The following is a 264,036-nucleotide window of genomic DNA, read 5'->3' as shown; positions in this document are numbered from 1 at the left end:
GTGCAAGTAGGCAGTGATTTGTGTAAGTTAATCATCCACCTGCTGCTGCCTCAGGTTTCTCCCTCTCTCTCTCTCCCTCTCTCTCCCTCTCTCTCCCTCTCTCTTTTTCTCTCTCTCTCTCTCTCTCTCTCTCTCTCACACACACACACACACACACACACACACACATAAAGGTCAAATATTGCCTGAGATTCAGTGAGAAACGGAGGCTGGAAAATGATTGAAACCTTTCTCTTTCACTCACTCTCTCTCTCTCTCTCTCTCTCTCTCTCTCCCTCTGTCTCTCTCTCTCTTTTCACTTCCAGCTGTTCCTACCACCTCTTAACGGAACTGGGACTTTAACAGTTTCACTTCCAGAAAATACAGACATATACGTGTGTGCTCACACACCACACACACCACACACACACACACACACACACACACACATACACAAGCACACAAATCGTCCACATCCTTCCAGCACACAGCCTCTTCTTTGCTCCGACCTCTTCATTTCTGCTGAGTTGTAATTCACTCTTGATTTTCCCCTCACGGGAACACACGCGCACACACACACACACACACGCACACACACACACAAACACAAACACACACACACCTCACACACATACATAGGCTGCGAATTCTTTTTTAATTGCTACTAATCCCTCAATTGTGAGTTACTTTTCTGCACAGAAACTTTTAACCCCTGAATTCAGGGAGTGGTGCCATTTTGAGCAACGTCTTCAGACGAGCAGGAACGGGGACTATGACTTGTCTATCCATCAGTTGCCTCGTGATAGGCCAGTCCCTTACTCTTCCTGTTTCTGCTTGGCCTAGATCCAAGATACTGCTTTTGTATGTGTATGTCTGTGTATGTGGATGAGGAAGTGTGTGTGTGTGAGTTTTGGGTTAGTTCTGCTGACTTGTCTATTATTCAGTCATCACACTCAGTCACATGCTTATACAGTGCACCTCTCGGAGCAGACGATGAAACTTGCAGGTACTAATTGTGTGTGTGTGTGTGTGTGTGTGTGTCTGTGTGTGTTACATGTGAGTGCTTGAAATCTTGTAAACCTGGAAAGATTACTTATTGCTGACCTTTACACTATTGCTTTTTATACTTTATAGTGCTGACGTGACCACGGAGAAGTGTGCGTGTGGTGTGTGTGTGTGTGTGTGTGTGTGAGGGCTAGAGAACGAGCACAGTGTTTTAATGTGTGTCTACATTTATTCCATGTTAAGATATGTGTGGGCCGTTGGGTCAGCCCACTGCGTTTATATAACAATGGCACGATTACTAAGCAACCTAACCTCCTCACGCTCAGCAGATACGTCAGCGTCCAGCTCACTGATAAATCTCAGCAAACACTTAAATCAAATACTAAAACTACACTTAACACTAACCTGCTGAACGATGTGAATTTACAAAGTTAACCCTGACCTTTGTACAGTTTTTCTATTTTCTGCTGCTGTGTCAGGAGAAATCCAGACCAGGGGATTTGGGTATTTGGGAGATTTTTTCCGTTCTGAAGAATGTAGGTCCATGCGGCTTAGCTGGTGTTATTAGGCGGCTTTAATTTGAGAACAGGATTTAAGGTTTTTTTTGTTTTGTTTAGTGAATGTGTGTCTGTGTGTAGTGGTAAGGGGCCAAGAGAAGGAGTTTCATTATATTATAGCTGTGAATCACCAAGCTGTTGATTTATGAGTGTGGAATCAGCAGGTAGTGAAGAAATGAGTAAAACTACTACTACTGTAGTAATAATTCCCTTGGGTAATTAAAAAGATAATTTAATAATAAGTCTGGTAATAACTGGAATTACACTAAAATTGACACGAGTCAGAAAATGTTCTATTTTCTATTTTGTTCTCATGTTAACTAAGCAAATGAGCCATGCAGAAGTACGCCACCTCCATTATCAATAATATACAGCTACCATAGTCAACTACTCTTTTTTTTGATTTAGTAGTTTGCTAGCTAGCTAGCTCATGTTAATTCATACATGCTTTGTATGAATTTGTTTGATGTGTCATTCTTTAATGCGTAAAAATTGCAATCCTTGGCAAACTGCTGTAGTATAAGAGGAATCAAACACTTCAGGACATGGCGTTATAGGAAAATAATCAGTTAGGGCGCTAACAGAAACTGTAAGATACTAACCAAATGCTCCTCTTTCATCAGACTCCAGCTCTGATTGGAAGCTTGTGTCAGAATGACAGCAGAAGACTCCGCCTCTGCCGTCACCATGAGTAACTCTAGCCCCTCCTCCAAATCTAACGCTGCCAACAATCATCCGATCCCCCATGGATCCATTCCAGATGGTGTTGCTGGAGCCCCTAACGAAGCGGCCCTGTTGGCTCTGATGGAGCGCACAGGCTACAAGATGGTGCAAGAGAACGGACAACGCAAATATGGCCCACCCCCTGGCTGGCAAGGCACCTCCCCCCCACGTGGCTGTGAGATCTTCGTGGGCAAGATCCCGCGTGATGTTTACGAAGACGAGTTGGTGCCGGTGTTTGAGTCAGTGGGCAGGATCTATGAGATGCGCCTGATGATGGACTTCGATGGCAAAAACCGTGGCTATGCCTTTGTTATGTACACGCAGAAACACGAGGCTAAACGCGCCGTGAGAGAGCTAAACAACTACGAAGTGCGCCCTGGACGGTTGCTGGGGGTCTGCTCAAGTGTAGACAACTGCCGCCTATTTATTGGTGGAATTCCCAAGACCAAGAAGCGAGAGGAGATTCTGGAGGAAGTCTCCAAAGTGACAGAAGGGGTGCTGGATGTGATTGTTTATGCAAGTGCTGCAGACAAAATGAAGAATCGTGGCTTTGCCTTTGTAGAGTACGAGTCCCATCGTGCAGCTGCCATGGCCAGGAGGAAACTCATGCCTGGGCGTATTCAGGTAAGACATAATTTGTGCAAACCTGCTTTTGAAGACCTCTGATAATATATATCTCCAGTCAGTGACACTTTTTTACAACAGACCCTAGTGATTAAGGTTTAAAATTATGGCAGTTGAATGGGTCTGGCGTCTCTGGCATACGCCGAAAGACAGACCATTATCCAAAGGTTGTCTCTTTAAAAGTACCAGAGTGTTTTTTATGACTTTAACCTTTTTCTATGACTATTTTGTACACGCAGCTCTGGGGTCACCAAATTGCTGTCGACTGGGCAGAACCAGAAATTGACGTCGACGAGGACATCATGGAAACGGTGAAGATCCTGTACGTGCGCAACTTGATGATTGAGACCAGCGAGGAGACCCTCCGCAAGATCTTCAGCCAGTTCAACCCGGGCTGCGTTGAACGAGTGAAGAAGATCCGTGACTACGCCTTCGTGCACTTTACCAGCCGGGACGATGCGGTGGTGGCTATGGACAACCTGAACGGTACAGAAATCGAAGGGTCATGTATTGAGGTGACATTGGCCAAGCCTGTAGACAAGGAGCAGTACACTCGCTACCAGAAAGCATCCAAGGGAACCATGACCAGTAGTGACAGTACTCAGCAAAATTTTGTGTATCAGTGTGATCCCTACACCCTCGCCTACTACGGCTATCCTTACAACACTCTCATTGGACCCAACCGCGACTACTTCATCAAAGGTTAGAGACATTTCATTGTTCTCTCATTTCTTTCTTAGAGTGTGGAAAACTGATCCATCAGGATGATCATGAACATTTGGTTTTTTTTAATCATATCTATTGTGGCACTAATGCCGTACCGTTTTACGACAATCACTGAGTAACTTTAGTAACTCTGCCTATTGCTTAATGACTCAAGTATCATAAGGTTTCAAAGGTTTATGCTGTTACTGAGCTTCCTGTGTCTGGCAGTTTGACTCCACCAGTACTCAACCAGCCTACATTTGCAGGAAATCACATGAACAATTATATTAAGTTACCAAAATGACCTTTCCTCTTACATATGTCAGGTTTTGAACTGATTTGTGATGTGCATGACTGCTGCACATTAGTACTAATAGTAAATCTAGTTATGTGACTATTCATCATTATTCAAAGTGGCGTAACAGATTAGCATGTTTCAGGGGAAGTATTCCTTTAAGAAAATCCCAAGGCTGGTTGAGTAACGTTGGTTTTAGACATGCTTTGTTACACGGAGCTAAGGAACAGCTATGATCCTGAGACAGTATGATAATGAATCTGATTCTCTGGGGGAAATCTGTGCTATTAAAGCAATTCCGGATACTAATCACAAATTATTGACCCCCTCCCATGTTGTTGTTTTTGTTGTTGTTGTTGTTTTTTTGGTGAGGTCTTCTGTTTGTTGGGTTGAGCAGAGAGCTTGATTTCACACCGAAGTGAATTTCCTCAATCTTTGGTGTCATACTGGCCATTCTCCATGTGAATGAAAATCAAATCTCTCCCATATCATGTAACATTTTAACACATATTCAGCTACACCTCCTATTCACTTTTCATCATTCCTCTTCAGTAACTGCTTTATCCTGGTCTGGGATGCGGTATTGTCCCACTTACTGTGACACAGATTTGTACAAAGAATATTAATAATAAGCAAAGAATAAAAACGAGGTATAGCTTATAAAATAAAAGTAGAGTTTTGTAGAAATAAGGCAAAAATAGAAATTGATAAAAGTAGAATTTATCACATTAAAACAAAACATAATATAGTGCAGCACAACTTATAAGAATAGAATTTATCATATATATATTTATTATTATTATTATTATTATTAATGCACCTTATATCGCCCATGATGTCGCTCTCTTATGTTTTGTGTCAGAAACAAACAGCGCCCTCTATGTGTGAGTGTCTGAAGAACGTCCCCTGTCATTTGTATTTCAAGCAGGTACTGTACGAGGCCGTGGCCGTGCTGGAGCCGCTAACAGAGGCCCAGGGCCCCGTGGCTCGTACCTCGGTGGCTATTCCGCCGGTCGAGGCATTTACAGCCGCTACCATGAAGGAAAGACCAAGGTGCCGGAAAAACCATATGAGCTCATGCCCAGTCTGGAGCTGGCAGCTGTTAATCCAGTGGGCATTAAGCCTGGCACAAGTCAGTGTGACACTTTAAAGCACACACACATACTCAGTCAAAGCCACTACTCTTCTCAGCTCTCTCAATTCCAAATCGCAGGGGCAGACATTAGATTAGATAGTGGATTCATAACATCAGACAAATTTTATATGGTTTTGGAAATCGGTCATCTGAAAACCAAAAAATGAAACAAAAAAACCCTAAAAACTAAATACAAACTTCAGATAGATCAAGGCGAGAACCTGCCTGGCTCTGCTGCCCCCTAGTGGAATGGAGTGGAGTAGAGAAACACTAACTCTAACATTGCTGCACATTCTACACATTTCCGATTTTTCTGATCTCTCAAATAATTTCCCACTTTGCTCAATCTGTTCTCAACGGCAAAGTATTTGATGCTAATCACTTTTTTACTCTTGTGTAATCACCTCTCTTTTTTGAGAATTTTGATCCCTCAGAGCTTTTCTAACACCTTCTGTGACGTCGGTTAAACCTGCTGATCCTAAATCGAAATTAACCCCAGGAATGAAAAGACTTTTTGTTTGTCGAAACAATGGGGACCCACGTGTGTGTGTGTGTGTGTGTGTGTGTGTGTGTGGGCTAATCTTAAGCCAAGTCACTTGCCATAACTAAGAACAGGTTATGTAGGTCTGAACCATTTTCCTTTCATTTTCTTGCTCTTTTCTCTCTGTCCCCTGCTCTCTCTCTCTCTTTCACTCTGCTGCTTTTGTGCTTCTTTGTATTTTAGCGTCTTTTTTGTGTTATCGTCGGCCTGCAACAATAGCGCTCTGCATTCCATACCAATGTAAACCCCATAACATAAATTACATCATGTTTTACACAAGGAACATTTCTTATAGTGTATTATAATGTGACAATAAACAGGGGAGGACAAATCATACTTGGAAAAGGATCGTAAAAGGATCGTAAAATCTGATTGGCTGAACCTCGTTGTAAAATCCTTGATTTTCGCACACCTAAAACCACAGCACTATAATTGAAGTAATGTGGCAAGTTTTTAAACGAATACACTATTAAACTATTACACTTTAGCCGTTGTCCTGTCCATAGAATACCCTGAGGACATCTTTGTCCATTATGTTGCGAATTGCGAATGTTGTTAATAATAAATCAAATAATTATTTGAACATTGGATTTGATCATTTAGGTTGTCGTTGCCTTGCAGTATTGTTTGTACGTTGGTTTTAGTGGGTTTGCGTCATGCGTAAGAACGCCCATATACATGATAAAATTACTCGCACGTGGTTTATAGCTTTAATTTATTAGCTAGCCAACTGGACAATTAAAAGCTCCAATGTCCCGGAAACCGATTAGGTTAAAACATGGTAGCTAACATAATATAATAACATATCACAACTTAGTTAGATACTTGAGTGCATTAAGTAGCTACTAGCTAGCTAAGTTCATGATCATTATCACATATGTTATTATTCGAATTTGGCTTGCGACTGTATTTTCTCTCCATGTGTTCTCTTGATGTTGTGTTGTGCTGACTGTGTATAGTAAGCATATGGATCGTTGCACTGCAGTTTATTTTGCTTGGCTTCATCAGTGTTTCCACATACCTGCCTCTTCCTGATTCTGAAAAGATCATCTGTCATCTGGATGTGCTGATTAATCTGCCAGTAAAAACATTTCTCGTGTCAGCTAGATAATGCCTCGGATGATGTGTGAAACTTTTCTGGTTGTTCTTGTCATCTGGTTGTAGTAAATTGTGAATTTAAATTGTGAAAAGAAAAAAAAAAAAAAAAAATGGGCATCCAGGCTACTGATTTGTCTACCCCTGAATGATATTGTAGTGATCTTATTTAAGCGTCCTATATCGAATTCTGTTTATATAATTGTGTCTTGTGTGTGTGTGTGTGTGTGTGTGTGTGGGTGCAGTGACTCTGCCAGCTCTTGGTGCGCAGTACCCCACTGTGTTTTCTGCTGCACCCGCTGCTACTAAACTGGTGGAGGAAGGTAAAATTCACCCAGTGGAGCATTTGATCAATCCCCTCGCCCTCCAGCACGATCATTCTGCTGCTCCTTCGACTGCTGCCGTCATTCCTGCCGTCTCAACACCTCCACCCTTTCAGGTACAACACTAAAATGGCACACAGTGATAATGTATTTCAATTTTTACCAAAGCTGGACCACACAGAGTAAGATATTAAACAAGTGTTAAAATGGCTGAACAAATCTTAAACAAAATGGTGATTTTAGATTGTGTCTATGGAGCGACTGAGGTGACGTGGTGATTATTTTTTAATAAGGTGTGGCCACTAATAATAATTAACTTGAAGCCACGTATTGTAAATATGACATTCCGTAACATACTGAGTCATGGGCTCAAGTTATAAAGTCGTTGGCCAGAACTTTGGTGTCATGTGGCCACTCCGTAATAATTCCTAGTCACAAGATACCTAAAAAAAAGTTACAGCTTTTTATTTATATATATATATTTTTAAATTTAACACTTCAGCAGCTCCAGATCTGTCATAGAATGCCTTTAACTTGCAGCCACATCTGACATCAGGTGGATTTCTCCACATGTGAAAGTATTTCCTGTATTTCTATATATAGGCTTGATATTGCTAAAAATCAAGATAAAACCAACATTATATTATATGGTTATATTCGTCGGTCAAACCAGACAGCCTAGATCAGCAGGATATCAATTGCTAAGTAGTGCTCCGAACATGAGAGTTAAGTACATCAATTTTATTGGCCTGTTATTGCGTTCTCACCATAAAGGCTTATTTAAACGTTAGCAAGGACTCGCATAATGACGTGCATAATTAAGATCCTGTGGAAAATTTCCCATGCCAAGCTTCTCAAATATGTACCTAGGTTAATATGTGTTAAAAATAGCGCTTAGAACTGAAATATCCGTTGCGCAGAAGTGTTTACTGTGTTAAATAGTACTAAGATGTTCCTGGAGAACAGCAAATATGCCGACTGGAAGATATTTTTGGGCTCAAATCTAAATGAATTCATTCAGAATGCACTGTTGATGCACTGTGAACTAATACAAACCAATACAACCAACATCATACAATAGCAGTTTCATTTCAGAGTAATTGTGCTATGTTGTAGAGATGATCACTGGAATAACTGGTTTGGGTAAAGAAAATGAAACTGACTCATTTTTACTGCTGGACTCATACGTTCAGCCTTTTCACGATTTGAAGTAGGGCACCTCGAATGCTATACACTTTAATAACAACGTTGGGGGAGTGCTGATATGGTAAAATTATCAGTGATCTTCCCGGGTGATGCAATGCAGCTCTACACGTTACTACTGAAAAATTTTTTTTTACACATTTTCCCCTTTCTTTCCTGCTCTTTCTCTCAGGGTCGTCCCATCACTCCTGTGTACGCCGTGGCCCATAACGTCCCGCGGATCCCTGCTGCTGCGGCGGCTGGTCTATACGGTGCGAGCTACGTGCCCATCGCTGCTCACAACACAGCCGCCCTGGCAGCACTGCAGAAGAACGCAGCCGTGGCAGCTGCTGCATACGGAGGTTATGCTGGCTACGTGCCCCAAACCTTCCCCGCCGCCACCTTCCAAGTGCCTATCCATGACGTCTACCCGACCTACTGAGACGCGTTACACCTTTTACCAACAACACAGCACGACATCTGTCCACTGATCTGAGAATAAAGGACTTATATTAAATTTCTTGACCAAAACCCCCCAAAAACATTAAGCGCATATATATAAAACAAAAGGCCAAACTAGACCACTAACCTAAAGTTAGCGTAAAACAGCTGGACTACAGCTAACTAGCATGACTATATTGACTGCATATTAAAAGAACCAAAACACAGCAGTAACCCTTTCTACAGTATGAAGCCCACATTCCTAAATCATTGCTGTTCTTAAATTGGATGCAGTTTATAAACTCTAATAATGCCTCATAAAGCTCTAATTACGTTCTATGCATAATTCCTTGACAACTTATAACCATAACAATGCTGTGTGCTGTACTGCACAAACATAACCCGACCTAAAGCGGCCATAATATTTATTACCCATTAGAAAAACACTACTACCATGTCAAACGTCATCACTGAGTGTTTCGACTAAAGTGAATACGCTTCATTATTCCTTGTTATTCCTAAGAAAGACGTAAGACGTGATGTACGTGATGACTATTTTTGTAATCTGACTCAAAATTAATTCTGGATTAGGCCATACGCACTTCAGATTTCCATCCAAATACATTTCCAGATACATATGATAAATTGCCTGTAGGTATGAATGAGTGGTTAGTGTGTATGTGTGTGTGTGTGTGTGTTTGTGTGTGTGTGGATAGACTCCGGATCTGCCGCAGCCCTGCCGAGGATAAAGCGGTTACTGAAGATGAATGAATGAACATTATTAGAGCGTTATGATGCATTGTTAGAGCGTCACTTAATACAGCTACCCAGGACCGTTGTGTATTGTGTATTTTAAGACTAGATTGTGTATCTCGGACCCTTTAAGCTGCACGCTTGAGATCTACCAGACCTGCTGACCAGAGACGTAAATAATGGAACGCGCTGACCTTGACTCCCGTAACGTAACACTGACCTTGTCTAGAACTACTGATCTAATTCTATACACATTCAGTCAAGCACAAGATGTGACTTCATGGACCAATAACTAACTGACATGGACTGGAAACACCAGTTGTGGCCTGCTGATATCAGTGTGTGTGCGTGTGTGTGCTACTTCGTTTCATCTCCCCGAAGAGGAAACCTCATTCCTTATTTCATATCTCCTGATGCAGTCTCATCTCCTCTCATCTCCATGTCCAGCTTACTTGGACAAGCGTTACCTGTCAGTCAGGTGACTATTTCTACGCTTCGAAAAATGTGCTTTTTTAATTTTATTTTATTTTTTTTTTTAGACTGAGTGCCTTAAGTGCTAGTGCATCACAGCTCATAAGATACAACCATCACTCATTTATTACAAGTCCAATATTTGGTTGCTATGTCTAAGTTTTCCCAAAAAAAACAAAAACAAAAAAAAATAGTGTTTTTTTGTTGCACTAATTAATCTAGACTGATTCTGCGTGCCTTAAGCACAAAGTGCTAGGATGTATCTGTTCTACCTTTAAAAATGCATGATAAAAGTATAAAAGAGAAGCATTATATTGCTGTGAGAGTCCTTAATGCAAATAATTCAACATCTCATCAAATAAAATCAGCACTTAAGTCAGCAGATCTAAACCCTGAATTAAACCTACTGTCCTTGCTAAATGCTACTTTTAGTGCTTTACACTCCAGACATCCAGAACCTTCTGAAACCTTCCTCGTGTCTCTGTGGCTGCGAAGAATACTGAAGGAACATTCCTGTACATCCCTGAACCTGAAATACAGCATATTTGCTCTAAGGCCTTTAATAGTTTCCTGGGAAAAAGACAAAAAGAAAAAAAAAAACATTAAAATAGACAAACATAAGGAAAAAAAAAATGCAAAACTGCTGAGCAGAGACCTAAGTGACCACTGAAGGATCATTTTATGGACATGTTTTGATGTTTTAACACACAACTGGGATTCCAAGTGCTTTGTGTGTGTTTTTTTTTTTTTTTTGAAGATGTTTCATATCCTAACCACTAGGTTGCCTGAGTAATAATAATAATAATAATAATAATAATAATAATACCTGACTAATACTTTTAGAGCTTTTCATTTTATTATATTATATATTATATTATATTTTCCTTTCTTATCATTTTATTGTTTGTGGCATATTTGATGTCCGTTTCGTTCACTGTTGTTTGAAGGTTTTCCGAGGTGCTTTAGTGCCCGCACTTGACGTTTTAATGTGTGTATTTTTTTTGAGCATTTAACCGTTCCTTTTATAAAACTGGAAGTTGGAGACAAAGCCAAAAAAAATTAATAAAATTTAAAAAAAAAAAAAAAAAAACGCACCACGGGATGAGAGACAATAGCTAGCCACCGTGTTTACGCACACATACACTCCATAGCCTTAATATAACACGTTCAAACTGTAACAAACTGCAATACCTCCTTAAACTGAAGTATTTTTCAAACGCATGGTGGTTGATGTGAAGATCCGAAACTGCATTTATTTCTAGGACCAACATGCCTTTTTGGATTTAAAAAAATTTTTTTTTTTTTTTTTTGCATGTCTGAATGTAAAATTAGACTGAAGAACATTTTTATGGTGTGCCTTTTTTTTTGTCACTTTAACCAGCATTCCAGGGCCACACTTTAACTTGTTAGAGCTCTCTCGAAGACTAACTAGATTAACAAATATACAAAATTTATGACTTACTTATCACTTATAAAATAACGTTTATCCATTACTACAAGGCTGCTGGTGGTTATTTTATTTATTTACTTATTTATTTATTTTATAAGGTGTGGCCATGGCCAAGGAAGCATCTTGAAATCTATTTTCTGGACACTTAACTCATGGTAATGATTGTATTTTTAAAAAAAATAAAATAAAAAATTATGATTAAGCCAGAGAAATCGGAACAGAAATTAGACCATTAGGGCTACAGGAACCTGAGCATGGAGGTGACTGATGATATTACAGTCACCTTCAATCTTGCAATGACGCAGAAAGACACACTGGTGTCACTGGAGTTGTGATATGTGTACACTATTAGCTTTGTCACCTTAAGCGACGTTGGACGGATTTTTTTTTTTTTCTTCACCCATTCCTGTCAAATACTTAACCGGAGGCTAACTTGTGCGCTCAAGCTACACAATTCATGGCTACAAGATACTTAACTTGTGGCCGCAAAATATATGTACCCTCATGGCCTTGTCTTATAAAAAAAAAAATAATAAATAAATAATAATTATAACCACCATGTCATGTCAGAGGCTTCCCCAATTGCTGGCACATTCACTTGAATCATTGCCCCGTTTAATAGAATCATTTGTATTCTTTGTTGATGTATTGAAATGATCTTTATTTTAGGTCATTTTTTTAGTATTTCCTAAAGTGAACAAACATGTACAAGGGCTTTTTCTTCTTATTGTACATTTTGTATTAGTCCATTTTGGTTTCATCCGTATTCCAGAACAATGTCTTTTCTTATTGTTTCATTCAAACTCCTCTACATTGGAATGAATAGAACTAAATCAAATGTCCATATAGAATTTATATATATATATATATATATATATATATATATATATATATATATTTTTTTTTTCAATGAATTTCTATGCATATCACCATCATGCCCTCTATAAAGATCTGTCACAAACGCTAGAATTCTGTCTGTCTGTTCTTATAAGAATGTCAGGCAGAATTTGTATAGTGCTTTTACACTCCATGCTGAAGAAACCATGAGAGGAACCAGACTCAAAAGGGAATCAATCCTCTTCCAGATTACAGTATACAAGCGGAGAAGACTAAAGTATTGTTCAGTTTCAGCTTATTATGAGTTCTGGGATAAGCATAAGACGGTCTTTATGATTACAGCAGCAGTGTTTTCACAAGACATCTTGATAGTCTTTATATTCAAAGTGTTCTCACAGTGTAGCTTGGGTGTTTTTGCATCTATCCCATAATGCTTTTGGAGATGGAGCGTCATTCTCAAATGCTTCTCAGAACACAGGTGCTTTGGGATACGCCCTAAAATAACTTAAAAGTGCTTACGTTAAGAATTTATCCAGCAGTAATCTGAAAATGAAGGTGCGAGCGTGCATGTGTGGTTCTGTCGGAGATTTTTTTTACCCAGCAGTGCCTTTTGGACAAAAAAAAATAATAATCTGTTCTTGACGGCTCTATGGTGAGGTATCAGTGCCTTGATCTACTAGTAGATAATTCTTAAACTTTAAAGTGTGCATGAACATCGAGTGGCCACTTTGTCTATTTATAACAACCGTGTTATATCATTAACACATATAACGTCATGTAGTCAACAGTGATTTCATCTCCTCTCTCTCTCTCTCTCTCTTTCTCCTTTTCTCTTTTTTTCCGTACTGAAGGTGAAGGATTTCCATGTTTCTGTTGTTTTTTGATATCAAGCTGTTTTTTTTTTCCTTTAGCTTTAGCATATTTTTATTATTATTATTATGACAGACTGTATTTTATTGAGTATAACCTGTGTGTTAAGACTGAGTCACACTGGCGAAGCAACTTACGGTTCAGTCAACAACCAGGCAAACAACTCATAACTACACACACATACTCACACACACATAAACACACACACATTAACCCTAACCTCTGAACTTGATGAAGTTGCCCCTGTGTGTGTGAGTGTGTGTATGTGCATGTGTGTCTGTGTAATGTAAGAGCATGAGCACACTTTTGTACATTTGTGTGTTTAACTTCAAGAGTTCCCCTTTCCACATGCTTCTTTTTTTGCCTTTATGCCTTTATTCTTTTATTATGACCGAAACCATCAGGATATATTTAATATATACAATGCATTGTTTTGTGTATGAAGTAAGAAGAAATCCTATAATATATTTGAAGTGAATGTTTTTCTCTTCCTTTATATGCGCCTTTTTATTTTTTTTTTGAAACTGTTAACTGTTTTGCCAAAGTGTTCTCTAGTATGAAAGCTAGTCCAAAAGAAAAAAGAAAAAAAAAGAACTGTTTTTATGTTTTCTTCGTTTTTTTTTTTTGCTAATATATTAGATACAGCTGGCCAGTTTTAACTGAATGTGGACCCAAAGGTGTCACGCGTTCAAGTTGCTTTGTATCGCGATCATTTCATGAACACTAAGTAGTTTTTTAAGAAACGTTTTTTTTTTGTTGTTGTTGCTAAACGAAACGAACAAGACATCAAAGGTTGAAGAGTTATCTTCAGAGATCCCTTTATGGAGCTGTTTTCTATCACGCTATATTTGTAATAGGCTTGGCATTATTGTAGGCTATTTATAGTGGTTCAGTAGTTGAATAAAGCATTTTCAAAAAGAGAACCGAGTTCTGTAATATTATTGTCCGTGTATCGTCTCTTGCTTTTCCCTTTGGCTGCAATACAACTGGTCTTCTGGGATATGTCAACATCCAAATGTTTGCACATCTGGATCCGGGCATTTTTGTCCATTCAGCTGTGTCAGATTGGATGGAGAGCGTTGGTGAACTCTCAGTAAAGATTCTTTATAGGATTGATGTCTGGGCTTTGATTGGGCCATTCTAACCCATTCAGGTTCCTCCAGTATATCCGTAGGGTCGTTGATGCTTAGGTGAACCTCTGCTCAGTCTCAGGTTTAATTGTAGTATTGCCCTGTATTTAGTTCCATCCATCTCACCCTCAACGCTGACCACTTTGCCAAGACCTGCTAACGAAAAGCCTCCCCACAACCCAATGCTACCACCACCATGTTTCACTGATGCAATGCTCAGTGTGATGAGCAGTGTTTGGTTTCCGCTAGACATAGCCAAAGCCAAAAGACGACAATTTTGGAGAGCTGAGAACCTTGTTCCACATCATAGGTGAGTCTCGAACATACTTCTTAGCAAACTCTAAACAGGATTTGATATGGCTTGCCACTTGCAGCCTCAATAAAGCCCAGCTTTGAAATACATTTATGCTCTTACTCCCATCTGTGCTATGGATCTCTCCAGCCTCTTGATTGCTTCTGTTACTAATCCCCTCCTTATCCATGTACTGACTTCTGATGGACGGTCTGCTCTAGGCAGGGTCTTGGTTGTACCATACGGTGCTCTGGGGGATGTTTAACATTTGGGATATATTTTTTTATATCTCTGATTGATACTTTTCTGGAATCTTTGGTTTTCATTAAGCTATTTGTTTAGAACATGTTCTCTAACAAACTGAGATCACGCGATTGCAAATGTTTGGGAGCACAATAGTTTTTTTATATATGATTTTCATCCCCATTTGACACAAAGCAATGGAACAGCCATTACCATGCCTCTAAAATGGTGAGAGGAATTTGACGAGATTTTAAAAACAGTACTTGAACACAAGCGTATTCATCTCCCTGCTGAAAAATCCAGTTTGGACTGATGTGCTACCTACAGTGCCAGCTGTCAAAAACACAGGAAGAACTGGCTAAACTGGTAGGCCATCTTTGCCAGATGCTAAATCCAGGTAGAAAGAAAACAGTTATTGAACTACCACTACTAAAGCTACATTGTAAACAGGTCATTTTAAGAAAATAACACAAAAGCCAGGCAATTAGTAAATCTCAACCCCTTATCCAGAGTTACATTTATCTCATTTATAGAACTGAGCAGTAGAGGGTTAAGGGCCTTGCTCAAGGGCCCAGCAGTGGTAGTTTGGTGGTGCTGGGATTTGAACACATGACCTTCCAAGCAGAAGTCCAACATCTTTACCACTGCCCTGAAAACATCAAACATTTATTGATCAGTTAAGTAATAAGGAGTCGGGAAACAAACTTACCAGGGGGCAAAAATGAGCTACCAGTTTGACCAGCTCAGCGTGTGTTCTGGTAGCTGCTCAGACCAAGCGGGATTTTTCTGCTGGGTTGTAACCACCAAAAGTCAACACCATCTAGGTAATTACACAAATGTGTTACATTACATGTGGTAAAATAATACTTTTATTCTCCTCAATCCCTTTATTAAACTTTAGTTTGAAGCTGTTTGACTGTTTAACTGGCTGTCTTTTCTTCTCCCAAAAACTGTTCGAACTTCTGGAATATATATATTTTCAAGTACTTTTAACATTTTAATCATGTGTGGGATATATAATGACATTATAGACGTTGGGTGTAGGGTTTTTTGGACACTTGCCAATTCCCACCCACCAGCCAGCTACCAATCATGTGCTTCCTCTGTGACATGTCACACCAGCCAATCACATTTCGTTCAAACTGCTGCTCATGCTCAGGGCAGCCATAACACCCTTTGAGAAAATCTTCCCTCTTCCACATGCATGAGCTCACAGACGCACACAATTGGCTATCGCTGCTGTGATTGACAAGGGGAGAGAGAGTATGCCCCTCCCCCCCAGAGAGCACGGTCAGTTTTGCTCTCTTGGCTCCCAGCCTTGGCTCCAGATGGCTGTGGCATCCTTTTGATTCGAGCTCACAATCTTGATTCGAACTAATGATAAGGTGAACACTTAATTATGGGTAATTTACTAAACGTCACTGTATGGAATAATAAATTCAGTATAATCTGTGTTAATTGCTAAGCTTTTATTTGCACTTGCTAAGCTCCCTGATGTTATTTGTCCATGCAGCCACCAGATGTCACCAAATTCTTTTTCATTTCTTTAATACCACTTGAAAAATTTGTTAATGAATTTCATATTATAACATTTGTGAGGCATGTGGATTAAGTTTGATATGATAATATTTTATTAAATAAATAGTTTGTTTTTAGGAATAAGATTCATCAGAATAATAGAAATTCTTGTTTCGCAAAGAATGAAAAAAGAAAGATACATTTACTCATTACATTTTTAACCTTTTCTTAAAATGATTATAATAGATGACTAGAGCAGAATAGATAAATCTCTATGTTGTATGCTGTTTGTCATTATATAAGTGAACAAACAAACAAAGAAATAAACAAAGAAATAATTAAAATTTCATCTAGTAGATTTAATTAAATAATATATCTAAAGATATTTAAAAACTTTTCATTGGACTGTGCACAAAAATCTGCTAAAATACAAAATTTAATGCAGATAAATTTTTTAATTGGGGATTTCGGCTAATTTTCATAACAGGTATAATCTGTATTTACTGTCAAAAAAAATCCGTACATCTTATTTTGCAAGTAACATCATTTCAGTGCATTTCAGAATTTTAAAAGAAAACCAATAATAAAAACAATAATAATAACTTGATATAAACACATAAAGTGCAGTAAATTTGCCGTAATTCCACCTTCCTCAAAAAAAAAAAAAAAAAAAAAAAACGCATTGTAAGGTTATTTTTAACTTAGAATAAATTTTAAGTGGTGCTCGCCAGCAACAACATACTTTCATGTGTCATGTGAGACATTATTAAAATTGTCCTTCTTGAATAGAAATGTCAGAGACACTGTCTGTGTCAATCTGATGAATGATGTAACACGTCCAAAATAAAAACCTTAATTTAATAAAAGAAACATCCGTCTTCAGGCTACATATTAAAACTTGTGATCGTCTTCTGAGTAGTGACGGAAATGTTCCCCAAGCAGCGGCTCCAGCCCTTCATGTGAGCCATACGCTCTGACAAAACACGCAGTGACTCCAACTACCACCATCACCACCAGCACCATGACCACTATAACGATGGTAATGATCTCAGAGATGGTGTACGGCCGAGCTGGGGAAAAAAGCAAAAACCAACAATTTATGTGCTAGCTGTTGCACCACATGACATAATTCTATTAGCGCAAATGATAAAATTTCTTAATATACTGCCTATATTGCTGGTGTAGCAAATCTCCCCTAGCTGTATTTATATATCTTTAGTACTGTTATGTGGGCGTGGCCTAAACCAGAAGCGTTTTTTCCTTGCTTTAATTTTAATTTTAAGTATGTACACTACTGTTTTTTTTTTTCAAAGCGTCTTTCTACCTGCCAGTTTCTAACAAACTGTGAACAAACTTGTAGCCTAATATAAACCATGTAATCCTGATCAGGCAGTTACTAAGGATGAAGGAATGAACCTTGTAAATGCATCATGTAGCAATTCACGTTCACATTAATGAACGTGGTCTTTCTGTGTACCGCGAGCTTCATATCTGACCGCTCACCCTCATGGAAGGGAAAACTTGCGTGACGTTCTTAAAAAGTTTGTCGGTTATTCTGAGTCAAGCAAAACAGGAAGAACTCAATCTCAAGAAGAAAATAGTCTCAAACATATGAAATGAAAGCAGGTTCAGGTATAATGGAGTGTCACTCACTTGGCCATTGGACCTCATAGGTGTATCCGAGACTGTACGGTGCTGAGACAAACATTTCCGCATTTGTGACCGGTGGCCAAAAAGGAACCATGTTGAAACGCCAGTTGTGACCAATGGGAGCGTTTTCTTCAGGGTAAAATACTGTGCCTGAAACACACCCGGCATGCATAATGTGTGTATGGGGTACAGGACTTCTGTTTTCTCTGTTGCTCTGTTTTTGCTGGTGGGTCAATGTTTAGTTTAATTACATTCCGGATGCACTCAAACAGCCAACCACACAGAATGTGTGTGTGTGTGTGTGTGTGTGTGTATACCAGGGTGGTGTCTACGTAGCCATTCATCAAAAATGGCATCAGTAAAGGAGTGCAGCAGGACAAAGATGGGGTCGTTGGGGGACACATGGGTCTGACCGCCTGTACCATTCAGGAATAGATGAGCCAGATTGTGTAGACTGCGCACCACTGGGTCATAGTTCCCCTGGGGAGTGCTGTAACCTAACAACACACACACACACACACCCACACACACACACACACAATTCTATAGTATGTGGCCATGTTGGTTTACTGGGTTCCAAATTGCAGGCTAAAGACTATAACAATGTGCAAATGTGTGTGTGTGTGTGTGTGTTCCATATGGAATCTTTTGAAGCTGTGTGTTTTACCTTCAATAGTATTCCTAAAGCTCCAGGTGGAGGTGGAGTAGTACGGAGGCGTATCAAAAGTGTTGAGCTCCAGGCAGTCAATTATATCTTGAGTTTCCGGTAGTTTCTGTACCATCGGCCGAGCCACATTCCCTCCAGGATTCCGTCTGATTGGACCACCTTCTGTACCTACACACACACACACAAACAATCCAGAGAAACCTAATTTGTAGAGCAGAAGATACAGGTATGGTATATGCCAGATATTTTTCATATGTAACAGTTTGTTGTTTGGAGCCCTCTACTGGCTACAAGGTGAATTGCAATCGCAAAGGCAGCTTTGGAATGAGCATGAATGGAACTAAGAGATGCGAAGCACAAAGTCCACCATATGTAATGTCTAGTGACTTATAAAATCCATTGCTACTGTCTAGATTTGCTTCTACATTCATTGCACAGCAGTTGAGCAATTGAGTTTAGTTCTGTGCAGCACTTTCTTGCCTGTCAGCCATCTTTAAAATGACCAGCTACTGGGACAGCATTTATGCCTGGTACCTTGTCTTTTACAGAAATGGGGCAGATACACTATGTGGCAGAGCTCATTCTATGGCTAGAATAATGTCCTGAAACAAAGAAATGATCAACATTCAATGGATTTCAATGTTGTACTTCCTTTCTTTCCAGACTTTCTTTCCAGGCACGTTTCTTAGCTGAGTACAGATAGCAAAGTTATCATCTTGTGACCGTGACCTCATGTGAGTAGCTTAAAAAGGTCCATGCTATATCATCCTTTTCCCCTTTCCCACCTTGTAGAGGAGTTGAGAAAAGAGGATTCATGATGCTAAGCATCATTTGTTTCTTGCTAATTTTGAAAGTTCTAATCTTTGTCTGATCTTTGTGTGTGTATGCGCGCTTAGTATGATAAATGCTGTTTTTCTATATTTCTATGTAAAAATCTGAAGTAATATAGAGGAACATGTGTGTACATGTGTATTATGAGCCAGCACATAGCCAGGGCTTTGTGTATGCTACGTCTGCATTAAACGTCACAAACATTTGATATGTGTATGTGTGTGTGAGTTTCTCACTGTTACAGATGGTCCCTTGTGTCTCATACTCCTCCACATCCTCGCATATCACTCTCCACTGAGAGAACACGGAGTTAGAGCTAATGCTGTTCATGTCAAAGCTGCTCCTGGCTCCGAGCAGGTCGTCTGTGCAGATATCACACTCGTTTCCTCCGATCGCAAAGTTCCAGTATGGCAGGGCAAATTTTGGGTTCCTGAGCATATCCTACACACAAACATATAGAAGTGAAAGAGTTCATGGTTCAATAACTCTACAACCCAAGATCACATTTTCAGCATCACTTACAATTTCACATTTTTCACAGAATCTTAGAGTAGAATATATTTACAGTATAATGGATAATAGGAACACTTTTATGTTTCAGTAGTTTTATTATAAGTACCCCTGCAAAATTCATGCAATTATCCAATCAACCAATCGTGTGGAAGCAGCGCAGTGCATCAAATCATGAAGATATATAAAGGTCAAGAGTTACAGTTAATGTAATCAGAATAGGGAAAAAATGTGACTTTGGGGCCAGTCAGGCTGGTTTGAGTATTTCAGAAACTTTTCGTGCACAACAGACTCTAGAGTTTACACAGAGTAGTGCGAAAAATGGAAAACATCCAGTAAGTGGCAGTTCTACAAGTGGAAATGCCTTGTTGATGAGAGAGACTGGATCAGAGGAGACTGGTTTGAGCAATTGCAACTCAAATAACTACTCTTTACAACCGTGATGAGTAGAAAAGCATCTCAGAATGCACAACATGTCAGACCATGAAGCGAATGAAGCTACACCAGCAGAATACCATCAGGTTCCACTCTTGGAGGCTAATATAAACACTTATTTATATAATTTGTATAAAAAACAGCTCTTAAATTTCTCCTTTGCTTGTTTTTCATCATTTTAGATTCATTTTTGGGCTAAACTTTGACAATCTTCAATGACCTGGATGTGTATCAGCAATTTCTGGGTAGCTAGTAGTAGATTAAAGAGTTATGGATCACTACATGATTTGTACGTTTTTAAAAAATAGCAAGGGGGTGATCTTTTATGGAAACAGAACACGGTTCCAGGGTACACATCTTGCACTAGAAGAAAATAGTATGTGTGTGTTACCTCACCTGTATATCACTCTCTAGTTGCAGCAGGTGGAACCGGTGCCATGTAAGGAATCCCGGACCTTCGTGAGAGAAGTCCACGCCCCCGAAGCTCTGCTGTCCCGGCCCCATGTACGTCTTCGCTACAGAATAATAATGAGTCCAGACGAAAAAGTTGTAGATGGTGATGTTTTCACATTGGACAGTGTTTCCATCCGGGCCAAAGAGCTCCTGATAGCGTCGTGTGCAGATAACCAGATCAGGATGGACCGTTCTCTTAGCTTGATCCAGAGCATTCACAAAAGCCCGTTTCTCCTCTGGAGACATCTGCATGATGTTACGACGCACTGGATTTACAACGACATAGGTGTGAATGATAAACATGGGTGTAAATATACAGAACCAGAATCAGGTTTTATTCCAAATGTAAGGTACTGTAGTAGTATCCCATAGTATATCCCATCAATTCCAATTTCATCACTTTGACTTGCCAGGTGCATTAAAACAAGAATTAATATTATTTAGTATTACAGTTGGGGTCATAAGTTTACACAACTATTACAAAAGGTGCAAACATTCACTGATGCTCAAGAAGGCAACACGATACACTAAGAGCCAGGGGGGTGTAAACTTTTGAACAGGATGGTCCGTGTAAATTGTTATTATTATGTTTAAAGATCTTATTTTTTCATTTAGTACTGTCCTACAGAAGCTACATTTAAGCTATATTCACGTTTCCCAGAAGACAAAATAATAACAATTTACACCGATCATCCTGTTCAAAAGTTTACACCCCCCTGGCTCTTAATGTATCGTGTTGCCTTCTTGCACATCAGTGAATGTTTGCACCTTTTGTAATAGTTGTGTTTACAAAAGTTTACATCCCCCTAGCTCTTAATATATGGTATTTTTCAAAATTATTAACATTTTGCAGATTCTGCAAGGCGTATGTAAACCCAACTGTATGTATTCCACAGCGATGCGGAATGCTTGAGTCTTCTTTCTTAAAAAGGACAAATTGCTGTCTTTAGAGGAATAAAACAGTTCCAGACTTGCTGCTGATTATTTTCAGCACACACTGTATAAATGTGTGTGTGTGTGTGTGTGTGATCCTCACCCACACTGATTCTCTGATCACAGTTCACTCCAGTAAGCCCATATCTGCACCGTCCACAGTTGTAGCCACTAAATTTTGTGTTACACTGGCAGGTCCGGTTAAAGAAGCGCAGCGGCCATCGTTCCCGATCGTCCCGTCCGTCGTGAGGGTACTGATGGCCGTGTGGGCGCCTGTCAGCGACGACTGGCATACACCTTCCTCGCCCGGTCCTCAATCCACATTCATCATTGGCCAGGCCAGTGGGTGATGGACAGCAGGTGCCACTACGCAGGACCTCGGGTGTCACACACTCGCGTGGGAACTGCGCTCGTGTGAACATGATGTACATGCAGAGTGACAACACACTCTGCCACATCCTGTCTACATGCAGGATGTTAAACTGTTCAAACACAGAGCCCTTGATTTAGGTGACAAACACTACATTCTCAAAGCCAAATATGGTCAGTGTATTTTTCAGCGTCAGTGTATCGCTTCCTTATCCTTAAACTCACATCACAGGATAAACGCCAATAAAGATTTGCGTATACCACAATTCTGGTGATTAGTCAGAAGACGTTGATTGATTTTTCTATAAGAGTTCTGCAAGGTTTATATTAATGCACTCAATCTAATACATTATCTTATACATTTTATTAGAATTAAAATTGTGTGCAATTGTTGATAATTGTTGATTTTCTCTAAGGAGTTGTTTAGCTGTTTTTTTGGAAGGAGTCTCCAGTGTCAGTGCTTTGTAACCGGCAGGGGTAAAGCTGTAACTTTAAGTTTTTCGATACAGAAATGTCTTCAGGATGGAGGATTTCTTTGTATTTTAACAAACAGCATTTTTATTAATGTCACAGAACAGGTTGGTTAGGGATGAGCTGCTATAACGTAAGTGATAACAGGAACTAACTTGTCTCACAGACGTTCCACAAACGTAATTGTAACTATAATTGGATAAAAAGTATGACATGTCACTATTTAATAAATAAAACATTGTCAGAATTGGCAAATTGCTGTGGTGTAAGAGTTCAATGTTACGTGTTAAAAGTTCCTAAGCATTTGTTCATTGCAAAATCAGTATTTGTGGTAATTAAATAAGGATTTTTATAGCGGTAAAAAGTTACTCGCGCACACACACACACACACACACACACACACACATTCGGTTTGCTTACTTACGATTTGTCTTCATTCTGACAACACCATAAAATATATGAATTAAAAATAAATTCATGTACCTGGTATCAGTTTTCTCTTGTTCTCTGCTTGTCTCACTGCTTACACTTTCAACAAATCCAGGGAAATTCTTTATATCCCTTCCCTCATGACTGCACTCATCTTGCTGATCCCTTCATCTCGTGATCAGAAGCAGCTAGAGAGAGAGAGAGGGAGAGAGAGAGAAAGAGGGAGGAATGTGGAATATTTTGAAGCAGATATGAATTTGATCAGTGTAAGAGCACTTACAAGAATAAAAGAGAAAACAAGAACCGTTTTCATCTTAGCAAGTACTTAGCAAATGCTCATACAAATCATATAGCATTTCATAGCATTTCAGTAATATAGCTCAAAATAATTTGTGTCTGTTCACTGCCGCACACATCATTAGCCATAATTATATATAAAAACCGTTCCAATGCAGTCCAGGCAATAATATTTCATTTTTTACAACTGGTTCTTTGCTGAACATGGCTGCATTTTGCTTTTAAATGAGTAACAGTGTTGAGTTTTTAGCATAGAATTAGCAAATAGACACAATATGGTTAACTAGTGATCGTGCTAATGCCATGTGGACATTAAATGACATTCAAATGATTTATTTCAAATATTTGTTTTGATTAATGCTTTATGTTCAACCTATAATTTGTGTAACGCAGTTGTACTTTCAGAATGACCTCCCCAGTCAATAGTACTGAAAATAACGAAAAATACAAAGAGAGCTTAGTTTTCTTCTTCCCATGAGCTTCAGGAAATTCTGTTGATGCAACTTCCTGTTGAACACATGATTCGTGGAATATTTCAAATATTTCATTGGGGTGAATGTGTTCATTCAGGGTTAAGTGGATGTTGAGTGCAACATTAAAATGTACGTTTTCCGTAACATATAATGGATGACTCATGGAAGTTTCAGTGTGAGAAAAAAAAATCCCATTTTTAAAAAGTATTTGAGTGATTATATTTCAATGTGAGAGTAATTATAGTGGTCTAGGACAGACAAAGTGCTATTTAAGTGCTGGAGAGGTTTTATGAATGTTATCTATCTGAAATATGCACATAGGTTGTTATGAAGGACACTTTAGCTGTTTTTATGGCTTTCAGCTTTACATTTTTGAGGCTTTTATATGTATTTTTCTTTGTACATAGATAGCACAATTATAAAGGGCTTCATAAATTAGCAGATGTTTGAAAATTAGTGTTTGCTTAACCTGCTAAACTCCAAGGAATTGTGTGTGATATTCCTCATTCCTACTCCTCCTAACAATGACATGATGGAAAAATACAATCTTTTTGCGTTGGAGCTCCTGGATAATAAAATAAAACACGGCAACCTGGTAACCTTCCTTTATTTTGATCATATCAACGTTATCCATAAAATAGGTGTAACATTTAATCTGATACATAGAGGACAGACCTTATATACATACATACACACACGACCAATCAAAAGTCTCATATAAGGTTTTGTTTCATTTTTACAATTTTCTATTAATTGAGGATAATAATGAAGACATTGGCACTGTGAAATAATACATATGGAATTATGCAGTGACCAAGAAAGGTGCTCAACAAATCCAAACTTATTTACATTAAAAATTTTATTTATTTTTTTTTTCTATTTTTTTTTTTTTTTGACATCTTCTCAACCAGGTTCATGAGGACCTTCAGCCAGGAGGCTTTTATTTTTCCAATCGTTTCTACTGAAATGTAATTTCAAGGAAAACTGCTTGTAAAAGGATTTTGATTCATAAACAAAGTTTATGCACATTCATTAATTTGACTATTTACATGTGTGACAAATTCATGACAATGAAATATATGTGTGGTAGCCTGGGAAAACCCTTCACATGGTGAAATTTAGATTTTTTTCTACATATAGTTTTGAAAAACTACACGAACTAAAAAACTTCCTGAACTAAAGTTGCTGTCTTATTTGCACATACAGTATTTCAATCTCAAGTAACGTTCTAGCATTTAAAAACAAAAAAATGTGAAAAAGAAGACAATTGCATTTGATGATTTCACTCAAATTCCACTCAAAGACACTTCACCCACCTCTACATTTATAACCTAGTCTACTTAGGGAAAAAAATGACCAAATTTAAAAAATTATAAGTTGACATTAGGAAATGTGGATAATTGATGATTCATACAGTTAGTTCTGTTGACAAAATTTCTTGTTTTCTTAAAGTACAGATGTCAAAGTAAGCTAGTGGCAAAAAAAACTCTCTATTTTCATCATTTTTGGCTATTTTCCAGAATTCCAAAATATTGTACCAACATCCGACAGTTTCCCAGTCCATGATGCAACTTATCTAGAGTGTCCAAACTTTTGACTGGTAGTGTATTATAGACTACAAATCACAGTCACAGAGATACAAACACACATACAGTATATTTGAGGCAGTAGTGTTGAAGCAGTAGCTCTAAAGAGCAGAAGTTCACTGACTGAATGACTTCTCCACCATAGAGTGTGTGTGAATCGGAGTCATAATGAACGTCTCTTGCTGGATTTCAGAGCGCTCTGGGAGATCATCCACCGTGGTCCTATAAACAACAAACACTGTCAGTAACTATCAAATCGTCTGTGTGTGTCTGTGTGTGTCTGTGTGTAAGCCTTTTTTCATGCAACTATATTTGTGTACGTACAGTGGATAGAAAATATCTACACATCCCAGTTAAAACTGTGGGTTATTATGATGTAAAAAACTTAAACCAAGGTAAATTATGTCACATCCTTAATGTGATATAGCAACCAACACAATTCAAGTGGAAAGACAAATAGCAATGATCAGACAAAAGTTATCAGGGAGTTGGCCAAGAGACCTAAGGCAACATTAAAGAAGCTGAAGGAACATCTGGCCTCTCCCTGCATGTGTATTCTTCACATGTCTGGGCTATGCGGTAGGGTGTCTACATGGATGCCCTTTCTCATAAGGAATAAAAAGAACATCCAATCCCACCTAAATTTGCCAAAACATCCGGCAAAATGTGTTATGGTCTGAGGAGACCAAGGTAGAACTTTTTGGGCATAATTCTAAAAGTTATTGCTGGTGCAAAAACAAGACAGTCCATCACTCAAAGTACAACAAAACCCATAGTGAAGCATGGTGGTGGCAGCATCGTCCTATGGAGCTGCTTCTCTTCAGCTGGGACTGGGGCTCTAGTTGAGATAAAGGGAATCATGAAGTAGCTCTAATTACCAATCTATTTTGACACAAAACCTGAAGGCCTATGTTAGACAGCTGAAGATGAAGAAAAGTTTCAGTTTCCAGCACAATAATGACTCAAAGCACAAATCCAAGTCAACAAAGTAATGGCTTCAGAGGAAGAAGATCAAAGTTTTGGAATGGCCCAGTAAGAGCCTAGCTCTAAATACTATCAAAAACCCGTAGTATGACTTGAAGAGGGCTGTGCACGAGTGATCCTCTCACAGTTTGATAGATAAGGAGCATTTTTGCAAGGAAGAGTGAAATTAAAAGTAAGTTCAGAGGTGCGTTACTTATTATGTGCCTTTGGTTTTTTATGTGCATCACTCTCACGTAACTTCTCAACAGCACTTTAGTCTCTATGTCTGAGGTCTGAAAACCATTGTGGGCAATTTCATTATTAAATCCTCATTATGTGTGTGTGTGTGTGACAGACACAACTTTTTGTGTGTGTGTGCTCACTGTTCATCAGTGTCTGCATTTGCTGCATCATGTTCAACAGCTCCGATTCCATCTTCACATACTCTCTCTGGGACTGCGCAACTGCGAACACGCACAAACACACAAAAACATTTGCGATTGCGCAATAGGGGAGGAATAAAATGGTATAAACTTGTTCCTCTTTCTGCACACAAACCTGTTTCTTTTTCTCTTGCATTTCAGAATGTAGGTGACAGTGACGAGGGTCTGCAGAATGAGGAAGAATGCTATCGCTATCACTCCAATCTTCCAGGCTTCCTGCTTTGGAGTGGTGGACTCTTGCGAGAGATAAAATGAGAGTGAGAGAATGAGACTGACAGACAGGAATAAGAACAACAAATAAGAACAGCAGAAAATTTTGTACGCATGTTTTCCACTAGACACAACAAGAAGTAGAAGTACAAATAGAAGTAGGCTGTGCGTGTTTTGGTATTTTGTTTGTGTGTGTGTTTGTGTTGTCAGGTACGTGTTTTGTCTGCAGGTTCCTCCACCAGTTCATCCCTTTCTCCAAGTTCTATACCCAGAGTTGGGAAAGGAGGGAGTGCATGCCCACTGATGCCCAGCGTTGGGACATCCCAGTTGAGCTCTGGGTCTCTGGACGTCACAATGTCATTCAGGTCATTAGTCTCTTGCATGATATCTGTGGCTACAAATAATACAATAGTATGGTCTTATGTTCCATGTAATCCAAACATCTGAGTCCATTATCAAGAATGATTTTTATTTCAATATATAAAACTAAACTTGACTTCATTCAATCTCTGCACACCACTATGCATTATTCTTTCATTAAACCACAGCATTGTTGAATTTTCAATTCTGATTGGTCAGAAGGTGTTGATTCATTTTCTATAACTGCAGCTCTGACAGTACTCTAGTTCCGGCAAATCACAGGTTTACGGTATATTAATGCACTCATTCTAATACGTTATTGTTTCTATAGTAACAATTTACACAAAGACTTTTTTGTAAGTACCACCACTTGGTAAAAGTCAGAACCAACCAGTTTCACAGACATCCCGCATCATTAAATGTAACTCTAATTGGATAAAAGTATGACATCTCATTTTCTAACAAAGAAACAAAGTCATTAATTGTTAGAGAAATAAAAATGTTCTATGAAATGGTTATTGAAAATGAAATACCTTTATTAACAGTAAGGCCACATTACACCACCCCATCAGTGATTAATTTCCTGCACACACCTTCACGTTTTATTCCTTATCCCTTCTTATTTATTCCTTAAAAACAAACTAACTTTTTATACAGTTCTTGAAAGCCGATTAAGATATTAGACTACTGTAATGGCAGTAAATAGAGTATATAATTTACAAAGAGAATGGTAGGCGGTTTATACATTATTTTTCAGCAGAAACACTGAGAACACAGAAAAGATGTTTAAGAAATATAAAGGCATACAATCTAATAATCTGGCAACCTAATGTATATAATAGCCAATGTAGTAACTCAAGGAAAGTAGTAAAGGAACCAATTTTTCTCTTAGAGTCAATAAAATCTACTTTTGAAAATACCAATTAAATAAATTGAGTAATTTTTAAAACTAAAAAAAAATTATAGCACGCACACCATTGAATATATTGGACACCATCAAAGTCTCAACTGGCTTCACTGCAGTGTGAAATGACCTCTACTGTGACCCAGGGGAGACATTTAGCATAGAGATGAGAATTACAGCAGGGAGGTGAGACAAGCACTGAAGGCCATGCACAGAATCCTAAATGGCACCTGCATATCAGATACACACTTGTGCTTAATTAATTGTTAACAATCTAACAAGTTTCAATAAGCTTGTAGTTTTTTAGTCCAGCATGTAATCCAGCTTGCAGTCCAAAATCCACCTATATATATATATTTTTTAAACATTGTACTCAGGATCCTATTTTACTGGAGACTATGTGCATGAAGGTGTATTAATGTGTAAAGCCCATCACATGGAGAACATGAAGAAAAGTACTGGACCATATAGGTCACTATTTCATTACATAAAATATACTCCTGCAAGGTTCCAGAGGTTCCAGACCTCGGCTAAACTCACCAAACTCGGTTTAAAAGAGCAATAGATTAATATTCATGTTGAATGTATTTTGTGCTCTGTGGAGTTTAGGGATTTAAAGCAGCTGAATCTCATTTGCATGTTTTCTTATTTCATGTATTTGCATAATATTCTGTTGTTGGTGTTGGTTGGGATTTGTTCAGAAATTAGGAAGCCTTTATATGCTTCCATTTATGCTGTCCAGATTACTTTATATTATTATATTGTCCTGCGTTTAATCAGTCCATTCCACTGCATTCAATTCTCCAGAATGAACAAGTTCGCTTGAGGTGCCCTATTTCTCCACAGCATTTCTTTGTAAAAAAAAAAAAAAAAAAAAAAATGCTGGAATAAACAGAAGGATAGAGCTTTTGGGGTCAAACCTTACATTTTCACTGTATACTATCTCTCAGGAGATTCTAAACAGAAGAGGAATGAGGCCACCACTCCATCCCATAATGGATATTGTACATAAGGGCAAAGGGCATACAGTCTAATGGAAAACTAAAATGTCTACTCAGCTTCAAAATCTTGTCCATGAACATTAAATTGTTGCATGATGCTTGCCTGGTTTAAGTGCCAGTGCACTGGGATTTGGATAGTGCTGGACAAAACAACTTTTATGCGGGAGGTCAGATATGAAGCTAATTGTCCAACAAAAGCCTCATTCATTACCATGGGAAAGTAAGTGGTGCACAACATGTTTACAACATTCATTCATTTATCCAAAGTAACTGCCTTATTCTGGTTAGCATTGCTGTAGTTTAAACTAATAATATGTTTATATTTTGAAAAGCAGAACCAGCTCATTAGAAAATATTGCAAACAAGTACAAACAATTAAACGTTAGCTGCAGTAGTAGCTATATACACCGATCAGCCATAACATTAAAACCACTGACAGGTGAAGTGAATAACATTGATTATCTTGTTACAGTGGCACCTGTCAAGAGGTGAGATATATTAGGCAGCAAATGAACACTTAGTTCTCGAAGTTGATGTGTTGGAAGAAGGAAAAATGGGTAAAGATCTGAGCAATTGTGACAAGGGCCAAATTGTGATGGCTAGATGACTGGATCAGGGCATCTCCAAAACAGCAGGTCTTATGTTGTGTTCCCGGTATGCAGTGGTTAGTACCTACCAAAAGTGGTCCAAGGAAGGACAACTGGTGAACCGGCGACAGGGTCCTGGGCCCCCAGGACTCACTGATGCGTGTGGGTAGTGAAGGCTAGCCCGTTGGGTCCAAACCCACAGAAGAGCTACTATAGTGCAGATTGCTGAAAAAGTTAATCCTGGCTGTGATAGAAAGATGTCAGAACACACAGCGCATCGCAGCTCGCTGCGTATGGCTCTGCATAGCCATGGACCAGTCGGAGTGCCCATGCTGACCCCTGTCCACCACCGAAAGCACTTATGAAGGGCACATGATCTTCAGAAATGGACCATGAAGCAATGGAAGAAGGTGGCCCGATCGCGTCTTTTTTTACATCATGTGGACGACCGGGTGCGTGTGCATCACTTACCTGGGGAAAAGATGGCACCAGGATGCATTATGGGAAGAAGGCAAGCTAGCAGAGGCAGTATGATGCTCTGGGCAATGTTCTGCTGGGAAACCTTGGGTACTGGCATTCATGTGGGTGTTACTTTGACACGTACCACCTACCTAAACATTGCTGCAGACCAAGTACACCCCTTTATGGCAACAGTATTCCCTAATGGCAGTGGCATCATTCAGCAGGATAATGTGCCCTGACACACTGCAAAAATTGTTCAGAAATGGTTTGAAGAAAATGACAAAGTGTTCATGGTGTTGACTTGGTTTCCAAATTCCTCAGATCTCAATCCAATCAGCCATCTGTGGGATGTGCTGGACAAACAAGTCCGATCCATGGAGGCCCCACCTTGCAACTTACAGGACTTAAAGGATCTGTTGTTAACATCTTGGTACCAGATACCACAGCACACCTTCAGAGGTCTTGTGGAGTCCATGTCTCAATGAGTCAGAGCTGTTTTGGTGGCACAAGGGGGACCTACACAATATTAGGCAGGTGGTTTTAATGTAAACACAAATTAAGTAACAATCGATTCACTGTGAAAATTAGCAAATCAAGCTAAACGTACTAGCTGCATATGCTCACCAGAGACACCAACTATTTCTGCTACTTTCTTCCAAGGTTTATTTCCATTGTAACGTCTCTATACACATTAATGAGAGGTTATATACAATAGGATAAGTTGAAGTTGAAACATGGTTATTACATTTTTTGCATGTTAAGCAGTAAATTGCATGTAGGAGCTAATGCAGTGAGTGGGGAACTGAGGAAAAATCTGACCACACGCACCACAGGACTGGTCCAAGGAATCATTCGAGCCAGTTGTTTGGATTTGTCAATTTAAGGCGTCATACCTAATTTGCATAGAAATAATTTTTAATTTTTTAATCTAACATCGCTTGTTGCACTGTTGCTTTGTTGCTTGCCACTGTCACTTTAATTGTAACTCTGTATCATGCATGTGCATAGAAAATGAATGGTTGCTTGTCTCTTTGTTGCTTCCTAGTGTGAATGTAGGGTGATTGAGACTCAGTTACCTAGTTCTTGAGAAGTTTCATCTGTTGCTTCTGATCCTGGGATCAGACTCTCAACCTCTGCTTCTCCTCCTACTGCCTCATTGTCAGTGTGAGCCGCTGCTTCCTCCTCTACATCTTCCTTCTCAGTCTTGACTTCAACCACATGTCCTCCAACATCTACTAGTCTCTGATCATCTTTGTTCTGTTTCTCCTCAACTACTATTTTCACTTTTAAGTCATCATCTGTTACTAGGCCATGCTCCTGGTCTTGATCAGGTTGTGGTTCTGTTTGTTTAGCCAGCTCAAACAATCCCCCTTTCTGGATCTTTGACTCTATATGTGCCTCCACATCTTTTTTCCACCCATCTTCTTCTTCCATTTCTCCAATTACATCAGTGTTGTCGGTCTCCTCTTGAACTTTTACCAGCTCTGACTCAGCCAGCTCCTGTTTTCCTTCTTCTACTCCTGCTTGCTCTACTCGTTCTCCTTCTGATGCTGATTCAAAAGACCAAATTTGGGATTCATCCAGTTCAGCATCCTTTTGATCACTGGGGTTCTTGCCTTCTGATTCAAGCTCAAATGATTCTTTTGGTTCTTGGGTTGACTCCACTAGATCTCGAGCTATGTTTGGAATTGGATCCTCTACCTCCTGCACTGATTCTTCAGCTGATTTATTTAGTTGGTAAATTGACTCCACAGGTTTCTCACCTAGTTCCTGACCCAACCCTGCACCCTGTCTAACTTCCTCTTCATCTGGAAGCACCAGGGTTTGTTCAGACAAGTTTAATTTTGGGTCGGCCTGCTCCTGCTTTGCATTCTCTTCACTGAGGCTTGTTGTTTTTTCTTTATCTGCATGTTCATGCACCACTGCAGGTAATTCATCTTCTGTGTCATCAGCTGTCGCTGGAGGCTTCTCTGCTACGTTCTCTTGTGGCCCTAGTTCTTCCACAACCTGTTCAAAAACCGCTCGTGCTGCATCATCCTTCGAGATCTTCACAGCCTCCATAAATGCAGCTTTCACTGCATCAATGACATCAACCAGACTTGGTAGAGCAGATTCAGGGCTGGGTGATGGGAGAGCAGGGTCTGAAGGGGCCAAGAAAATGTGAGCCATTAATGTTATGTCAGCTACTGCGTAGGCGCATTGGTTTGTAAGAAGCTTATACCGTAGCACTGTTGAATTCCCAAATCAGTAAAAAAATATATAAAATTATTGATATGGTGAAGCGTTCTATGAGATGTTTATTTCACATTTATGGAAGGAGTCTCCAGTGTCAGCACTTTATAACAGAGGAAAGAGGACTTTCCAATTTCTAGTCTTGGTAATATGCATTTCTTTTTGTCTTGTTAACTTCAAGAGAGAAACAAAAAGATGTTATAATGCAAACGATCACAGGAACTAACTTGTTTCACAGACATTCCACAACATTACACTATAAATGGACAAAAAATGCGATATTTTATTCATTAATGCATTGTAATTCTTGGCAAATTGCTGTGGTGTAGGTGGAATAAAACACTTCACGACATGCTGTTATAGGAAAATAATCAACTTTGGGGTGATAACAAACTAACTGCTTTGGATTGGGCTGCATCACCCTATCCCTACATTGATTATTTTCTATAAAAGCATGCCCCAAAGTGCAACAAAAGCGAAATTACACTTCAAGACATCACTTTGCACAAATAACAAAGTTAAAAGCTTAATTGAAATTTTTTTTTTAGTTCTCTAAAAACTTATATCAGATGCCATTAGATTGATTCTGTTTCCACAGATTCTGCAGATTCCAAACATTGATTCCAATATCAAACCCAGAATACATGTTTGCACTCCAGCAATCATTTTGGCTAAATCAGTTGTACATTTATTATTGAAAATGTCTGGGGGAAAAAATTTGTGAACTCAGAGAGCCAATTACAGGCAGTGGAACTACTGAAATCAATACAGACCTTTGCTGCCAGCACAATAAATACCCATTTGGGATATAATAACTTGTTCTACTTCAATCATTATCTTGAACTGAAGAGCATCCTGGGCTGTTCAAGAGCAACATTATTGAAAATGTATATTTTCATTCATATTGAACGTACCTTGACCCTGGCATAGATGTAGCAGCAAGACCACTAACAAGCCTTTATAAAGACAGAGTTCCATGGTGATAGACGTCTGGAGTGCCTTCAAGTTGTTCTTTGTCTGATGAGTGTTTGTGCATGAGAAGCAAAAAAAGAGAGAAGTAAAGCTGTCTCCTGCAGTTGGTCACTGAAGTAAAGATCGTTTTTTTGTGTGGTTTGTAATGGAGATAAGGCAGCACGACTCGTTGGTCATTTGCGGTTAGAATGAAGCTTTGCTCCAATCTGAAAAAAGTCACACACTTCTGCAGAATGCCACATAGATCCTAAGAAAGGCCACATCGACATGTCACACTCCTGCTGCAAGACTTATTATAGCAATTATAAGCAAGCTGTGAGGTTGTCAGGGCAATATACTTGGCTTAAATGCTAGGAAAAAGAAAACGTGAATACTTCAATTCTGCAGCATGGTTTCCCAGGTCACCTAGAATCAATTTAATCATTGTATCACGGTAATTTTTTTAATATGAGGACATTCTCAGGGGAAGGTTTATTTGCCAGAGATCTTCAGTCAGCACTGATATGGAGAAACTGTATACAATAATCTACATATACAGTAAGTACAGATCAGTATATTCAGCATATCTACAATAGGAAATGGTTAATAATGAATACTGCTTCCAGGAATATACACATTAAAAGAATATGACAGAAATGCTTGTTGACTGTTTAATTAAAGAGCATCATTTCTGATCATATGGACTCTCGGGTGAGGAGAGAATTATTCTGCCTGTGATAATTCACACCATAATGTTTTGTCATTTTCTTTTGGACCTTTCTGACTTGGGCGAAGATGTTTCCGTATCATATGTGTAGCTAACCCTTAACCCTTTTTTAATACACATAGTTCTGAAAACTGTTTTTGCATGAACTATCTGAACCTGACGTAAAGTTCCAGCACGATTCGACATACCTACTTCTACATTTATAACCTAATCTACTTCGGGAAAAACAACATTATTGCCAAATTGTAAAGAATTCTAAGATTAGCATGGGAAATGAGTTCTCACTTTGATTGTCAGCATCATCTGTTCTAACAACATACACGGGAACTAACATTGGATGAACCTATGGTGGACGCTCAACATAAGGGTATCAAAAAATAAATGCCTGTACGACCTTTGTAACAGAACTTCGTATGAATCAAAGTTCAATTCTTTCTGTTCTTTCTCAATTCATTCTTTGAATCGAGAAAGAACTTTGTAACGGTCAGAGATAAAGCCATATGGTAACATATTCCACAACAAAAGAACGTCTTCGCGGTTTTGCGGTAATATCACAAGTTTTTCAAGAGAAAAAAAAGAGAAAGTAGCGAGGGAATATAAACTTTACAGCTGGAACTGCTGTCAGAGCTGCTATTACAGAAGATGAATCTGACCAATCAGAATCATCAGTATCTGAAATCGTTGTTGAATGACTCAGCAGTTAAGGTTCTGCTAGCAACCAAAATGGTGTAAGTTTCAATCCCAGGACTGTCAAACAGACTGTACAGCTCTCAAACAACTGCTTTAATAAATCCTCAGCTATATTATATGCTTCAGTTGTACTCTGCCTCACATGTAAATTGCCTTCAATAAAAGCATTTGCCAAATGTATAAATGTAAAATGCATTTTTAATGTCTAGAGCCCTTCAGTGTTCTTGTATAGTGCTGCAGATGGACTACTTCTATAGGGAATTGTATTTCATTCCTCGCTTTACTGTTCTCTCGTTCTGTGTAGAGGTTTTTTTGTAGGCTCCCTCTGAGCCATGCTAATGCCGTCACATGTCACTCACATTGCACTAAGTCGGAGCTGGAGAGAGGTGTTACCTTGTGACTGCTCAGGAGGTGCAGATCCAAATGAGTGCTACAAAGAGCTGAACAAGAAGAAAGTGTATTATAGGTCTTTAAAGAGCTCGCCAAATGGCACAAAGTTATAGTTCTGGAGATTTTACAGCCTCTTGGTTGTGCTAATTTTATCCTTATATCACTTTATTGACATTAATAATGGCATAGCCTCAAACAAAATTCCTGAAGAATTTTGCTTCCTGAAGAGGTCATATACTGTAATTACCCAGGGTTGCCAGGTTTTAGCAAAATTTCCAGCACAACTACATCTCAAAAATCTCAGAAATCCTCAAAAAAATCCAGGCTTTGGAACTAGGAGACACTTTTTTTTCTTTTTCAGCCTTTGTCTGAGAAACAGGGTCACCGTGGTGCGCACGCATTTCTGACATATGTAATTATACGCTCCATAATCCCCATTTCCCTCATAATCTTTACCATATATCTTACAGTAGAAATGGTTCTATACATCATAGACTACCTATCTGCACTTTATTAGATTTAATTCTGATGATTTGCTATAAAACAAGCTCTTACTGGCCACTGAGTACCTGTCAACCCTGTCTTTACTGTCTTTCTGCTGCTCCTATTTAGCAGTAGTTTTTTTTTTTTTCTTCTTTTTTAATCCTCTTTCACATATGAATGTAAGTGTTTTTCAAATTTATTAAAGGGTAACTTTGATAACGTGCCAATTTTACCTGATCTCGTATGAATTTGAAACAAATGAGGGAAATGTGGTTGGATTTCATGCAAGTCAGATAAATAAAGTCATTAGAAAAGTGTTTCATGTGAACGCTACATATCTTTTAATATAACTCTAGTCATGTGTGTTGCAGTGAATCTGTACATGTGATGCTTCATGGGCCAGGTATTTGATAATACGCCAGTGTTTTGGTGGACAGATTTAGAGCCCTGAATTAGTGTCAGAATACTCTATGTGTATCTTTTTCAATTTCCATGCAGAATCACAATCAAGAATTCCTATCTAAACCACAAAATAGTGCAGTAGAGATAAAGTCTGAAACATTACTCCGCCAATTTCCTTGGGTGTGTTTGTGTGTGTACATGCGTAGCCGTCTGTGCGGATGTTTGATGTACATGAGGAGGTATCTAGGACATCTTTTTGGGTCATAAACTTCAAAAGTCCATCATGTTTCCTTCGTCTCGTATGTAAATCCACGAGAAACAACAACAGCAGCAACATCAGAGACGATCTATTCGTCATAAATATTCAGGCTAAAGTTATTCACGTCAAAGAGAACTTATCAAAGAAAAGAGACGGCATAGATATAACCATTCTTCTGCTTCTGTGCTCTCTGATGAATGTGTGTATGTGTGGAGAACGGATTTGCTCAATGTTTCTTTAGTGCAGTGGCTTAGACAGCAATTTGATTGATATGAATTATAATTATATTATAATTATATTTTTTTTGTCCATGAAGTTGAAAGATTATATACATTAGGATGGAATATTATGTAAAATTGGTGGCTCTGTGGCGCAGCAGGTAGCATTGCACCCTCACAGCATTTAGCGATTTTTAGACATTCTACTGATTCATTTAGCTATATGATGCTCCATGTGTCATGACATGTCAACTCTTTCACATTCACACACTAGTTGTGTTTAGTTAGTTGTGTAAAATAGCCATTATGTTAAAGCAGGCTGATATAACTAGGGAAGATTCACAAAACTGGCTTATAAGGAACGAGACACGACTTTTAAGCCATCGTGTGAACTCAGGAAGATACCATTTGGACCATGCATGTATGCTAAAAGTGGGAGGTAGTAGCATTAATCCAAATTTGGACCAAAGTGCATTGAAATTAGCACTTTTGAATGTCATATCCCTTGCTGAGCCTCTCTAATAATGTCAGTGCAGGCGCAAATTGAAGTATGACTGCAAAAATAGCACAAATGTGAGAAGCAAAAAAAAACAGCTAAGCAAAGCAGATTAGCAAAGTGCCGGTGCTGTCCGGCTAATTGCTCTTGCACCTGAATGAAAATAGTGTATAAATGAAAACTGACTGGATCTAAAATGACTTTTTTGTTTCATATGTCGAAATTACAGTTATTTTCCTAAACAATTTTAATCTCACCATATGACCATCAAGTCACAATAATAGCATTTAAATATCATTTCTGTAATATAGAGATGGCATTTCTTCATGACAAGGAAATAGCACAAAGGGACATTATTTTATAGAGGGAAAATATGTTGAGAATTATTCCATGTTTTATTAAAAAAAAAAAAAAAAAGGTCAAACTTAGAATGATAAGAAGAAGACAATGCCGTTACGCTGCTTTCTAAATAGAGCACTTATATAAGCATTATGTAAGTTGGAGCCTTTATCAATATTTTATTACCTCTGTGTTTGATGTTGCTACAGTGCTGTCTGTTTCATGGCGGTCCATAAGCATGTTGTGTGTGTACGCGTGTGTGTGTGTGTGTGGGTGTGTAGGAAAAGACTCCGAGGTTGAAAGAGATCATGTCCTGTATGACCTTGTGGGATGTCACAGACACAGAGAAGAGCGCTTGAGGGGAAAGACAAAGTGACAAGACTGTGTTCCAATACCATCTTTAACACACCCTTATCGACTTCCTGTCATCACTTCCCCTTGGGGAATCTCCATCGGCATGTTAGGGAGCCATTCCGGTACATTATTAGCTGAAGTGAAGTTTGTTAAACGCGCACCGCAGCTGACATAAATTAGCATGACAAGTAGAAATGGAGGAGTGTGCATTTTATGTCAAGGCTTTCAGTGCATTTTGTCTTTTGAAAACCATTTTTAATTAGAAAAAAAATGACGATCAGGTAAAAATTTGAAAAGGTCCAGCAACTAACATGACTGAATGGCGACAAGAGTAACCTTTTAATGCTTAACAATGCATTATTAGTTCAGCTATGAATAAGACAATTAGAAGTGGGTTTGGTTCCTGGAGGCACTTCATGTTACCACTCTGAAAAGTTGAGACATGTCTGTGGGAAGAATAAACATATCCTTCTGACCATCCATCCATCCATCCATCCATCCATTTTCTGTACCACTTATCCTACATAGGGTTGAGAGGTAACCTGGAGCCTATATTGGGACTCAGGGCACAAGGCGGGGGACACCCTGGATGGGGTGCCAATCCATCACAGGACACAATCACACACACACACACACACACACCAATTCACACACTACGGACAATTTGGAATTCAGCCTACAATGCATGTCTTTGGACTTGGGGAGGAAACCCCCAAAGCACAAGGAGAACATGCAAGTTCCGTGCACACAGGGTGCACTCCCCTCCATCAGACTGATTGTCTTTAATCATATCAATAATCAGACCAGATAGGGGAAATGAAATTAAAATATCTATGAACGTCTGTGAAAACACCTCTTTTTTTAATGAGTGGTCTTCAGCTAACTAATGTACATGTGATGGCGCAACAGAAGTATGGTTCATGGTTAAAAATTGAACTAGGGTTGGTGGATGACCAAATTGGGGAGAAAAGGGGGGTGCTGTTATAGAAAATGAATAAACACCATCTGACCAATCGGAATCAAGAATTCAACAAAAGGTTCGTTTAAATCATGTGATAATCGATCAACCATTAAGAAAACCTGTCTAGCTGTAGAAATGTAAAAGACTCCGTTAGCTGTACATAAGCAAATTTGGCTGTCCGTCTTTTGTTCCGTTATAATAAACGCACGTTAACGTATCTAGCTAAGTTTGCTGATGTGGCAGTTGGCTGTACATGGTGGTAATTATTTTAATAAATGAAGGCCACAAATTATTATACTGACGCCAGAAGATCTATTTCATGGCCACAGAATACTTAAGTCTTGGCAGCTATTGTATTTTAAAATGTAAAGCATTATAAATTAATAAATTATTTTCCTCAGGAACGTAAGCACGTAGATGACCGATAATATTACACTTATTTCAATCCTGGAATGATGCGTAAAGACAAAATGGAGTCACTTACGCTGCAACATGGATACATTAGCCTGCATCATTGTACGCGAAGTCTCAAAGTGAAGAAACTTTACTTTTAATTTATTTCCAATTTCCACAAAATAATTAACTGGAGGCCACATATTAAGTATAAAGTTCCCTTAAGATCATGGCCACACCATGATAATTTGTGACATACTTAGTTTATGGTATCAAAATATTAGCTTGTTGCTTTAATATATTAATTCATGGCCTCGGCTTATTAAAAAATAAGCATTATGTCGCCTCAGAGGCTCCGGACTTATATATTTTAGTCCCTGAATTTTTAACAAAAATCTCAACAATAAAATAAGACAATTACTACAATAGTTCTCAGTAAACCTCAGACCTTCTCTAATGCCCCTCTGCTAGGTAGTTAGCTAGTGACATACTGTAACTAACTCATGTAACTATACAAAGAGACAATCTGACTTTAATTACATTGTGCTTGTGCCCAAGGTTGAGTATGTTTCAGCAAATCCAATACACACTCCTCTGTGAGTGCTGCAAGTGGCCACTAGCGTGCAGCAGTTGATCTGCAGCAGTCGTGAGGGGAAGTGGACGCGGGCACGTTAGAAAATCTTACTGGGACACAGGGAAAAGAGAGAGACGAGACAGGAGAAACAGAGAGGAATTCATGTCTCTGATTGTTCAACAGAGGGCAATCATGTGCAGCTTGAAAAGTGTAAATTAAAAAGCTCTGCATACTCACCTTTCAACCCACCCTCAAGCTGAGAGAGAGAGAGAGAGAGAGAGAGACAGAGAGACAGAGAGTGAGAGAAAGCAAGAGAGAGAGAGAGAGAGAGAGAGAGATTCTTTAAAGCATCTTCTCTAAGGCAGAATTGGGTCAGCCTGCCTCCAGGGCCTTAATAGCATCTACCTACTAGCAAAAAAACAGTCTGTGTGTGTGTCTGTCTGTGTGTGTGTGTGTGTGTGTGTGTGTGTGTGTGTGTGTGTGTGAGAGAGAGAGAGAGAGAGAGAGAGAGAGAGAGAGAATGCCTGTATTTATACAAACCCAGCTAAAATAAAGGACCTATTGTTATGACCAGGCCTATGTTTTAAAGTTACTAACAATTTATTCTTTATGTTACAGTATAGTCAGATTGACGACAAGAATGTGTGTGTGTGTGTGTGTGTGTGTGTGTGTGTGTGCTGTGGTGTGTGTGTGCAAAAGAGTCTTCTAGGTGGAGCATTATGGCACAGCTCCCTAGATGAGGAAATTCATCAAATGAGTTTGCTGTCTCTTTCTCTTTGTCTCTTCTCTCTCTCTCTCTCTCTCTCTCTCTCTATCATTCTCTCTCTTTCTCTCTTTCTCTCTCTTTCTCTGTCACACTCTCTCTGATATTCCCTGGTGGACTAATTACAAAGAGAAGATGAAGAAACTTCACTAGTGATTTCCTAAAGAAAAAGAATTTGGGGATGGGGGGAGCGGGTGGTAATTCAAAGCAGGATCTAAATAGTGTTGTATAAAAGACGAAAAAAGGTTTGTGTGAGTCTGTGTGTCTGTGTGTGTGTGTGTGTGTGTGTGTGTGTGCGTGCACATGCCTGCACAAATGTATACGTTAATACTGCTGAGATACACTGGTGCTGAGTGTAAAACATGATGGTTATCATGATTATTGTATGTTGCATAGAGGTTGATTTGTGCTCTCTGTGCAGCCGAGTGTGTGTGATTTCAACTGTGTGTGTATGTGTGTGTATGTGTGTGTGTGTGTGTGTGTGTGTGTGAACAGAGGCTTCTGTGTGCGTTTTCTGGCACCGTCTCTTATGAAAAGTGAGTCTTTCAGTGGTGGAGCCAACACCTGCAGTCTCAGCTGTATGGTGATCAGACACACACACACACTCATAGGAACGTTGATTAAAGAGTGTGTGTGTGTTTTATGATAATCTAATACACAAAATTACGATGATTATTCACGAATACATTAGCTAATAGCGAAACATTTTTAGCCGTTTGAGAAATTTTCCCGTGAAATCGAAATATATCACTGTCTAGTCGCACACCATCTGCTTCAGTTTTACAACCTGTCAACACACCAGATATTTTATTTAAATAATTGCACATCGCTGTTCCTAACACATTGTTAAATGTCGTCATCCTCCTAACGGCTAATGTTTCGTTTATATAAAGGTGGCAGGCCAGATGTTTTAATGCAGCCGCAACAGAAATTTGAGCCAAATGTTATTTTAAAAATAGTGCACTGGTTTGTTTGCACTGGTTTCAGAATGATTAACAAAATGGCGGAAGGTGCCGCAGTGTCCTCATTCACAACTCCATATATTTTAAATTCCCCTGAACTATGAATGACTGAATGACTTTTTTTGGGTGACCAGCAATTTAAAAAAAATTCTATTTAACAGATATAAGCAGATGTTCCTTTAATTTGCTCGCATTTCCAGATGTTGCGTAATCGTAGTGCCGTGTGCTCACTGCCCCATTTAGCTCCACAGAGTTATTATTGCATTTAGTGGTCAGAAATAAGAACTGCACCACATTAACAGAGATCCATTGGGACAGGAATCTTGCTGCCCCAGCAGACAGGACAGTTAATCACAGAGTTGCCAGGGTTATGGCTTTTACACCAAATGAGGCTAGTTTAAAAATATATTGTGGCCTCGAGGATCTTCTTTTATAGCAAATAATCAGAATTAAATCTAATGAATTTTCACAAACAAAGGCAAAGTGTAAGAGTAAAACCATTTCTATTGTGATATATTTTGGAAAAAAGATTGTGAGAGGTAAAGGGGGATTATGGAGTGCATAACGTCTGTGCATTAGAATTGTGTGTGCACCAAGGCTGAGAAAAAAGAAGCCAATCACTCTTTTCCAGTGGCTGAATTTCTGGGCTAGTTTCAGGTCTTTTGTTTGGTTTTTGAGACTATTTGAACTGGAAACTTTGCTGAAACCTGTCAACCCTGGTTAATGATATTAGCTCTACGGAAAGCACACCTGCCGCATCCAAACCGAGCTGCTAGACTGTACGCTGGATGACTATGTTGTTGCCTATTACTGAAATACTCTAAAAATTCAATGGATAATAGCCTATAGCATAAGTCAAGTGTGCAATCCTCTTGACAATAGTTAATAGTGCACTTTATCATGCTTTTAGTATCCTATTCATGAATAACTTTACACCAAATTAAGATTACAGCTAACGTTAAGTGTTTTATTTATAGCCAGCTGTAGCCTAACTTGATTAGGTAACCTTACTGCAACTAGCAAGCTGAAGTGGCTAGCAACATTCAGGAACACTGTCAATTGCCCTCAAACACTCATAGTTATGTGATATGTTCTCACATATACATGCATTTATATCACAGCTATGTCAGAAGTCTAGTGGTGTAGCATAGAGTCTGATGAGACTCTATAATAATTGGAGATTAGGTCTATGGGAAAACTTATACAATCAGAAGCACTGAGATCAGTTGAGAAAAAGACATCACTGTTGACCGGGTCTTGGAATGCAAGTTTTTTTTTTTGTGCCTAGGCTATGTTTGGCCATCACATCATCTGCGTGTCACTGTTTCCAGATGGAATTTGTATTATCGGCCTTATAAAAAAAAAACTACAATGTCCTCATAGATAGTTAGGGCCATGACTGTATCACTTGTGTTTGAAGTCCAGGTCTAGATGATCTACAACTGAAAAAACTTCTATTATTATTATTATTATATTTTTTGTTATTATTCACAGTGCATGTAGCTCCACAGAGTTATTACTGCACTTAATAGAGATCCATTGGGACAGGAATCATGCTGCCCCATGCTTGGGGGAGGAGCAGTTGAAAAAACTTCTAATATTACTTCTATTATTATTATTATTATTATTATTATTATTATTATTATTTTACAATTGTTTGGCTAGGCTAGGATAACCGATGAGACCGTTGCTCATTTGAGGTGACAAGCCATCTCTATTTGACACTGAAAAGATTTTCTGGGAAAAATATTACATCAGTGTGACATGGGTGCAACATATTAGTTATGATCGACATGCACCCACCATCAGTCACATACCATAACCATAAATGCCAGAGTTTTCAAACTTGTGTGATGGAGGGCCTCTCTTCTAACACACCAAATTCAGCCCATGAAGGCATTTTGAAGGGAATTAGCTGATGAGTTGAACCAGGTTTTATGCAATGTTGACATGTGAACACACTATAACACGTGATATTAACTCAATCTTTATGGGCTTCTGTGCACTATGTATTTCATTATTAACAACCTATCGGCTGTTTCTGGAAAACCTCCACAAATGATGAGCAATATTGTGTTTTTCTGCCAGTGATATAAAGCATGTTAACATCTCTCAAATATACAGTATTTTACCAAAATGACATACAGATGGTACACGTGATTTGGTATCTGTGTGCACAGTTTATATAGTGGGGTTCTAAAGTGAAATTCTGTTGTTGTTTTTTTTTCTTTCCATTTATAACTATAAATAATAATTAAATAATTAAAGAAATAATTAAAACAAACAAAAGGAAATGTTTGAAATATTAAATATTTCCAATATTCCAGGTTCTGTGCTGTTGGTCGCTGTTTATATTTAAGCAAATTTGTGACATTGTGACATTTGCAACAGTGATCCTTTGTACAAAAGGTCAGATATTCCATGACATTTATCGCTTCCACTGAAGCACATGTTCAGACAACACTCCCATAGTTTTGCTCTAACATGAATCATCAGATTTTACATAAACTTGTGGAGTTCAAGCCAGCTCGAGTGCACACTGTCATTAAAGCAAAAGACGTAGGAGATGTACCAAAATACAAATCTGATTCGTGTAAATATTCTATAAAATGTTACTTTTCTCTCAAGTTATTGCTGATAATATCATCTGAAATGATATTTTGTATTAAATTTGCAACGCTTGAAAAATAGAAGCATTTTCTTTAGTGATCTCAGACTTTTGGATCCCATTGTAAATAACAGGAAATGTCAGAATGTTGGACCATGTGAAGGATTTTCCAAGGCCACCACACATATAATAGTGAAGACTGTTGTGCTTTTGTTTAAGAAATGTCACTAGACAATAAAAGAGATACAATGTTCTGTAGATGTATAATCCCAAAGTCCCAGAGGACTGCTTATGACACCACAGAAGGATGTAGAGAGTAATGGATGTGTGATGTGATCTACTTTGACCTCTCACCTCTGAAAGGAAATAGGTGTGTGTGTGTGTGTGTGTGCACTGTCTGACCTAATGACACTTAATACTGCTCCTCTGGACCTAAGAGCAAAGGTGTTAAACACCAAGATAGCGGTTTTTGCAGATCAATATTCTCAATCTTGCTCATCCTGTGAACACCCAGAGTGTGATATCAGGTTTGCTGATGCTGTTGGATTAGTGTGAATTTGTACTAGTTATTTAAGTGTGTATGTGTGTGTGTGTGTGTGCACCCAGTTGTGTTTCTCTCATCCAGCCCTCCTCCTATTATAAATTAGATGAACCCCTGAGGTGAACTATACGACCTAGTTTTCACATTCTTTTTCTCTTGTTCTCACTTTCTCTGACACACACCCACACTTTCATGAGAATGCATACATGAATATACATGTTGTACATGCCAGTGTCTTTGGAGAGAGTGTTAGTAGCGAGTTTACGTGTAATGTTGCATTGGGATGGCTTAGAACCAAACCCATAGTGTTAGTGAACAGCACAGTACATTCAACACCAGACGTATTGGCACTTCATGAAAATGAGCATAAATGAATATATATAATGAATAACGCATGCAGTGAGTGCTATCTTAGGTGTAAACATATGGGAATGAACACTTTTATTCAAACAACATTGCAACTTTTCCTGCCAAAATGAACAGCTCTCCCACAATTAATAAATTAATATTTGGTAAAGATGCCCCTAGAGAGTAACAGTAATGAGCCTCTTCCTGTAAAGTCTGGCAAAAATCTGGGTCCACTCCTCCAATGGTGATCAGTGATTGGTAATTAAGAACAATACTGATCGGTGATTGGTTATTAAGAACAATAGTGAGTGGTCGTTGGGAGCAGTGGTGATCAGTGATTGGTCATTAAGAACAATGGTGATCAGTGATTGGTCATTAAGAAAAATGGTGATCGGTGATTGGTCATTAAGAACAATGGTGATTGGTTATTGAGAGCAGTGGCGATTGGTTTTTGGGAGCAGAGGTGATCAGTGATTGGTAATTAAGAACAATGGTGAGTGGTGATTGGTTACTAAAAACAAAGGTATTCAGTTATTGGTGGTTGGGAACAATAGTGATCAATAATTGGTTGGGAACAATTGTATTCAGTGATTGGTTATTAAGGACAATGGTGGTCAGTGTTTGGTTATTAAGGACAATGGTGATCAGTGGTTGGTCATTAAGAACAATGGTGGTTGGTTGTTGGGAGCAGTGGTGATCAGTGATTGGTCATTAAGAACAATGGTGGTCAGTGATTGGTTGTTGGGAACAATGGTGATCAGTGATTAGTGGTGATCAGTGTTTGGTTGGGAACAATGGTGTTCAGTGATTTGTCATTAAGAGCAACTGTGATCAGCGATTGGACATTAAGAACAATGGTGATCAGTGATTGGTCATTAAGAGCAACTGTGATCAGCGATTGGACATTAAGAACAATGGTGATCAGTGATTGGTCGTTGGGAGCAGTGGTGATCAGCAATTAGTGACTGGTAATGATGTGGATTAGTGGTTGGTCATTGGGAACAAAAGTCATCAGTGATTGGGAAAAGTGGTAATCTGTGTTTGGTTGGGAACAATGGTTTTCAGTGAATGGGAATAATGGTGATCAGTGATTGATTCCTGGAAACAATGCTGATGAGTGATTGGATGTTGGAAACAATAGTGATCAGTTGTTGGTTGTTTGCACCAATGGTGATCAGCGATTAGTCACTGGTAATAGTCTTGATCAGTGGTTGGTCATTGGGAACAAAAGTGATCAGTGATTAGTGGTGATCAGTGTTTGGTTGGGAACAATGGTGTTCAGTGATTGGGAATAATGGTGATCAGTGACTGACTGTTGGAAAAAATGCTGATCAGTGATTAGTCATTGGGAACAACTCTGATCTGTGATTGGTCATCGGGAACAAGAGTGATAAGTGATTGGTCATTGAGAATATCAGTTCATGCAAGTGAAACTCAATACAACAACCAATACTACAATCTACAACCATACAATCAGGACCAATACAAACTAGGTTGTGTTTAGTTCACTTTTCAACTTCAAGTTTAAATTGGATGTTAGACAGTATTTGAATCTGTGTATGTTATTGTGTTTCATTATTTGAGATACTAAATATTCATTCATTCATTGCAAGACCTGGAGCTAGAACACTGACCGTTGTTTGAGCACCTGCCCTTGTAAGGGTCTCAGCGTGGCCCTGATCTCCTGTCTTGTGTAAACCATTTAACTGCTGTCGAAGTGAATGTATTAAAGGGATCTTGCACTGGGGCCAATCACATTTTAATGAGAACCACCAGTGATTGTGTTACCATTATTGCACTTGTCACTCAGTACAAAGATTCTCAAACTTTTTGTATGGAACCATCAGGGACCACTTTAACTGTATTATATATATATATATATATATATATATATATATATATATATATATATATATAGTACCCCACTAGGAGAACCATGGTTCTAGTGGGTTTCATGGAGGGGTTAGTCGTCTTGAGCTTCCCTCTCTCCTTCTGGCTCGTGCCTGTTTGTTCCTGTGACTTATTGTTTTTTTTGTTTTGCTAAATTAGCATCCTTCTCTCGTGTGCCTGCTCGTGCGTGCTGCTCGCGCGCGTGTACGTGTGCGCTCGTGTATGCATGTCAGTGTGTGCGCGCGCGTGTGTGCGCGTGTATGCACGCCCGTGCGCGTGTATGCGCGCGTATGCATGCCTGTGTGCGTGTGTGTGCGCGTGTGTGCGCGTGTGTGTGTGTGTGTGTGTGTGCGCGCGCGCGCGCGTGTTGCCATATCACTCTGGCTCTTACTGAAGCGCTGCTCCGCTCGCGCGCCTCGGCAGTCCTTCTCATGTTTAATTATTTTTTTTTTCCCTCCCGGAAATTATTTATTTCCCCCTAATCAGTCAAACTAGTTTAGACTCCTGACAGCTCTGTGTGTGTGTGTGTGTGTGTGTGTTTCCTGCACTGTTGTCTCCTGCTCGGGACGAAGAGAGACCAGGACTCCGTTTGGACATTCTCCTTCCCCAGACTTCTCAACGGGACACTAGGGTAAGTGCACTACTTCAAGCGCCCTAACACTCTCCTATGTCAGTACTTATTTATTATTGCTATTTATAGAAAGGTTAAATAGCATCAGATATTCATTCACTTCATGCAAACCAGAAGTGTTCAGTTTATATGTTATGCAAAAGCAGTTGTAGTGTGTGATGCATATTTAACTATAAGATAGATAGATAGATAGATAGATAGATAGTGAATGCACAGGTATAAGATGCCCCTTTTCCTCCACTTTTATTGGTTTAACGCATTCCAGCAATGCATCTTTGGGTCCTTTTGAACTGTCACGCAACTGACCCTCCTTAATAATTACACTCCTTAAGGTTCATTGCATAATTCCTCACTTCCTAGGATGCTTCTGTTTGGATCCCTTCTGCTCTAGGATTTGATATTCCATTACAGACCTTTACATTTTCCTCCATCTGATCAAATCTAGATTTAACTTTGTTTTCTGAGAGAGTTGAGAATTGCATGAAGCAGCTTGGAGAGTGTGGGAAGGAATGCGTTTGTTAGACATTCGTATCATGAAAAGGTGATGTGTAGCACACCTGTATCGCTAGCAAACACACCAGCACACACTCTTACGCAAGTGTTTTTACATATCACTGTGGCACCTTTCTCTGTGTACAATAGTGTCCCGAGGAAACAAACTCAGCCGTGTTATTCGTTAAACATCATTGCATTGTAGGTTTATCATACATTCATTATACATGATACATTATGTATCTCAGAAATGCTGAAAAGATGCTATGAACACCTTGTTTGCACCATTTTTTTTTTAAAAAATCACATTTTAATCACGGGGGGCATGATGGCTTGGTGGAGTTGGGGGTTTGAATCCCACCTCCATCCAGTGTGTGCGGAGCTTCCATGTTCTCCCTGTGCTTTGGGGGTTTCCTCTGCGTACTCCAGTTTCCTCACCTAGTCCAAACACATGCACTGTAGGCTGACTGGCATTTCCAAATTGTGTGAATGTGTGTGCGATTGTGAGTCCAGGGTGTCCCCCCGTGCATTCCCTGTGAATGCTCCAGGCTACCCCGCAACCCTGTATAGGATAAGCAGTATGGAAAATGGATGAATGGATGGATTTTAATCACATGTAGCCTCTTAAAGCAGCGATAGTCTGACTCAATACTACATATCAATGTGTTATCTGTTGATATTATAACCTTTGGAGTAATCTTCTTAAAGGGTGATGTCATCCTGTTTGAGAAATACCACTTGACTGTTTTTTTTTTCTAACTTTATATTAATTAATTAATTGATTTTATAGACGTTTCTTGCACCTAGAGTCAGACTGAAGACAAATCCAGGAAGTAACTGCATCGTACTTCATTAATGTTAGTAGAAATTAAGTGTAGTACACGACGTTTCCAGAGAAACAGCTGTCAGCTGTCCAGGCAAAGTGCTTTTTATGCTGTTAATATTCAAGTCAATATTCAAAATGGCTGACAAAACACGAAATTCATTCCACATATACCCGAGAGTGAAGACGAGCTTTCTTTTCTCTTTACGTTTCTTCAATTCATTGCTCCCCATAACAACAACTAGTGATGTAAACAGATGTCATTAATCCGACGTCCATCGATGTTGACACGTCTCGCCACTGGAAAGGAGAAATCCGATGTATTGCAGGAGAACGGATTGCAGGAGAACTCCAACAAGATATAGCTTGTGAATACAGATATCAAAAATACGATGTTCATAGAACATGTGTAAAAGTTTGCTGTTTTATTGACTTATAACATAACATATACAGGGCAATACTGATGACGTCAATTTCAAGCAATAGTTTTTAACAGAAATAAACCCTTTGTGTTAAACGAATACATGGATGAGCACTTGAATGAAAGAAAAAAAAATGAAGCAACGATTAGTGATTTTATATATATATATATATATATATATATATATATATATATATATATATATATATATATATATATATATATATATATATATATATGTATGTATATGTAAGGATTTCTTAAACACCTCAATGTTTGATTTGTCCCAGTTTTAAACTTTCAGATTCCAGATTCTTGACTAAAAGACAGTAAATCAACTGAGTATCCAGTTCTTTTTGTATTTGTGCATTTTGATAACTGATGAAATAAAAAAGAGCTCATAAAGAACTCTTAGATCTAACTGTATATAACTTTATAATAATCAAAGCCCCAAATCTTAAACCTTAAACCTTGAATTCAAGGGCTATCTCTCCTTCTTCCTCTGATGAGAGAGAGAGAGAGAGAGAGAGAGGGAGAGAGAGAGAGAGAAACAAAAGCGGAATGGTGTAGCACCCCACACACACACGGACACGCACACACACACACACACACACAGCTAGGATGACTTAGACTCTCTCACCTTCATATTGACACCTCATCTGTTATCATTAGGCACAGAGTCAAACAACTTTCTCGAGATGCGAGTGTGAGAGTGCGTGTGTGCGTGTGTGTGTGTGAAAGAGAGAAAGAGAGAGTGGGGGAAGACGGAATCAGAACTGTGCTTCTGAGTATGTGTGTGTGTGTGTTTGTGTGTGCGTGCATGTATATCTTAGAGCTCTCTCTCTGTATATGATTGATGGAGCTAGGTCTCTTTCTCTCTCTCTCTCTCTCTCTCTCTCTCTCTCTCTCAGACACACACACACACACAGATAGACAGGAGATTTAGGGGTTAGCGTATTGACGTGACGTGACCTCTGAACTGTCAGGCAGAATCAAGGACACACCTGCCACGCACAGTAAAACTGCTTATTATATAAATTATATTATGTATTATATTCTATTTATATATTATAATTATATAGAGATTAAGATTTTATGTTGTTCATTTAAGATGTTAAGGATTGTGTATTTTTTTTAAAGATTTAAAAGATTAAAAAATGTTCATTCGCTCTTCACTGTAGTCTGTCTGTCTGTCTGTCACTCTGTTCTCATGATGCTTTACTCACTTTGTACTCATAATTTTGTCTCAGTAATACATTTAGTATTATTAAGTATCTGTGTGTATCTGCATATATATCAATAATATTCAATAGTCTTTGTATAATCTGTATATATACTGTATATGAGTACATGTATATGAACCACACACACACACACACACACAGAGCTTTGCTTTTGACTGTTACACTGGAGACTCCTTCCAAAACTGCAAAATAAACATCTCCACACATCACTATTTCAATATTTATATTTTTTAAAATCTGTTCGTCTGGATTGTCCACCACACAAGCATGTGAATGAGTTGTTACTATAGAAACGATAATATATATATATATATATATATATATATATATATATATATATATATATATATATATATATATATATATATATAAAAAAAGAGGACATGCATGGAATATAAACCTTGCAGTTGGAACTACTGTCAGAGCTGCTGCTCTAGAAAATGAATCAACACCTTCTGACCAATCACAATTGAGAATTAATATACTGCCGTAATTGTATAATCATGCGATCATGTGATAACCTTGCCGTCTCTCTCTCTCCTTCTCTCTTTTTTTTCCAGATCGCCTCTGTGGGAGAACGTCGAGGTAAGTGAGAGAGAGATGGTATTTTTACTGTGTGAGTGGAGAACGTTAACGAGGAGCAGGGTGTGAAGCAGGAAGGTGATAAGTAATGTAAAATAAGTAATGCTTGACACACACCAAGGTGATAATTTGATGTTTGATCCAGTCGAGATTCAGATGTGAGAGCTTTGCTTTTGAACAAAGCTAATACCTGAATATATATTCCTGTGTATGTAGAGGGTTCCGTTATATGTTTCTCTTTCTCTCTCTCTCTCTCTCTCTCTCTCTCTCTTTCTTGCTTTCATTCAATCCGATGTGGTCGTCTCAAGGTCTCTATATGGACGTTTTAATATGTCTCTCAGTCTGATGTCCATTGAGATCAATAAAACACTGCATTCAAGTAAATCTCAGGCTTACTCTTTCACACACACACGCTTGCGTGCACACACACTTAAATGTTTTGTGTCCTTCAGTCTCAGTCATTGTTTCTATCTTGGTTCTGTATCTTTCTACGTCTTGCAAACATTCACAATCACTACATGCATGACAAGAGTTCATAGCCTTGTATAGCTATGATAATAAAATCCCATTTCTAGCTTAACTAGATTTTTTTTTTCTTTTTGTAATTTGTCATTTGACTTGTGAAATGTGTGAAATTGAATATGTGAAGCACATTAAAGCCAAGATAATCAGAATCCAAAGAACCAAACAGCACAAACTAGTGGCCATGCAGAGCAACAAGATCCCAATGGGAATTAAACTTGCTAAATGTAGATTATACACAGTCCATTTGTGTGTCAAGCTTATTATACATTGTTTATGCTCTTGGGTTGGACATACAATCAATATCAAGGGAGGTACTGGTTCATTTAGGCACACATGAACCAACACACACACACACACACACACACACACAAACATACTGCACGAGTCATATTCCTAAACCCATAATGCACTCCAATATAAATCTTCCTCTATCCACCAAAACACACTCTCTGCTTTTTGTGCTGTCTTCTTTCACACACACACACACACACACACACACAAACTTCCTTTTCCTGGATTTAATATACCCAGAAGTGACTAGCCACAATCTTTGAATCAAAACATTATTTCTGCCCCCCCCCCCCCCCCCCCCCCAAAAAAGCCTGAGCAAATACCTGTTTTTTTTTAAAGGATTTTTTCAGTTGTCCTTCTGGGAACCTTTAAGCATTTATGTGGAGTGTTTTTTTTTATTATTATTTTATTTTATAAAGAAAGGCTCCCAAGTAGAACCCTTTTAGGATGCTGAGAATGCTTATACGCTACAAAGTATCCCTTAAAGGACCCTTTTTGCAAAAGCCAGGAAAATGTTACTAAAACAGACACACAATGTTCAGTATAAGTGTGTATCTCTACCCTGTAACACAGTAAATTATGCTTATATTGCAGTATTTGTGATGTGCCTAGTGATTCTGGTGCTAATTTGTTGATGTATTTTTGTTATTCCTGTGGGAAGTTAGCAGTTTTGGGCTGCACTGAAATCACAGTATGACATTGTCAGCACACTTACAATGGCATTCAATAGCAGTGTCAGTGATCTCAAACGTAAAGGAAAATACCACGGTTTCTCTGTTAGCTCCTAAAAGCAAAAGGGCAAGAGCTACTTTTCTCAATCCCCACTTTCCAGCGAAGTTCAATGTCTTATTAATGACAAATCCAGCATTGTAGTAGTGGAGCTAAGCCTGGACTCAAAGGTTACTCTAGAGCTCAGCTCAGCTGGTTGGTGATCTATGAGATGATGGTGTTGATGGTATTAGTGTGAAAGTTGAAGTAGTTGATCTGTTTGAGAAGAGTGTACAGATGAAAAGGTGAGAAAGCTGGACAGACCAAAAGACTAAAGCACCGCCGCATCACTCTCTTAGTCAGAGATGAAGCGAGACACCACTACCATCACGTAGTCAAGCAGCATTGTGGGTAAGATAGGATTTCGAAGTGAAAACAGACCAACATCATGATGAAAAAACTAATGAAACTCCATTGCATGATGAATAACATCTTAATTCTAAAGATTAACATGCAAGTTGCTAAGAGTGGATTTTTCCTTTGCTTAAGCAGCATTATAATTGCAGTACTTATATCTGAATTACATATCAGTCTCCTGAACTGCATAGTAGATAGATTTTGATGCATAAATATCGCAGCAGACTTTTTATACAACGCTTAAGTTTCATTACATTTCATTCACAGATTTTGCTACTGTATACTTCACTCTAAATCCTAGTTTTTTAAACTGATATTTGTATATTTGTGAAAACACAGGAGCACAAGTGAAGGAAATGGAACGCAGAGTGAGTTGTGGAGTTAGAATATGGCCAGCCGTGCATACATAATAGATACTGTGTGTCAGGATGGTGACATGATTGCACTGCAAAGAGTCATTCTGACTAAAGTAGCACACTCAAAGTTTCCTTACTCACTTTTATTCATTATAACACTGGTAGTCCATCTATACCAGCCGTCCCTGGTTTTACCGGGGTGTTTATCACAGATTTCAGTCATTTCTCTGGGTTATTCTGAGCTCGCTAATAATAGCTGTAACCTGCTCTTTCTCATTTTGTTCACTTTCATGATATGAACATATACCACTAGCAAGACTAGCATTCAGTGGAAGGAGATCTTGGGGTACAGGATAGGCACTGATCAGAGTCAAGACCAACTATGAGACTCACGAGTAACATATTCTCTGGTGTAACTGTGTCCAATCATGGTGGTTCGGACACACTGATGTTAACTAATAACCTGCTTGCTTTATTTTGAACATACACTCACCAGTCATTTTAATAGGAACACCTGTACACCTGCTCATTTATGCAGTTATCCAATCATTCAATCAAGTGGTAGCAGCACAATGCATAAATTCATGCAGATACATATCAAGAGCTTCAGTTAATGTTCTCATCAAACAGCAGAATGGGGAAAAAAAATGTGATCTCTGTGACTTTAACCGTGGCATGGATGTCAGTACCAGATGGGCTGGTTTGAGTATTTCAGAAACTGCTGATCTCCTTGGCTTTTCACACACAACAGTCTCTAGAGTTTACACAGAATGGTGCGAAAAACAAAAGCATCTTGTTGGCGGATAGTCTGCAGGCTGAAATACCTTGTTGATGAGAGAGGTCAAAGGAGAATGACCAGACTGATCTGAGCAGACAGGAAGTCTATAGTAACTCAAATAAGCACTCTTTACAACCGTGGTGAGCAGAAACGCATCTCCGAATGCACAACACCTCAAACTTTGAGGTGGATGGGCTACAACAGCAGAAGACCACATCAGGTTCCACTCCTGTCAGCCAAGAACAGGAATCTGAGGCTATCGTGAGAAGAGAATCCCCAAAACTGGACAGTTGAAGACTCTGTGAATTCAATTGTCCAGTTTGGGTGAGTCTGTGCCCCTGATAGCTGATTCCTGTTCTTGGCTGCTGCTATAGCCCATCCACCTGAAGGTTTGATGTTTTGTGCATGCTGAGATGCTTTTCTGCTCACCACAGTTGTAAAGAGTGATTATATGAGTTACTATATCCTTCCTGAGAGCTTGAACCAATCTGCGGATTTTCCTCTGACCTTTCTCATCAACGAGTGTTTCAGTCTGCAGACTCGCCGCTCACAGTATGTTTTTTGTTTTTTGAACCATTCTGTGTAAACTCTATAGACTGTTGTGTATGAAAATCCCAAGAGATCAGCAGTTTCTGGAATATTCAAACCGGCCCATCTGGTACCAACAACCATGCCACAGTTAAAGTCACACACTTTTTCTTCATTTTGATGTTTGATGTGAACATTAACTGAAGCTTTTGGCCCATATCTGCTTGTTTTTTTTACATTGTCCTGCTGCCACATGATAATTAGATAATTGCATGAATGTGCAGTTCCTAATAAAGTGAACAGTAAGTATACGTGCTAGCTGTGCTATTTGGTAAATGTAGAATGTTGACCAAATTTGCAAGGTTGGGGGGAGATATAGGTTTCCTTTAAGTGGGTCGTTGATTAGGGGCATTACATTGTGAATTCAGTGCTATTGTCAGGAATGGAGAGCAATAAAAATGGTTTATATGCTTTTAAATGCACAGGCCCTACATCAATGTTGGTGAGCTCAAGCACTTCGCAAACCTGTTTGAATTAAGTTTATTTACAGACAACATTTTTCAACCTGACATCCATTCCCTGGGGACTTCATTTGAGCAAAGGTGGCCAGAAATTGCTTGGTTTTGTTTGCCCTAAAGCTTTGCCTCTGGATCTGTGTCTGCATCTAATTATTTCTTGGAATGCATACATACAGAATCCGCCTCTGATTGTGTACATGCATGCATCGATTTCTGATACAAAGCTATAAAGTATCTGATGTAGTCAGACATTTAAAGGAAAAATCCACAATGAATGACTTTATGATAAATATGTGAGCTTCAGTTGTACGAAACATTTAAGCTTCTTTTATTGACAAATTGGTCTATTTTCACTTCGACTAATTGTTTCCTACATTATCCACAATGCTGATAGTGGCACCAGTGGAACACTCTTCAACTGTATACAAAGAATTCCAGAGCTTTAACTTTCATGCTACTGTAATACTGCCGTCAACACCATCAAGCCCGTCGTCTCTAAATAGCCGATCCGAGTCTGCGCAACTCACCGTAACTTTGTCCTATAGCTATAGCTATAGCTACATTGCATTCTGGAGCTTTGAGTCCAATGTTTGCTGTCTCCACCCCTTGAATTTCTAATTCATATGAAGTTGAATGTCATTACGAGTGAGGGGAAAAAAGCTCTTGCTAACACTGAACCCGTTAACCACTTATTTTTGTGATTGGTACAGTTTTTTTTTTCTCCTATTAGACGTCATTGTAACTGCCCCATGTGACTTCAGCTATATTCAACTATACTGATTTTAACATGCCATTCTGACCTTCCATTCACAACTCAATAGTGCATACCATGTAGGTCACACATATGGCCACTTGTCGCACTTGGGGATGAGGGTAGAATGTCAGAACATACCTGCTCTTGCTAGCACATCGCAATTTACTATTTTCAACAAGCACAATTTCCTTAGAGAGTTGTTCAGACTGATTTCTTTAAACTGTGTACAGCTTGCTAAGTAACTCTCTAACTAGCTAACATTTTAAATAGCTAGCATGTCAACTAGTTAGTGTGCCAGTCAGGCAGCTAACAAGTACAATTTTTTTAGAGATTTGTTCAGAGATTGTATCAGATCAAAAAAAACTTCTGGTCGAGGTCTGCTCCTGAAGTATAGAATCAGGTTGAATCAGTTTCTCAGGCCTTTAGTGGTTAACAAACTTCATTAGTGGTATATTGATGTAGAATAACAGGGATAATATTGAATGACAAGAATTCCTAGAGGAAATGGTTCATTGGTGCCTTTTCGTTGGTAGCACATTGAAAAGATTTACTATTCATTCAGATTAAATGAATAGTCAAAAAAAAAAAGATAAATCCTCTGTTGAAAAGTGAAAAGGTACAAAATTCCGGGTTCATTTAACACTATATTGATGAATTTTGACTAGCATTTGTCCACTTTAACTTACCTAGTTGAGGTTCTCATGGATTGATGGTGTAATGAGAAAGTGGTTCAGTATTTCAGAGGGTGTGCGTGTTTAAGATGTTATTAATCTTTCAGGAGAATCCAGCGGAGTCTGTCTTTCATTCGCCCAGCATGAGGCAGCATGTGTTTACTCTCAATATAGCACAGGTAAGCAGAGCAGATACACATATTTATGCTGCATTTATGTTTTCTTTGTGCATGTCCACACACAAGTTCTCAAATAATATCTTATTCTTGGAGACAAACTTTCTCTGAGGAAAGTTTTTCTATTCTGAGTGTGTGAAATATTGTATTACTGCAAAATCTCTCAGGGTGTGTATGCTTGTGCGTGTGTGTATGCTCATAAAGTTGTCTCAGATAGAGAGAGAGAGTTTTTAGAGCATACTCTGATACATTATTGAAGGCTACTCAGAGACGCATCCTACTCTTTCTGGCAGTCAGACGACGTAGTATGCTAAAAATATACATTTACTTCATCTGCTTCAGTCCACCTCTCTAATTCTTTGCTTTTCTTTCTATTCTGCATGCTCCTTTTTGAGAAGATGACTATCAAAACACCTCTTACATTACCTCATTATCATGTTGATGTACCAGTATGTGGCATAGCGTGACAAGAAAACCTGAAATAGTCATAACATTAACAATGACAAAAGACAAAAGACAAAGAAAGCTTAATTTCTAGTTTTATTATGTAGATTAAAATATACAAGGCCTTCCCAATGAAAGGTCCGTTTGCGTGTGGTGCCCCACAGGAAAGCTAGTTATCATGGATGCCTCTTCACTGGCTTGGGGTAGTATGGTGCCGTGGGGGCACAGGGGACTTATGGACTCCTGGTGTGAGATCAGAAAATATCAAACAACTAGACATGACGGTAGTCCATCTGGCCTTAAAGGTGTCCTTTAACCAGTTCTGAGACAACGTCGTGACACTCAGTTGTCAAGATGGCCAGACAGCCCACTGAGACAAGTACTCCTTTCTGCCTTTATTGTTGATTCTTCCCATACCGCACAGAATTCAAAAGGTAAGCCACAGAGTCATACTTGTGTCCCTGAGATGTGCTAGTGGGTTTTACCCCAACGTGCAGAATGAGGACTGTGCCCTAGCAGTTTGGGAAACAGCTATGAAGATAAGAGCCCTAGTCCACAGGCCTTGTCAGATCTTGTTTGGAAGGTGTTCACCGAATGGTGTGCACCTCATTGACATTATGACTCTTCTGAAAGGGGCAGAGCACCTCAATCCACCACAATCCCCAAGAGCTTGACCTAGGATCCCCACTCTGTTTGCTGGAGTCCCTTAAGGCTCCAAACTGAGTAAGGCTAAACCTGTGAAAATAATTGCCCTAGTACACAGGCCTTGCATGATCTTGGGTGGAAGGTGTTCAATGAATGGTGTGAACCTCATTGACTGAATTCGAAGCACGGCCCAATTCCCAAAATATTAATTTTCTTCAGGGATTGTTGAACAACACTATTTACATTAAAGGTGTATGTGACAGCCATTGCAGTGTGTTACAGCACCATGGACAGCATCTCTCTGGGGGCTCATAATCTTGCTATGACCCTCTGAAAGGGGCAAAACACCTCCATCTGCCACAATCCCCTAGAACTTGATGTAGGATCCCCACTCCATTTCCTGGAGTCCTTTGAGGATCCAACTTGAGTATGGATAAACCTGTGTTTTCTGTGCAATGTCATATTTACCAATTTTGTAAACCACTCAACTGACTTTGCAGTGTTCCATGAAGGCAAGTCCTGCAGAGCATTCCATGTTGTGTCAAGTGTTTTTCCTTTTTTCCGTGTTACAATTTAGATCAAATGGCAGCTATCCAATTCTCAGAACTGTTTATTTGGGGGGCTCCCTTGTCTAGAAAGAGACTGGCCAACTGGGTGGTGGATAATGGCCTATAGATGGGCGTGACATGCCACATTGGAGGAGTGTTTCAGTGTCATGACCAGTACTGAGAGACATGCCCCTCCATGAAGGATGCACTGCTGCTACCTAGGCATCACCTTGTAATTTCTCCAGGTTCTATAATGTTAACATTGCTCCTCCCAGTGATGTGAGTGCACTCAGGTTCATATACAAGTTCTTGCTTCCTTGGAGAGATGAAATAGTATTCTAGCTACATATGTACCTGTGCTTCTATGAGCTAGATAAGAGCTAGGGTTCCTTGTCATTCGGACCCAGTGCCAACCCATTAATAACTCAGTTCTGTGAAGGTGCCTGCAAGTTAGCTCACAGTTTTATCTGACTAGCTAAAATGTATAATATCCAGATTTACTGTAAGCACTACTGCCCTCTACTGATCATGAATGCTTTAACAGACAGCCAGTCATAGGTTTTTTTTGTTTTGTTTTGTTTTTCATTCACTCCTTTTTAAATACTTACTAATAATACATGGTCCTTTTGTTCCCTGTCAGATCCTGTAGTTCAATGACACAGCATGAAAAAGGTAAGAGCTAAAGTCCCCCACACATACCCTTTTTTATAATTTGCCTTTTTATTGCCTACTTTAAAATGTAAAATAAATAAATAAATAAATAAATAAATAAATAATAATAATAATAATAATGATAATAATATGTGTGTGCATGTGTGTACTAAGTAAATGCTTTATCCTGTATGCTTCCGTACCCCGTATCCCGTGTAGTTAGTTTTATTACTAGGTTGTCAGACTTTTTTAAAAAAAAAAAGCCACATATGCTAAAGAGTCTGTTCTAATTGTAACTTCTTAATTGTCATTAACATATTAGTTTAATAGGGTGTGGTGTTCAAGGTTGAGTAATTGTGTGAAGTACCCATAATACAGTGGGAGTATATGATACGTGGCCCAGACGGGAATAATAATCTGGCTGCTTTGATGATTGCAAAAGGTCATCCAGATCATTTTCCCTGCTTCTTCACTGAAAATACACACCAAACTAGCATACATGCTGTTTCTCAGGAGTTCCTACTATATGTGCTTTTGTTTCTGTTCTAGTCCTGTCTCCTTCCCTGTCCTGTAATTGGTTGATTAACCTAATGTGTTCACCTGTTCTGTGTAAAGCCCTTACTTACTATGTTTTATAACACCATGTAGTATTTCTATGTATTATAACACCTTGGATTTGGCACATATGAGTGTGATGGTCAGGTGTCTACATACTTTTGGCCATATTTTGTATGTCATTTAAAGCATATAACTTGAACATCTATTTCAATCCCCTTAACTGCCAAGGGTAATGTATTTTGTATTCGGACATTCATCTATACAGGTTCCAAGGAGTTTCATTTTTTTCGCACAGTGGCTTCACCTGTGTTAACTAGATATTATTCACCATGATGTTGAGCAGCACAATACTCCTCATTTCTTCCACGGAGTTGCTTTATTCCTTGGTGCTTTCTTCTCCTGCCAGTGTGGAATATTTAATGGATCTGGTGGAAAACCCTTGACATATCCATACACTCTTAATTTGCTGACCCTGCTATTTTTATCTTTGTTTTGGAGTACGTATACATATATACACACACACACACCACTGTGGATCAGCAGATGTTGGACCACCTGTAATGGAACTGATAGGCATTTGACTGACCGAGATATTGGGTAAATCTTGGATGGCTTGGTTTATACGCATTGTTATGTGTGGATGCCGCAATGATCGGTGCACGTGGACTTCTTCACCTGTGTCAAGTCAACACACTGTCAAGTCAAACCACTATTTTTGATTCTCCCTGGTAGATCTGGACAACCTGGGACAGGATCCCAATTTTTTTATACACTTTTTCTCTTCTACTTGATTCTTCATGCATTGTGCAGGATTTAACAACTAGGACACTAAGTGCCCTTTTGGGTAAGATGGCTGGCAAAGCCTTGGTTGCCACTGCTGCTTTCTCTAGTTGTCAGGACACCTTGGCAACTTCCACATTGAGCAGATTTGCTGTCTCAGATGGATGGACAGATTTGGCACCCTTAGCCAGGTCTCCTGTGTGTGTGGGTCTGGTCCCCTGGACTGAATTGCCAAATATGATCTAAAAGTCAAGAAGAGCCCTTTACACATGGGCCATGTATACCCTTAAGTGGAAATTGTTCTGCAAATAGTGTTTTGACCTCTCCAGGGCTTGCTAAACAGCAGTAAGTCTACCCTAAAGGTGTATGTAGTAGCCATTGTAACTCAACACAGACCTCCCTCTTGTGCTGGAGTCCCTTAAAGATCCTGCTTATGAGCCTATACCTCAAAGTATATGTCTTTAAAATCTTCCCTGCTGCTAGCTATCACTTTAATTCAAGAGATTTACATGCTCTGGTGATCAGCTAGCATGTATGCATTGGTGGCCAGATAACTCTGGGTTGAATTAACCTTGGAGTTGAATTCATGTTTTTTGTCTAAGCTCTATTAACTCTGCAGCCATCAATGAGCCTGCAGAATGTTTCTTGCTGTGCCTGATGCATGCCTTGTGGTGTAATTTGAAGCGGATGGCAGCCAGCTGATCTTCAGACCAGCTGTTTATTTGCTGTCAGAGTAAGACTAGAGTCTTGGCAGAGGTTAGAACACTGGGTGGTGGACATCATCAGTTTAGCATATAGATGGGCTGGATGCCCTGTCCCTACTGTGATGTACCTCACATCCTCTTTATGAGCCTTATTTAGAAGTGTACCACCCCAGGAAATCTGTGCTACTGCTACCTGGATGTCCCAATGAGCTTTCTTTAGATTTTTCAAGGTTAACATTGCCCCTCCAAGTGGTGTGTGTCTGATGATCGTCTATGAGCACATGCAGTCCTAAGGTGATAATAAAGTTTGTTTTTGATTCACATAGAGTGCTATCTTGTGTGAACCATTAACCAGTCAGCAGCCTATTTGTGGTATTACTTTCTATTATGTTTGTCGTAGCTCTAGAATTTGCAAAGATTTATGTTAGATGTTGTATTAGCAACTATAGATATACTGTTTTAAGTAAATTATTAATGGACTCTAATCAAAACTCTACTGTCATACTCTTGCATTTTGAATGCAACCCAAATAATATACACTCTAAGCTGAACACCAGCGTGATCTTGCATCAACACCTGCAGGTTTCTAAAAATGGTTCTGCTCTGAAAAAAAAAAAAAACACCACAGCACATGGTGTAAATGCTCACACACACACTAATATGGCTAAAAATAATTTTGTGTATATGTATGTGATCGTTTGAGACAGAGAGTGATTATATGTTAATGGATGTTGTGTGTTGCTGGATGCCTTTTTTCCTATAGAGTCTGATCATGAACATGACAAAGGCTGGTTTGTGTGTGTGCGTGTGTGTGTGCGTGTGTGTGTGTGTGTGTGTGTGTGTGTGGTTGGGGGGGGGGGGGGCATATGGCTGGAGTTTCTCTCTCCTGTGCACATCAAATTACCGGAGAGAGAGAGAGAAAGAGAGAGGATGTGAATCAATTCACATCTTGATGAGTAAGAGTGATAAATAGATTAAGCATTTAACAACACTTTAAGCCTTTAACACAGAGACACTGTATTTCTGTCTAAATGCATTACCGTGATTTTTTTTTATGAATCAGCAATAAACCAGCGAAAATTGATTTGGGGTAAAATTACAGAAGTTCAGGCTCAAAGGTCATATCATAGGTGCTTTCTCCGAGTAACCACTTTATATTACTGGACACTGGCTGTATTATATACTGTACTTTTTCTATTTTGACTCAGTTTATCAGTTATATACCAAATGTTATTTTGTGAAATATGGGTTTAACATTAAAATAAGACCCTGCAAGTAGTGATTAACATCAGAAACTGGTATCTTTCTTCCAGAAGCTTGGCAAAAAGACATCACGATGTATAAAATGAATAAACTACAAAATACTGCAAATGAGATATGTATTAAAATGCGATGTTTTCTGTTTTGAACATACAGAAAAGCATTTTGTAAGAGGGACGTGAGATCAGTAGTGCTGCATAAGTTAGTCAGGGTGATATCTGCATTCTGGCGGATGATTGCTCACGCTAGCTATGCTTCAGAAACCACACTGGTGGTTTGAACTGTAAAGGATTAAAAGCATACAGCTCATGAAAGTATAATGATAATAAAGAACTTTATTGAGCATGTGTAATCCTTGACACACTTATTAAACACTCATGGTTTGTGCTGACAGTGAGGCTTTGGGGAGCTCTTGCGCTGTTTGCGAACTGGTCTCTAATGACTTGGATTAAAATTCAGATAAATTCAGATAAAAATATTTGGTGTGTGTTTATAGTGTACTCTCTCTCTCTCTTTCTCTCTCTCTCTCTGTCTTGCTCAGATGTAGTTAGACTAATTAAATGTCACCTCTTTGATGTTGTGTGCATGTGAGTGTGTGTTTGTGCGTGGCATTACATTTAAAAGTGTCTCACACACTACACACCACACACACACATACACAGGAACACACACACCATCTTGCCTACCTTACTGAGGAGTGTATGCGAGGTGTGTGCTGGGGCCCCAAACTAAATCTTTATATTCTTACTGCTCTATAAAAATTTATTCTGAAAGTACTTCACTTTTGTCTGTGTGTGTGTGTGTGTGTGTGTGTGCACGACTGAGAGTGTCGGTTTGTGTAGACTTCTGTTAGCCTACTTGACTGAGTTCCTGCAAGTGAAGCAGCTTAATGCAGCCTTATTAACATATCGCTCTGGGAAGTAGGCTACTGAAGATGTGTGTGTGTGTGTGTGTGTGTCTGTGTGGAGCATGCAAGACTGAACGTGTTGGTTCTGTATTCACTGTGTATTGTTCCAGTTGTTGTACTGAAGCTAGCGCTGATGTTTAGCATGGACTCCATTTCCATATGTGTGATAAACAGTAAAAGCAGTATTTTGCTGTAACCTACAGAGGCAGAATATATTACCAAAAAAAAAAAAAAAAAAGCAGGCACTAAAAGGAAAAAAAGAGGATGGTGACATTTAAAAAAAATATTGCTGCCTTCAGAGTTCCAATGATATCCTTATTTACAGATGTATTTATTTATTTATTTATTTAATTTTTTTTTTTTACTTGCACCCCTGTTTGGAAGACCATAGATATTTAGGTCATGCTATTAATGCTTCACATAAGGTTCCATAAAACTAACAAAAACAAGCAGGATTACATTAATTTAGATCCCTAATGATCAAGCCAGAGACTTGAAAAAGAGTGAGGAAAAACTCCCTGAGATGACAAGAGGAAGAAAAAAGTGGGAATGGATTATAAATCAGTACACTTCTACAACTGTATACTATAAAGACAAACAGTACTGAGTGTTGAAAGGATGTATAGGATGAGCATCAGAGTCTTAATGACTACAGCAGCAGTTTTTAGGTACAAGTTTACAGCATCCAGGTGAAGCAAGGGTGAGAATTAAACCGGTTTTGGGAAGAGCAATCTTTAGGGTATCCATGCGGGAACATCCACACCAGCAGAGAGTGAGTCCAAAGTGCAGAAGATGTATCAGTGTTCATTTCTTGTTTGCTGTGGTGGTAGCACCAATAGTGCATTTTTACAAATTAAAGGTAAACCACGTGCACTTTCCCGGGTAAAACACTAAGGGGACAAAAGACGTCCCCAAAAGACGTGACAAATAACCACTTGGTATCTTGATTTCCGAGAATGTACATTGCATTTTTTATTAATTTTATTTAACCAGAGTAGTCACACTGAGAAAACAACCAAGAAAACAACCAAGTACAATAATTCCCACTAACAACATTCAGACTCAGGACATAAGAAATAACACTGAATAACAACTTGAAAACAACCGTAATTGCACAAGATGTTTTTCTGTTATTCGTTGATGATGGAGCAAATTACTATAAAAGCTGGATGATGGTGAACTATCACTAAAAGCTGTCTTACCAAATTCACATCTCAGCAATGGAACATCAAAACGAATGTGGTTATAAGAATGTAAAAATGTATGCAGTGTGTGCGTTTTGCTTGGAACAGTACAGATAGATATGAAAGAAGTTGGCCAAGAATTGCCTTATATACAAAAACACTCCATTGTGTCTGTTTTCTCAGGGAAAGCAGTGAGTAGTTAGTCATTTGATAGAGATACCAGTGGTGCGTACAACATCTGGCATTTGTTATGAACCTTGAAGCTGAATGGCAAACAGATTCCAGTGATTTTACTTGATTAGGAACGTTTTTCCAAACTTCAGTTGCCCGGTTTCGGTGTGAGCCTGTGCCTGCTGTAGCCTCAGTTTCCTGTTCTTGTGTTCTGAGATGCTTTTCTGCTCACCACAGTTGTAAAGAGTGGTTATTCTGACTTACCAAAGCCTTCCTGTTTATTCTCCTCTGTCTCCTGTCTCCTCAGAACCAATACTCACTTGATGTTTTTTTGTTTATTTCATACCATTCTATGTAAACGCTATAGACTATTGAGCAGAAAAATACCAGGAGATTGAATGAAATACTCACACCAGCCTGTCTGGCACCAACAACCATGCCAAGTCACTGAGATCACATTTTTCCTCCATGTTTGGTGAACTGAAGCTCTTGGCTTGGATCTGCATGAGTTTATGCACTGAACTGCAGCCACCTGATTGGCTGATTGCATAATGGCATGAACGAGCAAGTGTACAGGTGTTCCTAATAAAGTGACCGGTGAGTGTGAGACATACAAAACATATAGAACATATAAGGTTTATAAAATGACAGAAAAAAGGCTGTTAAAAAAGGCATTACGTTGTTTTTGATGTATTAATAATAGAATAATAGTAAATATGGGCTGTCCAATAGGAACAGGTTTTGGTCAGTACATCACTCATCTCCTGGCTTATGTGCTTGAGTGTGTGTGCGCGTGTGCTTGAGTGTGTGTGTGTGTGCGCGCGTGTGCTTGAGTGTGTATGTGTGTGTGTGTGTGTGTGCGCGCGTGTGTTTGTGTGTGTGTGCGTGCGCGCGCGCCCGCGAGACTCCCCGTCCGCACGCTCCGCTGCACACGCGCAGCATCTCTGCAAACAGAGGCAGCGCTCGCGCGTTTTAACGGAAACAGCGCGAGCACGGCGCTTTCTCTTATTTTTTCAAAAAACAACAGCAACAAGAGCAGCAACAAAGAGCGCCAAAGCGTCGCCGTGTTCGCGTGAAAAGTGGCGACGTCGACGAGCGGAAGAGGAGCCGTTACAGGACTGAATGCCGCCGGTGATCTGGTTTCCTGAGGGATGCGAGCGCGAGACTGATGTGGGTCAGGTAGGAGATGCTAGTGCTGAAGGAATATGCTAACAAGCTATTTAAACCGAAGACTTGGTGAGGGGGCGAATAGTTTCACGGCTGAACCCGTGGTGAATTTTTATTTGTTTGTTTGTTTATTTATTTATTTATTTGTAGTATTCGGGTGTAGTCGGTTGTATTCGAGTGGTTGGGCTTCTCTGTGAATAGCCTAGCATTTCCACACTTTTGGCTCGTCAACCCAGTCTCTCTGTGCTTTAGCATTTAGCATTTCTTCTTTGTTTGTTTCTTTTTTTTCCTTCCCAAATTTATGTTAGTCATATTCCTCAACAAAACGCTGAGAAAGAAGGTACTGAAAGAAATTTGGCTTCAATTAACTCTGTCTATCTATAAGTATACAATATAAATGTACATTTTTCATAACTTTAATATATATTCTTCACCTGAGAACATGAACACAGTATACTATACAGAATATAAAGTAATTTAAGTTACATAATTGGACTCCTTTAACTGTAAAATAAATTCCACACACCACAGCATAGATTTATTAATGAATACAATCCATCTATTTGAATAATTACTCTCATTATTTAAATGTGAACAGTAATATTTTTTTTATTTTTTATGGAGATAGATTTTTTTCTCCTGAACATAAAACTCACACAACACATTTCTATAAAATTGCCATCAGATTCAGATAAACAGTAATAAACAGTAAAAGTCTAATATGAGGACTGTAACACACGAAGACAACAAAACACCTTGAAGTGGATTATTTTTCTCATAACATCTCTTCCCGGAGTGATTTATTCCTTTTATACCACAGCAAATTAATTTGTCAGCGATTGCTTTTTTCCATTCATTAATGAGCAACACGTCATACTTTTTAAGCATTTATGATTACATTTAATATTGTGGAACGTCCTTGCTCATGTAATCACTTCCATTAAGACAGCTTGTCATGTTACGGAGAAACCGGAAAGTTCTGAAGACGTGGACTGGAGACTCCTTCCATAAATGTTAAATGAATGTCTGCTCACAGAAACCTTCACCGTATCAACGATTATACTTTTTTCGGTGTAGTTTTCGTAATCTGTTTATTATTAGGCTTGGATTGTGTGGCGTGTCCGATGTACAAGTCGCGGTGAACGAGCTGTTACTATAGAAACGATAACGTAAAAGAACAAGCGCATTAATGTAAACCTGTGATTTGAATTAAAGCTGGGACTACTGTCAGGGCTGCTGTTAAAATGAATCACCAACATCAGATTTGAGAATTCAGCAGCGCTGTGGTATAAGAACTGAAATAACTTCTATAATATCAGGTTGCGATTTTTCCACAATGTTAAGTTACAAAAATCGCAGACCCCCTGTATATGCTCCCGGATCCCACTCTGAGAACCACAGGCCTTTGTTACTACAATAAAAAAGATACCTTAATGGTAAAGGTTAGCTACAGGCAGATAGTTAGGGTCTAAATTAGCGAATTGTAGTATAAACTAAAATGTGGGCCACCATGAGAAGACTTTACCATCCATTTTCTGTACCGCTTATCCCACACAGGGTTGCAGGGAGGCTGGAGCTTATCCCAGGGGACTCGGGGTATGAGGCAGGGGACACCCTGGATGGTGCGCCAACCCATTGCAGGGCACAATCACACACACACTCACACACCCATTCAGGCACTGGGGGCAATTTGGAAATGCTAGTCGGCCTACAACGTGTGTCTTTGGACTGAGGGAGAAAACCGGAGTACCCGGAGGAAACCCCCGGATCACAAGGAGAAAATGCAAACTCCGCGCACACAGGGTGGAGGCGGGATTCAAAACCCCAACCCCGGAGGTGCGAGGCAAAGAATATCCCCCCCCAGAATACTTTACCATTTTGTGTAAAGTTATGTGTGCTTGTTTGCAGTCCAGCAGGTGCCAATATTTATAGTAAAATGTCAGAACATCAGACATTCCTGAGATTGAGCACGGGCTGCCGGTTAAGGTAAGATGAGTTTACTAGAGAGTTCCTAAGAACAGCAAACCTGTTGGTGTGTGTTTGGGCTCAAACTGGATTTGCAGAGGTGGAATTGGCCCCGAGTCTCCATCAAAAGTGTCCGATGAGAGCGAAGTGCAAAGGAGAGAGGGAGAAGGAGAGAAAAAAAATGTTTTAAATAATACATCTCTTTTGTATTAATCATAGCTCTGGACTCTTGGCTCACTGAGAACACGCATGTAACGGTTGCACGTCTATGAAGCATGTGGCGAAAGCTTCAGCAGCCTATGCTTCTGCATTAATAATGCACACAAGCCAATAGCAGCTTTGTGCTTATGGTGCATTTATACACATTCCTGAGATGCGATTTATAGAAACAGGATGAGGTTTTCAGTGAACTTTGTGCTTGGGCTGTGGTATATTTATTTAGCAGCGTGCTATTAAGAGGGAACTTAGTGTTTGAGATGCTGTACTTTAGTTAATTAAGCCTATCCTAGGAACACTGGGCTTGTGGTTGGGAATACATCCTGGATGGGACGTAGGGCACCATGCGCACACACAAGTTAGCATAGCCTGTTCACCTAACTGCAGGCGTTTGGGAAGTGGGAAGAAACCGGAGAACCCTGAGGATGTCAGCATGGATACAGGAAGAACAACATTTCCGTTACCTGAGATTAGGATTGAACCGGGGACCCTGGAGCTGTAAGGCAGCAATGCTACCCACTGCAGCACCACAGCACCCTAAAGAAGATATTTTCCCCCATTTTCTCCCCAGGTTCATTCATCACCTGCCAATTCCTGCCCACCAGCCAGCTCTCCCCTATCAACAGCTACCACCGGGGAGGGTGAAAGCTAATACATGTCCCCTCAGAGACATATGAAGCCAACCACTATCTGCCCTCTTCCACATACATGAGCCCACAGACACCCATGTTTGGCTGTGACTGACAGGGGAGAGAGCAGTACCACTCACAGAGCATGGGCAATTTTGCCTCCTTGGCTCCTGGTTGTGAATGGATGTGGCATCGTCGGGATTTAATCTCAAAAATAATGCCAACACACTGCTGTTGTGCTACACGAGAACCAAGAAAATTAATTTTTTTTCAGAATTCTGCATAATTGAGAAGTTGTTACAGGTTTATTTAGCCTTATTATGGTACAAATGCCAGAGTATGAGGACATCTTTATTAATTCCAGAATGTTCCTGAGCTGTATCACTACATACTATAAAATAGGCTTCAGACAAAGAGGCAGCAGGGAGAGAGAGAGAGAGAGACAGAGAGAGAGAGAGAGAGAGAGAGAGAGAGACTGATCCGGTCAGTGCAGAAGCCGAACAGCCGTGGGCGAATGAAAATTAGTGGTGTTGGTGCAGGATATGTCCTCTCATGCCAAACCAAAATTGAATGTCTACTCCTACAGTTCTCAATCCCACTAACCATGCTGTGTATCACAACCTTTTATTTTTTTCTGTATTAAATAAAACGGAAGAGACCAGTAAGACCATAGGGACCTCATGTTAATAGAGAACATGAACTGGACTAATGATAGATCATTTTGGTTTCCAGCAATCAATATTCTACGTTCTGATGTGATTCATTATTATTATTTTTTTTTTTTGTCTATTATTGCCTTATTCTGACTGATAGCCAAGCAGCCAAACACAGCCTACAGCCTGTTGTATGTTGTATGATGTAGATTAGGCAGACTCGGTATTATAGAATTAAAACCAAACAGGAAAAGAGGATTACAGAAGCATCATAACTCAGTAAAATCCACTAAAATGTCCTAAACTTCTATTTCAAGTTTTTGTATTTCTGTTTTGTATTACTGCTAGCAAAACATTGGCTTGGCTTTGACATCAAATAAATAATAGCGTTGCATTTATTTATATCGCAAACCATATACTAGACACTTAATGATCAAAATGATTGCTTGTAACTGACTGAGTTTACGTAATATGCTTTTGGTAAAATGCATATCAGCAGCTCGATTTGGAGCCCAATGTGATGATTTTAGTGTCTAATTAAAATGGCTGCCTAGTCCATATATTCTACACTATATGTGGTTTGAATATATCAAATTGTAAGCCATTTTGTGTTAACCGTAACTTAAAATGTGATGGAGCGTCATCGGTTGGTACAGATATGAGAATGTATGTTACAGATAAAATTTCCTAACTTGACTTAAGAGAAGATGTAAGGTAAGATTTTATTGTCCACGCCATTTTGCTAGAAAGACAGACAAACCAGCTCTTTGGTATTGACTATAGAAGTGGTCTCTTGGCACACTGTGAGAATACACACGTCCAGGTTGCACATTTATACACCAGGTGGCCGAGGCTTCAGTGCCATATGGTTCTGCTTCAATAATGACATATCACAGTAGCCATTTTGAGCTTACAATGCATGCACTTTTTCTTGTACTCTTTTAAATGAGCAACAGAGTGCTATTTAAACTGAACCTTATGCTCACGAGGCTTATATTGTGTTTTATTGTGTGTGTGTGTGTGTGTGTGTGTGTGTGTGTGTGTGTGTGGCTTGTTATGCTTTCCTCTAGAAATACCAGATGCTTTGGCATGTTGTGATAAATTTGTGTTAGGTTACACTATATAACAATGCTGGTATTATAAAAGGCTTGGTCATAAGAAGTGACATATCACTGCTGCTAGGATTTTTTTTATACGTGAATGTTAATATGTCGTGTTCTTAACAACCATTTGGATATGGCATGCCAAATAACATATACTGTAGAAGCATAAATCAATAAGCCACAAGAGGATGTGCATTACAGTGATTTTATCATGGGTTAAATGCAATGTTAGGCATGACATGACTTGGATTCAGAGCTGTTGACTGGGGAGGCCACTTCGTGTTCATGGAACCAGATTGAAATGACTTGTGCCTTATAGCGACTTGCGCATTATCATGCTGTAAGTAGCCATTAGAAGACGGCATATTGTAGACATTAAGGGATGCACATTGTCAGCAACAATACTCAGACAGGCTGTGGCATTTAAATGAGGCTTGATTGGTATTAAGGAGCACAGCGTGTTCCAGGAATACATTCCCCACACCATTACACCATCACCACCATCCTGAATGGGTGACACAAGACAGGTTGGAGCCCTACCTGATCCATTCAGTGTCAGTGAGTCTGTGCCCAATGAAGCCTCAGATTCCTGTTCTTGGCTAACAGGAGTGGAAGCTTATGTGGTCTTCTGCTGTTGTAGCCAATCCACTTCAAGGTTCGACGTGTCGTTTATTCTGAGATACTTTCTGCTCACCACAGTGGTAAAAAGTGCTTATTTGAGTTACCCTAGCCTTCCTGTCAGCTTGAAGCGGTCTGGCCATTCTCCTCTGACTAATCTCATCAACAAGACGTTTTCACTTTTCGCACCATTCTGGGTAAACTCTGGAGGCTTTGTGAGTCACTAAGATCACGTTTTTCCACATTTTGATGTTTGATCTGATCAGGAAGTTATTGACTTTTATCTGCATGAGTTTATGCATTGCATTGCTGGCACATGATTGGCTGACTGGATAATTACATGAATGTGCAAAGGTGTACAGCTATTGGCTAGCATTGCTTTGCTCCACAGAGAGCACAGTCAATTGCATTTTTTGTGATTTCTTAGCAATGGCAGTGAAATCGCTGGGAATTCAACTACAGATCTCAGTTGTTTTTTAAATTCAAGCCACACAGTGAAGGAAAGTTCTTCATACCCCACAATCAAATGTACCTCTGTAGCAGTGTTTTTCTGTCATCATAATGGAGGTTTCAGCACAGTTTCATTTCATATGATTTCCATTCATTAAAGCACCAGATTTTTATTTCATCAAGCAATTGTCAAACCCATCATCAGTTTACCTGATCCGAGAAAGAAAACACAAGACAGCGCATTCTCTGCAGAGAGCAGCATCAGCTTTTATAATGTGTAAATTCCTACAGAAGGTACGATTTATCAGTAAGTTTTTGTCAATCTTGTAAACCATCTGCATGATCAGAACATTTTCTTGAATCAACTCTTGTTTCGTTTAACCCAGGTTAAGGTCTCATTTCTATGAAATGTTAATCCTTGCCATGAAAAGAAATGCTGGAAGAGTGGATTGTATTGTCATGGGTGCTGTTGAGAGTCGCTGATCTGAGTGAGCCAAGCTTAGATCAGCACGAGAGAGCTCGTTTTCCCGGGAGCGTTATCATGCCGATTTATCACTGACTCCTTGTTCAGCTGTAATTAGGACAACCGCTGCAATTGTGCTGATGACTCTTGACCGCATGATTATGAATATTTCATATCAATACAATCTTTCACTTTGAGAAACTGCTTTGAAAATTAGGTTACATATAAACTGCTACTTATTCTCCCTCCAATTACGTTGTTGTAACTCAAGGACAATAAATTATTTTAGCTAATAACTCTAACCATTGGACGCTTTGTTAGGATATTATACCTGATTCTTGATTCTGATTGGTCAGAACATTAATTTTCTATAACAGCAGCTCAGGCAGTAATGACTCTGCATGATCACGTCAAGCCACCATTGATTATTTTCTTATAAAATCATGCCCCCAAGTGTTTTATTCCTCACTCATCATTCAGAAAGTGACTCTCAATCTCTGGCAACAGGATGTGTAACATCCTTCATCTAAAATGTAATAAAACACTCAAGGTAAACCTATAGCAGCAGATAACTCATTTTAGAGAAGGAAGTCCATTATGTGAAACCTCTTCCAGAAAGTTTACAGACAGTGTATTTCCTGCAAAACCACTAGACAAACTCAGCACACTGATATTGTGTGACTGTCTAGACAAGTAATCCTCACAGGGCAGGCAAGCTGTATTCCACAATGCCATTCATCACTGATGGATGCAACAGCACAAGAAAAAAAAAGATATGTTATAATTCATGTACATTTTGGAGTAAGGAACAAATTCAAACCCAGATACATTCCTTCTGATATTCATTAATTAAGGCAATTATGACACATTCTTTTGAATTAAGCAGTCTGTAGCTTTAAGGGATTTCGTAGGGGTGTAAGGACTTTTCAACTTTTCAGAGGGCATGCACATGAGCACATGTGAAGAGCGCAGAATCATGTAGTCTCCTTAAACGACAGGCATCATACAAAATATAATTAATACATTTCATTTTCTGTCGTCATCAACATGACAAGAATGTCATATCACAATACTTTTTTACAGTACACAATATATACACCAATCACCCATAACATTAAATCCACCTGCTTAATATTGTGTATGTGCCGCCAAAACAGCTCTGACTCGTCAAGGCATGGACTCCAGAAGACCTCTGAAGGTGTGCTGTGGTATCTGGCACCAAGACGTTAGCAGCAGATCCTTTAAGTCCTGTAAGTTGTGAGGTGGATCCTACATGGATCGGACTTGTTTGTCCAGCACATCCCACAGATGCTCAATCGGATTGAGATCTGGGGAATTTGGAGGCCAAGTCAACACCTTGAACTCTTTGTCATGTTGCTCAAACCATTCCTGAACAATTTCTGCAGTGTGGCAGGGAGCATTATCCTGCTGAAAGAGGCCACTGCCATTAGGGAATACTGTTGCCATGAAGGGGTGTATTTGGTCTGCACCACTGTTTAGGTAGGTGGTACACGTCAAAGTAACATCTACATGAATGCCAGGACCTACGTTTTCCCAGCAGAACATTGTCCAGAGCATCACACTGCCTCCGCTGGCTTGCCTTTTTCCTATAGTGCATCCTGGTGCCATCTCTTCCCCAGGTAAGTGACACACGTGCACCCGGCTGTCCACATAATGTAAAAGTAAACGTGATCCAGCAGACCAGGCCACCTTTTTCCATTGCTCTGGTCCAGTTCTGCTGCTCACATGCCCATTGTAGGCACTTCTGGCAGTGGATAGGAGTCAGCATGGGCACTCTGACTGGTCTGCGGCTATGCAGCCTCATACACAGCAAGCTGCGATGCACTGTGTGTACAGTAGCTCTTCTGTGGGATCAGACCAGATGGGCTAGCCTTCACTCTCCACACGCATCAGTGAGCCTTGGGTGCCCATGACCCTGTCGCCGGTTCACTGGATGTCCTTCCTTGGACCATTTTTGGTAGGTACTAACCACTGCATACCGGGAACACTCCACAAGACCTGCTGTTTTGGATATGCTCTGACCCAGTCATCTAGCCATCACAATTTAGTCTTTGTCAAAGTCACTCAGATCCTTACTCCCATTTTTCATGCTTCCAAAACATCAACTCTGAGAAATGACTGTTCACTTGCTGCCTAATATATCCCACCCCTTGATAGGTGCCATTGTAATGAGATAATCAATGCTATTCACTTCATCTCTCAGTGGTTTTAATGTTGTGACTGATTGGCGTATATAGCTTTATAATATCAGTGTCGTCGTCTCCTCAGTGTTACAGAAGGGTTAAAAAAAAAACTTTATTGTGCACATCAACGTCATTGACAGTTACTGAATGCTAAGCCGATGTTATATAATACCTTCTATTAACAGTATGTTCAGGTTCCTTGTATAATGTTTGTGGTTTAATTCGGACTTCACAGCCGTGTTAGTGTTGCTAGCTGGACCTACTTTTGTGCCGTCAGACCATGATGATGTATAAGGTATGAAACTCACGGCAAATCTGACCTGAATGAATATTTTAGGCTTTCCGGGGTGACTCACAAGAACAAAAGCACTGTGTATATAGTGTTAGAGTACATTTCCTCAACTAGCTCAATAATGCTACTTCTTTCATTTTTAACCCCTGAAAAACGTTATGTGCTGCAGCTTTAACGTTTCAGAAACTGTTCTGCTAATCTCAGAAGTCGTTGCGTTTGGACATGCCAAAGAGGATTTTCTTTGTGTAAATCCTGCAGTGTCGATGCAGTTTGTACTGCAGTACTGTTAAGCCTGCAAAACTCAAAAATATACACTTCATTCCAGGTGATAAAGTGATAACGCTCCATTAAAGCAAAATGGAAGTCTTACACAATGTGCAGCTGACTGTTTAATTGGTTTCCAGTCTGAAATATTTTCAGACCACAAAAGAACAGTTACATTTCATTACTGTCTGCATCACTATTATTTCACTGATTCAACAACAAGTGTAATGCTGCATTTTTACGACCTGGTACTAAAAACCGCACGGCTCGGTGGCTGAGAACCCGGGATTATTTTGTTTAAAATTCTCCACTAACACCACTATCCCAGTATTCCAAGCTCTATAGTCGTCATATTCCATGGAAATAAAAAGCCACAGATACCTGCCAGAGTAATCATTCTACATGAGCACACCAGTTGTTCAGCCTTTTTTGGTGAGTTTAATAAGAAGACCTCTCCACACGATTTACTCAGAGGTTTCTTTTTCTTTTTCCCGAGCCTGGTCCTTGAGTGTGGGCGTCTGTGGCTAAAACTGAAAAAAATTTTTGTATCAGCACAGGACTGGGGTGAGAGTTTTAAAGGCTCTCTGTAGAGACCTTGAGAGATTGAATAGATTTAAAGATGAGCTATTTAAGATATTCTTCTTCTTATTATTTAAGATGAATGCACAAGAAGGCATTTAATAGTAATAGTAAAGCTTTTTTTTTTCTTTGTTTCCTCATCTTTTTTTCTTTTCTCCCTCATGCTGAAGACTCATTTTCTGTAATCGTTCTTATCTCTTTTTGTCTTTGTGTGCTTGTTTGTTGTAGTAGGCGTAGCTGTTGTGTGTGTGAAAGGAATCCTACGATGTGATGATTCATACTTCTCCAGTTCTTAATGTCATGCTTTGCTGCATTTTTGTGTTTCCTGTAATGCAGAAAATCCCTTTATGTAACTAGGCTTAGTTTATCTACTGAGATTTCATACGGACACACACACACACACACACACAATTAGTTTTTCCTTGTGGTGACCAACAAAATGTTCAGTATTGTTATCAACACAAGCCTTGTAGTAGTGTGTATATACACACTAAAGTTTGTTCAGTAGCTCTGCCGTTCATTAGACATCACATATTAGCTTGTGTATATTATGTCTACGGTATATTAATGCAGATGTGACATCATCTTCAGTTGAAGAAGCAGTCAGAACAAAAAAAAAAAAAACATGAATAAAATTCACCCAACGTTTCACTGAAGGGGAAAGGACAAGTATCTAGGTGAGCTTGTGAATTCACAAGTCTTGGTTTTGTGAACCAAAACACAACTAGAGGTCGGGGCTATGATGTGCTGTTTAACACTTATACGGTTAGCACAGAGCTGTCTTGTTCACACCGACATACGCTGCGGTTTTCGTGGCAAGTGTCTTGTTAGCAGTGGGGGAATTAGTTGAGTAGGTTGAGCAGTGCGCTATCACAGACCTGGACTTCATTTTTTAAAACCTAGTGAGCATGTCATCTTGACAGAGCCAGGTGGATGCTGCAGGATTTCTAGAAAGGAAACGGATTTCAGCTGCATCTGACACCCTGCAGTTTGACGTGCGGGGTGTATAGGTGTGTGTGTGTCTCTGTGTGTGTAGGAGAAAGCTTCACTGCATGAGTGTAGTGAGTAGCGGTGTCTCACAGGTCTGTGTTATACACTCCACATTCACACAGACTGTTCTTTTTAATTTAAAAGACAAAGGGGCTGTGTTTCCTGTGTCATTGCCCACATCATGGCATGTCAGTCCGAGTGTATAGTGTGAAGACGTTAACCGTCACAGGATCCGTGATTCAAACATGCAGCGTGATTTGTCTCCAAAGAACACGATCTCGTAACACGTTCAGCGCTGTAGCCTGTTTATTCAGAGACAGCCTAAGCTACAGTGACATGTATTACCTCATGTTAAATATCTGAATCAGATTTAGTAGCAAGGCTCCTCCCTTTTTTTTTTTTTTTTTTTTTTGTCCCCGCGTTCATAAACATAAATAGTTTAATGCGGTAATGATGTCACTAACAGCAGCTCAGTGGTTTTTAACTGAAGCCTAATAGTGTTAGTGCCTGATAATGCTCTATCAGTAATTAGTATTGATTATTTCACTCCTTTTTCTACCACATTTTTGGATGTCAGCTGAGCTACAGCTGTGCTGAGTCAGCACACAAGAACAACGCGTACACACACACGCCATCTCTCACACACGTAATCACACACACAGCTCACGTATTGACTTTTGGCAGAACATAGAGGAACAGGAAATATCAGATGATCACAGCCATCTTTGTTCTGTGAAGATTAGATGTGTGCGCACAGACGCGCACACACACACACACACACACACACACACACACACACACACAGACTGAGCACAAGGGCTGTGTTCCTTGAGAATTTTCTATTTTGTACCAAATTATAAAAGCATCGACAGGTAACTCAAATTGCCGTCTATGATTTTGACTTAATATAATAAATCTGATTTCTGACCTATTGTGTTTTTCTGTAGTAGATAATATTCAAAAGTAGAGGATGTTCGCTGAACACTGTTCCTCTGCTGAGGGCTCACACAGGGTCATTTTCCGCAATTCCCACATGTAACAATGTCTAAATCACAACATAACATTCTGCAGCGTGTGTGTCAGAGTGTTTATCCAAGCATACAGTGCCCCTCTGAGGACTTCTAGTGAAGAGCACAGTATTATAGGCTAAAGCCAGAGGTGCAAACTCAAACATTGCCCGGGCCACATCAGCATCTTTGTGAGCCCTCAAAGGACCATAAACTAAAGCTATTAAACTTCTGGCTAGGGTGTCTATGGCAGCCCATAGAACTGTCTGTTAAAAAGTAGTGAAGTTTAGCACACTGATTGGGGAGGGTCTAAGGAACAAATGACCAAATTTGGGCCAAGCATTGCCAACCCTCTAGCACCACCACTGGGTCAAATTTTGGCCTTTATTAGAAGTACGTTTATGGTCATAACTTTTGAACCTTGTGTCCAAAATTTTGTCAAAAACTTTTTTTGCTACTCCTCCAACAAATTTTGTCTAATCATCACCAAATTTGGCACACCTCATCTTCAGAGTAAGCCTCACACAATTTATCATGAGAATTTTCAATATTCCAAACTGTTTGTCTGTAATGGGCCAACAAATCTGACAGCAAATCCATACAAAACTTGATAGGCATCTTCACGACCATGACCTGAGGCTATGCAACAAATTTTGTGACAGTGCCACCTACTGGTCAAAAGTTACAATAATCTTCCTAAAATGCTTCCATCTAACTGCCATTTTTGCTACTGCTCCTCCAAATTTTGTCCAATCATCCCAAATTTGGCTCAAATCATGTTGAGACCTGTCTGAACAAAATTTATCAAAGAATATTGATATTCAAACCGTTCTCCTGTAACGTGCTGACAAATGCAAAAAAAAAATAAAAAACAGGATGTGAGGGTCCATCTTAGCAGTGCATCTATGTATCATCATGAAACTTGATAAATATCTTCAGGATCACACCCTGAATGTACCCAAGATGTTTTGTGACTGTGCCACTTTGTGGTCAAGAACTGTAACAACTTTTTTTTTTTCTTATATCATTTGAAGAGTTTGTGCTAAATTCACAGTTCTTTTTTCCTATAATTCTCTGGAGTATGCTGAAGCGAACACACCAAGATCTGAAATCCAAGTGTACTTCTGGACCATTTTGAATTTTGTTAAAAACATGTTTTTTTGCTACTCCTTCTACAAATTATGTCCAGTCAACACCAAATTTGGTATACATCATTTTCAGACCAACCTGGACAAAAATTATGAAAAGAATGTTGATATTCCAAATGGTTTGCCATTAATGTGCCAACAAATCTGACAGCGAAGCCACCAAACAGGACGTGAGGCTGTATCTCAGCAACGATCTTGCACACTGAAACAAATCTTGGTAGGCATCTTCAGGACCATGCCCTGAGGCTATACAACACATTTTGTTACAGCGCCACTTACTGGTCAAAAGTTATATTAACATGCTGAAACCTGTTGTTCAATCTTCACCAAATTTGGCTCGCATCATATTGAGACCTGTCTAAGCTTGCACGAAGTGGGGAAAAAGTCCCAGACTGATGAGAAAAAACATAAATACCTTAAATATTTTTAAATTGCAAGAAAAAAAAAATTTAGGTTAGAGCAGTAGCAATCACAACCAATGTTCAAAGTAGGAAGAGACAAGAGACACAGGTCACAGCAGTAGTGGCCCATTTGTTCATCTAGACCTTTCCATCTGCAGTCAGAGAACCACTGTCTGTGGTCAAAAATACACATCATGAGTGAAACAACAAATCACTCTTTAATCCCTTTGCCTTAAGTTATGGCTCTGTTTTCCTGTGATTGCTTAGGCAACAACTGTAGCGTGTCTGTGAGTGTGCGGCTCACCGAGTCTGGGTGCTTGGCCCCCAAAATTGCTGCTTGCAGCTTTCATCTATCTTATTATATCAATTTGAACGATTCTAGGAAGAATGGCACAAACTATTCAACTATTTGGTCTAGGTGATAACATTTAGTAAATGGATTAAAGCTTTATTCCAAATATTGAAAATATATGACGTTAAGATTTAAGAAGAGCTTGCGCAGGCTCAGAACATACATGTCCTTATTCTCCTTATTTCTCATCTTTGCACTCCATTAACTTCTCTTCTTTTCAGCATATTTGTACGTCTCTACACTGGGTGATACATTTTGACACCAGTGACTGCGTGTCAATGCTGCGTTCGAGGCAAAGTTGTAACTTGTAATTCCCTGCCTACAACCGGTAAAAACACCCCTGAACACACCCACAGAAAACACCCCCTGAACTTGAAATTTCAACTCATGAACTTGGGGTAGTCTTCTCAACTACAAGCTCCTTCCCTGTTTACGGAGTGAGGTCAAATGAACATGGCTGCACACTAGAGTTGAATGATTCATCGTTTTTAAACCGAAATCACGATTTGAAAGGGTGCAATTTTCAAATCGCAAAAGCGGCGATTATTTCTTTAAACAAGGGAATTCAAATATGGTAATAACAAATATGCTAACTTATGAACAGATGAGCGGGAACGGTTCTAAACAAAGTTTGTCTGCAGAAAAGCAAAGTCCTGCAGACGACTTGGTGCCTAAAAAAGAAACAGTGCCGCATATGTGTGGAATTATTTTGAATTTCGAAGTTCTGATGTAGTTCAAAGGGAAGTACTTTGTAAAACCTGCCGAACGTCTGTGTCAACCTCGCGAGGCATCACAACCAACCTATATCAACACCTGAAGAAGCATCACAGACAACTATATGAAGAATGCAAGGCCAAAAGATCCACCGATGAACACACTGCTTCATCGCTACCCCCGCAACCACCAGCCACGCAAGCTTCTATTGCTCAAGCGTTGGAAAGAGTCACACCCAATGACAAAACTTCACAAAGGTACTGCGAAATAACAGACGCCATAACAAGGTACCTGGCTAAAGATATGATGCCGGTTTACACCGTCACCAAAGACGGTTTTAAGAATCTTATCCAAACATTCAATAAAAGATACTGCATTCCTTTGCGTACGTTCTTTAATCAAGTTGCCATCCCAGAACTGTACAATACGTGCAGGAAGAAGGTGGAAGCAGAGTTGAAAGATGTGGAATATTACTTCTGGATTGAAAGATGCACTACTTAGCTGGGGTCTGAACGAAGGCAGCCAGGTGTGCATCACCACAGACAGTGCAGCCAACATAATAATAGAGGCAGTGGAAATAAATGAATGGACCAGGATTCGGTGTTTTCGCCACAGACTCCATCTTGCTATCAGTAAGTGTTTAATTTATATTTAATGAGAAATTATTCATATAAAATACATAATCATAAACGTGTGTTTTATTTTGAAAAAGACAAAATGAGATCTTGATCATGGTACAGTGTTAATGTTAAATAGTATTAAAAACAGTAGTGCTAATAATCATCAGCATTAGAGTTATCACTAATGTTAGCCGGCGAATTTGTAACTAAGCTACTTGCTGTTGTTCGCTGTTGTTGCTATGCTGCAATTTCAGTCCAGTTTCATCCGTTTAATTTAGTGTTAGAAGATAATTAGTTTGTCATTATGCTTGGTCTTTGTTTGATACTGTGCAAACCACCACAACAACCCTGTAGCTCTTTTTAAATAATCGCATTTTAAATTGCAGTCACAATTTTGATCAGAAAAATCGCAAATGGATTTTTTTTCCTCAAATCGTACAACCCTACTGCACACACTGTGTAAAGTTCCCCTTCTCTACTTGTAAATAAGTTTATAGTAGTATAAGCTTTAGATCAGTTAATATCCAGACACAGTACGTGGTTAAATCTATAACACTGATCATACTAATCACTGTTTTGAGAAGGTAATCATCAGCATTAGAGTTATCACTAACGTTAGCCGGCTAACTTGTTACTAAGCTACTTGCTGTTGTTCGCTGTTGTTGCCGTGCTGCAATTTCAGTCCAGAACGTTGCATGAATGTTTGAAGTTCACTATAGTAGAACAGAACCAATAGCCACTCAGGCCTGTAACTTTAAAAGTGCAGTAAAAGTATCTTATTATGAGCTTTACGTGATCCAACAGATCAAGGACGTCATTACAACTTGCAAATGACCAAATGACCAATTACAGCATACCACAAATGCAGCGTACGCCCTATTTGGATTGGATTAGTTTACTTAATTGGTTATGTCACTTTTTTAATAAACTATACAAGTATACATTCAACATCAGTTAACTATATTTATTATTGATGCCAGCGAAAATTTCATCCAAAATGGCCAAAACCAGCACTTTTTTTTTTTTTTTTTTTTTTTACATACATTTTGGAAAATTTTGACCTAAAAAGGTTAAATAGGCCTACAACAAAGTATCACATCTAACACTTTACAAATAATGTTAATGGTGATGTTAAATGATCTAACACACTGTTTTTTGTTTTGTATTTTTTTTCCTGTATTTTTTTTTTTTTGCACTTGTTTTCAAACATTTTGAGCAGCAGATCAAGTGAAAATGTTGACCATGTGGCCGTTAGACAACCGACTTGTAAAAGGATCGCATCAAAAACGTACTGTTTAATTTTTTACTTAGAAATTACTGAGGAAGTAATCTAGCTGAGTTTTTGCAATTGCCGCTGCCAGCAAGCAGTTCCCGACTTCACAGCTGGTAATATTATTACACCTTCTCATACTCACCTTAAACCTGATATGGTGGAAGTGATTGAAACCTACAATGCTACATACAATTCTACTCTAATGCTTTAATCAAATATCTGTCTGAAATAAATATGTATACCATCTGAAAATATTTCTAGAAACTAAGAGCAGCATTTGTAGAATATGAGTGTGAGTTGAAATCATGCAGAGCTCCCTACTATGATATAGTCTAGGTGAAACTCTAAATATAGACGAGTGTTACAGTAAGAAATCACGGCTCTCATGCAAGAGTATGTTCTGTGTAGCTCCTGTGAAGAGGAGAGCAAGTTGTGTGCAGCTCCTCTGTAGAGCGCGGTTGTTATAAAATGTTGCACTTGTCAGAAAAAAAATAAGCTGATATCGATTTGAATTAACTTTATCTTTCGGTTATATTCTACCGCTTGAGATACTTTGGCTTAGTACATTAAAGCAGATTATTCCGAGTGCAGTACGACACGTTATCATCTACAATCTCAACCAGCTATTATGTTTAATATATCGGCTCAGTAGATCAGTCCGTGTTACTGTTTTATAAGCAGTGTAACACTTTGTGGGTGATGGTTGTGTGTGGATATCATCATGAACTCTGCCGTTGCCTCAAAGTGCACAGAAAACGACAGGTTGCTAATATTAGTAGCTTCTCTGACAGACTGTGAATTTACACCAGCTGACTACTAATGCAGGAGTCTGTCTGCTTCTTTACAACTGGAAGCTACTAGCTAGCAATCAAACTCCTAGAGTAATTAACACACTAGCATTAATAGAATCTCTCTGCCACCTTTCCCTGACCCACTGAGCTACAATCATGTCACTGCCAAATTAGAAACAAAGCATCTTCAATTCACAAAACAGATAAAAATGTTTTAATGGGGTGAAATACACTTGGGTGGTTATATTTCCAGTCTTCCACCGTCAGGTTTCAGTGAGTCTGTGCCCACTGCAGCCTCAGGTTCCTGTTCTTGGCTGACAGGAGTGGAACCGGATATGGTCTTCTGCTGTTGTAGCCCAGCCACCTCATTCTGAGATGCTTTTCTGCTTACCACGGTTGTAAAGAGTGGTTATTCGAGTTACCATAGCCTTCCTGTCAAATCCAACCAGTCTGGCCGTTCTTCTCAGACCTCTCGCAGAACTGTTGCTCACTGGGTGCTTTTTTGTTTTCCTCACCGTTCTGCGAAAACTCTAGAGCCTGTTGTGTGTGCATGATTTTACGTCTTCTGCTGGCACGTGATTGGCTGATTGGATCGTGGCATGACTGAGCAAATGTGCAAGTGTTCCTAATAAAATGGTCGTGAAACAAATATGACAAGTAAACTAGACTATGAGGGAACTTTACAAGCCTGACTGTCACAGTGAACAGTAATGATAATTGTAGTGCAACCACACACACATACACACACACACACACACAAGTATTCACAGGATGAGTCAGGTCCCGTATGAGAGAGCTATTAGTGCATTATTGTGTATGTGGGTTTGTGTTTACGCAGTTTGGGGATTGAATTAAGCTGGTGTGTGGTTTCCAAATGAGGCCCGAGTATGTGTGTGTCTATGTGTGTGTGTGTGTGTGTGTGTGTGAGTGTGTGACCCAGTTTTAACATACTCGATGACAGCTACATCTTCTTTGTGTGTGTGTGTAAATGCCCCACCTCCTCTGTGACCAGGCTTTTCCTGTGTGAATCCCTACAGGAAATGACACGTGTAGTCTTTCTTCCCTCGTCGTGGTAAAAGCCAGGGAAGCCTCAGAAAGCAGAGGAGGAATGAAAAATGGATAGAAGGAAAGGGAGGCAGTGCGCATGATGCTGATGTGGTGTGACAGGCGAGTTGCTCGTGGGAGAATAGTTACCATGGCGATTCCCCAAGCCCACAATCCATATTTAATGCAACTTCACTTAGCTGCTCACCTTTCTCTCTGTCCCTCTCTCTCTCCTTCACTCTCTCTTTCTCATTCGCTTTCACATCTCAGATTAAACAGTCATGGGCGAGATAGGAAAGTCTTTCTCCCTTTTTGCTTTCTATACATGGCTGTTGTGCTTTTTGTCTTGATTTTTCACAACAGAGGCTGTAAGAAACCCATTAAACTGTCCTAGAAACGCCCACCAGCAATGAGCAGAGAGAAGTGGTGATCAAATTTACGCCCCTTCCTCCATTTGGGACCATAGTTCCTGGATATTAAACACAGCAGAGCCTGCTGTCAATTAATCATTTGAATCAATACCAGCAAACTGGAGATCACGCCCCTGCTGAAGTTCCACTCCTAACCTAACACTGAACCTGATTTAGTTAATCAGCGACTTTTGAGAACCTCAGCATTAGATCCCAGCGTGCCTAGATGCAGTTTTTGCTCATTCCTCTGTGTGAAGCTGCAGAGAATTCATGTCTCGCTTATTTCCTGTAATGCCAGCCATTTTAAGAAACTTCCCTAAGGCTAGAACACATTAAATCTATCATAACGAGTCGTCTCGAATTGTTTCCTATACAGTGTGGTTTCTATGTGTCATGACGTAACACTGGAAATCTGAAGCTATTTTTAAAGATGCTCTAAGCCTTCAGTAGTTTATTAAATAAAGTCTGCTGTTTACCTGGAAAACTAATGTTTTTGTAGTGTCTTTAATTGTCCCACTGTAGTGTAACGTTTTGCAACATTGCATGTTGTATCTTCTGTTTCGAATGTAGCGTGCTGTGTGACACAAGGATCTGTAAATGGGGGTTATTTTTTAAATCTCTCATTGTATAGATGATCTAAAATGTGATTTTTTTTTTTATTATTATTTTATTTTTATTAGGTTATGAGCGCCTGTAGAGCTTGGTGATTCAGGAGTCAGAGACGAGCCAATGAGAGGATGGCCAGAGGTCACATGATCTACAAAGCCGCCGTCCAGCTGATTCTGCCGATGCTGCTGAGTGTGCTGCCGCTCACACACACTCAAAGTTAGTCTCTCTCTCTCTCTCTCTCTCTCTCTCTCTCTCATTATCTCACACACACACACACACACACACACACACACACACAAACTTACCCTGGTGCGTTTTCCCCCTCAGTGCAGTACTTTAAGGAGGTGAGAACACAGCAAACACACTCCTGTGTGGAACAAATCAATTGGTCCTAGAGCGTCTGAGCGAGGTGGTCTCGGCCCACTTCCAAATGAACTCTGGCACAGTTTGATTGCAGTGAGAAAACGATTCAATCTAACTGCAGGAAGTGATGTAGTGTATTTTTGTTTGTAGGTGAAACGAGCGAAGGACTGAACCTGATTTTTGTGATTTCTGCACACACTATTAATAAAAGTCGGACTAATTGGTGGGAAAGCACCCGAACACCCTAATAATAAAGGTCTTAGGCTGTGATGTGAGAGTCCACATCGCAATTCACAAAACCACTATGACAGTTTCTTACACTTCACATTAGAGCCATTTGACCAGGTTGGTAAAGCATAACCACAAACATTCATCGCTCTGAAAGAAACAGTCCACTTAATCTTCATTCTTAATCAATACACGACGTGCATCACAGTGTACAAGTTTGCTGACAGACTCTGTGAAAAGATACAGAATCCTGAGTTTTAGCGAATATTTACTCGTTTGAAAAATTTATTTGTGCTTAAGCGCTTCTGCGTGGGTGTTTTGCAGGATTAATTTTGATATGCAAAATCACACCATGTAAACAGGATGTCACGATTTTATCTGGCGAAAATCACCCACACACACACACACACACTCTCTCTGTCTCTCTCTCCACATGCATTGTGCTAAAACCCATGGCTCTTTGTTTTTGGTCAGAGGAGCAGGAAGGAGATTAGTGTGAGCGTCCACTGTGTCATGCTCCTCATCCCCTGACCCGGTTAATACAGCGGCCAGATAGTAAGGAAATCCACTTGAGTACATATGGGCTGCACAGATTTTCTGCATTTAAACAGGAGCTTAAACTGTGATAGTCTAATTCTCTTTTGCCATTGTGATAACCAAGCGACAGTTAGCTGCCCATTGGGACCTTAAAAAAAGCCCAGTGTAAGAGTTGTGCTGGTTTTGGTAGCTGTGCAACGAGTTATAAAAAAAAAATAAATAAAAGAGACGTTTTTTTTTTTTAAAAAAAGGTTGTAGTTGTAGGTGTGTTTGAATTTGATCCCCAACATTATACCTTTGCGCTTTCTTTTCTGCCTGCCGATAGTGTTCTCAAGCAGTAATACATTTCATTTAGTGTAAAAATATTTTATACAACATATTTTTATGTTCGATTGACTGTGATGCAGCGAAACATATAAACACATCTCACATCGTCCATTTCAGTTCCACCTCGTTTCACCCGGACACCCACTGACCAAACAGGTGTGCAGGGTGGAGTGGCTTCCTTCGTGTGCCAGGCGACAGGAGACCCACAGCCCCGAATCTCTTGGAGCAGGAAGGGCAAAAAAGTCACCAACCAGAGATTTGAGGTGAACACACACACACACACACACACACACACACACACACACAATTTTCATTTGCTGTGTGCTAGTAAATCAGGATTTTGGAATTGAATTGGTACACACAGACACTCATATTGGCTGTCTGAGATAAGCCTAAAGGTACCTGCTGACATCTGTTTCCCTCTCTTTCACACACACACACACACACACACACACACACACACATACACACATGCTAGGTCCAGGCTATATCTAAACATTATAAAGAAATCTAATTTTATTAACACTACATTTGGAGTGCTGGAAGAGTGAAATTTGCTTCATCAGCACTAATGGATATATGGATCGGATTGATGGATCTCTACATGCACACATATTTCTCTGATCTCCTCTGGGGAATCAATAAGTAGGAAATGTGTATCAAGTAAACATATAAAAAGGTCATTGGTATTAGTATTTCTCACACTGACTCTCTGTCTCTCTCTCTCTCTCTCTCTCTCTCTCTCTCTCTGCTCGGTTTTCCTCTTTCACATACACACGTTATCTCTCTGTCTCTCCATTTCTCTCTCTCTGTCTTTCTCTTTCACACATCTGTGATTCTCTTTCTCTCATGCCGCATCTCTCTCTCTCTTACCTTTTACCTGTCGTGCTGTCTCTATAGGTGATTGAGTTTGACGACGGCTCCGGGTCAGTCTTGCGCGTGCAGCCACTGCGGACCCCACGTGATGAGGCTATATACGAATGTGTGGCATCTAACGAGGCCGGAGAGATCAGCGCATCCACCCGCCTCACTGTGCTGCGCGGTGAGCACGCGTGTTCATTCATATAAAGAAGAGATTTATATCACCAACTTACCTTGCAGTTTTTTTTTTTTCGGCCTACTCGGCTTCACCGGACTAGTTCATAAATCTTTATGGGGGAGGTGCATTTCCCTGAAGGATCACCGCGTAAGAATCAGTTCAAAGCACTGGTGTTTGAACAGGAGTTTGTAGAACAGACATTACAGCAAAGTAGCTTTATACATCATACATGCCCCTCGTTAGAGGGATTCAGACGTCATCCTGCCATTGTACCATTCTACAGTGATCTTATTGATGTGATGCTTTTGGAACTTGCCATGGAAATCCTACACCGTGTGGTTTATAGCAAACCCACAAATACTGCTTGTTTATTTCCTTCAATTGACCAGAAGCTAAATTTATACAAATGGCATCAAGAGGGAGACGTATGTCCGACAGTAAATCCGAAAGAATCCCAGCCACTAACCAATAAATAATACAAATATAAATACAATTAATTAAACCTAACTGCAGAATTGTTTCATATTCTGTAAAAATGGGGGGCTCAGCTGGGGGGCTAGATTACAGATTACATTTCATTAGCTTTTTTGACAGCATTGTGATATAAAATTTCAGCTTATATCTCTCATCTTGCCAAAAGATTAACAGCACTAAGAGTGTGTCACACATTACTAATGTATGTTTGTGTGTATATATTACAGAGGACCAGCTTCCTCCCGGCTTCCCGTCCATAGATATGGGTCCCCAGCTCAAGGTGGTGGAACGTTCTCGCACAGCCACCATGCTGTGTGCAGCCAGCGGCACACCTGACCCAGAGATTACCTGGTTTAAAGACTTCCTTCCCATCGACACATACACTCACGGACGCATCAAACAGCTGCGCTCAGGTACGGGCTGGATTTAGTCTCAGCTCATCCTTAGGCTTTTGAAGAGTCAGTGATGAAGGTACCAAACGTACAGTTATAATAATCAGTTATAAAAAACCTGCACCTGAAAATGTGTGTTCTTATATGATCATGTGTCAGTTTTTATCATTTTGTTAAGTTTATCAGTGAGTAGTTGAGCAAAAGGACAACGTGTGTAGAGGTTCAGTCAGATACAAAGTTCAGCAAAGTAGAGAAAAAAAAAACAATATTCGATTTCATTTCCAGCATAGCTGTGTCTGTGGTCTTCTGTATGTTAAGAATGAGCATTGAGATGAAAAATATTTGAATAACACACAGATTTTATTATATCTTTGATAAGAATCTTATAGTTTTATCTTAGAAATATTTTTATACTTTTTAAGAATAAAAAATTAGCACACAAAGTTAAAACACACAATGCATGTTGTTGTATCTTAAGTCAAGTCAAGAAAAATATGACATTTAAAGACTTAAAGACAAGTTAAAGTTACCTTTAAAGACAATTCCAAGCCAGGGAAAGCATGGAAATCCAAAAGACATTTTAGAGAAACTATAGATATTCTGATGTAAATAATATTTGAGACACTAAATTTGCTAAATTAATTTTATTCTGTCCCATAACACTGCCTCCTTAATGCATCTCGTATTTCATGTGTTTCCTCTTCAAGGCACAGCATGAAAACAGAGCATAGATATAGTCAGGAAAATTAATACATTTAAAGTCTTGAAGTTTTTTTTGCAAGGAAAAGTGAAAGAATGATGAAATAGCATGACTAAGCATAGCATGAGCAAAAGAGACTAACAAAATGTTAGTCTCACCTTTTCTGTTATTTGTCTCGAACGTTAGGCTACAGATGTTGTTTAAGAATATAAGTGTGTTTAAGAATATAAATTTTCTATAACAGCAGCTCTAACAGTAGATCCGACTGCAAGGCACATCACAGATTTATGTTAATGCGCTTGTTATAGTACGTTTTCTTTCGCATAGTACAACAATAATAGTACTCTTGCGTATGCTATAGGAAAGTAATCCACTTCAGGGTGGTGTGATGCAGGCCGATGTGAAGCATTCACCATCCCGGAGACGATATACTGTATATCGTATACAATTTATTACACTTTTTTTTTTCCAATCCTAGTCCACAGTAACACAGCTAAATTTGAAAATGCATCACTTATCTTTGCCTTTCCATCCACACTAAAGCGTTTTCAACCGCTGAAAGAAGCATCTTTTTGAATCCCCTCTCTGTGGATAAATCCGAAAACACCACAACTCTTTGCAGCGCTGTTCTATATTAGGAATTTTAATTTCATGTTGTAGAAGTGTAGAAGCGTGCAAGAAATCATGTTTTGTAAAAACAAAATGTACAAACGATGTGTGGTTTTCTGTCATTTTGCATTTCGTAGACAAGAGACCTTTTGGGAAACTGACTGAAAATGCTAGTGAGGCCAGAATAAAATGTAAACGTTTTCAGAATGACTTGTGTTAATGAGGACTAAGAAGTCAAAGATGATTTTGGCTAAAGCTCAAATCTCTAATATGATCTCTGTATATGTCTATAAACATGTATGAGTTCTGAAGGAATAGTTTTGTTGTATATGCTCTGGTCTTATTTTTATAAACACACACACTTACACACACACAGTCTCATACACACTGTTTTTCCTGTAAAAGTAACATTAAGTGATGCATGTGCTGTCTCTCTCTCTATGTTTTGATCAACAGAGTCTTTTGGTAAGTCAGTTACTTTAAGGCACAACATACACATTGCTAAGATAACACGCACTCCTAGTATCGTTTCAGTAAACTGCATGATACGTAATGTTTCACCTAACAATAATGATTAGCCTGACCCCCCCCCCCCCCCCCTCCACCACACACACACACACACACACACACACACACACACACACACACACCTCCTCTGGATACACACATAAAGCTAAGCCCTGTGCCCTATTAATACACACTCCCATCACGTAGAGGTAGTCATTTTCACCTGAGTGCTACCCCCTCACATGTGCTACTTAACTTGTGTCACTCTCACGTTCCCTAACTGTCTCACTTAGAGGCTCACTCTCTCACCCCTTACCATCAGAGTACCTACATCTATCCTCTATCTCTCTCTCTCTCTCTCTCTCTCTCTCTATCTCTCTCTCTCCTGTCCCTGTCTAGCTTGCCAAAGTTTTATTGCTCTTCTTTTATTGCTGAATGTTCCAGTGGATTCTCCCTCGATCCCGAGGCTTCCTCGTTTCAGCCCCTCTCCTATGTGGGTGTGAATCTGCCTGTCTTGAGTGTTAAGCCCTGTGCATTACTGCAGAAATTCCCAGGAAGGCAATTGCTTCTTGCTTCCCCCCCATTCTTTTGTTCTGTCTTGCAGATATGCAAACTTATATGGAAGTGGAGAGATTATGTTAATACTGACCCATTTAGCACTTAAGACAAGAAGAATTACATGCCCTTTCTCCTTCTTTCTCTTTCTTTCTTTCTTTCTCTCTCTCTCTCTCTCTTTCTCTCTCTCACTGCACTAACTCCTTTTCTTTAATCTCTCATCTGCGTTCATTCTCACCCATCCAGGGGGTACACCAATCAGAGGTAAGAGTCTAAAGCTAACCACCCCATTCACCCACCTGTTACTATTTACTCTTCCTTTGTCCCTCACTTCTCTTCTCTCCCTCTCTTTCTCTCTCTCTCTGTCTCTCATCATTATCTGACCATCACATTCTAGTTTTCATTGATGAAACCTTGTCAATTTTAGGGGTTGTATTTATCATACCTACTTTCCTGAAGTTGAATATATTACTAATTCTTTATTTTTAACATTTATTTATATGGTAGATGGTGAGCTATATAGATAGTGATTTGCTAGATAGATATAGCTTTGCTTGATAGTGAGCTATAAACTAAATGAGAACATGGTCATTTAAGAAGATTATATCTTGACTGTTTTTTTTCTTGATATCTGTTTTTTTTTTCTTCACTCTCTTGTTCCCTCTGTGGATGCATTCATCTCTTCTAATGAAGCCTCATTTCATCTTTCAGCAATTTTCCTCTTGGACACTGCCTGTTTTTCCTTCCACAAACTTCATCTTTCTAATCAAACATCTTTTTGAATTTTTCTACTTAGAGGTGCACATACTATATATTTGACTGTGGTACTTAATGGAGTTTTCTTTTTTTAACTTCTTTGTTAACTTCTTCTCTGTGGCCTTTGTGCATCTGTTAATGAATTTTTACTATTTTTACTATTTTTTACAGCACTTCACATTTTTCTTTCTTTTTTTTGCAAACCAGCATTTTATTGCTGTTAATTGTGAACATCTGTTAAATACGCTAGAAAGCCAGAACATTGTTACTCCGTTATGCTAAAGCACACATGCACACACACTCATGATAGTTTGAGTATGTGAGGAACATCACACACACGCACGCTAGGCAACAGGCCAGATCTGACTTTTGAATGTGTATTTAAAAAAAAAAAAAATTCTCCCATCCTATGTATGTGCGTGTTTGTGTGTTTGCATGTGTGTGTTTGTTCAGGTGCACTGCAGATTGATCGGAGTGAAGAAACTGATCAAGGGAAATACGAGTGCGTGGCTACGAATAGTGATGGGACGCGTTACTCAACACCCGCTAACCTCTACGTCAGAGGTGGGTTCAGTAACAATTTGTAGAATCTCTGTATTAAAGAAGCATACAGTATATACACTAAGCACAGTCCTGATTTACTGTAGATGGACCCTGTTGATTAATGATGGTCATAAATGTTGCATCACAGAAAATTTCATTATGGATGAATTTTTTATTATTATGTTTGACCTGCGTAAGTTTCTGTATGCACTTTAACAATAGATTACTAATATATACATGCATACTCTAGACAGATAGACCCATTGAAGTGCAGTCTGGAGAACCAGCTGACATTTTGAGAAACACCCCATGGTTCCATCAGTTTGAGAGCCACACCGTTTCATAATCAGATGTGGGATCACCGTGGATTAATTTACAGTACTTCTGTTATAAATTTACTTTCTGAGGCCAAATTTTTCCATCCGAAATGGCTTCCAGCAGCTTTCTCCTGCTTGAACTGAACTGATTTTGACGGCTAAAACTGGTGAAAATGGTTTAATTAGGAGAAGAGCGCTGTGTGCGTTTAAATGCCTTTCAGTTCTCTTGCCTTCTTTTTAGTTTCTCACCACCTGGAGCTAGTGCTTTCTATTCTGAGATGAGCTTTTTTTTTCTTCCCTATGCTGTTATTATTTCTCTCTCCTGCCTTTCTTCCGCTTCTCTTCCTCTCTTCAGAACTGAGAGACGGTAAGTCCTGTGCACACATTTAATCCTAATTCCATATATGATCATAGTCACTCTTATCTAGAATTTACTACTGCTTATGTCTAAGCCCATTACCATGCATGATATGCTTATAAATTACATTATGTACAATCTTTTTTTTACATGCAGTGGGTCACAGTCTGCTAGAACTATTTTTATTTTAGATATATTTTTATTGTCCAACTATTTAAATATTAGGCTCATTATTTAAGTTGGATTAAATATAATATTAGAAAGTTGCACTTTGAGAACCACTGCTGTAACTCTAATTCGTAAGTCGTTTCACTTGATCACATATCTGATGAATATATGGCTTGAATCCATGTCAGTATGATAACGAGCCCTTCTGTAGTAGAGCTAATGACTGATCTGTTGTCACTCTGCCAGTGCGCCGGATCCCCCCACGCTTCTCTGTGCCACCCATGGATTACGAAGTCATGCCCGGAGGAGGGGTGAACATCACATGCCAGGCGGTGGGCGTTCCCATGCCTTATGTGAAGTGGATGCTTGGAACAGAGGACCTGACCCCAGAGGATGACATGCCCATTGGAAAGAACGTGCTAGAACTCACAGACGTGCGACAGTCAGCCAATTACACTTGTGTGGCCATGTCCACTCTCGGCGTTATTGAAACAGTTGCACAGATCACAGTCAAAGGCAAGCTTGTCATTCAGACTGACACTGATATATCGCTGCATCATTAAATATAGAGTCAAAATTAATTTCTCTGAAATGAAACTAAACTGGATAAAAATGAAATGTCTGAATATTTGGGAAAATAGTGTTTTAGGATTGCTGTCATAAAATCATGAACTGGTGCCTATGATTTATATGGTTTATATACTTACCCCACTAAACGTATATTTTTCACACCATTACGTGCATTGTAAAGTGGCAGTAAGTTCTGAAAATGATGATAAGCATCCCCACAACATGATGCTACCACCATCATTCTTCACTGCAGGGATGGTGTGAGCAAATGGTTAGAACAAAAAAGCAAAAAAGCACATGTTCAATAAGCCACAATAATTTACTTAAAATGTAAACATATGAGTTTTGATCAACCCATATTGGTAGAAGGTAATAGCAGGTTATATTAAAGATCCCTTGCTCTCTTTCCAGCTCTTCCAAATCCTCCAGGAGCTCCAGTTGTCATGGAGCGTTCAGCCACTAGCATAACCTTGATGTGGGACAGCGGGAACCCACTTCCTGTTTCCTATTATGTCATCCAGCACCGACCCGCCTCCTCCCATGACCCTTTTAAAGAGATTGATGCTGTGGCGACGACACGGTACAGCGTTGGCGGCCTCAGCCCCTACTCGCACTATCACTTCCGGGTCATAGCTGTGAATTCGATTGGCCGCGGTCCTCCGAGTCCTACAGTAGAAGCTCGCACAGCAGAGCAAGCCCCAAGCTCACCGCCACGTAGAGTCAGAGGCCGCATGCTCAGTGTCTCCACGGCAATGGTGCAGTGGGAGGAGCCAGAGGAGGCAAACGGACAGGTGGTCGGCTACAGGGTGTACTACACATCTGATTCGTCACTGCCAGTCAACCAGTGGGAGAAAGAGATAGTTCGTGGAGCAAATTTCCTGACAATACAGGATCTGACACCAAACAAGACCTATTACATTAGAGTACTAGCTTTTACTGCAGTGGGAGATGGTCCTCTCTCCAGTGACCTGCACATCATTGCCAAAACGGGAGGTGTGTGCACTTGTGTGTGAGTGTGTGTGTGTTCTAATCTTGAATTTTGTCACATAATGTTGTACTGTAAAGGATTTAAAGGAGTCCATAGATGATTAGACAGTAAAAATTTTTGTTGTTTATGTATTCCATTTGATGGGAAAACATATTTACACCTCTTTATTATAGGGAGTCTGATTAATTAAACCCTTAGCAGCTTCTGTATTTCTCGACCAGCTTTGTCTCATTGTGTCATTTGTCAATACACGTAAATGTTGGATACAACAGATTTGCACCTAAGCACTAGCAGTGACGTTTGTTCAGTTCCTGTGTTTGTTAGGAAACTGTTTTTGGGAAGTGCAGTTTTTATCCATGTGTGACAAAATAGCAGCAGAAAGTGAGTCACAACTGCAGACATGCCAAAAAATTCATGTTCATTTTTTCACTAAGTAATGTTTCTTAGAAATGGGGGGAACTGTGTATAAAAAGTATTATACTTCACCTAATACAGATGTTTCAAATGAATGCTGCCATTCTGTAATTTACACAGAGTCCTGGCAACAAAAATGTGTCACTGTCTAATTACTTACAGACTGAAATTATTTTTTTTTTCTCCTTTCAGTATGTGATATCATTTCACTGTCTCCTTTTCCAGTTCCTTCTCAGCCCACTGAGCTGAAAGCTGAGGTGAAGTCAGAGACAAGCATACTGCTCTCCTGGCTTCCTCCAGCTCACAGTGGCACTGATGCCATCATAGGATATGAACTCATATACAGGCTCGGAGACCAGCCTGAGCAGGTAAGCTGAACCTGTCCACAATAATGCACCAACAGTACAAATAAATCAGTAAATAAAACTCAGATATAGATCATTTGTTTGCGGAGTCATACACTTAAAAATATGCTACTTTTATTTGAATTATGTGTTACACTTCCCAGTAAGGGCCTTGCTCAGTTCTAAGTTACGTCAATATTTACGTGGGGAAAGTTCCTTGTATTCAGAATCAGAGTCGGTTTACGCAGCTGCTTTTTTAATTAAAATCAGCGGCTTGTAGTTCATGCCTCAAAGGTTGCCAGATTTTCCTTAAGAAGAAAAAAAAATCTGAAGACTGAGGCAGACTGAAGCATTTTTTCCCCCTTTGCCATCAACTGTGATACAATATACTATAACATCTAACTGGAGTCTAGTATGTTATATTGCCAGTATATTGCTGCATGAATAGTCCTAGTTCTAATTATCACATGAATCTGTCCAAATTTGGTTTATTTTAACTAAATGGCTTCGAGCAGGTTATAAAATGGCACTTGATCCAGCGCATTCCATTATTTTGCTTTTTTTTTGTATCATACTTCGACAGTTAATTATGTGCACAACATAATTTAGCCACAAGATCGTAAACTGAAGTCATGAAATTGTAATGTGTGTGCAGGAAGCAGGTAAATTTGTCATGTTTTTAATTTTAATTAATAAAATATTAATAATAATTAATAATTCATCATGTACACCAACCAGCCATAACAATAAAACCACCTGCCTAATATTGTGTATGTCCCCCTTGTGCCACCAAAACAGCTCTGATCCATCGAGTCACAAGACCTCTGAAGGTGTTCTGTGGTATTTGGTACCAAAACGTTAGCAGCAGATGCTTTAAGTCCTGTAAGTTGTGAGTTGGGGCCTTCACGGATTGTACTTGTTTGTCCAGCACACCCCACAGATGCTCAATCGGACTGAGATCTGGGGAATTTGGAGGCCAAGTCAACACCTTGAACTCTTTGTGATGTTCCTCAAACCATTCCTGAACAATTACTGCAGTGTGGCAGGGAGCATTATCCTGCTGAAAGAGGCCACTGCCATTAGGGAATACTGTTGCCATGAAGGGGTGTACTTGGTCTGAAACAATGTTTAGGTAGGTGGTACGTGTCAAAGTAACATCCACATGAATGCCGGGACCCGAGGTTTCCCAGCAGAACATTGCATAGAGCATCACACTGCCTCCGCCAGCTTGCCTTCTTCCCATAGTGCATCCTGGCTCCCAGGGCCCTGTCTCAGGTTCACCGGTTGTCCTTCCTTGGACCACTTTTGGTAGGTACTAACCACTGCATACCGGGAACACCCCATAAGACCTGCCATTTTGGAGTTGGGTTCTGACCCAGTTGTCTAGCCATCACAATTTGGCCCTTGTCAGAGTTGCTCAGATCCTTACGCTTGCCAATTTTTCCTGCTTCCAACACATCAACTTTGAGAGCTGACTATTCTCTTGCTGCCTAATATATCCCACCCCTAGACAGGTGCCATTGTAACAAGATAATCAATGTTATTCACTTCACCTGTCTGCGGTTTTAATGTTATGGCTGATCTGTGTATCTTGGGAACTTAGTAAAATTAGTAAAGAGAGCGGTAAAAAGTTTTATATACTGCATATTCATACAGACACTTTATGTGTACGCACATTGAGTTTTTAACCCCTTTCTCTTGCAGAAGATTGTGTTTGAACCGAGCTCCAGCTATGTGCTAAAGAATCTGAAGCCCTTCTCCACCTACACCTTTCAGTTAGCAGCGCGTAGTAAACATGGTGTGGGGGCCTTCACCAGCGAGCTCAGCATACAAACTCCACAAACCTGTACGTACACACACCTGACACACATGGGTTCAAATATAAGCAGAAAATGTTTTTAGAGTCCAAAACTGACTCTAATTAGAAATTAGAGATAGAAAATAATTTGAACAGTGAAGTAGTCACAGTGGTGAAGGAAAGTACGCTCTGTTACAAACGTTTACTTTTTTTTTTTTATGCCTACTAATAAATAATACATTTATACCACAGCGCAGTTGAATTCTCAAATCTGATTAGTCAGAAGGTGTGGATTCATGTTCTATAACAGCAGCTCTGACACTAGTGCCAGCTTCAGGGTTTATATTAATGCACCCGTTCTAACGTTATCATTTCTGTAGTACCAGCTAATTCATAGGGACTAGTATGACGAGTGCTCCACAAGACTAAGCGCTGTGATTTAACAAAGAAATGATCTCATCGTTGATATGGGGAAGGTTTCTGTGAGGAGACTTTTATTTAGCATTTATGGAAGGAGTCTCCAGTGTCAGCACTTTGTAACAGAGGTAAAGCTCTAACTTTTTTCCAACACAGGAAAGTCTTCAGGACAGAGGACTTTGCACATTCCAGTTTGTAATTTAAAGGGAGTGAAAAAAAAAGTCTGGTGAGGGAATGACTGTTTATAGTTGCTATAACGTAAGTGATAAATAGAACTACAGTGGTTCCAGAATGTCTCAATTAAAGCACACGTCGACCCGAAAGTCCATCATGCAGCGCTCCCTACGCCGTGTACTGAGGGGGATTTGTAACAATGCGTAGTTCTTTAATTAATACAAGAATGCCTTTGTTGGCAAATTGCTGTGGTATAAGAGGAATAAAACACTTCAGGACGTATTGTTATTGGAAAAAAATCATCTTCACACCACCCTTTCTTTAATTATTTTTCTAGAACATCCCCATTGTGTTTTATTCCTTAATTATTAGATTATACATTTAACCCCAAAAAAATGACAAGTATTAGTTACATTCAATAAGTTCTTAATATATTGATCATATGCAAACAGATAACACTGCAAAGTTACACTTATTTATTATTTATTGTAGAAAAAATAAGCTGTTAGTTTGCTCTCTTTGGGATGAATAACTTAAGGCACGTTACAGTCCAAGGATTTTTGTGTGAAAGAGGTTACGATTCAGATTTTGTTTCTTTCATTTGACTTGAATAGTAAATAGTCTTTTGGGCAATTTTGTCTTTTCTGACAATTGATTAATGCATATTTACATTAATTATGGCCCGACACCACTGTAGCCTCTTCAAAGTTAAACTGCAGTTCTCAAGATGAATGTTTTAAGCCAGATGTGTAAATTCCATTTTTAATTCTAATTATACACCAACTCTGACACATGCTGATCAGCTTAGCGTTATTTGTTTTGGTATGTTATTAAACTTAGGTTAAATTAGACAATGTTTGTACAAAGATCTTTATACAAAGTGCCTTTCAAATGTATTTTCATTTCTGATGCCTTGCTGCATAAACACCTTCAAAAAATAATTTTTCAACATTGTTATATTTGATGCAGTTTGTTACATCTGGCTAATGGAATGAGACAACTATGTTTACTTAGAGATTGCTTTAATCATAAGCTGAAATTGATAAACGCTTTAAACACATTTAGAAGTATTGTAACCAGTTACCATATAATAACTATTTTAACATATTTAACACAGTTAACTTGCCAGAATGACCTCAGACTAGATCTGTATGGGCTGAATGAGCTACAGCATTGATGCCCAGACCCTGTGTTCTGCTTTAACACACCTGATTAAACTCACTGGTGAATTATTAAGGCCTTCATGAGCTGGGTGATGAGTGTTAGAGCAGTTAGAAAACATGCAGCTGAGTCAGAAATGGCGAATCGGCCTTAGAAAATTTCCACAGTCGGTATTTCGTCTTCCTAATGGCTTGTCTGTTTGACATGCTGAATTAAAAGAAACAAGAAAAGGCTCCAGGCAATGGCGCACGATGCCAAGCCCATTTCGGTGAGTCAGGTAAGATATTGTTTAAGAAAAGTATCTAATAGATATATGGAGAAAGGAAAAGGAGGCAGAATGGAAAAGCTTGACTGAAGGAGATAAAGGTGAGTTTATTGTCAAATATTTCTCTGTTTGTCTCTTTGTGTTTATGCACAAACATGAATCTAGAGATGTTTGTTTTGTCTTTTTGTTTCCTTTCTTGTCTGAATTTAATGTCCTTACATCATCATCATCATCATCATCCTCATCGTTATCATTATATTCTTGTTCTAAAATTAACCAAAACTCAGAATTGAACTCTCAAACCCCACACACCATCCCTTCAGAACCTGTTCCCCCTCACTGGGAAGTGACACGCACAAGCCCTGTCTGTTGATAAGCTCAGCTCCTCCCCTCATCCTGGGGAAAATGGAAATGTTACGTTATTCCATTCGATACACTGCCATGGAACATGACAAAGACGAGGTTCAAATCGCGGATGCTCCATGGTACTGTTTTTACTATCACACTGAGGGAAGATGGTCGCTGTTCTCACAGAGGCAGAGCCAGGACCCACAAGCACGCCGCAGTTGATCCGCATCAAGGAGGGCAGTATGTCTTCCATGTTTGAGCTTAAAATTTTGTTTTCAAATTAACAGACAACAATGTTCCCAGAAAATAAAAAAAACAGTTCTTTCTGTGCCCTCTATCATTCTGAAATTTTTTTTTTTTTAACCTCGACCTGTTCTCTTGCAACACTCACCTTGATGGCCTGAGTTGATCTGTGAGATTATTACTTCATTTCCTGTACCCCACATTGCCCCTGTAGTGCCTAGGGCTCCCCCGCGGATCATCCGTGTGGTGGTTTTGAACTCCACATTAGCAAGCATGTCATGGCAACCTCCTGTTGCTGAGCGACCGCACGAAAGGACCAGGTGACTTATACAAGACATTGTTCAGGGGAAAGAGTGGGATATCCCAGTATCAAAGAGTTGCTGCTGAAAGAGTCACAGGTACGAGACCACACAGGCACACACACACACACACACACACACACCCACCAAGCTTCTCCTGGTGCCACTATTATTGACCAAATCTGTTTGATCCCTGTGACCTCTGTAGTTTATAAATCCATCAAAATATATGATAAATGAGTTCAGTCCAGAAGATATTGTTGTGCAGTAAAGTGCTAGTGTGATTTATGATAGTGTCAGTAGCATTTATTTATATGACAGACTCCCACACACAATAAAAGTCACTGCATTCTGCTATTTGTGTGTAAAAATCCATAATAAAAGTCTCCTGTGTCTCCCCAGTGCCTACATTGCTTACAGTCAGCTCACCATCAGTGTTCACGTCTGTGTTGCACATGCCTAAGGTCACCATAGCAACGACCTCAGATACTCAACACATTCAGAACTGACTACAAGCAGAGTGGACTCACGATGCGAATGGAAGAGACGCAAAATTTAACTTGTATTCATCACAGGTGGAGCACAGTTACGTACAGTAACAGCAACAGAAGTGAGGAAACAACTGTCCTTTGAAGCAGATACAAAATACTCATACAGTGTGTGTGTGTGTGTGTGTGTGTGTGTGTGTGTGTGCACTTACACAGCAATGGCATTTACCCATTTTACATTTACATCTGTCTGTGTGTTTGTCACCATGTCAGTCTGTCTTTCTGTGTGTATTGTTGGTTTTTTTGTTTTTTTTTGGGGGGTGAAGTCCACCAACGTTGCGTTCTAAGGTGAGGCACCTGACGATAGCTGTATATATTATTAAATTCCCCCAGGCATTTAAAATTGATCTGACGTCAGCTCTGACACTGATCCGCAGGTAGGTACTAATTTCACTCTGATGAGATCACAGTGTCAATAACGTGACAGACATAAATATCAGGGACAGATTTTTCAGCTGTCAGGTTGTTCCTGCACTTCTTAATCACACTGCATTCAAGTTGGATCTCCTGATAGTTTTGTGAATCTCACATTTGTGACTAAACAGTGAACAGTGTTGATTTCTTTTTTTAAAGTGTTTGCTGTGAACTTCCATGTGAAAGCTGCTATGAAGAGTTCAGTATGGCTTGCCTGGGAGCCGCGAACCTCACCGAACAAACCCTCAACATTTATTGTAAGTATAGCAGTGTGTGTGCAATAGGGCTCAGTATTTCACTGTTCAAATACGGAAAGTTACATCATGTATATTGAAACTTGTAGTTATATAATGCAATGTCCGTTTCTACCTCATCGCTCAGATCTCATATGGTGATGGTCGCAAACTGGACGTAGACGGGCGTCTTGGGCAGCAGCGGGTCTCTGAGTTAAAGCCGCAGTCGCTCTACACGTTCCTCCTGAGTAATAAAGCAGACGGCAGTGAGGGCCTGCAGCACCGTGCCGACGCCATGACCGCTCCAAACCTGCTGCCCAGAAAACCTCAGCTAGTGGAGAAGAGCAGCTCTGAGAGCACAGCCACACTTCAGCTGCCCTCCGTGCACACACACGCCCCTGTCAGGTCAGCTTCATGTAATTAAAACCCACTGTACATGCACTGCACTTGAAACTCTTAATATAGTATATATTGCAGGCTGCCTTATCCACCAATGAAAAGCTCCTTTTTAAAGCACCAACAAAGTGTCCAGACGATGGACAAAATAGCAACAAAGGATACAAAGGCACGAAGCCGAGTCTGTCATTGCCTTATATTTAGACATCATGCTTATTATCATGGTCACTTAACTAGTGTTAAGAACAACATTTTTGTCTATTTACAGCTGAGTGAAATAAAAATAGCATATTCATTAGCTTTCTAGTTCCCGTCATTAGCACACAGATAATGGGAAGTTAATGTAGTGTTTCCACTGATTCAGTAGTGAAATGTGAGCATAGTGAGCATAATTTTTTTTTATTGTTATTTTGCCAGTTATTTTTGTCATCAAGGATCTGGGGTGGTTGGCATAAATGTGCTATCAGGGCTAAGCTTTCCTGTCGTTCAAAGATAAACAGGCATTAATATATGGTTTCATTCTTGGCATCAGATTATTTGCTGTTGAATAATAAAATAAATGTTTTAAAGTGGATTATTTAGGAGTTTTTTGGAACACCTTCTCATCTAATATCATGAGCAGCCATCAGGTACATGCTATATGTGATGTTTATTTTTTTAACCCATGTAGGGGTTTCTATATCGTTGTCGTCCCACTGAAGAGGCAGAGAGGAGGAAACTTCCAGAATCCTTGGAGTGATCCAGATGACATGAATTTAGATGAGGTACTTTTTCACAGATATTAGATTAGATTGTCATTAATTGTATTTTATATTACAATTTTTTTTTTATATTACATTATATTTGTTTCAGCTTCTGAGGACGATCAATGGTACGAGCCGATCGGTACGCTTACGGAGGCAGGCTGAACTGAAGCCGTACATCAGTGCCTACTTCCAGAATCTTCCATCCGAATTTAAGTTGGGAGACGGGCGTGTGTATGGAGTGTTCCTGAACCGACAGCTTCTCAACGGACAGGAGTATGTCTGCTTCGTGCTGGCCATTTTAGAGCTGGGACAGAATGTGAGTCTCTCTCTTTTTTTTTCTCTCACATTGTCTCACTCTCTGTCTTGGTCTCTTCCTCTTTATCACTTGTTATTTGTTGTTTATTGTAGACCGTGTACTCGACCAGCCCATTTTCCGACCCACTGGCATTCTCAGACATGGAGCCTCAGCCAATCGTGGATGAGGAGGAGGGGCTGCTTTGGGTAGTGGGGCCTGTCCTGGCTGTCATCTTCATCATCAGCATAGTCATCCTCATCCTTCTGTTTAAGAGGTGAAATGAAGGACAGAAATAAGAGTAGAGGGATTACACAAACATGTGGGAGAGAAAAGAAGTGAATAACAATTATGGTGACGAACAAAGAGGGAGCTTTGAATGGCTAATTTAGCATGCTATGGATGTCTGAATGCACAGCATGTATCTTTTTAACGTTATTTTTCTTTCCCTATGACCTGGATACAAACCAGCAAACCGGACAGGTCAGTGAATACAAAATGGAATTGTAAGATTGCAAATAAAATACAGAATATTGGCGGGGAGAAATATTGTGCTTGTGATGTCCTCTTACAGGAAGCGGGCAGAATTAGAGGGCAGAAAGTGCAGCTTCCCAAGTAGTGGCAAAGCTATGAGCTCCCAGCATCCCTCAGACCCTGTGGAGCTCCGCAGAATCAACTTCCCAACACCCGGTAATACAAACTTGCTTCCCAACGTCGGCTTTTCCCACAAACACCCTACATAACCCAATACTGGAAAAGCACATACTCACAAATAATATCAAAGTTAGCAAAGTTATGCTCTCTCCTTCCTAGGTTTGCGTTCCTCTGGTTATCGTCGTTTACCAAGTTAGTTGTGGTTGTTCATTTTTGTATTGACCTTTTACCTTCCATCTCCAAGAACAGACATGACTAACCCATTCTGATTAATTAAGAGCTAAAGACAAGCAAACAGAAAAACACAAAAATAACTGTCATCTAATGTCATCCCTAATGGAATGGGGCTGGAATGCTAATAAACTGCTAAAATGCAAAACCGTAAATTGATTTTTCGGTTATGTGATGATAAGCTACCAATCTAGTCTCTCTCCTCTTACTTGATCATGAAGCTGCTTTCTGTTCGTATGAAGAACCAAACTAATTTCTTTTCATTCATCCATCAGGAAGCGTCACTAAATTCAGCCGCCTCCGTCACTTTGTAGCGTGTGTGTAGGCTGTTTTCAGATTGACCTTGTGCTTTCTGATTGGCAGGTATGACCAGTCATCCTCCAGTTCCTGTCTCAGAATTGCCCAGTTACATAGAGAGAAAGAAAGCCAACGAGAGCCTGAGGTTCTCGCAGGAGTATGAGGTAAGGTCACTCATGCCAATGTGATTTTCAGTCACTGTTTTCAGTATAAAAATATCTTCTTAGAAAATTTGTATTTTCAAAGAGGACGACATGAATGCCGTATGTAGCAGCTCTGCAGGTATACAATTATTTGGTTTACAGAAAGCTTCTAGCAAAATTGTTCACAGCTTAACAACTAGATTCCTGACTGTTTGCTCATTAAATATAAATGAGATAAATGGATAAAAGTTGAAAACTATTTGAAAACATTCAGGTACTTGGCTTTGAACCACTTCAGTCTAGCTTTGGCAGTGTACTTAGGCTTGTTTCCTGTTGGAACGTGAACCTCCACCCCGGTCTCAAGTCTCTTACAGTCTAGAACAGGTTTTCTTCTAGTATTGCCCTGTATTTGGCTCTCAGCCCTCACCCGTGTTTCAGCCCCTGCTGAGGAAAAGCATTCCCTTAACATGATGCTACCACCACCATGCTTCACTGTGGGTTTCACAGAGAACCACATTTGCTGAGTCTCTAACATGCCTTTTAGCAAACTAGTACTCAACATTTTCTTTCTCTTCTCGCCACTCAAAAATAAAGCCCAGATTTGTGGAGCGTCTGGGCAATACTCTCCAGTTCCAGAGTTATTCTTGGCCTCTTGGTTGACTTTCTGACTAATCCCCTCTCTGACTAAATAATGAATTTAATGGTGTTCTGTGGGATGTTCAAAGTTTGTTCATTTTTTTGTAACCAAACCCTGACTAATACTTCTCACAGTAAGAATGGAGGCGAATTCTTATGCAAGTCAACTCGAAATTGTGTGAAGGTTATGTTTAAGAGTGTAATTATTTGTCATTTGTAATTTCTTTGGCACTTTTCCATGTTTAGTCTATTGACCCTGGGCAGCAGTTCTCCTGGGAGCACTCAAACCTGGACATTAATAAACCAAAGAACCGTTATGCAAATGTCATCGCCTACGATCACACCAGAGTGGTGCTGTCTAACAGTGATGGTGAGTGTGTACACGTGTGGGTGTGTGTGTTTAAAAGCTGTTTAATACAGCTCATGTTTTATCCAAGGTTGTGTAGCATTTTTAATAGATTTTGGAATTCTGTTCAAAGGTCACAGTAACCTTTTTGAATTTTATTCTTGTTTATATTGCTAATTCCTGAGATGAACATTCCCTTATTCTCATGACTCTTCTCTTGCTGTTGATGTTCAGGTCAGCCAGGTGGCGACTATATCAACGCCAATTTCATTGACGGGTACCGGAGACAAGGCGCCTACATCGCCACACAGGGGCCCATGCCAGATACTATCAGTGACTTCTGGAGGATGGTGTGGGAGCAGCACACGGCTAACATCATCATGATCACCAAACTGGAGGAGAAATCAAGGGTGAGCGTGCACACACACACACTCACACACACACACACACAGAGCTAACATTCTAATCAAACTGCTGCACAATCAAGTCAACGCTAGCCTTATGAATTCAGGTTTTGTTGCTGTAAAATGCTTGAATTAACTCATCAAGTAACAATAAAGCCTTTCACTGGAGTTGAAAAGAATAGAAAATGAAACAGTTGTGCAGTGCATGGTGGCCATAGAGCTGAGAAACAATAAGATAAAGCTTTGCACACTTCAAAATACTCTTTTTTAGTATACAAATGCACACACTTCATTTACTTGAATATCAAACACAGTCAGGACGAGTCCTCCTTTATAATGGAGTTACAAAAACAGCAATATGAAACAGAAACAGAAAAAAAATGACATTACAAAGTAAAACATTAAGTAAATTATATATAACAGCTTCATGATTAAGTATTTAAAATAAACAGTCAGTCAAAAAGGAAAAAAAAAATATACGAAAATATACCAACATAATGGAACCTACAGGCAAAAATATAACTTACATGACCTATAGTAGGCTTGTCTGTGTTTTGGATGACACACTGTTAATCACAAAAATGGATGAAAGTTGGACGAACTGGATGATAGTATCAGTCTGAGGTGAGGGATGTGGCCCAAGATGATTTGATTTGTTCATGTATCTTTTTAATAATATGGACTTTTTAACTTGTTAGCTACTATTCCTTTAAAATAAACCTGAAGTGACAAAAGAACCTCATTCATACCATTTCCCCATGTGGTCCAGTCATCCTGTCAGTTGTGACTCAGTAGCTTGATATGTTTGTCTATTGTTCTCCAGATGCCTTCCTATTTCTACTCCAAGGCAAGCTTTCTACTCCTTCATCACTCTCTCACTCGTGCACTTTCACTCTCTTTCAGTCCGTCACACATTTTCCCTATACCTAGCTTTATTCATTCCTCTTCCACATTTATTTTTCACCTCTTCACTCTCTTTTGAGTCTTTTCGTTCTGTTTCTCCAAAACACTGGGATTGATACTCTAATCATAATGTGGATCATGTTGGTAGTCACCCGATCACTGCATGTTACTGGTGTTAAAATAAAACCTCATGAACAGGTCAGATTTAAAAGAGTGAAAATGGTATTTTTATATCCATAAGTAACTATGAAGCTAAGCCTAACCAGGGCTTTCGCTTATGGTGATTTAGCCCATAAACTTTCCTAGTATGTATAACATGTGCACATGAGACATGACCCAAAGGCATACTACCAAGAACTGGACAAATTAAAAAAAAAAAAATCGGTATACAATGTATATGTATATGTATGGAATTTCTCCAACAGCAAAAAAATGTACAGCTTTTAATTATGCAGTACTGAATCATTTTCAAAATTCAAACAGTTCTTGGTAGTTGGCTCAGACTTTAGGAGGTGTGTGATGTAGAAGTGCTGCTTACTGCTGAGGTGATACTCGTGTGTGAGAGGTTAAAGGAAGACTGTTACACTGTGTGCAGAACAAGTGTGATCAGTACTGGCCGAGCCGAGGCACAGAGACGTACGGCCTCATGCAGGTCTCTGTGCTAGACACCGTAGAGCTTGCTGCATACTGCGTCAGGACCTTCGCTCTCTTTAAGGTGACCCCACACACACACACACACACACACGCACACACACACACACACACTTAGTAGCTCTCCATGACAGTGTTCTCGCTGACACTCTTTATCTTTCTGTTCTTGTGTCTCATACATGCACATATAATCTCACTTGTTTATTTGGTCCCTCGCTGATGTTCCCTTTGATGTGTGTGTGTGTGGTGTGTGTGTGCTGAACAGAGTGGCAGCAGTGAGAAGCGGGAGGTGCGTCAGTTCCAGTTCACGGCGTGGCCAGATCACGGTGTACCGGAACACCCCACGCCCTTCCTGGCCTTCCTGCGCAGAGTCAAAGCCTGTAATCCTCCAGACGCCGGGCCAATCGTAGTGCACTGCAGGTACTGACTCTCACACCAGTACTTTACAAAACACTCGGGAACTAATAAAGCAGCAAAGAACACAATGGTACAACATATTGTCATCTTCTCTACTGTGAAAAAACCCACCTTTGACTGGGTCATATAGCTGTGATCACAAACAGAATTGATTTTTACAATAACCAATATCTCATCTTCATCTCAGCATTTAGAAATGTATACAATATTTAAGCAAATAGACACACAAAACATCGTACCTGCTTTTTGGACTCTCCTAAGGACAGGTGCATATGTGTGTGTAGATGGGATCGTAAATAATACATGGTCATGTGACAGGGACTAAAATTACCTTTCTATTTTATTTTTTAACTCCTTTATTTCACTGTCTTACTATGAGGGTAAAATGACATGAACATAAAGATTCATGATTAATACTATTAATAATAACTGTTATATAATATAATTAGTAATACGGAAAGCATGTACCGTTGTTCCACTTTTTATTAAAAATGTAAAATGGGTCTTTTATTACAGGGGTGTCATTCTTGTGTCTCTTTTCTTACTCTCTCTGCCTCCCTTTCTCTGTCTGTCTGTCGCAGTGCGGGTGTGGGGCGTACCGGCTGCTTCATCGTGATCGATGCCATGCTGGAGCGTGTGAAGCAGGAGAAGACAGTTGATGTGTACGGTCACGTGACACTGATGCGCTCTCAGAGAAACTACATGGTGCAGACGGAGGAGCAGTACGTGTTTATATACGACGCGCTGTTGGAAGCCGTCACCTGCGGCAACACAGAGGTGCCTGCGCGCAACCTGTACGCCTACATCCAGAGACTCACACAGGCCGAGCCACCTGACAACATCAGTGCCATGGAGCACGAGTTTAAAGTGAGTGCATCGGCTCAGCACATGAAGTGCTAATAAGTTATATATGTTGTTCACCTTCACATCTTTTTATAATGCAGTGCTCACATTTGATATCTGAAGTCTCAGTGCTAAGCTGGTATAATTGATATAATCATCCGTAAATGAAAAAAAATTAAATCTTACCAAGTGAAAATATCTTAAATATAGTCAAATTTATCTAGTATTTCCTATTATAAGATTACCATATAACAAATATAAGATTATTAAACCTATTTATAGCCTTTTTATTATTATTATTATTATTATTATTTATTTTATTTTTTTTTTACTAATATAATAATATATTTGGTTTATTGTAATCTTATAATAGGAAATACTTGATAAATTTGACTATATTTGAGATATTTTCACTTGGTAAGATGTCATTTTTTGCAGTGTATGGTAACAGTAACTCCGTTTCATGTCAGGTCTCATCATACCACTCTATTGTTGATTAATTTCCTGTAACAGCACACTCCCAAATGTTTCCTCTTTTTAAATTATGATTTCCTGTCCTGTTTGTAGAATATTTGTCTATTTGTCAGAATAATTGTCTGTCTTAGACTGCCCATTTCTTGTAATGTTTATAATGTTTTTCCTCTTTAGCACAAGTGCCAGCAAAGAAGTCAGTTCTGAAATTTTTGTAGACAAATATAATCAATAAACAGGATTTCCCATGATCCACATGTATTAGATGTACTTCATGTTTTAGAGATCGTCCTTATTCTATCCTGTGTTTTTATTCAGAGGTTAGCCAATGCGAGGGCACACAACTCCCGATTTGTGAGTGCCAACCTGCCCTGCAACAAGTTTAAAAACAGGCTGGTGAACATCATGCCGTACGAGAGCACACGTGTGGGCCTGCAGCCGATCCGAGGAGTGGAGGGCTCAGACTACGTCAATGCCAGCTTTATAGACGGTTATAGGTATGAACTCACTTATCACAACCACTGCGAGCAACACAAATTGACTTTTCAAGATAAGGTATTTTCCAGGATTACACATCCACATGTAACTAAATCTGTATTCACCGTGCCCTTTTCCCTATCTCTGTCTTAAAGGCCACTCCAATACTCTATTAACTCAGACTTGCATGACCTGTTAGAGGCCTGAGTCAGTATGACAGTAGACTTCAGGAGCAGAGCTTTTCATAACAGCAAAATAAAACTGATACACAATGTAAGATAAATCTAATAATACAAATAATAGAAAGCTGTAATATGTGTGGTGTCCTGTCACTGCAGCAAACCTCCACAATTGGATAAATATACTAAATACGAAAATATATATTCCCTAGAAGAGTGGAGAACAGTTTCTTTTAGATAATCACCGTGGTGTTTCCTGTCAGTGGAGTTGGAAAGTTGGAATCTTTAATTGTGATTTGCTTCCTTTTCAGTTTCGAAGCTAACCAGTGCTAGAACTACTTGTGATTGAAATATGTGCGAAAGAGAAACATACTTTAGTTCAGGAAAGGCTCTAGTTTTCAGAGCTATATACTGTATAATATAAAACGTCAAATTTCACTCAGACTGCCAGATATATTCTTAGTGTGTTTCTTGTCCCCTCTTTTCAGTAAGATTAAATCTCCCCCGCTCTCACTCACTCGTTCTCCTTTTCCCTGCAGGCAGCAGAGGGCGTACATCGCGACGCAGGGTCCTCTGGCTGAGACAGCTGAAGATTACTGGAGAATGTTGTGGGAACACAACTCCACTATTGTAGTGATGCTCACTAAACTTAGAGAGATGGGAAGGGTTAGTTACACAAACACACAAACACACATTCACTGTTTAGTATTACCATACGGTGCTATACACAGGGTGTCCCAAATTTCTCCATACATCGGGGAAATTAACACTTTTTAGCAAAATGTCTTCCAAAATATTTCATACTTAGTTTATATTGTATATATTTTTTCAGATGGCCTTTAAGAATGCCTTTGACAAAAGAAGAACGTATTGAAATCATCTTCATGGCTGGATCGGGAAACTGCCACAAGGTTGCGATGGACATGCATCGAATTACACCAGATGCGTTAACTCGCGTTCATCTTGAGTGGGAGAGGCGACTCTGTGTGTGTTTACAAAGAAATGGCAATTATGTAGAGGATGTTCTGTAAATAAAGTTACATTTTGCTAAAAAGTGTTAATTTCCCCTACGTATGGAGACTTTTGGGACACCCTGTATATTACAGTCCTGATTCCAGTGTTCAATTTAAAGAATTGAAATTGTGTGTGTGTGTGTGTGTGTGTGTGTGTTGCAGGAGAAGTGCCACCAATACTGGCCGTCAGAGAGGTCAGCACGCTATCAGTACTTTGTGGTGGACCCCATGGCCGAGTACAACATGCCGCAGTACATCCTGCGAGAATTTAAAGTGACTGACGCCAGGGTGTGTTGCTCACACAGACATGTACACTTCAGTGTCCTTTTGTTGGTTTTCCATAGACGTTTGTATTACAAAAGCTACTAAAGCTGCTTTGTGGCAATGTCCATTGTTAAAAGTGCTGCACAAATAAAAGTGAATTGAATTACAGTAGCTAAATATTTCTGTTTCACATAATTCACATAACACATAATTCTAACTCCAACTAACCAAATTAATCATTAATGAAAACTGCATTTTTTATTACGGGAACAAACAAAATGTCCCCTGAAGCACCAGAATTCTGTTTTCCCACACACATTTATCCACTCACACTCCCACCCATACAATGAGTCATGCTGCCAGCTCACCATGTACCTGTTTTTCCTGGAATGGTCTGGCTGTTTACACACACACACACACACCCACACCCACACACACACACACACACACAGAGTCATCCTAATGTGTTTGTGTTGTCAGGACGGTCAGTCCCGCACTGTTCGCCAGTTCCAGTTCACTGATTGGCCGGAGCAGGGCGTGCCAAAGTCTGGCGAAGGCTTCATAGACTTCATTGGCCAAGTACACAAGACAAAAGAGCAGTTTGGTCAAGACGGACCAATAACAGTACACTGCAGGTAAGGGCCCGATCTGACTAGGGGAGAAAGTATGTGATTCTTGGATTAACAACAAGCAGTGATTTGACTAATAAACCATTGACCATTGTTTTTGTGTGAATGTTGGTCTCGCATGCCTACTCTAAAGATTTGCACTTCCCAAAAACATCTTATGCCCAAAACTCAGCCGTGGTTCAGTGGATAATCTGACCTGGATACTGTAGATTTGTACCTAAAACCAGCAGCTGTAATCATAAACAATGTCCTGTGCTCATCCCAGAACTCTTATCCACAATGTGCTTTTTCTGAACATCCTTTCACTGTAATGATTTATAATCGCTCTATCTGGCGTCACCCAGAAGAGAAGGTGTTTTCTTTTTGACTCTTCTTGCCTTTTTTTTTTTTTTTTTTTTTACTTGCCTAAAATCTTCTTCCAGATACCTGTAAAGCTGCTTTGTGGCATTGTTAAAAGCAGTATACATATAAAACTGAACTGAATAGAATTGCTGTTGCAAAAAGTTCAGAAGGTGAGCCCACTGATGAAAAATGAACGTGTGTACACACCAAGGCGTGGGTTAGCTAATGAGATTTTGTAGTACTTGTGGCCAGCTCAGTGTACAGCATGCCCCAGACGGTCTGTGGGTAGACCATTTACGACCGAGATGACTAACTAAATTTTAATCACTAAGTCACTAAGTTGAATAGTAATAACATTGAACAAGAACTGTGTTATTGTAGTATAATTATAATGTGTGTGTGTTGTAGTGCTGGCGTTGGGAGGACAGGTGTCTTTATCACTTTGAGCATAGTGCTGGAGAGGATGCGCTATGAAGGAGTGGTCGACATCTTCCAGACTGTCAAAATGCTGCGAACACAGAGACCAGCCATGGTGCAGACGGAGGTGTGTATTCACACACTCATACACACATGACTGAAGATGCTGAAGTCAGAAAATATGCACAGTATATCTTGGGTGTGTGTTTATGCCTATGTGTGTGTGTGTGTGTGTTTGTGCTCCACAGGAACAGTACCAGTTCTGCTACCGTGCAGCACTGGAGTACCTCGGCAGTTTCGATCACTATGCAACATAAAGTGTCTCTGGCTTCTCCCAGTTTCTCTGGACCAGCAGGACATTTCCTCCCGTGTAATCTTCTGTGCTAAATTACTCTCTCCCAGTGCGGCTGTCTTTACACTGTCTGTACTGAGTGTACTGTCAAGCTGTGTGTTCTTGGCTCTGGAAACGTAAGGTAGCACTGAATTGATTCAAAGGTCGGTTTAGTTCAGTTCAGTTCAGGGCTATCTTAAGATAAGCTTAAAATAATCACCATGAACATTAATTCCAGCGCCTGGGAGACGTGTGGTCAAACAACTTTTATTTCTGATTGTGTTTTTGATTGAACTGTACCGCTGATTAGTTACCAACTTGTAAGAGATTGGGGCTAATACCTAATCACCGAAGTTTTTGAGCTCATGCAGCACACAACTGCACACAGATATGCGCACACACACACACACACACACACACACTCACACACACAAACAAACAAACAAATACTCACACACGCAGAGTGGACCACTGGCAGTCGCGACTTTTCTCAAAGGCTGTGCAATACTGAATATGACTGCACTTCGGATTTAACTCGAAAGCACACAGAATAAGCCACAGTAATTATATGGCCTGTTGAATTAACTTTTAAAATAAATATTACTATATATACAGTATTCACATGTATGTGGTGGTCTGGGAAAAATCTGTCAGGTGCTATAGCTGAATTCTGGAAAACATTCATAATATAAGGTTTCTGTCTATAACATACTTTTACATCTCACCTTTTAGAAACCATAAACATATTTCACCAAACAATGTGAATAACCTTGTCTAGGCTGTTTCCCTGCAAAAGATCACGTTGTGTTAGGAGCCAGTTTAACAAACACGGCAGTGAATGTAGTCAGTCTTTCTAAACCCTTGCTAGTTAAGTGTGATTTCCTCACTAAGTGAATGTCACGTGTTAATCAAGTTGTTGGAGAGCTACGTGTTGTAATGAAATGGCTGTAAGTCCCACAGTCCTGAAGTGTTTTATTCCTCTTACACTACAGCGTTTTGCCAATGCTAACAATTAAAAAAAAAAAATTATTTGTTTATCACATTTAATGTTCTCAAAAAACAAAAAAACAAGATAGTTCCTGCAGGTATAACAGGCATTCCCTCACCAGCCTCTATTTTTTCCTCTCTCCTGAAATATGCCTGAAAAAAAAAAAAAAAAATATACAGCTTGTCATGTTTCCCGTGTAAAGAAATACTGGAGACTCCTTTCGAATATACTAATTAAAAATGTCTCCTCACCATTTGCACAAGTACACACATTTTTAAACTGTGCGTGAACGGTTAAGAAATGATACAGTATTAGTATTAATAAAGTATTAGAAAGAGCACGTTAAAATAAACCTGTCAGAGCTGCTGTTATCGAAAATGAATCAACACCTTCTGACCAATCGCATTCAAGAATTCAACAGCGCCGTGGTATAAAATTCTATAATTTTACTTCAAGTCTGTAGTTTTCAGAGCTATACATAGTAAAAAAAAGTCAAAAACTTCACCATGTAAAGGGTTTTCCCAGGCTGCCACACAAATATTAGCACATTTACAGTGTCGGTCGTGTTCAACTATGAAACGTGAGTGAGACACAAATGTAAAAAAAAAAAAAAAAAAAAAAAAAGATGGATTAATTTCGCACCTGAGATGAGCAGAGACACAAAGTTCTACAGTTCACCTTAACAAAATACATCCACAGTAACACAGACGATCGTTTCGACAGTAGTAGTGCCTTATCATAGTTTTCAATAGTTTGCTTTCATTCTACTTCTGTGTATGTACCTGCATTTTAGACAATTTTGATAAACTAGGATTACACGTGCCACACCAAATTTTAATATCGCTTGGATTATGAGCATATATCTCACAAAACACACTCACGATTTTTTACAAAGCCATATTGATCAATCCAAATTGATGCTGCCAAGGCCTTTAGGAATTATTACTACATAAAGTGTTTGCATGCACATTTTTGGATGGATATACTATATTTGACCTAATTCATGAATTTTGAGAACATTCATATTTTATATTATTAGTCATCAAAAGGAATTATATCAGTTACTAAATATTACACTAAATCCCTCTTGTCTTTCTCACTCTCTCGCGCTCTCTCTCTCTCTCTCTCTTTTTTTTATTGTAATTATCGTATCTTGCCTCTTGGAGAGCATGCAGTGTTTGAAAACTTTAGCTAGCGAGGTGCTGCTTTGTCCGTGTAGACATCTTCACCTTTTGAGGCTTTTCATGCAGGGTTCCTGGATATATGTAAGTTATTCTATATTATATTATAATATAATTTGCACTATAAATGTAAAAGAAAAAAAAAAAACACCAGTTCAACACTCGAGCCACAAACATGTGCTGGTCATTTTACACCCAGTGTGTTCAATTTACTGAATCTTGAGCTTATTTTTGCCATGAAAAGCACTCCCTCATCCCAGGAACGTAATCAGCTGTTGAGATGCGTTAATGCTCTTAGGGTGTGTGCGTGTGTGTGCGTGTGTGCGTGCGTGTGTGTGCGTGTGTCGACAGCAGCCTCGGTGTTAATTCACACTGTGGGGAAAGGACACACTCTCGCTCTATGCACTAACCATTCCTCATTCTCGAGTACGGAGTGTTTTTCCGTTATCACCATGGTGACCACAGTGTGTGCATGTTACGATATACAACGAATATCTTTTGGTGTTAAAGCTTAAGGAGAATATACACTTTGTAGTGTTTAGTGTTAAATGTTTTCCAGAAGACAAGATGGCGTGATTGTAGTTCTCTCCGCATAGTAGCTGAACGAGAGGACAGGACCAAGTTTTCTCAAGGACGCAACTTTTCACCTTGAGCCAAAGCTCCAGCTGATTTGAATATTTTTGGCTCCACTATAACATTTAGGACTTCATTTCCTTCTCTTACACGGTGTTAGGTGTGTTTCTCTGCATTTAAACAAATTTGCCATGATTAAACTTAAAAAAAAAAAAAAAAATTTAATTGCAAAAACTCTAAACATCAGCCTAACGTTAATTCTACACATTTTATTTCCATGTTTCTAATCTCTGTGAAAATTCAGCCCCTGGTCAACCTTTTTTTTTTTAATCTTCCATCCTCCATGCAGTGCCAGAAATGTGAACAGTCCATATTTGGAACATTGATGTTTCATGTAGAAATAAATCATTACTGTTTGTTTCATCATGTGATATGACCAAATATCCATTTTATTGCATTTTTTTTTTTTTCCACTTTATAAGAAGTTGATGTGAGAGTTTCTGCGATTTTGAACCATCCAGTCGACGTGAGCACAAGTGAGGCCTGTCTTCTGTTATTTACCTCTTATTTTGTAGTAAATGTAAATATTTTAGAGAAATTATCTTATGCTTTTTTATTTTCCTACTTTTGTTGTGAGAAAAAAAAAGTCATGTGAGAATACAGGGGTATTTGTGGAACTTTTTTTTTTTTGTTTTGTTACAAATAAACTGGCAACAAATGTTTAAGTGTTTTATTTTCTCTTTTTCCATATGACTGGGGGAGAAGAAATTCGTTCATTCATCTTCAGTAAGCGCTTTATCCTGGTCAGGGTCGTGGCGGCTCCGGCGCTTATACTGGGAACCCTGGGTGTGACAGGAATACACGGCAGGGCACCATGCACATGCACACACACACACACACACACACACACACGCACACACGTACGTAGGGGCAAGTGATCTTAGACAGTCCACCTACTGGCAGGTTTTTGGGAGAAAACTCCTATGGACATGGGGAGAACATGTAGAATGGTACAGGCTTGTTCACACAACTTAGAACACTGTACCTTTATAGTCGCAGACCAGCCAATTTTTTAGGTGAGCAAACGTGTAAGCAGAAGTGTTTCATCATAGGAGGAAGGCGATCAGTCAGAAGTAGTGCAGGATTGAAAATTCACATCTTCAGCTCTCCTTGGCTTAGCTTTAGGTTTTGATATTAAATAAATAAATAAAACCTTTTTCTTTCTTTTTTTTTTTTTTTAAAGGGTTCCTTATTCCTAAGGGTTTTTTTTTTAGTTAAAACTTTCAGTTTTCTTCATAGCTTTTTGATTATTGCATAATTCAGAGTTTCACATACACCATTTTTTTTGGCGGTATTTTAAATATTTATTCACCACCCCCTCTCCCCAAAACACACACATTGAGCAGCGGTTTCAGAATAATAGTCATGTTTACTATGACACTAATGCAGGCGGCAGGTAAAAAGACCATTACTCGATCACAAAAACAATCAGGCACAGATGAGAAAACAAAAATATATGAAATACAGCTGCATTCCCATCTTTCTCCTCGTTATTATAGCAACTCAACGGCTCACCCCTCCCACGCTCGCTTTGCTCCTTTCACACCGCTCATTTTACCTGACGCCTTCCGTCCATGCAAGAGTTTCATTTTAGAAACAATCATAATATACAGACACTGCTTTATAGTGACTTTGTGATATTATATAATATTCGTAATAGCAGTCAACATCGGGTAAAAATGGTGTACGTAGATCTCAAGTTTATAAATATTTCCTCCCACATTCATCGCTTTGTCACTGCACAAGTTCACAACTGAAAGACAAGGCATTGTGAGGAACTGCTGAGTAATCACAAGCTGATTACAAAACGACTTTCAGTTTAGCTCCCAATTGTACTCATCACATTTGTCTTTTTTCTGCCTGTTGCTCTTTTTTCCCTTTATCTACCAAAAAAAGGATGGCAGATACGCAAATCAAATCAAAATGGCTGCCACTAACATGTCTGTCATTGCATTGTCTACACCTGTGTTCCAGTACAGCTTTAACACGCCCTGGTCGACTTGATAATGACTTGGAAATAAGCCAAAAATTTATACCACAGTGCTGCTGAATTCTTGTCTCTGATTGGTCAGAAAGTATTGATTAATTTTCTATAGCACCGACTGCAAGACAATCTCAGGTTTATATTAATGCGCTCGTTCTAATGTTACTGTTTCTATAGTTAACAGCTGATTCACAGGGACACCAGAGGCACCAAATAATCTAAGACTAATAACAAATAACGAAGTAAAAATGTGTTATTTAAAAAAAGAACAGCATATAAATGTTGATATGGCGGAGTTTTCTGAAGACGTTTATTAAACATTTATGGAAGGAGTCTCCAGTGTCAGCGCTTTGTAACAGTCAGTTTTCTGACACGGGAATGTTGGTTTCTTGGTAACATGACAATCTCAGATTTTTTTTTTCTTATAATCTAAAAGAGAAAAAAAACGAGAGGCTGGTGAGGGAACGACTGTTTATAGCTGCTATAATGTAAGTGATAACAGGAACTAATTTGTTTCCTCAACAGCCCACAACATGTAATTCTAAACAGATTAAAAGTATAATGCACTGTTCATTAAGAAATGGAAACATTTCACAGAAATCGTTGGCACGTTGCTGTGGTATAAGAGGAATAAAACAGTTCTGGGCGTGCCGTTATGTTCAGCACCAAGTGTTTTATTCCCTACATGTTACACAAGTGGCCACTTGTAACACAAGGTGAGGTGTGTGTGGCGATCGGGGAGCTGCTTAGACTCTCTGTCTAACCAGACTTCTTAAAATCTCTGCCACAGAAAGTGATAGACTTAAAGGATTTCCCCTAAAAGGTAAAGGGCAAGGGGAAGTCGACAAGGGTGTGTTAAGAAAACGTATTGGAACACAGCCTCTCTGAGTAAAGAAGCCAGCATAATGAATACTAGGAATATGTTCTGGTCACTATTACAACTGCGTAACATCCCAAATTAGCATATTTTGTGTACAACCCTTAATTTCTGCACAATAATAATCAGGGGAAACACGGTCAACACATTCGGCAACAGGCATTTTGGTAAAAAAAAAAAAAAAAAGACAACATTGTTATTGATAGACATTCTTCTTGAACAACGACTCCCAAAAGCTTCGATAGCAAGTAACATGGTTCCAGAAGTGGCATGAAATCAAAGTCAGTCAGTTGATTTTGTTAGCTTATCAAATTAAAACGTTTTGTTTTCTTCTTCGGACGTACCGACACTTGAATTTCAAATACTGCTGAAGTTGTATAAAGACATAAATAAAGACAAAACAAAAAACAACGGACTATAATACAGACTGTTGTATGATACAAAGAACTTGCTATGCTTCATTTTGAAATGATGAACTGCCAGAATGGAATAAAAAAAAAAAAAAAGTGAGAAAAAAAATTGACACCAGGACAACAGCAAATATACCCCTGAGATTATCAAATATAATCCTCGAACGTACGCAAGACGCAGTTTTCCTGCTCTTGGAACGAGATTCGCTTGCGCTACTGAAAGCTTGAAGGCACAAATAAACCCCAAGGTCACTCAGAGCCCCGGGGACTTTACACTGCACAACCGCCGGCTCCGTCCCAATCCACCTGCAGCTCAGACACACAGCAACACTGACGTGACGGGTTGATAAGTGTCAGTAAACTTCCACTGTGATTGAGATGCAGGACTTCAGACTGAGACAAGGCCGTGGTTTAGGGAGGAGGAAAGAAGCAGGAATAAGGGTCGAATTACAATTCAGTATTTTTTTTTTTTTTTTTTTTTTTTACAGGCAGTGATACGAAGTTTAAAGGCCACTATTTCCCAAGTCGTCTAAGAATGAGGAGATAAGATCATGATGATATTTTGCATGAAACGTGTAGTTTGTCATTTTTATAGGTGATTCTAGACCTGTAGTAAGTATCATTATCAGGAGAAAAAAAAATAATATTGACATGCAGTGGATCTGGCTAGTTTCTTCATTTCTGCTTTTTTTTTTTTTTGGCCCCTGAAATAAGCCCTGGGTAGACGTTCGATCTAATGACAATCTCAATCCATTCTTTGTTTTACAAGCTGAAGTTCATGCATTTCACACTTTTTTTTTTTTTTTTAAGTTCTTCAGGTTGCTACACACATTTTCACATTTCAAACTGTAGAAACTTCCTTTAGACGTGTTTTTTTTGGGAATACACTCACACTGGACATTGACCTTCGATATCAACCCAAGATTAGGGTTAACCAGAGAGAACCTATCTTTAAAAAAAAAAAAAAAAGACCCTTAATCTCCTATTCCTGGTCACTTGGTGAACATGAGCCCTGGATTTAAGGCCGATCGACTGATAGTCATCAAGTAGAGAAAACGAAAAAGGATTAAAACAGAATGCAGGACTGGAAGTAGCGTGATATTTTTCTTCTGTAATATTCTAATCTCTTCATCTTATTGTTCTACCCCAACATATATTTATACATATATTCATTTATATATATATATATATATATATATATATATATATATATATATATATATATATTTCTGAATAACATCGAGTATTATATTAAAACAAGACTTTTCCCCAAAGGTTATTATGCACAATATATAAATGTATCTTACAAGACTATACAAGGTTTAAGTCACAATGATCATTACAGATACATCCAAGCATTCGACGCGTTACCTTTGGTTTGAAGGTTAGTTTACGCTAAACGTAAGAATGATGATTAAAAGAAAAGAAAAAAAATGGTCGTGCTGCACTCAGTTTGCACACAACTTACCGTGTCGCTGTGATGGAGAAAAAAAAATTCAAGTTTTAACACTTTCACACTATTTTCACAAGTGTGACACAAACCCCGAGTTGCACGACACTGATATCAGAATATTTCTCACACGTGGACTGAGGAGGAAAAAAAAAAAAAGGGGAGAAGCTGGGGAATAGTTCAAGTTTCTCATTCACTGTGTGCAAGTTTTTTTTTTTAAATTTTTAAAAACTGCTACAACTCATACACCAAGCCACGACTCTCTGAAGGGGATTGCAAAGTGGCAGGCGGAGAGAATCCTCTCCTCCACTCCTTTTCTCTTACTTCTTACCACTTTTTTTTTCCTTCTTCCCAGGAAGGGGAGAAAAAAAGCCGAGCAGGAATGCGGCGCTCCACCTGCAGACACATGCCGTCTGGACAAAAAAAAGAGCAGGAAATCTCTTTTCTTTTGGCACCTTGATTCTTACTCTCTCCTTCACTCTCTGTCACTCGCTGTCCGTCTCCAGCTCTGTGTCGGACCACTCGACGGGTGCGAGGAGTCTTTTTTGTTGTGCGTACTCGATCACGGCTCGGTAGCAGAAGTAATACTGGTCCCACGTCTGGATGCTGAAGGCGCGCTGAGTGCGCATGCGTCGCACCGTCTGCTTCACGTCCACCGTGGCAATGTCCTCAAGGCGCGAGAGACAAATGTCCAGCGTGCAGAACGTACCTGAGAAAGAAGTAAACATTGAATGACTTTCAAAAATTTCAAAAACACTGAAAGAAAGAAAGAAAGAACATGGCATGCGCTGTTACCCTTAAATGAAACAGGTGTGTGAACCTACCTGTCCTTCCGATTCCAGCACTGCAGTGCACGACTATGGGAGGGCCTCCTAGAGGTCCCGTCCAATCAGGAAATATCGTTCGCAATGCCAGCTCCTGCCTCTGCTTCACCTTTGCCCGGAAATCCAACATGGCTGACGCAGATTTTGGAACCCCAAAATCCGGCCAGCTCATGTACAGGTAATGAGACACCTCTCTACACTCACCAGTCTGTGTGTGAGAGACAGGACAAAGATGGAAAATGGCAAAAGACACAACCACAAAAAGGTTATAAAAGGAATAAAACACTCGGTTGTGTGCCGTTATAGGAAAATAATCAAGGGGTAGTGCACACAGGGTGGAGCGATGTGACCAGACACCAAGCTAAGTTACTGTTAGCACCCCAGAGTTGATTATTTTCCAATAACAGCGCATCCTGAAATATTTTAGTCCTCTTGAACGAGAGCAATTTGCCTAAGCTAAAAATTTAGACTAGTTTAAAGCCATCATGTTATATGTTTGATCCATTTAGTTAGTTAGTTAATTAATGAGGTAGGTAGATAGGTAAACAGGTAGGTAAGTAGGCAGGCATATAGGTAGCTAAGTAGGGAGGTAAATACGCAGACAGGTAGGTAGGTAAATAGATAGGTAAGTAAATAGGGAAGTAAACAGGCAGGTCGGTAGACAGGCATATAGGTAGATAAGTAGGTATATGGATAAATATGTAGGTAGGTAGGTAGATAAATAGGTAAATAGGCAGATATGTAGTTAGGTTACTAGGTAGATAGGTAGGTATATAGGTAGATATGTAGGAAGGAAGGTAAATAGGTAGATATGTAGTTAGGTTAATAGGTAGATAGGTAGGTATATAGGTAGATATGTAGGAAGGAAGGTAAATAGGTAGATATGTAGTTAGGTTAATAGGTAGATAGGTAGGTATATAGGTAGATATGTAGGAAGGAAGGTAGGTAGGTAGGTAAATAGGTAAATATGTAGGTAGGTAAATTGGTAGATAGGCAGGTAGGTTACTAGGTAGATAGGCAGGTAGGTTACTAGGTAGATAGGCAGGTAGGTTACTAGGTAGGTAATTTCTGATCGCAGAAGGGAATATAGGTACATTAATGTTTAATGGAATATTAGCAAAACAAGTTATTTCCTGTTATCAGCTGTTACAGCAGCTATAAACAGTCGTTCCCTCACTAGCTTCTCCTTTTCTTCTTCTTGAAGTTAATAAGAGAATAAATGCTCGTTATGTTATTGAGAACATCAATACTTTTTTCAAATATTGCATTTTTCTAATTATTCAGATAGGTGGTAAAGCATGGGACTCTAGATCTCAGGATCATGGGTATGAGCCCCACGCTCGGCGCCAACCCCAGCCACGGGGGGTGCACAGGCTAGTGCACTCTCACTGCCTGTCCCAAGCCCAGATAAATGGGGAAGGTTGCGTCAGACAGACTGACTGACACACAGACAACCTGAAAGCATAATGCCTCCATCACCCGGTGAAGGAGGTATACAAAAGAGGAAGCTGAAATACGTACCTGACTATTATAGAGCTCCAGATGTGAAAGTTTAAAATCTTGAAACATCTCAATGTGGACGTTTCTCACCAGGAAGTACCCATACTCCTCTGTGCGGCCTGCTTCCAGAGGCCAGTACTGTCCGCACTTCACTCTGCCTCGCTCCACAACTCTGAGAGAGAGAGAGAGAGAGAGAGAGAGAGAGAGAGAGAATTTAAACTGACCTGAATACTTCTTATAAATTAGGTAAAGATATTTCTCAGAGAGAAGTGCCGGAAATAAGTGAATAGTATAAACAGTACAACGTGTGAAAGGTGGAAAGGAAGATGAGCGGTGTTTCAGCCATGTTTACCTTGTTGTCATGACTATGATTAACACCAATTGCTCCCATACCATTCGCCAAAAATCACCATATGTTTTTGGCAAAGGCCCTAAAACCGCAAATATAAAACTCATCATTAGGGCAAACACAAACACTGTAATTTTCACCATCAAGGTGTACTGACACCAAGCACTTCAATATTTACAACATTTTAAAATTATAAGCCATAATGTCCATATAGGGAAACTAAGCTTCAAGCAGAGTCCCTGAATTCCTCATGGTTGGGATGCCACTACCATGAACAGATTTGCATATGATGATGTGGGAATAAAGGCAAAATGTTATGCTGTTCAAGCTTCACATGAAGCAAAATTCAAAGCCAAAAAAGTATCCATAAGATCTAGGTATTAGCAAGGAGTAGCTGACGTTTATTTTTCCCTATATCCCTAAAGATTTCAGCAAAGCCTGCTTTTTAGATGAGGCTTAATAAAGTTCAGATGGAATGAGGATGATAAGAGTAGTTTCTTACCCTGAGTGGCAATGTACGCGTTCGTCATCTTGTAGCCGTCCATGAAACTTGCGTTAATGTAGTCTGAAGTCTGGAAGGAAAAACAAACAAAAAAAAAGAACAGGGGAAGTCAGACTCCAATGTGCAATGTTTTTTTTTTTTTTTCCAGTTTCAGACCTTAAAGTCAAATAGAAAGAGCAGTTAAACGTATACCATATTATATTTTAAATATAAATTGAAGTGACACTGGATATTTCTATGCTGTGAATTCTCCTGCGTTATGTCTGCAGTGGTAGTGTGCTTGCAGGGTTACTAAAACTTATCATTTCAAGGTTTTTTTCCTGCTCTAATGATGTAATGACTTGCATTGTCTACATTAAATGGATTTTTATTTGCATGTGAGCTAGCCAAAAGGCATTATACTATACTGTACACATTTGAGTACACACAAAACAACTGTTACGTTAAAATAATGTTTATAAAATTGATGAATTGAATAAATAATAATAAGATAATGTACATCCACAAAATACATTCAGATTAAAATGAGGTTAACAACTAGACCACCATTTCTGGATCATTATCAGGAAGATTTATGGCATGATTACCTAGTCTAAACATATCACATAGTATTAATCGATCATTACAAATACACACACTGGTGGTGAAAAGTAAAGGGAAATATAGTACTGTGCAAAATTCTTTGGCACATGCAAAGAAATGCTGTAGAGCAAAGATGCCTTCAAAAACAATGAAGTTAAAAAAAAATTAAAAATACTATAGAGAGCAGTGAACAGTAATAAATGAAACAAAGTCAATATTTGGTGTGAGGATCCTTTGCTTTAAAAAAAAATAGTAGTCTCAGGTACAGTGTGTGCAGTTTTATAAGGAAATGAGCTGGAAGTGTTACTGAGCATCTTGCAGAAGCAGCCACAGTTCTTCTGGAGACTTTGACTGTCACACTTGCTTCTTATTTTTGCAGCGAAACCCAGCAGCCTTCATTATGTTTTTGTCTGAAAAGTGTCTCTTATGGAATCTGCTGCTTTCTTTACTGACATACAAACATTTTTCTGTAACATTTAATTTTGTGCTGGAAAACTAATGTTTGGAATCTAAAATGTTTTTGTACTGAATCAATAATGTAGAAGTCAGAAAATAAAAATCTATAACAAAGTTTGTACAAAAAAAAATAGGGTGTCTAAGACTTTTGCACAGTACTGTATATATTTAGTACAAAAGAATCTTTGCACGACCTTTGCATATGTAACGAAAAAGGAAAAAATATCCCCTAAATGTAGTTCTTTTTTATAAAGACTTTTCCATAACATTTCTTACATCATCATTACCAAGCACACTGTTTTTGTAAGTTGTAAGTGAGAGTGGAAGCGAGGAAAGGCGGTGTGCTGACACACAAAAAAAAGAAATCCAAAAAATAAATTTTTGTCTGGTTTAGTCATGGTTAGCATTGCCATTGTTGTTCTGCGGTAGAAATGTCATGTTTACAACAGTAGTGGATTACACATGTTTAAAAACCGCTATATAAATAAAATTGAACTGAACTAAACTGAATTAATGACCTTAAATAAGACTGGCCTGAAATGCTGGATCGGTATATAAGTATTGGATAAAATTTGATATGTTTTCTCAGCACCTGGTGTGTCTTATGCTGAGAACATGTGTGATACTGACTGACGCAACAGATCAGCACATGAACAAAGGACACGGCTTGTCTTAAAGTGCACCCTGAATATCTGGTGTTTCGCATATCTTGGTAACACGATTGCTGAGTGTCGCTCAGTTATTAAGAGGATGTGAGGACTTTCTTTTCAGTGAAATATACTTATTGAGAAAATTAAATAATCAATTCTAATATGCTAAATGTTGAAGATGCTGCTGACCTCATCGTCGTCATCATTGAGTGGGCAAAGTCGGACACGGGATTCGTCCAGGCAGAGCACGTCACTGTAGCGGTTTTTGACCTGGTTAGCTGGTTTCCTGTCGAGACAAACATCACAAAGTTATTTGTGCCGTTTACACGTATCCAACAGTGTGTCAGAAATCTGGAAAAAAAAAATGGAATTGTCTGGTAATGTAAATGATAACCTGCATCTCACAGGTTTTAGGTTAGCCATGGGGGGAAAAATAATTACTTCCTAATGTAATCATTTTCATAACCCTAATATTTTCTTTGTTGTCCTACCATAATCATATTAATACACTCATCACTACCACCTTAATACACTCATCACTACCACCCTAATACACTCATCACTACCACCCTAATACACTCATCACTACCACCCTAATACACTCATCATATTAATACACTCATCACTACCACCCTAATACACTCATCACTACCACCCTAATACACTCATCATATTAATACACTCATCACTACCACCCTAATACACTCATCATATTAATACACTCATCACTACCACCCTAATACACTCATCATATTAATACACTCATCACTACCACCCTAATACACTCATCACTACCACCCTAATACACTCATCATATTAATACACTCATCACTACCACCTTAATACACTCATCACTACCACCCTAATACACTCATCACTACCACCCTAATACACTCATCATATTAATACACTCATCACTACCACCCTAATACACTCATCACTACCACTCTAATACACTCATCATATTAATACACTCATCACTACCACCCTAATACACTCATCATATTAATACACTCATCACTACCACCTTAATACACTCATCACTACCACCCTAATACACTCATCACTACCACCCTAATACACTCATCATATTAATACACTCATCACTACCACCCTAATACACTCATCACTACCACCCTAATACACTCATCACTACCACTCTAATACACTCATCATATTAATACACTCATCACTACCACCTTAATACACTCATCACTACCACCCTAATACACTCATCATATTAATACACTCATCACTACCACCCTAATACACTCATCACTACCACCCTAATACACTCATCATATTAATACACTCATCACTACCACCTTAATACACTCATCACTACCACCCTAATACACTCATCATATTAATACACTCATCACTACCACCCTAATACACTCATCATATTAATACACTCATCACTACCACCCTAATACACTCATCATATTAATACACTCATCACTACCACCCTAATACACTCATCACTACCACCCTAATACACTCATCATATTAATACACTCATCACTACCACCCTAATACACTCATCACTACCACCTTAATACACTCATCACTACCACTCTAATACACTCATCATATTAATACACTCATCACTACCACCCTAATACACTCATCACTACCACCCTAATACACTCATCATATTAATACACTCATCACTACCACCCTAATACACTCATCACTACCACCCTAATACACTCATCACTACCACTCTAATACACTCATCATATTAATACACTCATCACTACCACCCTAATACACTCATCATATTAATACACTCATCACTACCACCCTAATACACTCATCACTACCACCCTAATACACTCATCACTACCACCCTAATACACTCATCACTACCACCCTAACACACTCATCACTACCACCCTAATACACTCATCATATCAATACACTCATCACTACCACCCTAATACACTCATCATATTAATACACTCATCACTACCACCTTAATACACTCATCACTACCACCCTAATACACTCATCACTACCACCCTAATACACTCATCACTACCACCCTAATACACTCATCATATTAATACACTCATCACTACCACCCTAATACACTCATCATATTAATACACTCATCACTACCACCTTAATACACTCATCACTACCACCCTAATACACTCATCATATTAATACACTCATCACTACCACCCTAATACACTCATCATATTAATACACTCATCACTACCACCTAAATACACTCATCATATTAATACACTCATCACTACCACCCTAATACACTCATCATATTAATACACTCATCACTACCACCCTAATACACTCATCACTACCACCTTAATACACTCATCACTACCACTCTAATACACTCATCATATTAATACACTCATCACTACCACCCTAATACACTCATCATATTAATACACTCATCACTACCACCCTAATACACTCATCACTACCACCCTAATACACTCATCACTACCACCCTAATACACTCATCATATTAATACACTCATCACTACCACCCTAATACACTCATCATATTAATACACTCATCACTACCACCTTAATACACTCATCATATTAATACACTCATCACTACCACCCTAATACACTCATCATATTAATACACTCATCACTACCACCCTAATACACTCATCATATTAATACACTCATCACTACCACCCTAATACACTCATCATATTAATACACTCATCACTACCACCTTAATACACTCATCATATTAATACACTCATCATATTAATACACTCATCACTACCACCCTAATACACTCATCATATTAATACACTCATCACTACCACCTTAATACACTCATCACTACCACCCTAATACACTCATCATATTAATACACTCATCATATTAATACACTCATCATATTAATACACTCATCACTACCACCCTAATACACTCATCATATTAATACACTCATCATATTAATACACTCATCATATTAATACACTCATCACTACCACCCTAATACACTCATCATATTAATACACTCATCACTACCACCTTAATACACTCATCATATTAATACACTCATCACTACCACCCTAATACACTCATCATATTAATACACTCATCACTACCACCCTAATACACTCATCATATTAATACACTCATCACTACCACCCTAATACACTCATCACTACCACCCTAATACACTCATCATATTAATACACTCATCATATTAATACACTCATCACTACCACCCTAATACACTCATCATATTAATACACTCATCACTACCACCTTAATACACTCATCATATTAATACACTCATCATATTAATACACTCATCATATTAATACACTCATCACTACCACCCTAATACACTCATCATATTAATACACTCATCACTACCACCTTAATACACTCATCATATTAATACACTCATCACTACCACCCTAATACACTCATCATATTAATACACTCATCATATTAATACACTCATCATATTAATACACTCATCACTACCACCCTAATACACTCATCATATTAATATACTCATCACTACCACCCTAATACACTCATCATATTAATATACTCATCACTACCACCCTAATACACTCATCACTACCACCCTAATACACTCATCACTACCACCCTAATACACTCATCATATCATCACTACCACCCTAATACACTCATCACTACCACCCTAATACACTCATCATATTAATACACTCATCACTACCACCCTAATACACTCATCATATTAATACACTCATCACTACCACCTTAGTACACTCATCACTACCTCCCTAATACACTCATCATATTAATACACTCATCACTACCACCCTAATACACTCATCATATTAATACACTCATCACTACCATCCTAATACACTCATCATATTAATACACTCATCACTACCACCTTAATACACTCATCATATTAATACACTCATCATATTAATACACTCATCACTACCACCCTAATACACTCATCATATTAATACACTCATCACTACCACCTTAATACACTCATCATATTAATACACTCATCATATTAATACACTCATCATATTAATACACTCATCACTACCACCCTAATACACTCATCACTACCACCCTAATACACTCATCATATTAATACACTCATCACTACCACCTTAATACACTCATCACTACCACCCTAATACACTCATCACTACCACCCTAATACACTCATCATATTAATACACTCATCACTACCACCCTAATACACTCATCATATTAATACACTCACCACTACCACCCTAATACACTCATCATATTAATACACTCATCACTACCACCCTAATACACTCATCACTACCACCCTAATACACTCATCACTACCACCCTAATACACTCATCACTACCACTCTAATACACTCATCACTACCTCCCTAATACACTCATCATATTAATACACTCATCACTACCACCCTAATACACTCATCATATTAATACACTCATCACTACCATCCTAATACACTCATCATATTAATACACTCATCACTACCACCTTAATACACTCATCACTACCACCCTAATACACTCATCATATTAATACACTCATCACTACCACCTTAATACACTCATCATATTAATACACTCATCATATTAATACACTCATCATATTAATACACTCATCACTACCACCCTAATACACTCATCACTACCACCCTAATACACTCATCATATTAATACACTCATCACTACCACCTTAATACACTCATCACTACCACCCTAATACACTCATCACTACCACCCTAATACACTCATCACTACCACCCTAATACACTCATCACTACCACCCTAATACACTCATCATATTAATACACTCATCACTACCACCCTAATACACTCATCATATTAATACACTCATCACTACCACCCTAATACACTCATCACTACCACCCTAATACACTCATCATATTAATACACTCATCACTACCACCCTAATACACTCATCACTACCACCTTAATACACTCATCACTACCACTCTAATACACTCATCATATTAATACACTCATCACTACCACCCTAATACACTCATCACTACCACCCTAATACACTCATCATATTAATACACTCATCACTACCACCCTAATACACTCATCATATTAATACACTCATCACTACCACCTTAATACACTCATCACTACCACCCTAATACACTCATCATATTAATACACTCATCACTACCACCCTAATACACTCATCATATTAATACACTCATCACTACCACCTAAATACACTCATCATATTAATACACTCATCACTACCACCCTAATACACTCATCATATTAATACACTCATCACTACCACCCTAATACACTCATCACTACCACCTTAATACACTCATCACTACCACTCTAATACACTCATCATATTAATACACTCATCACTACCACCCTAATACACTCATCATATTAATACACTCATCACTACCACCCTAATACACTCATCACTACCACCCTAATACACTCATCACTACCACCCTAATACACTCATCATATTAATACACTCATCACTACCACCCTAATACACTCATCATATTAATACACTCATCACTACCACCTTAATACACTCATCATATTAATACACTCATCACTACCACCCTAATACACTCATCATATTAATACACTCATCACTACCACCCTAATACACTCATCATATTAATACACTCATCACTACCACCCTAATACACTCATCATATTAATACACTCATCACTACCACCTTAATACACTCATCATATTAATACACTCATCATATTAATACACTCATCACTACCACCCTAATACACTCATCATATTAATACACTCATCACTACCACCTTAATACACTCATCACTACCACCCTAATACACTCATCATATTAATACACTCATCATATTAATACACTCATCATATTAATACACTCATCACTACCACCCTAATACACTCATCATATTAATACACTCATCATATTAATACACTCATCATATTAATACACTCATCACTACCACCCTAATACACTCATCATATTAATACACTCATCACTACCACCTTAATACACTCATCATATTAATACACTCATCACTACCACCCTAATACACTCATCATATTAATACACTCATCACTACCACCCTAATACACTCATCATATTAATACACTCATCACTACCACCCTAATACACTCATCACTACCACCCTAATACACTCATCACTACCACCCTAATACACTCATCATATTAATACACTCATCATATTAATACACTCATCACTACCACCCTAATACACTCATCATATTAATACACTCATCACTACCACCTTAATACACTCATCATATTAATACACTCATCATATTAATACACTCATCATATTAATACACTCATCACTACCACCCTAATACACTCATCATATTAATACACTCATCACTACCACCTTAATACACTCATCATATTAATACACTCATCACTACCACCCTAATACACTCATCATATTAATACACTCATCATATTAATACACTCATCATATTAATACACTCATCACTACCACCCTAATACACTCATCATATTAATATACTCATCACTACCACCCTAATACACTCATCATATTAATATACTCATCACTACCACCCTAATACACTCATCACTACCACCCTAATACACTCATCACTACCACCCTAATACACTCATCATATCATCACTACCACCCTAATACACTCATCACTACCACCCTAATACACTCATCATATTAATACACTCATCACTACCACCCTAATACACTCATCATATTAATACACTCATCACTACCACCTTAGTACACTCATCACTACCTCCCTAATACACTCATCATATTAATACACTCATCACTACCACCCTAATACACTCATCATATTAATACACTCATCACTACCATCCTAATACACTCATCATATTAATACACTCATCACTACCACCTTAATACACTCATCATATTAATACACTCATCATATTAATACACTCATCACTACCACCTTAATACACTCATCATATTAATACACTCATCACTACCACCTTAATACACTCATCATATTAATACACTCATCATATTAATACACTCATCATATTAATACACTCATCACTACCACCCTAATACACTCATCACTACCACCCTAATACACTCATCATATTAATACACTCATCACTACCACCTTAATACACTCATCACTACCACCCTAATACACTCATCACTACCACCCTAATACACTCATCATATTAATACACTCATCACTACCACCCTAATACACTCATCATATTAATACACTCACCACTACCACCCTAATACACTCATCATATTAATACACTCATCACTACCACCCTAATACACTCATCACTACCACCCTAATACACTCATCACTACCACCCTAATACACTCATCACTACCACTCTAATACACTCATCACTACCTCCCTAATACACTCATCATATTAATACACTCATCACTACCACCCTAATACACTCATCATATTAATACACTCATCACTACCATCCTAATACACTCATCATATTAATACACTCATCACTACCACCTTAATACACTCATCACTACCACCCTAATACACTCATCATATTAATACACTCATCACTACCACCTTAATACACTCATCATATTAATACACTCATCATATTAATACACTCATCATATTAATACACTCATCACTACCACCCTAATACACTCATCACTACCACCCTAATACACTCATCATATTAATACACTCATCACTACCACCTTAATACACTCATCACTACCACCCTAATACACTCATCACTACCACCCTAATACACTCATCACTACCACCCTAATACACTCATCACTACCACCCTAATACACTCATCATATTAATACACTCACCACTACCACCCTAATACACTCATCATATTAATACACTCATCACTACCACCCTAATACACTCATCATATTAATACACTCATCACTACCACCCTAATACACTCATCACTACCACCCTAATACACTCATCACTACCACCCTAATACACTCATCACTACCACCCTAATACACTCATCATATTAATACACTCATCACTACCACCTTAATACACTCATCACTACCACCCTAATACACTCATCATATTAATACACTCATCACTACCACCCTAATACACTCATTATATTAATACACTCATCACTACCACCCTAATACACTCATCACTACCACCCTAATACACTCATCATATTAATACACTCATCACTACCACCTTAATACACTCATCACTACCACCCTAATACACTCATCATATTAATACACTCATCACTACCACCCTAATACACTCATTATATTAATACACTCATCACTACCACCCTAATACACTCATCATATTAATATACTCATCACTACCACCCTAATACACTCATCATATTAATACACTCATCACTACCACCCTAATACACTCATCATATTAATACACTCATCACTACCACCTTAATACACTCATCATATTAATACACTCATCACTACCACCTTAATACACTCATCACTACCACCCTAATACACTCATCATATTAATACACTCATCACTACCACCTTAATACACTCATCACTACCACCCTAATACACTCATCATATTAATACACTCATCACTACCACCTTAATACACTCATCATATTAATACACTCATCACTACCACCTTAATACACTCATAATATTAATACACTCATCACTACCACCTTAATACACTCATCATATTAATACACTCATCACTACCACCTTAATACACTCATCATATTAATACACTCATCATATTAATACACTCATCACTACCACCTTAATACACTCATCATATTAATACACTCATCACTACCACCCTAATACACTCATCATATTAATACACTCATCATATTAATACACTCATCATATTAATACACTCATCATATTAATACACTCATCATATTAATACACTCATCACTACCACCCTAATACACTCATCATATTAATACACTCATCACTACCACCTTAATACACTCATCATATTAATACACTCATCACTACCACCCTAATACACTCATCATATTAATACACTCATCATATTAATACACTCATCATATTAATACACTCATCACCACCAGCCTAATACACACATCATATTAATACACTCATCACTACCACCTTAATACACTCATCACTACCACCTTAATACACTCATCATATTAATACACTCATCACTACCACCTTAATACACTCATCATATTAATACACTCATCACTACCACCTTAATACACTCATCATATTAATACACTCATCACTACCACCCTAATACACTCATCATATTAATACACTCATCATATTAATACACTCATCACCACCAGCCTAATACACACATCATATTAATACACTCATCACTACCACCTTAATACACTCATCACTACCACCTTAATACACTCATCATATTAATACACTCATCACTACCACCTTAATACACTCATCATATTAATACACTCATCACTACCACCTTAATACACTCATCATATTAATACACTCATCACCACCAGCCTAATACACTCATCATATTAATACACTCATCATATTAATACACTCATCATATTAATACACTCATCACCACCAGCCTAATACACACATCATATTAATACACTCATCACTACCACCCTAATACACTCATCATATTAATACACTCATCACCACCAGCCTAATACACTCATCACTACCACCCTAATACACTCATCACTACCACCCTAATACACTCATCATATTAATACACTCATCATATTAATACACTCATCACTACCACCCTAATACACTCATCACTACCACCCTAATACACTCATCATATTAATACACTCATCACCACCAGCCTAATACACTCATCTCTTCCGTTCTAATGTACATGATTATCATCGTAATTCATGACCATGCTCAAGATGGCATTAAGGTAAAAGTTGCTTCCAGTATCCTTTGGTTTTATTTATTCTTGAATTTATACTACTTTCTGATTTTTCATTATTTACTTTCAATCATTTTCCCTTGGAATATGAATTAAGTTTATCGTATACCAATCTAATCATACTTATTCTAATGCAGGCTTACTCACAATCCTCATTATCACATTAATATACTCATCACTGACTCATGATGACTGATCTAATGAACTCGTCATCATCAACCCAATTTATTCATACTCATCATCATCCTCACTTGGAGTAGTCAAAGGTTCCAGCGGGTGGCTCTTTCCGGATCTCCTCGTACTCCTGGTAGATGCCTTTCTTCTTCTTGGTTTTGACGTGCTGCACCAGCTCCTGCACCGACATTCCCCCTGGCTCGGCCGTATGTACCGATGCCGTTCCAAGTGGCCAGCTTGTCTCATGGACTGGGCTACGTGACAGGGGTGTTGGCCTCGATGACTTCTGAGGAAGGGGTGGGACTCCATCTCTTGTTTCCGCTTCCTCGCCAAGGAAGTCGGCTTCCTGCTCAGCGCCGTTGCCGTCTCGCCGGCAGTCATTCACGCCTCCTTTTGGCGCTGACGGTGTTTCTGTGTTGTGTTTGTGATGCAGAGGCGTGTCTGGGGGCGTATCTGACTGAGGGGGTGGAGCCTGACGGCCGTTGGCTATGTTGGCGTTTGAACAAAGTGGTGTCAGGCCATTCCAATGGGTGTGCCGGTGGTTCTGAGGATTAGCGTTGCCGTCATCAAGGCTGTTCCCAAGCAACGTGGCACCTGGGTTTGCGTTGGCCGTCTGGTTTTGATCCTGACAGTAGGAGTGCAGCAGACCGTCCAAACAGTCTGTGTTGCCATCAGTGGAGTTGTTCAGGGTGGAATTAACACATGACTGGATCCAGGCCATGTGGCTGTACTGTGACGAGCCACCCAGGTGCTCCGGGAGCGAGGTGACTGGGATGTGATTGGCCAGTTCATGAGCTTTTACAGTACACACCTAAGATGAAGGGAAACACACATCATCAACCAAGTGGCCATGTTAAATAATATTAGCATTAGTACAGAATATTAGCATAAAATTTATTCATTAACAATTTAACTTACAACAGTGATTAAAGTAAAGACTAGTTTTCCTGAAGTGACAAAAGACCAGGAATAAACGTCCAGAAACATCTAAAGCTCTACTGCTGCATGGAGGTTTCTCTGTAGAGCACCACACATGGACCTCCCTGATTCACACTGAGCAAAATCGTTACAGATAATACGTTCAAACGAGCAGCAGCGACATTTCTGATTTGTCGGGACTTCCGGAAAAAAAGTTCTATTACTTATTATTATAATTATTGTATTTTTATTATATTTTCAGGCACTTTGTATATAAAATATTTTAAATAATATTATAAATTACATATAATATACATTTTTTATTGTTAATATGTTCTTCTTTGTATCGTTACTATTATATACTTCATTATCTTTTTTTAGTATTGTATTTTTGACCATTTTGTTTTTTATTTATCTTTTTTTTTTTTACTTTACACTGTAAAACATTTTGAGCTGCGTTGTTTATTATTATTATTATTAATTTGCTAAACTAAATTACTTTTTTTTTTTTTTTTTTTTTTACCCGTTATGCTTTCCTTCAAAACTCATTTGCTGAAGCTATTTTTTTTTTTTTAAATCCTCTAATTATTTAAGTAGGGTGCGAATACTCACCCTCTCTCTGAGTTTCTCTCGCACAAAAAGACGCAGTACGGCAAACGGCGCTCGAAACCAAAGTGGCGATGACACAATGAACACGCACTTTAACCTGGCAGGAAAAGCTCCCTGGATCAAACGGACATAATGGATGTTAGTAATGATGATAAAACATGTCTTCACTGGACAGAAGACGCTGTCAGTCGTTATGCACTTTGATTATATGTTAACGCTGGGACACTTACTTTGAGAAGGTTTAAAATTTTGACACAGAGTTCGTAGTCGAAGTTGGCGTAGGTGGAGTTTGTCATGTCGTAGATGAATATAAGACCATCTCTCTGAGTCTGAATGCTAAAGAGAGAAGAAACACAGTAGGGGTCAATTAAAAGGCTGGCGATAAACCATTCCACAAATATGATTTAAAAAAAAAACAAAACAGCAATCATAAGACCATGCAGAGAATAACTTAACCGAGTGCTTTAAATAACCAGCTTAATGATGTGTCTGGTGACCTGTTTAATAATTCTGCATTTATTAAGGATTTCTTTCAAAACTGAATACACAGACAAAAATACTGTAATGACTGAGACTGAATCAGACACAGCAGAAGCAGATTTATGTTTGAAACAGTGCACAGTCTAATTCACCCCCAGTTTCAATACTTAATCTGATTTCCTGCTGATAAATACGTCTGATAAATACTAGTAGCTTATTTGTTGCTGTAGCATAATCCCCTGCCCTAGCTGAGAGGTGCGTCCACACCTTTTCAGAAAAAGTAGTCAAAACTGACTGAGTATTACAAATTCCCCTCTATTTTATACATTTAGCATTTTTTCTTCCCTCAAAACTTCTTCAGTAAACAGGTTAGTTTGCCTGTTTACTGAAATAAAAGTTCTGAAACATCAGTGTGCAACTTCAGCTTCAACACCAATTTATTTCGAGTGGACTGACAGTTTCAGTCTCCGTCTCTACCTCTCTATGGCTTTGTCCAGCTGATAGATGATGGCCTGAAGAACAGCCTTGTGGGTAGTGACGTCAGGACGGTGGAGACGGGCAGTGAAGAGCGCCAAGGCTGCGCCCTTAGCGTCACGCCCTGGCTGCAAGAGCGTGCACACACACACACACACACACACACACACACACACACTTATAAACACAGGAACACACTGCAGCTATTTACTCATAATGCACATGAACTGGAAAGATGAACAGAAACACGAGCTAAACACACGCATCTGCTGTAAATGACAACACTATATTGAAACTAAGCAAAATATCTTCACACATGACGCAACATAAATAAAAATTCAAGCTGAACATACACTGTTACACTGTTTCATACGAAATTTTCAGTCAAATATCAATACTAACACAGAGGGTTTATTTTATTTCATTAATTTCACTTAATGATCCAAAAATCACTTGTTACAAATGACTCACCAGGACTGTAAATTTGCCACTCAATAACTCAGTCCTCAAAGGTTCTTCATTTGGGTTAATATTGTAGATACCTTCCTTTATCCTAGTATACTGAAGAGACAAATATGATACACACACACACACACAGGTTTAGGCTGATCAGAGTTAGAGCAGAGGTAGTGTGTTGTCCTGCTGCATCTGTATTTAAAAAAATGATCTAAATCTTTAAAAAAAAAAAGAAAAATGATATCAGATATGTTGTGTATAATCTACTACAGTCTATTTATACTCAAGAACAACTGTAAATAGTGTCTGGAACAATTATACGCATGTTAGAGCAGTGTTTTCCTTCTTGGAATTTTTAATATCCAATTTTAGAACAGCTGGCAGTTCATTGTTTGGCCCAAAATAAACTGCGGGATTAAATTACTCCGAGCTGCCAGAGCTCTGTCCTGAACACCACGATTCATAGATTTCATGTTGAGTTAGTGGGACTAGTAGAATGTCAGCCATTTTAGGAAGCACTTCAGGCTGCAGAATCCAGTGAAAAGACTCTTAATAGTATTTTCATATTCTGTCGTCTCAGCATCCAAGCGACTGGACGTATTACCCACAATGCACAGAGAAACCCTATTCCCATGACGGCCATTGATTTTTTTTTATTATTTTTTTCATCACAACCCTACATATGGAGTCTGATGGGTATTTTTGCCAACTGATCTGCATAAAGAAATCTACTAAATAAACAAGTGAAAAAGGAAAGCCTAGGTGCACGTGGTAGTTTTGAGCAGTTTTATTGTCAGAACGAACAATGAGCCTGATAGTAGACACCAGACGATATTTCACTATACCACAGTGTTGCTGAATTCTCAGTTCTGATTAATTTTTGTTAAATTTCTGTAACAGCAGCTCAGACAGTAGCTCCAGCTACTTGGTTTTACAGCATCCCGAAAAAAACGAAATCAAACCAATGATGTGACAACACAGAAATATCACAGCCAGGCTTTCAGAGGGAATGTGTGTTTGGTGTGAAAAGGCATAGACACTGGTTTATTACCCCAGGAAAGAGCAATGAACTTTAAAAAAGCTACATTACCAGCAACATGTGTACTCTGTACTGAGAGAACCACTAATTATGGCTAACTCTTGGATTACACTACCATTAGACTGACACTGTAAGTATGACATTACCTTGTAAGCCTGGAAGAGTTCTATGGCTCGGGAGACGTCGAACTTTCGTGCCATGAGAAACTTGACGGCAGTGATCTGACTGACGAGGGTGGCGTTCTGCGACTGTTCCCTACATCTTAATGCAGCCAGGAACTCCTCCACCGCCTGACACACACACACACACACACACACACACACACACACGCAACATATTCAGCTGTGTGCAGATGATCTGCTTTGATGCCATTCATGACCAGCAGTGTTAATGTGAATGACGCGCTGCCTTGCTGCGCTACTGTGACCAAGACAGCGAGAGAGTAGCGAGAATCAATCCTGGTATGTTTATCATTTCAGGAGACCAAGTTCCAAAAACTACTACATTCTTCATCATGTTCAGAAAAGGACAAATTTAACATACACAGCATGAACAGTAGTTTGCATTTTGTAAATTTGCCATTCGTAATTCCCTGTGCATTTTAAATACCATTTATAACACAGTTTCATTTTTACAATCTAAAAATATTCTTGTCAAGTGCTTGTCAACTAAATGAGACGCAAGGTGACGCTATTCTGTATGTTTTTGCCTGGTTCTGCACACTCGTTTGCAAAAAGATGTCTGACCTGCATTTCAAGCCCTGATTCGTTCAATTCTGACCAGACAGATTCTAAAGAAAGGCAAAATAAACACCCACTGGAAAAATAAACACCCGATTCATTTTGCTTGCCGTGTGTGTGTGTGTGTGTGTGTGTGTGTGCACGAGGTGAACCGTTCTCTGTACGTGGAGTCGACTCCAAAGCTTTGGGGCCGACTCATAGGTTTTTAACTCCCTGGAATCAGTGAATCGACTCTTTTCGGGATGTGAGCCGAAAGCAGGATAGAGTCTTGATGACTTGACACACAAAATACATTATTATATATTATTATATTATATGACGGTGAGTCAAATGAGAACTTCATTCTTTTATTGTTTATTGCAAATAGGTGTCACAAAAGTGCATCATTTTTCTACATAATCTCATGTGCTCCAGCGCTTATAGTGATTCCTCTATAAAAACATTCTGCTCAATTCTAGTTCATGTCACACTTTAAAGGTTTGCATGTGACTCCCCCTCGTATACACATATGTACGCTAAAATTAAACATAACATTTGTCAAGGAATCCCGTAGACTAATCATTTACGTGAGACCATGTTCATTTTCATCTCAAGTTGTCACACAAAATACTGAATTTTTGGCCAAAGGAAGATCTAGAAACCCAGATAAGTGAGGAAAATGAATACACACCACATAATAAGCATGATTCAAACAGGGACATTCCGCCTCCTCGGTTTCTCACATTCCCACATCAAATGATCATAAAGTGAAATATGACTCACATGAAAACAAGTTATGTCATGAGCAGTGTAAAGAGCGTAGTGTAAAGAGTTTCCATACTTTAGAGGAGGTTGTGGATTAAAATCTGATCACAGTGATACCCAAAATAAATAAATAAATAAATCTTGTGTCATGGTTTACTAACTAAAATGTCAGAGCGGCAAATCCATCTGCTTTTTTTTTTCCCCACAGTGTCTCACTGGTAGAATTTGGGGATTGCTATTGCTGGGAAAGATGGCATGCTGCATTCACATCTGTCCAAAATAAGGACGCTTAGAAGACAAGCCTCCTCAAACCGGCTTCAAATATAGAAGCTAGCGATGGTGGAAAAGATCAAGACTTTTGGATTTCATTTGGTATTATAAACAGTATTTCCATACGGCCCACACGTCTGCATACGATACCAACCAACCAACCAGAAAAGACGTTTATTTAACATTTAGGGAATGAGTCTGCAGTCAGTGTCGTCACTCTGTAACAGTCAGGATGGAGAGATTTGCACGTTCCGGCTGCTTGCTAACAAGACGACGAGCTGCATTCTTTGTCTTTGGGGAAACAAGGTTTCATCTGGCACGTAGTTATATTTGAACTTAATGCGTTTCACAGCGGCGCGATTCTCCTCGACGCTGTAGCTACACTCGGCTGAGGTGCGAGCTGTGACCTGATGCTGGAATGATTTTTTTTTTTACTTAGTGGATTAACAAGCGTGTAGGGATGACGGATGAGCTTTTCCGAATCAGGAAGACGCAGGTACGTGGAAACACTGACCAAACTCAAGTCTGGCGTGAAGCCGTCGTATGTCTCGCAGTTATGTCGAGAGGAAACAGAGACGCTGGTCAGACTCGAATCTTTTACGTGCAACACCACACCTCCTAACCTCCGATGGTGCGAATGTGATCATTATAGATACGCTTAACTACCTCCCCATATGTTATTATTAATATTATTATGTGAGCAAACTACAAGATTAGGCAGCACACTGGGAAATATCAAATCCAATCCGATACCGATTCACCGTTTCTGGTCCGTATCGTGTCTATACATCCCGAATTCGTTACGAAGGACGGCTTTCCCTGGTTTTCCTCAGGAATAGTGCATAATCCATGTGCACCCTTTTAAGCGCCCTACTCCCAACCTGAATACAAGAGCACTCACAGAAGTGTGTCGTGACTGAATATCGTGATGTATCGTATAACCGAGTATCGGAGAGGAATCATCATTATTACTGAGAATCAAATAAACACCAGTCACTTTCCTGGGATTGTGCAGAGTAAATCTACAGCATTAATTAAACAGCTTTCACAATACACAACTACACAATAAAATACCAGCCTTCTTTACAACAAAGCACTGCTGGCCCTTTTCTTTAAAAGCTTGACATTAATGAGAAATTGTCTATGAAGCGTTATAGCTGGCTTATGAGCTGTACAGAGTATATCTGAGTATAATATGTTTATAAATGAACACTGCGAATCATTAGAAGGAATGTGCTTGACTACCAAGCAGACTGTCTCCAGTCCTGTCTCAGGCTCGAGCCTAAATCACCTGCTGTCATATATGTAGTGAACTAGATAAGCGGTTCTTAGCGTTACTGGACAACCCCGTTTAGTAAACCTACTCAGGGAGTACAGAGGCATTTGTGATTCAGCCTTCTAAACGAGCCTTTTAGCAGGCACGCTAACAGACTAGCTAGCTGTTAGCTGCTCCAGGAGTGTTAAAGATGTTTATTTGTTTCACTTTTGACAAGACTGGCACATTTTGCGTCTTAGGAATATTGTATCTGCGTGTCAGGCATCATTTAACAGCTTAACTATCAAATATAAGCGTACTATTCCCAGGAGAGTAGCTAGCCCTGTAGCATGCGAGCAGCCGAACACGGGTAGCTAGGCTAACGTTAACGTTAATGTTAATGGCTAGAAAACAGCAGCTGGGCCGCGTCTTTCACTACAAACTATGAACCCTGTGGAGGAAACAGTTAGCCTTCATACTTGTCAGTTACAGCGCAACTTAAAAACGCTGATAAACCGTAGCCGCAGAACGCGACGGACGCGGTAAAGCGTGCATGGAAAAAACGTGAAGGTGTCTTACCACCTCTTCTTGGGTTGTCAGGGCTTCCGCCATCTTGAAGCCTGAGCAACGTTTACGGGCGCGCCCTCGACTGTCGTGAACGCGCCGCCCTCGAGTGCCGTTAAGTGAACGCGCCGCTCATTCCCGAGAAAAGGAGCGCGCCTAAGGGCACGAAAATTCATCCAATCAAAAATAGTACAAATACAAACTGAAAACGAGCCAAACTAAACACTGTTTCAGCGCCGGAGCATGCCTTTATTAAATATTACAGCTAGGGTCAGAGCTAATATGCGAACATGTAACTTTTAGATAATGTATTTTTCACATTTAGTTGAAAGTCTGGATGATTTAAGATCGTTCAGCGTTACAGATCATAGCTACTTTATATCATGACAAAATGGCCACTCGATCAAGCGGCCGGTTAGCTCAGTTGGTTAGAGCGTGGTGCTAATAACGCCAAGGTCGCGGGTTCGATCCCCGTACGGGCCACTACAGCTTTTTTTTATTTATTTATTTTTTTAAATTTTATTTATATAGCTTTCCTACAAATGGCTAATTTTTAATGAATCATATTCAGTCCCGTTAATGTGGACTCAGAAGGGACCTCACAAAAATTGAACTGAATTTCATGGTTTGCAAAAGAGAAATCTAAAGTCTGAAAGTGAAATTCATGCTTAGAGATGTACAATTGAATGATTCAAACTCAAAATGAAGCTTACAATCAAAAATATAATAACAATATCAATACATTTTATTTATAACATACTTTTCAATGACCCAAAGATGCTTACAATAAGTAATGCAAAGTTCTGACATGATTTATCCTGGTTTCATTTTTTCATCCCAAAAACCTGCCATTTTCACAGAGCTGGGGAGATTTTTTATCCCCATTGTATGAGGATTCGAGATCATATTAGACTAGTTTAATTTCTGTAGAATTAATTTTAAATTTTCATTTCTAGTTTTTAATTTCCTGAATGGTATAGCCTTTTTTTTTACTTTAGCATTTAACTAGATTTTATAATTTACTTTTACTGATGTCACCACCATGTTTTGTTTACATTACTCTAATTATTGTACCTTTATTCTATTTTTTACACATTTTTAAAATGATTTATCTTATATTTTTATATTTTAATATATGAGCACTTTTGCATATTATTATTATTATTAGTAGTAGTAGTAGTATTACCTTAACATTTGTTTATGACACATTTTCAAAATAAAACCATCCCACATAGTGAATCAAACAGTTTTAATAAAAAAGAAACATTTATTTAACTCTTATTTGTCTTCCTTTGATGCCCAAGAAATGATCAATTTGATCAATCTAAAGGCACTGAAGAGAAAGCCAGCTTTCATGCCATCTTCTTGTTATTCTTGAGTAATGACAGGCTGGAAACATCGGCTAGAGTGTAAGCGGTTACACACACGGAGAACAGTCTTCTCTCTTTCACAGTTTTCCTCTTCGGAGTTACGAGCGTTTGCTTCTGGAATTTGTGTGAAAGAAAATGAATTCATTAGTTTACACTTTAGATGAACACTCGAATAAAAAAAAAAAAAATCCACCCTGAATTTCGCTCAGAATTTCTGACCTCCAACTAGGAAAAACTAAAGAAAACACTGCTTGGAACTCTTGCTCGGAAAGATGGGAAAGTCTCCTCAGCATGACCACTCACAACATCAACAGTGATTTACTTTAGATCAATCTACATAAACACATTAGTTGGTAAAATCTATAACACTGACCATACAGTTCAGTTTTAAGAACGTAAATACATCATAAACTCATTATCACTAATGATAACAGTGATAGCTTGTTACTAACGGAGCACATGCTATCATGGATAGCGTTCCTGTTTTTATCGCTTTGTATAATTCTGAGGTCAGACTTCGCATTTCCGAATGCATTAAAGCACCAATTAAGCTAATATCACAAATGCTTCAATATAAACACATTTAATGTGTTCAGGGTGGCGGTTTCTTTTAATATAGAGTATCAAACGGACATATCCTACTGAACTGAAGGCAAACAGGAGGCTCTCGGACTATAACTTACTGCTCGTCTTGATTCAAAATCACAACTTCTTCTTCTTCACTGTCTGAGATGACCATCACTTCATCTGCAAGACAAAACAAACACTAAGGTATACAGACTAAATAAAAACATTAAGTCGATTGAGGACTGGCTTCTGTGGATGACTAGAGACATCAGTACTGCAGTCTTTCAGAAATTTCAGCAATACAATCATCCAGTCATCAGTGTTCCTGTGTGTGTGTGTGTGTGTGTGTGTGTTTTTTTTTTTTTTTTTTTATATCAGTATTCAACACCATTTTTCAGACCGAGTACATGCATTTTGGTATCTGTCAATATTAATAAGCTACCGATATCAAAAGGAGTAAAATGACTGTGCATGAAAGGAATTGCGTATGTATAAGTGCTCAGTGCTCGCTGAATCGAAGTGCTCTAACACAGGGCAGTTTGTCTGCACTCTAATTTCACAACTCTACGCTTGCGAATATGTTTGTTTCACTCATTTTTAAAGACCACGCTCACAGATACTGCTTTACACTCTCAGGTCGGTCGTCCTCATCCACTCTATTAAAGATGCTGTTTAAATGTTATAAGAGGTTTTATCAGGATAGCTGGATTGTAGGAAGATGCTGTAGTTCCTCTTCTTGATATTTACACGGAGCACAGTTTGCGGTCTGCTTTGCTTCGCTGTCATTTCACATAGTCTGGTCATGAGCAAGGTAAAGTGTACTAGGCTTAAATCATATAAGATCACATGGTATCGAATGTTGGTATCAGCACGTTTTTACAGATGCGAGTAAATCAGAAAGTTGTTATACCTGTGTCGGAATCAACGCATCACTAATATGGAACATCTGTCGCTTTGCTAGTTTGATTAGCTTATAACAGATGTACAGACAGACCAACAGACACAGTACCTTTCTTCTTCTCCCGCTCAGTTACGTCAGACATCTCCTCTTCCTCATCGTCTTCTTCCAAACCCCAAGTGTTCTGTAGCCCCTCCCCCACCTGTCCAGTTCCATTGGCTACAATGACAGGGGAGGGCACGCTGATCAAAAGGTCAAGGACGCAAGCGTTAAAAAAAGGTCAACAAGGCCCCATTTTAGTCTGTCAATCAAATGATACACTAAATTGCATCTGTCTTTGCTATTATTAAAAGAAAAGAAACAAAAAGATATTCTCTGAATCAATGTCCAGATTGAAAAATACGTTTCAGGAGGAGCGTCCGCTTTGCTGATGATTTCATCAGCTGTCGCCTGGACGTCCGTCACCTCCAGCGGAGCTTCCTCTCTTGTCAGGACTGTGATTCGCTCCTTAGCTACGGACTCTGCGAAGCCGAACTTGCCGCCTTCTTTTCTATTGGTTGAAAAGACAACGAAAATTATTTTCAAATCTTTAACCTTCCATGCGTACAAGCAACACAAGGAAGGAAAATCACGCAGGTGACCGTCCGAAGTACGTCCTTCCACCATTTATACATAGACTTATTTTAAATACAGAAGTTATGAAAGTTACAAATATTTATTTTTCCATGACTGTAATGGCAGCACTGCACAAAACCTCCTATATTAAAAGTTACTGTAATGTAGCCCAGAGGCTTAATAATTGTTTCTTTATTTTAATTAAAATATAAGAAATAAAACACTTTGGTGGCATAATGTTGTTGGAAATTAATCAACAAAGGGTGGTGTGATGTGTGATCTGTTACTACCCTGAAGTTGATTATTTTCCTACAACACCACATCCCAAAATGTTTTATTCCTCTTATACCACAGCAATTTCCAATAATTCTTGAATCTTTTATAAAAGAATGACACATCCTATCACTAACAGCTATAAACAGACGTTCTTGTGCCAGACTCTCCTTCTTCCTCTCTCCTGAAGCTAATAATAAAAATTGCAGCTTGTGACAAAATGGTGTGGAACAACATGCAAACTGAAAATGACACACATTTCTGCCAGTTCTCTCAAACAGCGACTATAGGAGGTGGTGGTTTCCTATATTCAGACAGCAGATTTTAACACCCTGTGAATCTCACACTTACGCACACACACACACACACACACACACACACACACTTTACCTGACTCGTCTGTCGTTTTCCAAGGCTTTACTGATGAGCTCAGTGATTTCTGACACTTTCACACTGGCTATTTTGCTGCACCTCAGAACCTAAACACACACACACACACACACAAACAACAGACTCAAATATTTTCATCACACTCATTAAACTTTTCAATATTTTTTCAGTAAACACCTCTCTCTCTCTCTCTCTCTGTGTCCATCCATTCCTCTCTCTCCCTTCCTCTGTCTATCTGTCCCTCTATCTGTCTCTCTCTCTCTGTTCATTCAATCCCCCATCTGTTCATCTGTCCATACCTCCATCTCTCTTTCTCTCGGTTCATTCATCCCCACTCTGTTCATCTGTCTGTACCTCCATCTCTGTCTCTGTCTCTCTCTCTCTCTGTTCATCCATCCCCAATCTGTTCATTTGTGTGTACCTCCATCTCTCTCTCTCTGTCCATCTATCCCTCTGTCTGTCTGGTTAACCATCCCTCTCCCTCTCTGTCTGTACACCCATCTGTCTATCTGTCCCTCTCTCTTTCTCTGTTCATCCATCAGCCCCCTCTGTTTATCTGTCTGTACTTCTCTCTCTCACTCTCTCTCTCTCTGTCTGTCTATCTATCCATCTGTCCCTCTCTCTGTCTCTGTCTCTCTCTCTGTTCATCCATCCCCCCTCTGTCTGTCTGGTCAACCATCCCTCTCCCTCTCTGTCTGTACACCCATCTGTCTATCCGTCCCTATCGCTTTCTCTGTTCATCCATCAGCCCCCTCTGTTTATCTGACTGTACTTCTCTCTCTCTCTCACTCTTTCTCTCTCTCTCTCTGTCCGTACCTCCCTGTTTCTCTCTGTCTGTCTGTTTCTCTCTCTCTTGTACACACACACACATACACACAAACACACACACACACACTCCTCTACCTGGTCTTTGAGTAGCATGATGCCTCCGCTGGACTGAATGGAGCAGATCTCTCTGTGTTTGTTCATGGCTATGACCAGGAGTCCGTCCATGACCAGCTCCTCTTTCTCACACGGATCCACCAGCAAATACGTGCTGCAGGAGACAGTGAGGACGAGGACAAGCTTAACCACCTGCACATCTACCATCTGTTACCAGAGACGCTCGACTGTGTTCTCACTCAAACACAATCCACGCAGAGCCTCGCTTGCAATCTAAGCGATATCGACTGAAACGTTTATAAAAGAATCAGAAAAGCTGATCAGTATGTGTAAGTGTGATGAAAACACTACATCGAAAAATAAAAGCTACAACTACTCGTGGATAAAAATACAGAAATCAAAAATGCTGCTGGTTCAGAAAAGTTACACACCAAACCAATCTCATCTAATCTATACAAATACATCATATTTGCTACACCTTAACTAGTCTTAACTATGAGCATGTCCTGAGTGCAGCTGTTACATGGTGTGTTTGTTTTTTTACCCCTGCTGGAAGAAGGCGAAGCTCACACAAATAGGCATGTGGTAAACACTCAGCGGAACCGGATCCCTTTCTTCCGGGCTGAACTGAACACAAAAACAACATCTCAGTCATCCGGTGTAACAGCAGTAAGACGTAGCATCTGGACTTGTGTTAGAATCGTGAAGACATGCCACTACTTCTCACGGATATCACAGGCACGCATAAGACAGTGTTTAAAAGCTGAGAAAGTTCAGCAGATACTGAACATCACTCTCAGATGACTGCTGAAGCGAGCTATAATTATAAAGTTTCATAAAATATTGCAGTCCTGACTGATTAATACCTAATCAATCAATTATACAATATATTATTATAGAACTGTAGTAAGATCCCACTGACCACAGTGATGTCTCGGCCCTGGATGGCGACCTCCGGCCTTCTGAAGTGACAGAGGGCCGATATGGCTGCGACGCTCGCTGCGTCCATCAAATTCCCGTCATGATTCAGAACGTGAACGTCCACTCGAATCTGCCACACCTGTCAATCAAATCAAGAACATGACCATCACTGGTAAATAATGTCGACTAATAAGGACCACAGTTTCGATAGGATTTAAACCTGATGTAGGAGTGGCAATCTTTATGCCGCCCTACAATTAAATGTGATGTTTGATCCAACGATAAATCGATTCCTAATGCATCTCCATTCTCTACATGATGGATTGGTTTTTAAAATAAAATCCTGCACGCGTATTATACGTATTTTTAACTATGCGTATTTGTACCGCGCCTATGAGGTTTCTTTATCATTGTATACTGTTGCTCCCTTAATCAGGTGTAAAAGTGTGTCAATGAAAATACAATACAGAGCATACTGTAAATGTGAAATATATATATATATATATATATATATATATATATATATATATATATATATACATATATATATACACAGCCATAACCAAAATATCACCAAAGGCGTCACCTTTTCTCCTGAGATGACACACAGAGACTCCGTGTCGATGCATCTGGAGTTCCTCAGACATCTCTCCAGCTGCCTGTTCAGTGTCACTAACAACTCTGACTGCCTACAAGACACGACGCAAAGGTAAGCGCGAAGGTAGACACATGACACGTCTACAACAAGAACACAATATACAGTATATCATGCAGACGTGACGTACCTGTTGGACTGAAAACTGGGCGATGCCATCGGAGAAAGCTCCAAGTTAAAAAACATGAGGCCCTCGGTGGGACGGGAATCTTTTGGCGGGACCAACTCGCACGACACCTGAGCCAACACCCTGAGGACACACACACACACACACACAAAGATACATGCATCAAAGTGTACTCTTTGTACATACTGTATCATATTCCTAGAGATGATCTGTGTGTAGCTATTCTGTAGATATCTGGTTGTTGTGTATAGATGTTACTGTACATTACCTCGTTTTCCCCAGACTGACTGTACAGCAGCCGTAGTCTGTTCCGAATGTGATTTTTATATCGCGGTAGTCGTAGCTTTGCCTTCCATCCAAGCGCTAAATCCAAACAAAAAAAAAATATTTATTTATAATTTATATATTATTTATTTATTCATTCACTTTTTTTTTTTTTTTTTTTGGTAAAGTACATTTTTTTTCAAAGTAAGTCAATATTATTTGTTTAAATATTTACAGTCAGGGACCCCTTTCACTCTAATATAAATAAATAAACAAACAAACAAACAAACAAACATGTACAGACCCCCTCTGTAAAAATGTATTTTACAAACTATTAAAAAAATTAGGCATATTACTGAAATATGTACAATAATATTTGTAAACAGAGGTTTTTTTATTTTATCAACTTTAAAATAAAAATAAATAAATTAAAATAGTCATTAGATTTCAGTTGACATTGTTCATAAGCATATTAAGTTTAACTAAAAAAAATATAAAATACTGTAACAAAATTAGAAAATCACGAAAACAACTTTCAGAACCATGGGTCTATTATAGACAGAATCTCAATTGACTCCCCACTGAACGCCTAGTGCACTAAAACAGAGTGTGAAAGCTGTTATTTCATGCCCTATGCAGTGCGCTTATATAGGGAGCACGAGGCCATTTGGAACTATGTTTATATTCAGAGCTTAGCCGGTTAGCTAGCGAGAAAATTCAGTTAACTTGCTGTCACTGTGCGAAAGCCCACGCAGTTTTATTTCTTTATTTATTTACCTTTTTTTGCTCGATAGATTTAAGGAGAAAGACTCTCTCGCAGTTTGATAAAGGAGTTTCCCTCATATTTGCCGCTCTAATGTGGCAAATGTATATACAGTTTATAAAATAAGTCGTTCACGTTTCTTTTCTCAGCATGAGCGGCCTCCTGCGCGATTTAATGACGACAGCGTAGCAAAACAATGTCGCGCAGTAATGACGCGTGTCCGAGCGTCCGCTTTCTGGTAGCTAAAGAATCCGTTATTATATATTATAAGAGCCCACAGTCTGTTTGCTATTTGTTAAAACGTAACAATGAACGTGCTATACACTTATAGCTGCAATAACAGAGAAGTTTAATTTTAATACGATGGTTTATTTGACTGAGAGACGCTGAACCGCGAACTGCGTTGAACAGCGCCCCCAGTAACATGTGGTGGAAATGGGTATTGCATCATCTACACATGTGTCCTAGCACCTGCTGAGCTTGTGTTTATGTCCATGAATATTAAAGATTTTATGTACTTCCATACATGATAATACAAGAGCTTATTAAACCAGATATTCATTTTAAAAATATTAGGTTTAAGAAATAAAGTCTAACAATCTTTATGCAGGCCAAGATCACTCATACTGAAAATATATATTTTGAAAAAATAATTTTAATATACTAAAATGGCCATAAAAATATACCAAAGAAATATATAAAAATATTTTTAAACATATATTTTATATAAATATATCATTACTCTATATAATTTACTTACATTTTAAAATATATTTCCAAAAATATTTGTCACAAATTGCTTTCGGAGAAGTAACTACACAAACACAGAAGATAAAAAAATATTTTATATTATTATTTTATATTAACATTATATTATCACAGTAAAGGAACCCTAACCCTAGGGCTGTTCTTGTGAGTGACTTGTATTTATTTTAGTGTGTGAGATGAGTGAAGATAAAGAAAGTGGAAGTAGTATTATCTTTCTCAAAATAATATTTTAAATAATTGCTTTTTCTTATATTTTTCCATATTCCCAGAGCTTCTTTCGGAGATTTGAAGGAATATTTTCTTCAGTTTTACTGAAAAGTGTTGGAGAGAATATTTTAAAATAAATCGACATTATCATCATTATGTTGTTTTGGCTTTTTTTTTTTTCTGCATGGTATCTAAATTAATAGAAAAATACTTGAACTACTGATTGCTTCTGAAGTTTTCAAGCTTTCTGTTCTGTTACCTGGAGTAATGGTTGGTAAGGGCACACGCAGGTACTGATTTGTAGATGTACAAGATTAAATATGAAAATTCATAGGAAATAAGCAGAGCAGTGGATCCCAATCTTGCTCCTGATGATCCAGAGACTTTCACATTTGATATCTCTGCTCTATAAACACCTGATTCAAATACATACGGACTTAATAATGGACTCAGAATAGTATGTCATAAGGCTATAAATGCACATAGCAAATATTAATTGGATGTACAGGATTCCAAAGTTTCAACTCTTATATACAGTCAGTAACTTGTGCCTACACTCATTTGGCCATTTTATCAAGATCACAAAAAGAACAGAAAAAGGGGAAATTAAGAACAGGGATTTTCACACTAACTCAACTGCCGCCATACATTTTACATCCAAATTTCCACATCTTAAGTGTGGTTTTGATATTGAAGATATATTTGCTTGCCGCTTGGAGACATAGATACACTATGTGGCCAAAAGTTTGTGGACAGCCGACCATCACAGCCATATGCGGACCTTCCCAAATCTGTTGCCACAAAGTTGGAAGCACATAATTGTCTAAGATGTCTTTGTATGCTGTTGCATTACAATTTCCCTTCACTGGAACTAAGAGGTCCAAACCTGTTCCAGCATGATAATGCCCCTGTGCACAAAGCGAGCTCCATGAAGACATGGTTTAAGAAGGTTGAAGTGGAAGAACTCGAGTGTCCTGCACAGAGTCCTGACCTCAACCCCACTGAACACCTTTGGGATGAACTGGAACTGGAGACTCCTTACCCAACATCAGTGTCTGATCTCACTAATGCTCTTGTGGCTGAATGAACACAAATCCCCACAGCCACACTCTAAAATCTAGTGGAAAACCTTCCCAGAAGAGTGGAGCTTATTATAACAGCAAAAGGGGAATAAATCTGAAATGAGATGTTCAAAAGGATGGTCATATGAGTGTGATTTTAAGGGTCCACAAACATTTGGCCATATAGTGTATATAGTTATAAAATATACATTTGATAGTGTATCCACAGTATATTTTACTTTGAAAAATATATTTTCTTGAGCTCTGCTGTATATTTCAAATATATTATATGTATGTATTTTAACCAGCAGAAAAAAATATCATTTCATCTCAACCTCTGATATACAGTATGATTCCCTAAACCTAATACGGGAGTGTCCTAAATCACACTCCTGCTATCAGAAAAAGGTTGCTTTGGCGCAAAGAAAGGTTCTGTGAGAATGTTAGTATATATGATTAGTATATTAGTATATATAATATGATTAAATACCATTAAATACCATCCTGGGGATTTCAGAAAGCTATAAAGGTTTGATCCATGACAAAAATGTTGGAGGCCTAACATTAAAATGGCCCATAAAATTGTCCCGTAATTTAACTTTTTGCCGTACATGCACATTTGTTGCATTAAATATGTACTAGTTCCCTGAATAATCATGGAGTCTCGAAGGACGGTTTTAATTCATTGAGCTTTTCTGAGTTTATTTACAATCAAAAAATGTAGATGAATAAATAATTATTGTCAATTATAGCTATTATTGCTACTTACAGGATATAATGCTTCTAAAGGTACTTATAGTCAATGTAGAACTTTTTTCAAAGGCACAAATGAGACAAACCTGATTTACGTATCATTCATTGTTTATAATCAGACCAACAGACATCATTAATCACCAGCCTGCAGATTGCTTTCATGAATCATAACCTCAGTTTATGAGCTGAATAGAAAGGCCCAAAATGATCTCTCTATCCATTCACGTTGTTTGATTGTTTGACCTCTGATTGTCCGTGGGCAGAATTTGCATTTAGGCAGATGTCCTTTTTTTAAACCAGACACCAGCCGCCGGTTTTACACCTCACACTGGTAGTTATTGTGAGCTTTATAATGCACAGCTCGAGCCTCTCATATGTGCGTTATGATGGATGACATGGCCGGATGCAGGCGCCTTGAATGGTGTCACGTGACCCCGCCCTCTTTGCACTATAGCGCACGTGGTCAATCATCAATCATCTTAATTCATATAGCAAACAGCTGAAATAAAAATATGAATAGAAAAAAGAATGATAGCCAATAATACAACAGTATAACAGAGAAGTAGTCCTGAAATATAATGTGTGCATATGCAACACTAAAAAAGAAATTGTCCATATATATATATATATATATATATATATATATATATATATATATATATATATATATATATACACACACACACACACACATATGTACACATATACATATATACGTGTATTCTATATATTCTTTTACGCTTAAGTAATTTACCTAAGTCTTACCATAAGCATTTACTGTACATACAGTACTGTGCAAAAGTCTCAGTCACACTATTTGTTTTTTTTTTTTGTACAAATTGTTGTTATAGCTGTTTATTTTATGACTTCTGCATTATTGAGTCAGTACAAACGCATTTTATATTTCCAAACATTACAACACAAAATGAAAAGTTACAGAAAAATTTTGGATGTCAGTAAAGAAAGCAAGACATTACAGACCATTTTTCAGACAAAAAATACATAATGAAGGCTGCTGGGTTTTGCATGCAAAAAAATAAAAAAATAAAAAAAAAAAAAGAAGAAGAAGAAGCAAATGTGACAGACAGAGTCTGTAGAAGAACCGTGGCAGATTCTGCACGATGCTCAGTAAAACTTACCAGCTAAGTTCCTTATAAAACTGCACAAACTATAAAACTGATTAAAAACAAAAAAAGCAAAGGCTTTGTTTAGTTTAGAATCATTTCAGAATCATTTTATTCACCGTATAATTATCAAAACACGATACATTCAACACACACATCTCAGACAACACACACAATTACCATCCTAATATACAAATATTGCACCTTAGGCAAAAATGGTAGGCTCAGTTGTAATTTACATTAAAGTGAAGGTAGAAATTACAGTTTAATAATTTCAATTTATTACAGTTTAATGCTCTTTATAGTATTTTTTACATTTATTTTTTATTATTTTTGAAGACATTATTGCTTTATAGCATTTCTTTGCATGTGCCTAAGACTTTTGCACATCACTCTATGCTTAAACATGCTGTGCAAATAATAATAATAATAATAATAATAATAATAACAATAATAATAATAATAATAATAAAGGCTCATGCTCTAAATGCCAAGATTATTTTACAGGATGCAAAAAACATTTCGGTCTCCATAGCTGCCGATCCGATCAACTTTTCAAGGCATCACAATATTATAAATATTAAATATGACATTATATTGAAGGTAGAAATGGACAGTGCTATGAGTCTTGAGGCAGAAGTGGGAAAAGTATAGCATGATGTGATGAAAAGGGTCCTACTAATAAGTAAGAAGACATTTTTGACTGGTTTCCCTCTGTGCAGGCCGGTGATGGAGAAGGCTGGTTGCTGCTGTGAGCTTTTTGTCATGCAAACACTGCTGAAAAGGGGGGTCACGAAGCAGGTGACACTTAAAAGCGCCACTCTGAACCAAAGGAGCAGAAATGTGTGACTTTCCCTCTACGATGGATTTCTCTCGCTTGGACTCTGCAGCTTGTGAGCCACCATACCTGATGGGAATGGCCAGCCTCGCTTCGGACTTCGGTTCTTCCAGTCATCCCTTTGGAGTTCAGGTCAATTTTATCCAGAGCAGAGCTTTTCCTGTTCTTCCACGACCTCGCATCCTGGACAATCTGAGAGATCAACCAAATTCCCTCTGCGTAATAGGTAAAATAACTTTAGACAACTGGGGAGAAATATCCACAAAGTTAATAAACACTTACAGTGTTGAATGAACACCTGTAATGCTAATATCTATGACAAAAATGATCACTGTAAGAGTGAATTCAACACTGTCTGTATTCATTCAGCATTGGAAATTAGATTTTTTTTGTATTTTGTTTAATAATTCAACTCAAGTGCTAAGCTCAAGCCAAGGTTTGACTTTGTGCAATTCTGAGCTGCTTTTCTGTCCACCGCAGTTGTAAAGAGTGCTTATTAGAGTTACTGTAGAGTACTCTGTAGAGTTACTTCCTGCCAGTTTGAACCAATCTGGCCATTCTCCTCTGTCCTCTCTCATCAACGAGGCGTTTAACTGAAGCTCTTGACCTGTATCTGTATGATTTTAAGCATTGCACTGCTGCTACATTTTTTTGCCTGATTGGATAACCAAATGAATGAGCAGATATAAAGGTGTTATATATTTAAATAATTCCTATTAAAAGTGGTGTACATAATGTACATACATACATTATATACAAGTATATAATGATTGATCAAAGGAGAAAATTATTCCGAACAACTGTTTGTTCCTACTTTTTTTAATGCTTGAAAGAAGCCATAGGAAGAAATCAGTGGTGGCTAAAAATAAGGAATGCATATCTGTCTGTTGAAGTATACAGTATATCAATATATATATATATGTGCGTTCTTTTTTATCTGTTTTATCTAAACCAGTTGGTCTGGCCTCATAACTAAGAGCACTTTTAATCCAGTCGATCACATTAGCACTGTCTGCCACGTCACACCAAAACACAGATAATTCGCGAATTAGTTAGCTAAATTTCACTGAAGAAGGTAGTGACATCTAGCTAGCTAGAGCTAGCTAAAATAAACAAAAAACAAATTTCTAAAATGAATACAAATTATCAAACATAACTATATACTTACAATTTATTTACAAATTACAAAAATAAAATAACAAGCTGTACTAGTTGTTTAAAACTATTATAGATAGGCGTCTACGATACAGCAATGAGATATTTGAAATTGAGATTTTCTAAAATATTAATTTTCACCATTGATGATGGTGAACATTTCATTGGTACATTTTAAGGGCATTTTATGGGAGGCCTGGGCTTCCCATGTAGTCCGTAGCGTGCAAGAGTTTCATAAAGCCTATATGCTATTATGTGTATTATGCATATTATGTATATTATGTGTATTTTGTGTGTGTGTGTGTGTGTGTGTGTGCGTATGTGCAATTGTTTCACTGTGCTTTGGACCTAAACAGCCTCCCATAGTCTTGGCAAACCTCTACTCTGCATTTTCCTGGTAGAGTTGGTAGGGCATGGGACTTGTTTCAAATAACTAATAAAAAAGATAATGTTAAATTTGAGAAAACTCCATGTCTCTAGTGTAATCCTACCCCTTATTCCTAACCTCCTTGATGCTGCAGGTGTTGGCAGGAGGCCGAAGTGCAGGCGAGTGCGCACCACCTTCACGCATGCGCAGCTTCTGGAACTGGAGCGTGTGTTTGCTGAGACTCAGTACCCTGACATCTGCATGCGCGAGGAGCTCGCCCACAGGATCGACCTGACCGAGGCTCGCATCCAGGTAACATTTTATTTTATTTTATTCTAATTGCTGTTGCCATCTTGTGGCTGAGATGTGATTCTGTAATCAGGTTGGGCAATATATCACTTGTTACGATATTGAAATTTTGAACCAACTACTGATATCACTGTACACTGCATTATGAAATTAGTTCCTAATAAAAAATGCACATTTTTATCTAAAATTTAACTCACAAGCCATATTTAATTGCACTAGAAGCCTTGAGCTGGTATGGAGAAAGAAGATGTTAATGTTTTATTGAAATTGTAATTCACCTCCAAGGCAGCAGAGGGCTCTAAAATGCCAAAGTGCTTCTTTAACCCTCTACTGCACACTGTTGCCAATTGGCAACATGCCATTTATCTGGATTTTTTTTTTTTTTTTTGAGCATTTAAAGAAAACTTTAAAGAAATTTAATTTTAAAGATTGGTTACACTACACTGTTAAAGAGTGTGTGAATGAGTGTGTGTGTGTGTGTGTGGTGCCCTGTGATGGACTGGTGTTTTATCTGGGGTGAGTTCACCCACTTTGTGCCCAGTGTTACCGGGTTTGATTTCAGATCCAACCCGACCCTCACCAGAATAAAGCGCTTATTGAAGATGAATGTAGAGGGTTAAAGCATAATGCATGACCAGAATTGTATGCTGTTGCACTGATTCTCAGTCGCCGCATGGGTTTTCTTTCAGGTTTGGTTTCAGAACAGGCGTGCCAAAGTGCGCAGGCAAGATCGTGCAGCTAGTGTGACTCGAGCCCCAACTAAAGAAGAGGAAAATCTGGAAGGGTCTAATTCACATGCTTCATCATCGATGAAATTTGGTGAGCTCTGTTCATCCAGTGACACCACATGCAGTCCTCTACCAAAAAACAATGGATGGCATATGGAAAAGCTTTCGTTCTAACGCCCAACCATGATACAGTCAAGGTAAAATTGTACATTCGTGTAATAAAAACCTGCAGCTAACGTTAATACTGTCATCTCGGTTTGAATTCGTAAACAATTTTGACTGCTTCCTGTAAACACCATAAACAACTGTTCATACCATATTTATATTCATCACATTAGGATGTTAACACTTAAGGGTTGTGCTATTACTGTATTCTAAAGCAGTGGTTCGCAAACTTTTTGGAGCCAAGGACCCCTTTTTGACCCCCTCAGTAAGGATTTGTTTCATGAACGTTATTTAAAATGTTCAAAAATAATATTTTTTTGGAGAGTGCTTTCTATTACTATTTCTGTTGCTTTCTATTACCAATACAACACATCAGGTCTGAGTTGACTTTAGTGCTTGGACCCCTAAATATAATAACTCTGATAATGTGGGTTGTGATTTCCACCACTGTAACAAAATCCAAAAAAAGTTATGGACTAGGCTTATACATATTTATGTACATTATACAGTATACAACTATTTGTACCATACTTGATTTTTTCACTCTAAAAAGATTTTGTCAGGTCCTGAATGAAACCACCATTCATAAGTGTATATACATATACATGTACATAAGTGTATTTTTTATTTCTCAGAGAAATGACTCCAATTTTTAAAATTGTAATTTAAATCAATTAAAAAAAATTTTTTTGTTTAGAAATTCCGGCTTTTATTATTAATGACATTTTAAACAAGTAATTATGAACCTTTTCTTCGGAATTTCTTTATTTTTCTATTTAATTTTAGTAAATGTAAATCTTTTTTTTTTTCATATTATTTTTTAATCTATTGAGAATAAATTCATACAGTGACACTGAAAAGATGTTTAATATTTGTTTTTAGCAACTGTAATTTTTTATATATATAATTTTTATTTTTTTTTTATTAATTATTCATGTTTAATTTTTATTATTAATTTTAGCACTTCATTTAACTCTGCTACTTTCAATTCATTGAAAATCTATACACAGGTCTTCATATGTATTTATATGCCTTTAAAAAAAATCCTATTTAATATTTTGTAATTTTGTAGTAATTGTGAGGTTTTTAATTAATTTATGAATGTTTTATGCATTAAATGCATTAAAATCTTCTGAATAGCTGGAATCTAGAAATCATGTAACATACCCAACATATGGATAATAAAGAATAAAAAAATACTAATCAGCACTTTTTCCCATTTTCATTTTCAAGAAATGGCAAAAATATAAAACAACAAAACCATGTACCAGTCTCCAACACCACACACACACACACACACACACACACACACACGGAAGTACATTTAAAATAGTTTATTTATATAAACATACACTTGCTATAAAACCCACTGCTTATGGAGGGTTTGTCGGGTTCGTTAGGTCGTCCTAAGATGATCAAATAAATATAGAGCTTCAGCACAGGTCACTTTCATCAACAACTCAATTCCTCTCTGAGTAACAAAACCATATCAGCTACATAATCCTGCTAATAACCTACTCATTATATCGTAATTAGAGATTAGCAAAGCAAATAAAAGGCAGACATGATAGATGTGGAAACGCTCCATGTCCCAAACACTGGAATTTATGTCTACTCAGCGTTCTTACTAGAAACGTCTCAAAAAAATCCCACTTTTCGGCACTCATACGGTGCTCATACTTAGTGAGCTGCGAGTTTGCTTACGACTATTCAAATAATTTCAAATTAGCTATGTTATAAAAACAAACACAGAGGTCGAGGTCACATTTGTTTACCTTTTCTAGCTTCCTTCAGCAAGGATTAGCTAAGTGTGTTTCATGATTTACGTAGTGATATCTCGCTCACCGCTAATTAGCTGATCACGATAACAAAAAGTGACTCTTCGTTAGTGTTTCTCTACTATCAATTCCTAGTGTTTGGGACATATCTTGATTTTATACTTGTTTTCAGACTCAAAGTGTAACAGAATGTGAAGTAAGGAAGGCTATGAAGGTTATTTAAACAGACTTGGGCTTGTATTTGCAGAACATGTGTTACAATTTTTTATAAATTTTTATAAATGTTAACCATGGGTGGACAAATCAAGAGCCCAGGTGCCTGGGACAAGCAGATTTTTTTTTTTTAATTTGTAGTTGCCCAGCAGAGATGTTAGCAAAACAAAAGCTTTCATTTGGTACATAGCTATGTTTAAATGTTTAAACATAACACGTTTCATGGTGGTGCGTTACTTCGATGCTGTAACTATAGTGTGTGCAACTCGTTCCAAATCCCACCTCCTGCCGCACTACACACATCGACTACACGGATTAATAAGTGTGCATGGATACCAGACGATCTTTTTGGAATCTGGAATACACATGTATGCGAAAACACTGACGAGATCAAGGAAAATAAAACGTAGCGCAAAAGTCGGGATATAACTCTCCTGCTTACTACGCACATTTACCTCGTGGTTAAACATATCGAGAGAAATGTCTCACGTGAAATGCGAGGATGGAACACCACATCTCACTGACAAAAACGTTGGATAACGACTTTTTGTCGAGGCCGCAAACATGATATGCTACATTACAAATTTTGATAGATGAGGATAAAGTTTTCTTTCGTCTGTATTAAGTCACTTGACTAGCTAACTAGCTTGATACACGTTATTACATTATGCTAGCTTGTTTTTTTTTTAGTATAGTCAGCTTCTGGGCAACAAAAACATGGAGGTTTTACTTGCCCAGTGGGCTAGCTAATAGATTTATGATTTGTCCAACTATGTAAACAACGATAACTTGGTCTGATAAATAATGTAAAAACGTAAGCTTCCGAACTCCAAGACTGTTTTAAATTATTTGTTGAATTAACATGAAATGATGAATTAAACCTTGCTGTGGAAACTACCATGTCTATCAACATGTGAATCTTTAACGTGTAAAGTCCAGTTGGACGCCAATACCTTAAGAGTTAATTGAACACTATGATTTTTGCCATGTACAAGGTTTACGAACAAAACGCAACAGGATTAAGAGAGAATTTTGCTCAGTATATAGCGCAGTATATAACTGTGCGCTGCAAAATAAAATGAAGTAGCTCTACAAAGCTTTGGATGTTGCATACACATACACGACCACACAACCTCTCATCAAGGGTGCGGTCATATTTAAGGCACGGCATGGAAATAGATATGACCGACACATGTCTGGAAAAATAGAACGAATTCTCCAAAACTAAAACGACATTCTTGTTCTTTCTCCAGCAATTGACAGTGAAAATGAAACAAACTTGAGCGACCAAAACAACCCCATGGAACTAATCGATATTCATCCAGTATTTATGAGACTTCAAACATCATGCATTATTTTTTTAAACAACAGCAAACTAACATTTGATCAGAATGAGATGATAAAAGAGAACATAAATAGGAAAATGAAGAGGAAATACTCAAAAACAGTTCAACACTACAATTAACTTAAAACCTCGAGTTAACAAACCAAGACATTTTTTTAAACCATTCATTCATTCTGGCTGAATCCCAAAAGGCTTTAAAATACCTATGTAAGTGCACTACAGAGGGTATAGGGTATGACATACTGGCTTCTACACCTTTTGTAGTGCTTTAAGGAGATATTTGGGATTTTTCTTTTTATTCATTCACAGAATAAAGTATGCAGCATGTGGTGCCTTCCGTTATGGCCATATAGAGCAAAATAAACTCACACATTTTTGCACACACAAAAAAATTCTGAAATTAACCCCAAATAACTCACTATTTGAATTATAAGTATACTTTATAAGTGTAATGTATAAGTTAATATCTTCTACATGCTTGATAGTGCACTATACCATATGTGCAATATCCACTGATGAGCCATTTGGGACTCGGCTGTAAAATTTCAAGGTGCGTCCTAAATGACTGCCTACTTCCAATAAGTGCACTACATAGGTCATAAAAAAGGGTCTAGATAGTGCACATGAGGTCTGATAGGAAGCCAAGTAGAAGTGACAGATTCTCAAACTTTCTACATTTGCAAGCAAAACTGATAAAGGTTTAAATAATCATTGCTTATTACGCTTATCTTTGTGTTTCTTCTCAAATGTTTGTCGTCAGTGGCTGAAGGTTTGTTGATAAAAAGTCTAAAGTGCAAAACCGCTGATGTAAATACGCAACAGCCACGTCCCTCCGCTAACGTCTCAATCACACGGTTAGATAATTGGATTTAGTTGAAGAAAAATTTTTAAAAAAACAGGTCAGTGTTTTTATCACTAATTTATCTACCCATGTTCTGCAAGTGGAACGCTCCACTTTGTACATTAAGCTAGCGACTGTTTAATATTTGTTAACTGCAGTGCATGCTCATGCATGTGGTGATTAGAGTTATTGCCATTAGAAGACTTTTTTTTTTCCACAGAAATATGAAGCTTTACACAGAAATATCATCCAAATACCCCACAACGTTCCAGTTTAATCCGTTTGTGTCAAAAGGCGATTTGTGCTTTTTTTTCTTTTTTTTTTTGAGATGATATGAAATATAATTGTGTGTAATTCAGTGTTCATTGTGAAGATGGCCCAGGTTTCTGTGGGCTTGGCAAATGTTCCAGTTCCTCTTCAATTTGGGTGCAAAAAAGGCTTTATAACGTGGTGGGTTGACCAGCAGCTGTGGGGAATAAAAGAGTCATACAGGCATTTATTAATAATAATAATAATAATAATAATAATATAAAGAATACATGGTATGATAACAGTACCACAGTGTCAGTTTTATTTATTTAATAATGGCTTCAAATGGCATTCCATCATTTTTTTTCATTCATAATTTCATAATTTTTTTCATATTTACAATCCAAATAATAAATTTCAGCATGACATATTGTGGTTATATCAAACTATCAGATGGTGACGCTGGATTCAGAATAATGGGTAATTTTGCCAAACTCCACCCAATCCACCCAAATCATGCAGCTGTAGCTACGTCTGAATATCAGTAATAACTCCTCACATCGCACGTCCAAATGCACGTGATCAATGCACGGCAAAATGCCCAGGGTTGAAGTTAACAGTGACAGTGTTGAATTAGGACATAAAACTGATTAGACATATTCAAACTTTTCCCCCCATGAGGCAGTTGTTGGAGAATGTATCCCCCATTGACCAATTATGATCAGCTTGAACATTATTTGTACAGTGTTATTATTTAATACTTCATCGTAGGCCTATCTAATCATTTTTTTCTGTCAACATTTTCATTCTTGGCTCAAAAAGTGCAGTTTTTCAGAATTTCCAACCAAATAGTTTAGTTGAACTCAAACCATTCTCCACTTATCTTGACAGAAAGCGCCTCATTAGTGCATCGTTCAAGCACAGTGAGCACGGGCCAAAACTTGGGGGAAGGGGGCGGGGCTTCCAGAGAGTGTCAGTTAATATCAGAGAGTTCAAAACATCTGCACACATGTTTTTATTATGAAAAAAAAACAGCTCTTTTGGTATATTTTGGAGTATTTCAATGTTAAATGTGGCGCTCCTATGCAAAATGCGTAAAGGCTGGCAGGTCTTTTCGTATTTTCCATCTCACTACCTGCAATTTCTCGCAGTTTCAATACCTCTGCCACTAAAACTTCAGACATTTCACTGCAGGAAAGAATAAATAATCATTACTGTTAAAGTGTATGCTCAGTTGTAGTATCGGATTAACAACTACAGCTATGAATAAACTATTTCAGGGGTAGAAAGTTCACCAAGAGCACTGGACCCTGTTAAACTGTACAGTGACTACATTTCTGTACACAATATAATCTGATAGCTGCAAAAAATTTGATTTGGGCAGAGATTAAAACTCAATTTTATCATTTAGGCATCATTTGGGCATCTATTAATCTATACATTTAAAAAACGAACAGTGAATCGTGTCCCCATTACACGATGAAGCACAATAATAAATATGAAACGAATGTCAATCATAATACGCATAAAACACAATAGAACACGCCGTTATTAAATTACTCACCACGAGATTTCATGTAGCATGAATGACAGTTGAGAACACCGTTCCGGATCCGGACATCGGTTCCTGTGCTCGTTTCGCCAAGCAGCCCTTTACACACACCGCACTGGGACACACAGGTGACTCCGAGTAAATATTCGAAAATAAACACGGGTAATTCAGAGTAGCTTGCAATGTGCAAACACACCCACTCACACATACACACATACACAGCACACATGTATCTTACCTTAAAACACTGGATGTGGAAGTAAAGGCCCAAAGTGTCGATGATCATCGCGGCTCCTTTGCCCAGCGGCTGTGCACAGCTGGAGCACAGCTTCTTCGCGCTCACCGACCTGCAGAATTCGGCATATTTTCAAAATAAATATCGGCAGATATTTTAAAGAAAAATTTCAGGGAAACTCTCTGTTTGTCTAACTGTTTTGAAAACCTTCATATTAACTCCACTGTAGATCTATCTGATAAGAAAAATGATTTTTAAATTTTTTAAACATTTTTTCATTCATTTAAAGTGTTATGATTGTGCTTATATAGTAATTGTTTACTTTGATAGCAATACTTCATATGTTTTCTCTTTAATATACACTATATTGGCAAAAGTTTTGGGACACCCCTCCAAATCATTGAATTTAGGTGTTCCGATCACTTCCATGGCCACAGGTGTATAAAATCAAGCACCTAGGCATGCAGACTGCTTCTATAAACATTTGTGAAAGAATGGATCGCTCTCATGAGCTCAGTGAATTCCAGCGTGGAACTATGATAGGTTGCCAGCTGTGCAGTAAGTCCATTCGTGAAATTTCCTCACTGCTAAATATTCCACGGTCAACTCTAAGTGGTATTATAACAAAATTGGGAACAACAGCAACTCAGCCACGAAGTGGTAGGCCACAGCATATGCTGAGGCGCACGGTACGTAGAAGTCGCCGAATTTCTACAGAGTCAATAGCTACAGACCTCCAAACTTCGTGTGGCCTTCAGATTAGCTCAAGAACAGTGCATAGAGAGCTTCATGGAATGGGTTTCCATGGCCGAGCAGCTGCATCCAAGCCACACATCACCAAGTGCAATGCAAAGCGTCGGATGCAGTGGTGTAAAGCACGCCGCCACTGGACTCTAGAGCAGTAGAGACGTGTTGTCTGGAGTGATGAATCACGCTTCAATGTCTGGCGATCCGATGGACGAGTCTGGGTTTGGCGGTTGCCAAGAGAACGGTACTTGCCTGACCGCATTGTGCCAAGTGTAAAGATTAATGGAGGGGGGATTATGGTGTGGGGTTGTTTTTCAGGAGTTGGGCTTTTCCCCTTAGTTCCAGTGAAAGAAACTCTTAATGCTTCAGCATACCAAGACATTTTGGACAATTTCATGCTCCCAACTTTGTGGGAACAGTTTGGAGCGGGCCCCTTCCTGTTCCAACATGACTGCGCACCAGTGCACAAAGCAAGGTCCATAAAGACATGGATGAGCGAGTTTGGTGTGGAGGAACTTGACTGGCCTGCACAGAGTCCTGACCTCAACCCGATAGAACACCTTTGGCATGAATTAGAGCGGAGACTGAGAGCCAGGCCTTCTCATCCAACATCAGTGCCTGACCTCACAAACGCGCTTCTAGAAGAATGGCCAAAAATTCCCATAAACACACTCCTAAACCTTGTGGAAAGCCTTCCCAGAAGAGATGAAGCTGTTATAGCTGCAAAGGGTGGACCACCTCCATATTAAACCCTACGGATTAAGAATGGGATGTCATTAAAGTTCATGTGCATGTAAAGGCAGGCGTCCCAAAACTTTTGGCAATATAGTGTATCTTTCAGTAGTGCCTCCATTAAAGAATTACACTTAATTCATATAAGGATTTTTACACAGTTTAATGATGTAAAATGATGTAAAATTAGCTTATAAAAATGTAAAATTATGTATTGTTTTTTTAATGAATGATGAATTTAATCCCTTAAACGTCCAGGTCAGTCAGTAGGTCCAGACTTAAATTCCTTTCTCTTGTAACTATACTATATGTGTTAATTTATAACTGAATAATAGGCCAGGGGTTTAAGGGCTTAAAATTATTATTATTTTTTTTTTGGCAATGGACTCAGACTTTCGCTGTACATTAAAACAGAATTATACCACAGCGCTGTTGAATTCTCTGATCTGTTTGGTCAGAAGGTGTTGATTAATTTTCTCTAACAGCTCTGATAGTAGTTCCAGGGTAAGGTTTAGAGTAATGTGCTCTTTCTAACGCAACTTACACATGCACTTGTGTGGCAAATGCTCCACCATATAACTATATATGGAAAAAAAATGCCATGTTGTTCTTTAATATAAGAAAAATTGTAATTGTTGCTGAATTGCTGTGGTATAAGAGAAATAAAACATTCATGATGCGCTGTTAGAGGAAAATAATCAACTTTGGGAAGGTAACAGTAACCCTACTTCGCATTGCTCTACATCACACCACCCAGTCGTTGATTATTTCCCTGTAACAGCACACATCCAAGTGTTTTATTCCTTAAAGAACTTAAATACAATACACTAAAGAACGGATTACTCATCATGACTGAATTTTGTATAGTGTGTTGTCTTGAGTCTTGAAGTGTGAAACATTGTGTTGTATTTGGATGCATCATGTAGGTTTATTTGGTCTGGACTTCTCATCATAATACGTGATTAATGTGTTTTATTTATTTATTTATTTATTATACACTGTGAAAATTTACGTCATTCACCCGCCTATCCAACATATCAGGAGTCTTATACGACCCTATACTGGATACTAATCACTACACGTGATACCTCACACCACTGAACCACATCTAAGCAACCTCCACAGGAACAACTCTTAATTTAAGAACAAAGAAACTCAGCGAAATTTAAACTGCATCGCCATCTGATGCCTCAGCAGCAATCTGGTACAGTTCAAGTTTTGGGGAAAGTCGCCAACATTCTACGCACTCGTATGACGAATACGTATTCGGGTTCTCTTACACAACAGTTAGCGAGCCAATATGACTAATTTACACAAATTGGGGGAATTTGTTACGGGATATTTTGTAGGAAACATTAGGTTTATAATGTGCAACAAATTGGGAAGATATTGAAACACTTCAGCAGGCATTATCTCACCTATATCACAGCCACTGAGCAGCGGATAAAACAACAGATTGCGTATATGTCTGCTTACTCTTAATGAATGACATCTCGTTTCTGATTGGTCGGAAATTTTTGATTAATTTTCTGTAATTATCTGAAAGTAGTTCTGGCTGTAATTCAAATCACATGTTTGTATCAATGCCCATGTTCTAATATGTTATCATTTCTATCGTAACAACCTACACAGTGGCTTGTATGCCAGATACTCCACCTGGTCTAATGCTAATAACAAACTTAACAAAGAAAAATTTAACAATTTAAAATTTAACATGTAGTCATTGATATGGTAAAGTTTTCTCTAAGCAGACATTTATTTAACATTTATGCAAGGAGTCTCCAGTGTAAGCGTTTTGAAACCGTCAGTAGGTTTTCCTCTACAGTAAAGTCCTCGGGACAGAGAACTCTACGCTTTCTCAGAAACAAAACAAGCTGCATTGTTCAGTCTCATTAACTTCAAAAAAAAAAAAAAAAGTTAAAGAGACGCAGGTGAGGGAACGACTATTTATAGCTGTTATAACGTACGTTATTGTTTGAAGTGAATTGTTTCATGGAGATTCCGCAACATTCGACGTAACTTTAAATGGATAAAAATTGCAATGTGTTGTTCATTAATAAAATAAAAATTGTAATAGTTGGCATATTACTAATGTATATGAGGAAGAAAAGACTTCTGTATGTGTATATGGTAAAAGTAACACCCCTGATTATTGATTATTTTCCCGTAACACTACACACCCCTATTAGTGTTTTTATTCCCTACACCGCAAATCCAGTGTTATTGTGTTTATTTTAAATTTTAATCTTCCATACCAACAGGTTAACATTCTACAATTGTCGACAAATCCACACACTCTAGTAGTTCAGTTGCAACGTTAAGATTAGTTTGTATAATATAGTCACAAAACATAATCCAGTCCTATCATGTTACTCATTAGAGCTTCTTATAGGGTTCAGGCTGCCGCGGTTTATCAAACTTGTGCATTTAAAGTCTTGAGAGTGACTTGAAATTTCTGTTAAGTGATGAAATAAAAACAGTTTTGGTGGTGGAGTCAAAAGGTCATGAATCATACCACAAATATAAGAGCATGACAAAAAAAGTGCATATACATATCCATAACTGCATGCAAGAACAAGCACTGCCTAATGACATGATGGGAAATGACTCACATGCACTCTACTCGACGGTGCAAGCAATGGTGGTGTGTGTGTGTGCGTGTGTGTGTGTGTGTGTGTGTGTGTATATGTCCTACCTGTCTGAAGATGAGGGTGATGTGTCTTGTGATGATGGAGATGTGTGTATCCCTAAAATGTTTTCGTACGACCCAGACCTGACCACATCAGCACGCAGACACACACATACACAAACGTACAGACGTACAGACATACAGACATACACACATATGAGAAAGCAAGCAGTATTTTTTGTTGTTGTTGTTGCCGTTGTTGCTGGCTTGCTTTCATTTTCAGCACATCACATAAGTTTTAACTGCATCACCAATAAGTCTGAAGGTCTTAAAAACTATGAAACGAAAAAAAAAAAAAGCCATTTAACAAATATTTTTTCTTTCAACTAAAAATCCTTGGATGCATTTCAAAATAAAGTTCAAGCCCAAATGCACGCTGTGTGTATCAGAGACAAGCTTATCCATATCCATATGCGTTACACATGCCCACATGCATGTCACACACACGTGTACACACACCTCCTCATCCTGGGAGGCTGACTCTGTGAAGGGCTCACATTCCGGTCCAGGGAGGCCGTTTTTTTCCACTCCTGTCTGCTCTCTGATTTACAGCTCCAAGACCCATCTGTATGGACACACATGTAAACCGAGTATATTTCTGTGTGTGTGTGTGTGTGTGTGTGTGTCTCTGTTTCTGTGTGTGTGTGTGTCTTTTAATATGCAAACATTTTGTTGCTTCTCTAGGAGGAAATATCATGATTGAATCTTTTTTTTAATTTAATTTTTTTTTTTAGGGCTGCACCAAAATTCTGACCTCTGAAAATATCCACAAATAGTAAAATAAATAGTAAAATTTCACCTCTTGACTTTTTCATTACAAGTTTTACAGACAACCTTAAAGCACGGCATTCTCCTACTCAGCTCACGTACAATAATTCTATATTTTACATAATATATTACTCTATTTATCGATTTTGTGGAATAATATCCAGTTAATAACTGACTCGATGATAATGTGCATTTTTTTTAAAATACATTGTTTTTTTTATTTAAACAATAATTAATTAAACATTAATTTAAACATAAATAATTAATAGGATTTTTTTAAGCCCAAAGAAGTAAAATAAATGAGTAAATTAAAATCAATTGATACAATTTATGCAACAGCACAAAAGCTAATTCATAACATTGAAGTAATGAAGCACTTGGATTTAAATTTCAATTTAAAATTTAACTTAAATTAAAATTTTAAATTATTATTATACCATGTTTTTTTTTTTTTTTAATTTATGGACATAGAGTAATTTTTTGTTAGTGCTATTTAACTGTATTTCCTTTACATTTTTATCTCTATTAATAAAAAATAAATAAATAAATACATTTTAAAAATCTCACACGACTTCCTATTCACTAAATATGCTCACTACAGAGGGTATTAAAAATTAATATTACAACTTATACAAGGCTTTTGGAGATTTATCCACAGACATTGGATAAATAATGCCTCCAATTATTGTGTGTTAGAATGTGTTAACTACTTATATGTAATATCACTTTTAGGACGCGTTCTTAGTTTATTTATATATTTAATTCGAAAATGTCCACATAATTAATATAATAAAATATACTGTATATACAAATGACATACGGTATATTCAGAGGCCTGTTTCTATGTCAAGAAAAATAGTTTTTAAGCAAGTAAACACAGAACATCTTAAACATTCGAATGTGGATTTTGTGTGTGTGTGTGTGTGTGTTAGTTACAGCTCACCCTGTGTGAACTGCAGCTGTGGTGTAGCTGACTGACTCTCTTGAAGTTCTGCTCCCTGGTCGTTCTTTGGTGGAGGTGACACTGCTTCTGTCTGATCAGACCTGTGTGTGGAAAAAAAAAACATAGATAATACGTTATCTAGAACATAGAAACTCTACAAACAGTCAAGAAAGCATCTATAGACTATCTATAGACGTCTATAGACTAACATCTTGTCAGTCACTCGACTAATTCTGAGCAAAATGCAAAGTTTTGTGGTTGATGTTTAATCAATACTCTATATACACACTCTATAGACGCTGTAGACTATCAACTCGACCTTTTTTATTTTCATTTCATTTAGACGGTCTAGTTTATGGCTCATGATGTGTAGTAGCTCATCTAACACAATTTCAAAGTCACTTCATATGGACTCCTACGAATACATTTCCTCCTAGTGCTCGATTCTCATTGGTCAGAAAGTTTTGATTAATTGTCTAAAACAGAAGCTCTGACAGCAGTTCCAGCTGCAAGGTTTATAGCAATGCGCTCATTTTAATATGTTTTCTTCTCTATAGTAATTTACACAGCAGACTCCACACAAACAGATAAAAAAACGTGTGTAATCATTGATATGGTGACGTTTTTTGTGAGGAGACAATTATATAAAGTATGTGAGGAGAATGCTTGGAAGGAGTCTCCAGTGTCAGTGCGTTGTAACAATCAGAGGTAAAGCTAAACGTTTTCGGACACGGGTAAGTCTTCAGGAAGGAGAGCTTTGTGGTTTCTTGGCAACATGACAAGCCGCATTTCACAAGAGTAAAAGAAGGCTGGGGAATAAATAAATAAACTTATAAATAAATGGATGCAAGGTATGACGTTCTTTGGTTTATATTAAAAAATGTAATCTTTGGCAAACTGCTGTGTTATAAGAGGGATAACACACTTCAGGATGTGCTGTTACTGGAAAATAATCAACTTCGGAGTAGTCAAAGGTTCCCTAGAACATCATAATCAAGTGTTACCAAATTATATATTTGAGACCTGTAATTATTTTCCTCTTTATATTTTTCTACACTATAAAACAAAGGTGCCGATCATACAACCCGCTGGAAAGGTCCAGAGCAATAAAGGTTCTAATCCGGCCCAAAATATGAATTTATAATCCACGGTCTAAATTAAATCCATCTTGTGGACTGGAATTGAATCGAAAGATTTTTTTTTTAAAAAAAAGTGACTCTGTTATTCCACTAGGGGGCAAAATAGAGTAATCAATGAACACATTTATGGACAAAATGTGCTAATGAATTGTAATTCTTCATTAGAAGGCTAAAAAGTTGACATATAATCCCAATTAAATCCATTTCGTTTCCAGGGTAGAACAGTTCAAGATGTATGATTTTACGTAAAATACTTATGCATGTCTCTGTATGGTGAAACCATAATTCGGGAAATTAGTTTTCTTGGTAATTAAGTGCAGTCTGTTCATCTGTTTTGTATATCTTATATGTTCAATCCATTGGGCATTCAGAATGTACCTTTTAGATAGTATTCTAGATAATTAAACCCATTTAAGTGTGGATGTTGGCATGTTATTGGGCTAATAAATATGTATTTTTTGGTCCGGCCCACTTGACACTGGACTACGTATAATGAGTTTGACACTCCTGCTCTAAAATAACCGCGCTGTCGATATTCACTGTCTCACCTGTGCTCTAAACCATTTCTCTGGTTCATCTTTGCCTCTTTCTCCAGCATTTCCTGTTTCCTCTCCCAGTCAGCCAATGACAACACAATAGTGTCGTGGGGGGTTGTGGAGGTGGGCGGGGTTTCCGTCACACCACAGGATGAGTGCGGGGTCAGCGGGGTCACCGTTTCCTCCAAGATCCGTTGCTCCTATTCAGAATCCATCACTCATCAGTTATGTATGATAACACAGAAGAAGTCCGCACCGTTGTAACATTGTTGCAGCGGGATGTCTGAGAAATGGAGGGAGGAAGAGATGTACCTCTTCATGGTGTTTCCTTTCCTCTTCTTCTACCTCCTTCTGAGCTTTCTCCCACTCCTGCTTCAGTCTCTCCTGTTCCCGCTGATACTTCTCCTACAGGGATAGACAGATCAAAATCAATCTGTGTTCCAGTAATGGTTTAAATGGCCTCATTGACTTCCCTTGCAATTTCTGCAAGAGTGATATTTCACCCTAAAATAATCTTAGACTTAGTACCTAGAGCTCCAGACACTATTCATTTCACTCAGAATTGTAAGGATATAGGCCAAAATGTAAATCCTTCATTAATTTGCTGATTAAAACTGACAAATTTTACATCATAACGCTGATGAATTCTTGATTTTTGCGTTTTTGGTTTCTTGTGAACAAAACAGGTTGCATATTTTGTCTTATTTAACTTCCAGAGAGACCAAAAAAGAGAACCTTAGAGCTGCTTTTAATAGAAAACGAACGCACACCTTCTGATTCAAGAAGTCAAACATGCTCTGGTATAATTTTCTATAACTGTAGTTCTGAAAGGCAAATCACGAGTTTATATTAATGCACTCATTTTAATGCATTACACAACACACTGCGCTGTTATAGCTGCTAATATAATAATCTACTCTGTGTCAGGTCGCTTCACACTACCCTGTTGTTGATTATTTTTCTATAATGGCATGCCACGGTGTGTTTTTATTCTGTATCTGTACTTCTTTTTTTGTACATGTTCATTGTGTCTAGGAGTATACACTATTCCGCTATTATATAAACCTCTTCTACCAGGTTTTAGAAAGACAAACAGGCCTGGAAATGAATCTTGGACTTTCCTTCATCAGAGACTTACGCAATCTTGTGTTGCATAATAATAATAATTATGTAATCCTGTTTCGAATCTTGTCATTGTGTACTTCTTCAGCTGTATGCAGTGCAATTATACGTTGTATAATAAACAAAAAATTGTAAAAATTGATCCATTGTATCCAAGAGCTATCTTGAAAAGTCCAATTTAAGAGACAGAAAAAAGAGAGATAGAATAGAAAAGGTGAAATGAGATGAGATGAGATGAGAACGGAGGATCACCAGCTTTCAGGTGCTATACTATTGATGAGTGTACAGACCAAGTGAAAAAAAAAAAAACGAACAGGCCACAAGGACAGTGAGTGCGCCTCTGGACCGCGAGATACAAATACTAACTCAGTACTTAATCCGAAATCCGAATTTCTACTGAAATCTATCTACACAATCATTACAAGCCTCTTCTTACATCTTATGGATGTCCAGTATAGTTAGAGCTGAGCATCCATCTTTTAGCTGTGGAAGGTCACAGGTCATGTGACACACCTGCGACCTTTCAGTGTACCTGTAGCAGGCGCTCCTGCTCCTGCTGCCACCTCTCCTGCCGTTTACGCTCTTCGTTAGGGTCCCACGTCCAGTGATTGACCCTCTTTGCAAGGTTCAAGATTGGGGTTTCGATCTGACGCACACAATTACACACAGCGAAAAGAAAGGAAAGAGGAGGAAAAGGGAAATGACAGGACAGCTTCTACTTGGTGTAAAGGAAACGAAAACAGACAGCAAAGGAAAGGAAGCTGGTGACAGAGTGTGTTGGAGGTACTCACACATTCGCTGGTGAAGTCAAATCCCTCTGTGGAAAATGAAAGAGGAAAAGAGAGAGGAGATAGTTTACACGCTGAAATATACACTACACTCATTCCAACCACATGGCTGCTTGTTGCTGTATGACAAGCTAATGAAGACATAAAAACAGTGTAGAACATGACAGTAATGAAAACATGAAACGAAGCATCTTCAAAACTTGTCCAAACAAAGCGTCATGGAGGATGCTGCAAAAAAGGACAGTTTATAAGGAACACAATCATCAGGAACTCATCGTGTAGGTTCCACTACTGCAGTTCCCTGTATTTCTATCATTTTTTAACACACCCTTGTCAACGTTATGGGTTATTGCAACGTTAAAGCAAAATTTAATATCGTCAGTCATCTTCATGTTCAGGTCCCTATGTCAAAATGGTCAAATTCAAATGAATTGTGTCACTTATTTTAAAATAGTGATGAGTTAAGTATTTCGTGGCCTTAATATATGAATTTGTGGCCAACCATATCACCTCAGGAGCTCTATACATATGATCATATATTTATTTATATATATATATATATATATATATATATATATATATATATATATATATACACACACACACATATATGTAGGGCTGCTACACTGGACTGTGGGAAGATTTGTAGGGTGTGTTAAAAATGGTTCCCTCCTGGTTCTTACTATGGAAGCCTAGTGAGGACATAATGGAGCAGGTTTTATACATATACAGTACTGTGCAAAAGTCTTAGGCAAAGAAATGCTGTAGAGCAAAGATGCCTTCAAAAATAATTAAACTAAATGTTTCTACATTTAAAAAAAAATACTATAAAGAGCAGTAAACAGTAATAAATGAAACAAAGTCAATATTTGGTGTGACAGCCTGTTGCTTTAAAAAAAAAAGTAGTCTCAGGTACAATGTGTGCAGTTTTACAAGGAAATGAGCTGTAAGTGTTACTGAGCATCTTGCAGAAGCAGCCACAGTTCTTCTGGAGACTTTGACTGTCGACTTGCTTCTGATTTTTGCAGCGAAACCCAGCAGCCTTCATTATGTTTTTTGTCTGAAAAGTGCTTCTTATGTAATATGCTGCTTTCTTTACTGACATACAAATATTTTTCTGTAACATTTAATTTTGTGCTGAAAAACTAATGTTTGGAATCTAAAATGTTTTTGTACTGAATCAATAATGTAGAAGTCATAAAATAAAAATCTATAACAAAGTTTGTACTTAAAAAAAATAGGGTGCTAAGACTTTTGCACAGTACTGTATATATATATATATATATATATATATACATATATATATATATACACCAATGCATATCAATTGTAAAAGATCTCATCATGCCCTCAGCAGGTTGCAATGTATAAACATGTAAAACATTTCAGAATGGACAGATCAACAAGGTCCAGACCCTGACAGAGGACAAGAAGCGACAGAAACGGTGGATGAATGCGCCTTCCTTCTCCACTCTGACCCTTAAGCGCTACTAGTGTAGGAAACCCCTCGTTAGAGCCAGTTTTACCTGCAGGAGCGAAGAATTCCCAGCGTAACCTAGAGCTACTGGAAGTGTTTGTGGGTTCTGACGCACACACGTATATACATATATAAGGACACACAATAAAAAAAAAAAAAAAAAAACAGCCAGAGAGAGAAAAGGTGGGTTTTAAAAATAAATACAGAGCCAGAAAACGAATAGAAAATGATAGAAACCTATACACAGGGATAAAGAATACAGAGTGAGGAATCCAATTCAAAATTTGAAGGGAAATCCGAAGTAAATTAAAATTTTACAAGCAGGTTTAATGAGAGGAGAGTTTAAATGATTGGCAAAGCAAGGAACTGTGGGTAGTGTAGTTTTGTTACCTGAGTAGGACGTAACGTCAGCCTTTCTGGACTCAGTGAAGGAAATCTCATCAGATTTCTGGCCTAATCCATCTGAACAGCTCATCTAAACATTGGGGAAACATTACATCATCTCGCGATTCAAACGCATCCGAAATTACATGAATACACATTCAAGATAACAACTAATCTCAGCTTATTAATCCTAATGTTTTAGTCTCACCCATAAAACCAAAATTGATGGAAATCCTCCAAATATGACCCTAATCCTACCGGTTATGATTGGACCTTCCTGTTTTGACTCAACCCATTAATCCCACCCCCCAACACTTCTTATTTCCTATAACACACATCCTGAAGTGTTTTATTCCTCTTGTACCACAGCAGTTAAATGTTTTATTTATTCAGTGGTTAGTTGTGATGTAATAAAAGCTATGTAATTTGCACAACTCTATTCATATGAAATGTTACAAGGGTAAAAGTTTAGTTTGTGGCAGATGTTAGTGCTTCATACCTTTTCTTATGACTTCATTTCATAATCCGTCTGCCTAAATGTCCTACATACTGCTTTAAGTGTGTGTATTGTAGTGTAATAAGACGTTAAAGAAATGAATTACCAAAATTAGGAAGCTCGCTTAGACACACCCCCTGCTACAAAGGATTTTTTTGCATTAGTCCAAATAAAAGTGTTAGCTATACCTGGTCAGTAATAGAAGCATCTGTTGTGGGGAGTGAGTGTGTTTCTCTAAGCTCCGTCACGATGGTCGTCTTCACCACACAGTTGCGCTTCACTGCTGTATCAGGGATGGTCTGCTTTCCTATGACGAGCAAGAAACAACACACTGAGCCGCTGGCAACGTCTCAAGACATGCTGAGACATCTCTGACTGACTACTCAGGCTTAAATTATATAAACATGGTCTTGAGAAATCAAATTGTCTTAACATATCAGAGACAATACACGGTAGGTCTAGAGACAATTCATGTCAGTTTATATTGTGTATTGTGTCTGTTTATAACTGTTTCATAGGGCGGTTTTTAACAATCATTACACTCTGTGTGTATTTAACAGTCAGCTCCAAAATTATTGGCACCCCTGGTTGAGATGGATAATGGAAACATGACTTTGTGGTTAATTAGCTTAATCTCACAATGAAAAAAATATCTAATATTCTACTAAATCTAACCTAAAATGAAAATCAAAATGTATATATTAAAAAAAAAAACACATGGGTCACAATTTTTGGGACCTAGAAATTCTAATGAACAAAATGTAACTGAAGCACATTCTCACTTATAGTTTACCTTACGTTCACTTTACAAACTCTTATGCAGTCATCCATGACTTCCTGTTTCACTGGGGTATAAATATGAGGTGACACACAGGTCAAATTTCCGACATTAGAATGCATTAGTGCATACACAGATGAAATGAGACAATACAAATTGAGCCTTTTTTTTTTTTTCAACAAGCACACCAACGTAGCCAAAGAGCAGAAAAGTCTCCAACCTGTTAGTTCTGAATCTGTGAGAGTTTTGGAAGTCTCGTCCTCTGTACTCTTTTTAACCGGACTGCTGTGACTGTCACTCTCTTCTTTAACATGTTCAGTTTTTTGAATGGATGAGGTCTGAGTGCACTCCTGAGTCGTGGTTTCACTTCCTGCTGAGATGGCTGACACTCGCTGAGGACTCTGACTTGCTGGTTTTGGTGGTGTCGGGGTGAAGGAAACAGGTCTCACTGGACTCTCTCTTGTGTCCTCTACAATGGCGTCACCATTCACACGCACCAGTCCATCATTCTGAAGCAAAACAAACACAGCCAACATAAAATACAGTAAGTGAAGGGCTAACCTATAGATGAATATACAGTACGGTACAAAAGCCTACCAACAAAAACTGTTTGTTTAATACAATTTTGACAAGATTTTTCTTTTTTTGGTCAGGAGAGTTTGTACTTAGATAGATGTAGACATCTCGTACAGCTAAAAAAAAAAAAAGAACCCTTGATTTGTCCCATATGAACAATTACACACATTATTTTAATCTGTTAACATGGAGCATCTGCTCTCAAGTATTAACATATTAGAACAATCACATTTATATAATTGTCAGTGCTGCTGTTATAGAAAATTAATCAACACCTTCTGATCAATCAGAATCGAGTATTTCACAACCGTGATATAAGGAGTAACTCCAGTTGTGATGCAACCAAGAAAGACAACCAAGAAAGACAAGATTATTAACATGAACGTGCAGTGATATGCCATGCATTTGTGATATCCTTAGTGCCTGCCTGGTCAGGGTTTAAATTAGGCTACTAGTTTGTTTATATTCTGGGAAATAGAGCGGAATAAATTCTATCTATCTATCTATCTATCTATCTATCTATCTATCTATCTATCTATCTATCTATCTATCTATCTATCTATCTATCTATCTATCTATCTATCTATCTATCTATCTATCTATCTATCTATCTATCTATCTATCTATCTATCTATCTATCTATCTATCTATCGCAGGCATATGCAAACAAAAATATTAACTAAGGTTGAAGAACTATCAGAGCCAGAATTCACAGACCATGCTGGCATTTCCAGTTTTTCCCAGCGCTTTGTGGAGGAGTTCATATTTTAAAAACAACAGCAGCCACAAAATGTTCTGTTTAAGCTACGCCCACTTCAGGCTAAAATACAGATAAAAATACGGATAGTCGCACTGCGTGACACCCCTAGTGCTTTTGAGCCCTACTGATGGAACAAAAAAAGAGAATATCTTTTACCTTAACTTGCTTAAAAGAAGGCTGATTAAATTTGGGCTGGCTGTATGGTTTTGGTGTTAGTAATGGCACAGGTCTGGATGGCGCAGGGGGCATCCGAACAGGCGAGAGACGGACTTCAGGGGCTTTGGTTGGCTTGATGGGAGAAAGAGGGGCTTCTAAGGTTTTGGAGTCAAGGCAAAGTGAGAGGGGGATGTCCGGAGTGTTGGAGTCTCGAACTGGAGAAAGTTGGACTTCTGGAGTTTTTGAGTCTCGGATTGGAGAAAGTTGGACTCCTGGAGTTTTTGAGTCTCGCACTGGAGAAAGTTGGACTTCTGGAGTTTTTGAGTCTCGGATTGGAGAAATTTGGACTCCTGGAGTTTTTGAGTCTCGCACTGGAGAAAGTTGGATTTCTGGAGTTTTTGAGTCTCGCACTGGAGAAAGTTGGACTCCTGGAGTTTTTGAGTCTCGCACTGGAGAAAGTTGGATTTCTGGAGTTTTTGAGTCTCGCACTGGAGAAAGTTGGACTCCTGGAGTTTTTGAGTCTCGCACTGGAGAAAGTTGGACTCCTGGAGTTTTTGAGTCTCGGACTGGAGAAAGTCGGACTCCTGGAGTTTTTGAGTCTCGGATTGGAGAAAGTTGGACTCCTGGAGTTTTTGTGTCTTGGACCGGAGAAAGTTGGACTTCTGGAGTTTTTAAGTCTCGTGCTGGTGAGAGGGGGATTTCTGGATAAAGTGGGAGTTCTGGAGTTCTAGAGTCTTGGATAGGTGATAAATCTGGAGTGTTGAAGTGGCTGTGCATTATAGTGTGTGTTATCTGTTTAAGGTACTGGTCGCTGGAATCTGTTTCTGTTTCAGTGAATGTCTGAGACTCTGAAATTTCAGCTTCTTCATTCAGTGTGTATGCAGATTGGAGTTTTGCAACAGAAGGGAGTTTTGGAAGCTGGAGTTTCTCCAATATGGCATCACTGATGGTGAAGCGGAGGGCATAGCGCTGTAATATGGCTGCTTTCTCTTCGGGAGTCGAGGCTTGGCAGTATAACTCGTGCAGCTCCTGCTCCCGACGCTCCCTAGAGCAAGTAGAGAGAGAGAGAGAGAGAGAGAGAGAGAGAGAAAAGGGCACAAATAATTATAACACTTAATAAGTAATAAGACTTAAATTTAATATTCATGCTTTATATACAATGCAGTTTGAAAGAGAATCCAAGGATATGAAAACATGATGAAGTATCTTGCAATATCATGCTTTTCAAGGTCAATCAGGACTCACAGCACACTGCAGACCCACTTTTACTACTGCAGTAAGAATAATGTTTAACCCCTCCCCCCCAAATATTTACCAGATACTTGTTAGCTATGATCTGTTAATAAACTAAAAGGTCATGTTAAAGGTCTGTATAAAGTTGCATAAATGTTAAACATTATAATGTATAGATATTTATAGGGATAATGCTGCAGTCCCAAATAATCTTATTTTACGCATATTTTTAATTAAGTATGAAAGATTGAAGACATCATGTTGAGAAAAAAAGACACAGAGAGAAAGAAACAGAGAAAAAGAGAAAGAGTGGATTATAGTGATGGCCCCTTACTTCTCCTCCACAATCTCTTTGTAAGTTTTGATGCTCTTCCTGCGATGAGAACTTCCCTCCGATGTCATCAGTTTCTCCATCATCTTCCTCTCCTCCTCTTTCCTGATCAGGTCCTGAGAGGCACTGCGCCTTCGATTCTTCCACCGAGCTAGGTCCTGTACACACACACACACACACACACAAACAGATACATCTTCAGGATGGAGGGGTTTGTGGTTTCTGGGTACCATGACAGAACGCATCACGTCACCCCACCACTGATTATTTTCTTATAACTAAGAATAAATATATCTCATGTTTACTCCTTACTTATATAACAAGGAGACAATGTATGGAGTTTTTCCATAGGCAGACAGGGCTGCATGTGTGAACTGATATGTTTGTATCCTGTTTTTATTTTCCTTCATACTGTTACATGTAGCATTCATTTAGATGTGACTCACATCCTGCCACTGGTCCTCCTCTTCTTTGAGTTTGTTGTACTGGTTGTGCAGCCTCTCGTGTCGCGTTTGGCTGTGTGGTGACAGCGAGTCCACATCCTCCTCTTCATCACGCATGTCAATCAAACTGACGCTCCTGTGAACAACAAACAAAGCGGAACAAAACTGTTAACTGCATACACACAAGTCCAAGGCCGTGTGCAGAACGAGACCTTGAGCCGAGGTTGAAAGGTTAAAATCCAGTGCAGGATGCAGAAAGGAAAGGAAATGAAATAATGAAACAAGTCCAAAGTCAGTAAATTAGGCAAGAATCTTTAAAATACATTCTCAATAACATCATACTACTGTGTATGCTAGAGTGTGTAGTGTATATGCTAGTGTGTGTTCCACCACAGTAAACTTATCTAGACTAAAGATTAGATCAGAACATCTCTTTTTGGATGCAGGAGTGTAGGAAGTTATTTACATGCAAAAATCGCAATTCTTCAGCGAGTCACAGAGAGTGAAAGGTCAGCAGAATGGATGACAAAAAACAGGCACTTACTCGGTTTCATCAGAAACACTAGAAGCCTTGTGACTGAATCTAGAACATTAAAAGTTAAAGGAAGAAGATTGTGAGCTTTTGATAAAAGCAATAATAATAATAATAATAATAATAATAATAATAATAATATTAGGGTTCCCGCACTTGCAGTGCTTGGACCCCTAATAATAATAACAATAGTAATAATTTCATAGTATAACTATGTATAAATTATGAAGTTAAAAGTTAAAAGTATAACTTTTCTACTCCATTTCTATGAGATTCAGACACAATATAGAGCAATGTGTCTCTGTACACAAGCATCGCATAACATAGCATAATTAACATAATTACTCAAATGCATTTTCATACATAATTCAGAAATCAGTTTCCTGCAGAGAATATGTATACAGAAATGCAGCTCACATACTTCAGTTCAAACACACTTGATTTATGGTGAGCGGGAACAAAACTGAAACAAGACTGATCGGTAATCCTTTAAGAATTATGTCACATAACATGCAAATGCATACCTGCTTTTGTTTAGAAAAAAAAGAAGCATAGCGTAGAGTCCAGAAGTCTGATTCTACTACAAATAACTATTTTGATTTCATTAGTTATCCAAAAGTAATATAATACTTACAAAGTACTTTTCATACGATCATTTTTGTACTATAGGTGTAAAAATAATTGTTCTTATTTATTGAAACCATTAGTAACAATGACATTTATCACAAAGTACTGCACTATCCGATGTTATACTTGTACACATTACACTTTAATTCAATTAAATGGCATCACAAAATCAAAACAAAGCAAATATACTTATAATTCTAAGTGAATTTAAGAGTTCATACTTTTCTACTTTAACTTTACGTAATAATTTGAAGCTATATTTCAACTATGACCAGAGTATTTATTTTAATATTACTAAATTGACCTACTAATTTTAGATAGCATAGCTATGGGTTTTTCAGTGTTCTGTTGGCACCAAACTATAGGTAGTATACATTTCCATACATTTCCCATAATCCTGGAGCACATCTACCGCAAAAAACACTAAAAGTGTGAATATTCCAATTTAGCTAATTAAAAAAATCCAAAATGCCACATATGTTGCTTTGTCTTTACACCTGAAAGAAAAATGTGTCTTAATGTCCAGAACATGCTATATATACTGAGTACATTTATGTATTACTTTTTGATAACATCAAATAAAAACAGTTCATGGAATTGGACTCAGACTTCTGTTCAGACTCTACAGGATTTAAATGTGACAAAACTAGTTGTTATTGGATTGTTGACTGGTTGGGGTCAGACAGGTAATGTATGTAAGTACAAAGAGGAAAATATGTAGTTTGTGTGTGTGTGTGTTTGAGAGGGTTATGGAGCTCCTCACATCAGGGGGGAAACATCATCATCCAGGCAAAACGTGTACCGTGCATCAGGGACAGGTAAAGGTAAAGGGCTTTGTGCCTGGGCCCCGCCCACAACATCATTTTCCCCACCCATCATGCCCACAGTGTCTGCTTTCTGCCCATCCAGAATTTGAGGGCATTTTCTAGGCATGTCATCAACATCTGCTGGGGGCGGGGTCACAGATCTAGGGGTGGGGATGAGATTGTAGCCATGGTTACTGAAGCAAAAGATGGGAAGAGAAATAACATTTTGAAGAAGCAGCACTCTGTTCTGTATTTCAAGTTCAAACCAAACATGGATGCTGAAGGTTATATGGACAAGCAAAAAAAAGGCCTCACAACAAAACATTAGTCACAACAGAACATGTATGCTCGAGTTTACTTAAAAACTTCATTGCCATGCCTTGAAAGCGAACTTCACCAAGACATTAACAAAACCCGATCCATGATTAGGACAGCCTAGAATTAAATTCTAGCATTTATTACATGTATTATCCAAAATTACTTAGAAGTGAGGCAAAACAGAATCCAAGCACCTAAGGGCCCAAGGCTTTTCCACTGCACATATTACCAGAACTGTTTGCACCAGAAAACTGGCATTTTTTTCCCCACTGGTCAGAAGTCCAGTACCAAATACTCAGTTTATACTGTTTTTGTACCAACAGGAACTAATGGCACTTGGGGATGAGGCAAGATGCACTGTTCATTGCTCACTGGTTGCCAATACTACACCAGACAGTAGTATTAATTCTTGTTTGTGATCTTCCTCTGTTCATGTACTTCACCCAGAGAATCCCTGACTCCAGCAGAGGGCCAGACCAGGAGAACTCAGACAAGGCGCTGGAGCAGTTCATTATCAGACTTCTAACCACCAGTGTGGAGTGAGAACCAACCATAAATGCAGAAAGACCAACCATAGATACTATACCAAGAGAAACAAATGGCACTTGGGGGGTGGGGCTGGATGCACTGTTCATTGCTCACTGGTTATCAGTACTAGACCAGACAATGTGCAACACCACATACACAGACAGCACCCTTGAGGGCAGCTTGGGAAAAGTGTGGCCAAAATCTTTAGTAAATGTGAATCCGTATAAAAAATCCTGGAGTGGTATTCATGAACGTTTGTTTTTGTTACAATGGCTTTGAGCATCCTTGTTCTTGGACTATACCCTATTACCCCCAGGCCTGTTGCGCTCGCCTAGTAGCATGCTGCAAAATCTGATACACGGGTATCGAAACATGGGACTAGCTAAGATAATGATGCAAAATGGAGATGAAGCAGAGTCTTCTTGCCCAAGACTTCCAGTCCCTTGTAGAGCTGCTGGAGCAACAGTCTTCAGCCTGTAAAGCTAATAACAGGATATATTTGCTAAAATTGTGGACTCATAAGCTGCTAGTCAAGTCATTTTGAACAGCCCTCAACTCCACCTGTGAGCACTGTCTTCCAGGCCAATATGACTTGAAGTCAAGGCATACCTGGACATATTCCAGAGCACTGCCTCAGCATGGGGCTAGCTCAGGTTTCTATTCGTAGTCTGCCACCTGAGAACTAGCTGTAAGGAGGGCTGTGTTTGAGTGGGTTGGCCTACACTCAGGTCACCCTAGGCAATTCTTCCTGGTGACACTTGAGGAGGGGGGCCAGACTTTTACCTTCACCTGTAACAAACTCAGTGTCTGTATTCTCTTTTTCCAATTGTAAATATTTATAAGTGTTAGATCTTGTTTGTCCTCTTCCTCTGTTCATGTACTTCACCCAGAGAATCCTTGACTCTTGCAGAATGGCCAGACCACGAGAACCCAGAGAAGGTGCTGGAGCAGTTCATCATCAGACTCCTAACCAGCAGCGTGTAGTGGGTCAAGTGCCTCCAACCCACCACTCTGACTGACGGCATACAAATGGCAAGAGGACCACATGTCACAAACTCAGGGACGAGACATGTCAGCATTCTCTTTTTATGTTGGCACCCTGCAAGAAGAGGCCACCACAGCCAGCAGTCCAAAATGCACTGATGTCCCAACTACCAGTACGATACCCAGGAAAGAAGATGCTAATATGAGAGGCGGTTTAAAGATCATCAACCAGACCCAGCATTCCTCTGGAGAATACATGTCTTGAGATAGTCTTTTAAAAACTTGGCACAAGAATTGTGGTGAAAATGAGCACATACAATGCTACGCCCACAGTCCTTCCAATTTCCAGTCTGTGCATTTTTAACATCCGGAGGAACAACAATGTCTCAGGAGAGTCTTTGAAATTTCTGTTTAACTGAACCATTTTTGCCTTGCAAAAGATAGTGTTTGTTTTTACTGCATGTAATCTTTGACATGTGACACACAGCTACATATGTAAACTTGTATGTATGTTGTCAGTTGCCACCCCTACTTTTAGCTCCACCTTCACAAAGAGTTGAACTTGTGAAGGCTGAATGAAATTTGCCACTGAGCTTGTTCCTCACTATATTCTCATCCACCTTTAAGTCAAACTTTCTCACTGCCATCTCTGGATATTTATTCTTGTTAGAGATCAAGTGTGTCCTTGCAAGACATGAAATAAACTATACAGAGTCATTCAAGACACTGTGATGCACGTTAGTTCCGAAACGCTTTTCATTATAACTCCATGGCTGGTCACCTAGGGGTAGATAAAAGGCAGTACTTGAGGCCTGCTTATGGTTTAAGACCAAAAATGTGAGACAGTTCCTGGGGCTAGCTGGATAATGTTGAAGGTTTGTTCCTAACCTTTAGGTTCTTGCCAGCCTGCTGACTTATCTCAATAAAAAGGAAGCACTAGATCCAGTTCAGTGACAACAGACCATTGTTTATGGGTCACTAACTTCACTTACCTGATTTCACCCGCCCCTTCGTGTTGTAGACTAATAGACTGGCTAGAAGCCCAAGCCCCTCTGCAGTGGCTCCACCACACAAACACATTGGTATCTGGTGGTACGACCTTTTAAATTTACAGTCCACAGGTTGGGGACAGATGATAGAAGCTGAGTTACATTCCTGTCAAGTTCCAGTCTCTACTCGTTCCTGTTTGGTCAATTTCTGATTTTTAATGTGCAGTGGAAAATGTCCTATGTTTGACTAGAAACAAGTGCAAGGCAAAAATACCTAACCAACACAAAGGTTGGAATAAAAACTAGTACTCAGGAGTGCTACATACACGAGTCACAAAACAAGTCAAACCAATAGAGTGCCCAGTAAAACATGCAACCTCAAGCAAGGGTCATGAAAATCAGACCCAAATCCACAATGTCTAGCACATAAACCAAACACAGGGAAATAAAGTTAGAGTCACTGTGAAGAGGGCTTAAGAAATCCAAGGTACAAGCAAATTCATCCCAAGTTACTCAAACAAAATCACAACCAATGAGATGTTCATCTATTTTGCTGTGATATTACAGTCTAGGCAATCACACTCAACCACAATCTCAATCTCAGTTTATACATTTCAAAAGTACTTTTACATATAAATTAAGGCCACATGACTTCTACGAAAAGCACATTCATGCACACTCCTCTCCTTTAAGTGCCTAACCTCTCCTGAGTATCTTTCTTTTCTTGTCCGCTGGTTTTGAGGTTTGACTGGTATTGCCCACTCACAGACTTATTTTTGCCTTTGACACCTCCAGGTTTAGGCAGAAAGGCATTAAACTGATTCCCACTCGGTTTTTGGTATGATCCTGTCCTCCTTGCAAGCATGTCATCTTTCTCCAGGTTAGGGAGGGGACTTCCATCATTATACTCATCATCATTATCAGGATAACTGTCACAATGAACCTCAGCATGGGTCGAAGTTGAACCCAGAACTTCTGGCTCCTTTTGAGCGGCAGATGGTACCACTGGCTCAGGTTTTACCTGTTCAACTCTGTTAAAAGAGTGCTTAATCTTAAACACAAATACATCTTAGCGAATATTAGTACAACCTTCAAGTGTTAGCAACATCTGTCCTTTAACCTGTAGCAATTTTTTAACCTAAGGTTAGACAATGACACATGCCCCACACCATGCAAGCCCACCTTTGTCCCACTTTGAATCGCTTTGTTTTTATGTTTCTATCAAAGACTGGATCTCTGGATACACTCTTGCTCTCTTTCGGAACCGAATCAGCTGGACATGTTTCTTTCTTAGAGCTAGGCAGTGGGAGGAACCGATTATACACGTTTCCACTTGCTTTCTGAAACACTCCAGTCCGTCGGGCCATCATGTCATCCTTCTTTAGGTCAGGCTGTCTTTCCTTCTCTTCCTCCTCTTCCTCTTCCTCATACTCCTTCTCATCCCTTGCTTTCTCAGCCAGCCTCAGCTCAAGAGCCTCACGCTCAGCAAGGGTCAAATGGTGTTTGGGGTCAGAAATAGAGGGTTGCGGGGACTTGAGGGGTGAGGTTGGGTTGCTTGTGTCTCCACTGAGCAGATATGTTTATCATAACGGTGAATATATAGAGAAAATAGAGAGAAATAATGAGTACAGAGATACACAGATGTGGACAATAGAAGTACAGGCAGAAGAAAATACAGTCCAGTCTAGAGAAGGTCTAATGCAGTTATTAAATAATAGAGATATACACAATCAGATATTGTGCCACTTTCTCCACCTCAACACACAAACTCATACACACACACACACACGCACTTCTAACTGTAGATACACTTCATATAATTCAAAGCTTTCTTTTCTCTTCTCCTCTTTTACTCCCTCAAGCCAAATACATGCAAAGTGTATGGCATTATTTTACTGAGACTGCAGTCAAAACTATAGCACAATCAATCTCAAACCTCCAGCTTTCTTCAACCTAATCTCTAAGCACTGCATCTGTAGTGTGTGCGATTATTACAACAACAGATTTTGCTGTACTAAGAAAGGAACCGAAAATGAATGTCACGTGCATGTTTTGAGCAATGGAAATGAACACAAATCTATAGAACATGTCATTTATTTTCAAAATCAGGGAAGTTTTCAGGATGAAGTGTTTCTCGGTAACCTGATAAGCTGTAATTATTTTAAGTTAAAATTAACTTCAACACCCCATCGTGTTTTATTCCTTACACAACATCAAGAAAGAATGATGTGCCTTGTCCTCATTTCTACGAAGTCCTAAAGAAGCTTGAATGAGGCGGGATTTTAATTTCAGACAATATTTATTTTGAAGACTGAATTTTACGTGGCACATTAATTGCATTGTGGCCTGTAATTGTAGCTGACTGCTTGGTCAGCTTATCCTTTAAACTGTGAGCATGTCACGCAAAAAACATGACCTTCATTTAGTATCTAATGGCCATATTAAAAACTAAATTGCTCACTCTATTTAAAAATAAAATACGATAAAACCTATGGAAAAAAAAAATCTTTTTATGACCTTAAGGCTAATAAATTTGGCAGAAACTCAGAAACCTAAAAGTGCATTTTTCTCATGATTTTCAGCTACATTTAAAACAACGCATGTCGTCAGTTCACTAATCAGATCAAAGAGGGTAAATTAATTTTTAAAAAAAGTCTTTGTAATCCTGTCAAAACTCTAATCTTTCTGACTCTCTGGTGCTGTAGCTAGTCTTTAAACTGATGAGCTGCCTTCAGCTAAATTATTTACATAAACGCAGACGATGTGCTAGACAAGATGTGCTGGTTTATGTTTTTAGGAAACGGGAGTTGATGAATTACAGACAGTTTTCTCAAATTTTTTTTATTGGCTCTGCTACAGTATTTGTTCAGGTATTCAGGTCAGTGAGCTGAAATACTGGGTCCACAAACCGACCACTAGTCAACAACCCCTGCATTAGACAAAGCAGATATTTTCCAATCCATCTTACTCTGAACACCACAGTTACTCTAGAAGTAACGTGCCACTTCTACATGTTTGGTAATATAGAGGAAAGCTCTCCGTTTTTTATTTTTAAATGTTTACCACAGAAAACAGATGAATAGAACAGTACTGAGCAATGAAAACTAAAGACAATCTACAAACCTGCCCAGTCACATGCCTGCACAAGCACTAAGCCTAAATCAATCATCAATTCCAGAGCAAGAAGTGAGATATGTGTGTGTGTGTGTGTGTAATGAAGGCCATTCAGCAAGCAAAGTGTGCTGTGTGTGTCATGGTGTGTGTCTGGTTTGTCTGAAACTCTGTCTATATGCACGAGTGTGTCTATGAGCATGCGTGTGTATCCTACTCTCTCTCTCGCCCTGAGCTCATCCCAGCGGTGGGCATGGCAACAGTTGCTGAGGAGAGGAGGCGTTGCAGCGTCTCTGACTCATCCTTCCCACCCTCTTTCCTCCACTCTTCTTCCTGTCTTCCCTCTTCCCAGGAAACGTTCTCCATCTTAGTCACACCCCCGAACGTCACAATGCGCTTGCGGTCACCACGGGAACGCCCCTGGCAACGAGCCGGGTCGCTGTGGGCAACCTTCACTGAGGAGGCAGCGAGGCAGGACTGACACAGAGGGGGCGAGTCACTGCATCACACACACACACACACACACACACACACAATATACACACCCAGACACCCGGCACACACACACACACAGACATAAGCAAACACACACCCACACACAGCCACATTGTACACACCACATGCACACAGGCACAATGAAACAATGAAAAATGAATTAGAGCTAAGAAGATAGAGGAAAATATGAGAAGTGAAAACAGTTAAATGTTGAAAGAAAGCCATTTAAGGTCACAAGAGAACAGAATAAGAGAAACAACCTGTGTGTTATAGTAGATGAAATATTTCTCACAAAAATTTAGCCCGTTGCATCATAAAGGAAGCAGAGGCAAGCATCATAAATAAGTCCTCATCGAAAGCATCTCATTCTCTCTCTCTCTCTCTCTCTCTCTCTCTCTCTCACACCCACCCACACACAAAGTTTTATCTCTATTCAGGCACTTCCTGTGGAGCTACACTTTTTGCCTGACAGTTTAGTTTCCTGTAGCTATCTCTCAGCTCATCACAGGACACCGTAACACTATTATACTCTATACACAACGTCTACACAATACAAAATACTCAAAATCCAATTACACAACATTCACAATGACAACAACTGCTCCCAAGAACCAACCTAGTCTTTCTGTTTTGATGTGAAGGTCATTTCCCGAGGAGCCAACATCTCTAACAAGAAAATCCTAGCCTATGTCGGTGGACTAGATGTGTAATGTTTTTCACATGTGCACCAAACGACAGTAAAAAACATTTAAAAAAATGTTTTTTACTGTCCATAGAAACCACAGTCTCAGAACCAGAGGCTTGTGAATTCACAGTGTAAAATTCACCTAGATAAAATTCAGCGAAAAGTAAAAGCAAATGCGACCAGAAGCAAACGTGTGTCTTTTACATCCCATATCCTTTCCCCTTCACTGATTTGGCTTTTCCGCACGTTTGTTCTGACTGTTGCTTTAGCTGAAAAAAGCAGAAAGGCATACTTTTCAGGAGTGTCCTGTACCGGTGTAGCAAGGTGTCAAAAAATTGTAGATAAACTATAGATGTTTCCGCCTCTTGTGATCTCATAATTAGGAACATGACACAAAGAAGTCCTCAAAACAGACAGATTTTCCTTTTATGTCCGTGCCAAAACAGCAGGCAGACATCATAACTAATTCATAACCTGTCATCTCGATATGATGAAGGAGAGTGTTTATTGAGTATTAGCTACATTAGGTAGTATTTTACTTTAGCTAAATTTGTGAAAACAGAGCAGACTATACATAAGCCCGCTATTCCATAGTCTATTTAAAAGCAGCATGCTGGATAATACATTAGCGAATACGTTTTTAGCTTTTGCTGAGAAGTCTATCTAGGTGAATATTCAACTGTGAAGCAAAAAAAAAAAAAAAACATTATTAACCCATAATAATTAAAAAAACCCAAAATTACCAATGAAAAGAAATAGCTAAACATAAGGGCAACTAGCTTTCTCTATACAATCCCAGCTGCTGGACAAATCCTAAATGACTCCCTACTGGCCATCTAGGGCACTACACAGGAAACACACTTGTGCAGGTCAAACCTACAGACAGGTCAGAGGTCAGGCACCTGTTCTCTGTGCTCATCTGCAGTCTCTGCCACTTTTCCAGGTCTGACTGCGTCATGGCCGTCTGAGCCAATGACTGCTGGTGATCCCGATGTGGGAGGGCCCCAGTCTGACCCCGCCTCCTAGCCAGATCATCTTTCTGTATATTAGGCAAAGCAGCCTGTCCGCCTCGCTCTGTCTGACTCTGCTCATCCTCATCATCCTCTTTCTCCCTTGCTTTCTCGGGACTCAGGAAGGGGTTGTCCTTTCGAGTTATGATTGACACTTCAACTGGAGCGGCCTCACTGTGGAACAACACAGTGCACACAACTATAATAAAATTATAATAAGCTGTATATAAGTATTTAAAGTATTATGCTATATTATTCATTTTTAGTTGAGTTTTACTGCTGGTATTTATTTATGAGTTTATTTTTAATTATTATCCTTTATTGCTAGTTCGATTGCTATATGTTATTTCCTTACTCACTTTTTTGTTTATTGTTCTGTTGTTACTCATTTTTATTGCTTTATTTTACTACTATATAAATCCATTTGAGCTACATTAAATGTATGAAAGGTGCTATATGAATAAGGTTAGCATACTATCATTATTATTATTATTATTATTATTATTAATGACATCATAATGCTGTAAAATTCTCTAATCTGATTGGTCAGAAGGTGTTTCATTTTTCTATTAACAGCTTCTTCTAATGTGATTGTTTCTACAGTAACACATTACACTGAGGCTTATATGGCAAATTCTACACATAAACTGATTAAAAAAAAAGTGTGTGAGGAGACGGTTAACATTTATGTTTAACGTTTATAGAAGGATTCTCCAGTATTTGTAACACTCAGAAGTAAAGTTGCTCCTTTACATTTTCTCAACATGGGAAAGTCTTCAGGATTTTGTGCCTTCTTGGTAAAATGATAACCTGCATTTATTGTGTTATTAACTTTAAAACAGAGAAAAAACAAAGTCTGGTGAGGAAACGACTGTTAATAGCTGCTATAACATAAGTGATAACAGGAACGAGCCTCCTTTTTTCCTGGACGTTCCACAGACTGTAATTATAAATGGATAAAAAGTGCGATGTGTCGTTCTTTAATAAATAAAAAAATTATTAGTACTGGCAACTTGCTTTGGTATAAAACAAAATGCACCCCAGTCTTGTTCACCCTCAGTTAAATAGTAAGTCTTTTAAAATTTTGTGACATTTGTGTTCCCAGTGGTCTTTCATAATCGTTATGTAGGTAGAGCTGATGCTTCAGTAAGGAATAAAATCCTTCAGGATGTGCTGTTGTAGAAAAATAATCAACTTCAGGGTGGTCAGAGTAACTCTGCTTTGCTGCTTTTATAATAAAAGTGTTTTATTCCTTCTTTAAGCAACAGAATTACCAACAACAGTACAAATACGGAAGACCATCAAGGACACATATAGAACAATCATTTTTAAATTATTTCACTGTTGAGAGTGAAAGAGACTAGAATATATTCTTTTCTGATTGTGTATGAGACAGCATGTGTGTTTTAGTGCCTGTGTGTATCGAGAGCATTTGTATATGTTTTTAAAGCACCTGTTTCCGATGGTCATTGAAAGTCTCTGCCACTTCTCAAGGTCTGATTGAGTGATACTTGTCTGGGCCAATGACTGACGAGGATCCCTTTGTGGGAGGGACCCGATTTGAGTTCGCCTCCTGGCAAGATCATCCTTCTGTATGTTTGGGACAACTGACTGCCCCTTGTCCTCCTCATCACTCTCTTCCTCCTCACTCTTCTTTCTCCCATGAGTACTTAGGAAGGGGTTGTCCTTGCGAGTTACAATTGGCACCTCAGCGGAGGTGGTGTCAGATTCACTGTGGTGGAGTGTGGCAATGGCACACATTAAAAAGTTCCATCGCACAATCCACGTACAGACGGAAGAGAAAACACCACCACCAGCACACATTTTCAACACATATAGACAGAAAAGAAGAAGACAGTGGACATGAATGGGTGCATGAATGCCTCGGACAGAGCCTTTAACCATTTTCAAGCACGAAAGTCATATTTAATAAAAAGGTATCTTTTACTAGAAACTATAGGCATGTTTCCACCAAGGACCTGAAACCTTCTGAGGAAATAATGAGTTCTGAAAGTCTCCTGGATGAGAACTACACAGTTCCTGATCGAGTTCCTGATTTTGATTTCCACAGCTATGCACAGACCTTGATAATTATGTAAAATAAAAGAAGTGAATCAATGCAGACATGGAGGATGCTGAAGATAAAGTTGTGCTGTTGTTCATTGATTTTACTTTAATATTATGTTAGTTACACTATTTTTTTTTTTAAATGCAAAGTAAGTAGGATGGAAATTTTATAAAGCTTGTCTTTGACCAATTAGGTCCAGGTCCACAGAAAATGACCTACTATGGAGAAGAAGCTAAAAAATTGCCTCAGCCCAGCAACTAAAATTAGCCCTGATTCCTCTGGTGGAAAAATGCTGTAGAAAAGTTGCAGAGTTCCTGAAAAAGTTCCTGTTGTCTAACATCAAAATATAAGGCTACGTCAAAGAATAATCAAAACACTGACATGCATCACGTCTAAGTATCTTGCTATTGTATTTCTGCCACATCGATTTGCCCAATCTCCCCTTCCATGCCTTCTCTCACACCACACACCTCTTCTTCTCCTGCTCCATTTTCTCCAACATCTCCAGCACAGCATGCTGGGAGGAAAGCCGGATTCCTTCCCAACGCTCGCGGTCCTTACTGCTGCACGAGCTTGGCAGGAACTGATGCGCGACATTGGGTTTCGGTTGGTTCATGCGTGCCCTCCGGGACGCAAGGTCATCCTTTTGGATATCTGGGACCTTTCTATCTCCTTCTTCGTCCTCATCATCCTCCTCGTCCCACTCGTGAGTGTGTTCAGCCCGCGGGAAGTTGTTATCACATCGACGGATGATGTCAGGAGATGGAGATTTAGGCTGATCGGGCTCTACAGCAGTCACCTTAGGACTGAGCGAAGGTTGGTGTCAACAACACAAGCAGGAATGCAGTGTGACGACGAAGTTAGTATCTTACAACTTGCATCCAGATGACGCGACACACCTTTATTTTAGACAAAGGTTACAGTTCAACCCAAAATCAATGCAGCAATGCTCTCTAGTGCCACACTGATGAGAAAGCTGGATGACAAAAGACTCTACACAACCTTGCAAAATAAACCACCATGCAAAAGATAATGCAGAAATGTGGGTCAGCATCATTTACATTCCCAAAAGAAGAATTCAGATGTTTCAGATTATTAAACACACCTCAAAACGCTCCATCGCATGTCCACGCAACGTCTATACACACTACAAGCCACAATAACATCCAACGAGTCTCTGCATGTACTTTAATTAGTGAGGTACGACACACAAACCCTCATGCCATTAGTCCAGTTAGTCAGTGAATGTCACTACAATGTCCTTCTAACCTGCTGTATCGCGCAGAAGCAGGCAACACTTTAATACCCGCCTTCTCTAGCTTTCTCATCTTCTTAAGCTCTGCCTCATCCAGCTGAGGCTCCGCCCCTCCCACAACTGCCCAGGTCACAGTTTTCTGGGAGTTGAGAGCAAGAGGTGTCTCGCTCGAAATGCCAACACACTCCTCTCTGCAGGGGAACGTGGCACACAAACACTGAGGATGAAACGGTGTTTTCTGGTAGGTGTGTATATGTGTGTGTGTGTGTGTGTGTGTGTGTGGTTTATGTGTGTGTTCTGATATGTGGTATACCAGCGTAAATGATTTTTCATTTCGCTCCACCCACAGCTGTGACACCAAGCCTTAAGTCTTAAGAAACTTTTATTTTTTACCTGCAAAAAGCAAAAATCAATGTTTATCAAAGTTACCTAACGGGGGATGTGGAGTTGCTGCCACTCCTGCGTTCTTCTTCACGTTCGCTCCTCCTCTTCCTCAGCTGAGCAGGCATGTAGGTGCTTTGATTACTCTTGTTGGGGAGGTACTGGTTAAAAGGCAGCGCAGCACGGGGCTCTTTATAGGAGACACGGCGGGCGGACATGTCGTCTTTTAGCACATCTGGCAACTTTCTGTGATCTCCCTCCAAATCTGACAAACCGAGAGAGAGAGAGAGAGAGAGAGAGAGGGAGAGAGAGAGAGAGAGGGCGAGGGGTTACGAATTCATCCAATTACTTTTCAGACATGATAAACGTACTGTTTGTTAATGTTTTACACCTCACACACTCACACACATTTATGCATTTGTATGTTTAAAAATGCAGCCAGTAGGAGACATAACACAAAGAAAGAAGCATGCAGACACAAAGACGAAACAAAAACACAAAAACAATTTGAGACTGGTACAGCCTCATCTCCATTCAGACCGCCTGAGGCATCTGTTATGACTGTGTGTGTGAGTGTGTGTGTGTGTGTGTGTGTATTTGTATATGCATGTTTTATATCTTGGTCCCCACTAGAATGTCCCCATTAGAACAAGAATATCTGACAGTTTAGAGATTGTGGGGACATTCAGATGGTCCCCAGAAGGAAAACTGCTGCTTCTATTAAAAAAATAAATAAATAAACAAAGCCAAAAGGTTCCCTTATAGTTATATAGTCCCTTATATGTAGTTAAAGTGGAAGGTTACTGTGGTTATAATAGAAGTATAGTGTGTATATGTGACAAGTCTGTTCAGCTTACCACAAATTCACACAGACATACACAAATCTCTCTGCACCAACTGTGTGAAATCACACGAAGTTTACACTTCTCATGTGTCACGTGTGAATCTTCTCACACACTCTGTGACATATCGTCACTCGCACAGCTGGGTGTGTAATGTGTGTCTATAACGCTGACAGCTGCACTCTCATGCTCTCACTGTGTGTGTGTTGCATGTTAACATGTTCGTAACACTTCATGATTCGTCAGTTGTGTGTGTGTGTGTGTGTGTGTGTGTCCCAGTGTGTCAACCAAGTCTAGCCTGCAGATATCATTATTTATTGTTTTTAAAATACCTATCGATTCTCTGATTAATTACTATAAAATAAACAAAGCATGCAACCTAAAAGTGATGCTAAATCTAAGCAAATTTCACTTATTGCCTTTTGAAAATACAAATATTACACTGTGTAGGTCCTATAACTTCATTATGTCATACGCATAGGAAGCCATTTGAGATTCGGCCCAACAGTGTGTTGCATTTCCTAATAACCCTTAGAAAATATCAGTGACATCAGTGACAAGAAAACACTGGACTGCTATGGATAAATAAATAAAATGTATTCCAAAAAATGCAATATTAAGGTGAACTTATAATACTGCCTCCTTGCGATTGTCTTTTCTTAAGATAAAAATACAATTTTCACACTTCTATGATCTAGGAAATAAAAGCACATAATATAGCCATATTAGGAATGTTCGTGGGTATTGGAATATCCAGGTAACTGTTTGAGGTGCCATTATTTGAATACTGAAAACACTATTTGGTTATTTGTTATACATAATGTCCATAAGTGCCTCAACTCAGCATTTGCTTTATTACAGGGAATCAGAAAATCACTGTCAGGGGTCAGAACACAGATGGGCAACATCACACAAGGGTAAGCCATGATGAGAAGTCAATACGCAAGCAAGTGTCAACAACCAGGAAACAAGAAAACAGGCCTCAGAACTAAATGACACAGAAACGAATGAAGACACTTTGTAACGAAACAAAGAAACGGCTGGGTATAAATAGACAAACCAATCAATACTGAGACACAGAACAGGTGAACACAATCAGGTAACACACCAATGACAGGACAGGGGTGCAGAAAGGACAAGAACAGAAAGAAAAGCACATGATGTGAACTGGACAAAAGTACAGATAATTGTGTGTGTGTGTGTGTGTGTGTGCGTGTGTGTGTGTGTCTCACCATCACTGTTAGCACGGAGCACAGTATCGGGGGAAGGTGTGGGCTGTGACTGCGAGCTGAAGGAGTCCAGGCTGTCAAAGGAATCCTCTCGTCTATGCCTCGGAGGTGACAACGAATCAGAATGTTCCGATTCCCAGTTGTCCACGCATCCGCTGTCCCGTACACTGCGCTTAGGAGAGTCAGGCTCCTCATTCACACACTCCTGCACACAGAATCACATTATTATAAACACTGGAGTAAGCAATTCTTTAAATCTCTATATTAATGCGAGCAGTCTATATATATATATATATATATATATGTAATGTGTTCCACGAGTTAATCATATTTGTTATGAGTGTTATTGTGATGGAGCTTCACAAGTTATTGATCAGGTCTTTCTTCACCTTCCTCATCATGGACAAAAGGCCTTCAAACTCTTTTAGGTCAAGCGTTGGACCACTATACGATGCACAACTGTTTGCAGTTTTGCCCAGCCAGTAAATAGTGATCAGCACCTATAGTGGCATAACACACACAAAAATACACACAGACACAGTCACATATAAAATAAAAGGGAGTGGACAGCAACCATTTAAGAAAATACACAGAAAAATACCAGTGTATGCATGCAACTCTACTGTACTTACATTCTTCAGCTTCCGACTGTAATCTGAACCCCTACAAGAGAGTAAAGCTCAGATTTAACATAAGATACTCAGACGTTGTAAAATACTGCACACACACACACACACACACACACTGACACGAACTAGCACAAATGCAACAACAAAGATTGTTTCTTCTCATATGAACATTGCTGTGAGAGATCACTACAGTGCACTAGAGATGGCACAATACCACTATTATTTTTTTAATACCAACAATGAAACCTTAGTACTGAAAAGGAAAAATCCACCCAGAATGACTTGCATATAAGTATTTATAACCAATATTTGACCTTCTGCAAAAAGATTTATTTCATCATTCAATTCTGAAAGGAATTTTTGGTTAAACTTCTTTCTAAATATCAAAACTATTAAAATTATTTGTACCATGTACCAAGCTTTTATACTTTGTTGTAAGTCTATTTAACCTTTTTTTAAATTTGTCCAAAAAAAGTTTTTGACTATATTCTGGCAAAATTTTGCGATGGCATTCCATCGTAAATATAGTAGAGATCTTGACTACAATCTTGTCTAACGTTAGCTAAGTCAGATAGATTGATAGATTTTGTTTCACATTAATAAACATTCTCAATTTACCTTGACAGAAAGCAAGAAAGCATCTTTCAAGCACTTTAAATTGAAAGGAGACGAGACTAACATGAGATTGTGGGGAAAGGGGGCGGGGCTTCCGAGTGTCAGTTAATATCGTAGAATTCAAAAAAGTTTCTATGTAAAATGTGCAATATTTGGCAGGTCCGGTTATGTTCGAGATCCCTGAATTTTTTTCTCCTATTAAATGGCATTGTAACTGCACTAGCAAGGTCTCCCTGTGATATCGGAGCATGAGACAACTGCTAACTTCTGACAGGAATAATGAAAATACAGCAGAAATCATAAAATTACACCAGAATAGCACCTGAAATTGCTCAAACACTCAACTACCCCTTAGGAAGAAACCCATGATCATTGATATGACTTGGTTTACATGCATTGTAGTCTGCCATTTTGCTTTTCTCCTAATTTAGTGTGTAGTATTTCCACACTGCTTAAATGATAGCAATTCCCACATGTGCATTGCTAAATACCTAGCTACTCGCTGCTGTTTTGGCAACTTCGCATGACCTACTTTACATCATACTACAAGAAATTCTGTGATATTTTCAGGCGAGACTTGTTTCAGAATTGGATCAGGGTTGCTCTGTTCATACATAACAAAAAATAATGGCGCTATTTCATCACCATGGCAACAGTTTGAGCAACTGACTTTATTGTCATGATTGCCGTTAAAATATGACATGAGTTCTACAGTTAAATACTGCAAATGTACATCAGTGGTCTGAGTAGAAAAAAGGTTTTACTGCCAATTGCAAAGAAATTATTAGATCATTGCTAAAGCTAGTCATTACAATAAAATTATTATTAAATTGCTGCAAACATGTGTTGGCTCTTTAAAAGGTTCCCTAAAGAAGCCCCATCGCTGTTTGGCCGTGAAGTAACACACACACACTCCAATGCGTACGTTAGGTTGGCGCGTATAGACATGTCCTGCAGGTCTCCTGGGTCGAACAGTTGTGATCCCTTTAGTCCTAACTCCTCACATCCCCTCAGGAACATGGTGAGATTATCCTGGGAGAGCAAAATACAACACACACACACACACAGACACACACACACTGCTTACACCAGGCCATCATACACTGCATCTTAGAGAGTTTATGTACAGTATGTAGCTGTACGGAGATTTTTACTAAGCACTTTTTTTTTAACCAATATGTGTGTTAAAAATGTTTCTACTAGGGCTGAATCGATACCATTTACAAGTACAAGTACGGGTATGTTTTTTGGTGTTCGCCAAATACCAGTACCAACATCGAAGTATCATGCTTATAAGCACCTAGTAATCCCCCACCGACGACGACACCACCCCACAAACCCCACCCCACACACCCCCCTAAAACAGGGTGTAAAGCACCCTATAAACAAAAGAAGAGTTTGGTTGCTCTTCAGCCTTAATTACTAAGCCTATTTTGTCTGTAGTGATCCACCAGCTATAATTACAATAACATAAAAACGTGACATGAGACAGTGGGCCAGTGAATAACAGCTTGTTTTTTTGTTTTCATTGCATCAGAATCCCCTGATTCCGATTCAACGCCCCACAGTAGCCGATCATCAAGAACAACATACTGGGTAAGCGCTGTTATTTTTGCTCACCTAGCATTGTCTGTAGATATTTTTCTCACCAGTGTTTCTGCAGCAGTGGTTACTGCTGTGTGCTTCTAGCAATGAAATCCTCATGCTGAGATTTATGTTGCAGAAATATGTTTAGCATGCAGTATGGCACTGTACACTGTATGGCTGTATTTTACACTGTATGGCACTGTACACTGACTGCACATAATATAACGTGGTATCGGATATAGGTATCATTGCATTTTTTTTCAAATATAAGTAAACGATCATGCTATGGGTATCGATGCATCCATAGTTTCTACTCACCAGTCCTGCAATGGGGGTTGGGAGTCTGTTAATCTTCTTCACAAGTCCTGGTTTGATGGAACTCAGCAACCTACAATTGATGAGCATTTGAACATTAAAACTCCAAAACAAACCCTGATGCATATATGTGATTAGAAATTCACAGGTATATGATATGTGTGGCATATATATATATATATATATATATATATATATATATATATATATATATATATATATATGAATATATGAATATATATGTGTGTGTGTGTGTGTTTTAATTTTCAAAGTCAAACATTGCAAAAAACCGAAGGCATACAAATGTAGTTGACTTTAACCTACTCTGTTATACATTGTGTTGCAGCAAATCAATATTTACCTATGGTTCAACGAGAACTGCCTGGATAACTTCTTGTGTACATGATTGCCGAGACCTTTCAACATTCACATAGTGACATATGACACAGTATTTCCAATGAATACTGCGCTCAAACAGCCTTCTATTCCAAATGACGAGAAACCCAGGGGCGGTAAGAATCAGTTGGATAACGTATGCCAATGATGTCATGGGCAACAGGACTCACATTGTGACTAACCTAAAACTTATTCAGAGATGACCAGAGCACTCACAGCACTGGAAGTCCACCACCCACTAGGTCAGCCTCTGCTTAGACAAGAGAGACCCCCTCCTTTCTTACAGCTGAAAGGTTGTTCTGAGAATCAGTCTAAATAGTACTGTAGTACTGCGATGTGCACCAGGCATGGCAAGGTCTTAAGAAATAGTGGCAAATGGAGGTGCCTCGCCCCTTTCATTGGGGCAGCTGTGATGCACCGCGATGGGTACCACAAACACCTATAGGATAAAGGCGACTTGCAACAGTTTAGCAGTCCCTTTTTTGGGACTAGAGCAATTCAAGGATGCAGCAGAAGGAGTATACACCCATAACGGTACACAGGCATTCAAGACCCATGTACTAGGGGCTCTTGCATTCAGCATTGTTTCCTGTATTCAGGAGTGTTACCTCAGTTGGCAATTCAGTCTGAGAAGCCAAACCCACAGGCACAAGTGAACAGGGTTAATGGTATCAAATCTCTTCATCCATTTGGGACAACAGATCTGCATGGGAAGGAAGCTGCCAGGGTGTTCCGACCACTAACAGAAGCAGTAGATGAAACTAACCCTAACCCAGCAAACATGGGGCCACATAAAGAACGCTGTGGCCTACCTCTAAATTCTGTGCAACAGTGGGAAAGGTGGGAAAGCATATAGCAGATTGTGGAGCTCTGCTGGATGGATGCTTGAGGTAGCTGATCTTCACAATATTGTCTGAGCAAACCAGAACAAGGTAACATCTCAGAACCGGTAAGAAGAACTCGAGAGCCGGATGCACCAACCTTAATTCCAGCTGTTTAATGTGTTTTGGTCTTATACCAGTGGGCCACACCTTCCTGTGCCCCTTGTTGCACTGCACAGCTGTCCAGCTTGTAAGGGAATGATCTGAATCAACCCCAGCACACAGGGTAGATTTCACAGGACTGATATATGACATTGTTGAAAGGTCTCGCAGGCGGTTGCACACACAATCAGATATCCAGGTGATTCCTACCGTTCCTGATGGTGAAATAAAACTATACTAACATGAGACGTAATCTGCATCATTATACATATACTATGTGGACACCTGACCACTACATCCATATGTGGGTCTTCCCCAAACTTTTGCCACAAAGTTGGAAGCACACAATTGTATAGGATGTCTTTGAATCGTGTAGCTTTAAGATTTCTCTTCATTTGAACTAAGAGGACTAAACCTGTTCCAGCGTGACAATGCCCCTGTGCACAAAGCGAGGTCCATGAAAACATGGCTTGCCAAGGTTAGTCTGGAAGAACTTGAGTGGCCTGCACAGAGCCCTGACCTCAACCCCACTGAACATCTTTGGGATGAACTGTAACACCGACTGCACAACAGGCCTCCTCATCCAACATCAATACCTCACATCACTAATGCTCTTGTGGCTGAATTGGCAGAAATCCCCATAACCACATTCCAAAATTTACTGGAAAGCCTTCCCAGAAGAGTGGAGGCTGTTATAGCAGCAAAAGGGGGGATTAAATCTGGAATGGCATGCTCAACAATCACATATGGATATGATGGTTAGGAGTCAATATAGTGTATATACACAATATATAGGAATAGACACCCAAAATCACCATGCAATATGACCAATTACAATTTTTTTGAATAGAAACCATGGTTAAAAGCCTATGAAAATCTATGGGTGTTAATTATGTCCATATTTGCCATCTAGAAAAATAAATTACAGGGAGAAGGAGGAGAATGAAACATTTGGTACAAAATATATCTTAATGTCTGATCAGATGTTTGTTGGTGAGTAACAGTGAAGTTGGTAGGTGTTATAGATGGAGGCTACTGATGATGCTTATGATATTACAAAAAAAAAAGTATGAACTGTTAAAAAGAACTGAAAATAAGTCACTTTCACCCAAATAATGCATAAGGGTTAATCGTCTACTCAAGTTTGGTCCACATTTTAATTCAGTGTACCTTTATGTTATTCCAGTCAAAGAAAGAGATCACTTTAAAGGAAATCATGCATATTTTTACCAGTTTTCAAGTAATGTATTGGTGAAAAGACTCACTCGCAAAGTAGAATGCCATTCTCCAGACTGCTCCTGAAGTCCTTCTCACCAAACGTTCTCCCCGTCACTGCCTACAAATTGGAAATGCAGAATTTTTGTCGCTAAGCTGTATTGTTTCTTATAATTTCATTTTTATAGAAAATCAAGCAATCCATTTTTTTTTTCACTATTATGATGACATTATTATGAAATGTCCACTATAACAAAATCCTGTATGGTGAATAGCTCAGTTTATATAACAGCGCTGCTGAATGCATAATTCTGATTGGATTCATGGATTCAAAAAAAAAAAAAAAGAAAAAGAAAAAACGTGATTGTTGATACGGTGCAGATTGTTTAGCATTTTTAGAAGGAGTCTCCAATGTCAGTACTATTCAACCTCAAAGGTAAAGCTGTAACTTTCAGGTTTTTCAGGACAGACAGCTTTGTGATTTCTCTATAACATGAAAATCCACATTTGTTGTCTTATTATTAACTTAAAGAGAGTAAAAAAGAGAGATTGAAGAGCAAACAATTGTTTATAGCTCTTATAATGTAAGTCATAACAGGAAATAACTTGTTTCACAAAATTCAATATGACTATAAACTGATAAAATATACATCATGTTCTTTAATAAATAAAATAAGTAATCATTAGCATATTAAAGAGGTATAAGAGGAATAAAACATGGGACATGCTGTTACTGGAAAATAATCAGTTTCATGGTGGTAACAGTAACTCCACTTCAGACCACCCTGTCGTTGATTATTTTCCTGTAACGGCACAACCAATTATATATTATTCCTTACATATCATACAATCAATTTCCTGCATCTAACTCCTAACCCAAACCTTAACCTCTGAAACAAAAAAAAATCTTTTATTCTTATTTCAAAAATTAAGAATATTTTGTGAGAACCAGCCAAAAACCAGCCAAATCTTATTACTATTATCATAGGGACATTCTCACAACGACCTTAAAATCACACACACACACACACACACACACACACACACACACACACGGGTTTTATGAATCTGTAACTCTTTGATAAGTTTCTAATGGATTTGATGTGTTGAATTAATGTAATAAATTAATGAAGAACATTTAGTAATCAGGAAACAGATTTTAATTGTTGAGAATGTTTCTAAATTTTTTTTTAAGTTTTTTAATTTTTTTTGAGAGCATAATTTGAGAACATAAATAAAACTATAACCACAAACGCAGGCATAGACACACATTTATATCAGCCTGATCCATCTTAGTTGACAAATGAAATGCTCTTGAGTGAACATGTATTGATCAGTAATGTTTCTCAGCTTTTTGTAAGAGAGACACATAAGTAAGTATTTTATAACAATATACTTATCACAAAAAAGCAAAATGAGCTAGAATTTGAGCTTTTCAAATATCCACTTATTTTCTCTTTGTTTTAAACATAGAGCTTTGAGGAAGACACACAGACACATGTTCACTTCCTCTCAGAGTGTAAAACAGCTGAGGTCTATTTCAAGCACTAAAAGGTCACTTATTGTCTCGTGTCCTTCACCTAGCCCCGGGAGCGGACATGTGCGCGTGTGAGTGTGTGTGTGTGTGTGTGTGTGTATGTATGTGTGTCCTCACCTTTCTATACTTGTAAGTACCAGATGTACTCACAATAATAGCATAAGTTTAATATGAGGTCATTCTGACAGTCCAGTCAAAACATATTAGCTTGTGTCTCAGTTGTGACTATTGTGGGAGCATTAAAAGATTTATTTATATCACTATCACAAGATAACATTGATGATATTGATTTCCGATTTTGAAGACATTTCAACACAACATACCTTCGATCACCCAAGACGATAACAATAGTTCATTTGAGATCATAGCAGTCATAACAATTAATATGAATTGACCTTGCACTTTAATTGGATGGCGCTTTGAACAACAGACATTGTCACAAAGCAGGTTTACAGAGACCCGGATGTAGATTTACATCCCTAATGAGCAAACCAGGGCCGACAAAAACTCCCAGAGACGACACAAGAAGGAAACCTTAAGAGGAACCTGACTTAAATCCATAGGGAACCCATTATCTTCTGGGTGACACCAGAGAGTGTGATTATTAATTATTACAGTGCACATATAAAGAATCAGGGAAAGACAAACAGTACTAAGAAGAAGAAGAAGAATCCTGGGATGAGCAACAGGATAGTCTTTCTGATTACAGCAGCAGTTTCATCTTTCTGAGTAAAATCAAATATGCAATTTAAAAAAAAAGCACAACGTAAATTAAGAATAATTAAAAACATTTATGAATACCCATGAGTTTATATAAGATGTAATGATTGTGTTATGTAGCTATCTTTCAAATCAAGTGTCTATTCTAAATGTGTGTGAATACAGTATAAAATCATACATAGTATGATCATAGTAGTTTATGTAATGATCTCAGGAAAAAAAGTTATAAGAGAATATTATCCTGTCCTATATTATCCTGAAAATTACATTTATTCTCATGGGATAATGACAACGTGAGCTCACAGTAAAACAAATGAAATTAATTAATTACCATGAAAAAATGGAGTAAATATAATATAATATAATATGTGATATATAATATGCATGGGCTTTTGGGGAATTGGTAGCTTTTATCACTTTCCATGGAACGTTTCTCAAAATGGATGACATTCTAGTAAGAACACTAACTACACAAGAAGCTTTTGGGACACAGCCAAAGCCTTTAAGGCCATGAGAATGAGCTGATTAGTTGAGTCAGATGGCCTAAAATGTGCAGCACAGAGCCAGGACTGATAAACTCTTATAAGAATTAAAGAATTTAGGATTACTGCTGGTTTAAGAGAATTACTTACTCTAAGTAAGAACGAAATGCTCACAAATATACTAGTACAACAAATCTCTGTATGAATGTACAGTATGTGTGTGTGTGTGTGTGTGTGCATATTTTGAGCAAAGGACGTCTATGTGAAAAAGGATTCTGTATGTCTAAAACAAACTGATAAATATATACAGTATTATGAACTCATACACTGTATATAATGTAAGATCATTGGATTTTCTAAGTAGTCAAACATCCACATTCACACATAAACACACACCACATGGTTTTATACAAACAGGAAGGGTTAAATATTTAAACCTTAACTTGGATGAGGTTTAAAAAATGCCATGATTTAAATCAAATTCTAAATATACATCTTTGTGTATATATATATATATATATATATATATATATATACATATATATATATATATATATATATTTGGTAATTTTGCATGCATCACTGTTCCTTTGTCTGTAAGAAATGAAAATGGTCACAAATGAACGTTCGTTTGCTCTTTGGTAGAAATATGTGTATTCACAAAGTACAAAAACAGTTACTCGGGAAGCAAACAGCACAGAAGAAAGAATGCATACACACACACACACACACACGTCTCACTGCAAAGAATACACTATTGTTCTTTCATATAGCACAATATCCGTTGAGCAGATTTGTCTACCCACACGTCTCATTTCTCTTTCTCCATTCAATCTTAATCTCACACTTTCTTGTCTGCTTTACATGAAAGAAGGACATTCAAAGCTTTTCAAAGTGTTGTCTTACCAAGGTTAATTGTAACGATGCTTAGCTTGGTAGCTTAAACAACTCGGTAGTTAGATGAGAAGTTGTCAATGTTTTTAATGCAGTTGTGGTTGGGGGCTTAAAATTAAACAGTGTTATTGCTGAATTACCGAATATTGTATTTCATAAAAATGCAAATATTACCAAATATTCCATGTATTTTCCATTTATTTTCCCAATTGTATAAACTTAAATAATTAGAAGATTATGTAGATCGTATGCCAAACAAGTCCCTGTGAATGAAATATTACTATCTAACATATTACAATAAGCATATTTATATAAATCTGGGGTTTGAATTGTAATTGGATCTACTGTCAAAGCTCCTGTTATAGAAAATTCATCAACGGCGCTGTGGTATAAAAAAACATTCTACATTTGCATCATGTGTCTAACAGTCAGAGTGGAGAACATTCTATACGTTTAATGTTGCAAATAATGTACAACAGAAAGTAAAGTAACTACGAAAGCAGACAGTACTTCATTGTTAATTGATCTTTTGTGGAACTGAAACAGAACAAACTTGTGTTTATGTATTTTAATTTGATAACCAAAATGTGACATTGTGGCAACGTATAATCTCATAACGTCACTTTATTACTTATTTTAAGGCAGAAAACCAAATATTAAACGATTTCTTGCAGCACATATTCTTATAAAAAATACTACTGAGAACCACTTGCTGATGAAACACTTGTCCACTGGGTGTTTTATAATGATTGATAATGATTCTCCCATTCTCTCTGCAGATGGGCTGAGATCAAGTGCCTGAGAGGAAGTTTGCATGTGATTTACATTTGATAATAGTTCAGTAACCACCCAACTCTGGATGATGTCAAGAGGACAATTCCCAACGTGATTCAAGAAATCCTGTTCTGCCATGTTAGTACACCAACATGAATTTTGTCTGCATTTGTCTGTCTAATTTTAGATTTAGTTTAAACATCAACTGCACATAGTCAACAATAGTTTTCTCTGTTTTTTTTTTTTTTTTGGCTTTGATATTGATATGTAGAATTTTTGCTTAGCATAAATCCAGTGTAACTTGGCAACACAAAATTGGACACTATGGACAATATTGTTAAGTATAGCACACTTTAAATATAACTTTTTAAATTTGGTATGTCACATATGTTTTTTTGTTTGTTTGCTCATTTGGGTCTATGGTAACTCAAATAACCACTCTATACAACCGTGGTGAGCAGAAAAGCATCTCAGAATGCACAACACCTTAAACCTCAAGGCGGATGAGCTACAACAGCAGAAGACCACACTCCTGTCAGCTGAAAATAGGAACCTGAGACTGACACTGGACAACTGATAAATGGAAATGGAAAAATATTCCCCAAACTTTTCCATTTTCATCTGTCCAGTTTTGCACTGCTCACATAGTTTTGACTAAGCATTAATGTGCAGTGGTACAGGTGTTCTTATTTAATATACTATATATAAAAACTGCTAATGAAGTAGCAGTCATACCTCACTATTTCACTATTATGTACTACAATCCCTCTAAAATCACATCACAGAACTGCCCAAAAGCCAAGCAGCACAATGTGTATGTGTGTATAGGTGTATACATCATTATTCTTTATCGCCCTGTTAGGTTTCCATTACATTAATAAAATAGGCTTTATATGGATCATATTCCATATTAGTTTCATACAGACTTTGTTAATGCAGAGGTTTATGTAAGCCTCGGTCTGGGATTCATTTCCTGGTGTGTAGGTTGGCAGCTGCTGACTGCGCTAAGCACTAACACTCGATTCTAGCGCTGGAATCAGGTCACTTTCTTTTCTATCACCCAGAGAAGAGAGAGCTGGGAATTAATATATTGGAGGGAAACCAGGGCTAAAACGGAAATTAGGTCTCATGCTCACACACACACACACATACATGCACCCACACACAGACATTCAAAGAACCTCTCTAACGCTGACTTTTCTAACAGGCGACATAATTCTTTTTCCTTTTATTAATTTATCCATCAACAAAATCAGACACACACACACACACACACACACGAACACACAAACACACACGGTCTGGATTACAGTTAAGCAGTTTTGCAGGTCATGAGGTCAGAAATAACTCTTACGCATTCCAGTATTTATTTTACATCAAACAAAGCCAAAAAGTAATGAAAGTTGCAAGTAGGTCAGCAAAATCACAGACACACACACACACACACACACACACAGTTAATTGACAACTATAGGACTACATGTAATGTGACTGGCAGTGAGACAGGAAGAACCAAATGAAATTTCTGGTGCCAGCCAAAGTTGTTAATGCCATGAAGGCAAGCTTGCACAGCTGCTGCTGACAATCCAACACACACACACACACACACACACACACACACACAGAAGTTATTAGCACACACTAGCACAAGCAACTGCTCTCGAGGTTGTTATAATTGGTGTAGTTATTCATATCACAGTGCTGTTGAATGCTCAATTCTGATTGGTCAGAAGGTGTTGACTAATTTTCTAAGATTTATATTAATGCACTCGTTCTAATATTATTGTTTCTATATTATCAACGTACACGGGGACGTGTGTAGCAGATGATCCACATAAACAGATTTAAAAAACATGTGTGATCATTGATATGGTGACGGAGCATTTTATGGAGGAGGTGTTTATGGAAGGAGTCTCCAGTATCAGAGGTAAAGCTATAACTTTAAGCTATACACAATTCTTCAGGAATTTAACTACAAACAACATAACAATAAGGAGAGGAAAAGGTTGACAATGTGACGGATTAGGGTTAAACGGGCTTGGCTACATGACAAAAGAGCTAGCTTTTATTGCATTTGCATAGCTGGTTTATCTGATCTTTATTCTGACCTTCCATTCAGTGCTTCACCACCAACACTTCACTGTCCTCTACTTTCACATTCACTGGGCACATAATGAGGAAGCGCTGGACTGAACTGGAGCTTGGGGAAATAGCACTGACACTGGACTCCTATTCCTGTGTGCCACGGGTCTCACCGGGGAAATCTGTATCCTTCAGGGTGGTAACAACTCCGCTGCTTATCAGCCCGCATCACTCCAACCTGTCACTGAGTATATTATGTTACCAGGTTCTGCCACCCTTTACGCATTTTACATAGGAGCTCTGCAATTTATCATCGAAGTATGCTAGTATGACTCATCACTCAACAATATGCCAAAAAAGTAAACAGTAAAGCAGGAGATAAGCCAACTGACATATTAATCTGGAATGATTTGCATAGGTGTTTTAGGTCATTACATATAGCTCAGTTTTGACAATTGCCACTGCCAGCAAGCAGTTCCTGACTGCACAATGAACAAAATTATTACACCCTCTCATACTCTTCTTAAACCTGGAATGGTGGAAATGCTCCATTTCCTGTTTTTTTTTTTTTTTTTAGGCTGTCGGTTCTGGACAATTAATAGTTTATTACAACTTTTTTTTAAATGGTATATAGCAAGCAGAGAAAAATCAAACAAACCGAATCACAATCACTTCAGCTACTTTTTTTTTTTAACATTAACACTTTACATTAAGCTTAATGAAACATAAGTACAGTAAACAAAGTAAGCTAAGACATGTATATTCCTAACCTGCATGCCCCAACTGGTTTAGGTTCTATGGGTTGAAGTTTCAGGAATAAAACACTCTCAATATGTTTACATTTATTTGTTCGGCTGATGCTTTTATATGCTACTGATACAAAAGCAAACAATCCAAGTATACAACCAAGCAGGTTAGCGTTAAGCACTTTGCTCAAGGGCAAACAGTGGTCCTATGGCAATTTTACGACAGAATTCACAATTTTGCGATCACTAGAAATGTAACCACCAAGCTACCAATAAATACAAAAGATTATACATATATGCCTAATGTACTTTATATTTGAATAAATGGATTACGTTGAAAAAAGTACAACTTGAAGCCAATGCATCAATGGGGACGCCTCCACCAAAACTCCAAAACAGGAGGCTGTCAGGCCTGGAATTACTAACACAATAGAATATCTACACTAAATATGACACTTAAACATGGCATGTGGTCTCTGACATGATTCTTATATCAGTCTGGCTATAAAACGCACAGCTGCTTGGCCCTGAATAGTAGAATCCATCTTTAGTTATTGTTATTAATAGAACACCAGCCTTATTAAGACGTGTCTCAAACTTGATGGACATTATCTTTCGTTTCCTTACTGTGTGATTAGTATTAATCGATTAGCTAGTAAGGTACAAATGCACAAAGCTTCTGTTTTCTAGTGACTTCTAGTTTTGTCCTATGCTTACTGTTCCAAACATCATGTTTCCTTAATGTTTTTTTAAAGCCTGTTACTTGTTAAACTGAATTTTAATAAGAGTTTTTCTATCGAACATTAGTGTTTGGAACACACCCAGGATGAGTGCTATCACAGAGAGGAGGAGTGAGAATGTCTCTGATGTGTCTTAAAATACAGCAGAAAAATAGGCCATCTGACCTGGATTAAGCCAAACAGACAAATCACAGACGTATTCAGAGACCACAAAAAGTTTAAAGCTCTCTCTGATTCTCAGGCTGAAAAAGAACAAACAGGAAGCAAGGATCAAAGGAAGAATTTGGATAAAGGCCTGAAAGATGAATTATATTTATAGTTATATTTTGAGTTATAACTAATTAATTAATATGAAATAAAATGGTCCCTGGAGGACTAGTGGTTAGGCCCACACCACTGTGGCCCGGGTTCGATTCCCGGCCAGGGAACCAACCGCAACAGTGCGCTCTCAGTGCCGGTCCCAAGCCCGGACAAAAATTGGGGAGGGTTGCATCAGGAAGGGTATCCGGCGTAAAAACTGTTCCAAATCAAATACGTGGACCAATGATCTGCTTTAGCAACCCCTAACAGGAGCAGCCGAAAGAGGAACAACAACAATATCGAATAAAATCTATCAATGTATATTAGACATAGCTAACATTAGACAAATATATAGTTAAAATCATTTAACTTTATTTATTTAGCACTCAGATGCGTTCAATTTGAGCTACAGCTCCCAATTTGTAAAAGAATTATATTGAAAATGTAACTGTTAGGGTTTATTTATTATTATTATTTTATTTACTGCTTACAACACATTATATACAGTAGAGTTTTCGCAATTGCCACTGCCAGCAAGCAGCTCCCGACTGCAAAACTGACAATATTATTACACCCTCTCATACTCTTCTTAAACTATGGTGGAAATGCTTCTTTTCCCGTCTTGGTTCTGGACAGTTAAATAGATTATTGCAATTTTTTTAAATGGTGTATGACAAACGGAAAAAATCATATCGCACAAGCGTAATCACAATCACCCCAGCTACCTTATTACGTTAAGACTTTACATTAAGCTTATCTTAAGTAATGTCATTTACTGCATTAGTTAACATAACTTCATTAATAAACCTTAAGTAAACAAAGTAGGTTACATGTATTAATTGATGCTTAAATGTTGACATCTACATTAACTCTAATCCATGACTACACATAAATTAACATTTTCCTAATGTTAATAATAAACTCGGAACTCTGGTCTCAAGGTATAAATATATTATATATAACATATTATTTTGGTTGATCTTGCTTCAGGCTCAGTTCTGGATTTTGCCAGTTATGAACCAGAAACATGTTCAGTAAGATATTGTTTATGTTTGTCATTGCAGACTTCATTTTATTCACTGATGCTGTGAATGTTGGTTAATGTGGTTCATACATTTGGTTTGTTAGTTACTTTGTCCATGTTAGGGACAGTGTATTAATGCTGACGTTTGTGGTTTGTTCATATTAACTAACGTGGAAAATAATGTCAGTTAAGCGATGTTAATGTAAAGCGTTACATGTTTTACGAATCTACTCTTTTTCTCTTACTTTTCAGTCAATAACAATGTGCCGCATTTACTTAAGCTGGCTGATTTAAAGTACTCATATTTTCAACAGTCTAATAATATCTCAGCAATGTTCCTGACTAAATGGTTCATTTTATCTTGAGCCTTGTAAAATAAAGTATAAAGCTCTGTCAGGCTGAGGACACACAACTACACAAACACATGGTTATTTGACTTCATGCTAGAAGGCATTTAAGTTGCAGCTGGGAGCTGTGTGTTAAATTACTTGAAAAAAAAAAAAATTAGAGAGAAAAAAATTGTTTATAGACCAAAAGATATAAGAAAGAGCTGTTTGTCTGCATAAACGCTGTAAAGACAGCATATAGTGACTCAGTTACAATTCAGGGGTTTGTGTAGGCGTGTGTGTGTGTGTGTGTGTGTGTGTGTGTGTGTGTGTTTTGTATTGCACCAGTTGCTTAGACACCTATTATAGTGTATCCGTTAACATGAGCCACTTCAGGGTACCGGCAAAAAAGACCTGCAAACAAAGTCTCTCTCTCTCGCTCTCTCTCTCTCTCTGTTTCTCACACACAAACACATAAGCACACACACACACACATACACACACGTCCTTATCATAATTACATATGCAATTACATAAGTGCTATATCTGTCTAAGACAACTCATCTTTGTGTGCGAGAAGGGGAACAGTTCCAGTCCCTCTTGATACTCTAAAACACACACACACACACACACACACACACACACACGCACACACACATACACACACACACACACACACACACACACATTTCCATTGACTTCATGCTTCACCTAGCCCTAAAAAAGCACTGTTCTTAATGGAGATCAGCCACAATGTCAAACTGTCCAGTCTTCCCATATTTAGTTGGTCCCCAAATAGCTAAAATGCCCAAACACACAAACACACACACCCACCCACACACACACACACACACACACACACACACAGGGTTGCCAGGAAACACGCCTGGAACAGTGTACTTCGAAAGTATGTGGAACCCCCCCCCCCCCAAACAAATTACCCAACACTACTCCTCTTTCTTTCTGTCTTTCGCCACATTCTCACCCCCCCTCTCCTCTCAACCTCCCTCAGCAGGACCTCTGTTCTCTCACTCCGTCTTTCTCTCTCACTATCTCTACTGTGCTAGGAAGCAAAATGAGTAAGAGCTACACATTTGACACCCAAGCATTGTCTTCACGGACACATCTAAATTTATTTCATTTCATGAACACCTCGATGTGACCTTCAGGAGGCCCACCCTTTCCCGTCCTCTCACTTTCTTTCTCATCTATAAAACTTAAGGGCAAGTTAATGGACTTAGCAGATCACAACATACTTGTGCATGTGCAAAATTCAGGATTATGTAACAGTGCATGCTGAATGTGCAACTTTTAAAATAAGCATGTGTGTATGTGTGTGTGTGTGTGTGTGTGTGTGTGTGTGTGGCCTCTGACTCTTGGTCCAGTAGACCAAATCATTTAAGGTCTAGACTCCTTGGGGCCATTTTCCATGCTCCCCAAAATAGAGACGCTAAACTAAGATCAATGCTTTTTCCAGGTCAGTAACAGATATGCTACTTGTTGCTTGTTTGAGAGCTCACTGATTACAGAGGCAGCAGGATTTCGGGACAAAATCAGAGGCACACAATCTCAGCGTATGCATACAAAAAGTCCCAACAAGTCATAAAGGCATGCTATTATTGATATACCAAAGGTGTTCTTGAATTCTCAAATCTGATTGGTTAGAAGGCGTTGATTAATTTTCTCTGACAGTACTTTCGGTTTCAAGTCAAAACTTTTCCTTATGTTTATTTGATGAAATAAATGCATGTCATTTATGACATACTTTATATCAGAGCTGCAATTAGGGATTATTTTGATAATCAATTAATCATTAATCGACTATTTTTTAATTAATTGCTTCATTGGATTACATTTAAAATATATTAAATATTTATTTTAAAAATATTTCTTTGAAGCATTTCATGTCGGTTTAATTATATTAAAGGCCACCAACTGCAATTACTGCTACATTACTGACATTTATCAGATAATCTGTCACAGCATGAGAATATTATCTTGTGCTTATGAGACATCTAAACTAATGATGCATTCAGCTTACCTCGGAATTATATCATTTTCGACCTCCGTGTGTTCAAGCTACAAAGTGGGGGGAAAAAAAACATGGACGCCTCCATGTTCATCTTTTGTTACCTACAAACTAGCCAGCTAATTTTGACGAATGATGTATATTTACCTCAAAACTATATAGTCAATGATTGATCTAAAGCAAATACTTCTATATAAAGTATAACTCATTTCAAAGTAAGAGGTGCTGCTTTGTTTACGCTGTGAGCAGCCATGTTGATTTGATGTCACTTGCTGAACTCGGGGTTGAGGAGACCTTCCTGAGTTTACAACTAGGAATTCCGAGTTCAAGAGTGTTTTCTTTGTTTTTCTAGTCAGAGGTCGGAAACTACATGTCTAAACTGCATTTCAAGCCCTGATTTGTTCAATTCCAACCAGACAAAATCAAAATAAAGGCAAACTAAATATCCGCTGCCTGTCTCGCTAACTATAGCTATTCTTTTTTTTTTTATTTTGCATCAATTTTCAATTTTAAAAAAGAGTGCTATTTCACGTAAGTAGTTTTTGCAGCATGAACCTATTGAGTCACAAATCTCGAATGGTGGACTATTAAGCACATTGTGCACTGTGTAGATTAAAAGTAATTATGTCATCTCCCATGTATTGAGCACGAGACCCAAAGGACCCCATACAAAAGCTGCAGGAAGTCTTTGGTCCGATATGTAGCTCACGGTACAAAGAAAAACCACGCTGATGAACATGTGAGCATGTTGGATGTGGCGTGGTGCAGTTTTACCACGTACATTTATTCATCTTCAGCTAATGTTTCATCCTGGCCAGGGTCTCTGCGGATTAAATTGCTTTTAATATATTTAATATATATACATATATATATATATATATATATATATATATATATATATATATAGCGGGATATAGAACAAACCAAGCTCATCAGAAAACACTCTGGCCAAAAATAACTACTAGAGTGGGCAGGATTGGTCAGAATTTCTTCAGAAGTGGGCAGTAGTGTGATTCAAAAAAAAAACAATCCCCCAGCATTTGGGATTCAACCCAATCTTGTGTTAGAGGAGGCTAAAAAAGTGACTGATAAATGAAACCTACTAATTAAGGGTTGCTGTTATATGTAATATAATGCAATAATATCAGGAAACTATTTTGATGTGCATTGATGTGCATTGAAATGTAGTTTTTCTAACAGGATTCCAGCAAACAGTAGTGTGAAAAAAAATTCTTTAGCATCACAATTATACAAAATGATATTTTAATGCATTATCCACTGCTTGCCACTGTTATTAACAAACAAGGCTGGCCATTTGCCGCATTGTGGCGTAATTCATTTGAAGATATTTTGACACCGCAGCGCTGTTGAATTCTCGAATCTGATTGGTCAGAAAGTGTTGATTACTTTCCTATAACTGCAGAACTGACCATAGGTCTTTCTGGCTGCAATTCAAATTACAGGTTTATATTAATGCACTCATTCTAATACATTATTGTTTGAATAGTAACAGCTTACACAGGAAGTTGCATGGGAGATGCTCTACATAATCTAAGGCTAATAAATTATGGATAAACGCATGTTGTAATTTAACAATGAAAAACAGCTATAAGAATGTGTTTATTTAACATTTGTGGAAGGAGTCTCTGTGAGCACTTTGTAAACTTTTTTGCCTTTGAGACAGTGGACTTTGTGGTTTCTGGCTACAGGAACTATTGCGCTGTGGACGTTCCAGGCTTGACAAAAATTGTAATTGTTGGCAGATCACTGTGCTATAAGACCGGTCCATGCATCAAAACACCAAAATACTTCTAAAAACTTGTCCTTTTTATATATTTATTCTATTTACACAAGCAAAAAAAACTTTTTGTGCAATGCAAACTTCTAACGCAAACTTTTACACCCAGATTATTTTGGAAATTCTACACCAATGATTCAAGTGTATTTCATTAATGTTGCTTGACCCGCATAAGAGCTTTGGTCTAAAGGTTTATCAAAGCGAGGTCAAACGGAGGGGCGTGTGCTAAACGTGATTTACATGATATTTACATTTATTCATGTGGCAGGTGCTTTTACCCAAAGTGACCTACAGTCAGAGACTGGTGTAAATGTGCAGTCAGGGCTGAAGACACCTTTCTTCAAAAAGAAAAGGACTTTAATTTAAGTTTTCATTTGGACTTTTTTTGTAACCAAGGCAGAAATTAAAAAAAAAAATACACAGAATGGTATGACGAAACAAGGCTGGGGCTGATTTCTTTCTAGCCCAGACTGTAGATTCATGCAGCCTATTAGTGACGGTCATATCAGGTGATTACACAGATGGCCACGCCCCCTAGATTTGATTGTCATTTGGGCTGATATTTGTAGACACATCCGTAACACATTATCAGCAATGATTGAGTTGTGGGTGTAATGAACACAAACGCAGTGGATTATTTTTTCTACCAGGCTTTTTTCCCTACAAATGTCTTTGGAGGAAAAACTGAAAGTAGATAGACTAAGCACAGGTTGTCCATTCAAAGTATAAATTACACACAATGACAGATGACAGCTTAGTGTTTTTTGAACGAAAAGGTTACAACTTTGCTGTCTATAATGTTTGGTATGAACATGGCATGAAAATTGCCATCCATAGAAGCTTGCAATGTATATAACACATTGATCACCATAGGGGTGGGCTTTATGATGATTAAAATGTCTCCACGATCTGGTTTTACAGACAGAGCACGTGCATTGTGATACGGAACACATTTTTTCAGTTCAGACATAGCTCAGACATAGCATCCATGTTGTTTTAAAAGCTAGACTTTACTTCAATTGCTAGTCCAGCTCGCATTCTCTATAACAGACAAACGAACAAATCAATAACAGTTTGCAAAGAGTAGGCGGTTCCTTAGTTTGCATTTCCTATGTTTTACTTGGTAACACAGCAGCATGCTGATGACACGGAGGAGTTGGTGCCTAAAAAGAAAAATCAGCATGGTTCGTATGAAACTGCTGGATTTTACACAGTGGACATGGAGCAAACAACGGTTGTTTGCAAAATATGCAAAGGCAAGACTGGCACGTTGAGGAAACAGGATGAACCTGGATGAACCTGTTTAACAAGCAAGAAAGCGCCCCAAAGAGTGTGCCGGAGAAAGCTACGGGAAGTGCACGTGAACAGCACTTATAGCTGAAGTAAACAAAAGCAGTTGAAAAAGGCACTACTACTGAGAAAAACCACTGAATCACTGATGCCGTGACATTGTCCCTGATCAAGGATATAATACCAATCAAAAACAAGGGTTTTATATGATTTCTAAAAACAGTTCATCCTTGTTACGACTTACACCGTGACTAAATTAAGCTTTAAACGTGAACACTCTAATATTAAATGTCATAGGATGAGACTGACATGAGAGAAAGTCTTACCAAATCTGTTCTTATGTCATCTTATGTTATCCAATTATCCAACTGTAGAACAACTGAGTAAAATGTTAAACCGGTTATGAATTTTAATAGGTTTTGTGGCATCTGTGCCTGATCAGACCAACACAAAACAACACAACACAACACAACAAATTCTTCCCTCTAAAAAAGTAATCACATTGCCCAAAGAATGAATTATGCTGAAAACCAGGTTTTGCATTTTAAGCTTTACTTAAAATGCCCTTAGACTTCCTTTATAAATCTGTTTTATCCACACTTTTAAATTCGTGTCAACTGGTAATCACACATACACTATCATAACCAGAGATTAGATTAGACTGTAAAATGGAAGTATTCTTTCTTCTACCACTATTCAGCCGCTGAAATAGGAAAAGGGACCTCCTCTTGTCTCATGCATATTCATTTTTACTTTTATTGTAGCTGCCTGTGAACTGATCTAACTTTTAGTATATTGAGTGACTGACCCTTAGTATTATTAAAGGATGTTTTCCTGCTGATGACTGAAGGACTAGAACATATGGGTCTGCAACCCCGTGTCAGCAATGTGTTGCCTCTTTCTAGCATTTCCCATTGCAACAGCTGTGCCCTTTCATCCGTGTGTGTGTGTGTGTGTGTGTGTGTGAAGTAGAGAGAGACAGTCAGAAGGTATATGTCATATCTTAGAAAGATTACGGCATCTGCACTGATCTCTCTCTCGCCCTTGATATACACACCCAAAGACCACGCTTTACAACCCTATAGTGCAGGCTGATGCTCGATCGAAATGCTTTACCTCCTGCATCCCATGCTTCATCTCCAACCCGACTTCTCTGAGTATCGAACACTATGAATTATATAAAGAACAGGTTAGAAACACTCTGAAACCTGATAGGCTGACGGAGAAGAACCTCAGGGCTCCTGTAACGTGATAAGCCAACGCAGAGGAGCCGAAACATGATAGGTTGTGACTGTTCATTTCAGACAAGGGCAGCTGCTCGGAGCATTTTCATGTCAAAATATCTGGACAATGTCACACCCGACCCATTTCTCATACACCTGTGAGGATCTAATGAGGTCAACCGGATTCGGTTACCCATAATTCCACTTCCTGTGTTGGATAAGAAACACATGATCCCTGCAGAGACATAACCAGCTCAAAAAATTTCATGTCTATCCAAAAGCTACATTCTATCCGCTGTGAGGAAATCACCCCAATGTGTGTGTGTGTGTGTGTGTGTGTGTGTGTGTATGTGTGTGTGCTGGGCTATTTCAGCCTGGCTATTTATGAAGCACTCCCCATCACAGCTGCTTCTGCATTTACCACTGACATACCTTCACAGATGCAGTCACACACACACGCACACACACACACACTCACACACTCACACGCATCTTATTATACTTATTAGGATCTTCCATTGATATAATTATTAGCACAGCTGATTAATGCTATGTTACTCCTAAACCTAACCCTAACCCTAAGTATAATCCTAAACCCAATCTTAACGAAATAGATTTTGGGTGACAGACTCCCATGATTTGTTAGTAACATTAACATTGTAGCTCCATTCCAAAGCTAAAGAAGCACCAGAGTTCTCTTGGCTGATCGACTACATTCTTCTTTTTTATGGCTAAATTGTTAAAAAAAAAAGACTTTTCTATAAAACAGATGTGTGTAAACGTTGGGGGACCAGCAAAAAAATACCTCACACAGACATGCACAGATAGAGTGAACGCACTGAACGAGATAGAGATAGAGATAGAGAGAGAGAGAGGGAGAAAAGAGGTAGCAGAAGCCAAACTAACAAACGAAAGAATTAGGGTCAGGGTTTCAGGGAGAAAGACCAAAAAAAACTGGGATGGAAATTGATTTGTTCTACTTTCTGCTCGGGAGCCTGACAGACATGCTGTTCTACCATGCATGCTACCATACTAAGTAGAATAGTAGTAATAAAATAGGTGGCGAGCTACATATAGTGTACTATTTACTACAGTAGTATGTAGTTCAGATGTAGCCGATCTACAACTTCACCGAAAACAGGTCAGAGTATTAATATCGAGGCCTACATCTTGAACTTCTCCTACCCCTGAGATAAGAAAAGAGAGAAACTTTCAATCAGAAACTATAAATAGAGCACACTGACACATGTGAGTGAACAGGAAGTGGAATAGGAAATTGTAGAGCACTTGCAGCACTGTGAATAGGTGTTAGCATGACAACATGAATCACTTGGTGAAGGAGAGGACAACCCCTTTTTTAGACCTTTATTACAACTTCAATTTTCTGTTTCAATGTCTGTTATTAATAAACGCAGTTTCACAGTTACATAAACGTGCATTTAGGTCTTTACGACTTCAGTGTTAGTGGCTTTTCGTCACTGTAACTTCCGACACTTCGCACTACGATTAAGGCATTAACTAGCTAAGTAGCTTGTCATACATTATTACATCATGTTGGTTATCAGTTTATAGCCTAGTATATTAGGCTGCCAGGAACCAGGAACCTGGAGCCGACCTTTTTACAGGTGTCTACTTGACTCTATAATTCTCATGTGTCATCTGCCTACTGTAAAATGACATTCTGCATGTCCAGGATGCCATGTGAAGTCCATGCATAAGGTCTTAAAAGACAGTTTTCAGCTGTACAGTAAGTAAACAATCCAGTTAATAGACAAAAGGCAAAACTGTGTATCATAAACACAGAACCTGTTTGCTAAGCAACTAATTAGCGTAGCTAATGATAGGGGTGAACAAAATGCTTTTAAATGTAATAATATACTGTATTTTGACATGTTTGAATAAATCTACATGTGAAAAAGCTCAAGTGAGTGTATAAGCAGTTGGCTGCTTATATCCACTTCCATCTATTTGCTGTACCGCTTATACTACTCTGGGTCGCAGGGAGCCTGGAGCCTCTCCTGGGGAGCTCAGGGGACAGGGTGTGGGACACTGGATGGGGTGCCATCACAGGGCACAATTCACACACTATAGACAATTCAGAGAAGCCAGTCAGCCTAGAATGCATGTCTTTGGGCTGGGGTGCCTGGGGGGCATGCATGGCGGAGGTGGGAATTGAACCCCCAACCCTTGGGGTACCAGGCAAGTGCACTATCCACTACACCACAGACGCCCCCCCACCTTGTCCCTCTTTACCGCTCATATACTCATAATCACTCTTTGCAGCCGTGGTGAGCTGAAAAGCATCTCAGGACGTACAATACGCTAAACCTTGAGGAGGACGGGCTACAACAGCAGAAGACCACATCCAGTTCCACTGCTGTGCATTAAAAATGACATCTTAACCAATTTATTGTTCTAAATATGTCGGGTTTTTTTTTTTTTTTGAAGCGACGAATCTGGATGTTTGTATTTGACCTTAAAATTGACATCAAGATAATGGAACAGTTTATTATTATTATTATTATTATTGACTAAATACGTCACGCGCGTGAAATTCCCAGAGGAACTCAGGTGGTTTACTTTCCGCGCGAATCCATCGCACGTGACGGCCGCGTTGTTTGCGCCTGTCGTAACCCGACACACGCGCTCACTGGCAGTGGCACTGGCAGGCCATCTACCACACACACACACACACACACACACAACAGGTGACGGTATAATATTTATAGCCCGTAAGCATTCATGCCACTGATCCAACGCTGCGCTTATGACAAAATTCCACAAGCGAAATAAAGCTGAAGTGCGCTGCAGGAACAGTGCGCGCGCGACAGATGTGACGCCTGACTAACCTCTATCCATTTCTGCGCCTCCTGAAAAGCTGCTCCGGAGCTGCACTCGGTGGCTTCGTGGTGATCCGGCCGGGAGCTGGAGCTCTCTTCAGCACTAGCCATTTCCAGAGAAAGTCCCGATTCTGCACTGCACTGCTGCGTCTGATGCGTCCAATCCGTAGCTTGGATGCTGACAATGAACAGGGACGAGGTGCTGCAGTTTCCACCCCGAGCACCAGCGCACTGCTCAGCGCAGTCCGACCTAAAAATACAAGGCAGAGACGCAGGCGCTCGGAGCTCAGCTCTGCGCTCAGCCAATGCGAGAGGCGGACGGAGCGCCCCGCTGTGAGGACAGGAATGTGCACGAAAACAATGGAGGAGTTCCGTTATCGCTCTCTCTCTCTCCCTCTCTCTCTCTCTCTCTCTCCCTCTCTTGCTACCAAATGCATCCCCATTGCACGTGTCGTGCACTACATAGGCTGTACAAGCCACTATTTCACACCCTACGCAGTGCACTTATGTAGATGGTGGGAATGGATTTGGGATTCGGCCCTCCGCTCGCGCGCTCCTGTGTGGATCCTTGGTTTAGAAAATGCTGCGTAGTTTTTAGGATTTATAATAACACAACACTGATCACAGGATACTGTATCAACTGTAGCTTGCATGATTTACCTCCAATATCAATTCCTATCTTAATGCCTTTATTGCAATTATTATAATTATAGAACTGAACTGCACAAAAAAAAAAAAACATCACAAAATCAATCACATTTTTGACAAATGCATTCAAATGATTCATCAAGTTTAGCTTTATACTGCAGCTGAAGGGATAGTGGAGCTAACTTATAAAAGATTTTGACCAACAATAACACTTCATACTTTCCTCAAATGGTCTCAAGTTATTAAAGGTGCAGTTTGGGATGTTTTAGTGTTTCTAGATCTGTACTAATGCTGTAATTTATAAATAAAGATGCTATAGGACAAATTCAGTCTGTGATATTGCACATAATGGGGATAGTTTTTCGACTATAGTCCTGCATTAACTTTTTTTCTAGTCTGGAATTTAGTTTCACCCCCCAGCTTTACAATTTTTCCTTATTAAGACAGCTCTAAAATTCTTCTTTAACTTAAAATTCAAGAATTCATCAGCACTGTGGTATAATTTCAAATAGGCCACAGGTTAATCTGTTAAATATTTCATTAAGCATGATGCTAAATAACTGAAGCACCAAGATTTATTGAACATAAACCAGCATTCCTGCAATTTTAGGGTTTTTTTTTTTCCCTATTGAGTTTGCCTGTTAAATTCACTTCTATCTAGTTTTGCAGGGCATTCTACAGCAAGTTACCTTTATTAAAAAATGTAAAGAAAAAGTTGTCTTCGGTAACTGCTTGACCCTAGTTAGAGTCACAGCTGATCCAGAGGATATCCTGGGCGAGGTGGGAATACATTCTGGATGTGACAGCGTTCAGTCCCAGGACACTGCACACACACACTGACACCTAGGGGCAATTTAGAGACACCAGTCCATCAACCAGCATGTGTTCTGGATTAGGGAGGAAACCAGAGAACCCAGAGAAAACCCCACGTAGACACATGAACATGCTGAACTATCCAAACACAGACCCCTGAGCTCAGGATCAAACTGGAACTGTGAGGCAGCAACACTACCTAGTGCACTGAATGTAAACCCATTAAAACAAAAATCCTGTTCTTTCCATTATTTTTGTATGTCAGTATAATAAGTCCAGAGTGTGAGGTGGCTGTGTTTTGCAGATGTTTTTTTTTTTTAACTGACCGATGGCCATCTGGATCGTGGTGCTTTAGGTTGACAACCCCTGGCTTGAGAATGAGCAAAATGTGCACATTTGTCATTTCAAAATTACATACACACCCAGTGAATTGTTTCTTTGCATTTATTTATTTAACTACGTTAGCAGTAATCACAATAACAGAAGAGATTCCCCGTAAGAGCAACAATGGGAAACATTTGTGCTGAACAGCATCACTGAAACCCCCAGGTCACCCATTCTTTACTCACAGCTAGATTAGCATAGCACTCTACACCAGATCACACACAAGTTTCCTGGTGATGTGTACATCCGAAATCTGAGCCAATCGGCATTAAGATGACGAGCCGACAACTTATTTAGAACTGAAGTAACGTGTCAATTAGGCAACTTGTGCAAAGACTACAAATAACGTACAAACAGCACAGAAGCCTGGCAGTTATGAAGAAAGGCAGATATAGAGAAAAGAATGAACAGTGTGTGAGATTCATAAGCAGGCGGCTTGTGTGGACTGTGCAGGATTGATGTGCTCGGGCCTGAAAGGGAGGGGGAAGTTTTTGGTCAGTCAGTAGTAGGGTACCGCTCATCTTCAGGCCTTACAGAGTGCCACGGCGGAGAATCGCATTTCCCCTTTCTCTCGCTCTATAAACGCACGGCACACCTTTGCTGCATCCTACAAGAGGAGAAACATTCCGTTGTTCAGTTGGTAATACCATAATTCAATCACAGATTTAGGAGTTCAATAGAAGATACACTACCATGACAAAGCTTTCTGGATTCGTTGCACCATGGTTCACAGGTCCTTTCATTCTGCCATCTGTGCGCGCACACACACACACACACACACACACATTAATAGAATACATGACTAATGCTTAGAATTAAGATCAATATATGCCACATGCAAAGTTTAGGCCACATGCCCTCTTTACTCAGTGTATGAAAATGGCTTCCAATAAATGCATGTCCTTTATGCTAGGCTTTATTGTTACAGTTAAAAAAAATATATACATTTACACGTTTATTTATTTTGAACAGTGATACAAAGCAAGCATGTGCCCCAAATGTGATATCGCATTAAAGCACTCAGCAATTTCCAACAAGCCATTACTGGAGTCTTGTTCCTGTTAGCTTTTGATAAAGATCTGGTATTGCCTCATGATTTCAATTTCTTTTTAAGAAAAACTATTTCCACCTTTCATGATTAATCGGATATAAAGGCATAGTGTAGCACTATTGCTGATGCTCCTTATTATAAAATTAGTCCAAGTAATTTTCAAATGTGTGCATTTAAAGTAATTCCAATTCAAATAAAACTGAAGCAAAAAGGACAGCACTAATTCATATCATTAAAGATTAAAATGTTCCTTAGTCTTAAACATCATTTAACAGGCAGAAAGAAATCCCTCACTTTACACAAATAATGACCGATACCCCGAGTATCCAATAATTGATGCATTATTAAAATGAGACGCATCACTGACTGAGTGTAAAATAATTATTTCAAGTACCAATCTGCGTTTAGAGCACATTGTCTTTCTTCTCTCATTTTTGATCGTGAAGTCATTGTTAGTGGAACATAAGTTAATTATTTTTGAACAGTATTGAGCAAGCCATTTCACTGGTTGAAAGGGAGTAATATTGTATGTCGCACAGTGTAATGCAAGTGACAACCTACCAAGTTCATGAACCTGATCGTTTACGTTGACAAAGGTGATGAAGTGGAAGTTCACTTTGTCGGATTCTGGCTGTTTCCAAAAGGGTTATTTAAAAAAAAAGTTAAAAAATCATCAGTATTAAACCTTTAAGCAGGAATATTCTCTTTGTGTGTCTGAGTACATGTTTCTTACACGACACTGTCCCTCTGCAGCAACTTCATCATGAGCTGTCTGAATTTCCTGCAGAGTAGAAGAGAGGGTTATTTAAATTCTCAAAGAAAAAAAAAAAAAATGTTTCAACCTAAAACTAGTTACAAACATTGCTTGCTATATCACAATACAGTAAATATGCTACATAACTTTAAAATCAAGACAATAAAAGTTCAAAAAAAAAAAAAAAACAATTAAAAGATGTATTTTAATTAAAAGCTAGACCTGCATAATACTGAGCTTTCAGGGGGAAAAATAAATAAAAATTTTTTTTTTTTAATCCACATACAAAGTGAGCATCTCCAGCACTTGCTCGATGTTGATCTGTTGTGTGATTGAAGCCCCACCTACTGTTAGACCCACATACTGCAACGCACAGGCAGGGTGGAAAGACTTTCTTATCCGATATGAACAGAAAGCACTTAACCAGCCTCCTGGTGTCCATTTTCATTTTCGCTTACACTGCACAAGTACCTTATTTTGCTCCAGCTTTTTGGCTCGTTCATCAGGGGACATTCCAGCTGTTTCTTCGAGAAATTTCTTCAAGGTAGAGTCACTTTCTGGGTAATGACAAAATGTATATATTTTTTGTTCAACTTTGTTTTTTGGAACATCTTTTCCTCTTCAGGGGAATTTTTTCCTGCCACAATTGCACTACAAAATGTAGTTTATGTAGTTGCAAAATGATTAGAGCCATGCTATAAAACAGAGCAAATCTGCGTGTCAGCAATAATTAATAATTACCAGTGTTTAGAATAAGCATCGTAGATTTGCCTGGAGAATAGACAGCCTGACTGAATACTAACCACACACCAAGCGTCTAATGAAATGCATTTGTTACTCAATTTTAGAATAAAAGAACACAATTACACGTTCAATATGCAATGATTTGTACAAGTCGAACTAAAATTACTGACCGAAACCGAATTTATCCTGATTGTTGGCCACGGCATGCAGCAATCCTACAGTCCCGCAGGAGTTTACCACCGTCTGGCTCAGAAAGTAGACGTCCTTGCACGGGTCAACCGACTGCTTGGAGCGAAACTCCTCATGCTGAAAAGGAAAATTAATTTGCTTAATTCATTTATTAAGCTCAGTTAACCTATACATTTAATACCATCAGCAGACAAACCTGATCAGAGGCGTATATAGGAGGTGACAAGACACCAGCATCACCACACTCTTTATTCAGAGAGACTCTCTGTCTCTGTGTGTGTGTGTGTGTGTGTGTGTGTGTGTGTGTGTGTGTGTGTGTGTGTGCACCTGTTGGGTCAATGGGAAGAGGAGCATCAGGGCACAGCAGGGCGTGGGCACTCCAGCAATGGCATCATCCTCAAAGCCCAACACATCCACAAAGCGCCAGTCTGGCTTCACACCCAGCTTACTCAGCACCTATACACACCACGGACGGCTTAGTTACTGACACCACCAGGAAATCAGCAATGTCATCACTGGATCACAGACATCACTGCATCATCAGGCCACAACTTCAGGAAACAGGCCATGATGTAATGTCAATTAGAGACATCACAGATAATCCAACGCTCATGTTTTACAATCCGAAGATGCTTATCAATAAGGTTAAAACCAATAACCTCCAATCTTGTGGTAAAGCCCGTCAAAGATGAGGCTTTAATTCAATTTAATTAGATCTGGGAGATTTACTGTTTTGTAACAGAGCAGGTGGCTTAAGCCGAGCCTACGCCCATTCACTGAGGATCATGAGTTCTCAGATAAACGCCTCACATAGGATAAAAAGAAGACAAGCTTTTACCATGATTCAGCAGACTCACCTTATTCAGCATCTGCAACAACAACAAAAAAACAACAACAAATATCAATTAACAGTTTGTCCAGCGAAAGTAAAAGCGTCATAGGAAACCAAGTCACGATAAAAAAAAAAAAAAAAAAACAATAACCACAAACCTCGGGGTTTATTTCCATCGGTTTCCACTCCATCGTCGCGGTTAACTTTATTTTTTCTTTTCAGCAAGCTAACAAGCTAACGAACCAAACGTAACGGTCAGGATTTTTTAAAACATAAACCGTGCACGCGGCTGATATGCAACCGGTCACATTCCATTTTCTCCAGACTGAGGGGTGTGTGTTTCCAAATTCGTTAGTTTCAACTGGGTTTTGACGGGTCTCAGCCTCTTCACTCTGCTTTAAACACGATTTCAGGGGCGTGTTGCTGTTACATTACTACATTTCATAAAAATAAAAAGCTGGAGGAAAAAAATACAAAAATAACATCTCTCTCGGAGTGAAAATAGAACAGTCCGCGGTCAGATGATTCTAGAAACTGCCAGTAACGTCCAGAAGCGACTGAATCAATTCACAAATCTAATCATTACTTAACTGTTTAAAACGATAATTAAAAATTACTCTCAAAATAATATATTTGTATAATTTTATGAGTTTAACATGCGTTCTCCAAACACTCAAATACGCACTTTAATTTGTTGTAACTGCTGTGAATGTCAGGTTTGAATATTAAATTAGGTCTTGTGAGAGAATTCTGTTGATCAAGGGGACGATATTGCACACAGCAACAGTAACACTAACTGCACACACTGAATGCCAGACAGCACACAACAAAACACTCCAGTGATGCATGTCAGTGCATGCAAGATCAGTGCATGCAAGACTGCAAAACAACTTTGGAGAAAATATTCTGACACACTTTTGCCTCTTGTATTATTAATAGCAAGTAAGTAATAAGTAAATGTGATTAAAATTCATACACTGATCAAACATAACATTAAAACCACTGACAGGTGAAGTGAATAAATTGATTATCTCATTACAATGGCACCTGTCAAGAGGTGGGATATATTAGGCAGCAAGAGAATAGTCAGCTCTCAAAGTTGATGTGTTGGAAGCAGGAAAAATGGGCAAGTGTAAGGATCTGAGTGATGCTGTCAACGGCCAAATTGTGATGGTTAGACGACTGGGTCAGAGCATCTCCAAAACAGCAGGTCTTGTGGTGTGTTCCTGGTATGCAGTGGTAAGTATCTACCAAAAGTGGTCCAAGGAAGGACAGCTGATGAACCGGCGACAGGGTCATGGGCCCCCAAGGCTCACTGATGCGCGTGGGGAGTGAAGGCTAGCCTGTCTGGTCAGATCCCTTAGAAGACCTACTGTAGTACAAATTGCTGAAAAAGTTAATGCTGGCTGTGATAGAAAGACGTCGGAACACACAGTGCATTGAAGCTTGCTGTGTATGAGGCTGCATAGCCACGGACCAGTCAGAGTGCCCATGCTGAAGTCCACGACTTTACCGTCCACTGCCAGAAGTGCCTACAATGGGCATGTGAGCATCAGAACTGGACCATGGTGCAATGGAAGAAGGTGGTCTGGTCTGATGAATCACGTTTTCTTTTACATCATGTGGACAGCCGGGTGCACGTGTGTCACTTACCTGGGGAAGAGATGGCACCAGGATGCACTATGGGAAGAAGGCAAGCTGGCGGAGGCAGTGTGATGCTCTATGCAATGTTCTGCTGGGAAAACGTGGGTCCTGGCATTCATGTAGATGTTACTTTGACGTGTACCACCTACCTAAACATTGTTACAGACCAAATACACTCCAGTGGCCTCGTTCAGCAGGATAATGCTCCCTGCCACACTGCAGAAATTGTTCAGGAATGGTTTGAGGAACATGACAAAGAGTTCAAGGTGTTGACTTGGCCTCCAAATTCCCCAGATCTCAATCCGATTGAGCATCTGTGGGATGTGCTGGACAAACAAGTACAATCCGTGAAGGCCCCAACTCACAATTTTAAGCATCTGCTGCTAATGTCTTGGTGCCAGATACCACAGAACATCTTCAGAGGTCTTGTGGAGTCCATGACTCAACAGGTCAGAGCTGTTTTGGTGGCACATACACAATATTAGGCAGGTAGATTTAATGTTTTAATGTTATGTCTGATTGGTGTATTTAAATATGGTAAAAACATATTCTTCTGAGCAGGGAACCCACATCAAATTAAAAGTTTGTATAAATATGGTTCATCATCATCATCATCATTATTATTATTATTATTATTATTATTATTATTATTATTTATGGTTGAGAATCGATTCTCATGACTCGGTACACACATTGGGCTTGTCTGGGATTGACACATCTGATCTGATGTGATTCACAGAAGGATGGGCGATATTATTTCAAAATCTTACACGACAGCGACATCTACTGGTGGGATGGTGTTCAAACTGTTTCTTACTGAGACAAGACATGTTTGCAGTCAAATTAACCATTTTAATCTATTTTCTTAAAAAAAAAAAAAATTAAAGGCGATACCATATTCTATTGTAAAATAACCACAAAAAATGTATTTATGCGGAGGTTTCTTTCCGGAAGAAAGGATTTTTGACAAATAAATATGAGAGAAGCTCTAGACTCTGAACGCCGCGCGTTTCTGTTAATCCAAAATGGCGCCCTATTTGATATCTCGTCCACTATAAAGGATGTAAAAGCCATTTATTTCGAGCCATATATAGCGAGTAGTCATTTCAGATTCTGCCATTGTTATATATCTTGTACAAGTAGAAAAGTAAATCCGCTTCACTGGTTTCAACAACGCCGTCTTGTGGAGAGTTGTTATCCAAAAATCGTAGTCTTTACACGCATTACGACTAATCTGTCTATTTTACGACAATAATAAGTAAATGAAACACCATTACGCTGGTTAACCATCGTGCACACCGGCCGGTTAGCTCAGTTGGTTAGAGCGTGGTGCTAATAACGCCAAGGTCGCGGGTTCGATCCCCGTACGGGCCATCTGTGTTTTTTTTTTTTGTTTTTTTTTTTGTCTCTCCTCTTCCTTTTCTCCACCCTGGCATGTTTGCATGTAAATGATAATCTCACGATAAGCCAAGGATATTATCTCACGATAATGCACAGGATATTAAGAAGGAAGAAAATAAGGCGGTTGGTGTTATTTACTGGTCATCTGAAACTACCTGTGCTGGAAATACAGGTTTTAACTGTGCTACCCCATTGTGCTACCATATCTCTGTCAAGCGAGTTTTCTACTATCTGCGTTAAATCCTCTCAGCTACTTATCTTGACAGTATCTTGCTAGGAAGACCACTGTGTTGCATGCCAGTAATGTCTGAGTCACTGTAGGCCTCTTTTCCATTTCTTGAGAAATCAACCTTTTCAGTCCAGGGCCTTAAGGTCCTTCTTCACCTATAGGGCCCGTAGGTAATCAGTTCCACGTTTCCCTCTGTAGTGATGAGCATGTAGATTGACTCAGATGACCCTGGCCATGCATAAAATAAAAAAGGGTAAAATAATAATAATAATAATAATAATAATAATAAAATTAAAAAAGGAAAGAACAAGAAAATTAAATAATTTAAAAAAGGTTTCCAAAGGTTTCCCTGACTGAAAGGCACCACAGCTCCCTAGCATTGTTACAAACAAGAGCTGCCATAGTTGTATTAATGTAACTACCTGAAGCTCCATTAAAATCTGAGCTCTAAGATGTGGCTGTCAACACTCAGAAGCACTTTTAGCTGCAGTTAAAGCTGCAAGTTGATAGATAGATGATAGTTGATAGATGTCTCTATCAGCTTTACACATCTGGATCTTGATTTTTTTTTCATTCTTTTTAGCAAAATTGCTGAAGTTCTGGATGGGGATGGTTGGCGAACAGCAATTTTCAAGTCTTGCCACAGATTCTCAATTGGATTGAGGTCTAGGCATTTACTGGGCCATTCTAAAATCTTCAGGTTGGCTTTGTCAGTATGCATCTTCTCTGCTTTGCTGTCAACCCTGACCAGTTTCCCAGTCTCTGCTGATGAAAAGCATCCTCACAACATGATGCCACCACCATCATGCTTCACTGGGTGGATGGTGTTCTCAGGATGATGAGCAGTGATGGTTTTCCACCAGATGTAGCACTTTGTGTTAGGGGCAAAAATTACAGTTTTTGTTTCTTTTGACCTGAGAAACTTTTTCCAACATGCCTTTTTGCAAACTCCAAATGGGTTTGGGGTTTTATTTTATAACCAAACCCTGATTGAGACATTAAAAAAAAAAAAAAAAAAAGTCTTTTTTTTTTTAGAATTTTTTTGGTAGCTTCTTGGTCTCCATGATGCTGTTTTTTTTTTCTTTTTTCTGTATGTTATCTAAGAAACTCTGGAGCCTTCCAGGAACAGGTGTTGAGATCATGCAACACTTTAATTGCACACAGGTGGACTCCCTTATCCCTAAATTGACTATGTGAATTCTGAAGGCAGCTTGTTGCATCAGAAGTAATTTGGGGGCATTCCAGCAACAGGGGTTTTTATGTATGCAATCATAACTTTTACATTTGTACAAAACAGTACACAATGTAACATTCGTACAAAACAGTACGTAGTGTAAAAAGTTCAATGAGGGTGCATACTCATGCCAGACACTGTAAAATGCAAATGAGTTGTACTTTTCTAAAAGCTGTATATGGATTCCAGCTCTAATTGTAAAGCACTGAGCTGTGAAACTCAGACGCTTCTAAAGACTAGTTGAACAAGTTAGGTCACCTGGGCCATAACTCTAAAGGAGTGGAACTGGGTACACCTGATCTACTAACAAAGATCTGTGAACTGTGCTAAGGAACTCGCTTTGCTAGCTATTAATCATTGTTAGTAGACAATAGGATGTGTTGCTTAAGCACTAGTAAGACTCATGTGTCACTGAAACAGACATTTGTAAGTAAACTCGGACAAACACTTTCTCTAAATAAGATCTATTAATATAGAGATGAAGTCATTAATATGTGAATCATAGAATCATAATTTAGGTCAATAAGTCCTCAGACATCATACTAGAGAAACTTTCCCTTGAACAAGGTTTTGTTTTTGAGCTAGCAGTAATGTTAGCCAGCTAGCTTGCTGAACCTGAAAGACATTCTCATGACAGTATGTCAGCTCATTCTGCATTTACATGATCTAAATATTACAGCGACTGAGTTTTAAGGCAGCAGATATATTTATTAGCAACACAAGGTGCATTCCTATATCGTGTCTCAGAGTTCCCTGGATAGGCTCTGGATCCAACACCACCAACCTGACCAGGAAAAAGAGGTTACTCTGGAAGAATGAATGAACTAGAAAGGGTGTAAAAGTAGATATAGCCCAGGGATAGGGCATGAAATTGAGAATAACTTGTCACTCAATAGAAATAATCAGAGAGAGTCAGGTGTCCTTGAAGGTGAGGGGAATATTATACAGGCTAAAATTACATCTATCCAGTTTCCATACACAGGGTTGCAGGGTGACTTGGGGGCACAATGCAAGGGACACCCTGGACCTGGTGCCAATCCATTGCAGGGAACAATCACACACACTACAGACAATTTGGAAATGCCAACGCATCTCTTTGGAGTAGGGGAGAAAACCAGAATACCTGGAGGAAACCCCAAAAACAAGAACATACATGCTTTACTCTTATAGAGTGGAGGTGGGACTTGAACCCTCAACTACAGACGTGCAAGACTAGCGTGCTAACCACTAAACCACAAGTCCCCCAAGACAGCCATGCCTGAAAACAATCATTTTTATTGTTTTACAAATGTCTTAACTTGTGAACTGTAACTTGTTTTGGTTGGTTTTCATTATTCCATAAATTAAAATTCTCTCACTCAGTTGAGGAACTAGGTTTTTTTTTTTTTTTTTTTTTTTTTTTTTTTTTGGGGGCAAAAACTACAATACCCATAATCCCCAGCAGCTCGCGCAGTGAACAGGGTGCGGCTCTGGCGATAGAAAAGCTGTTTTAAGGGCTATTCCTCTTCTCCTGTCTTCACTCTCCCTCCTTCTCCTGCAGCGCGTGCGGAAAAGCCTTTTTTTCGGTAAGTCCATTTAACTGAAATCTACTTTCAGTGACGCTTGCTTGAACTATCGCGATAAGTCGTGCAGGTGAGCCTTTACCTGTTGTTAGAGTCACTTTGTACGTGACTGTCAGGTGATGTGTGTTGATTTGCATGATCATTTAATTCAGTATGCACTTTTGTTTCCTTCTTAGAGCTGACTTGAAGAGTTTGTCGAGCAGAAATAAAAAAAAAAATGGTGAGTCAAAAATAGTAATGTTTTGATTTTATTATCCCACTGCAAAAATATATATATTTTTGCTTTTAATAATTAAATGAGTTGCTCCTGAACTACCTTGCATGCTTTACTCACTGTAACAGCACTGTAACTTTGACATTATGCATTATTTTAAACACTTGTTGCATACTGACAAAAGTTTTGCAAATGTGCTGATGTGTTCAAATTCACAGACAGTGTAGGTAAATGATTGCACTTGAGTTCATCACTGAGATTCTTCACACCACTACAATAACATGATTTGTGCAAAACCTGGCTCTTGCCAAATGCAGTGCAAACATCCCACATTGCTGGTTTGACAGTTAAGAAAGGGCGATGCCTGCACATTCCAGTTCAGCATACACTCATTGTACACTCCCATGAGTGGAAAAAAAATCCTACAACTCTCTTTTTCTCACGTCTTTTATTATTTCAATTTTTTGTCTAAAAAAATATTGAATTCTTTTATTTCATTACAAACAAATTGGCAAACTTCTATCTGCCAGCCTACAGTATCTCAGGTTAGATCATGCATGTAATTTGATCCACCTATTTACCAAAGCAGTAATTGTGTCTTTAGACATGTTATTAAGCATAATTCGAGGTTAAATCTCTAAATCTGGTTGTTAAAATAATAATTTAAGCTTTTAAAGGTTCGTTTTGATCGCTCGTGAATCACTCTTGGCCGTTGTGGGTGATCCCAAACAGATATCCTAAAGATTTTCCCTCAAACAGTGTCATCCTTGATTCAGTGGATAATCTCACCAGGATACTGTAGATTTATACCTAAGAACTGCTGCTGTAATCATAAAGACTGTCCTGTGCTCAGCCCAGGCCTCTGGTTGACAATCAAACAGTGACGTAGTAACGCCTACTGTTTGTCTTTATAGTGTAAATTTGTAGAAGAGTATTCATTTATAATCCCAGAAGTGGATAAGTTCCCTTTTGAGGCTGGTTCCTCTCCAAGTTTCCTCCTCACGTCGCCTCAGGGAGTTCTTCCTCATCACTGGCTTGCTCATTAGGCATCTAAATATAAATATATTTTATTATATTTATATTTTATTATATATAAATCTCCATCCAGATTTCTGTAAAGCTCTGTTGTGACAATTTTAACCATTGTTAAACACGTCATATGAATAAAATAATTATTTTTTTATTAAAAAAAAAAAAAAGTTGACCAGACACATGACTCAAGATTTAGGAGGTTTACTTTAGCGGGAAAAACCTAGTCATCTAAAGTATCCAGAGGGTGGAAAAGAGGTTTCTCTTGTAGTTAAAATATGAGCCGAGATGTAGAGAAAAGTTTTCCAATCCTTTCTTTCCTTCTTGAATATGCTGATGACTCATATGTGTGCGCTCCTCGAAGGGCGGGTTTTTCCTCTCTCTCTCTCTCTCTCTCTCTCTCTCTCTCTCTCTCTCTTACAAATGTCACTTCCATCTACTGTGGTTTCATGGGTGGAGTTGTTTGAATAGATGCATGCGTAAACATTGATAAACATTAATAATCCCTTTCAAACAACCACGGTTCCTGGACTATAAGCATAATGCTTGCTTTCTCACAGGCAAGAATAGTTTGATAGGAGAACAGCATTGAAAGAAGCGAGCTCACTTGGAATTGTTTGTTTGCGGGTCTGAGACTGTTTTTGTCTGATGCATGCATTGGATGTTGGTCATTAAAACCGTTGCGAGAGATAAAGTGAGATTTGTACATTTTTCTTCCATTTTTCTTCCATTTTTCTTGCAGCACTGTATGGTGTATTGAGTTATTAAAGCCAGATTAGAGATAGTTCTGATATCACCATGGTACTTATGTGTACTGTTTTCTAAAACCGTGCACTAGTGTGCATGTTCAAGCGAGCATGCCATGTTAAAAAAAAAAAAAAAAGTTAATTACTTCTGACAGATTTGTTCATGCATAACAAATAATGCAGTGCAAAGCCTGTTTATTGCAATAATAAAGCCAGCAGCATTAGAGCCACTACTGTAATGTGTAATTTTAGTGCTGAAATCCTCAGTTCTAAAAAGATTAAATCTCTGCTCTGTTAGTCTGAATCAGCAGCACATGATCCCACATCTTTCTACCCATCATGCCTTGATAAGACAGGAGCGCTGTTGTTTAGATTGGGATTTGTGTACGCAAGCACAACAGGAACTGAAGATCTGACTCATTTAAATATAGTATGAGGGCAAGTACTTCCATTTAAAGATACATACAGTCTAAATATTGAATCCTGCGAAACAACAACATGACATTAAAATTCTTAATTTACATGATGTTTTTACATGGTGCTTATTTTAATATGAACCTGTTCCAGGAAGGTCTAATTAATGAAGTTTTAAGGTTTGCATTTTGAAATGAATAATAGTAATAATGAATCGTCCCATACCAAACGTATTCCACCTAAAATCCTACCCAGGCCCAGCTTTTAACCAGAAACCACACAGTGGTATACTTTTATAATAATGTATTATTACAGTGTTTAGTCAGATGTTCCTGCCACACCGTATTTAACCACACTACAAAGCTAATATTTAAGTAAATTTAAGTTTTAGGAAAAACCGTAAAGATTAATTCCATTATTTTGGAATTTCAGCTCTGTCAAAGTTTATCTCCTTGTATAGTGTTTGATCAGTATTTCTTATTTAACTTGAACGGTGTGGCAATAGAGCAGATTGCAGAATATCAGATTACTGTATTAGCTTCATAGTTGCTTTGTAGTACTTGATACTCTGGTCAGTGTAACTCAAGACTGATATCAGCATGAGCTGAACTTGAGTCGTTCTGCATGTATCAGCAGTAATAGATGTATCAGAGATGTGACTTGAGTTTGGAGATTTAAGGATTTATTTCAAAGGTGGCAGCTGCCACCCCGTGCCACCCCGTGCCACCCCGTGCCACCCATGTGACCACGCCTGTGCTCTGTAGCACTTGTATCACTGTCAACAGCTATGTGTGTGTGCATATTGGTGAGGACCAAATGTCTCCACAAGGAGAAGAATACCTGACCATTTTGACTAATGAGGGACATTTACTATAGGGACAACTTTAACTGCTTTTGTTTTTTCCTTTTTTAACAAAAACTGCTGCTTTTATTTAAAACACTACAAGCTCCATCACATTTCCTTTTGCTTACTGAGGTTAAGATGTAGGCACAGCATTATTTAACTGCACTAATAATTGTGTCAGGTCCTTACAAGGATAGTAAGATGTGTGCGCGTGTGTGCACATTTGAGTGTGTGTGTGTGTGTGCGTGTTGTGGAAAAGGTATCATGACAACTTGGTTGTCACCACAGTGACATGTGTGGGCATGTACATAATTATGTACACTTTAAGTATACTACTTATGTGGTTATTTAAGAAACACTTTTAGTATCACACAAACACACACAAAAGAGAATTGATCAATATTGAGGAACATTAAATGCCGTAAACCTGCATAATTTGGATAAAATACTAGCCATTAGAGAATCAGCAACGTCACACTGCTAGTTATTAAAATAAATCCTCATGTGACATGGCCTAGATGATTGTGACCAGTATATGCTCACTGATTACTCATGAGGAACATCTGAGATCAGTATTACAAAAACCAGGATTGCGGTAACATTAAAATAACATTATTGCACAGTCCTAGAGCTAGGAGACACATTGATGGATTTTTGTGGCAGTGCTGATTTGATCCACTTTCTCATATGCTTATAATAGTTGTTGCCACATCAGGGCATGCTGGGATTATGAACTTGAATTTAACAAAGAAAACTAAGCTCTACCTCTTACATCCCTGTATATCCTGTTATTCTGATTATAATGCCAAGTAGGAAGTCCCAGACCAACATAACAACATCTGAGGGGAAGGGAAGGTAAAAATGATCAAAAATAACTTATACATTCGCTGGTCTGCTCTCGTTGGATTAAATGCGACTCTTTTTAACCAAAGTGAATTATTAGGAATGGGATTGCACCATTTAAAAAGATGGCGCAACATCGAGTTCCTTTCTTCCTTTCTTCATTCTGCCAAGAGGCTTGTGACAGTTGTGGGTTGTAGGTTTCCACACATCACACGGACTGCAAGAGTAACTCTTATGACTCGTATTAAGGGTGGGATTGTAGACCAATATAATGGCATATGATCAAATTATTAATGTAGATAATGTGTGTGGTGCATTTTAAAAAAAGCTACAATTTTTGGGTAGCTTACTTTTTAAATGCGAAGTTTCTGCAGTTTTGAAAATCTACTGAAGAAGAAAAATAACAAGTATGTTATAAAACAGATTCTAACAATTTCCCAATCCAAATATTTCAGTTTTTAGTATTATATGTCAGTAGATTCTATGATGTACTGAAAACCACATTACTGTGTTGTATGTGTATCATACACAATACGCATACACTTAGCTAACCCAATAGTAATAATGGCATGTGCTCTGTAAATGTTAATGATTATATAAAGCGTTCTTTGCTAACTCATTTACTAATAAATATAAGAGTGTATGCTTGAAAAGAATGAGAGAATGACAGTATTTAGAAGCTTCAAGGGCTTATAAGCTTGTCTACTATTGCATAAGATTTCATTTCTGTCTTAGCCAGTGTCTGACTCATAAACCCACTTCATCCCCACCCCTCCCTCTCTCTCTCTCTCTCTCTCTCTCTCTGTTGCTTTTTTCCCCTCATCCCACACTTTAGCTCAGTCAAAAATTCCTTGTGGAAAACTACTCGGCTGACCTGCATTAGTTCTTAAAAGGACAGGCAGCACAAAAAGGAAAATGGTATAGATTTGGTGATGCATGTTATTATTAATATATTTATAACTTTATTCATAGGATTCATTACAAAAAAAAAAACCCAAACTTTTTAGCTTTACAGAAATCTACAGGACTGTAGTGAAGAGCTACGGTTTTAAACTCCAGAGAAGAAACACTGGAAAATAAATGAATGTTTCCTTTTTTTTTTTTCTCTACCCAGGCTGGAGGAGGAACCATCAAGGCTCAGAGCGGATTCAATGCCAATGCTGATGCCGAGGCTCTTTACAAGGCTATGAAAGGATTTGGTTAGTCACAGTGCACACTGCCACACACAGTTTTTGAAGAGAGTTTCAGAGTTTACAAGTCAACAGAGCACAGTAACCCGAAATTAAATCATTAATATTACACAGCTTTAGACTCTTCTGTATGTAACGCTGGTATACCAACAGATTAAAACTATATTTGCATTCGACTATACTAACAGTCTGAAACACTTTTGAGGCACAACATGAATGCCAAAATGAAATAACTAATATTATAGACTTTTATAATATTTACTAATATTATAGAAGGTTATACAGGAGTAGATCACCGGATACCGACAGACTGACTGGAATCCACTGGTGGTGTTTGAATTGGGGAAATAAGAACAAACATAGTTGAAGATTATCTTAAGTGTTATGTTTTAGTAAGTGCTGATGTATTAAGAGCTACCAGAAAGAGTATGGTGGAATGAGTGATTGATTTGTGCTGGATGAATGGCTATATGAATATATATATATATATATATATATATATATATATATATGAATAATACAATCACACAGGTACTGCTATGCTACCATTTTTCAGCCCCCTTGAACATTTCCACATTTTGTAATCACGTCATTTCTAAATTATTGTCCAATCTATATTAGTTTTACAGTGTAGTGATTCATGAATTAGTTAGTTCCAGGTTGTAACACTATGAAAAGTGGAAAGGTTTCCGAGGTTGGGTGGGTAGGTGGGGGGGCAAATACTTATGCAAGGCACGGTATATACTGGGTACAGCTGAAATGAAGAAATGGAACGCAATATTTGTATGTAACTTTAATGTACCATTACTAATGCTTTTTGCTGTGTGCTTAGGCACTGATGAAGGAGCCATTCTGCAGCTGCTCACGGCTCGTAGTAACGCTCAGCGGCAGCAGATCAAGGCCGCCTACAAGACCCTGCACGGCAAGGTAAAAACTTGACTGTAAACTATAAGATTTGTAAGTTCTTTATAAAATAAAAAATAAAAAATTTAAAATGGTTTCCCAACCACACACACACACACACACATACATATACATACATACATATATATAGGAGTTACATGCAAAAGTAATGATGTTCATGTAGGAAAATGTTCATGTAGGAAAAAATGACCAAGAATCATGTCAGTTTGTCATTAATTGTTAGTTTAATTTGTTAGTTTGAAGATGGATAAACCACCAGGCTGCAGTATTACTTATTCGCACGTAAGGATGAGCGCCCCTGGCCCTATCTCAGTAAAACGTTTAAATATGCTGGATTAAGCAAAGACTCCTATAAAATGAGGCATCTCCTTTTCTTATATAAAAGGCATGAACTCTATCAAATTTGAAGAGACACACTGAGGAAGTTTTGCTAATTTCCTTAGTCTTTAAGTTTGTTTTCGTTGCAAATGCCAGGTTAGACTAGCATCGAATCCAGTAGCAAATTTTACAAATTTCCAGAGACTGAATGATGATTTTAGGCTAACAGTTTTCGATAAGTAATAAAACTTATCTTTATTTTGCCTTAAGTATAATTTCTCATTACTTTGTCCACCACTGGACATATATATATATATATATATATATATATATATATATATATATATATATATATATATATATATATATATATATATATATTTACAATTGTATATATTAATATATACAATATAACTTGCATATTTGTCTTATAAAAAATATGTTCCTTCTTTCTCTCTCTGTGTGTTACTCTTGTTTTTTTTATGTTCTGCTCTTTCTCTTGTTTTTTTGTCCTTGCGCTTCTCCTTTCTTCAGTCCAATTTTTAGATTCGATTTTTAATCTTTAACAAAAGGATCGATCTGGGAGAAAGTCTACATTGCGTCTACATTGTGATACACACGGCGATGACCCAGTAACTGACTGTAAACGATTCCATTGTAAAAGAGGAAAGAACTCTGAGAGAGCAAATAATAATTAGTAGATGAGTAGATGAGGAGTAAATGAGTAGAGAACCTGAGATAAATGAAACAGAAGCCTTTTTATTTTGAATTTGACCGGATTGCAACAGGAAAGGAACGTTTGATAACGTCTGCACGGGTTTTTATCTCTTAGTAGTTTAATAGATAACGTGTGAGAGTCATTTGTTTGTGAATTATTAATTGTTAGCTGTATATCCTGTATATCAACACGCCCATGTTGTATTGGTTCATGGTTAACCTAATGATTAAGTTCATATAAAGCAATAAGGAATAGTTTTCCACTGTTATGTACAAGGAAGCGAGTTTGTAATTATTGATCCAGTTCTTTCACACCACTGAATTAACCCTTAAACGTCTGGGTGTTTTTGTAAAAACTTGTATCACAACGTAACAAAGCAAAAATGTATTTTATTAGTCACTTATCTCACATTGACTGTGGTACAGACGACAAGTTCATACTTGTGGACAGATAGTTTGACCAGGAAGTACGCTATATCAAACACATATTCAGCTACACAGTACAGAAAGCTATTGTACACTGTTTTGTTGATTTACCTAACAGAAGTGTTTTTTTTAAAGGTAAAAAATGAATATTAAGGCGTAGGTTGATTTAGTGGTTTGTAGGCTTTAAATTTTGGCCCACGTATGTAATTGTGGTTTTGTGAACCTTGGATAACCGCCAGGAGCAGTGAACAGTAACGGGATTCCTTCTTGTGCACATGTGCGCACATGTCGAGATCTTCCACTGAGTGATGAAAGAAGACAGGTAGAGAACAGCGTGTGTTTGTCGTCTAGTGATCGTCTGGTGTATCAGATGATGGAAACGTTATGAGTGAAACGTGTAGTTGATTCATTTGTGCTTGTGAATTGATTCATATTGCTTTATGGAGTCAATAATAAAAAAAAAAAAGATTCAGATGAGTTGTGAATACAGATGCTTGGTTTAAAATAATAGAAGTGAAAAATGATGGGTTTTTTTTTTCTAATCAGGATTCAATTAGCTATGGGGAAAATTTAGCAATGCTTGTGAAATGATTCACTTAACTAACTTTAGAGAGTCATTCAGGAAACAGAGATTTGTCCTTCTTTCTCCTGTCTCCTAAACATCGTCCTCTTGTCTAACTTCCTCATTATATTTATAACTGTACTCTATGAATCCATCATGTCTTTTGGTTGAAGTAGTAATTTCACATTCCTCTCTCTCTCTCTCTCTCTCTCTCTCGTTCTCTCTCTCTCTCTCTTTCTTTCTTTCTAGGACTTGGTGAGTGAACTACAGTCAGAGCTGACAGGGAAATTTGAGACTTTGATTGTGGCACTGATGGACACGCCCACAATGTATGATGTCAGGTGCCTGAAGAATGCCATTAAGGTACACACACTCTCTCTCTCACACACACACACACAGTCTCTCTCTCTCTCTCTCTCTCTCTCTCTCTCTCTCTCTCACACACACACACACACACACACACACACACAGACACACACACACACACACTTGTATGTGGTTCTATAGATGCACACATAGCCAGCTCAGTCTGAAGTGTTGTTGCTGTTTTTCTTTTTTTCCTCAGGGCGTAGGAACACGTGAAAAGGTTTTGATTCGCATCCTGGCTTCAAGAACTTGCAGAGAGATTCAAGAGATCAATAACGCCTACAAGCAGGGTACGAGAATCTAGGATTTTTACTCTTGCATGGGTGCAAGTTACAGATTGCAATGCTGATTATGTGTAGAATTGGTTTAAGGATCACGGTTTGGGTTAGTTAATAGATAATAATAATTGCGTGTGTGTGTGTGTGTGTGTGTGTGTGTGTGTGTTACAGAGTATGGTAAAAGCCTGGAGGATGATGTGACTGGTGACACTGGTGGAGCCTTCAGGCAGCTGCTGGTCGTTTTGCTGCAGGTAATGTTACTAGTCAGCAGAACATGAATATACATAATGTATAATTCATTTTTAATGATGAAGTAATGATTGTATTATGTCAATACAGAGAATGGTACAAGTGTGTATGATAATTATTGTTTTAATGAGAACTATTTTGGTCTTAGGCGAGCAGACAGCAGGGTGTACAAGAGGCCACCGTTCAGAGCGATGCAAAGGTATGGATGTATTTTAGAAAAGCAAAATAATTATAGCAGAATGGAAAGTACTCTAAGTCATCTAGTGGTCTTGATGTAGTGTATGAATGATTTATGAAATATCTCATTTTCTGTAAAGTTTAGAAAAACACCTCTTTTGACAGATTTGGTCACTCTAGGTGTTTCTTGTTTTAGCCACCATCAGTATTACTTTATTTTAAAGAGCGACATCAGTGAAATTATTAAAAAATATAACAAAAACGTGAGTTTTCTTTTCTTTCATTTTTTTAATGAATGATCTTTACCAATATATTTCCCATAAAAATGACAAAGCATTAAAGCAGTTGTCACACCAGAGGCATATCTCTATGAAGCTTTAATGTGTGTGTGTGTGTGTGTGTGTGTGTGTGTGTGTGTGTGTGTGTGCGTTTGCATGCAGGCCCTCTTCGAAGCAGGAGAAAAGAAGTTTGGTACAGATGAAGAACAATTTGTCACTATTTTGGGGAACCGCAGTGCTGAACATCTTAGGAGCGGTATATTTCTCTCTCTCTCTCTCTCTTTCACTCACGCACACAGTATCCAGAATTATTGGCACCCTTCATAAAAACTGCGTATGACGAAAAGTCATTTCCATAAGGCATTTTTTTGCTCTCAAAGACATATGTGGAAAGTTTTTACATAAAATACCAAAAAATATAAATTGCTTTTAGTACCTCATGAACTCTGTACTTGGCTTTGATCATTTCCTGTTTCTGTGAGGAAGATATGAGGTTTCACAGATCCTAGTGGTCATCTGTCACTATGGAGAAAACCAAATAACTGTCCAAACAAAACAGAAATAGCTGGCCAAGTTATGGAAAACCCTGAATTGCTTGTGAAATTGTGAAAAATAATGAATGACAGTTATGGATTTCCATCACTTGTAGTGTTAGGAGTCAAAACCTTGACCATACCTTGAATGCAAGTGAATTACCAATCATTAGACGTATATTCACGTGTGTGACGTGAATTCGGCTAAAGCAACATCTGGAGTGCTTACTATCTGAGAAACAACATAAGAATTATTATTACTATAAGCTAATATTCAGTACATTAGTGTTATTGATTGGTTGATTGTAGGATGTTAAATATTAAGTCAAAATACTGAGAATAAAAACATTTAAATAAATTAAATAATAATAAAAAGAACAAATGAAATAACGACATAATTATTATTTAATTATCTAAAACAAAATAATAATAGAAATTTAGCACTTTGATTTTTTTTCCCACAACTTGATGTTCAGGGATTTCGTACCAAGTCAAAAAAAAAAAAAAAAAAATACGCAATTCATAACACTATTAAGAACAGAGTTCTGTCTGGAAGCAACGCACATCATACTACACATCATTGACTTTACAACTGAAATCGTGTCTTGTGTTAAAATGAACACTGTTGGCATGTTTGGTAAAAAATGGGGACCGAATACAAGAAAAAGCCCCAAAACACACTGTTAAATGGCATGTAGCATTATTGTGGCATCAACAGCGTACAAGGATGTTTCAATCCAAAATCTGGGTGTGTACGTGAACTTAACATGAACTTAAGTCTCTGTGTGAGGTTGAGGAACTATCAGAGCCAGTATTCATAGACCATGCTGACAGTGCTGCTATTCTACTTCTGTTTTTTTTCCAGTGAGTTTCCAGAGTTTCCAGGAAATATCATAGAATTTAATAAATACATAAAAAAAAAACTCCTTTCTGTTTAGGTCACACCCACTTCGGGTTGAAATCCAGACACACTTAGGAGTATTTCGAGCACTAAACAGATACCGATACAGATATTGTCCTTGCATTACACTCTTATAGTATAACTAGGTCTTGTTCTGTCCTCCTCATTGACCAATGGCTTGTGTTGTGTTGTATTTTTGCAGTGTTTGTCCAGTATATGAAACTGGCTGGATTTCAGATCGAAGAGAGTATTAAGAGAGAAACCTCTGGACACCTGGAAGAAGCTGCTGGCTGCTGGGTAAGACACGCACACACACACACACACACACACACACACAGTTGAAAACTAGTAGTTCACATCACTAAAATACTCTCTGCCTTCTCTCTTATCTCTCATATTGTGTACTTTTGCTCTCTCTTGCATTTGTTCTGTCTTACAGTAAAGTGTGCCAGAAGTGTTCCTGCCTATTTAGCTGAGTGTCTGTACCACGCAATGAAGGTACGAGTCTTTGAGATTTATCCCAAATGCTGAAATTCATGCTCAGATAACATTGTTACTACATCAGCCATTTTAAGAAACATACCAAACGCTATTCTAAATTCCTTGATATTTTCAGGGGTTTATATGGTATAGTTTCAGTGGCTGAGGGGACTGTGGGAATTGTGGACTGTGGACATAGAAATATATGCAATATATAAATAATTTACTCGCATTTTCTACCTTAACCCCTTAACCTCCCAAGACCGGTTGTTGGATCCAGATCCTCCTCTTGTAACGATTAGTATCCTATAATTTCAGTGTATTTACTGAATACTGAATATGAGTGAATAATGTGCTTCAAGATGAATAAGTGAATAATAAATTGGATTTTAAGGGGTTAATTGTAGCTTCATGCAAGATTTCTTTCTTTATTTATTTATTATTCACTATTTTGTGATGTCTGTTAGTTTTCTTGACGAGGTCTTCCTTTTAAGTACTTCCATCTGGGTATACTCTCTATTATGGCCTGACTGATATGAATAATTGTTATCAAAATACATATATTTTGTTACATTTCTATATTTTTACCAATAATAATATAATAATTAGAAAGCTATGAGACTTTTTAAAAAGCAATTTTAATGAATTAAATTGGCCAGTATAATTTTATAAGGTAGAAAGTCTCTCAGAAAGGCAGAACGCCTGTGGAATCTTATTATTATCAGATATTGTTTGCAAATTTTGTTTGGTAAAATCTTATATCACTCAGGCTCTACATTCTATGGGCTGTATTCAGAGTTTGCCAAAAACAGAGGTGTGATTCTGACTTTTTTTTTTTTTTAAAGCCCATTTTCTTACACAAAATCAGCTCGAGCAAGCAGCAGGATTAAGTCCATTACCATTGGCTAACAGTTTGATGTAATACACAATAGTCGCACTGAATTGTGTGTTTTGGACATCTGAGAAGGCAGGATCTTAATCTGGGACGTGCTTCTCTCAAGATCTGACGTATTTATGGATAAAATTATGAATGTTAACAATAAAATGCAAAATAATAGAACATGCTGGATCAAGTGCTATTTTATAAGATGCTGAATAATGAGCATTTAAATGAAACCAAATTTGCCGTGAGATAATGTGATAATTACAGCTAGGACTATTCGTGTAGCAATAATCGAGACTCCTAGATGTCCTATAGCTTGCCATTCATCTCTTCTCATTCATATATCATCGTATTAGTCTTATTTCTATTTTTATATTGCGTCTTGCTTTCGTGTTAGAACATATTACATTTCATGACAAAGAAAAAATCATGCAAACTGCCTTCTTCAGTCTGCATTTTCTATCCCCTGAATTTTTTTTTTCTCTGCTTAAAGACAAGTGCTTGTGTTTAAAGGCAGTGGTCTAGACCCTCTTGGAAGACCTCGTCTCACGTGCTTCTAGTCAAAAATAATCCGGTAACATTGGAAACTGCACACAAGTGATTTTATATGCATAAAAAAACTCTCTCTGCGTAAGTCGGCGACTCTGAATGCGGCCCTACACGGAATATCACTGCTGTACGCGAACGCTCATATGCTGTGTGCTGAAATGCTTCATTGATGCAGGTTTCCTTCAAATGTTCTTAATATTTCGATGCTCTCTCTCCTATTTGTCTGTTAACCCCAACCTGAATCGGAGTGATATTACTACTTTTGGTTTTCTGTTTGTTCTGATGTGGTGAGGGGCGTGAAGGAAGGGGCCGAGTGCAAATCCTGCGTTCTGCCCAAACGAACCGCACCAGTGTGGTAAACACAACAGGGTTTGATTCACTCATTCTAAATACTGCAGGTGTGAAAGTGAAAACAGACTTACCTCTTTATTAGTCTTTAATTTGAAGTCTGATCTCTCAGACTGAGGTTTTTTTTTTTTTTTAGTAAGAAATTTCGATTCCAAATAGCCGCCTAAGGAAAGGAATTGTATATATGTTGATATTTCAACATATATACATCGCCAACAATCAACGTAAGTGTTTAAAGCATGTTGCTGATGCAAATCAGCCGTCTCCACAGGGGCCAGGGACCGACGATAATACGCTGATAGAGATCATGGTGTCGCGCAGTGAAATCGACATGCTGGATATACGTGTGGAGTTCAGGAGGATGTTTGCCACTTCTCTGTACAAAATGATTAAGGTGCGTACACTCAGTCCAAAAAAAAAATCATTTATCATATTTTCATACTGATGTGGTATTGTTTAAATTGCAGTGCTTAAAAACAATATCTTTCCCTCTCTCTTGTTACTCTTTATTACAGGGTGATACCTCTGGTGATTACAGTAAAACCCTGCTTCTGTTGTGTGGCGGTGATGATGCCTAACTCCGCCCCTGGACCTAAAAACAAGAACTGCAGTTCAATATTCTGGCAACTTTTACCAAAATATTTATTCTTTGTACGTGTTACTAATAGCGACGCTTAGTAACTCATTACACTGATAATCCACAATAATGAAGGCAGTTTTAATGTTGCAGTTTTTTTCCTGTATGCTATTACATGCATGTAATTGTGTATTGGTCCAAAATTTATGAAAGAAAGTAAAGTAAAGAAAGTAAAAAATAAGCAGGTCTCGGTAATGGTGCTATAAAATCAAAAGCACAATGAAGTGGATAATATTGCTAATATGCTTACTTATACTGCTTTAATAAACATTATGGGCATTATACAGACTAATAATTTCTGAGATAAGTGATGATATATTCATGTAGTAATTTAGTAATAAAGCCACACAAACGGCCATGCTTTCAGATAATCACCTGACAAATTGATGTTTTTTTAAAGCTACAAAAAATTAGGAAGGTTTAGGAAAATAAGGGAGAAACTAATGAGTGCTATTCTGTGTCCATTCCAAAAAGAAAAGCCGTGGGTTCGAGCTTCACATGCTGACGAAATTCATACCTTTTTACAATTGCATTGTTCCACAAATTCAAAAAGTAATTGCAGAAAACCTCTTTGACCTCCAAATTACAACCTTACAGTATGTATTATTTTTCAAGTGTACATCGATCATTTAATACTCTTTGGACTCCATCAGCCAAAAGCTCAGAAGCTTACAGTCTCCTTAATGTTTCTTGTAGCTCGAGCTCTAGAGCATCAGACTTCCAAACGCAGTTTTTGTCCCCTTTGCAAAAATGGGCTGTTCACTTTTGGAAATCCAAGTGGTTTGGATGACATTGCCATTGTCTTTTGAAATAATTAGGAATTTTGAATAATAACCATTTATAATGTGATGCTATGGTGCTTGGACCCCAGAAATCACTGCTTGTGATCATATTATTATTATTATTATTATTATTATTATTATTCCATGTTACAGTATGCATGCAAGCAGTTACTGAAGATAAATGAATGAGTGAATGGAAATTTGCCTTGTAGTATGCACATACCATGAAATTATGTAGACCCATAGGCAAGCAGTCTACAAACTAAGTATAATAATTATGGCATAAAAGTACTATGTTGCCTTCATAGTCACAGAGTATTTCTGAAGGAATTTGGTCAAAATCAAATCAAAATGAGCTTGATATGACTCCATATATCTGCATAAAGTACTTAAGAGTGATAGACCTCTCAGAAATGTGATTTGTAGTCAGAGTTGGGGAGGAAAGCCGATGTGGCAAGGCTTATTTCAAGGGTCCTATACAAGAGCGCTAGCTACTGCTCTAGCAATGGGGTCTCTCTGAGGAAAAAAACATGAGCAAATATGACACAATAAGTCAAAATTAAGTCAAACATATTATTTTGACTTGTTATTTTATTGTCTGCATGTCATTACACCAGTAGATGGTGTGAGAGAACCAGTAGTGCTACAGTCCAATTCGGTTTTGGAGACTCAAACACTGATTCGATTTGTGACTTAAACCTTATATGTGTGTGCTGTTTTTGAGTACACAAAGCTGTCCAGTGTCTTTACGTTAAGAAATATGAACAGCACTGAACTGCACTTTTCCTTAAGATGGTATGTAGCTTCTACTTAAGAATGTTGATTAAAGTGCATCTTATAGTATGACCACACTCTAGGCATTCTTGTACTTTTAGAGTGAAACTTTAAACGTATACCACATGCGCCATCCTGTGTAAGATAGTATATGGACACCTGACCTTCACACCCATCTGTGGACCTTCCCAAAACTGTTGCCACAAAGTTGGAAGCACACAATTGTATAGAATGCCTTTGTATGCTGTAGCATTACAATTTTCCAGACAATTTCCATGATAGTGCCCTTGTGCACAAAGCAAGATCCATGAAGACATGATTTGCCAAGGTTGGAGTGGAAGAACATGAGTGTCGTGCACAAAGCCCTGACCTCAACCCTACTGGGATGAACTGGACCCCAAAACCTCCTCACCCAACAAGACACTAATGCACTTATGGCTGAATGGACAAATCCCCACAGCCACGCTCCAAAATCTAGTGGAAAGCCTTCCCAGAAGAGCGGAGGTTATTATAACAGCAAAGGGGGAACCAACTCTGTGTTAATGCCCATGGTTTTGAAACCATGGTTTGGGTGTGATGGTCAAGTTTATGGTCAACATACCACCCAGCACCCTAGCCACAAGTAAAGGTAGATGTGTTATACTATTCATTCATCCATGTTCAGTAAGTGCTTCGTCCTGGTCAGGGTCACTTCGAATCCAGAACCTGTCCTGGGAACACTGAGCATGAGGTGGGAACACACCCCAGAGGAGACGCCATTCAGTCTCAGGGCATCACACTCTAGACACGTAACTGAATATGAATTCATTATTCAGAATGAATAGATAATGCGTTCTAAACAGATACAAATACAGGTATGAATAAGAGAAATTTTCTTTCAATGCTAGCTAGAAAGGTTTACAGGGATTGTGGTTGATTCGAGGTGTGTATTGGGACACAAGCAAAAAGGTTTTTTACTTTTATATGGGCATGAAACAAAGACCATGTCTATCTACACAAACGTGTAGTTACATAGGGAAATAAAACCAACTGAAGGCCACACCTACTTTGGGTTTGAATCTGAACACAGATACAGATACGATATTTTGAGTACTAAACAGATACAGATACAGATACAGATACAGACATTGGACATTTACACTCCTAATGCATACATATTTATACCTTTAGGCAATTTAGAGTAGCCAATCCTCCTACCAGCATGTTTTTGGGAGGTGGGAGGAAACCAGAGAACCCTGAGGAAACCTATATGGACACAGGAAGAACACAACAGAGCACCCGAGCTCAGGATCCAACCAGAGACCCTGGAGCTGTGAGATGGCAATGCTACCACCACCATGCAACCCTGTATTGCTAAAAAGAGTCAAATAATGGACTAGAAATAAAATGTGTATGAATTAAATGATTATTGAGGATAAATGAAAGAAATTCTTTTTTATATCAGTACAAAGAATTATTTTTCAGTACAAATAAGACAACAAACCGCCTACGCACGATACCAAGGATCCTCAATGTACACTTTATCCAAGCGTGACCGGGTTCTGAAGTGTTTCACAGAAAATGATTTATAGCGAAGTATAGCCATGTGGACATAGAGTCATGTCCATGTTCGATCCTGAGCTGGTGTTACTGTCTATATACGGAATATGAAGTGTCAAGCATTGTTATTCATGTTGCAGCAAATGCCCAAGTGTAGCTAATTAATCCAATGTTACCTGGATTACCCTATCCCCATTAACAATAAATGTTAAAAAATAAAAGCTTGTCAATTAAATAATTTAACAGAGACAATTTGCTTTTGCCTATGAACTTGTGCTTGTCTGTGGCCATGCATGAATGTTTTTACTGAACGTTCTTGAAAATTCTTCTTGACCTATTTCCATGAGTGTATATAGATATGTACCCCTCAGCAAGTATGAGAACAATGGGGCAGATGTTTGACCATTAAGTGTGGGCGGGGTGCAGGGGTGGGCTTGACCAATCAGAGTGTTGCTTTTAAGGGGTGGGAATGTCAGGCCACCTCAAGCCACACAACAGAATAATGTAGCTGAAACACCCTGCTTCCAAAACAATACCCATGCCTTCTTCTATGTGTGTGTGAGTGGGTGGGTGTGTATGGGAGAACACCTTATCATATTTAATTATGTCAGTAACAATAAGAATAAAAATTTGACTCCATGATGCTTGTCATCTCTTGTGTAAATTTGTCAATGGACTGATCCCAATTTAAGGTCAACTATTGTCACAATGCATTCATTTGTACATACCAAGCAAATGTTACCTTTAGAGTATGTGTGTATGTGTGAGTGAGTCAGAGGAATGTGTGTGTCTCTGCCCACTCCCCTTCCTAGAAGTGCTGCCTTTGAGCTTTTGTCCGGAAGCCCACGTGGAAATCGACGCGTGTACAAACATGATCCTGAGACTGAGAGAGTAAGTATAGAGCGCAAGTATTATCATATAGGAAATACAAGAAATGGTTACACAAAAAAGACATGTATCTTCCAACACACACTATGGCTTTTATTAATTGTCAAGAGCACAGTGGTACAATGGGTAGCATTGCTGCCCCACAGCTCCAAGATCCATAGTTTGATCCTGAGCTCAGGTTATTGTCTGAGTCTAGTTTCGCATGGGTTCACATGGGTTTCCGCTGGATTCTCCAGTTACCTCTTTCTGTCCAAAAACATGCAGATTGGCAACGCTATAGTGTCCGTAGGTGTGAATGAGTGTGTGCATGGTGTCCTGGAATGGCAGGGCACACTCTATGTACAAGAATACTAACAAAATATCTAGAGTGGACTCAGAATGTAATCGATTTGAAGTTAATACAAAGCCATTGATGCTGAGCTTGGGTTCTTGTCTGCATGGAGTCTCACGTTCCCCACATGTTCATGTGAATTTCCTCCAGGTTCTCGTTTCCTCCCACGTCCCAAAAACATGCAGGTATGTGGATTGACTAAGATAATATGTGAATGAGTGTGTGAATACTGTATATGGTGCCTTTCGATGAACTAGACCTGTTGTGAATAAGAGTCCTGGAATGATCACAGGACAGTCTTTATGATTACAGCAACAGTTCTTATGTACAAATGTACAGTATCCAGGTGAGATTATCCACTGAAGCAAGGATGAGACGGCTTAACTGTTTTTGGGAAGTGCAAATCTTTCGGGTATCCATGCGGGACCATCCACAACAGCAGGAGGTGAGTCACAAGTGCAGAAGTTGTAGCATAAGAAACAACTGGTAAGTCTCAAGAACAGAGACTCCAAAATTATAGTTTACTAAAAAGTACGTAACTAGTAGAAAGTCTTATGGGTGGATGAGACAAAGATTTACTTTGGAAATCTTGTTCTGGGGGGACATCAGAATGAGACACAATCCATAACTCCACCGCTCAACAATGACATTGATTTTGCTCACTTTAAAAGATTCAGTCGTTTAAACATCCTTGGATTTTAGTTGATGACAAACTTTCAGCAAACTATAAAATATGACCAATAAAGTGCAGAAGCAGCTATCTGTTAAACGTCTCTGTTCAACCAAACCTTTAAAATGGGGGTGGCATGGTGACACACCAGGCGCTTTGCCACTAGACTCAGCAGGTTTGATGTGTGTGTTCGATATGTGGAGGTTCACATGTTCTCCACGTGTCCGTGTGGAGATCCTTCGGGTTCTTCGGTTTCCTCCCATCTCCCAAAAACAGGCCGGTAGACACCTTGGCTACACTAAATTACCCCTAAGTGTTGAATTATTTATTTGACAGCATGGTACTAGTAAAAGTTAAAGTGTTAAAGTTTTATGCCTAGACGCTCCAGTTTCTCATTGTATTCCACTTTCTCCTTTATATAAAAAAGGACTTGATTTTGTGTTAATGCAAATACTCGCTGGTATAAATATTCACCAGAAATATTTTCAGTAATGAAGCTTTATAAAATCTTATTCTCTTTCTAAATGCCTATTTTTACATTCCCTGAGCTAGAATGGTAGAAATGGTAAAATCTTAGATGTATTTATAAGCAACATTGTTTCATTTGCAAGAAATTGCATTAAAAATTTTGAATAATTGAAGCACAGGAAATTTATATGAAACTGAGTAAAATCTTTGAAATCAGTTAAGTTTTGTGTGGTTGGTGTGCATGGTGGCTTAGTGTTTGCCTCGCACATCTGGGGTTGGGGGTTGGGGGTTGGGGGCTCAAATCCCGCCTCCGCCCTGTGCACAGAGTTTGCATGTTCTCCCCGTGCTTTGGGGGTTTCCTCAGTGTACTCTGGTCTCCTCCCCCGGTCCAAAGACATGCATTGTAGGCTGATTGGCATTTCCAAATTGTCCATAGTGTGTGAATGGGTGTGTGAGTGTGTGTGTGATTGTGCCCTGCAATGGGTTGGCACACCATCCAGGGTGTCCCCCTGCCTTGTACCCCGAGTCCCCTGGGATAGGCTCCAGGATACACCGCGACCCTGTGAAGGATAAGTGGTACAGAGAGTGGATGGATGGATGGATGGATGGATGTCCCTACAGCGCTCACCTAACTGGAGAGGGAAAGGAAGTGAATTATCTACAAATACAATTATCTACAATTATCTACAAATGCAATTTCATACAACACTTAAACATTACATCCAGGTCCCAAAAGAAACAGATATCCAAAATGCTAGATTTTTAAGTCATGAACTGAAAGTTGACTTTATCTTTAAAATGAATTTTACATCAAGGTTTTTAGAAACTATCACGTCACACACATGTGCTGCACCTGAGAAAGCGCAAGTGACCAGAGTGCTCGCCTTTGACAAAGGTGTGTGTGAGTTTGTGTGTTCCGTATGTGGATAAGGTGACGGCCCAAAAGGAGGAAATCAAAATCGAGTTAGGTGAGCTACACCCGATGTTACACACCACACACACACACACAATGCTTGATGATGAATGGTTTGCTTATCGCCTCTTGACGCTAACGACTGCTGAGAACAGATTCTTATCAGAAGGCTCTATTTGACAAACAGAAGAAGAAAGTTGGAATCCAAGTCCTGATTTTTTTGTGTATATTTTTACACAAATGCATGATATTACTTACTCATATTAATATTCCTGTTATACTATTATTATGTATTATATTATTATATATGTTTCTTTGTGTCAAGAACATTAACAAAGCCAACCTCACATATGAAGTGGTTCAACTTTCTTTTATTGAAAGACTCACAGGTCATATAAACTTTAAGCAGAAGTAAATATGGATAAATGAAAAAAATTTATATACACACACACTATATATTTATATAATATATATATATAAAATATTAGTCAGAGGGATTTGGCCTCAGGATCTCTACACATAAAGACAGACATGTTATTACTGTAGCTAAATAATGTTACACCTAACTCTAACCCCTAACACAAAACCTATTCTTCGCACACCAAAGAAATCTTTAGATTTTTTTTTTTAGTTTTTCCATATAAAAGCTGTTTTTGTAAGAAAAAAAAAAAAAACACTTTCTTGTAGGAAGGTTAACTCAATGTCCCCACGAGGTCAGGTATTTCTATTTCTGTTGTAACTGAGGTGTGCACACAAGGCTATACACACACACACACACACACACACACACACACACTTGTTGCTATAACTACACCTAAACCTAACCATAACTTTAACCTGAGTAACATTTTAGCTTTTTTTTAGGTTGCTTTTTTAAATAAAATCTGTAGTTCTTGTATAAAAAAAAAACCCACAAAAAGCAAACAAACAAACAAAAAAACAAGGCAGTTTACTTCATGGGGAAAAGCTAAATGTCCCCAGAAGGTCAAAATAGTCAGATAAATCCATGTAGGGACATTTGTTGTAGGGACACACACACACACACACACACTTGTTGCTATAACTACACCTTAACCTAACCATAACCTTAACCTCAGTAACATTTCAGCTTTTTTTTTTTTTTTTAAATAAAAGCTGTATTTCTCCAAGGTCAAAATACTTAGATATTCCTTGTAGGGACATTTGGCCCCCAACAATATATAAACACACACACACACACACACACACACACCGCGCGCGCGCTCAGCAGTCTCTACTCTCCACTATACTGAACAGCAAGTTGCAGATGCTCGCCCACGCGTTTCCGCACTTTTCTTGCGCGAGCTGTCGATGGTCGGGGGTGCACTCTGTTGTGGGCGTGTCCTTTGGAAGTCCCGCCCTCACCGCGGGCGTCGTCATGGTGATTTCCTTCATCGGGTTGACGAGCCTGAAGTGAGCGCCAACAGGCCCGCTTTTGCACATGCGCGCTTGGATGGTCTCGCGAGCGTCTCTGCACAGGTGCAGCTTGTGCTGCTTGAGCGCGCGAGAGATCTGCCTCCAGAAGGCGTCGGGTTTGGACACGAAGCGCGCGCAGAGCGCGGGCTCGGCCGTGTACTCACACGTGTAGCCGCGGCGAGGCTTCCCCTTCTTCATCACGACACACGTGACTTTCAGCGTGTACTGCTGCTCTCCGCTTACCGTCCACGTGCAGCTCTCTCTGGCTCGTCCAGAGAATTTTCCCTTGAAGGCGACTCCGTTTTCTGCTTCATCTTTCTTTCCTTCCCTCCCTTTCTCACGACCCTCCGAGTCGCGCGGCGCGAGCCAGCCGAGCAGCAGAAACATCGCGAGATTTCCGCACAGCCGCATCTTTTCTCCGAGAGTTCTGAGTAGCCAACATTTAAAAAAATAATTAGTTTATATTTTGTGCAAATCTTTATGAGGACCTCTATAACCGCTTTCTACGCTCTTAATTACTTTTCACTAACTGAGTTTAATACACATGAGGTCCTTTAGTATAGCACTTACCGGTGAGAGTCAGGTGATGCACGCAGCGGTTGGTGAGCCGTTAGCGCGCGCGCGACAGGTTATATACTCTCCGTGACACACCCACGTCCCGCGCGCCCGTCCGTGACGTCACAGCGGGGGGAAAAAAGATCACAAGATCCTTCTTCACTCAGACTTTCAGTCAAAACTTTCCCTCAAAGACATTATTTAAGAAAAACAGACAGAAAACTCCTCATATTATCATCATCAAAATTTTAGGGACTTGTAAGTTTTCGTATTTCCTCCATACACGTGAAAGAAAGCAAAGGTTGACATTTATTGAATTAAATTTGTGCCATAAGTATTGAATGTAACTTTTCAAGAAACGAACACAAATATACAAAGCAGAAAAACAGTCTGAAACTGAAAACAATGAACTTAGTAGCAAACATTTAACATGGTCTTCAAATAAACAGCGTTTTAACAACAGTTTTCTAAGCTTCCTTTTCGCTAATCATGGTTTATGAATGCGCTGCCAGAGTTTTCATTTACGCTTTCAAAGTTTTCATTTACGCATTCAAAGTTTTTGTTTACGCTTTCAAAGTTTTTGTTTACACTTTCAAAGTTTTCGTCTTCACTTTCAAAGTTTTCGTCTTCACTTTCAAAGTTTTTGTTTACGCATTCAAAGTTTTTGTTTACGCATTCAAAGTTTTTGTTTACGCTTTCAAAGTTTTCGTATACGCTTTCAAAGTTTTTGTTTACGCTTTCAAAGTTTTCGTCTTCACTTTCAAAGTTTTTGTTCACACTTTCAAAGTTTTTGTTTACGCATTCAAAGTTTTTGTTTACGCTTTCAAAGTTTTCGTATACGCTTTCAAAGTTTTTGTTTACGCTTTCAAAGTTTTTGTTTACACTTTCAAAGTTTTTGTTTACGCTTTCAAAGTTTTCATTTACTCTTTCGAAGTTTTCGTCTTCACTTTCAAAGTTTTCGTTTACGCATTCAAAGTTTTTGTTTACACTTTCAAAGTTTTTGTTTACGCATTCAAAGTTTTTGTTTACGCTTTCAAAGTTTTTGTTTACACTTTCAAAGTTTTTGTTTACACTTTCAAAGTTTTTGTTTACCCTTTCAAAGTTTTCGTTTACGCATTCAAAGTTTTCGCTTACACTTTCAAAGTTTTCGTATACGCTTTCAAAGTTTTCGTATACGCTTTCAAAGTTTTTGTTTACACATTCCAAGGTTTTGTTTACGCTTTCAAAGTTTTCGTATACGCATTCAAAGTTTTTGTTTACCCTTTCGAAGTTTTTGTTTACATATTCAAAGTTTTTGTTTACGCTTTCAAAGTTTTCGTTTACACTTTCAAAGTTTTTGTTTACGCATTCAAAGTTTTTGTTTACGCTTTCAAAGTTTTTGTTTACACTTTCAAAGTTTTTGTTTACGCATTCAAAGTTTTCGTTTACGCTTTGCGAGTTTACTTTCGCAAGTCTGGCACAAACCTCGTGTGGGCGGGGCTTAACAGCGACTTACTCTCATTGGCTAGAATTTTGGAGCGCGTTCTGGATGCGGTTCTCTGTATAATTATAATGTTTGTACTTTGTAGAGGAAATTACTTACTTGCTTCCTTATTTAGTTAGTATATTAACTTAATATTAGTATATTGACTACCCATACCTTAATATTTGAGGTTTAGGTAGTCTCATACGACTGTTTTTTCGAGATGAGATCTCAGGAGCGGCGTGGAGCGGCATTGTCGTCATCATCCTCCTCCTCAGCTGGACCCTCGAGCTGTCGATCCAAATCTCATTCTGTTCAGTTTCGGATTGTTTTTCTTTTCTCATATTGTATATTTTGTTCATTTCTTGAAAAGTTACGTTCAATACTTTTGTCACATATTTAATTCCATAGACATTATCAGGGATTTAATAAATCCACATTTTGTTTGTCTGAAGATCAAAATCAGTTGTCCATGGAAAAGGTCAGTAACAACATTTACAAATGACTTGTATTGTAGACATGTATTAAAATGTCCCAGTTTACACTATACAATTTATAATGTGTGTGTGAAAAAGAGAGAGAAGAAAGAGAAAATGATTCCATTTTCCAGTTCTTCCAGCTCTTCTGATTCAGGTGAGTGAGATAGAGAGAGAGAGAGTTTTCTGTGTGTTTCAACTCCCCCACCATTCAAAGCAAACAAACCATCACATCATTATATTATGTGTAATAATTTCGCAGTTATGAAGTACACACACACACACACACACACACACCATCTGGGACATATCTGCATCTGAATCCACTCTTGTAGTATGGTTGTATCCTTGTATGTATACTAAAAAGTGCTCTTCAAAGGTTCTTTAATGGTTTATTGGATATGAAATAGGTTCCTAAAAGGTTCTACTTGGAACCCTTTCTGATAGGAACCCTTTCTGATTTGTTGTCGGGTTTCTACATAGATAGACAAATGAAGAACGCTTAAGAGTGAGAGTAAAACATGGTGCACACCCTACACTGGGTTAACATGCTCTAACAAAATGGATGTGGTCGGTCAGATTTAAGAAAAAATGGCACTGATGGGAACTATAACTATAGTAATAATTATCACTATTAGAACATGTGCAGTAGAATAATGCAGCAGTAATTTGGCTGAACACCAGTGACCAGGGTTCGATCCTCAGTTCAGGTGAAAGCGCAGAGTTCAGTTTTATTCAGGGCTTTGAAAATACATGATCAAACCATGTCAGATGTACAAAAACAAATTGTGTTAATGTAACTCAGTTCAGTTACGTGGAACTGATAAATTTTTTTTTTTCAGTGTAACTGGATTCATTTACCTTTATTGTAGATGAATATGCAGATGTGGTAAAAGTACCCAAATTCTCAAATAACACTGCAATATTCATCTCTTAATTTTATTAAAGTGTGTAAAAGTAAAAGTACAAGAAAGAAAAAGACAAAAGATAAAGATCTCTGCCTGAAATCGCACTAATTTTAGTTAGTGAGTTAGTTGGTTAGATGTAGAACACTTAATTAGTGCCTCTTTCAAAAAAGAACCAAGGACTGTGGGAAAACACTAGCAAATGTCTAACTGACAACAGCTAGCATGATAGCTAGCATTAGAATAACTCTGATGATGCTAGCTGAATGCTAACAGCTAGCTGTCACAATACAAACTGCCTCGATAGCACAATGTGTATGTAGCAACAGATAGATTACAGTGATGGGTATTAGGTCTCATTCTCACGGTCACATCTCAAAAGTGTTACAAGAAAGAAAATTTCAAGTAAAATACAGATATTTAAAAATCAATAACTAAGTAATTGTACTTTTTTTTGAGATTGCTGTAGGGTTCAGTATGTCCACATGTCTACTCATTCTACATTACATTGTAAACTGTTTCATTTAAAAATGCATAAAATACATTTTTACATCCAAACTCAGTTCATGTAGAGTTCATGTGAAGTTTAAAAGTGGACAGTAAAAGTTTGTAGGCCAATTTAAAAGGGGTCTGGAGGACAGGCTGGGATCAGCTGTCCTGTTAGAGACCTTTAATATTATACATAAGGTCCATGGCTCTTAAAGACGGGTCTGGGATTTCCCAGGGGTCCGTGACGTATATCCAACGGGTCCATGACTATATTGCTTTTTAAAAATCACACAATGGCTCTGGAGATTACTATCAACTAGTATCAAAGATATTGTGATTATTTGATATGACTGTATTTGACATGCACCTTTTCAGTCACTTGTTACAGATGCGTAGGTGAAGTGGGGTGAATAATATCAGCCCAAATGGAGATAAATCTACGGGGCATGTCACTTTGTGCAATGACCTGACATGATTGTCATTGATAGGCTGCATGAATCTACAGTCTGGGCTAGAAAGAACTCAGCCCCAGGCTCTCTTCTTCACAACATTCTGTGTATATTTCTTACAACCGTTGGTGATGCTGTTGCGTTTGGTTTGTCAAAAGTCCAAAATAATCTACTTTTAAGACATTTGCTAGCTAGGTTGGCTATTTTAGATGGCTGACTTGTGATGCCAAAAGGCGAGATCACCTGGAAGAGTCTGTAACACTCAGGACTCAGAGGGATCCGAGGTTTATTAGTACAATGATCAAAATCCAGAATCCAATCCAAACACAGTCCAAGGTCATCCACAGAAAATACAAACGGAATACAAATCCTAGGGGCAGATGCACAATGTAGTCAAATGTAAGGGTTAGCATATACAAAGGCAAGGTATTACCACAGTCGGGGCAGATTCAAAACAGAGGAACCGAACCAGAGATCATACACAGAATATTAGTCAGAGGTAACACGGCTCAGAACTTGAAAGCAGATCAGTTGGCAAGGCTTCGCACCTGGCCTAGTGTTCATATGTGGAAATGGTATTGACAAGCACGGAAGAGTGTTCAAACTCAGAGGAGGGTGCCCTCTGGTGGCTTGGCAGAGAAACATTGCTGACCAACATTACAGATTTCTTTCATGTTCTTCACATCTTCTTTCACATTCCCACTGCCCCATGTTTCCCTGATAAACCAATTCCTCCCCTACCCCATACAACAGCATTTAACTATTTAATATAAGGGTGTAAATAATAATGAATGAAATATTTATTCAACTTTATTCTATGGTGGCTCTTTTATGCTACAGAAATGTAGGAGTGTACAGCATGTACAGTGAGCATCTTCTGCCACCTACTGGATATAGTGCAGTAATAGAACAATAACAATTATTGTTATTAACAGTGCAATTTTTTTTGGGACAAATGCACATAGATTATTAATTATGTACTGTATTGTATGGATTGGCTTATATTTTAACCTACATTTTAATACTATGGGTGAGATTAACCTCTGGTATGCATTAGTTTTGTTTTGTGCAGAAAACATGGATTCATGACATCTTCAAAAAAAAAAATTAAGCGATGTGTCGCGATGTACATTTTAATTTCAACTGGAATTTCTTAAACATCTAAAAGTAATTTGTGTTTTTGTGTAATATATTCTTGTTTAATAAATACGAATTAAGGGAGATGTCTTAAGGGAGTAGTCTTATTTTGCTAGCTAGTGAAATACAAATACTTTGTAGTGGATTCACACTTTTAGAGCTTTGCGTACATGTAATAATAAATGTGATTTGGTAAAATTGTAGGCCTCTTTGGCTTTATAAATGTTACTGCCAAGTGATAATAATAATAATAATAATAATAATAAGAGGAAGAAGAATGCAGTTCATAATTAGTAACACATTTCATTCTAAAAAAAATTCCCAATATAAAAAGTTTAAAACATAAAAAAAATCACACTTTTGAGAAGATCAGTGTAGATTTATTACAAATTTACATCATTTTCTTTTCCAATATAAAAAAAAGTAAGAAAAGATTAGAGGTTTCGTAACAATTTACTGTAGATATATAAACAGGTGTAGATCTCTATCATATATCATAGCAGTACAGTAATTTCTGCTTCATGGCCATCTTCTTCTGCTTGTCATTTTATTGCACGCTGCATCCAAATTTGATCCAAAAGTCCCCTAAACTGCAGTGGATCTAGATAAACACAGCGGAAAGAGAGTGTAAAAATTATTGTATTATTTTCAACATAAACGTTTTCCAAAAAAATTCATTTATTTCATTCATTCATCGTTAGGAACTGATCTACTCTGTAGATCTACTCTGTACTTAATAAATTGCTTATTAATTTACGTCAGAACAATTTTATTTTCCAATATAAAAAACATCCATGAGGGAAAGTGTGCAATACAGGAACCCTGTGCAAGTCCATTACACTCCATTACAGTGTTTTCTATAGGTAATTGAATGACTGTCACACAATCTAGCCTCTTAGAAGCCTTTTAAGTATGACCATTACATATATTATTATTATTAGTAGTAGTAGTAGTAGTAGTATTGTTGTTGTTGAAGTGGTGTCAAGATAGTCTAGTCTTCTACAGCTAAAGAATTTATATTGTATTCCTGCAGTGCAGTTTGTGTTAAATTTATAAAACACAGGACTAATCACTACAGTCACATCAACTTATTTAACTTTTCTAATCATATCTAATCTTAAACTGTTTTTATACTACTGTACTCAAAGATGTAAATTCACTGATCATTAAATACTGTATATTGACCCATTAAATGGATTGTGCAATGCTGGGATACTAGTTTGGGTCTAGTTAATAGATTAGGCTAGCAGTGTCTGCTTTAATGTTACTTTTGCAAGTAAATCTAATATTATTGATAAGTAAGTTATTGGAAAAGTATAACATGTACATAAAATAATATTATAAAAAGTTTAAGTTGGCTCATATTCCTGTTTTTTTATATGGTGAAATCCTTAATTTTTTTTTTTTAATGTATAAATTGTTAATCAGCGGTATTATATTAATGGCAGTTTCTTACCTGCATGTGAAAGCTCCTTATCACTGGAACCAGCTGATGAAGAAGGAACAGACACCCTGCATGCTCTTCCAACAGTGCTCCTCTGCCACTTTGTCTGCCCAATTGTTGGGTGTCTCTGTGGGGCTCTGTGTGGTGGTTTTAACAGGTTTCTGAGGCTGAATAGGTTTGAGAGCAGGATTCTTAACCAGTTTGGAGCCTTCTTTTGCAGGCTGCTGTGGCTTCGGCGACTTGGGCGTAGGGCCAGCCTTGCCAGGCTGCTGCTGTTTCGGAATTTTGGGCCAGGATGCGTGGAAGACCATCTGTGCTTCATCTGTTGCAGAGCGGCACATGAGGGCTTTATATGCGCGGAGGCCCTGGCAGGAATTCTGTAATTTGCGCATCTCCCACATGATCTGGGTAAAATAGCGGCGTGGGTTGTTGCTGTAGGCCCGGCACAGGTTTGGCTTGCCCAGGTAATCACACCAATACGACTTGCCCTTGCTTTTACAGGAAACGCGCAGTTTTGTGAAGTTCCGGTGGCTCGATACGACCATTACACAATCGTCTTTGGCTTTGTTGCTGAAACGGATTGGCTCGGTCCTTCCAGTTCCATCATTGCCAGTTATTTCACCTGGATTGCTGTGAATGCTGTTACCCTGATTGCTACTCTGAGCCTGAGTGATTATGGCCCAAATGCAGCACGCTAGCAGGAGAGCAACTTGGAACGTGGCTCTCATGATGGGTGGAGGGCTGGATAAAGTACTCGAAAGAAGCGTTCACAGTGAGGAAGGTACTGGAAATGTAAGCAGGGTTTATAAGCACTTTACCTACAAAGAGGCCTTTGAGTCATGTGGAGCTTGGATCTCCGCCCCACCTCTGTGTTCAAGAACTGATTTTTTAATGTAGTCTGTTTTGGTGTGTGGCAGGACGTGTGTATTAGATGAGGTTGAGCTGCTGAAAAAGTGTTTTAGTTACATGTGTCACTGTTTGTTTGAAGGGGGCAGGGTGCAGTTGCGCACACACAAACCCTTAATGGTCTTTCACAACACATTATTTAATCAATTACACAGGTGAACCATTGACTATTGTTTTGAGAAGAGATGACGCAAGTCAGATGACCCATGCCAATACCATGCATCCACAAAAACATTTGTGCACTTCATTGAAATTGTGTAATTGTGTTTTAAAATGTGCTTTATGCGGTATGCAAGTAACAGTCTTACTGCCTTTGCTGTCTTGGACATTTTCCATATTTGTGCTTCAAGATATGTGTGCATGTACACCTGGCATGAAAGAGAGAGAGAGAGAGAGAGAGAGAGAGATGGGGGATGGGCAAGAGGGGTGGGTTAAGAGAATGACTGAAAAGCTGAGAAAGAGGGGTTTTGTGGGGTAATTAGCCTGCGAAAAAACTCTTTGTCTTTCATGTGTTGCAGAAACCACAGAGTTGAACACAGTGTCTCATCCTGCCTAGCTTATATAAAGGTGCATCTCAATAAATTAGAATGTCGTGGAAAAGTTCATTTATTTCAGTAATTCAACTCAAATAGTGAAACTTGTGTATTATATAAATTCAATGCACACAGACTGAAGTAGTTTAAGTCTTTGGTTCTTTTAATTGTGATGATTTTGGCTCACATTTAACAAAAACCCACCAATTCACTATCTCAAAAAATTAGAATACTTCATAAGACCAATACAAAAAATTTTTTAGTGAATTGTTGGCCTTCTGGAAAGTATGTTCATTTTTATGTACTCAATACTTGGTAGGGGCTCCTTTTGCTTTAATTACTGCCTCAATTCGGCGTGGCATGGAGGTGATCAGTCTGTGGCACTGCTGAGGTGGTATGGAAGCCCAGGTTTCTTTGACAGTGGCCTTCAGCTCATCTGCATTTTTTGGTCTCTTGTTTCTCATTTTCCTCTTGACAACACCCCATAGATTCTCTATGGGATTCAGGTCTGGTGAGTTTGCTGGCCAGTCAAGCACACCAACTTTTGGTGCTTTTGGCAGTGTGGGCAGGTTCCAAATCCTGCTGGAAAATGAAATCAGCATCTTTAAAAAGCTGGTCAGCAGAAGGAAGCATGAAATGCTCTAAAATTTCTTGGCAAACGGGTGCAGTGACTTTGGTTTTCAAAAAACACAGTGGACCAACACCAGCAGATGACATTGCACCCCAAATCATCACAGACTGTGGAAACTTAACACTGGACTTCAAGCAACTTGGGCTATGAGCTTCTCCACCCTTCCTCCAGACTCTAGGACCTTGGTTTCCAAATGAAATACAAAACTTGCTCTCATCTGAAAAGAGGACTTTGGACCACTGGGCAACAGTCCAGTTCTTCTTCTCCTTAGCCCAGGTAAGACGCCTCTGACGTTGTCTGTGGTTCAGGAGTGGCTTAACAAGAGGAATATGACAACTGTAGCCAAATTCCTTGCCACGTCTGTGTGTGGTGGCTCTTGATGCCTTGGCCCCAGCCTCAGTCCATTCCTTGCGAAGTTCACCCAAATTCTTGAATCGATTTTGCCTGACAAGCCTCTCAAGGCTGCGGTTCTCTCCACTCAACTTTCTGTTAGCATGCTTGGATACAGCACTCTGTGAACAGCCAGCTTCTTTGGCAATGAATGTTTGTGGCTTACCCTCCTTGTGAAGGGTATCAATGATTGTCTTCTGGAAAACTGTCAGATCAGCAGTCTTCCCCATGATTGTGTAGCCTAGTGAACCAAACTGAGAGACCATTTTGAAGGCTCAGGAAACCTGTGCAGGTGTTTTGAGTTGATTAGCTGATTGGCATGTCACCATATTCTAATTTTTTGAGATAGTGAATTGGTGGGTTTTTGTTAAATGTGAGCCAAAATCATCACAATTAAAAGAACCAAAGACTTAAACTACTTCAGTCTGTGTGCATTGAATTTATATAATACACAAGTTTCACTATTTGAGTTGAATTACTGAAATAAATGAACTTTTCCACGGCATTCTAATTTATTGAGATGCACCTGTATACTGTTTATCCGCATTCACATTGGGCACACGCAAAATAATCATTCAAAAGTGTCAGCTGCATGAATTTATTTATATACATACATAAGTACAGCATTTTGAAAGAGCTATATATGAATGACCAGACTGTGCAGTAATGTGACAATAACTCTAATACAGGGCCACAGAGCGAATTTGCTGTGGATGTTTAAAGAAAATTGTAGAGATTACAGTCACATAATTGCAAAACTGGAGTGAATGCAGTAGTAAACTGAAACATAAATGAGACAATGGGAAGTAAATATAAAAGCACAGCAAACTTACACCTTACGAAATAATAAATATAAAGGACAAAAGAACAGGCAGTACTAACTAGGTTACTTAGAAGTAACTAGTAGAACAAAGCGTGATCAGCACTGTGCCTAGACATGGACATGAATATTAATATTTTATATTTGACTAATATTTAACAATAATAACTGGGAAAGATTACAAGCCGATACATAGAGAGAATGACAACCAGGAGCAGTGTGGTGTGGTGGAATGCAAACACAAACAGTATAAGGTGCAAGGCTTCCCAACATCTAGGACAAATCAGCCAAAAGATTATCATGAAATACAACATTGGGTGTCCTCGCTTATGTACCATTGTTGACTCAAGGGACAGCAATATGTATGTGGGTCTGGATGATGTGGTTGCATGGACATTGGCGGTGGATGATCTGGGTATGTTTTGATCATTATAGTATATAGTCGAGAAACAGAAAATGCCAACAGTACAGTCAGTATTTGAAAACTTCAATGATGGAGCTGCCAGTCCCTATCAATTTTTTTTCGCTTTGCAGCAAGTCTTGCAGACCAAGAGATCAGGCTACTATCTTCCTGCAGCTCCACAGAACTTGGGGTTATATTTCTCCAACCAGGGTAATGTGAACTATGTAAAATAGTGCTATAGGTTGTTGTTGTTGTTGTTGTTTTTGGCATGGGTTGTAGACCTGGCATGGGTTGGTATCCAACTATACAATGTGCATCTTCAGGAAGTTCAACTGGCTTGAGATAGCTATTATACAAGTGTCTTTGTATTTGGTACTGAAGCAAATCTTCTCTTTCGGGCCATTTCTCTTGGTGTTATTTATTTTGCCTGGATTATTGTTTTACTTTGTTTGCTGCTCTGAGTCTGAGTGAGTAAGACCCAAATGCAGCAAGCTATAAGGAGCAGAGCAGACTGAGCAGCTGAGTTTTGTGCAGGGGGTACTTAAATGTAGGCAGGGTTTATAAGCACTTTCCCTACAAAGAAGCCTTTGAGTTGAGTGGAAC

At 38.6% G+C, this 264,036-nt stretch overlaps 12 protein-coding genes and 2 non-coding genes across 38 annotated transcripts in view; 6 read left to right on the top strand and 8 right to left on the bottom strand.

The window, feature by feature from the left end:
* Positions 1 to 10,919, top strand: part of rbm47 (RNA binding motif protein 47) — a 34,792-nt gene extending 23,873 nt beyond the window's left edge. For 5 of the 8 annotated variants that reach the window (XM_026942904.3, XM_026942907.3, XM_026942906.3 and 2 more), the window contains exons 2-6: positions 2,165 to 2,888; positions 3,128 to 3,590; positions 4,814 to 5,020; positions 6,905 to 7,098; positions 8,358 to 10,919. In XM_026942904.3, coding sequence (XP_026798705.1) covers positions 2,196 to 2,888; positions 3,128 to 3,590; positions 4,814 to 5,020; positions 6,905 to 7,098; positions 8,358 to 8,606 — 1,806 coding nt within the window. In that variant the 5' untranslated portion in view covers positions 2,165 to 2,195 and the 3' untranslated portion in view covers positions 8,607 to 10,919. Of the gene's footprint in view, positions 1 to 421; positions 986 to 2,164; positions 2,889 to 3,127; positions 3,591 to 4,813; positions 5,021 to 6,904; positions 7,099 to 8,357 lie in introns of those variants that run through there. The other 3 variants (XM_026942909.3, XM_053230695.1, XM_053230696.1) reach the window with 3 other exon arrangements.
* A 5,490-nt stretch (positions 10,920 to 16,409) lies between these two features.
* On the bottom strand, positions 16,410 to 23,078 carry tyrp1b (tyrosinase-related protein 1b). 2 transcript variants are annotated; one of them, XM_026943196.3, is made up of 8 exons: positions 22,972 to 23,078; positions 21,752 to 22,130; positions 20,659 to 20,981; positions 19,554 to 19,758; positions 18,487 to 18,654; positions 18,137 to 18,316; positions 17,823 to 17,969; positions 16,410 to 17,239 (listed from the first exon to the last, which is right to left on the bottom strand). In XM_026943196.3, exons 2-8 carry the CDS (start codon positions 22,104 to 22,106, stop codon positions 17,061 to 17,063), a joined length of 1,557 nt encoding a protein of 518 aa, XP_026798997.3. In that variant the 5' UTR covers positions 22,107 to 22,130; positions 22,972 to 23,078; the 3' UTR covers positions 16,410 to 17,060. The 2 variants fall into 2 exon arrangements, with proteins under 2 accessions (XP_026798997.3, XP_034157219.2); XM_034301328.2 differs by lacking the exon at positions 18,137 to 18,316.
* A 1,206-nt stretch (positions 23,079 to 24,284) lies between these two features.
* On the bottom strand, positions 24,285 to 33,607 carry si:dkeyp-118a3.2 (ABC transporter F family member 4). 2 transcript variants are annotated; one of them, XM_026942939.3, is made up of 6 exons: positions 33,350 to 33,606; positions 31,280 to 32,344; positions 27,104 to 27,283; positions 26,795 to 26,915; positions 26,620 to 26,700; positions 24,285 to 25,495 (listed from the first exon to the last, which is right to left on the bottom strand). In XM_026942939.3, the coding sequence occupies exons 1-6, from the start codon at positions 33,411 to 33,413 to the stop codon at positions 25,390 to 25,392; spliced, it is 1,617 nt and encodes a 538-aa protein (XP_026798740.3). In that variant the 5' UTR covers positions 33,414 to 33,606; the 3' UTR covers positions 24,285 to 25,389. The 2 variants fall into 2 exon arrangements, with proteins under 2 accessions (XP_026798740.3, XP_026798741.3); XM_026942940.3 differs by lacking the exon at positions 27,104 to 27,283 and having other exon boundaries at positions 33,350 to 33,607.
* Positions 33,608 to 47,150: 13,543 nt separating this feature from the next.
* On the top strand, positions 47,151 to 115,146 carry ptprdb (protein tyrosine phosphatase receptor type Db). 4 transcript variants are annotated; one of them, XM_053230755.1, is made up of 33 exons: positions 47,151 to 47,415; positions 50,956 to 50,980; positions 56,631 to 56,702; positions 58,977 to 59,008; positions 84,585 to 84,729; positions 86,086 to 86,231; positions 86,869 to 87,010; positions 87,709 to 87,894; positions 91,454 to 91,564; positions 92,633 to 92,902; positions 93,368 to 93,949; positions 94,584 to 94,726; positions 96,407 to 96,548; positions 100,529 to 100,626; positions 100,751 to 101,007; positions 101,669 to 101,762; positions 101,851 to 102,060; positions 102,153 to 102,313; positions 102,508 to 102,519; positions 102,611 to 102,726; positions 102,850 to 102,882; positions 103,285 to 103,382; positions 104,244 to 104,367; positions 104,578 to 104,753; positions 106,246 to 106,365; positions 106,567 to 106,721; positions 107,300 to 107,585; positions 108,351 to 108,529; positions 109,228 to 109,354; positions 109,864 to 109,989; positions 110,446 to 110,600; positions 111,345 to 111,480; positions 111,602 to 115,146. In XM_053230755.1, exons 5-33 carry the CDS (start codon positions 84,642 to 84,644, stop codon positions 111,668 to 111,670), a joined length of 4,542 nt encoding a protein of 1,513 aa, XP_053086730.1. In that variant the 5' UTR covers positions 47,151 to 47,415; positions 50,956 to 50,980; positions 56,631 to 56,702; positions 58,977 to 59,008; positions 84,585 to 84,641; the 3' UTR covers positions 111,671 to 115,146. The 4 variants fall into 4 exon arrangements, with proteins under 4 accessions (XP_053086730.1, XP_053086732.1, XP_053086731.1 ...); XM_053230757.1 differs by lacking the exon at positions 102,850 to 102,882 and having other exon boundaries at positions 47,152 to 47,415; XM_053230756.1 differs by lacking the exons at positions 47,151 to 47,415; positions 50,956 to 50,980; positions 56,631 to 56,702; positions 58,977 to 59,008 and adding an exon at positions 65,420 to 65,730.
* Positions 115,147 to 115,765: 619 nt separating this feature from the next.
* ptpn9b (protein tyrosine phosphatase non-receptor type 9b) lies at positions 115,766 to 141,883 on the bottom strand. Of its 3 annotated transcripts, none has more exons than XM_026943245.3 (13): positions 141,743 to 141,883; positions 138,301 to 138,444; positions 137,131 to 137,220; positions 136,663 to 136,787; positions 135,936 to 136,041; positions 135,709 to 135,819; positions 134,256 to 134,989; positions 124,260 to 124,356; positions 122,383 to 122,452; positions 121,884 to 121,962; positions 121,553 to 121,703; positions 120,032 to 120,239; positions 115,766 to 119,916 (listed from the first exon to the last, which is right to left on the bottom strand). In XM_026943245.3, the coding sequence occupies exons 1-13, from the start codon at positions 141,773 to 141,775 to the stop codon at positions 119,693 to 119,695; spliced, it is 2,172 nt and encodes a 723-aa protein (XP_026799046.3). In that variant the 5' UTR covers positions 141,776 to 141,883; the 3' UTR covers positions 115,766 to 119,692. The 3 variants fall into 3 exon arrangements, with proteins under 3 accessions (XP_026799046.3, XP_026799047.3, XP_034157112.2); XM_026943246.3 differs by having other exon boundaries at positions 141,746 to 141,846; XM_034301221.2 differs by lacking the exon at positions 141,743 to 141,883 and adding an exon at positions 141,643 to 141,662.
* Positions 141,884 to 142,136: 253 nt separating this feature from the next.
* On the top strand, positions 142,137 to 142,210 carry trnai-aau (transfer RNA isoleucine (anticodon AAU)). The gene has a single exon. It is a non-coding gene; the product is annotated as a tRNA-Ile (tRNA).
* A 751-nt stretch (positions 142,211 to 142,961) lies between these two features.
* On the bottom strand, positions 142,962 to 149,645 carry exosc9 (exosome component 9). The gene is made up of 12 exons (XM_026942899.3): positions 149,467 to 149,645; positions 148,694 to 148,788; positions 148,429 to 148,548; positions 148,230 to 148,332; positions 147,645 to 147,782; positions 147,267 to 147,349; positions 146,744 to 146,876; positions 145,841 to 145,929; positions 144,966 to 145,112; positions 144,674 to 144,804; positions 143,781 to 143,844; positions 142,962 to 143,211 (listed from the first exon to the last, which is right to left on the bottom strand). Exons 1-12 carry the CDS (start codon positions 149,530 to 149,532, stop codon positions 143,196 to 143,198), a joined length of 1,185 nt encoding a protein of 394 aa, XP_026798700.3. The 5' UTR covers positions 149,533 to 149,645; the 3' UTR covers positions 142,962 to 143,195.
* Positions 149,646 to 153,892: 4,247 nt separating this feature from the next.
* On the top strand, positions 153,893 to 157,624 carry phox2ba (paired like homeobox 2Ba). The gene is made up of 2 exons (XM_053231059.1): positions 153,893 to 154,429; positions 155,880 to 157,624. The coding sequence occupies exons 1-2, from the start codon at positions 154,207 to 154,209 to the stop codon at positions 156,062 to 156,064; spliced, it is 408 nt and encodes a 135-aa protein (XP_053087034.1). The 5' UTR covers positions 153,893 to 154,206; the 3' UTR covers positions 156,065 to 157,624.
* Positions 157,625 to 158,246: 622 nt separating this feature from the next.
* Positions 158,247 to 220,252, bottom strand: limch1a (LIM and calponin homology domains 1a). Of its 11 annotated transcripts, none has more exons than XM_053230823.1 (33): positions 219,653 to 220,251; positions 200,889 to 200,959; positions 198,248 to 198,317; positions 197,268 to 197,374; positions 195,731 to 195,761; positions 195,488 to 195,598; positions 195,102 to 195,303; positions 193,076 to 193,292; positions 192,661 to 192,837; positions 191,862 to 192,197; positions 190,777 to 191,055; positions 189,216 to 189,497; positions 187,351 to 187,632; positions 185,205 to 185,588; positions 184,724 to 185,053; positions 181,161 to 181,397; positions 179,783 to 179,821; positions 179,242 to 179,374; positions 178,799 to 178,953; positions 177,232 to 178,276; positions 175,960 to 176,248; positions 175,150 to 175,268; positions 174,472 to 174,556; positions 172,608 to 172,633; positions 172,349 to 172,462; positions 171,007 to 171,099; positions 170,707 to 170,894; positions 169,020 to 169,120; positions 167,768 to 167,873; positions 167,315 to 167,392; positions 163,144 to 163,252; positions 162,918 to 163,020; positions 158,247 to 161,570 (listed from the first exon to the last, which is right to left on the bottom strand). In XM_053230823.1, the coding sequence occupies exons 1-33, from the start codon at positions 219,752 to 219,754 to the stop codon at positions 161,545 to 161,547; spliced, it is 6,027 nt and encodes a 2,008-aa protein (XP_053086798.1). In that variant the 5' UTR covers positions 219,755 to 220,251; the 3' UTR covers positions 158,247 to 161,544. The 11 variants fall into 11 exon arrangements, with proteins under 11 accessions (XP_053086798.1, XP_053086799.1, XP_053086802.1 ...); XM_053230824.1 differs by having other exon boundaries at positions 181,161 to 181,364; positions 219,653 to 220,250; XM_053230827.1 differs by lacking the exon at positions 172,349 to 172,462 and having other exon boundaries at positions 219,653 to 220,252.
* A 1,282-nt stretch (positions 220,253 to 221,534) lies between these two features.
* Positions 221,535 to 225,373, bottom strand: uchl1 (ubiquitin carboxyl-terminal esterase L1 (ubiquitin thiolesterase)). The gene is made up of 9 exons (XM_026942912.3): positions 225,217 to 225,373; positions 225,084 to 225,095; positions 224,554 to 224,682; positions 224,208 to 224,343; positions 223,765 to 223,850; positions 223,273 to 223,320; positions 223,101 to 223,170; positions 222,181 to 222,239; positions 221,535 to 222,095 (listed from the first exon to the last, which is right to left on the bottom strand). Exons 1-9 carry the CDS (start codon positions 225,247 to 225,249, stop codon positions 222,012 to 222,014), a joined length of 657 nt encoding a protein of 218 aa, XP_026798713.1. The 5' UTR covers positions 225,250 to 225,373; the 3' UTR covers positions 221,535 to 222,011.
* Positions 225,374 to 228,002: 2,629 nt separating this feature from the next.
* trnai-aau (transfer RNA isoleucine (anticodon AAU)) lies at positions 228,003 to 228,076 on the top strand. The gene has a single exon. It is a non-coding gene; the product is annotated as a tRNA-Ile (tRNA).
* Positions 228,077 to 231,020: 2,944 nt separating this feature from the next.
* On the top strand, positions 231,021 to 245,405 carry anxa5b (annexin A5b). Its single transcript, XM_053231101.1, has 13 exons — positions 231,021 to 231,131; positions 231,305 to 231,348; positions 236,333 to 236,417; positions 237,241 to 237,335; positions 239,605 to 239,718; positions 239,921 to 240,011; positions 240,171 to 240,250; positions 240,397 to 240,447; positions 240,866 to 240,959; positions 242,340 to 242,417; positions 242,559 to 242,635; positions 244,669 to 244,791; positions 244,913 to 245,405. The coding sequence occupies exons 2-13, from the start codon at positions 231,346 to 231,348 to the stop codon at positions 244,973 to 244,975; spliced, it is 954 nt and encodes a 317-aa protein (XP_053087076.1). The 5' UTR covers positions 231,021 to 231,131; positions 231,305 to 231,345; the 3' UTR covers positions 244,976 to 245,405.
* Positions 245,406 to 251,750: 6,345 nt separating this feature from the next.
* Positions 251,751 to 253,477, bottom strand: fgfbp1b (fibroblast growth factor binding protein 1b). Its single transcript, XM_026943193.3, has 2 exons — positions 253,404 to 253,477; positions 251,751 to 253,260 (listed from the first exon to the last, which is right to left on the bottom strand). The coding sequence occupies exon 2, from the start codon at positions 253,242 to 253,244 to the stop codon at positions 252,642 to 252,644; it is 603 nt and encodes a 200-aa protein (XP_026798994.2). The 5' UTR covers positions 253,245 to 253,260; positions 253,404 to 253,477; the 3' UTR covers positions 251,751 to 252,641.
* Positions 253,478 to 257,185: 3,708 nt separating this feature from the next.
* On the bottom strand, positions 257,186 to 260,526 carry fgfbp2b (fibroblast growth factor binding protein 2b). The gene is made up of 2 exons (XM_026942898.3): positions 259,763 to 260,526; positions 257,186 to 258,907 (listed from the first exon to the last, which is right to left on the bottom strand). Exon 1 carries the CDS (start codon positions 260,476 to 260,478, stop codon positions 259,783 to 259,785), a length of 696 nt encoding a protein of 231 aa, XP_026798699.1. The 5' UTR covers positions 260,479 to 260,526; the 3' UTR covers positions 257,186 to 258,907; positions 259,763 to 259,782.
* Positions 260,527 to 264,036: the final 3,510 nt, after the last annotated feature.

The sequence above is a fragment of the Pangasianodon hypophthalmus genome, chromosome 28 (genome assembly GCF_027358585.1).
Source record: "Pangasianodon hypophthalmus isolate fPanHyp1 chromosome 28, fPanHyp1.pri, whole genome shotgun sequence".
NCBI classification, from domain to species: domain Eukaryota; kingdom Metazoa; phylum Chordata; class Actinopteri; order Siluriformes; family Pangasiidae; genus Pangasianodon; species Pangasianodon hypophthalmus.
Note: the sequence above shows the minus strand (reverse complement) of the source record. Positions and strands in the feature narration are given on the sequence as shown.

What these genes read in the sequence shown, in the direction of transcription:
- tyrp1b (XM_026943196.3), bottom strand. Translation starts at nt 22,106, where the DNA reads ATGTGGCAGAGTGTGTTGTCACTCTGCATGTACATCATGTTCACACGA. An exon ending in AACTAGAGAGTGATATACAG is followed by an intron (nt 19,759 to 20,658) that starts GTGAGGTAACAC and finishes GTTTGTGTGTAG; the next exon opens with GATATGCTCAGGAACCCAAA. An exon ending in CTATGAGGTCCAATGGCCAA is followed by an intron (nt 17,240 to 17,822) that starts GTGAGTGACACT and finishes TTTTTTCCCCAG; the next exon opens with CTCGGCCGTACACCATCTCT.
- si:dkeyp-118a3.2 (XM_026942939.3), bottom strand. Translation starts at nt 33,413, where the DNA reads ATGGAACTCTGTCTTTATAAAGGCTTGTTAGTGGTCTTGCTGCTACAT. An exon ending in TGAAACTTCTCAAGAACTAG is followed by an intron (nt 27,284 to 31,279) that starts GTAACTGAGTCT and finishes TATTATTTGTAG; the next exon opens with CCACAGATATCATGCAAGAG. An exon ending in AATGCAGACACTGATGAACA is followed by an intron (nt 25,496 to 26,619) that starts GTGAGCACACAC and finishes TGTTGTTTATAG; the next exon opens with GACCACGGTGGATGATCTCC.
- ptprdb (XM_053230755.1), top strand. Translation starts at nt 84,642, where the DNA reads ATGGCCAGAGGTCACATGATCTACAAAGCCGCCGTCCAGCTGATTCTG. An exon ending in CCAATCGTAGTGCACTGCAG is followed by an intron (nt 106,722 to 107,299) that starts GTACTGACTCTC and finishes TGTCTGTCGCAG; the next exon opens with TGCGGGTGTGGGGCGTACCG. An exon ending in CCATGGAGCACGAGTTTAAA is followed by an intron (nt 107,586 to 108,350) that starts GTGAGTGCATCG and finishes GTTTTTATTCAG; the next exon opens with AGGTTAGCCAATGCGAGGGC.
- ptpn9b (XM_026943245.3), bottom strand. Translation starts at nt 141,775, where the DNA reads ATGGCGGAAGCCCTGACAACCCAAGAAGAGGTG. An exon ending in AACTCTTCCAGGCTTACAAG is followed by an intron (nt 137,221 to 138,300) that starts GTAATGTCATAC and finishes TTGTCTCTTCAG; the next exon opens with TATACTAGGATAAAGGAAGG. An exon ending in AAATTTTAAACCTTCTCAAA is followed by an intron (nt 135,820 to 135,935) that starts GTAAGTGTCCCA and finishes CGTTTGATCCAG; the next exon opens with GGAGCTTTTCCTGCCAGGTT.
- exosc9 (XM_026942899.3), bottom strand. Translation starts at nt 149,532, where the DNA reads ATGAGGGAAACTCCTTTATCAAACTGCGAGAGAGTCTTTCTCCTTAAA. An exon ending in AGGGCCGAGACATCACTGTG is followed by an intron (nt 147,350 to 147,644) that starts GTCAGTGGGATC and finishes TTTTGTGTTCAG; the next exon opens with TTCAGCCCGGAAGAAAGGGA. An exon ending in TCATGCTACTCAAAGACCAG is followed by an intron (nt 145,930 to 146,743) that starts GTAGAGGAGTGT and finishes GTGTGTGTTTAG; the next exon opens with GTTCTGAGGTGCAGCAAAAT.
- phox2ba (XM_053231059.1), top strand. Translation starts at nt 154,207, where the DNA reads ATGTGTGACTTTCCCTCTACGATGGATTTCTCTCGCTTGGACTCTGCA. An exon ending in AAATTCCCTCTGCGTAATAG is followed by an intron (nt 154,430 to 155,879) that starts GTAAAATAACTT and finishes TTGATGCTGCAG; the next exon opens with GTGTTGGCAGGAGGCCGAAG.
- limch1a (XM_053230823.1), bottom strand. Translation starts at nt 219,754, where the DNA reads ATGGCTAGTGCTGAAGAGAGCTCCAGCTCCCGGCCGGATCACCACGAA. An exon ending in CAGATGAGCACAGAGAACAG is followed by an intron (nt 187,633 to 189,215) that starts GTGCCTGACCTC and finishes TGTGTGATGCAG; the next exon opens with TGACTCGCCCCCTCTGTGTC. An exon ending in CTTCTTTTAAGCAAGTTAAG is followed by an intron (nt 176,249 to 177,231) that starts GTAAAAGATATT and finishes GTTTTGCTTCAG; the next exon opens with AATGATGGACTGGTGCGTGT.
- uchl1 (XM_026942912.3), bottom strand. Translation starts at nt 225,249, where the DNA reads ATGGAGTGGAAACCGATGGAAATAAACCCCGAG. An exon ending in TCTTCCCATTGACCCAACAG is followed by an intron (nt 224,344 to 224,553) that starts GTGCACACACAC and finishes TTTCCTTTTCAG; the next exon opens with CATGAGGAGTTTCGCTCCAA. An exon ending in CTGCAGAGGGACAGTGTCGT is followed by an intron (nt 223,171 to 223,272) that starts GTAAGAAACATG and finishes TTTTGGAAACAG; the next exon opens with CCAGAATCCGACAAAGTGAA.
- anxa5b (XM_053231101.1), top strand. An exon ending in CAAGGCTATGAAAGGATTTG is followed by an intron (nt 236,418 to 237,240) that starts GTTAGTCACAGT and finishes CTGTGTGCTTAG; the next exon opens with GCACTGATGAAGGAGCCATT. An exon ending in CAATAACGCCTACAAGCAGG is followed by an intron (nt 240,012 to 240,170) that starts GTACGAGAATCT and finishes TGTGTGTTACAG; the next exon opens with AGTATGGTAAAAGCCTGGAG.
- fgfbp1b (XM_026943193.3), bottom strand. Translation starts at nt 253,244, where the DNA reads ATGCGGCTGTGCGGAAATCTCGCGATGTTTCTGCTGCTCGGCTGGCTC.
- fgfbp2b (XM_026942898.3), bottom strand. Translation starts at nt 260,478, where the DNA reads ATGAGAGCCACGTTCCAAGTTGCTCTCCTGCTAGCGTGCTGCATTTGG.